This window comes from Oncorhynchus tshawytscha, linkage group LG20, assembly GCF_018296145.1.
Source record: "Oncorhynchus tshawytscha isolate Ot180627B linkage group LG20, Otsh_v2.0, whole genome shotgun sequence".
In the NCBI taxonomy this organism is placed as follows: Eukaryota; Metazoa; Chordata; class Actinopteri; order Salmoniformes; family Salmonidae; genus Oncorhynchus; species Oncorhynchus tshawytscha.
Genome location: NC_056448.1, coordinates 19,478,514 through 19,766,871, shown reverse-complemented (window position 1 = coordinate 19,766,871; position 288,358 = coordinate 19,478,514). Strand labels below are relative to the sequence as shown.

At 41.5% G+C, this 288,358-nt stretch overlaps 1 protein-coding gene across 1 annotated transcript; it reads right to left on the bottom strand.

The window, feature by feature from the left end:
• Positions 1–122,960: 122,960 nt before the first annotated feature.
• On the bottom strand, positions 122,961–274,706 carry brinp1 (bone morphogenetic protein/retinoic acid inducible neural-specific 1). The gene is made up of 8 exons (XM_024380473.2): positions 274,207–274,706; positions 240,645–240,912; positions 198,313–198,503; positions 193,781–193,950; positions 182,870–182,975; positions 143,531–143,767; positions 136,382–136,604; positions 122,961–125,201 (listed from the first exon to the last, which is right to left on the bottom strand). Exons 2-8 carry the CDS (start codon positions 240,860–240,862, stop codon positions 124,061–124,063), a joined length of 2,286 nt encoding a protein of 761 aa, XP_024236241.1. The 5' UTR covers positions 240,863–240,912; positions 274,207–274,706; the 3' UTR covers positions 122,961–124,060.
• Positions 274,707–288,358: the final 13,652 nt, after the last annotated feature.

Here is a 288,358-nt window from a genome sequence, read left to right as displayed (position 1 = left end):
GATAGCCTGAAGATGCTTGGGATGAGATCTGTATGATTACGGATCTAAACCTCTGTGCCTCCCGTAGCATAAGCCAAGGCTGTGACTGTACCATTAACCTGATGGTGGGAGAAAGTTAACTTCGGTGAAGGTTGTCTAGCTTGACAGAGAGAGAAAAAGTGGACTTCCTGGATGCCCAAGTAGTTGTTAGGCCCTGGTTTTGCCACCATGCAGCAGACGTATGACGTGCATAAGAAAGAAGGCAAAACCTTACAATTCGGCCTGCTCCGCAAACCAGATCCTTGTGCCAGCCCGTTGGTCACTGCAATTCGCCCCAGCCACAGCGGGGAGGTGGCAACAAGCTGGCACTACAGCAGACTGCCAATACCCAGGTTAAGCTCTTGAAACAGAGCGGCTGCGGCAAGGTTCCGCCCTCTTAACCTCTATACAGGAGGCAAGAAGAGTCGGCCAATCTAGGGCACAACCCTAAGTGACAGAGGAGGAAATTCTGTTTAAAAAAAATTACCTATTCCCTGTTTTCCCGGCACTTTAGTGACATTCGTCACATGGGAAAATGGAGGAGATGCACTCTTACCCCCAAGAGTCATCCTCCTTTGGACTAAAACAGGGGAACAGTTTTACTGGGCTCACTATGAAGACCCCCTTAACCCACCAGGTAATCTTCTGGTATGTAAGGATGCTTAGGATTAGGACATCTGGGTGACCAGCATGATTCCTCCTTCCTTTTACCTAAACTGGTTGACGACTTATGTCATTCTGTTGGCTGCTCTCTCGTGCAAAGCCCTGCTCAGTGACACGGTTTAGCCAATGCCTTTGCAACTTGCAGCCCAAGAGGATCACACATGTTTTGCAAGACTTTGCTCTTCTGCCTCCGACGCATTGCGTGGTATCCCAGGTAGCCTAATTTTTGCATCTATCCAGACGGACTCAAGAGGCTGTTAGAAGTGATAACTCTACGAGAGTTTTTGGAGACCATCCCTACATGGTGATAAACGCACCACCAGGTGGTATGCATTTTCTCTCTCCTTTTTGAGAAGTGGTGTGACCTACACAGATCATTCCTTATATGCTCTGTATCCAAGGTTTTTATCATTCATTGAAGGACCATTTTGGACAGGGGGAAGATCTTCACTGCAAGGTTATTAGCAGCTATCTCAGCCTGTCACAATGGCCTCAACAGTTACACAGTAGTGTAGCACACTCTGTTATGTTGTTGATGAAGCCTCAAGCCCCGTTATTGGGACCTGTCTATTGTGCTTGAGGCTTCCTCACGGTATCCTCTTGAACCACTGGAAAGCTTGAGATGTAATACTTTTCCTTCTAAACTTATTTACCATCTGCCCTTACCCCTGCAAGGCGAGTGGGTGGACTGCATGCACTGTCAGTCCTCCATTCTTGCCTACAGTTTGCTCCAGGGTTCTCTTAGGACGTTGTAACCCAAACCCCACCTTTATGCCCAAGGTCAGCGGAAACTGTGGTTGTCGTGCCCTAGAGTTTGTGGTTCCAACCCACCGCTCTTCTGTGTCCAGTATGCATTTTTGCGCATTTGCCTGAATTAAGCGAGAGTATTGCGCTAGAGTGCCAACAACCTATGCCCTATTTGAGCGCCTCCCTGCAAGGTGGGGTGGCCCTATCTCGTTAACAGCTATCCCTTGGGATATTAGAGACTATTGGAAATATGATAGCAAGGGAAGGGTTCATTCCACAAGAGGTATGGCTATGGCAGTGTTCTAAGGCACCTAATGAGAGATTTGCATCAATGCATGTTGGGCCACCCTTTATACTTTTATGAGGTTTTTACCGGCTTGCTGTCACTGCACCTTCATTGGTGTGTACTTACTCAGTATCGGAGCCTCTGAGGGGGGATGTTGTTGTGACTACCCTGGCTTCGGAGAGCATGTCTGGGATACGGGAGTTGGCCTTATCCGTATGTGAGATATAGAAATAAGTAGTTGAAATAGACATTGGGGTTGCTTGCAGATGCCCGGTTCTATGATAATATGAGTAAAATATCACACAGCGTTTCCCTGCTCGCAAGAGCGCAAGGAAAAGAGGCATGCTTGAGAATGACCAGTGGACTGGTGAGTTGCACCGTATAAGGAGGAGAATGGCTCACCTCATTCGCCACTAGACCTGCCTGTCTTCAACAGACACTGTGTGATTGGATCTGCCGAGCAAATCCCAGTGTGAGACATTTCACTCATATTATCATAGAACTGTTGTTACCCAAGTAACCCTAAGTTTCATTCTCAAGCAAAACTATTTCAAAGACAGCAAACATTTGATATTGTTCCATAGTGATAGCTAGATATCAATGCCTTGATGTGAGCAATTTTATCTAACACTTTTCAGATCCTCTCATATCTGCTCACAGAATATTTCCTGACCATTAAATGGAAGTGTTTATTGTTTGAAAGCTAACATCAGGCAATGTTTTACATGGGCTAGCACAAAGTGTCGATAATGCCATTATGTTCTGTGGATACTGTCAAAGATGGCTTGGATATTGGGAGTTTGTTTGTGCTTCATAACCTCCTGGTCCACCTTGCAATCTTAATGAAATCTCCTGGCTGTCCAACTGCTGTCCGCTGTGCAACCAAATCTTATCAGACAGAAACTCAAGTTAAACACTGTGCAGTGGAGGCATCCTTCAGAGCTTAAGGGAGAGGCTTGCACACACACACACACACACACACACACACACACACACACACACACACACACACACACACACACACACACACACACACACACACACACACACACACACACACACACACACACAAGGAATATATATAGTGCTTCTTCTCAATAGTCTAACATACACTGCCAAAAGAAAGTAATCAATAACATGACATACAGTATGACATTTAAAACAACACATTCCCTCACCTATTGTCTTTCTGAGCAATGTTACAGAGGATCCCATATCAGTTGACCTCATGAATAAGTTAAGGCCTGAACATATAAAGAAAGTTTCTCCCAGCATACATGCTCTGAACAGACATCCCAGCAGATTTCAAGGGTTAAGCGAAAACTCTTTATTTGCTGTTAGGAGGTTGGCTTTTCTCCAGTAAACATAAAATCTTAGCAGAGTGTTGAAGAGAGCACCAACAAAGGAGAAACCAGAATATGAAAAGCAACAGACAGACCTCTCCACAACTATTCGACTGAGTGTGTACTGACCCACATGACAAAATACTACAGTTTACTATAGAATACTATAAAACTTACCATAGCATTATGCAGTAAACAACAGTATACTGTAGAAAACTATACTGCACACTGTAATATTCTTCGATCATGTGTAGTACTTACTATACAATTGTGTAGTATACTTTAGAATACTATAGTAAATACTACAGTATTATCTGGGGAAAAACACTGTTGTAAATACTACAGTAATGTCACAAAAACACTACAGACCGCACAAACACGACAGTTTTTTTACTATATTAATACTACAGTATTTAATTTGCATATCCCCTGCCCACATTTCAATTTGTGCCACACGTAAATGAGAACCCTACATTCCTAGTATAGACCATATATTGTGTTCCCTATAGGTTATAGAAAAGAGCAGAAGTTCTGACCCTATCTGTTCAGACATTAGTCCTACCTACCTAGGTTATGGAAAATGTGCTAATTTAGTATTTGCCCATTTGTTTCCTCAAGGAGAAAGCCTCCATGTCAAAGATAATAAAACAAAATCACTATAGTAAATACTATAGTTGTAACGGCTGTCGTTGGTGGAAGAAGGTGAGGACCAAGGTGCAGCGTGGCAAGTGTTCATGATGTTTAATAAAATAAACAGAACACTAAATGACCAAAATCAACAAAGAGAGTGAACGACATGAAACAGTTCTGTATGGTAAACACAGACACAGAAAACAACTACCCACAAAACATAGTGGGAAAACAGGCTACCCAAGTATGGTTCTCAATCATAGACAACGATCAACAGCTGCCTCTGATTGGGAACCATACCAGGCCAATCGTAGAAATACAAAACCTAGAACAAAAACATAGAATGCCCACCCCAACTCACGCCCTGACCACACTAAAACAGAGACATAAAAAAGGAACTAAGGTCAGGACGTGACAATATTAATGTCCGGAAAACCAGTAAATACTATAGTCCGCAAAAACACTGTAGTAATTACTATAGTATATTTTACTACAGTATTTATACTACAGTTAACTGTAAATACTACAGTATACAACAGTAAACTACAGTAAATACTACAGTAAATGCTACACTGACTCTAGTCCTCAAAAACACGAAAGTGAATACTACAGTAAAGTCCACAAACTCACTACAGTGAATACTATAGTATTTATACCATAGTATACTATAGTATGGTGAGTCATACCTGTAATTTAATTATTGTAATCATACAAAAGGCATGCACAATGTGAACAGAAACATTAACAGGGCAGATCAGCCTTTTGTGATACCATGGCTTTAACGTTTTACCTACCCCCAGAGTATAATACAGTTCCACAATCTTTGCTTAAGGGAATTCATTAAAACAGGGTTTGGTTTTTATCGCTGAATGTGTTCTGATTTTAACCTTCATTTGTTTCTGTTTGAGGTCTCCTGGAGAGTACACTGATCTAATTAAGGTTGCTTGCTGATGGAGGCGTACGCCCTCCTGTGAGATCATGATGACTGGTGAATGTTACCCATCTGCCAGCGTCGACTGCGGTGTCAGCGAATGTGCCGCCCCATTGCCTAATGAGGGCGGCTTGTGACGCCACCGTACAACCTGTTAGGAGGGGAAGGTCACCATAGGCCCTGATCCTGCAGCAGTATGCTGTTGTTCTATCTGGACAAATAAGGTATGTTACTATACACATTATTTTTCATGATTTCACTTTGTGTCTAAAACAACTTTTAACCCAATATAGTAAATATAGCCATACAGCTGTCATGAGATTGACTGCAGAGCATCTTCAAAGGTTGTAAATGTTGCATTTTAAAGGTCTGTATTTTAGAAGAGCCTTGATATTAAATGAGTTGCTGGGTAAGCAATTTCGTATTTGCTGTCAGCTCCCAAAGACAACTCCCACAAAACCCAAGAGCCATGAAGAACTTTGCCTGACGCTTCTCTCTTTCAGGAGCAGGTCTTCAATAAATATAGAGTTTTGTAGCCCTGGAGTGCCAATTGACTGTGAAATGAATCCACTAAGAGTTGCAAAGGCTGTTGGATTCTGTATTTATTGCCAGCATTAGTCTTTTCCTGGAGTGAAAATAAATAAGTTAAAGTGTTTGAGCCACTTCCTGACTTCAACCAAGCATCAGCATATATCCCAGCATCTATCCATCCCAGACTCCAATATCGGTGTAGCAGGGAGCCTTTTCTCAACTACTCCAAACACTCTTTCTTCAACTTTGTGTAGAAAAAAGTTGGTCAAGAATCCCTTCAGCATTATGCAAAATGTCCACCAATCGCCAAATTCTGTCTGTGCAGCTGGGAGATGGGAGTTGAAAAGTGTATACTAATAAAAGTGTGTATGAAAGAGATCAAAGACAATTCTGAACCTGGCTTTGAAATATTTTTACAAAAACTACTTCAGAGGCTTTTAGAAAGGAACAAAATTGTCTAGAAAACTACTAATTGATTTGTGCTTGTGTTAGAAAACAAATGTTCTACCTTACAAGTAGGTAAGGTCAATATTCATTATATATACATTTTAATACTTAATGAAACATTTTATGAAATGCAGTTATCTATTTCCATAAAGTTTTAAAAGCGTATCTATTTCCATTAAGCCTGCAATAATTATTATCTTGATGTATGGGTGAGTATTTTCACCTGGTGCTGCAACTAAGATTGTGTACAGCTCAACTCTGTATTACCGTAACATGTTTTTACTACCTGCATGTTGGGACCCATCTGTGGCCATGCTCCCCCCTCCAGATCCTCCATGGTAACCTGAGGGCATTAATTGCTCGAATCTATGAGACTCCAGGGATGGTGGGAGTGGAGGGCTCTGTATATCTGACTGTGTGAGCACTGCAGCCTCTCCCCTACTCATCAATCGGGATTGATTTTCATTACTTCCGTCGTGGAAGATTAAGATACTAGTAATAGTGTTGTCAACCATGTTGTGTCAATATGCATGATACTATTGCAACTTTTGTATTATCACAATGACGGGGACATAATATCATGAGATTGGCATATTCTTTCTGTATCCATCTCTTCTTATGTAACACATGCTTGCATGCTGTGTGTTGTTTTCCAGAGTTAGATTTCCATCTCTTTGAAGTGCATTTTGTCAGCTGTAGCAGACAAGCGGCAGTCTCTTTTCAGAGTTACAGAAAACACTGCCTTACCCTATATCCATTGTAGGAAATAAATGAAAGTTACAAAATATTTTTTAGAAAGTTTTAGCATTGGAAGAATAAAAACATGCCACACCAACTGTCTGCCTACTTAAGTGTTGACATTCACAGCTTTCACATATGCAGTTACACCAGCAAAGGGAAACTGTTATTTTCCCACATGAAGTGTATGTTTGAGCTGATCCTAACAAGAGCGTGCACCTTGGAATAGTTGCACGGTGAGACTGTGAGATAGAATTACAAATTCCCCCGGTAGCAGCACACGTTCCCTAAGGGGAGCATTCAACACGCCCACATTTCATGGGGATTTGATAAAAACACTTTTTGGGGTATTGAGGATATTTCAGACTGTCTTTGTTTCTCACACTTTATTTTTAACATCAAGCAGAGCCCTCTTTGTGTCGACCACCCCTAGGGCTCTGGCAGCCAAGACATTTTGTCAGCTGGTGATTGTCAAGTAAAATAACTGTCGTTCTCATGGTAATTGTCTGATAATTAACATAAACACGTGTAGCAGCTCCTGGCTTCCACTGATGCAGACCTTTGGAACATCTACATTTGAAAAAGTCTAATAAATCCATGTGATATGGCCTACACCGTCACAATAAATCCATGATTTATTTTAGACAGGTCTAAAGAAACATGATATGAAGAAAATGTAGTCTTTTTCAAAAGAAGAGAATAGCATGATCTGAGTTGTCCTTATGTTAGGTCCTGATCTGACTATGCCAAATGGCTTTGGGTTACACTAGTTCATTTAGCAGACAAGATTTGCTTAGAATTTTGTGACATTATTTTATATTATTTTCTAGTATGAATACAACTGAACAAAGCTGAATAAAAATATATATGTATATTTTCTCCAAAGATATGAGGGGGTGAACGTACATGCGCTATTCTGTGTTGAGCGGATAACAAATAAATAGGTATTCCTATATGCTCAATTTAGAGTCATTAATGTATCTTTAGTTGTTCTCCAAATGTTGGGCTACAGTGTCATCGGAAAGTATTCAGACCCCTTGACTTTTTTTCATTTTGTTGCGTTACAATCTTATTCTAAAATGGAATAAATAAATAAAAATCCATAGAAAACTACACACAATACCCCATAAGGACAAAGTGAAAACAGGTTTTTAGAAATGTTTGAAAATGTATTAAAAAAAAACAGAAATACCCTATTTACACAAGTATTCAGACCCTTTGCTATGAGACACAAAATTGAGCTCAGGTGCATCCTGTTTCCATTGATTATCCTTAAGATGTTTCGAAACCATGATTGGAGTAAACCTGTGGTAAATAAAATTAATTGGACATGATTTTCGAAAGGCACACACACCTGTCTATATAAGGTCCCAAGTTGACAGTGCATGACAGAGCAACAACCAAGCCATGGGCTCGAAGGAATTGTCCATAGAGCTCCAAGACAGGATTCTGTCGAGGCACAGATCTGGGGAAGGTTACCAAAAAATGTATGAATAATTTAAAGTCCCCAAGACCACAGTGGCCTCCATCATTCTTAAATGGAAGAAGTTTAGAAGCACCATAATTTTTCCTAGAGCTGTCCGCCCAGCCAGACTGAGCATTCGGGGGATAAGGGCCTTGGCTCTAGAGGTCCTCTGTGGAGATGGGAGAACCTTCCAGGAGGACCATCCTCTCTGCAGCACTCGACCAACCATGCCTTTATGGTAGAGTGGCCAGACGACGGAAGCCACTCCTCAGTAAAAGACGCATAGCCCGCTTGGAGTTTGCCAAAAGACACCTAAAGACTCTCAGACAATGAGAAACAATATTCTCTGGTCTGATGAAACCAAGATTGACATCTTTGGCCTAAATACTAAGCGTCACATCTGGAGGAAACCTGGCACCATCCCTATGGTGCAGCATGGTGGTGGCAGCGTCATGCTATGGGAATGTTTTTCCATCGGCAGGGACTGGGAGACTAGTGAGGATCGAAGATGAGTACAGAGAGATCCTTGATGAGAACCTGCTCCAGAACTCGCAGCACCTCAGACTGGGACGAATGTTCCCCTTTCAACAAGACAACGACCCTAAGCACAAAGCCAAGACAATGCAGGAGTGGCTCCAAGACAAGTCTCTGAATGTCCTTGAGTGGACCAGCCAGAGCCCGGACTTGAACCCGATCGAACATCTCTGGAGAGACCTGAAGATTGCTGTGCAGCAACGCTCCCCAACCAACCTAGCAGAGCTTGAGAGGATCTGCAGAGAAGAATGGGAGAAACTCCCCAAATACAGGTGTGCCAAGCTAGTAGCGTCATACCTAAGAAGACTTGAGTCTGTAATCGCTGCCAAAGGGGCTTTGACAAAGTGCTGAGTAAATGGTCTGCATACTTATAAGTAAATGTGACATTTTCTTTTTTTTTATTTAATACATTTGCTTGAATAAAATACAATGTTTTTGCTTTGTCATTATGGGGTTTTGTTTGTAGATTGATATGGGAAAAAACAACAATTGAATATTTTTTTGATTAAGGCTGTAAAAATTCAAGGGGTCTGAATACTTTCCGAAGGCACTGTATGTTATATTGTACCACCTCCACAACTTGGAAAAACATAGAGTTTATAGGCTGATTAAATAAGTTACAATGACCTTCCTGAACATAAGCTAAAAAAGTTGTCTATTATAAATTGTGGAGTTCAGATACACAACATTACCAAATGTATTGGGACACCTACTCGTCAAACATTTCATTTCAAAATCATGTGCATTAATATGAAGTTGGTACCCCTTTACTGCTATAACAGACTCCACTCTTCTGGGAAGGCTTTCCACAAGATGTTAAAACATTGCTGCTGGAACTTGCTTCTATTCAGCCACAAGAGCATTAAGTGAGGTTGGGCACTGATGCTGGGCGATTAGGCCTTGCTTGCAGTCTGCGTTCCAATTCATCCCAAAGGTTTTCGATGGGGTTGAGATCAGGGTTCTGTGCAGGCCATTCAAGTTCTTCCAAACTGATCTCGACAAACCATTTCTGCATGGACATTGCTTTGTGCACAGGGGGATTGTCATGCTGAAACAGGAAAGGGCCTTCCCCAAACTGTTGCCGCAAAGTTGGAAGCACAGAATTGTCTAAAAGGTCATTGTATTATGATTTCCCTTCACTGAAACTAAGGGGCCTAGTCCAAAACATAAAAAACAGCCCCAGACCCTTATTCCTCCTCCACCAAACTTTACAGTTGGCACTCTTAATTGGGGCAGATAGCGTTCTCCTGGTATCCGCCAAACCCAGATTCGTTCATCGAACTGTCAGATCGTGACGAGTGATTGATTGATTCATCACTCCAGAGAACACTTTGGAACTCGGTAGAGAGTTTTGTAACCTCTTCAGCACTCGCGTGTCTGGTTCCGTGAGCTTGTGGCCTACCACTTTGCGGCTGAGCCGTTGATGCTCCTAGTTTCCACTTCACAATAACAGCACTTACAGTTGACCGGGGCAGCTCTATCAGGGCAGAAATTGGACAAACTGACTTGTTGGAAAGGTAGCATCCTATGACGGTGCTGCGTTGAAAATCACTGAGCTCTTCAGTAAGGCCATTCTACTGCCAATGTTTGTCTATGGAGATTGTATGGCTGTATGCTCGATTTTATTACACCTGTCAACAATGGGTGTGGCTGAAATAGCCAAATTGACTAATTTGAAGGGGTGTCCTCATACTTAGGTGTATATATTGTATCAGGAACATCGTCTTAGCTGAAATAATCTTAGCCCATTAAATGTTAGTGACAGATTGAGTTATCTCGAGGCATGGTTTTGGGCTTTAAATACATTCAATTAGACAAACTAAAGTACTTTGTGGTTTAACCACAGCTCAAGTATGATGCTCTCTAGGGTTGTTATGCGGATGCCAACATATTAAAGTGTGATCTAAATATTAAATGGAGCCCTACTCGTTCATTGAATCCCAGGTGGAAAGGTGCCTAGATATTTTTCACTCCATATGACTTGCTCTCTTCACGTTCTCTACCAGTCTTTGCCAGTACATGTTAGTTTGCAGTGCAGAGTAGCTTTTCACAGAACAATGCACTAAATCTTTGATGTAATTCCTCCCTTTGAAAACTTTTAATCTTGCATTCACTGGCACCGCTCAGGGCCAAGGGGGAGTTGGAAGCCTCACTCTGTTCTTAATAGTTACTTCAAACGAACATCAAGTATTACCCTAAACTGTTTTCCATTTCAATGGTTCTTTGACATGTACTGTACTTATGGCTACAATTTCACCATCACTGAATACAATGGGAACAAACCAATTGGAGTTCAAATAGAGTAATGTATAGTGCAGGTCTATTAATCATGAAGTGGATCAACAGTAATTTGCTTAAGGGAATAAGACAATGAGTTATGATCAAACTACTTATTAGTGTATGTGCAAAGTAAAATTATAAACCGGTACAAATTAAGATTGCATAAGGAAAATGTTTTATACCTGCATGGAAAATTATTATTCCATAAAACCTTGAACAGGAGGAGTGATAACATTTCAGATGTAGTGTAAGTGCAGTAAACATGCTTTAAAATTTAATTTTTAAGGAGCCTGATGTTGAATCAAAACCCAGTCTCCAAAACAGCTGTTATGTCATTGACAAGTTTCCCAAACTCTTCCTTGTTGTTTCTATCCTTTATTTGACAACTTTACTTCGCTCTGCATCTTACTGACGTGCCAAGACCTTGATGCTGTCAGTTAGCTGTGGACCCAATGTTCTCTCAACCTCCACCATTTTCCTTCACATTAGAGCGTGGGTATTTGTGACAAGCAAGTAGACTTCTTCTTTGAGAGCTTGTCAAGCACCAGTCACAACAGATGTAGACAGTTGAGCTCTGTTTTCTGGGTTAGCGATTTGATAGAGCTTTTTATAATGAGTCCTGATAGTTGCTATTTTAGGTTCTATATTGCTTTGTGTTGCTGTTCCCTACTTCCTGTTTTGCTGTGCTCTGATTGTTCCCATGCTGTAGTTTTGTAGAACATCCGTTGTGTCACTCTGGGTAACAGTCACAAAAAAACAAGTGTCAAACTTGTTCTCAACTCTGTCGTTGATGGCTTCCAGGAAATTTCAGGTAACGATACACTTGACAGACACTCTTTTCCAGAGCGACTTACAGCACATTGACAGATTTTTCACCTAGACTGTTTGTGGATTTGAACCAGCAACCTTTTGGTTACTGGCCCAAAGCTCTTCACCACTAGGTTACATGCCACCCTACATGAAGTAAAGTAACACTCTAAAGTGAATAGTATAACATTACACGTTGTGTCAACAAAATGTTTGTGGATACAACAAACAGCAATGTGGAGCCATGAAATACTTTGACACATACACACACACATACAGGTGTGGTCATTCTACAGATGTCCCTGCAGCATACACTCAAACCGGTGTGATTAGAACATTCATTTAAAACTACCAGTTACGATTGACGCAACAGTCAGCGTTTGAGCTGGCCACACCGTTTTTTTTCACAGAAACATTTTGCACAAACAAAGTCTTTGTAAAGTTATATCCTCAATGTGAGCAGTTCATTTTGAGATGAAATGTTCAGACAATCCCATAAGTAGCAGCAGCATAACACAATTCTCATCCAAACCGGAAAATGGAGGCTATATTAGTAACAGCACTAACTGAGGAAAGAGTGATCTAACACAATCGGTCATATTTAGCTAACTCTCGGCTGACAGAAACCATAATATGAATTATGAAAATAGCAATTACTATATACAATTGAACACATAACAGGTGACCTCACCAGTGATCAAAATCATTTTGTAAAAAAAATGTGTTCTTTCACCTCAACCAAAGATAAGAGGTTACAAGAGTTGGGTCTGTTTGCAGTATGCATGTTGAAAGGGGGTGTGTTCTACCATCATTCACTTCCGGATGTTTACTCGAAAGAGGAGTGAACCATCCCTTCACCTCGTTTTTTTTATAACATATTTTATCTGACGGATGTTTACATGACAACCAGAAAGCATTGTATTATGTCAACAGACATGGCGTCACACATAGCTGGCAATTAGCTTAGCATTAGCTCATCATAATCAGTACAACCCTCAAAAATGTATGTTACCCACATCATATGTGTCCATTACAATCTATGCAAGAATCAGAATGCTTGATTGGTCACCTATACTTGAAAACGTGACCAAAACAGCAAATACATTGTGCTCCATAGCATGGAACCCTGTATTATCAGCATATTCAACAGTGTTTAAGAAATATATGACCTCCAACAGCGTCATCTTGTGATCAAGCCATTAATGTTTTGTGATTATTGGTGTTGTAAAAATGTTAGCTAACGGGTTAGCAATTAGCATGTTTGACATTAAAGTGGACATACTACTACTATCAGCTTTTTGATAAGCGGTTTAGCAAAAAATTTTGTCCCGCATTATCGGCATATGGTCCCCAGTTATTTGCCACCTTACTATTTTGTTCAATTACTAGATATATCCATTTACTTTTGTTCAAAAAAGAGACACCAACCTCGTATCCGAAGTGTTTACTAGATAGTTGACTAGTTGGCTAGCCTTCCAGTAAAAAAATAAATACTTGTCTGTCAACTTTTTATTGTGCAGTCCGGTGCGCCCTCCTGTGGACTCTTATAAATGGCTCCTCTCGTACGTCTTCTTCAGTGTTGTATCCAAATAATGACTCATCATTTGTTTAACAGATGAATCTTATGTTTTAAGAAAGTAGAAAACAGTTTAATACTAAAATATGAATGAGTATGAATAACTTTTATCAAATAAAACTTTAATTTCAGTAATGTGCATTGACATAAACAATGAAAAATACTTGGAGTTTGTGTTGAGACGCACTTGGAAATTAAAGGAAGACATACTCAAGATGGGTTGAATAAATATATATATATATATATTATATTTTAGACATGTTATTTTTTGTTACAATTAAATAATTTCATATGAAAACAAACAGTTAAATCTCCACCTCCATTGCTATATTGTTACAAAAATCTCAATAAAAATCCATCTCCACTGCCACCTCTGGATCCCACTGCACACACCTGCAGAGGAACCAGTGCTGGCAGAAGTCACAACACACCCATGGCACCTCGGACCTCCTGTGGGGAGCTTGCAGGCAGAACCGCTCCCCGCAGTGAGCGCAGCAGGTGGTGTCTTCTTTTATTTGAAAAAAGAAATAGTTGATTAACATGCTTTGCAAAATGTAGAAGTACTACAGCAACAATAGTAATTGATACAACTGAGAGAGAGAAAACCAACAAATTATGAAGTACCTGAGGGTGGTGCCATGGGTGGTGTGACAGAGGAGGCCGGTGGACTTTTCTCTTTTTTTTCTGTGCTGCAGTTCAGAGAAAAAGTAGTGTTAGACAACTTTCTAGATCAATACCTCTGGAAAAAGTTGCAGACGTTTTGGAGGCGGTGGAAGTGCATTGAGGGCTGGTGCTATGAATTGTAGAGTCTTTTTTTAAACATTGCAGTTTTATAAAACATATAACAAACAGTAATTCATAATTTAACATGTGTTTGGGGGTGGGGACTGTATTTGAATTGCAGTGGGCAGGGACACCAGACAGTGCTGCTGTGGTGGTGTGACCAGGGGAGACGGAGGAGGCAGTTGGTCCAGAGGAGCCCAGGGTCATCGCAGTTATGGATTTCTCTGTGTTTCTCCCTAACCCACTCTCCTCCGAGTGCTTCTCATAAGAAGTGAAGGTGTTCATCGTCGGACGTGTGGCACACTCAGCTCTCCCCCTGTCCAGCTTCCTCATGCTCAGGTTCTTGTGCCTCCTCCTGAACATTTCCCACCACCTCTTCCTCAGTGGTGGGATTGTTTCCCTTGGGTGCCGAAACCTACAATAGAAGATAAAATTGTCCATCCAGGATGAAAATGTTTATTTTGGCATCACCACACACATCCACATTTACATCACACATATTGAGAACAGTCAGTCATACATACATGTATTTTGTCAGCGTATTTCATTAGCCTCTGTCTGGTGAAGGGGAACCCATGGCTGGCGCAGTAGATACAGTACTGCACCAGATCATTTTCATCCTCTCTCTGGTGTAAGCAATGTGGGTAGTCCGCTGCGACAACCATGGGTCACCCGGCCGTTCAGCCTGTCCACCAGGGTCTGCCGAGGTACACCATGCACATTGGTAGGTAAGAAAAGCAGATACATTTGGTAATCTCCTAAAAACAAAAGATACCTATCCTTGGCAGCCTGGCAGACAACCATCCATGCCCCGAAGTCCTCCATGGTATGGAACATGCCCACCTCACTCAACTGCTTCCTCTTGACACACTGTGGTGGGGAATACATAATAACTTGGCATACTATACACATTTTAAAATGATTACTCAATCTGAATATGCATAAACATTTACATATCAAAGCTAAGGCATTGAAAGGTGATGATGAATGTTTTCACAATAACTGAAAGTGTACCCATATTTTTTGTTTGAGTGTATCTGTAATGAAAATGTGTGTCCCAATTAGTTTAATAGTGATGCATACATTGCAACATTTGTTTAAGTACTGCCTTTATGTAGCTGTTGTAAGATGAAACATAGCCAACAGATACATGGTTCAAAGTTCAAAAGACTTTTTTGCAGATTGTGCAAAACACCCAGAGGACTCCAATTTTGATATGATAAAGCCTGACAACATTCAGCTATTTCGTGATATGTATTATCTAAGACTTACAATTTCTTTCCTTTTTGGTTACTTAGCAGTTCTATCAACATTTTGCAACTAAGCTAGCAATATTAACAAATTCATTAGCTAGCTAATTTTCCCCCAACATCGGACATCCCCTAACTTCGGACACTGTCTAGCAGTTGGAGGATTAAATCACTTAGAGCTCAAGATTTAAATGGCCTGGAAAATAAAGGTACATTTTGTGACTAAAGACACCCTTCTAGCTAGCTGAACACCGATTTACATTGTAGTTTCTGTATATTAAGTTAGGTTTTGAGAGTTTTCAAAAAAGTTATATACAGTTGAACTCAGTTAAACTCAGTTTCATAATTCCTGACATTTAATCCTTGTAAAAATCCCCTGTTTTAGGTCAGTTAGTATCACCACCTTATTTTAAGAATGTGACATGTCAGAATAATAGTAGAGAGAATGATTTATTTCAGCTTTTATCTCTTTCATCACATTCCCAGTGTCACGCCTGCTCCTGCTCTTCCTCCCCCTGGCACTCGAGGGCGCCAAGATCCCCAGCATTACACACTCAAGCCACCAGCAGTACGCACACCTGCTTTCCCCCCATCACACGCATCAGCGATCATTGAATTCACGTGGACTCAATTACTTGTGTCATTACCTTCCCTATATCTGTCTGTTCCCAAGGTCTGTTCCCTGCTTCGGGATTATTGTCTCATGTCCGTGTAACCCGTGTTCTGACGCTGTCCCTGTCTTTCCTTGTCTGTTCCCGTTTAAATGTCTGACTCCCCATACCTGCTTCTCCTGTCCGGCGTCGGTCTTTACACCCAGTGGGTCAGCATTTTACATACACTCAATTAGTATTTGGTAGCATTGCCTTCAAAAAACTTATTCGGGCTAGGGGGCAGTATTTTCACACCCGGATGAAAAGAGTGACCAAGGTAAACTGCCTGCTACTCAGGCCCAGAAGCTAGGATATGCATATAATTAGTGGATTTGGATAAAAAACACTCTGAAGTTTCTAAAACTGTTGGAATAATGTCTGTGAGTATTACAGAACTGATTTGGCAGGCGAAACCCTGAGCACAATTCATCTAGGGAAAAAGCTTTTGAGGTCATTGTGTTTTCCAATACTTTTCTATGGGAGACCTAATTTATTAGGGCACAGATTGCAGTTCCTATAGCTTCCAATAGATGTCAACAGTCTTTAGAAATTGTTCAATGTTTTTCTTTTGAGAAATTAAAAAGTAGTGTTGTTCTTTGTACATGTCACTCTGAAGGGCTTTAGTCTTATGTTGCGAGTGAACAGGAGCGAGCTCCGTGTTATTTTTGGAAATAGATTATCACATCTTAAATTGTTTCATTTATTTACCTTTTAGGATACCTGAGGTGGGATTAGGAACGTTGTTTGAAATGTTTGGACCAAGTTTACAGGTAACTTATTAGATACTTTGTAGTCATGTTGGAACCGGCATATTTCGGATTGAAATGCGCCAAATAAATGGATATTTTGGGGATATAAAGAAGGTATGTATCGAACAAAACGACCATTCATTGTGTCACTGAGACATTTGAGATTGCAAAAAGAAGATCTTCAAAGGTAAGGTATTTATTATATGGCCATTTCTGACTTTTGTGTTGCACCTGCCTGGTTGGAAAATTATTTTCATGTGTTTGTATGCTGGTCGCTGTCTTCAGATAATTGCATGGTGTGCTTTCGCCATAAAGCCTTTTTGAAATCTGACACAGCGGCTGGATTAACAAGAAGTTAAGCTTTATTTTGATGTATTACACTTATATTTTCGTAAATGTTGAATATTTATATTTCTGTAGTTTGAATTTGGCACTCTGCAATTTCACTGGATGTTGTCCAATAATTCCCGCTAACGGGATTCGAGTGGGATTCGAGCTTAAAGGATCCCTAAGAGGTTTTTAAATTGTTTAACTTGGGTCAAACGTTTCGGGTAGCCTTCCACAAGCTTCCATAATAAGTTGAGTGAATTTTGGCCCATTCCTCCTGACAGAGCTGGTGTAACTGAGTCAGGTTTGTAGGCCTCCTTGCTCACACACGCTTTTTCAGTTCTGCCCACAAATTTTCTATAGGATGAGGTCAGGGCATTGTGATGGTCACTCCAATACCTTGACTTTGTTGTCCTTAAGCCATTTTGGCACAACTTTGGAAGTATGCTTGCGGTCATTGTCCATTTGGAAGACCCATTTGCGACCATGTTTTAACTTATATTGTAATATTTGATTGCGCGACAGACCACACATCATTTAATATCCAACTTTTTTGAAAATGTGCTATATAAATACAGTGTGCTACAGTAGAAATGACAACAATATACAGAAACTATAATGATAGCGTAATAAGGCACTTACTGTGATAGGAATGCGTACATGTCCAAAGTTATTATTAATAGCCAGCTCAGTAATGCCTCAAACATAAATTGTCTGCAACAGTGAAATGGGCTACTTCTATGTGAATTAATGAGGAGGCAGAACACACCTAATTTCAAACTGTTGTCAGGTAAGTAAAACTTGAGGGCAGCGTGGGTTAACTGTCCTGTTGTGTAACAATTGCATTTTGGAACACTGAGTCCATTTTGACATCACGCATAAAAAAACTCACGCTGGGGCGACCATTAGAGATATTTGTAACTCGGGCGTGAAAAGGTTAAAGAAAGACAAGAAAATCTGTTTTGTGAGGTACCACACCTTAATTTGTTATTTTTTACTTATTCATGTCACGATTAACTTTTACCAGTTGAATATAGACACCTAAATAATACTTGTTTGTACTACAAGGTTTTTGAAATATTGTATACAAATATAATTTATGCATATAACGCAAAAACATTTTTGGGGACATTGGATGAAGTCACTTTTGGGAAATTACAGTTAAAGACAAGTACACAAAACTTTGCCTAACAATCGCCAATCGCCTATTTAGACCCAAAGTAAGATACTACATACATATAGACCAGTTTGTAACATTCTCTATGAAATCTAATGTTAAATGGTGTATTAAAAACCAGTTAGAGATAGGGGGCAGTATTTCCACTTTGGATGAATTGCGTGCCCATAGTGAACTGCATCAAAATCTGTCCTAAATTGCTAATATATGATTATTATTATTAATATTGGATAGAAAACACTCTGAAGTTTCTAAAACAGTTCGAATTATGCCTGTGAGTATAACAGAACTCACAGGGCAGGCAATCTTCCAAACAAGTTTTGAAATCCTGAAAGTTGGGGCAACTTTGACGTCATCGCCCCCTCCCTTCCCAACAAGTTATGGATCTGGAAACACATCCTACGTCTTCCACTAGATGTCCTCATTCAGTAGAAAGTGTAATGGAGTAATTGCTGTGAACTTTGACCTAATGGGAAGGAAAGTAGTTGGTGTCGCAAAACGATGCCATTTTGTTGACGCTCGTTTGCCTTTGAGTGCTTCAGCTGTTCCAATCAGCCCCAGATGAAAACGAATGATCCGGTTGGAATGCTATTGGATATATGTGATTATAACATCCTGAAGATTGATTCTGCACTTAGTTTGACCAGTTTCTTCGACCTGTAATATGTAATTTGGAAGTTTTGATGCAAAGTTATCCTGGACCAGAAGTCATTTTTTGGGAATTTGAGCTGAAAGTGGTAGCAAATGCTGCTACTTGGACACTAGATTTGAACATTATGAAACAAAACGATTTATTGTTGAACTAGGACTCCTTTCACTACATTCTGATGGAAGATCATCAAAGGTAAGGGAATATTTATGTTGTAATTTTGTATTTCTGTTGACTCTAACATGGTGGAGAAATATTGTTACGTCTGAGCGCCGTCTCAGATTATTGCAATGTTAGGCTTTTTCCGTAACGTAAAAAAAATGTGACACAGCGGTTGCATTAAGAACCAGTGTATCTTTAATTATATGATGAGTATTTCTGTTATCTGGTGTAGCTTTCTATAATTCCTCCAGATATTTTGGAGGATTTTCTAAACATGGTGTCAATGTAAACTGAGATTTATGGATATAAAATGCATATTATCGAACAAAACATAAATGTACTGTGTAAACATGTCATATGACTGTCATCTGATGAAGATTTTCAAGGGGTTAGTGAAGGGGTTAGTGATAAAAAAAAATGTTTATCCTGCTTTTGTGATTTTTATCTTTTGCTGGAAAAAATGGCTACGTTTTTTCTTTGGTTTGGTGGTGGTCTAACATAAATATATGTTGTGTTTTCGCCATAAAACATTTTAAAAATCTGACACGCCGGGTAGATGAACAAGGTGTTTATCTTTCATTTGTATTGGACTTGATAATGTGTGGAGGTTAAATATTTCTAAAGAATATTTTTGCATTCCCTGCGCTACCTTTTCAGCTGAACAGGGGGGGTGGAGTTCCTGTAGGGGAACCCATCGCCTTAACATTAAGGATTTATGTCAATTTGAATGTTTTTAAAATTCAATACATTTTAATGACAGTAGTATGATAAACAAAATAAAATGTACATTTACATTTTACTTTTATTTTTTTGAAAGTACTAATATTAAAAGACCAAAATACCCCCAAAGTATATTCAAAAACGTAATTTCACCCTGTGGTACCTGAAATGCTTGTTTCAAAATGCTTTCTGGGTTCTCCCGTTCTTTCAAGAGGGATCTTCCAAGAAAACCTGAGAGTGCATACTGTCTAGTATGGGAGAACGCAGAGCTCTTAAAAACTTCTTAAAATCCGTTACATTTTAAATGTACTTAGTAATGACCTCTAACCTAAACAGGAAAATGCATTATTGCACAGCAAAGCTAGTGTTTAACAAAGCTAGTGTTTACGCTAGCTAGCTACGTCTGTTTACATTGTAGCCAATGCTAGTGATTCTGTGAACAACTATCCCAGAATGGAAATATTTAACACAAAGTAGCAGAATCAATTTTCCCAGTACCTGTTAGTGTTAGTGAATTAAGCTTTTAACACCAACCAGAATAATAATGTGGGGTCCTCTCTGCTTCTACAATGTTGTGATCGAATTTCAGGTAAGCTTGCATGCATGGTACAGAGGCTGATTTTTTTTTTAATAGCGAAATAAGCTATTTTGCTTGCAGTTAAAGAATTAAAATTGCCAGAATAGTGGTGTTTCCCCATGAAGCTAACATTGCATTGCATTAGGACCACTGGTGTTTTATTTCCAATGAGCAGGCTTGCGTTGTGACAAATTCATACAACTATAACACCCATGCATATTATTAAATTACACTGATGTTCAAGATTGCTTGGTTTTATATATTCATCTTATGCATTGACAACTAATATTGATACAGTAGGCAATATGATTCAATACAACTAGTTTAGAAGGCCTATGGTATTTCTTCCTATATACTGTAAGTACCCGACTATCCCACCTGGTGGAGAGTTTGAACACCAGTACTCTTAACTCTTAAAACCTCTTCGGGATCGGTCTTCCGTACACAGGACAGTTGAGCTAATGTAGGCAAATGTGATTGGCATGAAGTTGTAAAAAACAAAAACAAATCCCAGGACATAGACATACACTACCGTTCAAAATTTTGGGGTCATTTAGAAATGTCCTTGTTTTTGATTTTAAAAAAGAAACTTTTCTGTCCATTAAAATAACATCAAATTGACCAGAAATACAGTGTAGACATTGTTAATGTTGTAAATGACTATTGTAGCTGGAAATGGCTTATTTTTAATGGAATATAGAGGCCCATTATCAGCAACCATCACTCCTGTGTTCCAATGGCACGTTGTGTTAGCTAATCCAAGTTTAGCATTTTAAATGGGTAATTGATCATTTGAAAACCCTTTTGCAATTATGTTAGCACAGCTGAAAATGGTTGTGCTGATTAAAGATGCAAAGAAAATGTGGTTTTCCTTCAAAAACAATGACATTTCTAATTGACTTTTGAATGGTAGTGTATCTGAAAGTGGCAGAAAGCTTAAATTCTTGTTAATCTAACTGCACTGTCCAATTTACAGTAGCTATTACAGTGAAATAATACATTTCTATTGTTTGAGGAGAGTGCACAGTTTTGAACATGACAAGTTATTAACAAACAACTTATGCACATTTGGGCAGTCTTGATACAAATACCTAGGTGTCTGGCTAGATTGTAAACTCTCCTTCCAGACTCATATCAAACAATCCAAAAATCAATCCTAGAATCGGCGTTCTGTTTCGCAACAAAGCCTCCTTCCCTCACGCCGCCAAACTTACCCTAGTAAAACTGACTATCCCACCTTTCCTCGAGTTCAGCGATGTCATCTACAAAATAACTTCCAATACTCTACTCAGCAAATTGGATGCATTCTATCACAGTGGCATCCGTTTTGTTACCAAAGCGTCTTATTCCACCCACCACTGCGACCTGTATGCTTTAGTCGGCTGGCCCTCGCTACATATTCGTCGCCATACCCACTGGCTCCAGGTCATCTAAAAGTCTATGCTAGGTAAAGCTCCGCCTTATCTCAGCTCACTGGTCACGATTACAACACCCACCCGTAGCACACGTTCCAGCAGGTATATCTCACTGGTGATCCCCAAAGCCAACACCTCGTTTGGCCGCCTTTCCTTCCAGTGACTGGAACAAATTGCAAACATTGCTGTAGCTGGAGACTTACATTTCCCTCACTAACTTTAAACATCAGCTACGTATCTGAGCAGCTAACTGATCGCTGCAGTTGTACATAGTCCATCTGTAAATAGCCCACCAAATCTACCTACCTCATCCCCATATTGTTTTTATTTACTTTGCTGCTCTTTTGCACACCAGTATCACTACTTACACACCATCATCTGCTCATCTATTGCTCCAGTGTTAATCTGCTAAATTGTAATTACTTTGCTACTATGGTCTATTTATTGCCTTACCACCTCATGCCATTTGCACACACTGTATATAGACTTTCTTTTTTTTCTATTATGTTATTGACTGTACGCTTGTTTATTCCATGTGTAACTATGTGTTGTTGTTTCTGTCGCACTGCTTTGCTTTCTCTTGGCCAGGTCGCAGTTTTAAATGAGAACCTGTTCTCTCACCTAGCTTACCTGGTTAAATAAAGGTGAAAATAAATAAAATAAATTGGAACAGAAATGCAATGGTTCATTGGGTCTGTCTAAAACATTGCACATACACTGCTGCCATCTAGTGGAATAATACATTATGGCCTTTCTCTTGCATTTCAAAGATGACAGAACAAAAAAAATAGAACAGTTTTTTTCTTCTTTTACCAGATCTATTGGGTTATTTTCTCTGAAATTCCTTTCACATTTCCACAAACTTCAAAGTGTTTCCTTTCAAATGGTACCAAGAATCTGCATATCCGTGCTTCAGGGCCTGAGTTACAGGCAGTTAGATTTGGTTATGTCATCTTAGGTGAATATTGAAAAAAGAGGTGGATCCTTAAATGTTCAAGTAGTAGTGACCAGTTGGGAACCACAAAAGTAACCATAGACACAAGGAGGCAGGTATTTTGCAAAAAAGGAAGGACATTTATTTTTGGACAATCAACGTGCAGAAATGTAAGCCACCCACTAATGGGTTATGGTGGGAGTGATCCACAAAAATAGTCTTTTTTTTTAGTTGAGGTTAGAATATTTGGGCAGTCTGCCCAGTCCAATCCTGGCTCTCTTCTTCTCCAGATCTGCTCCACAGAGTAATACAAAGGTCACAGTTGTTTCAGAATAAATAGATAGTTAAAAGAAAAACTGGAAGTCCATTCCTTAAAATCCACTCAGGTCCTTAAAATCAGTTGTCAGTTCAACCCAGCCATTGACAACAGCACTTTAGGACGTCCCAAGTCCAGTCCGAGTTTTGCTAGTGGTACAGCCAATGATGCGTCCAGATCACAGCCAAAGCTCCACACCCTTTTTTGAGTTTGTGCTGCCAGTTTTTTTTAGGTCCGTTCTCTTCCCGATCCCATCTGCCCGTCTGCCGCTTTCGTGGCCTTTAAATAGACACTGCAATATTGTCAAGCATTCTCACGACGGGAGGTTACATTCTCACGAGGGGGTTGAGGATTCCAGAAGTGGTGCACTCCCGTTTTCCCTCCTTAGTTTCACTCCAGTGTTTTGTCGTCAATGCTCCTATTAAATTCAAAGTGACACTCCCTACAAGGGTACGTGTAATCAAGCATAAAACATACAAAATACACACGTGCAAAAATTATGAGTAAGCCATTTCCTGATTGTGATGTTACTTTTTATCCTCTAATGTATCCATTCATGACATATGCATGCTTATCAAACAGGAGTATATTATACCTTAAATTAATACATCATTGTAATATGAGTATTGCCTTTCTCTCTCCTTGCAGGGGATTAGACAGATGAACTGCATCCCCCAGATGCCCAAACAAATGGAAGTATAGAGGGAGTTTTGTGCCTACAAAAATAAGTGGCTAAATATGTGTTCTGAGCATTTATATACTGTATATATACAGTATATATATATTCTTTAAAAAAAAGTAGAATTTTTTTACTAGGCAAGTCAACAACAAATTCGTATTACAATGACGGCCTACCCAGACGACGCTGGGCCAATTGTGCGCCACCCTATAGGACTCCCAATCGCAGCCGGATTTGAACCAGGTACTGCAGTGACGCCTTTTTCACTGAAATGCACTGTCTTAGACCACTCTGTGGCAGTTTGTTGTGTGACAAAACTGCACATTTTAGAGTGGCCTTTTATTGTCCCCAGCAAAAGGTGCACATGTGTAATGATCACGCTGTTTAATCAGCTTCTTGATATGCTGCTTCTGGCAGGTGGATGAATTATTTTTGCAAATGAGAAATGCTCACTAGCAGGGATGTAAACAGATATGTGCACACATTTTGAGAGAAATTAGCTTTTTGTGCATTTGGAACATTTCTGGGATCTTTTATTTCAGCTCATGAAAGATGGGACCAAAACTTTACTTTTTGCGTTTACATTTTTGTTCAGTATAGATATAGGACAGATACTTCAAAACCTTATTCCTCCTGATTTATTTTGTGACTGTCTTTTTTGTTATTCAATGTGTTTCTATGTGCCAAATTCAATATTGTATCAAATAATCGTTTTGATCTTTTTCACATATACCTAAAGGGGTCCTATAATCAAATAGCTAAATGATCAATGATTTGACCATCTTAAACAAGTCCATATGTTAGTAGATAGAACATAAGTAAGCATTTTGAAACACAGCCAATGTATCCTCCTGCAAAGTTTAATTCTGTTTAGCAACACTACTAATAACCCACTAACTTATGAGAGTACAATAGAAGAGATGAACAATATTTCAGAAACCTCACAGGGAGTAATGTTCCTTCATTTCTGCATTACAACCTGTCTTTTTGCTTGCTAGTTGCTACCAATCCAAATAATAGACACCTTCATAGAGTAGTAGCAAAATATCATATTAAGCTGATGACGTGATGACACAACATTCCACTGAGGTTTTGGTGAGTATTTTAATCAGAGAGAAGCATTTAGTGCTGTATCAGATAAGGAAAGTGTGTTAGCAATTAAAGAATTAAACGATGTGTTTTTGTATTTCAGGATGAATAACAACCATTTCACGATTCAATCCTTGTTTAAACAGGAGTACTGCACACAAGCATGTGTGTGCACGAGCACAGGAATGAAATGCTTATGCCACCAGCAAAGCAAATAAACACTTGGTATCATACAAAGGACAAAGTATTCTGAAAATGTTCTTACCATTCAGGGCTTGCATCAGTACAATAAATATGTATTCATAAGCATAAGTTGCTCAGCAGAACACAGATAAAAATCAGACTCTTACCCTCTTAATATATACCCAGTGGAGGTTTGCCAGGGGGCTAAATGCATTGGAGCAAAGTTATTGAGAAGCCTGCTGATGAGATTCAGAAGTTAAAATCTAATTGGCAGAATCTCAGTAGGGACATCTGAATCATAAAAAATATCTCACAGATGATAGAACAACAGACAGTAAGACAAATATTCTTGTTTCAACAATTTCTCTAAACAAAGCGTTTTATTTTTTACAGAGTAATCCTGTACTGACCAGAAATGGAATACATTGCCTCAGGATGATATCCTACATATTTTGATACCCTGCATGAGGATCTTCTATCTTTTTGTCATGAAGACGGGGAAGGGCCTTTCATTGTGGATTCTAGGATATAATGATGACTTTTGATGTCCAATGTGGCTGGAGGGGTGGTGTCTCAGCTGTGGATGATGGCCAGGTTTTTTCTCTAGGTGAAGTCCTTACAGGAGAAAATTCCAGAAAAACAATTCTGCCATATTTTCAATCCAGCGATAAATTACTTTGTGGTGGACTTTTGTTTTCCAAGTAAATACAAAGGAGTGAAAATGTTAATGACCCATAAGAGTGTGTGCTTATTCGATAATTACACTCAAAAAGTGGTGTAAGGTTTATATTCCATACATTGTGGGATATATTTCTTATTGGTCCTTTTGCAGAAAACTCATGGTTTGGAGCTCTCGTGTGAAATTGGATGGTATGAGCAGAAAGTTGGCGCTTGTACAAATGTCCAGATCCATTTTACCAGTAATAACAGCTTCCTTTTCTTCAGAGACTTTTCACAGCATTGGATGTGTATTACATTTTAATGACTGCAAGTGCATAATCCTCAACACTGTGGAAATGGTTTAGAGTCCAGTTTACATCATTTAACTCGTCAAAGCTGACATTAACCAAATGAAGTTATGTGACTGCTTCTTTAGCCGCTACACTAATATTCATCCATTAATCTGTATTTACCAGGAGACAAGTCTCACTTCATCTGAAGAATTCCCAAAAGAATAAATAGATTCAGATTAGCAAGACTGAAATTTCCCATCAATTCAGAATTTCTCTCAAGGCTTTTTTTCCCTTCCTTAGAAGGTTTATTTCGTAACATTTGCTGCAACGCTTCAGCAAGTCTGTGAGGTGATTACTGCAGCACGATTTAAAAGTATGCAGCGCTTTCAGAAAGTATTCACACCCCTTGACTTTTCCCACATGTTGTTTTGTTACAACCTGAATTTAAAATATATTTAAAAAACGATTTTGTGTCACTGATCTACACACAATACCCCATCACATCCCAGTTGAATTTTGTCTTTAGAAACGTCTACAAATTAATTAAAACCTGAAATGTTTTGAGTCAATACATGTTTCAACCATTTTGTTATGGTGAGTAGAAATGTTGCTTAACAAGTCACATAATAAATTGGATGGATTCCATCTGTGTGCAACCTCTTAGAGGCTATTTTTGCATGGGCTGCATCTCAATCCACACTCCACACTCCAAGACTGCTTCCATCACGTGGACTGGGAGATGTTTCGTATTGCGTCAGACAACAACATTGACGAATACGCTGATACGGTGTGTGAGTTCATTAGAACGTGCGTTGAAGATGTCGTTCCCATAGCAACGATTAAAACATTCCCTAACCAGAAACCGTGGATTGATGGCAGCATTCGTGTGAAACTGAAGGCACGAACCACTGCTTTTAATCGGGGCAAGGTGTCTGGTAACATGACTGAATACAAACAGTGCAGCTATTCCCTCCGCAAGGCTATCAAACAAGCTAAGCGCCAGTACAGAGACAAAGTAGAATCTCAATTCAACGGCTCAGACACAAGAGGCATGTGGCAGGGTCTACAGTCAATCACGGACTACAGGAATAAACCCAGCCCAGTCACGGACCAGGATGTCTTGCTCCCAGGCAGACTAAATAACTTTTTTGCCCGCTTTGAGGACAATACAGTGCCACTGACACAGCCTGCAACGGAAACATGCGGTCTCTCCTTCACTGCAGCCGAAGTGAGTAAGTCATTTAAACGTGTTAACCCTCGCAAGGCTGCAGGCCCAGACGGCATCCCCAGCTGCGCCCTCAGAGCATGCGCAGACCAGCTGGCCGGTGTGTTTACGGACATATTCAATCAATCCCTATACCAGTCTGCTGTTCCCACATGCTTCAAGAGGGCCACCATTGTTCCTGTTCCCAAGAAAGCTAAGGTAACTGAGCTAAACGACTACCGCCCGTAGCACTCACATCCGTCATCATGAAGTGCTTTGAGAGACTAGTCAAGGACCATATCACCTCCACCCTACCTGACACCCTTGACCCACTCCAATTTGCTTACCGCCCAAATAGGTCCACAGACGATGCAATCTCAACCACACTGCACACTGCCCTAACCCATCTGGACAAGAGGAATACCTATGTGAGAATGCTGTTCATCGACTACAGCTCGGCATTCAACACCATAGTACCCTCCAAGCTCGTCATCAAGCTCGAGACCCTGGGTCTCGACCCCACCCTGTGCAACTGGGTACTGGACTTCCTGACGGGCCGCCCCCAGGTGGTGAGGGTAGGCAACAACATCTCCTCCCCGCTGATCCTCAACACTGGGGCCCCACAAGGGTGCGTTCTGAGCCCTCTCCTGTACTCCCTGTTCACCCACGACTGCGTGGCCATGCACGCCTCCAACTCAATCATCAAGTTTGCGGACGACACAACAGTGGTAGGCTTGATTACCAACAACGACGAGACGGCCTACAGGGAGGAGGTGAGGGCCCTCGGAGTGTGGTGTCAGGAAAATAACCTCACACTCAACGTCAACAAAACTAAGGAGATGATTGTGGACTTCAGGAAACAGCAGAGGGAACACCCCCCCCATCCACATCGATGGAACAGTAGTGGAGAGGGTAGCAAGTTTTAAGTTCCTCGGCATACACATCACACACAAACTGAATTGGTCCACTCACACAGACAGCATCGTGAAGAAGGCGCAGCAGCGCCTCTTCAACCTCAGGAGGCTGAAGAAATTCGGCTTGTCACCAAAAGCACTCACAAACTTCTACAGATGCACAATCGAGAGCATCCTGGCGGGCTGTATCACCGCCTGGTATGGCAACTGCACCGCCCTCAACCGTAAGGCTCTCCAGAGGGTAGTGAGGTCTGCACAACGCATCACCGGGGGCAAACTACCTGCCCTCCAGGACACCTACACCACCCGATGCTACAGGAAGGCCATAAAGATCATCAAGGACATCAACCACCCGAGCCACTGCCTGTTCACCCCGCTGTCATCCAGAAGGCGAGGTCAGTACAGGTGCATCAAAGCTGGGACCGAGAGACTGAAAAACAGCTTCTATCTCAAGGCCATCAGACTGTTAAACAGCCACCACTAACATTGAGTGGCTACTGCCAACACACTGTCAATGACACTGACTCTACTCCAGCCACTTTAATCATGGGAATTGATGGGAAATTATGTAAATATATCACTAGCCACTTTAAACAATGCTACCTTATATAATGTTACTTACCCTACATTATTCATCTCATATGCATACGTTGATACTGTACTCTATATCATCGACTGCATCCTTATGTAATACATGTATCACTAGCCACTTTAACTATGCCACTTGGTTTACACACTTATCTCATATGTATATACTGTACTCGATATCATCTACTGTATCTTGCCTATGCTGCTCTGTACCATCACTCATTCATATATCCTTATGTACATATTCTTTATCCCCTTACACTGTGTATAAGACAGTAGTTTTTTGGGGAATTGTTAGTTAGATTACTTGTTCGTTATTACTGCATTGTCGGAACTAGAAGCACAAGCATTTCGCTACACTCGCATTAACATCTGCTAACCATGTGTATGTGACAAATAAAATTTGATTTGATTTGAATCCACCGCATCTGCCTATGTTGCCCTTCCACATCTGCAGTGGAAAGAGGCAGAGCTACAGTGCTGTTTGTCAGACAAGGAGACATCTTGCTCAGTTGTGCACCGGAGCCTCCCACTCCTCTTTCTATTCTGGTTAGAGCCTGTTTGGGCTGTTCTGTGAAGGGAGTAGTTCACAGCGTTGTGCGAGTTCTTCAGTTTCTTGGCAATTTCACGTATGGAGTAGCCTTCAATTCTCAAAACAAGAATAGACTGACAAGTTTCAGAAGAAAGTTCTTTGTTTCTGGACATTTTGAGCCTGTAATCGAACCCACACATGCTGATGGTCCAGATACTCAACTAGTCTAAAGAAGGCCAGTTTTACTGCTTCTCAAATCAGAACAACAGTTTTCAGCTGTGCTAACATAATTGCAAAAGGGTTTTTCAAATGATAAACTTGGATTAGCTAACACAATGTGCCATTGGAACACAGGAGTGATGGTTGCTGTGTAACACTCGTCATTGGAATGAGGTGAGGACCAAAGCACAGCGTGGTAAGTGTTCATTGTATTTATTAAACAGAAAACACTAAACAAAATAACAAAGGAGAACGAAATTAAACAGTTCTGTAAGGTGACAGACACATAACAGGAAACAATCACCCACACCACACAGGTGGGAAAAGGCTACCTAAGTATGATTCTCAATCAGCGACAACGAACGACACCTGCCTCTAATTGAGAACCATACCAGGCCAAACTCAAAACCACAACATAGAAAAACTAACATAGACTACCCACGCAACTCACGCCCTGACCATACTAAAACAAAGACATAACAAAAGAACTAAGGTCAGAACGTGACATGCTGATAATGGGCCTCTGTGCGCCTATGTAGATATTTCATTAAAAATCTGCCGTTTCCAGCTACAATAGTAATTTACTACTTACAATACTAATTTACTATGTCCACACTGTATTTCAGATCAATTTGACGTTATTTTAATGGACAAAAAAATTTGCTTTTCTTTCAAAAACAAGGACATTTCTAAGTGACCCCAAACTTTTGAACGGAAGTGTATATATTTTTCTAAATCAAATAACTAAATGATCTATGGTAGAACATTCTTATAACAATCCCATATGTCAGCAACCACCCCACCTCCCCAGCAACAGACTTTTAAGAATGAACATGATTTTCGAATGACTACTCCATCTCTGTACCCCAGACATACAGGTCCCTCAGTTGAGTAGTGTATTTCAAACACAGATTCAACCACAACGACTTGGGAGGTTTTCTGATGCCTTGCAAAGAAGGGCACTATGTCGACACAAACGATATACTGCTTTCTCGGGAACAGGCCCAGACCCCCGTGATTTGCGTGAAGAGAAGGCATATGAGAATTCATAGGCGGTCGAAGAATCGCCCACTTCCGTCCATTCTGCTAGCAAACATGCAATCTTTGGACAATAATATAGATGACCAATGCGGAAGATTAAACTACCAACGGGACATTCAAATCTGTAATATCTTATGCTTCACAGAGTCGTGGCTGAACAACGACTATCAACTGGCTGGTTATATGCTGCACCAGCAGGATAGAACAGCGGTGTCTTGTAAGACCAGGGGTGGCAGACTCTGTATTTTTGTAAATAACAGCTGGTGCACGATATCTAAGGAAGTTGTGAGCTATTGCTCTCCTGAGGTAGAGTATCTCATGATAAGCTGTAGACCACACTATCTACCTAGAAAGTTTTTAATTGTATTTTTCGTAGATGTTTATATACCACTACAGTCAGAGGCTGTCACTAAGACAGCATTGAATGAGCTGTATTCCACCATAAGCAAACAAGAAAACGCTCATCCAGAGGTGGTGCTCCTAGTAGCCGGGGACTTTATTGCAGGGAAACTTAAATCAATTTGACCACATTTCTATCAGCATGTTAAATGTGCAACCAGAGGAAAAAAACCTCTGGACCACCTTTACTCCACACACAGAGATGCATACAAAGCTCTCCATCGCCCTCCATTTGGCAAATCTGACCATAATTATATCCTCCTGATAGCTGCTTACAAGCAAAAGTTAATGCAGGAAGCACCAGTAACTGGATCAATAAAAAAGTGGTCAGATGAAGCGAATGCTAAGCTATAGGACTGTTTTGCTAGCACAGACTGGAATATGTTCTGGGATTTTTCCGATGGCATTGAGGAGTACATCAAATCAGTCATTGGCTTCAAAAATAAGTGCATTGATGACGTTGTCCCCACAGTGACCATACGTACATACCCCAACCAGAAGCCATGGATTACAGGCAACATCCGCAGTGAGCTAAAGGCTAGAGCTGCCGCTTTCAAGGAGTGGGACTCATAAGCTTATAAGAAATCCCGCTATGCCCTCCGATAAACCATCAAACAGGCAAAGCGTCAATACAGGACTAAGGTCGAATCGTACTACACTGCCTCTGACGTTTGTAGGATGTGGCATAACTTGCAAACCATTACAGACTACAAAGTGATGCACAGCCGAGAGCTGCCCAGTAACTACCAGACGAGCTAAACTACCTCTATGCTCTCTTCGAAGCAAATAACACTGAAACATGCATGAGAGTACCAGCTGTTCTGGAAGACTGTGTGATCACACTCTCCACAGCGATGTGAGTAAGACCTTTAAACAGGTCAACATTCACAAGGCCGCAGGGCCAGACGGATTACCAGGACATGTACAGCGAGCACGCGCTGACCAACGTGCAAGTGTCTTCACTGACATTTTCAACCTCTCCCTGTCCGAGTCTGTAATACCAATATGTTTTAAGCAGACCACCATAGTACCTGTGACAAAGAACACTAAGGTAACCTGCCTAAATGACTACGAACCCGTAACACCCACGTCTGTAGCCATGAAGTGCTTCGAAAGGCTGGACAAGGCTCACATCAACAACATTATCCCAGAAACCCTAGACCCATCTCCATTTGCATACCGCCCCAACATATCCACAGATGATGCAATCTCTATTGCACTCCACACTGCCCTTTCCAACTTGTTGACAATAGGTCAGTGTTCAGTGTTCAATCATAGTGCCCTCAAAGCTCATCAATCAGCTAAGGACCCTGGGACTAAACATCTCCCTCTGCAACTAGATCCTGGACTTCCTGATGGGCCGCCCCCAGGTGGTAAGGGTAGGTAACAACACATCCTCAACACAGTGGCCCCTCAGGGGTGCGTGCTCAGTCCACTCCTGTACTCCCTGTTCACCCATGACTGCATGGCCAGGCACAACTCCAACACCATCACTAAGTTTGCCGATGACACAACAGTGGTAGGCCTGATCAGCCTATAGGGCGGAGGTCAGAGACCTGGCCATGTGGTGCCAGGACAACAACCTCTCCCTCAACATGATCAAGACAAAGGAGATGATTGTGGACTACAGGAAAAGGAGGACCGAGCACGCCCCCATTCTCATCAAAGGGGCTGCAGTGGAGCAGGTTTTGAGCTTGACCAACAAACTAACATGGTCCAAGCACACCTTGACAGTCGTGAAGAGGGCATGACAAAACCTATTCACCCTCAGGAGACTGAAAAGATTTGGCATGGTTGCATCACTGCCTGGTATGGCAACTGCTTGGCCTCCGACTGCAAGGCACTACAGAGGGTAGTGCGAACGGCCCAGTACATCACTGCGGCCAAGCTTTGTGCCATCTAGGACTTCTATAGCAGGCGGTGTCAGAGGAAGGCCCTAAAAATGGTCAAAGACTCCAGCCACCCTCGTCATAGACTGTTCACTCTCTGCTACAGCATGGCAAGCAGTACCGGAGCACCAAGTCTAGGTCCAAGAGGCTTCTAAACAGCTTCTACCCCCAAGCCATAAGACTCCTAAACACCTAGTCAAATGGCTACCCAGACTGCTACTCTCTGTTGTTATCATCTATGCATAGTCACTTTAATAACTCTACCTTCATGTACATATTAACTCAACTAACCGGTGCCCCCACACATTGACTCTGTACCTGTACCCCCCTGTATATAGTCTCGCTATTGTTATGTTACTGCTATTTTATTGCTGCTCTTTAATTATTATTTAATTATTATTTTTTTAAACTGCATTGTTGGTTAGGGCTTGTAAGTAAGCATTTCACTGTAAGGTCTACAATCAATTTGATTTGACCTATTGATATACAGTATGTGTGAAATAAGCATACATTGAATATGGTGTATTGAGCATGCTGATGTTATCAATTATGCTTTGGATGGTGTATTAATACACCCAGTCACTACAAAGATACAGGCGACATTCCTAACTCAGTTGCTGGAAATTAAGGAAACCACTCAGGGATTTCACCAATGTTGATTTAAAAACAGTTAGAGTTTAATGGCTGTGATAGGAGAAAACTGAGGATGGATCAACAACATTGTAGTTACTCCACAGTACTAACCTGCATGACAGGGTGAAATAAGGAAGCTTGTACAGAATAAAATATTCCGAAACATGTATACTGTTTGCAATAAGGCACTAAAGTAATACTGCAAAAAACAAAATATTTGTTTTGCCTGAATACAAAGTGCTATGTTTGGAACAAATCAAATTCAACACATCACTGATTACCACTCTTTATATTGTCAAGCATGGTGGCTGCATCATGTTATGGGTATGCTTGTCATTGCCAGGGGACTTTTTTTAGCATAAAAATAAGTGTAATAGAGCTAATCGCAGGCAAAATCCTAGAAAACCTGGTTCTGTCTTCTTTCTAAAAGACACTGGGAGATAAATTCACCTTTCAGCAAGACAATAACCTAAAATACAAGGCCAAAAATACACTGGAGTGGCTTACCAAGACAAAATTGAATGTTCAAGAATGGCCTAGTTACAGTTTTGACTTCAGCTATATAATCTGTGGCAAGACTTGAAAACGGCTGTCCAGCAATAATTAATAAAGAGCTGGAAGTATAGAAGTATAGTAGAGCTTGAAGTATATTAAAAATAATAATGGTCAAATATTGTACAATCCAGGTGTGCAAAGCTCTTAGAGATGTATTCCAAAATACTCACAGATGTAATTGGAGTAAAAGTATTTACTCAGGAGTTTGAATACTTATCTAATCAAGATATATTAATGTATTGTTTTGCTTTTTCATTGTTCCACTTTTACATTACAGATCCAATTTGTGACACAACAAAATGTTGAAAAAGTGAAGGGGTGTGAATACTTTCTCAAGGCACTGTAAATAATTATAATGTTAGCAGAGCATCTGAAGAGTCACACCGTGGCAATAGTAATGCATGGAAGCACAAACCATGAATCCAAGATGTGCTTGTTGAGTAGAGGGACATCTATCAATGCTGAATCAGTGCACATACAGAGCATTACTCATAGTAACAGGAATCTGTTTGACGGTTAAACCACATTCACATAAATACTACATCGTACAGTGGTCATCACTGCTCTCCATGGTCATGAAACTGCTGTCAAAATTGTTGAAGGTAATGACGGGGAATTTGAATTTCCACATGATTGGCCGACTCTCCTGGAAATGACACATTAAATATCCGGGGAGAGAAATTAGCGCTGTTCCCTCATCCTTGTACAACCAACATCCGGTCAGACCATCTCTGTAGGGGTAATGGACATAAATTGTCCTTGTCCTCTTGACCTATAGCAAAGTCTAGATAACCCAGAGTGTCAATCTTCTTAAAACAAACGTTTTGATTAACATGGGAGGACTGCTGTATATCATTAATAACTGTTAATATGCACAGTACACAGTGAGTTTCAGACTGACCCATTTTTTGCAGAACAGTGTGGGGGGAGTAGTGTGGTGTTCTCAGAGAGAGTGGACATATTTCAGACTGGGTGTTGTGTTGAGACAGGGAAGGTGTAACTTCAACCAGTATTGTGTGCTTTTCTCATATTCCCAGGTGGAACTCTATAATAATGTAAAATCTTCAGTTGGAGTAAATACATTATCAAAGTAGTTGAAGGAACCCAACACACTATAACACAGTCGGCAATGCACAGCATTTCCTCCATACGCTAGCAGTTGGGTCTATCAATCTCTTTCGACAAATATTCAGTAGCAAGGACGGAGAGGTCATTTTTGTTTTTCATATCAATCAACTAAGGCCTGCTGGCAGCAATGGGGTGTTTATTAAGTGGAGCTCACTGGGTAAGTAGACCATGGGCAGGCAGCCTTATCCATTTACAGAGACTAGGCCACAGAAAGCTTACCTTCACAACAGATTAGATCCTCTAATTAATGACTCTTCTTTGCAGGGGCACAATCACCCCTTCACTCACACACTAAGGAGGATATGTGCTATTATCCTCCCTTCCACTGGACACCTGCAGCCTGCTCTCCACCCCTATGTCAACTACAGTGCTTTCAGAAAGTATTCAACCCCCTTGACTTTTTCCACATTTTGTTACATTACAGCCTTATTCTAAAATGGATTTATCCCCCTTTATCAATCTACACACAATAGCCCATAATGACAAAGCAAAAACAGACTTTTAGAATTTTTTGTAAATGTATTAAAAATAAAAAAACTGAAACATCACATTTATATAAGTATTCAGACCCTTTCCTCAGTACTTTGTTGACGTACCTTTGGCATCCATTGTAACCTCGCATCTTCTTGAGTATGACGCTACAAGCTTGGCACAACTTTATTTGGGGAGTTTCTCCCATTCCTCTCTGCAGATCCTCTCAAGCTCTGTCAGGTTGGATGGGGAGCGTTGCTGCACAGCTTGGATGGGGAGCGTTGCTGCACAGCTATTTTCAGGTATCTCCAGAGATGTTCGCTCGGGTTCAAGTCCAGGCTCTGGCTGAGCCACTCAAGGACATTTAAAGACTAAATATATGACACATATGGCACAAACAAGGCCGTTCTATGGTTATAGGTGGGATGGGCTGAGAGTGGCTGAGGGTTGGGATTAAAGAGTTTGTTTGGTAGTGTATTGTTGTTATATATAAAAGTACCATGTATGTCAAATGTATATGTATAATGTATAGGTAAACTGTATGTATATGTAGCAAAAAAGCTGTTAAAAAAAACTAAGATATTTGTCCTCCGAAAAGGGAGGGGTTAAAAAAAAAATGTTAAGACTTGTCCCGAAGCCAGTCCTGCATTGTCTTGGCTGTATGCTTAAGGTTGTTGTCCTGTTGGAAGGTGAACCTTCACCCCAGTCTGAGGTCCTGATTGCTCTGGACCAGGTTTTCATCAATAATTTTGCTGTACTTCGCTCCATTCATCTTTGCCTCAATTCTGACTAATTTCCCAGTCCTTGCTACTGGAAAACACCCCCAGAGCATGATGCTGCCACCACCATGCTTCACCGTAGGGATGGTGCCAGGTTTCCTCCAGATGTGACTGATTGGCATTCAGACCAAAATGTTCAATCTTGGTTTCATCAGACTAGAGAATCTTGTTTCTCATTGTCTGAGAGTCCTGAGGTGCTTTTTGGCAAACTCCAAGTGGGCTGTCATGTGCCTTTTACTGATGAGTAGCTTCCGTCTGGTCACTCTACCATAAAGGCCTGATTGGTGAAGTACTGCAGAGATGGTTGTTCTTCTGGAAGGTTCTCCCATGTCCACTGAGTACCTTTAGAGCTCTGTCAGAGTGACCATGAGGCCCTTCTCCCCCGATTGCTCCGTTTGGCCGGGCGGACAGCTCTTGGAAGAGTTTTGGTGGTTCCAAACTTCTTCCATTTAAGAATGGAAGGCCACTGTGTTCTTGGGACCTTCAATGTTGCAGACATTTCCAGCTACCCTTCCCCAGATCTCTGCCTCGACACAATCCTGTCTCTGAGCTATACTGTCAATTCCTTCGACCTCATGGCTTGGTTTTTGCTCTGACATGGACTGTCAACTGTGGAACCTTATATAGACCCGTGTGTGCCTTTCCAAATCATGTTCAATCAATTGAATTTACCACAGGTGGACTCCTATCAAGTTGTAGAAACATCTCAAGAATGATCAATGGAAACAGGATGCACCTGAGCTCAATTTTGAGTCAAATAGCAAAGGGTATGAATACTTATGTAAATAAGGTATTTCTGTTTTATTAATTTTAATACATTTACAAAATAAATGAAAATGCTGTTTGTCATTATTTGGTATTGTGTGTAGATTGATGAGGGAAAAAATATGTAATATATTTTAGAATAATGCTGTAATGTAACAAAATGGCAAAAAAAAGTCATGGGGTCTGAATACTTTCCGATGGTACTGTATGTATGATGTCAACTCCACAAACCCAGTGAAAACTTTGACATATGGTTCCAACTCAACTGGAACTATTTCTCTGTGTAGTGACATAACCCTGCGTTGTGTTATATTAGTCATGTTATCCATTGTACATCAGGATGCTAGCCCTGTAAGTGAAGTCCCTTCCGCCACTCCTGCCCTCTGAAAAACATGCTGTATTGCCTATATATTTTTTAAATGTAACTCGATGTAACTTTCTATCAGTGAAACAAACTATTTCCATTTTCTTAGTTCATATTTGTTAACAGTTAACTAGGATGACATCTGACAGATATTTGATTGAGTCTAATTCAGGGTTGAATTGTTAACATGCCACATGTATGTTATAGTGATTGACTTTGCCATGGAAACAGTGGCAGGAAATAAGTCTCTTCCTATTCTTTTCTATTTTACAGAAACAAATCTGTCAGTTTTGAGTGATGGTTTATTCCCCATTAAATTAATTCATGGTAGATTCCATTTGAAAATGTCTCATCTTTGGTTTTCATTTACACAACACCAGATAGTCAAGCTCTAACGCCTCCCCTCAATGATTAACATAATTGTTAATGTGCTGCTTCCTTATAGTGTACAGTCATCAAGGTGCAGAGGTAATCTTTCCCTTCAGCTCCAATATGATGTCACTAGAATAAGTCAAAATAGTGACATTTAACTATTGTAGTTATATGTCAACTAAGCTAGAATGTTAGATATTTGACACTTATGGTAACAATACTGTAAAAATGTTGATTTGATCTCCAATGATGCCTGTTAGAAAATTACATTATTATGTTTTCAAGACTGGGCTAATTAATTAAGAGGCATAAAGCATGTGACAGTAGTTTTCTGTCTTGAAAAACAACAGCTTGGAAAGAGCTTTCCTGTCTAGTGAGATTGGCTGGGTGCACTCTCCACTCTAATCTTCAAACAGCTATGCAAACAAAGTGAAATAAACTAATGACATGGTTTTAATTCATGGGCTCAACACTTGGAAATCTATTGATGATTGTGCTTTATGATGAAAATGGCCTCAGATTTCCAACGAAATACAACTGGTGGGTAAATACAATTGAAAACGTGTGGCGCAGTATGTGTATTTATATCACAGGATGTTGGGGGCACCTTAATTGGTGAGGGCGGGCTTGTGATGGCTAGAGAGGAATGGGTGGAATGGTATCAAACATAAGTATTTGATGCCATTCCATTCACAACGTTCCAGATATTATTATGAGCCGTCCTTGCCACAGCAAGGTGGTTTATACACAGTGGTTTATATACAGTGCATTCAGAAAGTATTCAGACCTCTTGACTTTTTCCACATTTTGTTACGTTACAGCCTTATTATAAAATTGATACAATTATTTTTAGACCTCATCAATCTACACACAATACCCCATCCTGACAAAGTGAAGACAGGATTTTAGAAATGTTTGCAAATGTATAAGAAAAAAAAGTTTTCAGACCCTTTGCTATGAGACTCGAAATTGAGCTCAGGTGCATCCTTTTTCCATTTATCATCCTTGATTGGAGTCCACCTGTGGTAAATTCAATTGATTAGACATTATTTGGAAAGGCACACAACTGTCTATATAATGTCCCACAGTTGACAGAGCATGTCAAAGCAAAAACCAAGGCATGAGGTCAAAGGAATTGTCCGTAGAGCTCAGAGACAGGATTGTGTCGAGGCACAGATCTGAGGAAGGGTACCAATAACTGTCTGCAGCATTGAAGGTCCCCAAGAACACAGTGGCCTCCATCATTCTTAAATGGAAAACGTTTGGAACAACCAAGACTCTTCCTAGAGCTGGCCGTCCCATCCAAACTGACAGAGCTTGAGAGGATCTGCAGAGAAAAATGGGAGAAACTCCCCAAATACAGGTGTATACATAGAGTGCATTCGGGAAAGTATTCAGACACTTGGACTTTTTCCACATTTTGTTACATTACAGCCTTACTCTAAAATTGACTAAATTGTATTTCTAAAAACCTGTTTTCACTTTGTCATTATAGTGTAATGTGTGTAGAATGATGAGGAAACAGGCTCACAGAATGGGACCACCGAGTGCTGAAGCACATACACTCATTACTGAGTTCCAAACTGCCTGTGGATGTAACGTCAGCACGATAACTGTTTATTGGGAGCTTCAAGAAATGGGTTTCCATGGCCGAGCAAAGCCTAAGATCACCATGCGCAATGCCAAGTGTTGGCTGGAGTGCTGTAAAGCTAGCCGCTATTGGACTCCGGAGCAGTGGAAATGCGTTCTCTGTAGTGATGAATCACACTTCACCAGTCAGATGGACGAATCTGGATTTGGCGGGTGCCAGGAAGATGCTACCGAATGCATAGTGACAACTGTAAAGTTTGGTGGAGGAGGAATAATGGTCTGGTGGTGTTTTTCATGGTTTGGGCTAGGCCCCTTAGTTTCAGTGAAGGGAATATTAACGGTACAGCATTAGCGGACGATACTGTGCTTCCAACTATGTGACCACAGTTTGGGGAAGGACATTTCCTGTTTCAGCATGACAATGCCCCCGTGCACAAAGCGAGGTCCATACAGAAATGGCTTGTCGAGATTAGTGGGGAAGAACACCTTTGGGATGAATTGGAATGCCGACTGTGAGCCAGGCCTAATCGCCCAACACCAGCGCCCGACCTCACTAATGCTCTTGTGACTGAATGGAAGCAAGTCCCCGCAGCAGTGTTCCAACATCTAGTGTAAAGCTTTCCCAGAAGAGTGGAGGCTATTATAGCAGCAATGGGGGGACCAACTCAATATTAATGCCCAAGATTTTGGAATGAGACGTTCGACGAGCAGGTGTCCACATACTTTTGGTCATGTAGTGTAGGTCACCCATAAAGTGGTTGTTGGAGAGTCAACTTTAAAAGTTCAATTTGTCTCCAATTTTAATGTCACTGGATTATTCAACTGCATACTAAATCAAGCAAAGGTCATTTGGGTTCACTGTTTAGATTTGGTAGACTTCATATACTGTAACTAAAGGAAGAGGTGAAGCTACAGTCATGATGCACCAACAATATAAGTTAGAGTTTAATTTGGTTGAAATTAAAGATACCCACTGCACGCAAATGTACAAAAATATCAGAAAATATACAAAACATGTTGCAGATTACAGTGCCTTCAGAAAGTATTCACATCCCTTGACTTTTTCAAAATGTTATTTTTTTGCAGCAACAGGAAATACTCTGTAATGTCAAATTGGAAGAAAATGTTTGTTTTTTTATTAATGGAAAATTAAATATCTTCATTAAATAAGTATTCACCCCCTGAGTCAATACATGTTAGAATCACCTTTGACAGAGATTACAGCTGTGAGTCTTTCTGGGTAAATCTCTAAGAGCTTTGCACACCTGGATTGTACAATATTTGCTACTTAACCTTTAAAACATTACTCAAGCTCTGTCAAGTTGGCTGTTTATCATTGCTGAACGGGTATTTTCAAATCTTGCCATAGATTTTAAAGCTGATTTAGGTCAAAACTGTAACTAGGCCACTCAGGAAAATGTAATGTCTTCTTGGTCAGCAACTCCAGTGTATATTTGGCTTTGTGTTTTAGGCTATAGTCCTGCTGAAAGGTGAATTTGTCTTCCAGACTGAAACAGGTTTTCCTCAATTCCATTTTTTTTATCCTAAAAATCTGCTGGTATGACAAGTGTATTTTCTCTGAGCACCAGATCAGATGCAGACACCTTCAGTTCAGATTTCTTACTGTTGGGTTGGAGGCAGGTCAGCTACTGTCCTGTTTTAACCACATCTATTTTATTTTTATTTATTTATTTTTACCTTTATTTAATTAGGCAAGTCAGTTAAGAACAAATTCTTATTTTCAATGACAGCCTAGGAACAGTGGGTTAACTGCCTGTTCAGGGGCAGAATGACAGATTAGTACCTTGTCAGCTCGGGAGTTTGAACTTGCAACCTTCCGGTTACTAGTCCAACGCTCTAACCACTAGGCTACCCTGCCGCCCCATCAATGACTCTTAGGCATGGGTCAGACTGCGTTGCTGCTTGGATTTTAGCCAGTTTTATGGTACGCAGAACATAGTGATTGAGCACAAAGTGGATATGAGCTTCTGCTAGCTCTGAGGCATGATTGTTGTTGGGCCCCTGCTCTGGGACTGGGTGTCTGGAGTAGTAATCAGCTGGGTTGCCAGTTCCAGCCTTGTTGACAACAGAGACATTTCAGCAACCATTGCTTTATTCTGGGTGGAGGGGAGGATGAGGGTTTGTTGAAGATGAGCACAAGCGGCTTGTGGTCAGTAATTACAGTGATGGTGTGTCCGACGAAATAGACCTGAAAATGAAGGCAACCCTAGCTAATGGCCAATGCCTCCCTTTCCGCCTGTGAGTATCGTTGCTCCACAGGTGACAGTGCTTTGCTTGTATAAGCGAGTGTGTGCATTTTTCCTTCGGAGCCAGTCTGGGTTAATACTGCACCAAGACCCATTGGGCTGGCATCTACCGCAATCTGTATTTTTTGTTTGATAAGAGTAGGCCATGACTGTGTTACTGCTGAGTCTGTTTTTTTAATGAGTCAAATACACACTGATGTTGTGAGGTCCACTCCAACAGTTGGTCTTTCTTTGTGAGCTCTCTGAGGGGCTGTGTCATGGTGGCCAGGTCTGGAATTAAACAGTAAGTCATAGTAAGTCACAAGGCCTAGGAAGCTCTGGACCTCTTCAGGGTTTGATGAGCTGGGGTCTGTTTGATTGCTGCAAATGCTTTTGGTCAGCTGAGAAGCCATATACTGAAAACACATAGCCAAAGAATTCCAATGTTGTTTAGTTGAACTCACACTTGGCAGCATTGACAGTCAGGTTGCAGTCACGTAGCCATGTGAGGGACTTTCTCCGAATGCTTGTCACTTTCTTGTTGAGCGAAAAACCAAAGTTGAGGCATTTGTAGCGCCACAGGCCAAAATGAGTTGTGAAAGTGGTGATGTAGCTGGAGTCAAGATGCAACTCAAATTGGTGGTGAGGTTGAGTTTTGTGAAGAATTTTGCACCATTAAGGCCTGCTATGATGTTGTCTACCTTTGGGGTGAGGGGCCTCTCACGTTTAACAGCTTGATTTAACACTCAGGTTGTTTTGGTTTGGGAGCTACAACTACAAGTGAGACACAGGGCGTGGGGCCTTCAAACCGTTCTATGATATCCTCTCCTTTGAGTTCCTCCAGTTCTTTTTCCACAAGTTGTCTAATATATGCGTCTGTGTGACTGCGCTACAGGTTGTACAGATGTATCGATGTGGAGCTTGACTTGGTGGCCCTTTAACATTCTAATGCCATGAAAAACCTCAGGGTATTTGTCTTGGAAGTGTGTTTGTCTGTCTACCCGGCAGTCTGGCAATTTATGACAGGAACTGCTGTCCTGTCAAATATATAGAAAGTCTCTGTGAGCATCTTGCCTCTGAAACTGAGTTGTGAGTGAAACTGTCCACGCATTGGCGAAAGGGTGTTTGAGCCATAGGCAAATATCTTGATTGATGTATTCTGTAGAACTGGTGGCCCTGGCAAAGAAAGTGCAAAGATACATGACATCTACAGAGGTGCCTGTATCAACTAAGACATCCATTTACAATGATCCATTTTTACCTGAATGGTTTGCTTGGCTGCTGCAGTAGGAGTAGCAACGGTCGGATCCACCAGTGTAAACAGATAGTTGGTGATTAACACTTAGGTTTGTGGCATCTTCAGGCACAAGTGAATGTGCAGTTTGTCTTGGCTGCGATCTACATTCTCAAAAATATTTATTTTCCCACAGTTGCGACATGTTTGGCCATTTGCAAGGTACCGTCCTTGGTCGGGGAATCAACCGCCACAGTTAAAGCATGTGCACCAACATGCAGGAGTGGGTGCAGCCGTGGATTGTGGAGCTTGCTGGCCTTTGATCAGAACTTCTTAGTGTACGTTAAAAAGGTGCTCTCTTTTGAAGACTTCTGCAACCATAATAGCCTTGGTTTCATGCATGTTAACATTAGAAGCCTCCTCCCTAAGTTTGTTTTATTTACTGCTTTAGCACACTCTGCCAAGCCGGATGTTCTAGCTGTGTCTGAATCCTGGTTTAGGAAGCTCACCAAAAATTCTGAAATTTTCATCCCAAACTACAACATTTTCAGACAAGATAGAACTGCCAAAGGGTTGCAATCCACTGCAAAGATAGCCTGCAGAGTTCTGTCCTACTATCCAGGTCTGTACCCAAACAATTTGAACTTCTACTTTTAAAAATCCACCTCTCTAAAAACAAGTCTCTCACTGTTGCCGCCTGCTATAGACCACCCTCTGCCCCCAGCTGTGCTCTTGACCCCATATGTGAACTGATTGCCCATCTATCTTCAGTGCTCGTCTTGCTAGGCGACCTAAACTGGAACATGCACCCCAGCCATCCTACAATCTAAGCTTGATTCCCTCAATCTCACACAAATTATCAATGAACCTACCAGGTACCTCACCAAAGCCGTAAACACGGGCACCCTCATAGATATCATCCTAACCAACTTGCTCTCTAAATACACCTCTGCTGTCTTCAACCAAGATCTCAGCGATCACTGCCTCATTGCCTGCATCCGTAATGGGTCAGCGGTCAAACGACCCCCAAACATCACTGTCAAACGCTCCCTGAAACAATTCAGCAAGCAGGCCTTTCTAATCGACCTGGCCGGGGTATCCTGGAAGGAAATTGATCTCATCCCGTCAGTAGAGGATGCCTGGTTATTTTTTTTAAATGCCTTCCTAACCATCTTAAATAAGCATGCCCCATTCAACAAACATCTCCAATCCAAAGTTAAATCTAGAATTGCCTTCCTATTTCGCAACAAAGCATCCTTCACTCATGCTGCCAAACATACCCTTGTAAAACTGACCATCCTACCAATCCTCGACTTCGGCGATGTCATTTACAAAATAGCCTCCAATACCCTACTCAACAAATTGGATACAGTCTATCACAATGCCATCCGTTTTGTCACCAAAGCCCCATATACTACCCACCATTGCGACCTGTACGCTCTCGTTGGCTGGCCCTCTCTTCATACTCGTCGCCAAACCCACTGGCTCCTTGTCATCTGCAACTTTCTACTTTACCCTGCTAGGTAAAGTCCCCCCTTATCTCAGCTCGCTGGTCACCATAGCATCACCCACCTGTAGCACGCGCTCCAGCAGCTATATCTCTCTGGTCACCCCCAAAACCAATTATTTCTTTGGCCGCCTCTCCTTCCAGTTCTCTGCTGCCAATGACTGGAACGAACTACAAAAATCTCTGAAACTGGAAACACTTATTTCCCTCACTAGCTTTAAGTACCAGCTGTCAGAGCAGCTCACAGATTACTGCACCTGTACATAGCCCACCTATAATTTTGCACAAACAACTACCTCTTTCCCTACTGTATTTATTTTATTTATTTATTTTGCTCCTTTGCACCCCATTATTTTTATTTCTACTTTGCACATTATTCCACTGCAAATCTACCATTCCAGTGTTTTACTTGCTATATTGTATTTACTTTGCCACCATGGCCTTATTTTTGCCTTTACCTCCCTTATCTCACCTCATTTGCTCACATTGTGTATTATTGACTGTATGTTTGTTTTACTCCATGTGTAACTCTGTGTCGTTGTATGTGTCGAACTGCTTTGCTTTATCTTGGCCAGGTCACAATTGTAAATGAGAACTTGTTCTCAACTTTCCTACCTGGTTAAATAAAGGTGAAATTAAAAATGTAAAATAAATACAAAAATTGGCTGCAAGGCATGCAGGCAAACATTTCAGTCTCAGATTGAACAGTTTGGCTGTATTGGTAAACCTCAACATCTTAACTTTACTTTGGGGAGAAATATTGAGACAATGCAATTTTAGCTTTGTCAATTACTTTTTCATCTCCTGTGTCTGGAAGTGTATCAAAAACTTTCTCCCCAAAATAGTGGAGTACAATGGCACGTTTTCCTGCATTTTCTTTGATTAACCTTTTCCTCACATGAGTTCCAAATATCTCTAACGGTTGCCCCAGCGTGAGTTGTTTTATGCACGTGATGTCAGAATGCACTCACTGTGATTATTACACAACAGGACAGTTAACATGCACAGCCTGCTAATTATCTATAGGCTATGTTTCAACTATGTCAATTTGAAATTATTTTATTATTTTAAGTAGTTGTATTTTCTAACAACAGTTTTAATTGAGGTGTGTTCCGCCTCCTCATTAATTCACATAGAAGTAGTTGCGGACTATTTATGTTTGAGGCTTTACTGAGACGGATAAACTTCTGTCTTCGAGAAGAGCCCACCACACTTCACTCATGTTTACGCAGATCAAGTATGTATATATTTGCGCAGTCTTGCAATAATTTGAACTTTTTCTTGCTGGCGCTTGCTTTGCCTTCCTTGTTGCTTTACTTACAAATAATAACTTTGGATATGTGTGCGTTACATTGATAGCAAGTTCCTTATTTTCTGTATATCGTGTTGTTGATTTTACTGTAGGCGCAGTATGGTATGTATGTATGGCACATAATGCATTTACAGTTTTATTCATGTTTTCAAGTACTTGTGACAAATAATGCATTCCGATTATTGCAACTACTGTAATAGACACCTATGTGTGTAAAAAACTTTTTTGAAGGTTGTACTGATAATGAGCTAAGCTATATTTGCCGGCTGGGTGGCACCATGTTTGTTGACATTTTACAATTCATTCTGGGTGTCTGTCAGACCAAAGATGTTATAATGAGGTGAAGGAATGGTTCACTCATCTTTTGGGTGAGCTTCCGGATGTGAATGAAGGGAAGTGGAAGATCGTAGACGACACTCCCCCTTCAACATGCATACTATACACAGACCAAACTCAACTTGTCTCCTTTTATTATCTTAGGTTAATGCAAAAAAAAAAAAAACAGTTCAGCACACACAAGTAACCCATCGTCGGATTACTTTTACTCAATTATTTAGATCAATGGTGAGCTCAACCGTGATGTGATTAATTATAAATAGTCATTGCTATTAGCTAATTCATATTGTAGTTTCTGTCAGTCGAGAGTTATAAAAATATGAAGCTTGTGTTATGTCAATCTTTCCTCAGTTAGCGCTAGGACAAATATAGCATAGAGTCACATTCGTGATTCAAATGAGAGGTGCCAAGATGGCGGCTTGAACAGACGCTTTTTTACAGAGCTCCGTACCAAACTTCAGAAAGATTGTATTTTAATTTATTCAAGATATAAGACCTTTCCTGTGACTGGAATAATAATTGGATAATTTATTTCGGCATTTCCATGCAAAGTCGTGACAAAAAAAGAAAGGAAGTAGTTAGCCGTTCTATTGCTAATCAACAAGAGAGAAACATGCTTATAGACAACTGCCATAACTACGCTTGGCCTATGGATAATATCATGCTTTCGAATACTGTTGAAGATGACGAAATCCCCTCTTTACCGGTTACTCTGTGCAAACCTCCACCCTCCAAAAACCCCAACATGAACTCTGACATCGTGGCTACTGTGACGACCCTCCCACTCTGTCTGCCGTATTCTCTCTCTGTTATTTCCTTATTAGGATGCTGGTGGGTGGAGTTGGGAGGGTCGTCAGCTACATGGGAAACACCTGGGCCCGGTGTCTCCCAGGATAAATACACCACTTCCCCATTCATGGAGGAGACTCTCTCCATGCAGACACCTTTATGGATTTTGTTGTGTTTCTTGGTGGTTTTTGGGTTGTTTGCGACAACATCTTTCAACACCCTGCATTATCACATTCATGCATGCAAAACACTCACTTACACTACTGATTACTGATTACACACACACCATTGTATATTTTCCTTAGTTGCTTTACTTAATAAATATATATTTTGTTACGCCTTATCTCCACGTTGTCTCCCTTTTGTTACGGGCTTTGAGCCGGTTCGTGACACTACCCTCTCCTTACTCATCAATTCCAGGTGTGACGCCATTGAGAAAATGGTAGGCGCGAACACCATGGTTGTCGAAGGCTTGAAAAAGACTGGAGTTTGCATGTGGTGAAATCAAGGATGTGAAAACGAGCATGGCAAAAGTTGAAAAAATTGTGGAAAAGAATAACAATGTCTACCATAGACGTCTCACTGATCTGGAACAATACACAAGAAAATGGAACCTGAGAGTCTACGGCTTGCCAGAGGTGGAGAATGAAGATGTGTGAGGAGAGGCTATCGGCATCTGCCAAGAAGTTTTGCCTGCAGAGAAGAACAAAGTTGGTGATACCATCGACGTTGTGCATCGCCTGGGCAAGAAGCAACAGCAAAACGATTCAAGACCCTAGGGGTATCATCACCCTCTTCACTGCCAGATTCTACAGGGATGCTGTCTGGAAAGTTGCTAGGAAGAACGCCTTCCTTCAGAGCCATGGTATGCGTTTCGCCGAGCATCTCAGCCCAGAGGACATAGAAAGAAGGAACCAGTTAGCACGAAATGAGGAAAAGGCTGCTTACTTCGTCGGAGAACGAGGCTTTACCAACGTTTCAGAAATCCATATTCCTCTCTAAAATCTCACTAGAAGGAACAGGTTGATGGTTTCAGCCATGGTATTCTCATTTTCCTTATGTTGTTTACCTAACAAGCATCAGGTGACTATTTTCCAGGAATACTCAGGTATTTCAATTTATTAGTTTGTTCTTTTATGACCAGAAGACCTGTTTTGTTTACAAACTTACGAAGAAGATTGAAAGCTGTATCTATTTTTTATGTATACAGTAACTAAGATACTGTTTTAAAACCTCTTGGTGTTAGGGGGCAGTATTTTCATTTTTGGGAAAAAAACGTTCCCGTTTTAAACGGGATATTTTGTCAGGAAAAGATGCTAGAATATGCATACAATTGACTGCTTTGGATAGAAAACCCTCTAACGTTTCCAAAACTGTAAAGGTATTGTCTGTGAGTATAACAGAACTGATGTTGCAGGCGAAAGCCTGAGAAAAATCCAATGCCCCAGGTTTTGAAAGCGCTGCGTTCCAATGACTCCCTATTCAGCTGTGAATGTACCATCAACGAGCTTACGCTTTCTACATATTCCCCAAGGTGTCTACAGCATTGTGACATAGTTTTACGCATTTCTATTGAAGAATAGCCGTAGGTAGCCACATTGCGTAAATGGTCACATGGTGGCTCCGAGAGAGATTCTTGCGTAAAATACAGAGGTAGCCATTACTCCAATCGGTCCTACTGAAATAACGAATTGTCCCGACGGATATATTATTGAATAGATATTAGAAAAACACCTTGAGGATGGATTCTACACAACGTTTGCCATGTTTCTGTCGATATTATGGAGCTAATTTGGAATATTTTTCGGCGTTGTGGTGACTGCAATTTCCGGGCGATTTCTCAGCCAAACGTGAAGAACAAACGGAGCTATTTCGCCTACAACAATAATCTTTTGGGAAAAAATGAACTTTGGCTGTTTATCTGGGAGTCTCGTGAGTGAAAACATCCGAAGTTCATCAAAGGTAAACGATTTAATTTGATTGCTTTTCTGATTTCCGTGACAAGGTTGCCTGCTGCTAGCAAGGCATAATGCTATGCTAGGCTATGATAAACTTACACAAATGCTTGTCTAGCGTTGGCTGTAAAGCATATTTTGAAAATCTGAGATGACAGGGTGATTAACAAAAGGCTAAGCTGTGTTCCAATATATTTCACTTGTAATTTTCATGAATAGGAATATTTTCTAGGAAGATTTATGTCCGTTGCGTTATGCTAATTAGTGTCAGATGATGACAACGGTCCCGTTCACGGGATGGGGTGTCACTACAGGTTAAAGGGCATACAGGTCTGCTCTGACTTTACACGGTTACTGTTCTATTTAGTTTTTAATACTTATTTCCAAAAAACGTCTTAGGAACGTTTATATGTAAAACATTTTTAATTCAATTATTTTATGATCAGTTTTCATATGCACTTAAAATAGTAGGTACCCTTTTATTTAAATTATTATTTGTTATTTTATAGCTCAAAATAGTTCCTGATAACACTAAAGAGGGTTTTTAGTCTCTCTTACTACAAGAACCCTTGGTTTGGTCTTGAACATCATTTTCAGTTGAGTTGAATTTCAAAGCCGGATAACGTCTAGCTCAAAGGTTATGGAATAAGCTATTTTCACTTTAAATTGACTTAAATGGTGCAGATCTCGGTTCCTTATCGTTTACGTCCACTGCTCCTACGTCTTTGACTCATCCTACTACAGTTTATACTTTTATATAATCTTCGTTGTTTTGTCTTTGTGGATAGTTTCTCTTAATGCTAGGGGGTTATGAAACAATGTGAAGGGCAAGGCCTTATTTTTATTTGCTAGACAATTTCGAACAGATTTTTGCTTTTTTCAAGAGTCCCACTCAATTTCGGCTGATGCCAACTTCTGGAGGTCACAGTGGGGCAACGATATTTGGCTTTCCCATGGATCTGAACTCTCCGCTGGTGTCACTGCAATGAAAAATACCTTTGGTTATAATATTCTACACTCGGAATGTGACCCCTTTGGTCACTTTATTTGTCTTGTGATTAGTTACAATGACATTACGCTCATTACTGTAAACTTCTACGGGTACAACACCAAACATGAGAATGATGAGTTGCTTGAATCTATAGAGAAACATGTACTTCATTGGTTATCTAAATTTCCCAATCCGTTATTATTGATAGGAGGAGACTTTAACATTACTATAGATAATTCAACTGATCGATGGCCCCCAGGTAGGCCAACCAATCAGAATTTGGGTTTAATACTTTTTATGGAAAAGTTTGATCTTGATATATGGAGAGAGAGGTTTCTGGCTGACAGATCATTCACTTGGAGTAACAAAACAGGTTTCAGACAATCCAGAATAGATTTTGGGCTTGATATCCAAATGTATTGATAGTGAGTGTGTTACTACAAATATTTGTACTACTCCCTTCACAGACCATAGGGCTATTTACATTGATATCAACATATTTACCCCTGATACTAACCTTGGTAGAGCATCCTACTGGAAGCTAAATAGCTCATTATTAAATAATGATATAGTTAAATTTGAGGTTAAAGATCTGCTCTCACACCTTTGGGAAAGGGCTTGTGAAGAAAAATTGTATTGCAAGAACTGGGAGCTCTTTAAATTTGAGGTGTCCAAATACCTACATGGTGGTAATTTTGCTAAGACCAGACGAGCTGGGGAGGAAAAGGTGATCATTAGGATAACTTCCCTTTCTCAGAGGTCCCCAGCCGACCTCTCGGGGAAGGAGAAGATGGAACTAATTGAGTTACAAAATAAACTGGATTATATATATATATATATATATAAATTAAAAGCAGAAGGAGCCTTTATTAGATCTAGGAAAAAATGGATTGAGGAGGGAGAACAGAATTCATCCTATTTCTTTAGGCTTGAGAAATTTCCATAAGTTAAACATTGCTGGTTTTATTACAGATGACCAAAAATTAATCGCTAAATACTATAGCAATTTTTACAGAAAATTGTATAGCTCTACGTACTGTCAGGAATCCACAGTTATGTTTTTAACTAGCTGAATAATGTTCACTCTATCAGTGATATAGCACCTAAACAGTGTGATGAACCCATCAAAGTTGAAGAGATTATAGAGTCTATCAAACATCTAAAGAACAATAAATCACCAGGTGTTGATGGAATTACATCAGAATTTTACAAATTATCTTCTGAACAAGTAGCTCCCTTCCTAATTGAAGTGTTTTTAGAGAGTATTAAAAACAATGTTCTCCCTCCTACAATGAGTCGGGGGTTAATGACACTGATACCTAAGCCTAAAAAAAGAAGTGCTGCTCATCGATAACTGGCGTCCAATTTGTCTTCTTAATAATGACTATAAGATATTAGCCTTACTACTTGCAAAAATAATTAAAGAAGTCCTGGATGCAATCATTGATGAAACACAGTCTGGCTTCATGAGGAACAGACATATTTCTAACAATGTCAGACTAGTATTAGACATACTTGACTACTCAGACCTAATAACTGAGGATAGCTTCATATTATTTTTTGATTTTTATAAAGCATTTGACACAGTAGAGCATCAGTTTCTCTTCCACTCCCTTGAGAGACATGGCTATGGGGATTTTTTCTGTAAGGCTATTAAGACTATGCAAATGGTAACAGCTCTATCAAATTGAAATGTGGCACCTCACCTAGATTTGAGTTAAAGTGAGGAATTAGGCAAGGTTGTCCTATCTCTCCGTACCTGTTTTTATTAATCACCCAACTTCTTGCAAATTCTTTCAATAATAGTCCTGTACAAGGTATTTCCATAGCTGGTAAATAAATTATTATAAGCCAGCTGGCTGATGATACTACACTTTTTCTGAAAGACGCAAACCAAATTCCCATATCGATCAATGTGATACAATCCTTTTCAAAACGTCTGGTCTATATCTTAACATTAATAAATGTGAACTCATAGCTGTCAACGATTGTGTGACACCTTCATATTATGGTATTCCAGTAAAAGAACTTACATATTTAGGCATAACCATTACAAAGGATCAGAAGAATAGAGGCTTACTAAATTTGAACTCTTATTAAAAAAAACAGAAGAAGCAAAATCAATGGCTACAGAGGGACTTATCTTTAAAAGGTAGAGTCCTAATAACCAAGGCCGAAGGTATCTCTAGACTAACATATGGCGCTCTATCTTTATATCTTGACAGTAAAATAAGCAAGGAGATAGACCAGATGCTTTTCAACTTTCTTTGGAGAAACCGTACTCATTACATTAGGAAAACTGTTGTAATGAACACGTATGAGAATGATGGACTGAATTTTCTGGACTTTACTACTTTAAATAATACTTTTAAGATCAATTGGATAAAACAATTCCTAAGGAGACCCACTTCTATCTGGAATTTTATTCCTCATCATGTCTTCCCTACATTTGGTTGCCTTAACTTCATGCTGTTTTGCAATTATAATATTGACAACGTTCCAGTGAAACTTTCTGCTTTTCATCGGCAGGTTTTCTTGTCATGTTCCTTAATAATCTACAAACACAATTTTTGTATTTGATGAACTTCAGATGTTTTCACTCACGAGACTCCCAGGTAGATAGCCAAAGTTCATTTTTCCCCAAAATATTATTTTTGTAGGCGAAACAGCTCTGTTTGTTCTTCACGTTTGGCTGAGAAATTGCCCGTAAATTGCGGTCACCACAATGCCGAAAAATATTCCAAATTAGCTCCATAATATCGACAGAAACATGGCAAACATTGTTTAGAATCCATCCTCAAGGTGTTTTTCTAATATCTATTCAATAATATATCCGTCGGGACAATTCGTTTTTCAGTAGGACCGATTGGAGTAATGGCTACCTCTGTATTTTACGCAAGAATCTCTCTCGGAGCCACCATGTGACCACTTATGCAATGTGGCCGCCTACGGCTATTCTTCAACAGAAATGCGTAAAACTACATCACAATGCTGTAGACACCTTGGGGAATATGTAGAAAGCGTAAGCTCGTTGATGGTACATTCACAGCCAAATAGGGAGTCATTGGAACACAGCACTTTCAAAACCTGGGGCACTTCCGATTGGATTTTTCTCAGGCTTTCGCCTGCAACATCAGTTCTGTTATACTCGCAGACAATATCTTTACAGTTTTGGAAACGTTAGTGTTTTCTATCGAAAGCTGTCAATTATATGCATATTCTAGCATCTTTTCCTGACAAAATATCCCGTTTAAAACGGGAACTTTCTTTTTTCAAAAATGAAAATACTGCCCCCTAGCACCAAGATGTTTTAAGTTCTGTTTTTCTGATGTATCAAATACTTATGTCATGCAATAAAATGCAGATCAATGATTTAAAAATCATACAATGTGATTTTTTGGATTTTTGTTTTAGGTTCCGTCTCTCACAGTTGAAGTGTACCTATGATAAAAATTACAGACCTCTACATGCTTTGTAAGTAGGAAAACCTGGAAAATCGCCAGTGGATCAAATACTTGTTCTCCCACTGTACCTACTTATTAACAACATTAAGGAAGTTTCCTTTAAAATTATTCATAAATATTATCGTGCCAAACACTATATGAAGAAGTTTAAGGAAAACATCAACTCAAATTGCTCCTTTTGTAATGACCACCCAGAAACAGTATTGCATCTTTTTTGGCATTGTATGCATATGTATGCATTATAATTGTAATGCTCATCTGTGGTGGAAGAAGGTGAGGACCAATGCTCAGCGTGGTAAGTGTTCATATTTCTAATAACGTAATGAACACTGAACAAAAACAAATAAAACGACAAATGAACAGTCCTGTATGGTGCTGAAAAAACACAGAACAGAAAATAATCACCCACACCACACAGGTGGGAAAAGGTTACCTAAGTATGATTCTCAATCAGAGACAACTAACGATACCTGCCTCTGATTGAGAACCAAACCCAAAAACGCCACACATTTTAGTATGGTCACGCTCTGACCATACTAAAACGAAGAAATAACAACAGAACTAAGATCAGAACGTGACAATAATTGAACACATTTATGAAGATTTTACACTATTGTGGAGAGATGTACTGTTTGGATTCTTTACATACAATAAGCTGAAACATTTTATGTAATTAATTTCATTATTCTTTTGGCCAAATTTCATATACACAAATGTACATTTACAAACAGAAAACCACATTTTCGTACCCTACAAGCAGAAATGTAACTATTTTAAGACGGTTAAATGCTCTACTAACAAAAAAGCTGTTAGAATTTTAAGTATATGTATGTCCCTTAAGGTCCTTGTGGAATTGTAATGTGATATTGTACCCCCTAGCCCCGCCCCTAGCTCGATTGTCCATTGTTTGTAATCTATGTATGCTTGTGTTCCCTCATGTGGTTTATGTATTGAGATGTTGTTCATAAAAATTGAAATAAAAATAAAATGTTTTTTTTTTTAAATAAATAAAATATAGCATACATTTTCCGGTTTGGATGATGTTATGCTGTAGCTACTTTTGTGAATGTCTAAACATTGCATCCAAAAATAAACTGGTCACATTCTGGACATAACTTTGTAAGGACTGTGTTTGTATACAATGTTTCTGTGAAAAAAGTGTGGCCAGCTCAAATGCTGATTGTTGCGTCAATCGAAAATTGACGTTCTAAATATGCGTTCTAATCACACCGGTTTGATCGTACTCAACAGGGACCACTATAGAACGATCACGCCCGTTTGTTGGTACGTGTGAAAAGGTTAAGTTTGTGTCCGTAATTAATTAAGCAGCATAAACTCATGAAAAGCTATGTAAGAGTTCAAACTAAATCCACAAAATCCTTGTCGCCATTTTGTGGTGTAGCTGTTCTTAGTAATAAGAGGGGAACCCAGTGTGAGGAATATGTGAACCCTGGGCTTGTTTATTTACATTATGTTTTGTACACTTACATTGTATGTTCTCCTTCTCCTTCCAGTTATCTCTCTCTTAACCCATAACTCGTGTGCACTCTTAAAGGGGCACACACTCAATTAACATGAACATCACAGATAACACTTACTCAATTAAAATGTTATCAACTTAAAATTAATATACTGTAAGAGTTTGAGTCATCTCCAATAAACACAAGTTATTCAGATCTGCGACCTTTGGAGGTGCAATGTACTTAGTTGGTGGTGGTAATTGCGAGACACAGCATATTTTACACTGTTTTTAATTACCTTGGCTAGAGTCAGAGGCAGCCAGTAGCTACCCTTCTAGGGAGAGAACCAAGGAAGCAGTGGCGAGGAGATTGCCGCTACAGCCCATAAACTTCACACTGACTGCACAAGGCAAACACGGCTATTTGGGATTACCAGTGATTGGCTGATCCTCACAGCGTCTGTCAGTCCTTCCAGTGTGTTGTCTTTAGAGCTGGAGCTGCAGCCCTGCAACACACGAGCAGTTGACTTTCCTGTTCAGCACTGACCTCCTGCTTGGTAGGCAAACAGCCCATAATTAATGCTTGTTCTTTTTGAAATGTGAATGATTGGCAGTTTTAAATCCCCGTATTTCTTTCCCTAGGCCCCTTTCTATGCAATGCAATGCAGTGACGGGTCCAAAGGCCAGATTCTGTGGATTGCTGTCCTTGCTTTCCCATGCATATGCCTAAGGGCAATAGTCTATATGTTAGTGTACATCCCCTCCCTCTCTCCCTTTTTGCTGCCCATGAAAATATATTATTTTTGACAGATACTCAATACGACGGCATATTAATGTGTGTTTCAGAGCCAGGCTTTTCCTTCTGTCCTTCTCTTCGTAAGGCCAACATGTGATTCAACTCCAGCTCCATCAGCTTAAAACTTCCATTTACCCTTTACTGTACTATCTGTTCACTTAGAAATAGATAGGCTATATATTGCTTTCCTACTCCTTCACCTGCACGCCAAGCATTTATTATGCACACCTTTCCATTTACTTTACATCATGATCGTACAAACAATAACTGTATTCAAGTACAATGGGTACATCCACATCTTGGTGCATGATATTGAGTCGCCGTCCGTGTTTGCGTAGTTCTTCCCAGAAAACTACAAAGCCAAATCAGACAATTGACTTGTCACCTCTGCTCTATCCAAAATGAATACCACATATAGCTCTGCCCCCCCCCAACGATGACTACATTCTGTTATTGTTTATGGAAATATCATGTCTCATGTAATACTGTCTGACAATTAAACATTGCAGTTTAATAAAAAGGATCATTTTAGTCATTTGTCGTATGGTTTAACTCAAAAGTCAGACTATAGGCATGGGCTGTATGAGCTGCTGGTGTGACTGGCTTTCGTGATGTAGAAAATGAAATGGCTTTGATTTTAAAGACTTTCTAGCTAAACATAGGGCTATCAATGTCCAATAACTATACACTACCTCAATGTTACTTACATTACAGTTGTGTCAGAGGTGGGACTCGGGCTCCTGGGGTCAAATGGTGAAAGGTCACAGAACAAGTCCTGATTTACACACAACTATACTTGTGTACTCAGGAGACCCCATAGAGATGATTCCTCCCACTACTCACTGGGGTCTAATTCACCTTCCTCTTCAAGGCTGGTGGTCAGAGACCAAGACACTAGTAATGAAATAGAACATCCTTGGATAGCGCTGTAGGCTGTGGAAAGACACAGACCTTACATTATTTAAAAGAGTAGAACAAAGTAGATATCTGCTTGGGTAATCAATAGGCTCTGCTAGTTGTGCCTGAGTGCTAAGTGACAGTTGTGACATTATTAAGACTTCAGTTCGGGACCTTGCCATAATTATGGAGACAAAATGGCAGAGCTGTCAGTCACGAGGCAGAATTGTGAATGTGAATGTAGTGCGTGATGACAGGGGCTGTCGCCGAGATGCTGGGATGGGGGGGAAACGGCTGGTGTTGTCAAAGACTGAGGGCTTATCAACAGAATTCAGGTAGAAACGCATTATACAGTCTGAATTCCACTGCTTCCAGTACAAGCAGGCCGAGCTAGAAAATACATCTATTTATACAGCAGACTCACCTCAGTGTTATTCAGTCCCACAAATTTCTTGCTTCTGACACGATATTGTCAATACACAACTAATTGGTGCACTGTGTAATGATCCACTATGGACAGTACTTGACCCAGTCTCCAGTCACTGCTCCCATCCAGTGACCTCAGAGTTTCAACTTATGATACCTCTCTCAGCATGAAACTTCTCTGAAACTTCAGGAGCCATGTCTGGCCCTAAAGAAGAAAAGAAACTGCAACCTCAGGGTTTTTCCCTGTGGCAGAATTCTCCTATGGCTCAGTTGAGGGGTACAATATGAACTAAACAGGCCAGTGCAGTGAAAGGAGAAGGGAGAGGGCAAATTATGATTGTATGTAGATGATGATGATGATAATGATGCTTTGCAGGCAGGTTTTTCTTTCTTATGCCTATAGGGAGAGTAATGCATGCTAAGTAAGCCATGTCTTGGCTAATATGCAAAATCTGTTCAGGTGTACAGGGACTCTTTGTTTTGTCTGGGACTCATGATGAATGGACTTTCTTCTGCGGCTAAAATGTGACCCTTGTTCACACAGGGGCAGATATGTTTGATTTGGCATGACTGTTTTTTCTACAAGCTCTTAATTTTTTCTATATATTATAGACTGAAATATTTATTGACATTCGTGACCTGATTTCTCTTTGGGGGCTTATGTCAAATTTAAGTGACATTTAAAAATATATATTTTTTTTTTATAAAAGTACAGACTTAGAGCTTCAAAATGGTATATCATACATTGTAGTTTTTATTTTTTTATTTTACTAGGCAAGTCAGTTAAGAACAAATTCTTATTTTCAATGACGGCCTAGGAACAGTGGGTTAAGTGCCTGTTCAGGGGCAGAATGACAGATTTGTACCTTGTCAGCTCAGGGGTTTGAACTTGCAACCTTCCGGTTACTAGTCCAACACTCTAACCACCTGCCTCTCATTGTACTCCACGAGGAGCCTGCCTGTTACGCGAATGCAGTAAGCCAAGGTAAGTTGCTAGCTAGCATTTAACTTATCTTATAAAAAACAATCAATCAATCAATCATAATATCTAGTTAACTACACATGGTTGATGATATTACTTGTTTATCTAGCATGTCCTGCGTTGCATATAATCGATGCGGTGCGTATTCGTGAAAAAGGACTGGCCTTGCTCCAATGTGTACCTAACCATAAACATCAATGCCTTTCTTAAAATCAATACACAGAAGTATATTTTTTAAACCTGCATATTTAGCTAAAAGAAATCCAGGTTAACAGGCAATATCAACCAGGTGAAATTGTGTCACTTCTCTTGCGTTCATTGCAAGCAGAGTCAGGGTATATGCAACAGTTTGGGCGCCTAATTTGCCAGAATTGTACGTAATTATGACATAACATTGAAGGTTGTGTAATGTAACAGGAATATTTAGACTTATGGATGCCACCCATTAGATAAAATACGGAACGGTTCTGTATTTCACTGAAAGAATAAACGTCTTGTTTTCAAGATGATAGTTTCCGGATTCGACAATATTAATGACCTAAGGCTCGTATTTCTGTGTGTTATTATGTTATAATTAAGTCTATGATTTGATAGAGCAGTCTGACTGAGCGATGGTAGGCACCAGCAGGCTCGTAAGCATTCATTAAAACAGCACTTTCGTGCATTTTGCCAGCAGCTCTTTGCTGTGCTTCAAGCATTGCGCTGTTTATGACTTCAAGCCCATCAACTCCCGGGATTGGACTGGTGTAACCGATGTGAAATTGCTAGCTAGTTAGCGGGGTGCGCGCTAATAGCGTTTCAAACGTCACTCGCTTTGAGACTTGGAGTAGTTATTCCCCTTGCTCTGCATGGGTAACGCTGCTTCGAGGGTGGCTGTTGTCAATGTGTTCCTGGTTCGAGCCCAGGTAGGGGCGAGGAGAGGGATGGAAGCTATACTGTTACACTGGCAATACTAAAGTGCCTATAAGAACATCCAATAGCCAAATGTATATGAATTACAAATGGTATAGAGAGAAATAGTCCTATAATTCCTATAATAACTACAACCTAAAACTTCTAACCTGGGAATATTGAAGACTCATGTTAAAAGGAACCACCAGCTTTCATATGTTCTCATTTTCTGAACAAGGAACTGAAACATTAGCTTTCTTACATGGCACATATTGCACTTTTACTTTCTTCTCCAACACTTTGTTTTTGCATTATTTAAACCAAATTGAACATGTTTTATTATTTATTTGAGGCTAAATAGATTTTATTGATGTATTATGTTAAGTTAAAATAAGTGTTCATTCAGTATTGTTGTAATTGTCATTATTACAAATAAATATATAAAAATCGGCTGATTTAATCAGTATCGGCGTTTTTGGTCCTCCAATAATCGGTATCGGTATCGGCGTTGAAAAATCATAATCGGTCGACTTCAAATTCATACCCTCTTAAGCCGTAGCCCACCATCTCTTTAACAATTCACATGCAAACACATGACCAACCGTCACCATGTGTTATGTTACCATCCATTATCTTAGCCAATCACGGCTAAATAGGAAGGATCCTGTATTTCTCACTGTATAGCTCAGTGCTTTTTCCTTGGCTCATAATTTACATGCATATGGGGCCCATGAATATGAATAAAACATTTGTAATTAAGGCAAATGAAGTCATTCAGGCATTTCAGGGAAAAACAAACCTTTTTTTTAATGGCCCAACTGTGAAGTAGGAGCTAGGGTCAAGTGCCCCCGGTCCTGTAACCAGTTACCAGACTTTTTTAAAACTAAATGATGCATTTCTAAATGGAGTCCTGTCTAATGAAATGATATGATCATACCTTGATTAGTAAAGTTGTCTGAAATTGTGTGTGTAATCTTAAAACAGATTTGTTTCCCCTTGGGGGATTAGGCCGACATAGGAATCATGGTCATATTCATTAAGCACTACATGGGACTAAACTCTTTGAAACTGAAGAGGTACTACCTGAACACCACTAAGAATGTTCATGTTCATTTTCATTTTAAAAACATATTGTTCTAATGAACATGATCCCGTTCTCTCGTGAGAATACACAAATAGTAAGCCGATGATACTTCCAATATTTGAAAATAGACCAGAGTTGCAGAAAATGAAAACATGGTATGCCTGCATTGGTCTATCTTGCATGAATTAAGCTGTGATATTGTGGAAGTTTTATAATTAATTTACTATAGAAAGTGGTTCATGTACAACAGCTTAATTCACTGTGTGTGTCTTCTCCATTTTCCTCACTGTAGGATATGTCCTTGTGTGTGTTCGAGGTCATGATAATTAAATGATTTTGATGAAAGGAGCCACATTATATCCTGGTGTTCAATAGATTGCCTGACGTTTTTTTCTGTGTTATTGTCATGTTTTACCAGGGTCATCACACTGTCCTAGGGATCCAGGAAGTGGTGGAGCTAAATTGTTCCTCCAAAGACAGTATCCACACTGTATTCAAATGTCACTTCAATTTCAGCACTCGATTAGAGTAGCTCATTTTATGGGATTTTTAAGCTCAGTCATGAAATATTGATTTCAAATGGTCACCATTAAAATGCACGATTTCGAAGATGAGTCAATATTGCCGTTCAGAAATGGTATGTTTGTCATTACTGCATAATGTATGGCATAGTTTATGTATTTATTATTCTTAAATGAGTGTAGGCTATGCACAGTTAATTTGGTCCCATGTCATAGTGTATTCAGTTGTGGACTGTTAGAGTTAGGGAGAGGATTGCATTTTAGAGCTAATCAGATGGTTATGAATAAATTCAACATGCCCATTACATACTGCTACATTATACACCCCTCAGTGACACGAATGATAGAATGAACATTTCAGAGTTTGCCCTAATTGTTTTAACATTACCTTAAAGGCATAGCTGCAGGTTATGGCTGAAAGCTGAAACTCATACATAAAAATACATTGAAATGTGTTAATTTATTGGCATTTGATATTCAAAGTAAATCATCAGTTTGGCAGACGCTGCCTTCACACTCATTGCATTTCATCTGACAAGTATACTGGCAAATGAAAGTTTCACAGAGGCAGTTAAAATAAAGTTCAGACTACAGAGAAGATAAATCTATCTTTAAAATGACCTTATGGGATTACTTTTGGAGTCTAGCACAACTATTGCAAAGGTCAAGTAAGGATGTCTGCTACTCCTCACCCTCTGAAAATACTTTCAAACTTGGTGAAGGGTCTGTCAAGCACACACTTTAGCTAAACTGTCTCTGACCCACACATAGCTAAAGATAGGACAAGACCAATAGAAACAGTTGAAATAGAAATGAGCTAGCACATCATTGCCACTGGCCGTGTTTCAATAAGAGTGGTCCCTTAAATAATGCCATGAAATCAACACTATAATAACTACATTGACTGCCATTAAACTATTCTAGGGTATTATATATGCCATGTCCACCGATTTAATTACAGTACAAACAGATCTTTAATTAGTAAAGAGGGGTTAGGTTGGGGAGTCGTGTCCTCTGTGTTTGTAGATATATATGCGTGCCTGCCATTTTTGAGGTATGACCAGAAAATAGAGTGACAGTAAATCAATACAACCTACCGCTGGTGCCAGTGATTCAATGGGGCTGTACTTCAACATATTGGAGGCAAATAACTGGGCAAACAGGATGTTCCTGTCTCCTTGTATGTTTAACCAGGTAGAGAATTTTTCCTTATCCTCTAATGACAGGATGTTTATACATTTCTCACAAGACAAACACCCTAAATAGTTGGTGGGGTGCTGACTAACATAAAGTAAACATTAAACAATTAAGAAAGTGTGATGTTCTGTATACTCCCAATTATGTATAGAAAATAATTGGGAGTATACAGTGTATGCTGAGAAGCCCATCAGTGCTGGTGTTAAGCGATAGACCATGCTCACAAGAGAATAGACCCATTAAATCACCAGTGGAATCACTGGTGACACAAATGCTGTGCATTACGTTGCCATGACCCTCTGACCTTAATTTCAGCAATGCGGTTGCCTGCATCTCATCAATATCCCATAGGCCTAGATGAGATGAGCTATACAGCCCAAGCCCAAAAGGCTACCCAGCTCTCATTAAGACCTGAGGGGAAATTGTTTTTCGACACGAGGCGAAAATAACATAAGCTCTCACAATATAATATTGTAATGGAGTAGATGTTGCGAGCGAATTTTGGCAGGATGCAGTTATAGAGAGGGATGCGACATTGCAGCGGTGAGATGAACACACCTTGAGGGAAACAAATCAGTGGTGGATGCTTTTCAAAGTTCAAGGCCAAAGACTTCAGTTTCTTTCTAAACTGAATTCTTCATTAGAGTATGCACTAAATTAATCTAAAGCTGAATGGATTTCATCCCATTCATAGATTTTCAGAGTTTTCAGAGTTTTATTTGAATTAAGGACTATGGGATGCAGAAAAAAACAGAGTTGGTGGATTCTAATATTTTAAAGCAGGGGTGCAATTTTGGTTTTAGAAGTGTGGGGGGGTCAAAAGTTAGGTACCAGTCAAAAGTTAGGACACACCTACTCTTTATTTTCACTATTTTCTACGTTGTAGAATAATAGTGCAGACTTCAAACCTATGAAATAACCCATATAGAAACATGCAGTAACCAAAAAAAGTGTTAAACAAATCTAAATATATTTGACTTAATAAGGCAATCTGCTGTATAACATCCCTACCTTGTCACAACACAACTGATTGGCTCAAATGCATTAAGAAGGAAAGAAATTCCACAAATTAATTAAGCATGCCCCATTCAAGAAATGTAGAACCAGGAACAGATATATCCCTTGGTTCTCTTCAGACCTGACATCCTATGGCGTTCTGCATTAGCATCGAACAGCCCCTGTGAAATGCAAGTTTTCAGGGAAGTTAGAAACCAATATACACAGTCAGTTAGAAAAGCCAAGGCTGGCTTTATCAAGCAGAAATGTGCTTCCTGCAACACAAACTCAAAAACGTTCTGGGACACTGTAAAGTCCATGGAGAATAAGAACACCTCCTCCCAGCTGCCCACTTCACTGAGGACAGGAAACTCTGTCACCACCGATAAATCCACAAAAATGTAAAATTTCAATAAGCATTTTTCTACAGCTGGCCATGCTTTCCACCTGGCTACCCCTACCCCGGTCAACTGCATTGTACACCCCACAGCAACTCGCCCAAGCATTCCCCATTTCTCCTCCCAAATCCAGTCAGCTTATGTTCTGAAAGCGCTGCAAAATCTGGACCCCTACAAAACAGACAATCTGGACCCTTTCTTTTTAAAATTATCTGCCGAAATTGTTGCAACCCCTATTACTAGCCTGTTCAACCTCTCTTTCGTGTCGTCTGAGATTCCCAAAGATTGGAAAGCAGCTGCGGTCATCCCCCTCTTCAAAGGGGGGGACACTCTAGACCCAAACTGCTACAGACCTATATCTATCCTACCCTGCCTTTCTAAGGTCTTCGAAAGCCAAGTCAACAAACAGATTACCGACCATTTCGAATCCCACCGCACCTTCTCCGCTATGCAATCTGGTTTCAGAGCTGGTCATGGGTGCAGCTCAGCCACGCTCAATGTCCTAAACGATATCTTAACCGCCATCGATAAGAAACAATACTGTACAGCCGTATTCATTGACCTGGCCAAGGCTTTCGACTCTGTCAATCACCACATCCTCATCGGCAGACTTGATAGCCTTGGTTTCTCAAATGATTGCCTCGCCTGGTTCACCAACTACTCTGATAGAGTTCAGTGTGTCAAATCGGAGGGCCTGTTGTCCGGGCCTCTGGCAGTCTCTATGGGGGTGCCAGACGTTTCAATTCTTGGGCCGACACTCTTCTCTGTATACATCAATGATGTCGCTCTTGCTGCTGGTGAGTCTCTGATCCACCTCTATGCAGACGACACCATTCTGTATACTTCTGGCCCTTCTTTGGACACTGTGTTAGCAACCCTTCAGACGAGCTTCAATGCCATACAACTCTCCTTCTGTGGCCTCCAACTGCTCTTAACTTCTTGTAACTAGGGGGCAGTATTTTCATTTTTGGAAAAATAACGTTCCCAAAGTAAAAGGGCTATTTTGTCAGGACAAGATGCTAGAATATGCATATAATTGACAGCTTAGGATGGAAAACACTCTAAAGTTTCCAAAACTGTAAAAATATTGTCTGTGAGTATAACAGAACTGATATTGCAGGTGAAAGCCTGAGAAAAATCCAATCCAGAAGTGACTCATGTTTTGAAAGCTCTGCGTTCCGATGCGTCCCTATTGAGCAGTGAATGGGCTATCAACCAGATTCCTTTTTCTACGTATTCCCCAAGGCGTCTACAGCATTATGACATAGTTTCACGCCTTTATGTTGAAGAATGAGCGTAAGCGACTACATTGCGTAAGTGGTCACCTGATGGCTCTCAGAGTGATTCTTGCGTAAAAGACAGAGGTAGCCATTTTTCCTCTCAGTCCTACTGAAAAGCCAATTGTCCCGGTGGATATATTATCGAATAGATATTTGAAAAACACCTTGAGGATTGATTATAAACAGTGTTTGCCATGTTTCTGTCGATAGTATGGAGCTAATTTGGAATATTTAATTTCCGGTGGATTTCTCAGCCAAACGTGAAGAACAAACTGGCCGCCAACTTCTCTTAAATACAAGTAAAACAAAATGCATGCTCTTCAACCGAGCGCTGCCTGCACCTGCCTGCTCGTCCAGCATCACTACTCTGGACGGTTCTGACTTAGAATATGTGGACAACTACAAATACCTAGGTGTCTGGTTAGACTGTAAACTCTCCTTCCAGACTCACATCAAACATCTCCAATCCAAAGTTAAATCTAGAATTGGCTTCCTATTTTGCAACAAAGCATCCTTCACTCATGCTGCCAAACATACCCTCGTAAAACTGGCCATCCTACCGATCCTCGACTTCGACGATGTCATTTACAAAATAGCCTCCAATACCCTACTCAACAAATTGGATGCAGTCTATCACAGTGCCATCCGTTTTGTCATCAAAGCACCATATACTACCCACCACTGTGACCTGTATGCTCTCGTTGGCTGGCCCTCGCTTCATACTCGTCAACAAACCCACTGGCTCCAGGTCATTTACAAGACCCTGCTAGGTAAAGTCCCCCCTTATCTCAGCTCGCTGGTCACCATAGCAGCACCCACCTTTAGCACTCGCTCCAGCAGGTATATATCTCTGGTCACCCCCAAAACCAATTCTTCCTTTGGCCGCCTCTCCTTCCAGTTCTCTGCTGCCAATGACTGGAATGAACTACAAACATCTCTGAAACTGGAAACACTTATCTCCCTCACTAGCTTTAAGCACCAGCTGTCAGAGCAGCTCACAAATTACTGCACCTGTACATAGCCCATCTATAATTTAGCCCAAACAACTACCTCTTCCCCTACTGTATTTATTTATTTATTTTGCTCCTTTGCACCCCATTATTTGTATTTCTACTTTGCACATTCTTCCACTGCAAATCTACCATTCCAGTGTTTTACTTGCTATATTGTATTTACTTTGCCACCATGGCCTTTTTTTTGGCATGTACCTCCCTTATCTCACCTCATTTGCTCACATCGTATATAGACTTATTTTTCTACTGTATTATTGACTGTATGTTTGCTTTACTCCATGTGTAATTCTGTGTTGTTGTATGTGTCGAACTGCTTTGCTTTATCTCGGCCAGGTCACAATTGTAAATGAGAACTTGTTCTCAACTTGCCTACCTGGTTAAATAAAGGTGAAATAAATAAAATATATAAAGGCAAAGGGTACCTACTTTGAAGAATCTAAAATGTAAAACATACATTTATTTGTTTATCACTTTTTTGGTTACTACAGTACATGATTCCATATATGTTATTTCAAAGTGTTGATGTCTTTACTATTAATCTACAATGTAGAAAATAGTACAAATAAAGAAAAACCATTGAATGAGTAGGTGTGCGCAAACTTTTGACTGGTACTGTATATATTTTTTTATCCAGTCGGATAAACACTCCAGACAGCCTACCCCACCACTCGGAGGTGTCCGCATGGTCCTCAAGCACACCGTTGCCCTGTTTTGTATCACATTCCAATTATAAAACTAGGGGGAATGCAATTTCGCTGACTCACACTCTCCGTATCCACTGAAAGTTGTGCCCCCATTTTAAAGTAATATCGACAAATGTAGAAACCAAACTTTGATGAACAAGGCTGACGTTTTTAAGCAGCTTAACACATTATTCAGTTATATCCACAGCAAATATTGAATATTTTGACTAACCAAACTGAGACTAATATACATTCCACAATCCCTTTATTGAATTGACCATTACTCCCATAAAATTACACACAGTGAGTGCATGATTCAAGAAAGTCATACACAACATATACACAAATTGCAGATTCTTGGAATGTAGTATAGTGAGTGAATTCAACTGTTTCTAAATAATTATCTTATTTGTTTGCTCAACATGAATATAGAACAGGATCAATTGGCTAATGAGATTCATAATAGGCCTACTGGTAATCTTCTGTTTTTCCTTAAATCTGCAGCACCTGAATTACCATGAAGTGTTTTTGTTTTTAATTTAGCCATGTTTATAGATTGTCTTCCAGAGATCACAAGCACACGTTGTTAATGTTACATTAAGAGCCCAGAGCTAGGCCTTGAGGCACGATATTGTCTGGTAACTTTGAGATACAATGAAAAACAAGTCAATTTCGACTACTTCAAACGTGTATTTTCATATGTCATCAATGCATTGCTAAACCTTTTTAATTAGGGTATAACATATCCTATAACATACCCGTTTGTTCATAATGAATCAGTTCTCCATAACCACAGAGACCGTATGATCTGAGGAGTTCAAGGCAATACTACATCTCAACAAGGCGCACTACAAGGCACCAGACGTCTTTCTTGGCAAGAGCTCTCAAACTACGTTGTTTATGACTTAAAATGGATTAGTGATGCAATGTCCATATAGTTAGGCTGATCATATATTTGACTTGTGTTTCACATTACGACATCACATTTTATGTCTGTTTCTTCATACGTACTGTACCAAGATGTTCAAATCAACCTAAACCTAACCACTGTGACTAGACACATGAACACACGTTGGCCTTTGTTGTAAACCCATCTGCCTCTCTTTCCTTTTTCACTACCACGTTGTAAACAGGCAGCAGAATGGATTGCCAGTCCCAGCGAATATTCATTAGTAAGAGTCTATTACACAATGGCAAAGTTAATTGGAAAGGTAGCACTGTTGGCTCCCCTTCACCGTGCTGTACCCAAGGCAGAGCCTGCCAAGAAACTGTGAGACTCTATTAACTTACACGACTTAATGAAAGGAAGAATTGTTCACCTTTAATATTATACAGCAGCTCCCTCCGTTATAAATAACATTACACTGGGAAGGAAAACCAAAACATATTGTCAGTTCTGCTGTTGTAAATCAGTGAGAAACAGAGTGGAGGAGAGTGGTACAGAACTGTTTAAAGAGGCAGTCTGGGATCTTAAGCAATTTCAAATTTGAAAACATTTTATAAGAAATGGATGACATAGTACATAATTGTGTGCACTTTTCACGAACCCCGTTTTAGTTCATGAGGACTATATTCAGAACTACTGGCTGAAATGTTATTATATTAGCAAAAAAAATGGCAATAAAATCAATTTTAATCCCAGTTTGTGGGTGTGAATACTTTTACATTTTTTTGTATATTTTATGATATTATTATACATTTGTGTACAGTGGGTATCTTTAATTTCAACCAAGTTAAACTCTAACTTATATTGTTGAGGCATCATGATTGTAGTTTCACCTCTTCCTTTAGGTCTTTGAACCAAATCTAAACAGTGAATCCAAATGACCTTTGCTTGATTTAGTATGCAGTTGAATAATCCAGTGACGTTAGAATTGGAGACAAATTGAACTATAAAGTTGACTCTCCAACAACCACTTTATAGGTGACCTATATCGGCACGATCAAAACTAAAGCTGAATAACATTTCAATATTAAATCAATTGAACACTGAATGGAACATTTCAGGGTACTGGAGGACAAACATTGCCTTCCTCAACAAAGCAGGGAATCTTGGGACAGAGAGAGTGTGAGAGAGAGGGGAAGGAAGGGAGAGAATATTAATGGACATGGGAGAAGGCAGCCCTATAAGGCTTTTTAAATCCCTCAGCCTAATGGACTGTATTGACCACATTAATAAAACAGGATGTGTTTCTAATGTTCCTCTCTGCGGTGCATTAGGCATCACAATCCAAAGGGACATTTGGCAAAAACAATGATTTAGACCTAACTTATTTGATTTCTGGAATAACCATATCCTTGTAATGCTTCATAAAGCTTCTGTGTTCACTTTCTGCCCATAAATTGCTGAGGATTGAGGGGGACAGTGTAATGAGGAGCACCTGAACATTTCATAAAGAACAGCATCTGATGTCATCAGACTTGTGCAAAGGTTTCGCTGACTCACACCCACATATTCATAAGGCTATCTCTAAGGGATCAGTGTAACCTATAGGCCTAGAGAGTTGAAGATAAACAACATTTTGAAGAGTTGAAAATAATCTAAATCTGTATAGTTGACAACGGTGTCTGACAAAATATACAAAATATCTACAATATTGCCACTACCAATGAAGCCAATTAAAAAACATCAATTACTCCACATAAATACAGTAAATGGCCTTCGCAGCACATTCTATGTGTTTGAGTGCGTGTTCTTTCTTGTAGCACCTTCAGCGTGTGTACACCTCACCAGTTCTGGCAGAAGTCGCAGGTACTCTCCTTGGAGACCTTTGATGTTTCTGATGTAAGGATCCAAGGGAGACAAACACAAACAAGAGCACACGCCTAGCGATGGTGTCTTCACTACACTCCACACCGCCAACTGGCTTTGATAGTGTGTCACCCATACAGCATGTTAGCAGTCATTAGCATGCAATATGCACTTTGATTAAAATAAGACATGACATTTCCCACATGGCTTGGCATAATCTGGTCTCTTAAGCCTATGACAAGGTACAGGAGAGCAAACCTTTACTGCGCAAACCAATCAACGGCGGGTGCTTTCTGAGTGTTGCATTCCATGCCTTTTCACCCTTGAGCGAGCAACACAGACGAAAGATTTATGGGTTTGCTAATTAAATTTTGCAAACCTGGCAGAGCTTCCGGCAACTGCTATCTTCCTGCAGTATTTTGATTAACTGGAGCTGAATTCATTATTGTCTAGAGGTGGTGTTTGGGGCTTATAAACATCACCCCCTAATTAAAAATAATAATGCAGCCAGCTTTATATCTAAGGCAATCAGCATCCTGCTTACCTGTCAGGAAAAGAGATGCTCATGTCAAATGCTATTCAGCCCAATGACTAAAACGTGACGAAACAGAATATTAATGTTCTCTACAGTGTTTTGTACATTGAAATGAGGTTGGACAGGATAACAGCCTAAACCAACTACACCAAAAAAATGATGAAAGACAATTTAAAACAGCTTTAATCAAAAGGGGAGTTTGATTAACATAACCCTATGCTGTATGTTAAAACAAATTGCTTTGCTGCAGCATTATTGTCTGTGGGTTTACGTAACCACTGTGCAGGTTGGTCATATGCTATTGAAGATTTACTTGCTCTCAAAAGAATTGTACCCCGAACACAATGAGTAACTCACAAGGATCTTACTATTACTTTAGAACTCATATAAAGTACTGTGTAGAGTAGACGGTTCCTCATGTAAAGCGTTCTATAAAAGTAAAGTAATTAGAGCTGACAGTAAAGTGGGTTGAGTGAGGGTTGACCATTCCCTTCATGTACTATAACAGGGATGAAAAGGAAAGATGGGCCAGTTTTTTGGGAACCACAGTCAACTTGTGTGTTCCAGACCAAGACTCATGCACACACTTACAGTATGCACAAGCACACGCACACCTTCTGTAAACACCCACGCACTTGGCATCTCCAACCAACTATCACACCTCCACAAGACACCTTCGCCTTCATTCCCTGACACACTCTCTTGTGTGAATGTGTTGAAAGCTCATGTTTTTCTTTGATGAAGAACTGTGTACGTGAATTCTTTGGATGATTTTCTGTTTTGGAATTAGTTTGTCTTTAATGATGATTTTTATAATGTATTGCCATCCCATAAGAAACAAAACTACTGTGACAATTCGATAGCAACCACATCAACTGAAATAATGCAGTGGAATTAATAAGGAATAATGTTGACATGAAACAATTGTTTGCTTTTCATAAAATGTGCTGAAATTGTCGGGCTGTGGTACAGAGACGCTGGAAATCATATTATGCATAGCTCACAAAGGCAGAAGTGTAAAGTCATTTCACTGAAAAGCAAAACAAATATACTATCATGCCTCCAGAGACGAGAGGCCTAATGCAAAGTTCTGGTGGAAGTAGATGAAAGTGTAAGCGGATAAAAGAGTCGTGGCATTTAAACTTTGACTGGATATGGCACAATCAATGGAGTGTGAGAAAATCAGCCTCTTGGTCTGTAAAACCCTCTTTCATCTCAACTATCAGACCTGAGACGATACATACATAATATGCCATAGCAGTGAACACAGTGGGTTGACTGTCTACGTTTTACTGGCAGCACAGTATGTGTACTGGAGCCTCTTTGTTTTGTTCCATAATGAGCTGGGATATACATATGTGGGATATATTTTTTTAAATTTTATTTCACCTTTATTTAACCAGGTAGGCTAGTTGAGAACAAGTTCTCATTTACAACTGCGACCTGGCCAAGATAAAACATAGCAGTGTGAACAGACAACACAGAGTTACACATGGAGTAAACCATTAACAAGTCAATAACACAGTAGAAAAAAAGAAGAAAAAAAGAGTCTATATACATTGTGTGCAAAAGGCATGAGGAGGTAGGCGAATAATTACAATTTTGCAGATTAACACTGGAGTGATAAATGATCAGATGGTCATGTACAGGTAGAGATACTGGTGTGCAAAAGAGCAGAACAGTAAATAAATATAAACAGTATGGGGATGAGGTAGGTAAATTGGGTGGGCTATTTACCGATAGACTATGTACAGCTGCAGCGATCGGTTAGCTGCTCAGATAGCAGATGTTTGAAGTTGGTGAGGGAGATAAACTTCAGCAATTTTTGCAATTCGTTCCAGTCACAGGCAGCAGAGAACTGGAACGAAAGGCGGCCATATGAGGTGTTGGCTTTAGGGATGATCAGTGAGATACACCTGCTGGAGCGCGTGCTACGGGTGGGTGTTGCCATCGTGACCAGTGAACTGAGATAAGGTGGAGCTTTACCAAGCATGGACTTGTAGATGACCTGGAGCCAGTGGGTCTGGCAACGAATATGTAGCGAGGGCCAGCCGAATAGAGCATACAGGTCGCAGTGGTGGGTGGTATAAGGTGCTTTAGTAACAAAACGGATGGCACTGTGATAGACTGCATCCAGTTTGCTGAGTAGAGTGTTGGAAGCCATTTTGTAGATGACATCGCCGAAGTCGAGGATCTGTAGGATAGTCAGTTTTACTAGGGTAAGTTTGGCGGCGTGAGTGAAGGAGGCTTTGTTGCGGAATAGAAAGCCGACTCTAGATTGTTTGATATGAGTCTGGAAGGAGAGTTTACAGTCTAGCCAGACACCTAGGTACTTATAGATGTCCACATATTCTAGGTCGGAACCATCCAGCGAACAGTTGAAAAGCATGCAATTGGTTTTACTAGCGTTTAAGAGCAGTTGGAGGCCACGGAAGGAGTGTTGTATGGCGTTGAAGCTCGTTTGGAGGTTAGATAGCACAGTGTCCAAGGAAACACTACTGTTCAAAAGTTTGGGGTCACTTAGAAATGTCCTTGTTTTTGAAAGAAAAGCTCATTTTTTGTCCATTAAAATTACATCAAATTGATCAGAAATACACTGTAGACATTGTTAATGTTGTAAATGACTATTGTAGCTTGAAACGGCAGATTTTCTTTGGAATATCTACATAGGCGTACAGAGTCCCATTATCAGCAACCATCACTCCTGTGTTCCAATGGCACGGTGTTAGCTAATCCAAGTTTATCATTTGAAAAGGCTAATTGATCATTGGAAAACCCTTTTGCAATTATGTTAGCACAGCTGAAAATGGTTGCTGTGGAGTGATCAAATTAAGATTCTACATCTGTATGTGTACGTCTCGTGCATGCCTTGCATTTGTTTTGTTTTCCAAAATTAAAAAGGCCTCAAACTGTCAGATTAAAACATTCAGAGTACATCTAGAGAAATGTAAATGATTTATTTATTTTTATTTTTATTTCAGCTTTATTTAACCAGGTAGGCTAGTTGAGAACAAGTTCTCATTTGCAACTGCGACCTGGCCAAGATAAAGCATAGCAGTGTGAGCAGACAACACAGAGTTACACATGGAATAAACAATTAACAAGTCAATAACACAGTAGAAAACAAAGGGGGGAGTCTATATACAATGTGTGCAAAAGGCATGAGGAGGTAGGCGAATAATTACAATTTTGCAGATTAACACTGGAGTGATAAATGATCAGATGGTCATGTACAGGTAGAGATATTGGTGTGCAAAAGAGCAGAAAAGTAAATAAATAAAAACAGTATGGGGATGAAGTAGGTGAAAATGGGTGGGCTATTTACCAATAGACTATGTACAGCTGCAGCGATCGGTTAGCTGCTCAGATAGCTGATGTTGGTGAGGGAGATAAAAGTCTCCAACTTCAGCGATTTTTGCAATTCGTTCCAGTCACAGGCAGCAGAGTACTGGAACGAAAGGCGGCCAAATGAGGTGTTGGCTTTAGGGATGATCAGTGAGATACACCTGCTGGAGCGCGTGCTACGGGTGGGTGTTGCCATCGTGACCAGTGAACTGAGATAAGGCGGAGCTTTACCTAGCATGGACTTGTAGATGACCTGGAGCCAGTGGGTCTGGCGACGAATATGTAACGAGGGCCAGCCGACTAGAGCATACAGGTCGCAGTGGTGGGTGGTATAAGGTGCTTTAGTGACAAAACGGATGGCACTGTGATAGACTGCATCCAGTTTGCTGAGTAGAGTGTTGGAAGCCATTTTGTAGATGACATCGCCGAAGTCGAGGATCGGTAGGATAGTCAGTTTTACTAGGGTAAGCTTGGCGGCGTGAGTGAAGGAGGCTTTGTTGTGGAATAGAAAGCTGACTCTTGATTTGATTTTCGATTGGAGATGTTTGATATGAGTCTGGAAGGAGAGTTTGCAGTCTAGCCAGACACCTAGGTACTTATAGATGTCCACATATTCAAGGTCGGAACCATCCAGGGTGGTGATGCTAGTCGGGCATGCGGGTGCAGGCAGCGATTGGTTGAAAAGCATGCATTTGGTTTTACTAGCGTTTAAGAGCAGTTGGAGGCCACGGAAGGAGTGTTGTATGGCATTGAAGCTTGTTTGGAGGTTAGATAGCACAGTGTCCAATGACGGGCCGAAAGTATATAGAATGGTGTCGTCTGCGTAGAGGTGGATCAGGGAATCGCCCGCAGCAAGAGCAACATCATTGATATATACAGAGAAAAGAGTCGGCCCGAGAATTGAACCCTGTGGCACCCCATAGAGACTGCCAGAGGACCGGACAGCATGCCCTCCAATTTGACACACTGAACCCTGTCTGCAAAGTAATTGGTGAACCAGGCAAGGCAGTCATCCGAAAAACCGAGGCTACTGAGTCTGCCGATAAGAATATGGTGATTGACAGAGTCGAAAGCCTTGGCAAGGTCAATGAAGACGGCTGCACAGTACTGTCTTTTATCGATGGCGGTTATGATATCGTTTAGTACCTTGAGTGTGGCTGAGGTGCATCCGTGACCCGCTCGGACACCAGATTGCACAGCGGAGAAGGTACGGTGGGATTCGAGATGGTCAGTGACCTGTTTGTTGACTTGGCTTTCGAAGACCTTAGATAGGCAGGGCAGGATGGATATAGGTCTGTAACAGTTTGGGTCCAGGGTGTCTCCCCCTTTGAAGAGGGGGATGACTGCGGCAGCTTTCCAATCCTTGGGGATCTCAGACGATATGAAAGAGAGGTTGAACAGGCTGGTAATAGGGGTTGCGACAATGGCGGCGGATAGTTTCAGAAATAGGGGGTCCAGATTGTCAAGCCCAGCTGATTTGTACGGGTCCAGGTTTTGCAGCTCTTTCAGAACATCTGCTATCTGGATTTGGGTAAAGGAGAACCTGGAGAGGCTTGGGCGAGGAGCTGCCGGGGGGGCGGAGCTGTTGGCCGAGGTTGGAGTAGCCAGGCGGAAGGCATGGCCAGCCGTTGAGAAATGCTTATTGAAGTTTTCGATAATCATGGATTTATCGGTGGTGACCGTGTTACCTAGCCTCAGTGCAGTGGGCAGCTGGGAGGAGGTGCTCTTGTTCTCCATGGACTTCACAGTGCCCCAGAACTTTTTGGAGTTGGAGCTACAGGATGCAAACTTCTGCCTGAAGAAGCTGGCCTTAGCTTTCCTGACTGACTGCGTGTATTGGTTCCGGACTTCCCTGAACAGTTGCATATCCCGGGGACTATTCGATGCTATTGCAATCCGCCACAGGATGTTTTTGTGCTGGTTGAGGGCAGTCAGGTCTGGGGTGAACCAAGGACTGTATCTGTTCTTAGTTCTGCATTTTTTGAACGGAGCATGCTTATCTAAAATGGTGAGGAAGTTACTTTTAAAGAATGACCAGGCATCCTCAACTGACGGGATGAGGTCAATGTCCTTCCAGGATACCCGGGCCAGGTCGATTAGAAAGGCCTGCTCACAGAAGTGTTTTAGGGAGCGTTTGACAGTGATGAGGGGTGGTCATTTGACTGCGGCTCCGTAGCGGATACAGGCAATGAGGCAGTGATCGCTGAGATCCTAGTTGAAGACAGCGGAGGTGTATTTGGAGGGCCAGTTGGTCAGGATGACGTCTATGAGGGTGCCCTTGTTTACAGAGTTAGGGTTGTACCTGGTGGGTTCCTTGATGATTTGTGTGAGATTGAGGGCATCTAGCTTAGATTGTAGGACTGGCGGGGTGTTAAGCATATCCCAGTTTAGGTCACCTAACAGAACAAACTCTGAGGCTAGATGGGGGCGATCAATTCACAAATGGTGTCCAGGGCACAGCTGGGAGCTGAGGGGGTCGGTAGCAGGCGGCAACAGTGAGAGACTTATTTCTGGAGAGAGTAATTTTCAAAATTAGTAGTTCGAACTGTTTGGGTATGGACCTGGAAAGTATGACATTACTTTGCAGGCTATCTCTGCAGTAGACTGCAACTCCTCCCCCTTTGGCAGTTGTATCTTGACGGAAGATGTTATAGTTGGGTATGGAAATCTCTGAATTTTTGGTGGCCTTCCTGAGCCAGGATTCAGACACAGCAAGGACATCAGGGTTAGCAGAGTGTGCTAGAGCAGTGAGTAAAACAAACTTAGGGAGGAGGCTTCTGATGTTGACATGCATGAAACCAAGGCTTTTTCGATCACAGAAGTCAACAAATGAGGGTGCCTGGGGACATGCAGGGCCTGGGTTTACCTCCACATCACCCGCGGAACAGAGAATAGTAGTATGAGTAGTATGAGGGTGCGGCTAAAGGCTATCAAAACTGGTCGCCTAGAGCGTTGGGGACAGAGAATAAGAGGAGCAGGTTTCTGGGCATGGTAGAATATATTCAGGGCATAATGCGCAGACAGGGGTATGGTGGGGTGCGGGTACAGCGGAGGTAAGCCCAGGCACTGGGTGATGATGAGAGAGGTTGTATCTCTGGACATGCTGGTTGTAATGGGTGAGGTCACTGCATGTGTGGGAGGTGGGACAAAGGAGTTATCAGGGGTATGAAGAGTAGAACTAGGGGCTCCATTGTGAACTAGAACAATGATAACTAACCTGAGCAACAGTATACAAGGCATATTGACATTTGAGAGAGACATACAGCGAGGCATACAGTAATCACAGGTGTTGAATTGGGAAAGCTAGCTAAAACAGTAGGTGAGACAACAGCTAATCAGCTAGCACAACAACAGCAGGTAAAATGGCGTTGACTAGGCAACGGGGCCGACAGATAAAACATAAACAAGCAGAATGGAGTACCGTGATTAATGGACAGTCCAGAGTGCATCAGCTATGTAGACAAGAGATCAGTGTCCAGGGGGCAGCGGTGGATGGGGCAGGGAAGCTGGACTGGCGAGTGTTATCCAGGTTGAAAAAAAGTTAACAATGACTAAACAGCTTGTAGCTAGTTAGCTGGTTAGCTTCTGGAGGTTCTTGAGTGTGTTCTAAAATTTTTAAATAATAGCGATTCCGTATCACATTGGGTGAGGCAGGTTTCCGGAAAGGTATGAACAGATTAAACATTTATGTTTTTAATGATGCTCTAATATGAATTTCGATCTTGCTGCAATGGATAATTGTACCATGAATGTGCTGTGACTCTTTTGCTGACATGGCAAAATCACAGTATAGGAAAGATCTGTATTAAGATGCTGTGATTGAAATCAATTTCAATGAAAACTAATAAAACACCAGGGATAATTTAAAAGTAATTAATCTCATGCATGATCCCTCTTCACTGGTGAGATCCCATATTTTACTTTACAAGACTTTTGAATGAGGAAATTGACTTTCCCCTCACCAAGAATACTTGTTGAATTAACAGAAGTGAAGAAATTCATCAGTGTGGCACATTGATCACATGTAATATAATATTTATCCTTAAAAGAGTATCCTAAATGCCAAGAACCAGCTGGATAGGCTGGTAACGACTGTAATTAGAGACCAAAACCAGATAAAACCATGCAAATGGTCTTTCTCAATTTTGCTGTGTTTGAAAAGAGATGGAAAATTGCTGAGGCTGTCTTTGCTTTGAAGGTTGGCTTTGAAGATGATATCTTTGGCGTTGCCTTCAATCACTGAATCATTATGGACCTTTCACAAGATGCATTAACTTCATAGACCGCAGATGTACGCTGCTCTCCTTCAAAGAGAATGGGATTAACAGAACATTTGCTTGGCACAGGTAGCTAGATAATGTGTTGGTTGAGGATTGCCGTACATACAGTGTCACAACTTCCAACGAAGTCGGCTCCTCTCCTTGTTCGGGCGGTGTTCGGCGATCGACGTCACCGGCTTCCTAGCCATCGCCGCTCCATTTTTCATATGTCTATTTGTTTTGTCTTGTTTCCATACATACCTGGTTTTCATTATCTAATCACACTGCATGTATTTAGTCCTCTGTTCCCCTCCATGTCTTGTGTGTAATTGTTTATTGTTATGTGGGTATGTTCACGCGCTAGACTTTTGTACATGTTCCGTGTTTTGTGCACTTTGATGTCATTTTGTGGAACAAAAGTGCGCCTGTTAACTCTGCTCTCCTGCACCTGACTTCGCCTCCCGTACACACCTGTAACATAAAGTTCCATTGAAATGTAGTAGTAACATTTCTGATAGATGTTTTGGCATTCGAAATCTGCACAGTGAAAATGTTTCTCTGTTAAATAAGTACTGTAGCCCTACTCTTAATCGCGAGTGCATATCATTGAAAGCATGCTGTAATAGTACACAGAAAACATATTTGAAAATAAACTATTGAAGTTGCCTATTTTCTGAAGGTCTTGCATGAACACTTGAAAGCCATGTCTGAGCTATCTATCAGAATTCGGACTGTTAATTTTGTTTTGGACCCTAGTAATAATTTTACATTTCTGAGCTTCACCCCTCTCCAGGTCTGACACCCCTTCTTTGTTACCTTTCATTTCAAAGCCTCCTGAATCCAGTCCATTGACATAGCTTAGGGATTTAGGAAAGGATTAGCTTGAGGGAAGAGTGCAAGGAACTCTCTGCTTAACATTGAAACGGAAGCCATGTTAGAAATGGCTTTGGGGCTCTGCTGCAAAGCCCCTTTTCCTCAATTAGATTGATTCTGAGGCCTTGGACTCGCCTCTGCTTAAAAACCATTTGTTTCAAATAGATGTTGAATGTCCAAGGCAGTGGAACAAGGTGTGATGGATGTGTGGTCATGCAGACCCTCATCCCCCCCAGGCCTAGTGGGAGATGTGGACATAGGGAGACACACAACCATGAATTTCTACCCAGTAAAAGTAGTCTGTTACCAGGAGAAACCAGATAGGACACAATAAATCCTAGACTTAAGTGTTTCTGACACTATTAGGCTGATTTATTTTGTGAGACTCCACAGTGTCCTCCGTGCTCCTTTCTGTGTGTGGCAGTCAGAGGATTTGTCTGCTGGATGTCAGGCCGTTTAGTTATTACCAAGCGGGGGACTCATATTGCCCTCCACAAAGCCTGTAATTATGACAGAAAAATGGGTTTGGACAGTGTTCAGATAGGACAGTGAAAATTCCTTGATCAAGACTCCTAGATGGGTGCAGCAAGTTTCCTGGACGGGTGCAGCATAATTTCTCGATGAGTGCAGCTAGTCTGCTCCTGGAATTTCACATGATTACTGATGCTGCTGTGATGTAGAGTGTTGTGGCTGTATCACCAGATGCTATTGTTTGACTGAGGTATGTATAACTGACTTAATAATGAAGTCAATCTAATTCCAATAATATAATACATGATTAGATCAAAGTTGAAAGACTAGATTGGTGATTGTTTGAGTCATATGATGAATATCCATCATCACCGTTTGGTGTCCTTCCCCTGTGTTTCAGATGCCATTTCACAGGCCTCTTTCCTCAAAGAGTTATTTCAAGCTGCCACTGTTCAGTCCCGGAACAAACTGGTGGCTGGATGAGCTCACAAAGCCCTGAACAACTTTGAGTGGATTACATATCTATGACCCTCTGCCCCCCAGGCTATGCTCCACATCCCCACCATATTGGCCCCCCTACTTCCTGTTTTAGACAGGTGCACCCCGAGAGCTCTCTCTGCTGATGTAGGTTGTTTCTACTGCAGCCAACGAAACAGATTGGGTTGTTCTTGGCCCTGTCCAATTGGACGAGAGCCCCTGACTTCACACCATTATTGGACTGCTGGCTTCCTGTTTTCAAACCAAAGCCGATGTACCCAACTCATTTTTCTGTCTGGGTGATTTGTTCAAAATGTATTATCTCGGCAATCAGTTTCCTGCACGTCTGGTGGTGTTTTTCAATATTTTTTAGGATTTTTTATTTTTTATCTTTGTCTCTGATTCTACTGCTAGTATTACAATTACCACTGTGAAAATGACCACTGCGATGGTAGTTGTGTCCTCTATGCTAATAAAATCCCTGTCATTTGCATGAGGAAAAATAAGGAAATGCAGGGGGCGCGGATCAGGGTGCCTTGTGTGATAATTAGTCGGCAAGTGGGTAACCCGCCTTTACCCTCCGTTCTATTGGCCAATGTGCAATCACTAGAAAATAAACTGGATGAGCTCCATTCGAGACTATCCTACCAACGGGACATTAAAAACGGTAATATCTTGTGTTTCACCGGGTCGTAGCTGAAGGACGACATGGATAATATACAGTTGGCTGGGTTTTCCGTGCATCGGCAAGACAGAACAGCTACGTCTGGTAAAATGAGGGGTGGGTTGTGTGTCTATTTGTCAATAACAGCTGGTGTGCGATGTCTAATATTAAGGTAGTCTCAAGGTATTGCTCGCCTGAGGTAGAGTACCTCATGATAAGCTGTAGACCACACTATCTACCAAGAGAGTTTTAATCTATATTCTTCGTAGCTGTCTATTTATCACCACAAACCGATGCTGGCACTAAGACCGCACTGAACGAGCTGTATAAGGCCATAAGCAAACAAGAAAACGCTCACCCAGAAGCAGCACTCCTAGTGGCCGGGGACATTAATGCAGGGAAACTTAAATCTGGTTTACCTCATTCTATCAGTGTGTCACACGTGCAACCAGAGAATGTGGCAGGGCTGGCAAACTAATACGGACTACAAAGGGAAACACATCCGCGAGCTGCCCAGTGACGCAAGCTTACCACACGGGCTAAAAGGCTTTTGAAGCATGCATGATGTCACGCCCTGGTCTTAGTATTTTGTGTTTTCTATTTATTTGGTCAGGCCAGGGTGTGACATGGGTTTATTTTGTGTTGTGTTTTTGTATTGGGGTTTTAGTAGGTATTGGGATTGTGGCTGAGTAGGGGTGTCTAGCATAGTCTATGGCTGCCTGAGGTGGTTCTCAATCAGAGTCAGGTGATTCTCGTTGTCTCTGATTGGGAACCATATTTAGGTAGCCTGGGTTTCACTGTGGGTTTGTGGGTGATTGTTCCTGTCTTAGTGTTTGTATTCACAAGATAGGCTGTATAGGTTTTCACGTTCCGTTTGTTGTTTTTGTAGAATTAAGTTATTTCATGTATCGCTCATTTTTTCATTAAAGAACATGAGTAACCACCACGCTGCATTTTGGCCCGACTCTCCTTCGACGGAAGAAAGCCGTTACACATGAGAGCACCAGCTGATCCAGACGACTGTGTGATCACACTCTCCGTAGCCAATGTGAGCAAGACCTTTAAATAGACCTCTTAAAACTGCATTGCTGGTTAAGGGCTTGTAAGTAAGCATTTCACGGTAGGGTCTACACCTGTTGTATTCTCCACATGTGACAAATAAATTGATATTTGATTTGATTTAACAGACTTTATACTCACACACACACACATATACACACACACACACACACGAACACACACAGACACTCACACATACACACAAACATACACCCCCACACTTCTGATATACGGAGCACAGCAAATACATTTCAGATCCATCACTAGCAGACAACACACCATACCACCCAGCCCTGAATGAATCCCTTTCCCTTGTGGTCAACTCCCAGACTGAAAGAAATGCACTCAAATCCCTAGTTTCTGTCTGATAAATGCCAAGCCTTATTCTACAGAGTGTCTGAGTGATGTGTGTCAGTATAGCATTGGACACCTGTAGATAACAACAATTCCATGTCTGGGCTAGATGATAAATTATACCATAATGGGGGAAAAATGGGATTATAGACAGATTCCATTAAATATTCAGTTATTACGTCTGGTGTTTGACTGGTAAATACATCATAACACGTTCCTAAATGTACAACATTTAATAAACTTTCCACTTTGGTTGGAATATGTAATATAGTTATAGTCATACTGATTTCCTTATACTGTAGTTGTGCTGAAATCAATGTATTACTACATTTCAGTGATATTGAGTCAAACAACATTTTGTTGCAAGATATGATGAGGAGAAAATAGTATCAGTGGTGACTCCTTGTACATTATTCTGCCATGATAATAACCTACTAATGATGCACAATAAGGACAAGTGGATTAGCAGGAACAAAGCTACAGTACTATATAGTTGTTGAATTATAGCCCATTAGTTTCACAGGAACCTTATTCAATAAAACAATTTCACTTACTACAGATGTTAGGGAATTTTAAATTACATTTTCAGGAATGTTTTGCACTGTTCAAAGCAACTACTGGGAAGTATTGAAGAAATCACCTGTACAGGTTTGAGTCTGAACTGCAAACCTAAGCAAGGTGTTTGACATCCCAGCACTGAAGGAAAATTGAGGAGTCTTCCTGCCTCGTTAAGTAATGTGAGAAAATGGATTATTGTCCCTGCACTAGAGGAGAAAATCCCATTTACGCCCATATCTGTTTATAGATCATGGCAGCTGAGGAGATAGGGGGAGATTCACTTTGATGTCAAAGTCAAACTGAGTATGGTCAATTTAAAAAGAGAATCATGATACGTTTTAATGCAAAATAGTCACACTAGAGAGGATTAGAAACAACTACCCTTACACAGGCTTACTTTGCCCTTTTGAAAGGAACAGCTGCTCATGGATCCTATTCAAACAAAACCGTTGTGCATTAACACATTTTCTGGGATTAGACTGATCAATTTTTAAGACTGGATTTTCTGAGGAAGCATTTTTACAAACATTTTGATTGAATTTTGCTCCATAACCTGTGAATAACTGTATTGATTAAATTAATTATAATGTGCACTTGACCAATTAGCATTTCAAGTACACTGGAGTGTTTATGCCAAAGTACAATGGACATATTATTGGACATAGATTATTCTACTCCCTCTTGAGCTTTGTCATTCCATGCAAAAGTGACTACTTTAGACCTTATGGTCATCAAAGCATTACAAAGTTATATTAATTAATAAGTGATACATTTTGCATTACAACCTCACATAATTTCATGTGGGCCATTTTTGTAAAAAACTAAAGTTGAGGAGAACAAAAGCAAGGTAGTCATGTATTTATCTGACTGCTGCCTGTGCTTTTCACAATCTAGTCGCTATTCTGATGCTGTTTCTTCAGCATGATTACTACCTATTGACATAGCTTAGTCCTTATACTTTACTGATGCTGGCTGAAATCAATCAGAGGGTCACTCAATACTACCCAGCAGAAGTGCATGTGACCTTTAATAGAAATGGTCCATCTACAAGGGGGACCTCTCATTTCTTCTGTCTGTCTCTCTCTCTGGTCAATACATTCACTGTCACAGGGATGAGGTCAACATATGGAATAGGTTTAAATCATGTTTAAATCATGTCTGTATGAATATGCTTTACTCCTACAAGCACACATGTTTTACACACCCAGTGTTCCCCATGCCTGACTTACATAATGCCTTTGATGGGATAATCTGTCTTTTGATGACATCATCGACTTCTAATTCCATCACATCAATTATTTGATGATCACTGATAAGAAATGTCTTACTTTTATGTTTTCACGCTATCCCATACCATAGAATATTACTACTCAGCTGGGATGGGAATAGCCAACTCAATGCTCTCCATATTCATATTATTTCCCTACTCTCTGTCTTGCATCCAAATGCTCTCTGCCAGGTGCAATAAATCGATGCTCAAGAGAGAGGAATACAATTAGGATGACAAATAGGGCTGCTGGGCTTGGTGAGTACCAGACAAACAACTACCCTACGACCTAAGACTCTCTGGTTATGGAACATGTTACCCGCAGATATGACGTCAGCAGAATGAATGGCATCAACAGAATGCAACTGCTGCAAGTGAACATGCAATAATGCAAAAATTGCTGATCTCGTTGGGTCTCTTTCAGTTTTGCAATATCACGTGAACAGTAAGCAGATACATAAATGCGAATGAATAAATAAATAAATAAATGGAAGTCAAATTACAGTAAGGGAGAAAACAACATCAATGCAGTTCTGTGTGTGTTGCCTAAAGGGAAATCAGCAGGGTGTGATACGAATGCCGGGGGGATTACAGGCTTCAATATCCATGTATATTACCTACCACCGTTGTGCCCTTGAGCAAGTGCTCCAGGGTTGCTGGTCTGCTGCAGCCCCTTGCTCCCAGCCTGTGATGTGTGTGTTGTGTGTTAGGTTGGGTACTGTCAGAGCAAAAAATGAAGAATATCGATGCAAATGGACCAATAAAGCAAGTATTGTGTTGCAATGGCTCAATTTTTTGTCACTTTCCATCCTTACTTCTGGATATGTTTGTGTGGAGCTGAATTTGCAATGTAATCCCATCTGTACAAGGAGGACAAGAAGAAGAAGAAGAAGAAGAAGAAGAAGAAGAAGAAGAAGCAACAATTAAAACAGGTCATTAATTAAGGTAATTAAAGCTAAATGACTTTGTGATCCTCCTACTAGTCATCATTTTCAAGTAATCATTTCTTACATTTCTCCCTCATTAAATACCCATCTTCATTTCAAAACAGCATAAATTCACACTGACAGTGGTAAAGTGGCCCTTTTGGCCCCTGAGTCTGATCTTCATGCACCGACAGGTGGGTTTGCCTTCATAAGAACAATCAGATGCCAAGTCACCAGATTTTACTCCCCCGCATGAACCATTATGGCCATATGGATGATCCTTGGGCTGGAGCTGCCAAAAGGAGGCGCTCTGTCAGTTGCTTCCTCCTCACCACTGTTGGACGCTGTCACTTCACTGCCACATGCACGGTGTGGTTTTTAAATAGCAAATGAATTCATCCACTCTTCGTGCGTATTTACTGTGCTATATTTGAGTCGTGATATAACATGTAAACTCAGAGTAGAGGATTCCACAATGAGTTGTGAAGCTGAATTGGCTGTGACCCAGGGTTTGACCACAGAGGAATGGGCTCTGTTTGGGTGTGTCTGTTCAGTTCATGAAAACAAGATGGAAAATACTTATATCACAAAGAAGAACAGATGTGATTTGGTCTATTGTATGGCTCAATGCTTCACTGTCACTGTCCATAGTATTTGTACATTGAAGTTATCTTTCAAACTTACACAACATGTGTAAGATAAAATGTTGTAGTAATTAACATAGATATTGGCAACCACATCACCTTTGTTACTGTGATGTTTACTTCAAAGACAATTCAAATAATCCACAAAATAACTCCTCCATGTGACCTTTCCATGTTATTGCCACAAGACGTAGTATTTCAGATGATAATGAAGAATAATCAACAGATCTTAACCCTGCAATATTCACATTACTGAATGTAATGATGCATCTGCTGCATAGTTGATTAACCAAAAGAGATAATGTAGTGTGAAGGATATTTCTCAATATTACTCAGCCCTGATTTTTATTTTCAACATGTCTACATTATGATCAAACAGAGGCATTCATTGGTAATTCATTGTAATCCGTTATTTAGGACATGTTGTACCTATATGCTTCGTAACTGCCCTCAAGGATGCATGATTTGGCCATTAGGCTCTAACCTTGCAATACACTTGTGCATTTATGGATATGCATGTATAATAGTTATGTATCATTAAGTACTCCTGTACTTAATGTGGATGAAGAGATTGTTTGTACATACCATGCTTATTAGCTGCCTTGTTTGGCAACATAGATTCATTTTGAATCTCCATTACCATCATTTTGCATGTGCATGCTTGGTATGCCCTCCATGATATGAACGATTTGTTTGGGTGGAACATTTACTTATGACTTTGTCCTGTAATTTGTCTGAACCCTCACCGGGATATTAATTGGTTAATTTTACAGAAACACAGGATCCAGCCAAAGCCTCAGGCCTGGGGGTCATGAGTTGCATCTATAATGATGATTTAATACTCATATACTTACAAGCTCTGCCTGTACAGATGGCCAGTATTTGGTGCCTCAAAACAAAAACAAGTAACTTGCTTTATGTAGAATATCTATTATCAATGTTATTGATGTTCTGTGATTGAATTGAGCAAATTATTATTGCATTCCGTTTGGAAAGTTTTGAGGCAACAGATTTCACAGAAAAGCTCCAGCAGTCATTCTGCAGTTTTAATAACACTCATCCTACAGACTGGGGTCCTTTTGTAGTTTATTCATTTCTTACAATGTTTAATGACTTTGTCAAATCAACTTGTTCTTAATAAATCAAACTCATTGTTTAGTGTTTCTGTATCAATATGGAATTCAAATTGAAGTTCTTTGGTGACATTTTGACCCCAGACAAACACAACTAATTCTGCCTATAGTAAATTGATAAATATGACCATTATTTGAATCTAGGTTTCTCTGGAGACATAATAACAAGTTATCCATACCACCAGAGGGTGGATGGGAACCTGTATAAGTGATTTTAACCAGATAGACAGATCATCTGCACAGATATAGCTCCCCATGTCCTAAGATTGTATTTTTCTATACCACATATCATATGACTGTATACAAAACCAAAATTACCTTGTTTTTGTTCATTTACAAATATTCCAATGGTATGTATACAAAGTCTGCCAATTGTATAAATACTTAATATAACTGCAATACTTAACTCAGATACACTCTGAGTCTACAAAGAGAGTTGTATTGGTATGTATTCTCAGAAAGGTAGCTATTCTAGGGCAGATCTAAAAAAGTTTTATTTGAATCCAGATTTCTCTGGAGACATATTATTGAGTTACATTAAATGTTGGGTTGGATCAGTGATTTTGACCAGAAAGCCAGATCACGTAAAGCAGGGCTCTCCAACCCTGTTCCTGGAGAGCTACTCTCCTGTAGATTTTCACTTCAACACCAGTTGTAACTAACCTGATTCAGTTTATTAACCAGCTAAATTAATATAATCAGGTGTGCTAGATTAGGGTTGGAGTGAAAACCAACAGGATGGTAGCTCTCCAGGAACAGGGTTAGAGAGCCCTGACCTAAAGAGACAGAGCACCTTACAGTACATATTTATATGGTTGCAACTGGTTATAACTAGGTATGACTGTACACACAATCAAAATGACCTTACATATATGCTTAATTTCTGTCAAAACAGCTCATAAAAGTCTGTCAGTAGGATGCATACTTGGTTGAACTGTAATACAGAAACCAGATGCCCTCTGAATGTACACGTAGTGCTGTAAATATATATGTGTATTCTTATAACATTCTCCAATACTTTATGCTTGGGTTGCTATAATATTTGATTAGTATATTTGATGACTTTGAGGATTTGGGTATTCTTTTTGAAGCATCCTGCCCAAGGCCCTACCACTCCCATTGTTTCACTGGCAGCGATGCTAATGCTGGCTTTTGGGTAAGTATATGGTCATTGTCTCTCATGATCAATGAATGAATCACTTTCTAGTAACACAATTAATTATGATTAAAATATACCACATAAATATAAATATCACGTTTCAGGAGAAGACCCAGATGCAGACAGTGTTGAAGTAACAAAAGTTAGAACAGGGGGCAGGAAAAACAACAGGTCAAGGGCAGGCAGAGGTCAGTAAAGCCAGATCAGAGTCCATAAGGTACAGAACGGCAGGCAGTCATGGGGTCAGGGAAGACAGAGGTCAATAATTCAGGGTGGTGTGACAAGGTACAGCACAGCAGGCAGGCTCAGGGTCAGGGCAGACAGAAAAGGTCAAAACTGGGAAAACTAGAAAAAGACAGGAGCAAGGGGGAAAACGCTGGTAGGCTTGATGAACAAAACAAGCACAAGAACAAGAACACAGGTATAAATACACTGAGGATAATGGGGTAGATGGGCGACACCTGGAGGGGGGTGGAGACAAGCGCAAAGACAGGTGAAACAGATCAGGGTGTGACAATGACCAAATAAAATAAAACATCTCAAAATTCTATAAACAAAATGATACTACAATAAAATGATGGTAAATCAGCTTTCTATTTTTCATGTGGATTGCACTTTGGAGAAAAAAAGCTACACATTATTTAAGAGAACATTTCTATTTTTATTTGACAGAATACGCTAATTTACTGCAACTTTGCTGAAATAACAGTCTGTTTTTTTCAGGTAACTATATTTACATGTCTAATGATGTTTTGCTAAGAATGAAGTTGATATTTAAGTGATAATGCCTGAGCAGCCAGTGTTTGGAGGATATATTGGCACATATGTTGTTAAGCCCGAGACGAAGTCAAGTGCGTCAAACCGTGTCAATATATCCTCCAAACACTGGCTTCTCTTGCATTATCACTTAAATATCCACTTCATTCTTAGCAAAACATCACGACTTCGAGGGCATTATCACTTTTATACGGGTTACCAAAATATTCAAATATTGATTGACATAATTCCAATTAAAGCTTTATTTTGATTAATTTATTCATACTATTTCATCCTTCCACAAGATAGAGTTGCTACCCATTTCATCCTTCCATAGGGTTGCTACCCAATCCGGCTGGTCGTTCCTTCTATCAGTTCAGTTGCCGGAGACGCGACCCAGTTTTTAAGTCTTCCAGTTGTTTCGTTCTAAATGTTCTATTGCTATTCTGGCTGGCAAAGTTCTTATCCCTTGCTTGCTAGCTAGCCAACTACGGCTAACATACAATCACGTCAAGCAGTGTAGCCAGAATAACAGCAAAATAGCCGCATTTGCGTTTGTTTAAGCTGTTTTCTAGTGACTTTTATTTGGATACATTCATAAGAATGAGCTAATGATGCGTGATTTCACCTGAAAATATCTCGTCAGGCCACTGTTGTTCAGAAGAGCTATCCAACAACACATCTAACACAATCACTTTAAACTGAAGCTGGAAAGACTGCAAACTAGCTGCATTTCTTTAGTTTGACCTGTTTTCTATTGACATTTATTTGTTTATATCCATAAAATTGATGCTTATTCATGATTTTGACTGGCTGAGAAAAGCTGCCAGCCTTTCTGTCTCGTGCCGACTCCCGAGCCTTACATATTCATTAATATGGGACAGCTGGAGATTGAATTTCAATATTGAAACAATGTTGCAAATGTCAGAGAGACAGACAGCAAGGTTTATACAAATCTCCATTATTGAAAACCTGTTGCTAGACTAAAAGAAAATGGGAGATAATGTTTAGATGCTTTTTACAGTGGATATCAAGTTTATAAATTGTCTGGCTGGGCTGATGAGACAGTGGATTGCGCAGTGAGATGGAACAGAGTAAAAAGGCATTTCAACGTCATAGCTTTAGCCAGTGGTAAATTGTGGAATAGACACCGGCTGGAATACAGTTCTAACCAATCTGCATCCAGGATTAGACCCACCCATTGTGTAATTTGCAATAATTGACCCCAAATGACCCCAGTTTGTATTCAAGGTATGTAAAATATGTTGGTGGTATAAGAGTTAAGTGCATGTTGTACCCAATAATATTGATTTTCTCATACCCTGAAATTTTATCCACATTTCTTGGATACATTCATTTACCATTCATAGCTTTTTGGGATGGCAATCCATTGACCGAAGCTGACTACACTGAGTACAATAGTATTAAATGGAGGATGCATTGTGTAATTGATATACAGTATGGAAATGATGTCTATCTCCGATAAGCTACCCATGAAAGGGCTGAAAATAGCCCATATTAATATTAATCTGGTTCAGGTTATTAATCAACCAACCAGGGTGTTTACAAACACCACAGGTACAAGATAATCTACATGTATCAATCACATGTTTACCTATACTGTATAACTTTGTTTTAAAGCTGTATCTGTACCCATTGGATGCAGTGATCACAATATAGTGGCTATATCCAGGAAAGCCAAAATTCCAAAAGCTGGGCCTAAAATAGTGTATAAGAGATCATACAAAATATTTTGTTGTAACACTTATGTGAATGATATTAAAAATATTTGCTGTTCTGATGTGATAACTAAGGAGCATCCAGATGCTGCACTTGGTGAATTCATGAAATTGCTTCTTCCAATTATTGAACATGCAGCTGTTAAGAAACTGACTATTAGAACTGTTAAAGCTTAATGGATTGATGAGGATTTGCAAAACTATCATTGAAAGAGATGGGGCAAAAGGAGCGGATAATAAGTCTGGCTGCACATCTGACTGGCTGACTTACTGCAAATTGAGAAATGATGTGACTAAACTCAACAAAAAGAAGATGAAACTGTACTATGAAGCCAAGATCAATGATTTTTAGAATGATGGAAAACAACTTTGGGGTACTTTAAATGTAACTATGGGCAGAAAGACAAATTCAATTTGATCTTTCATCGAATCAGATGGCTTATTCATCACAAAAACATTTGATGTTGCCAATTATTTTAGTTATTACTTCATTGGCAAGGTGGGCGAAATGTAGGCAGGAAATGCCAACAACAAACAGTGAGCCATCGTACTCATGTATAAAAAAACTAATAATGAAAGAAAAGCAATGTAAGCTTTAATGTTGTAAAGTTAGCGTGGGAGAGATCAAAAAAGTATTGTATATTGATCAATAATGGCAAACATCCTGGCATTGGCGACTTAGTTGGAAAGCTACTGAGGATGGTGGCTGAATCTATATCCACTCCAATCTGTCATATCTTTAATCTGAGCCTAGAGGAAAGTCTTTGTCTTCAGGTCTGGTGGGAACCCAAAGTCATTTCGCTACCCAAGAGTTGTAAAAGTGGGCTTTGCTGCTTCTAACAGCAGATCTATCAGCTTGCTGCTAGCTGTTCGCAAACTGTTGGAAAAAATTGTGTTTGACAAAATACAATGCTATTTCTCTGTAAACAAATTAGCAACCGACGTTCTGCATGCTTATAGAGAAGGGCACTCAATATGTACACATACCATTCAAAGGTTTGGGGTCACTTAGAAATGCCCTTGTTTAAGAAAAGCATTTTTTTTGTCCATTAAAATTACATCAAATTGATCAGAAATACAGTGTAGACATTGTTAATACTGTAGATGGATATTGTAGCTGGAAATGGCAGATTCTTTTATGGTATATCTACATAGGTACAGAGGCCCATTATCAGCAACCATCACATCTGTGTTCCAATGGCACGTTGTGTTAACTAATCCAAGTTTATAATTTTAAAAGGATAATTGATCATTAGAAAACCATTTTGCAATTATGGTAGCACAGCTGAAAACTGTTGTGCTAATTATAGAAGCTATGAAACTGGCCTTCTAAGAAAAGTTGAGTATCTGGAGTATCAGCATTTGTGGGTTCGATTACAGGCCAGAAACAAAGAACTTTCTTCTGAAACTTGTCAGTCTATTCTTGTTCTGAGAAAGGAAGGCTATTCCATGCGAGAAATTGCCAAGAATCTGAAGATCTCATACAACGCTGTGTACTACTCCCTTCACAGCACAGCGCAAAAGGGCTCTAACCAGAATAAAAAGAGGAGTGGGAGGCCCGGTGCACAATTGAGCAAGAGGACAAGTTCATTAGAGTGTTTAGTTTGAGAAAAAGACGCCTCAAAGAGTCCTCAACCGTCAGCTACATTAAATAGTATCCGCAAAACACCAGTCTCAACATCAACAGTTAAGAGGAGACTCCGGGATGCTGGCCTTCTAGGTAGAGTTACAAAGAAAAAGCCATATCTCAGACTGGTCAATAAAAATAAAAGATTAAGATGGGCAAAAGAATACAGACTGAGGAAGATTGGAAAAATGTGTTATGGACAGACAAATCTAAGTTTGAGGTGTTTGGACCACAAAGAAGAACATTCGTGAGATGTACAGTAGAAAAAATGAAAGGATGCTGGAGGAGTGCTTTACCCCATCTGTCAAGCATGGTGGAGGCAATGTGATGGTCTGGGGGTGCTTTGGTGGTGGTAAAGTGGGAGATTTGTACAGGGTAAAAGGGATCTTGAAGAAGGAAGGTTATCACTCCATTTTGCAACGCCATGCCATACCCGGTGGACGGCACTTAATTGGAGCCAATTTCCTCCTACAACAGGACGATGACCCAAAGCACAGCTACAAACTATGCAAGAAGAAACAGTCAGCTGGTATTCTGTCTATAATGGAGGGGCCAGCACAGTCCCCGGATCTCAACCCTATTGAGCTGTTGTGGGAGCATCTTAATCGTATGGTATGTAAGAAGTGCCCATCAAGTCAATCCAATTTGAGGGAGGTGCTTCAGGAAGCATGGTGTGAAATCTCTTTAGATTACGTCAACAAATTGACAACTAGAATTCCAAAGGTCTGCAAGGCTGTAATTGCTGCAAATGGTGGATTATTTGACAAAAGCAAAGTTTGAAGGACACAATTATTATTTCAATTAAAAGTCATTATTTCTAACCTTGTCAACATCTTGCCCATATTTCCAATTCATTTTGCAACTCATTTCATGTATGTTTTCATGGAAAAATAGGACATTTCTGAGTGACCGCAAAGTTTTGAACAGTAGTGTAAATTGTAAAGTATTTTGTCTGTAATATATTTGTCGTTAGGTGTCGGACCCCACTAAGACTAACTGTTGCCATTGGTGTTGGCTAATGGGGTTCCTAATAAATAACACTGAGTGTACAAAACCTTGTGAACATTATGAGCATTTCCATGACATAGACTGACCAGGTGAATCCAGGTGAATGCTATGATCCCTTGTTGATGTCACCTGTGAAATCCACTTCAACCAGTGTAGTTAAAGGGGAGGAGATAAGTTAAAGAAGGATTTTTAAGCCTTGAGACAATTAAGACAAGGATTGGGTAAATGTGCCATTCAGAGGGTGAATGGGCAAGACAAAAGATTTAAGTGACTTTGAACGGGGAATGGTAGTAGGAGCCATGTGCACTGGTTTGAGTGTGTAAAGAACTGCAACGCTGCTGGATTTTCAAGCTCAACAGTTTCCTGTGTGTTTGAAGAATGGACATCCAGCCAACTTGACACAACTTTGGGAAGCATTGGAGTCAACATAGGCCAGCATCCCTATCCTATGGAATGCTTTCGACTCCTTGTAGAGTCCATACCTCGACGAATTAAGCCTGTTCTGAGGGTGTTCCTAGTGGTTGTGAACTCATTGTATATCACCATATACTTCCAAATGATATTACTGACATTCGTTTGCACTGTTGTGCATTTAGAAATGAGGTTATCCATATAGGATAATTCTTTGCCACAATACCTTAATAAGCAATTGGCACGTCATTATACCGTCTTGCACTTATGCCACACTTCTACTTCCATTGCATTTATCCCATGCTGCATATGACTGAACATATGACAGGTAGCAGAATAATGCTAACAGAAGTGGCTCATTAAACTGGGATATTGTCCTCACTACAATGAGTTTTGTTCAAACAGATGGGCTAGGTGAACTGGACTGGCCAGGAAGGTTATTGACCACTGGTGTTGAACAAATGTGTACCCCTCCATGCACAGATCAGCTATTTTGTTCACCATAGAGGTTGGGCTTGATATATGTACCTCTCTGTGCCTTGGGCAGCAGTCTGATAGGGTATATGATTCCACTGTAGATGGTTATGTTACTTTCAGTTAAAAGTTATCCGGTGCAGAGTGTGATATAATATTTGATCCATTTATTTAGTATTTTATATGTAATTTGTCCCCTTAAAATACTGGCTAAAATACTTATGGCAACAACCTATCAAAACCTTTCATAGTTCTCCAGCCACAATTTGCGGAGATGGCATTAACAGTAAACACTGCATATTCCGGCTATATCGGACATTACCTTTACTCTAAATTTTCTACAAAGCACAAATGGATTGAAACCGATCGCCTTTTAAAGGTCATGTTTCCACTTACGCGGAGACCACTTTCACCGTAACCTCTGCATATGCCGGAAATTACCTTTAAATGTCAATCATGCTGTAAGGTGGATCTAACGCAGATCAGAATGAATCCGAGCCAACGTATTCAAGTTCCACTGGAAATCTTTATCTTGTCATTTTGAGTTGCCAATGTCCATCGTTCCAATCCAAAACCAAAAACAGTAAATAAAAGTAATGACTATTGTGGCCAGGAGGATGAACTGTGGTTTTCCTCCATTTTGTGAGGTTAGCCAGAATATCTTCTGCTCAATTTATATTGTGCAGGACATGTTGTAATCTATGTGCAGATAGCGAGGCAATGCAGGAATATCTATTGCCACAGATATGATGACTTTGGAAAACCGTGTGTAGTTTTTCAGCAGAGGAACTGTTTAATCACATTTTTTATATGGCAGGGCGACAATTGGAAGACAGGGGGAAAAATGCCTCAAGGACAAAGGCATTATGCATGCTTGGCTGTGTGATGGCTTCAGATAGGAACTTCTGGATATCTTTTATTGCTATTATTTTTGCTCGTGTCCTTGGGTTATTCATGGTGCTCTGGACAGAAGAATAAGCACATTATGGGAACAGACAATACGTTTACCTTGCAAGGCTTTCCAGAATGACCATGGCTACTAATGTGATGATGCAAACACTTGACTTGAACCCCCCCTACTATACAGTAATAACACTGTTGCAATCTGGCTCAGTTGGTAACGTCAGGATAATGGGTTTGATTCCCGAGACCACCCAAGCATAAAATGTATGTGACTATAAGTCGCTTTGGATCAATGCGTATGATGAGTGTTGTGTATATGATGCCCTGCCAGCTAGTAAGCATATGAGCACTGATTTAACACTGATTCATACTATAAACTGTTATCTATGTCAGCTGTGCATACCACTAGCCAAACCACGCATGACTGTGTAAAGTAAGTTGCTAGGTTAAAACATCAACCTGATTGAAGACAACTATAAAGTAATTATATAACCCAATGAAGTTAGTATTTCAGACTACATTTGGAAATAATAAAGACACTACTGTGACACTACTTGACATGACTGACATGACACCACTGTAGCCAATACAGCATGGCCTTCTACACCATGTGCTAGTGTCAGGACTCCCCAGTTATTTCCCTCCAAAGCCCCATTCATAGCTGGAGTCAGATCACTCTCGATGACAGTAATGGTCCTTTAAAAGGCTGGCAGAGGAGAATTCCCTTCGCTGTCTGACAATGTAGAACAGCACAGGCAGGCAGTATGCCCCAATCCTTCAAGCTTCACCATCCCTCCCTCTCTCTGGATCCATCGACACTACACGAGTACTGTGTGGGCTGCGAGTGTGTTCAGATTCCTAAAGATGATTTGCTCCAAAATTCAGAGAACTTGTACAGTCTGGTTGTATTAAGACTCCCCCTCAAGACACGTAGTGGGAGGTTGGGACATTTTTACCCCCTTCTTTGCTCTGTTGAGGCCTCTGAGATTGGCAGTTCTCTCGATGGAGAAAACGTGCCAAGGAGGATTAAACGACAGGCCACAAAACCCCCATTCACCACCAGGTGGCTCATTTAAATCAGTGGAATTAATCCACTCCATCGTTTGGCTCATTCAAGGCATCTAAGGCTGGTTATATGTGCTTTACTGTTTTGACGCTCTGGTGCAGACTAAAAAGGTTGAACAATTTTGGTCATAAATTGCATTAAAAGTATGCTACATTATGACGATGGACGGACAGTAAGCAAAGCCTTTACGGACAATACACTTAGGCACGACTCAAATCTTCACAGTGCATTAATCATGAAGTCAAGATTGCGTACTGGAGACTCCAGTGAATTCTAGTTGGAATTCTACTGTAAACAGTGTCACATCTTTTACTCCACATTCACGGCTTCTGTTTAGGAACATACTGAACTTGCTTCGATATTTAAAAAACATAATACTAAGCACAGGGCTTTTTGTAGGCACAAACAAAGCAACAAATTAGTTACCTTGAGTATTGTAAGGCTGATAAAGTGGACTTAATTGGTGCTGGGCCTTCTGGGTCCAGGCTCAGTCAAACGGGGAGAGCTCGACCCCAAAGGTCTGGCTGCCCTCCCCGCCATGTTCACCCAATAGCCCCATACATCACCAGCAACAGACTGGAAATTAATGCGGCTGAGATCCAGAGCGTGCCAATGTCCCTGGCCGGACTCATCAGAAATGTGCAATTAAGAGTAAGGTCTCCACTAAATAGCAGGGAGCATAGTATGTCTGTCATGTGGACCAGTAAATCAACACAAAATCATTTGTTTTTTATTTTTGTATTTTATGGCAAGATTTTCTCTAAAAGATGGTGACACATATTATATACTGTATAATAGCAAACATGACAGATCCTATAACCCTCAAAACAGAAACTACTTCAATTACCAAGTCAATTTAACTTTTCCAAAAGGACAGTGAATAGTGTGAGGGGGGGTCTGGAGACCGCTTTGAACAAACTGTTTTGCTATTACATTTTAAGCTAACATGACTCAGGATATGACCTAGATTCAGATACAGGAGACGGAAGGTTCAATGCACAGAGTCGTTTATTAATCCACAGGTGGCAGGCAAAGGGAAGGTCGAGGACAGGCAGAGGTTCGTAACCAGGTCCAAGTTTGACAGGTACAGGGCGGCAGGCAGTCTCAGGGTCAGGGCAGGCAGAAGTTCGTAACCAGGTCAGTCAGATAGGTACAGGACGGCAGGCAGGCAGGCTCGGGGGCAAGGCAAAAAAGGTTGGAACTGGGAAGACTGGAAAACAGGAACTAGAGAAATAGGAGTACGGAACAACACACTGGTAGGCTTGACGAGACAAGACAAACTGGCAACAGACAAACAGAAAACGCAGGTATAAATGCACAAGGGATAATGGGGAAAATGGGAGACACCTGGAGGGGGGTGGAGACAAGCACAAGACAGGTGAAACAGGTCAGGGTGTGACAGTAAGCTATCATAACAGGAGCTAAATATGAGGTTTGCCCTTGACCGTGGCCTCCTACTGAGGGCCTAAGCAAGGGCCCACTAGCATACTAAAGACAAGCTTGTAATTCCTTGCTTGAGTGAGAGTCATCATTAGATTTCATTATGCCACCAAGTTCTTTAGTTTTTAAATATGTCTAGCTTGTTGACTATATAGGTCATCATGCAATACATTTCACCTAACATTCTGATTTAATTAAGTGCTGAAGCAGTTTGACCTCACTTTTTTGGGCCCATCCTTCAAGCAACCACTTCCCATGTTGGCACCATTCTGTAGGCAATGCAGCAAAGGTTACCTAAGGGGCTCATGGAAGAATGGTAAATAAGTCCACAGGTAAGTCTGTGCTTACAAAACAAAGTTGCACCAAATAACAGACATTCTGTTTAATCCTGTGTTGGTTGCTGAATCAATCGTTAAGTGCTCCAGGTACCAGAAATGAATTGAAGAGTGTTACTAGTCAGTAATTGCTTGTATGCCTTCTGCATTGATCATTTCATACATATCCTTCATGAAAACAATCATTGGAAAGTTACTGACTTATCTCCAGCCTTGAGATTATAGCAACTCCACTGATCAGGGAGATAGATTATAACTACAAGTACATCATCAGATGAATGTTATTTGGGGGAGCGAGGAGAGAACATTTGGAAATACTGTATTGGAAGGCAGTAGACCAAAAGCGATGGATATGTTTACGATACACAACTGAACCCTATTTCGCCATGTCCCATGATTCTTCATTTGCCATTCTGAGACAGAGCAGGAGAAGAGCAGGCTACACTCCAGCATGCAGTAACCTTGATGAGACCCTTCATTACTTTGTACTGTCTGACGTCCTGACAGAGGCACTCGGCACCAGATGGAGAGGAGGGATGCGGCACCACTCCCACTCCCTCATCTTTTAGAGCGGCCAGGAGAACTGGGCTGGGGGGCGTGGGGCATTTTGGACCGGGAGAATATCCAGGCGGCTCTGCAGAGCTGTCCTTGTGAAGGTGCTTTGACAGCAGGCGTCCTCAGCCCTGCACTGACCTTGCCATGCCATTTACCGTGTCCTGCACTTGTGAGGTAATGGGCCTTTGGCCCGGCCTCTGCAGGCCCCTGCCATACCTCTGTAACCCCCCAGGATAGGAACACCAGCAGCCACCATCATCAAGTGAGAACGCTAGAGCAGAGTGTAAAAGTTCCATGACCTGGAAGAGATACCCAGGTCATGTGCAGGGAACTCTTGGCCGTGTCAGTACTCAATGCTACCTGATTTTAGGTGTTATCTGGAGTTGTCTAGAGAGTGATTCTGACTTCCTGATATATTTTTACTTCAAGTTGAGCAGTGTAGTTCTCATCTCTTACATAGATGAATTCCTTATAAACTACATACAAAATGACCTGTGCTAATCCCCAGGGATTGTACATGAGGCAATTTAGCATACTCACTGTCATTGATTGTGAGTGGATCAGGGTGTGTTTTGATTGTTCATATTTTTCATTAGCATATCATATAATGTGATTCAACTAAACACAAGATGTCTGACAGACTTGATGATATGAGGCCTACACAGTGTCAAACGTGGTGTTACTATCAGGAACCTTTAAACACATTGGCAGTTGGCGCAGCTAGGGTTGCCGGCCCCTTTGTCTTCCTGGCAGGCTTTGATGAAAGCCTCTTGGGTGAATCGCTCTTACTTAAAGAAGTGCACACAGCTGTTAGGATTTTGATCAAAACAGATCGAGAGGGGTTGAGATGGAGGGAAAGGAAGAAATATAAAGAGAGAGATAAAGATGGGGGCAGAGAGAGATACAAAAATAGGAATTATCCTTTTCTCACCTTCAAGTGAAGTAGGAAAATCACCCATATTTAACATAGCTATTTAAAAACCCCACATTGCCAGGAACTAAGCTCTCATGATACAAGTTCTTGTGAGAAATGCTACACATTGATGGGCTGATTCAAAGTTGTAAGAGCTGTGACTAAAATTAATTAAGTGACACATACAATGATTCATGTTGGTTGTGTTTTACTTTGCTAGGTCAAGACATTGTAAGTTCATATACTGTTGTTTATGATAAACTGTCATGAACGGTTAGGGTACTATGAAAAGTATTAATCTTTCATGAACAGTTAAGGTACTATATAATGAAAAGTATTAATCTGTCATGAACAGTTAAGGTACTATATAATGAAAAGTACTAATCTGTCATGAACAGTTAAGGTACTATATAATGAAAAGTATTAATCTGTCATGAACAGTTAAGGTACTATATAATGAAAAGTATTAATCTTATAGTTTTTATTGTTTGAATTGCAACCACATAGTTGCATCATTGACGTCTAAAGGCATCGTCAACAAGCAGCCGGATTCGGACAAGAAAAGTATATTTGGTGATGATTGGTACAATATCCAAACCTCATGATTGTCTGTCGGAGAGGAATAATGGCAGCTGACAATTTTTTAAATAAATAATGTTGTCCATCCAACGTGAAAAATGTAATTTAACCGAAAACCAATTGTTTTCATATCGTGGTCTAATTAGCTGCCCTACAATTGAACAATTTGCTTTGGCTTAGTATCGACCGCAGTCACATATTCAACAAGGCCAAAGGTAAACCCATTGATTAGTGTCACATGAACTCTGCACCCAACAATAAAGTTGGCCTGGTGCCCCATTATTTATTCAATTATATTAGCCATTTGGGAACCATTTAATCATTTCTGAAAATGTTCCTGGGCCATGAGGGTTAATTGGGCGTTTGGCTCTCGAGAAAAACCCATGAACACCCAGGAGGAGTACGTCCCTAAAAACAGCTCTGAGTTTGTCTCAGTGAAAGTAGCCTAGTGACCCTCCCTTGGAGTGCACCTGGTTTCCTGATGTCCCTGTTCTCCTGACCGATCTCACCCATGCTGCATGGTGCAAACAGATGGAGAGGGTGGTGTTGGGTTTATTGCGGCTCCCTGTGTCCACTCAGAGCCCTCATCCACAGACAAGGCTGGTTCCCCTGGAGGATGGAAGAGGGGGGTTATGCTGTTAGCTGGATAAGGTGTGGCACACTTACTGTGTTTTGGTTGCTGTGGTTGTAGTAGTGTGTGTGTGTGTGTGTGTGTGTGTGTGTGTGTGTGTGTGTGTGTGTGTGTGTGTGTGTGTGTGTGTGTGTGTGTGTGAGTCAGTGTGTGCACCCTATGAGCGTGTGTATGTTTCTGCATCCCCCTGACAGAGACAGATGGAGTGAGCCACCAGATTTACCAGAGGAAGCAGTTTATAGAACGTTGTCAGAGGGAAATAGGCAGAGTTACTGAAATACAGGCCTGAAGTCACAGCAATCAATCTCTACAGTGCCAGCCTGGATCAGACAACAGGGAGAGCTATTTTTTTAGTGTACACAGAACATCAAATATGAATGTGTTACGTCTCAATGGCACACTATTTTGGTGGTCTCTTAGAAAGGCAAGGGCAAGCTGTTTGCTCTCTTCGATCCATATGTCTTTGCAAACATGAAAGGTTAGTCTGTGGCCGTCAATATGTAAATACTTTGTTCCATTCTGTCAATCGGCCCACATAAAAAAATACTACAGTTTACTGAAGTGATAATGCCAGAGAAGCCGGTGTTTGGAGGATATATTGGCACGGGTGTAAACTGTATATCCTACAAACACCGGCTTCAAGAGCATTGTCACTTTATACAATGGGTTACCAACATATTCAAATAATGAAAATATTCATACTATTTCATCCTTCCATGAGATATGGTCCCGACATAAATCTAGGGTTGCTACCCATGCCGGCTGGTCATTCGTTCTATCAGTTCGGTTGCCATAGACCCGACCCAGTCATTAAGTGTTTGTGTTCTAAATCTTTGGACGTGACCCAGTCGTTCGTTCTAAATGTTCTGTTTCCACAATAGCTGGCAACGTTTTTATCCCTTGCTTGCTAGCTAGCCAAATTTGGCTAACACATTCACGTCAAACACTGCAGAATAACAGCAAAGTAGCTGCATTTCCAAGTTGTTTTCTAGTTTGTTTTATACACATCCATAACAATGTTCCAGTGTCCAGAAGAGATAGTCAACTACACAACTAACACAATCAATTCAAACTGAAGCTGGAATGACAGCAAACTAGCTGCATTTCGTGTTTTTCGATTGACATTTGTTCATATATATCTATAAAAATTATGTTGATTCATGATTTCGACTGGCTGGTAAAGCTGCCAGCCTGTCTGTATCGTCCCAACTCCCAACATGTTCATTACCATAGGACAGCTGAACATCGAATTTCAATTTTAAAACAATGTTGCAAATGTTGTAGAGAGACAGCAAAGTTATTACACATTTTTGCTTTTGCAAACTCTAAAAGAATGGGAGATAATGTCTCGATGTTTTTACGGTGTAGATCTAAGATATAAACTGCCTGGCTTAGCTGAGGAGACAGCGGATTGCGCAATCAGATGGACGAGAGAAAGTAAATAGGCATTTCAACGTCATAGATTTAGTCGGTGATAACTTGTGGATTGAAACCGGCTGGAATGAAGTTTTAACCAATCAGCATCCAGGATTAGACCCTCTCGTTGTATAATATAGAATACTGTAGTACTAACTATAGAATTCTGTAGTAAACTGTAGTCAACTGTAGTATACTGTAGAATCCTATACTCAAGACTGTAGTGTCCATCAATCTTGTCGTGCTTACTGTAGACTTTTGTAGTATTATGTAGAATACTATACTACACTGTGGTATCCCATCGAACGTGTAGTGCTTACTATTGAATTTTATAGTATAATGGAGAATGATATACTACACACTGTAGTATCCCTTGATCGTTTAGTGCTTACTTTAACATTCTGTAGTATACTGTAGAATGCTACATTACATACAATACTTACTATATAGCCTTTTCACATTTGAAGTTTGATTTTCAAGCACTGCACCTCTGTCTATCTTTCTTTGTACTCTCTTAAGTATTATTTGATCACATTGACCTCATCTCTACAGCAGAATAACTGCATTTCATAGTGGACATATTGTAACTCTTCGGCTCCAAATAAATATATAAATACATGAATGAAGACAGTTGCACACTGAGAATACGAACGAGCGGCAACACAATTATTCCTGGCCGCTGTGATTTATGAAGCTTCCTTGCTGAGGTGAAGATACATTTTTAAAGGTGACTGCTTGTGAATTCACAGGTGTCGATGAATACATTTGGTCGACGGGAAGCCCATTAATTCCCCACATGGGATGTGTTAAACATATGGGGAAGTTGGTTAATAGGGAGTTGGTTATTGGGTTGAATCGAGAGGATAAAGTTCCCCTTGTGATCTTTGAATGGGGTGTCTTGTACATCTACACTGAACAAAAATATAAACGCAACATGCAACAATTTCAAAGATTTTGCTGAGTCACAGTTCATATAAGCAAATCAGATAAATGAAATAAATTCATTAGGCCCTAAGCTATGGATTTCAGATGGCTAAGGGGGTGGGGTCAATGTAATTGATTAATTGCTCAGCAGTCTGGCAGTGGCTTGCTTGGGGGTAGAAGCTGTTAAGGAGCCTTTTGATCCTAGACTTGGAGCTCCGGTACCGCTTGCCGTGTGGTAGCAGAGAAAACATGACTTGGGTGACTGGAGTCTCTTACAACTTTATGGGCTTTCCTCTGACAGCGCATATTATATAGGTCCTGGATGGCAGGAAGCTTGGCCCTAGTGATGTACTGGGCCAAATGCACTACACTCTGTAGCGCCTTACGGTCAGATGCCGAGCAGTTGCCATACCAGGTGTTGATGCAACCAGTCAGGATGCTCTCAATGGTGCAGATGTAGAACTTTTTGAGGAGCTGGGGACCCATGCCAAATATTTTCAGTCTCCTGAGGAGGAAAAGATTTTGTCGTGCCCTCTTCACGACTGTCCTGGTGTGTTTGGACCATGAAAGTTCATTGGTGATGTGGACACCAAGGAACGTGAAACTCTCGACCCGCTCCACTACAGCCCCGTTGATGTTAATGGGGGCGTGTTCGGCCCGCCTTTTCCTGTAGTCCACAATCAGCTCTTTTATCTTTCTCAAATTGAGGGAGAGGTTGTTGTCCTGGCACCACACTGCCAGTTCTCTGACCTCCTCCCTATAGGCTGTATCATCATTGTCGGTGATCAGGCCTACCACTGTTGTGTCATTTTAACAAACTTAATGATGGTGTTTGAGTTGTGTTTGCCCACACAGTCATGGGTGAACAGGGAGTACAGGAGGGGAATAAGTACACACCAATGAGGGGTCCCAGTGTTGAGGATCAGCGTGGCAGACGTGTTGTTACCTACCCTTACCACCTGGGGGCGGCCCGTCAGGAAGTCCAGGATCCAGTTGCAGAGGGAGGTGTTTAGTCCCAGGGTCCTTAGCATAGTGATGAGCTTTGTGGGCACTATGATGTTGAACGCTGAGCTTTAGTAAATGAACAGCATTCTCACATAGGTGTTCCTTTTGTCCAGGTGGGAAAGGGCAGTGTGGAGTGTGATTGAGATTGTGTCATCTATGGATCTGTTGGGGCGGTACGTGAATTGGAGTGGGTCTAGGGTATTCGGGAGGATGCTGTTGATGTGAGCCATGACCAGCCTTTTAAAGCACTTCATGGCTATATAGCCTTTGTGCAAGTTATTGCTCCTTAATAATGAAATACTTATCCTCATCTCTTGCATCAATACTGCCTAGTCAGTTGTCCAGTCAGCTAGTGAGAGCAGGCTGGTCAGTGTGACAGCGGCATGGGTCAAGGCATAGTCAGTAAGTATGAACTTTTGACACTGCAGCAAAAGAAAATGGAGGACTCCATGCAGCGGCTCATTCCCTCTATTTGTGATTACATTTTTGGGTGTTCTGACTCGTGTGAAAATATCTAATCTAAACCTGTGACAGCATTATCTGTTGACTGCAAATACTTTCCATTTCTCAGTTAGACTCACCCATAAACATGCATTGATTATCAATGCAGTCACAGTCGCAGCTGTGAACGTGTTCAGTAAGGAATTGTAAAAAATGTGCTCTTCCTGTTTAGTCACTATCTTACAAGTGTATCTTCCCTCACCAAACACCTCTCTTGCCACCTGACAATCACACTTAATCTACCTCATACTGTGTAGTATTGTCAAAGAGCTATTGTGGATACCACAATGCAGGTTCGATTCAACTGAGCCAATAGACTCTCAGGAATAAGCCCATGATGGAGATGAAAGAGACACTATTGGAAAGAATGATTTGGGAGGGCGGTTGGTACCTTTCCAGAGTGACCTCTGAAGTGGTTGCAGAATAATCCTATTAGACAAGGTCAGTGCGGTGCGCTCCAATTACCTTCTGTCACAGGAGCGCCTTCCAGCTTTTTAGATGTCACAGGTGACTTGGGATAGGTCAAAGACAGAGTGCATGATGTACACAAAATACACAAAGAACAAGATCCAAAGGATGTTTCTCACACATCAAAGGTTAGCTATGTTTGGGGTTGTTCTCTATGGCTCCTTGAGTTACAAGGGAATTGTTTGAGCTGATCCTCAGATCAGGCACTGTGTGAAAATATTATCATGAAATGTGCGCAAATCTGTATTCAATACCTGTCACTGTAAACTTCACATTTCTAAAGCATATCACACTACACCACAAATGGGATGATTAGAATCTCACATGGTGCCAGAGGAGATGGCCGCCGTTTTACGGTCTCCTAACCAATTGTGCTATTATGTGTTTTTTTTTGCGATATTTGTAAATGATTTGTACATATTTGTAAACAACAGCTGGTGCACGAAATCTAAGGAAGTCTCTAGATTTTGCTGGCTGTTTATTTACCAACACAGACAGATGCTGGCACTAAGACCGCACTCAGTCAGCTGTATAAGGAAATATGCAAACAGGAAACCACTCACCCAGAGGTGGCGTTCCTAGTGGCCGGAGATTTTAATGCAGGGAAACTTAAATCAGTTCTACCAAATCTCTATCAACATGTTAAATGTGCAAACAGAGGGGAAAAAATCTGGATCACCTGTACTCCACACACAGAGACGCGTACAAATCCGACCACAAATCTATCTGCATGATTCCAGCTTACAAGCAAAAATTAAAGCAGGAAGCACCAGTGACTCGGTCTATGAAAAATGGTCAGATGAGGCAGATGCTAAACTACAGGACTGCTTTGCTATCACATACTGGAACATGTTTCGGGATTCTTCCGATGACATTGAGGAATACACCACATCATTCACTGGCTTTATCAATAAGTGCATTGAGGTCGTCGTCCCCACAGTGACTGTACCTACATACCCCAACCAGAAGCCATGGATTACAGGCAACATTTACGCAACATTTACACATTCACACTGCCGCTTTCAAGGTGCGGGACTCTAACCCAGAAGCTTACAATAAATCCTGCTATGCCCTGCGCCGAACCATCAAACAGGCAAAGCATCAATACAGGGCTAAGATTGAATCATAATACACCGGCTTCGACCCTCGTCGGATGTGGCAGGGCTTGCAAACTATTACAGACTACAAAGGGAAGCACAGCCGCGAGCTGCCCAGTGACACGAGCCTACCAGACGAGCTAAATCACTTCTATGCTCGCTTCGAGGCAACAATGAGTCATGCACGAGAGCATCAGCTTACCAGGACGTGTGCCCCGGGCATGTGCTGACCAACTGGCAGGTGTCTTCACTGACATTTTCAACATGTCCCTGATTGAGTCTGTAATACCAACATGCTTCAAGCAGACCACCATAGTCCCTATACCCAAGAACACGAAGGCAACCTGCCTAAATGACTACAGACCCGTAGCATTCACGTCCGTAGCCATGAAGTGCTTTGAAAGGCTGGTAATGGCTCACATCAACACCATTATCCCAGAAACCCTAGACCCACTCCAATTTGCATACCGCCCAAACAGATTCACAGATGACACAATCTCTATTGCACTCCACACTGCCCTTTCCCACCTGGACAAAAGGAATACCTATGTGAGAATGCTGTTCATTGACTACAGCTCAGCGTTCAACACCATAGTACCCTCAAAGCTCATCACCAAGCTAAGGATCCTGGGACTAAACACCTCCCTCTGCAACTGGATCCTGGACTTCCTGACAGGCCGCCCCCAGGTGGTGAGGGTAGGTAGCAACACATCTGCCACGCTGGTCCTCAACACTTGATCTCCCCAGGGGTGCGTGCTCAGTCCCCTCCTGTACTCCCTGTTCACCCACGACTGCATGGTCAGGCACGACTCCAACACCGCCACAAAGTTTCCTGGTGACACAACAGTGGTACGTCTGATCACCGACAACAACGAGACAGCCTATAGGGAGGAGGTCAGAGACCTGGCCGGGTGGTGCCAGAATAACAACCTATTCCTCAATGTAACCAAGACTAAGGAGATGATTGTGGACTACAGCAAAAGGAGCACCAAGCTCGTCCCCATTCTTATTGACGAGGCTGTAGTGGAGCTGGTTGAGAGCTTCAAATGCCTTGGTGTCCACATCTACAACAAACTAGATTGGTCAAACACACCAAGACAGTCGTGAAGAGGGCACGACAAAGCCTATTCCCCCTCAGGAAACGAAAAAGATTTGGCATGGGTCCTGAGATCCTCAAAAGGTTCTACAGCTGCAACATCGAGAGCATCCTGACCGGTTGCATCACTGCCCGGTACGGCAATTGCTCGGCCTCCGACCTCAAGGGACTTCATAGGGTAGTGCGTACGGCCCAGTACATCACTGGGGCAAAGCTGCCTGCCATCCATGAGCTCTACACCAGGTGTTGACAGAGGAAGGCCCTAAAAATTGTCAAAGACCCCAGCCACCCCAGTCATAGACTGTTCTCTCTACTTCCGCATGGCAAGCGGTACCGGAGTGCCAGGTCTAGGACAAAAAGGCTACTCAACAATGTTTACTCCCAAGCCATAAGACTCCTGAACAGGTAAACAATGTTTACCCAGACTTTTTGCATTGTGTGCCCCCCCAACCCCTCTTTTATGCTGCTGCTACTCTCTGTTTATCTTATATGCTTAGTCACTTTAACTAAACATTCATGTACATACTAACTAAATTGGCCAGACCAACCAGTGCTCCCGCACATTGGCTAACCGGGCTATCTGCATTGTGTCCCACCACCCGCCAACCCCTCTTTTTACGCTTCTGCTACTCTCTGTTCATCATATATGCACAAGTCACTTCAAAGATACCTACATGTACATACTACCTCAATAAGCCTGACTAACAGGTGTCTGTGTATAGCCTTGCTACTCTTTTTTCAAATGTCTTTCTACTTTTGTTTTATTTCTTTACTTACCTACACACATACACACACACATACTTTTATTGGCACCATTGGTTAGGGCCTGTAAGTAAGCATTTCACTGTAAGGTTTACACCTGTTGTATTCGGCGCACGTGACAAATAAACTTTGATTTGATTTAGAACTACAGTTGTTATGGTCAGAAACAAATTGTGAGTCAGCATTCAAATCACGGAACAGAACATTTGCCAAGGAACTTTGGATCTGAATGTACAGTGCATGTACCTATTCAGGACACTGTCCCATGGAGAATTCACATGACAATGCTTGCATTTGTAACTTCTGATGCCATGGAACAGGATTAGTGGATTTAAGCTCATTGAAGCTATTTCCCCAGAGCGGTCAGGAGTCAAAACGGCATCTAATCAGCCGTTCCTTAATCCTACGAATCCTTTGCATCAAAACAATGCCGCTACAGTGACCAATGAGCCTTTAATGCCTCCCACTGAGCATTCAATGCTGGCACATATGATATCTGGTTTACATAACTGTTAAACAAGAACAAAACAATGCATAGGGCAGGAATTATTGTGTCCTTTTTCAGGTAAAAAACATCATCCTGTCCATACATTTGAGGCAAGATGAACATGACAATGTTATGGTGTCTCAGTGACATTATTTGACCTAATCTCATTGCCCAATCATCTCTATGGCATCTCTATGTGGATCCCTTGTTTGAGTTGTGTTGAAGTAATTACTCTTGACTACATTCACTTCACAAGGTGTACTCAGAGTACAGTTCGTTTTTCAGTTTTTGCTTAATTAACTAAGTCCCGTGTTGCTGTTCTTCCCCCCCAATGGACAGACACTAACTAATGCAATAAATAGAAACCTATCTTAATTGAAGCTGTGTCTGAGCAAATTCAGGGCTTTATAGGAATCTGGTCCATTTTGCTGATCCTAACATTAGGTTTTTTAGGTTTTGGCCAGAGACTAAACCATATTGGAGATTAACTAAAATGTTGAAAGAAATGTTCTTGATGTCCCATTTGCAGGACAATTATATCTCAACAGAGAGCACTTACCCTACTTTACTGTTTTAGTTATTTTCATGTCCCTCCGCAACCCTTTTGAGAACCACATTTTCATCAACAACCCCCCTCCCCCACTCAATGTGTTAGAGTAAGATTTTTGTGGATTTTGGAGATGTAATTCATTTCAAATACTGTGTTTGTTAGCTAGAGAAGGACAACAAAAGACGGAGAAAAAGCCTGTGTACCTCAGATGGAGTCTACACATGAAGCTTATTACATGGCATATACTGTACATTACTATGTATCACATCAGTGCATTCGCATGACTTTGATGGCAGAGCAATGTTTGAAACACTTGCTAATCAAAGTGTTTTGCCAGAGTAAAGTATCTAAAATCAGCATTTCTTTCAGATTGTAGCAAATTATTTCAGGGTCCTTACACCTGAAGATAAAGTATCTCTCTTGTAAAATAGAGCTGTAAACTCAATGAGACCAACCTGGTAAAATAAAGGTAAAATACATGTCTTTCATGTCCTGTTTGATATCATCATTGTATATCAAACACTCAGATCTTCACTTAATAGCCCAGTATTGGCAGAATAGAATGATGCAGCAACATGCAATATAGAGGTAACTGCCAAAGTAAAGGAAACATCAACATGAAATGTCTTAATAGAGCATTGGGCCACCATGAGCCAGAACAGCTCCAATGTACATTGGCATAGATTCTACAAGTGTCTGGAACTCTATTGGAGGGATGAGACTTTGAATTCTATTTTATTGGGGCAAAAGACATATACAACAATATGTACAATATTGTATGTGCAAATATGTACAATGTGTTCCCAGAAAATAGCACTTAAAAAGTACTATTTGAAAAAAATAACTAATTCCAAAGTGGTCCTCGATGGTAAAAACATTCTTCCATGACAAATTCCATCAATTGGTGTTTTATTGATGTTGGTGGAAAACGCTATCTCAGGCGGTGCTCCAGAATCTCCCATAAGTGTTCAATTGGGTTAAGATCTGGTGACTGAGACTGTCATGGCATATCATTTACATGGTTTTCATGCGCATCAAACCATTCAGTGATCACTCATGCCCTGTGGATGGGAGCGTTGTCATTTTAAGGGGGCATAGACATGGTAGCCAAAATAATTGCCTGCCTAGCATTTTTATAAGCATGATGATGGGATGTTGTTGCTTAATTAACTTAGGAACCACAGCTGTGTGGAAGCACCTTCTTTCAATACACTTTGTATCCCTCATTTACTCAAGTGTTTACATTATTTTGGCAGTTACCTGTATATTCTACTTGAAATGCAGATTGCATGTGAAGGAATTGCATAATAGGGTTTGTGAAGACACATATGGGAGGGAGTCTCCAGACCCATCAGTGGCCAGCTGTGTTGGTGCTGTGATTCTGATCACGTTCTAGTTGGGCTGGTTGATCACTCAAAAGCAACACCACAATGTTGTCTTTGAGAAATGGGTCTCCGGTTACAGTAATAACTCTATTTGTCATGATTGACGATGCCCAAGGATGACGGAAATTCCAGTCTCTATTGTTTTCTGTAGCCTCCTGGTATATTCTCACACAATGTCCTAGCAAAGACACAGTTATTTATGGAGAGTTGTGCCCTTTAATGAATGTGGTGTCTATGAGAAAATGTTGTAGTTATTTTTATTAACTTGCCTCAGCTCATCATAAGTTGTATAAATCAAAAGCAGACAACCGCGAGGCAGATTGTGTATGGTTGGGTTTCTCTTCAGGGGCTATGAGGTGCATAGGGTAAGGTGATTAATATCCTGAAAAGATCATTGAAAGGTGCATTACTTTGCCCAAGGGATTGGTTGGGCATGTGGTTGAATTACAGAAAATAGCACATTCTTAAATTGCAGACAGCTAGCCATCAGCAGTTATCTATTGATGTACTTCCCCAGCTAATAACTCTGGCTGAACTGCCTAGGCATTTGAAAGCCTAAAATGAAATGAGGGACAATGGGAGAAAATTAAAGTTTACAACACATTTGATGAACAGTTTTGTTGGTTTGTTTGTTTGTTTGTGGAGGATATGAGTGTAAATATTAATAAATATCAGGCATGTGTGCAATTGCTTTAGTTACTTCCGTCTATCTAGTTTGAAATAATACAATGTTTGTCGTGGAAAATTGAGTACACTTCTCATATTCGACATGCAGATGAATAAAAATATCCTACCAGTTCAGCTAGGAAAGAACACATTTTGAGCTAGGAAAGAACACATTTCTGTCAGATGAGCCCTTGATTATGTGATTCAAAGAGGCCACATAGTTTCTATTTGGACTCAATGCCGTTTAAGATAAGGGAAGACAATATATATTTTTTAATGAGCATTGCCTTATTTCTATTAAAGCATATTCGATAACTGTCATTCATATTCCATTCACCCAAATCAATTTAACATCGATAAGTTTCGACTACTGTCACGATATTAGCTAGCATCATAATCAACATAGCTACTAGAACTAACGCTTTACAGTAGTAAACCCGCTACAATCATGCAGTGCAGTGTATAGTCAGCAAGCAGTTTAGTAGTTACACCGGCGGGCCCCAGTGGCAATAAATTAATACAACCAAAAGCTTACCTTGACTTGAAAGAGTTCCAGTGCTGCATAGCAAGCTAGCAACCATAGCATCCCTCTCTGTTTGAGTGAGTTTTTTGAGTTGGCTAAACTAGTTAGCTGCATTCGCCAGATAAGTGAAAATTAAAGTTTAAAAAATATATAACTAGCTCTCCCTCGCACGCTTTGTCTTGCTTATCCTTCAATTTTGAAGGAACTAATTTTTCAAAACTGTTCAACTATTATCTTTCTCTCTCTTTGAATCAACTACTCACCACATGTCATGCACTGCAGTGCTGGCTAACTGCAGCTTGTGCTTTCAGTACTAGATTCATTCTCTGATCCTTTGATTGGGTGGACAACATGTCTGTTCATGCTGCAAGACCTCTGATAGGTTGGAGGACATCCTCTGGAAGTTGGAAGTGGGTGAGAACCATGAGCCTCTTAGGTTTTGTATTGAAATCAGTGTACCCAGAGGAGGACTGAAACTAGCTGTCCTCCATGCTACCCCACAGAGTGCTGTTGAGGCTACTGTAGACCTTCATTGCAAAACAGTGTGTTTTAATAAATTATTTGGTGACGTGAATATAATAGTATGGTTTCATCTAAAAAGGATAACTTTTATTTGCATTTTACAGAAATTCACTGAGAAGGATGGTGCTCTTTCCATGACACAGACTGACCAGGTGACTGCAGGTGGAAGCTATGATCCCTCATTGATGTAATTTGTTAAATCCACTTCAATAAGGCCTCCCGAGTGGCACAGAGGTCTAAGGCACTACATCACAGTGCTTGAGGCGTCACTACATCCCTGGATTTGATCCCAGGCTGTGTCACAGCCAGCCGTAACCGGGACCCAAGAGGTGCCGCACAATTGGCCCAGCGTCATCCGGGTTAGGGGAGGGTTTGGCCAGCCGGGATTTCCTTGTCCCATTATACTCTAGAGAAACCTTGTGGAGGGCTGCACGCCTGCAAGCTAATGTTGGATGTTGTTTCCTCCGACACATTGGTGTGGCTGGCTTCCGGGGTAAGCGAGCAGTGTGTCAAGAAGCAGTGCAGCTTCGTAAGGTTGTATTTCAGAGGACGCATGGCTCTCAACCTTTGCCTCTCCTGAGTCCGTAGAGAAATGCAGCGATGGGACAAGACTGTAACTACCAATTGAGGAGAAAATGGGGTAAAAGTACCAAAAACATTTTTACGTGCCAGTCCAATGTATGGACACACCTACTCATTCAAGGATTTTCTTTATTCTTACTATTTTCTACATTGTATAATAGAAGTGAATACATTTAAACTATGAAATAACACATATGGAATAATGTGGTAACCAAAAAGGTGTTACACAAATCTCAATATATTTTAGATTTTAGAGTCTTCAAAGTAGCCACCCTTTGCCTTGATGACTCTAATGGCATTCTCTCAATCAGCTTCGTGAGGAATACGTTTCCAGCAGTCTTCAAGGTTTTCTCACATATGCTGAGCACTTGGCATTATTTCCCTCACTCTGCGGTCCAACTCATCCCAAACCAACTCAATTGGGTCAGGTGATTGTGGAGTCCAGGTCATCTGATGCAGCGATCCACCACTCTCCTTCTTGGTCAAATAGCCCTTACACAGCCAGGAGGTGTGTTCTGGGTCATTGTCCTGTTGAAATACAAATGATAGTCCCTCTAAGCGTAAACCAGATGGGATGACATATCGCCGCAGGACGCTGTGGTAACCAAGCTGGTTAACTGTGCCTTGAATTTTAAATAAATCACTGACAGTGTCACCAGCAAAGCACCCCCACACATTCCCACCTCCTCCTCCATGCTTCACAGTGGGAACCATACATGCAGAGATCATCCATTCACCTACTCTGCGTCTCACAAAGAGACAGTGGTTGGACAGATTTCCACCGGTCTAATGTCCATTGTTTGTGTTTCTTGGCCCAAACAAGTCTCTTCTTATTATTAGGGTCCTTTAGTAGTGGTTTCTGTGCAGAAATTCAACCATGAAGTCCTGATTCACGCAGTCTCCTCTGAACAGTTGATGTTGAGATGTGTCTGTTACTTGAACTCTGTGAAGCATTTATTTGGGCTGCAATCTGAGGTGCAGGTAATGGTAACTCTAATGAACTTATCCTATGCAGCAGAGGTAACTTTGGGTGTTCCTTTCCTGTGGTGGTCCTCATGAGAGCCAGGTTCATCATAGCGCTTGATGGTTTTTGCGACAGCACTTCAAGAAACGTTTAAAGTTCTTGAAATGTTCCGGATTGACTGACCTTCATGTCTTAAAGTAATGATGGACTGTCATTTCTCTTTGCTTATTTGAGCTGTTCTTGCCATAATATGGACTTGGTATTTTACCAAATAGGGTTATCTTCTGTATACCACCCCTACATTGTCAAAACATAACTGATTGGCTCAAATGCATTAAGAAGGATAGAAATTCCACAAATGTACATTTAAGAAGGCACACCTGTAAATTGAAATGCATTACAGGTGACTACCTCATGAAGCTGGTTGAGAGAATGCCAATAGTGTGAAAAGGTGTCATCAGGGCAAAGGGTGGCTACTTTGAATAATCTCCAATCTAAAATATATTTTGATTTGTTAAACACTTTTTTGGTTACTACATTATTCCATATGTATTATTTCATAGTTTTGATGTCTTCACTAATTATTCTACCATGCAGAAACTAGTAAAATGACTGAGTAGGTGCATCCAAACTTTGGACTGGTACTGTATATATCCACTTCAATCAGTGTAAATTAACCCTCCTGTTGTCTTCGTTTCATGTTCATTTATTCTGTGTTCCCGGTCAAAAATGACCACCCCATTATAGCTGATTATAAATCCATAATAATCCATATATTATCACCTACTGTTGTGTTAGATCTTTTTATCAACTTAAGTTCTTGTGAACATTACAAGTTTTGAACTTCTATTTGCTATTTATGGCCTGTAGGCCTCATTGACCTGAGCGCATACAACTCGTTTTTGAGTAAAAAAAAGCATAATGTATGGATTATTATGACTATAACAAATACTCAGATGAAACACATTGTGCTATTTATCACAGACTACTTTGTGTCAAAGTTTAACAAGGACTCTCTCTCCTCGTTACCATTGTTATGATCAAAGATATGATCAAGAGCCTCACATACAGTATATTGTTTGGTCATTGTGCTGCCACAGAATTAATTTTGAGCAAGGCCTCAAAAAAGCTTTATGTACCAGAGCTGTGAGAAAAGTTCAACATATTATTGAAACATTGATGCGATTGTCTGTGAAAATGCCAACAGGTGTGCTTCCCGAAGGGAAAGGTTCTATTGGGGAAAGGCTCCCGTGGAGGTGCCATGGAAGCCAAGAAGGGGGGGTGTGTGTGTGTGTGTGTGTGTGTGTGTGTGTGTGTGTGTGTGTGTGTGTGTGTGTGTGTGTGTGTGTGTGTTCAAACACACATGCATGTGGGGTTCTGGGAAAGGAAGTGTGTCCAACTGATGATTGGGCATGTGCCTGAAATCAATTTTACACATTGTAGTCTCACCTATTCATTTCTAATTTTATTTTTGACTTGGGAACACCACAGGTGTACAAATGTTAAATAAAACACCCAAAATGTAATGAAAATTATCAAAATGTATTTTGTGTGTCCAGATGCCCTGTATGGAAGTCATGGAACCTTATGACAATCAGATTAAATTAACAACATTTTTCAGAGAGAAAACCTGTAAATCAGGTCCAATTTGACCGGAAACCAGCAGGAGGGTTAAGGGGAGGAGATAACTAATATAAGGATTTTCAAGCTTTGAGACAATTGAGACATGGATTGTGTATGTGTGCCATTCAGAGGGTGAATAAATATTTAAGTGCCTTTGAACGAGGTATTGTAGTAGGTGCCGAGCTCACCGGTTTGGGTCAAGAACTGCAATGCTGCTGAGTTTTTCACGCTCAACAGTTTCCCATGTGTCTCAAGAATGGTCCACCACCCAAAGGACATCCAGCCAACTTGACACAACTGTGGGAAGCATTAGAGTCAACACGGGCCCACATCCCTGTGGAACGCTTGCGAAACCCTGATGAATTGAGGCTGTTCTGAGGACAAAAGGGAGGGATGCAACTCAATATTAGGAAGGTTTTCATTATGTTTTTGTACAGTCAGTGTAGAACCATTCAACAGAACACAATGCATGTGTTGTCACAATTAAAGAATGCAAAACCTTCTTTAGAAATCTCAGGGCACTCTCCTCTAGATGTTTATGCATCCATGGATGCATAATCACCTGTATTTTTAGCTGGTAAAAAAACTGGCTGCAAAGCAAATGCACTTAGAGTTCATTGTCACTTTATGTTATCTGCCTATTCTTTCCAACAGCTTTCTGCTGAAAGCTCAGAGCATCTTTAAGCACAAACCTCTGTGTTTTTTTTGTCATTCGCAGCTGTCTGCGAGATGCTGGAATAGCAACAGCCTCAAGGCGTTCACGGCTGCGTCTTAACTGTCTGGAGAGCTACCTGCCAGCTTGGTTTTAATTCCTTGCAAGGTGAGAGTGTACTCTAACAAGTGTGTTTATTCCTGTCAGCTGTTTGTCTGCCCGGAGGAAACACAAAGCTAACAGTTTGCCACAAATGTGCTTTCCATTCATATGCCTGTAACGTATTGTATTCCTCCTGATCCGTTTAACTATGGATTTTTACCCTCTGTGTCTCATTCCTCTTGTTGCTTTGTTTCTGTCTTTGTTTGCATTATCTTTGTCTCAGAAGCTTTGAGAAGACAAACTCTCTCTATTTCATTCTCTGACACTAAAAAGGGGGAGGGGGTTGCCTGATTTGGGGTTGCCTGATTTGTAAATGGGGTCAAGAGAGAGAAACGCTTAAATAAAATACATAAAATCATGCTTGGTTCATAGAACCGGGGTTACGTCAGTAAACTCCAGTAGGTGCTAGATGTGGTTGTAATAAACTTGGCTGTTTCCTTCCTACAACTGTGACTCTATCTTATGAACCGTTTAAGCTACAAAATATTTTGGCCCTATCACTGAAAGATACGGAATACATATGTGTCTTTGTTTTCCTCTACAATGCCCACAATGCATGCAGGACTCATTAGAGTGGACAAGAGCAGAAACTAAATCAGACTGGAGGAAAAAGAACATCATCAATGATAAGGTTCTTCTCTACACAGAAGATCATTTAAAATTAATGCCCGATGATTTTCTGAACTTCTCAATACCTTTCTGATATATTTTAGTCACTTCAAACAAGTTCCTTTTGATTGAAAATCACTGTCAGACTGATTTGTAATCGACTGTCATAGTACCAATTTAACAAGTAAACATTGGGAACCCATGATGTAGGGTATGCATTCCTGCTGATGTAAGAATAAGGCTGATAGGATGGTTATATTATAAAGCAATAAAATACTTCCACACCATGTTATGTTGCACTTATATAGCCATATGTTGGCATTGACATGGAAATGGACTAAATATGAAAAAATGTACAATATAATGTATATTCACTATGGTCAGGTGTTTAGACTATATATATCTGAGGATAATAAGGGTATTTGGTAAGGGTACCATTGATATTGTTGTATTTGGTAAGGGTACCGTTTATATCGTAGCGCTCTTAACCTAAAACTTAGTGACCTCGTCAAGAGTTTTGGACCTGTCACGACTCCCGCCGAAGTTGGTCCCTCTCCTTGTTCAGGTGGCGTTCGGCGGTCGAAGTCACTGGCCTTCTGGCCATCACTGATCCTCTTTTAATTTTCCTTTGGTTTTGTCTTGTCTTCCATCACACCTGGTTCCAATCCCATCAACCACATGTTGTGTATTTAACCCTCTGTTCCTCCTCATGTCCTTGTCGGTGATTGTTTGTTGTAAGTGCTTGTCTTCAATCACACCTGTTTCCAATCCCAGGTGTGATGTACGTAAGTGCTTGTGCACGTTTGTCCTGGTGTGCGTTGGGTTATGTTACCCATTTATTTTATTATTCTGTTTTCCGGTGGGTTTTGTTAATAATTATTAACAATTATTTCTCTCCTGCGTCTGACTTCTCTGCCGCCAGTTCGCACCCCTCACAGGACCTCTTGGCGTAACGATTAAGGTGTTGGCATGACAGTGGGTCTGAGTCCCAGTCAGCGCTATAATATAGTTTGTTTGAAGCCAGCCAGAATAAGAGTGAGGGCCAACACGTCATTACATTAACTAAGCATTACTTTCCCCAAAGTATTTAAACAAGTAAATTGCCTATTACTGAGGGTGGAATCCTCCCTATCAATCGCTTCCGCATCTTAGCCATTCGCTTACGATACATTAAACCCAAATCAGTGTGATTTATTAGAATGCTGTAAGTCTGATCATTACTGCACACCCTCTACCATCTCCCTTCCCAGTACTTTGGCAGGGTGGGTCGGGCGTGGGCTGTGTGGTGAGAACTCTGAAACACAAAGACCCGCTTGCCTCATGCATTAATCAGCATTTGGTGTGTAGCACAGTCCTGCGGTGACGCCCGTTTTGAGGTTTCAAACAGCTTATTAACCACACAGAGATGATAACCATAGGTACCAGTTGTGTGTAGAAAGGGCACAGGGCAGTGGAGATGTGACCTTGAAGTACAGATGCAGTCAAATATATTGGCACCCTTGCACAATCAAGTGCAAAGGAGAATAATGTTCTGTTTTTTCTTTTAAAAACTGTTTGAATAGCTATTTTAACCCTGTAGGCACCTTCAACTGTAGGCACAGTTGCCCTGTAGGCACAGTAAACGAGAATCATTGCCTCCAACCAAATTAATTAGAATTGTGAACAATATTTAGTACAATTTTTAAATGTTTTTATTTCAGTTAATATTTTTTATTTTCTTTGTCCTTTTCTTTGTAGTTCTAAATCAAACAAATACATGTGTAAACACCAAAAGTTTTTTTCAATTTCAACTTATTTTAGAAGAAATAGTGTCATGCATGTAAGCCATTTGTGTAGAAATGGGAAAGCAAAAGTTCTGTCGGCTATTCCTAATTTATAGGATTGTACCTGCCAATATTTATAGCTGTATTCGTAAGCTTCTCTTAGTAGGCCTCTCTCATCTTGTCCTTGATTTGCAAGCTTGACAATTTGGTCGAGAGAGAATTAGTGACAAAGAAATGTTTTCTGTGAACAAAACAATAAACACAAGAGCTACTCAATGTGGTCGTAAATTGATGGATGAAACCAGCAGGGTTTCTTGTTTTATGCAAACAGAGTGCAGAGGTAAGCAGGATTGGTATGAAAAGTGCTTACTGACTAACAGTAAAAGGGCTTTATGTAAAATCACTCAAATCCACAGAGACATGAAACTGCTTGACTAGAGACAGTTTGGATCTAGTGCAATCAGGGTACATCAGGTACAATTCCACCGTTGTGAATTTATATTTGAATCCTTTGTTCAAGGTTTTATTGCAATTGAGTTTAATTGTGTAAAAGCTTCCCTGCTTCTTAAAAATGGTTCCCCTCTGTTCTTTATCTTAAACAGGGATGATGCATTAGAGCTGGCTTCAGTGAAACTCTATTGCAGAAGCTTCACAGGCACTTGTAGAAATGACTCATGGCCATCAAATACAACATAATCTCTTGAAAAGATTATGCTCTTTTTCTCATTTGAGCTCTTAATACATTCTCAAGTCTTACTCATACACTACATGACTAAAAGTATGTGGACACGTGCTCGTTGAACATCTCCTTCCAGAATCATGATCATTAATATGGAGTTGGTCTCCCCTTTGCTGCTATAACAGCATCCACTCTTCTGGGAAGGCTTTCCATTAGATGTAGGAACATTGCTGCGGGGACTTAGTAAGTGAGCATTAGTAAGGTCGGGCACTGATGTTGGGTGATTAGGCCTGGCTCGCATTCCAATTCATCCCAAAGCTGGTCGATGGGGTTGAGGTCAGGGCTTTGTGGAGGCCAATTAAGTTCTTCCAAACCGATCTTGACAAACCATTTCTGTATGGACCATGCTTTATGCATGGGGACATTGTCATGCTGGAACAGGAAAGGGCCTTCCCCAAACTGTTGCCACAAAGTTAGTAGCACAGACTTGTCAAGAATGTCATTGTATGTTGTAGCGTTAAGATCCTCACTGGAACTAAGGGGCCTAGCCCGAACCCTTAAAAACAGCCCCAGACCATTATTCCTCCTCCACCAAGCTTTACAGTTGGCACCATGCATTCTGGCAGGTAGCATTCTGGCAGTTAGCATTCTCCTGGCGTCCGCCAAACCCAGATTAGTCTGTCAGAATGCCAGATGGGGAAGCGTGAATCATCACTCCAGAGAAAGCGTTTCCCCTACTCTAGAGTGAAATGGTGGTGAGCTTTAAACCACTCCGGCCGATGCTTGGCATTGAACATGGTAATCTTAGGCTTATGTGTGGCTGCTCAGCCAAGGAAACCCATTTCATGAAGCACCTGACGAACAGTTCTTGTGCTGGCATTGCTTCCAGAGGCCATTTGGAACTAGGTAGTGATTATTGCAACCGAGGACAACAGTTTTACGCACTACGCGCTTCAGCACTCGGCGGTCCCGTTCTGTGAGCTTGTGTGGCCAACCACTTCGCGGCTGAGCCGTTGTTGCTCCTAGACGTTTCCACTTCACAATAACAACACTTACAGTTGACCGGGACAGGTCTAGCAGGGCAGAAATTTGACGAACTGACTTGTTGGAAAGGTGGCATCCTATGACGGTCCCACGTTGAAAGTTACTGAACTCTTCAGTAAGGTCATTCTACTGCAAATGTTTGTCGATTGAGATTGCATGGCTTTGTGCTTGATTTTTATACACCTGTCCACAACGTGTGTCTGAAATCGCTATATCCACTAATTTGAAGGGGTCTCCACATACCGTTGTATGTCAGGGCCTTTAAGTGCATATTTGGAGGAAATTTGGATAATCTGACAAGAATAAACCTTGTGACATTGTTCACAGCCCATACAGCGTCAACTCCTCTGGTACTTTGCTAAAATGGGACAAGTTGTCACCAGGGCATCACATTCGTCCAGTGATCCAGTGTTCTGCGACAGCTGTCAGCCCGTAGTGTGAGAGTACCATGGTAGTCATCAGGAAAAGCATATTGACAGACACAGAGGACATGACCATTCTGTTCTGCTCCGGTGCTGGTGTAAGCACCCATTTTGGCCATGGGAGGGCTGCAAAGATATATGAACAGTAAGGCCTTTTAGAGTTTCTCACAGTCCCCTGCAATTGATGTATGGGTGAAGTGTGTGTGGTTTGTACTGTAGAGATGACTCATAAGCTGATTTGATAAATGCTGTACAAGCACAAATACTGACCGCTACCTACGGTGAGGTGAGTGACTGAAGACCTGGCGGTTTTCCAACCTTTAGGATACATACCAAAGGGAAATGTAATGTTTAGGAGAGGCATTTCACAACACAGTGATAAGGATTATTGTACTGTACAGCATATCTGAACATACACAAAAAATAAAGGGAACACAATGTAACTCCAAGTCAATCACACTTCTGTGAAATCAAACTGTCCACTTAGGAAGCAACACTGATTGACAATACATTTCACATGCTGTTGTGCAAATGGAATAGGCAACAGGTGGAAATTATAGGCAGGTGGTGACCACAGACCACTTCTCAGTTCCTATGCTTCCTGGCTGATGTTTTGGTCACTTTTGAATGCTGGCGGTGCTTTCACTCTAGTGGTAGCATGAGATGGAGTCTACAACCCACACAAGTGGCTCAGGTAGGCAGCTCATCCAGGATGGCACATCAATGCGAGCTGTGGCAAGAAGGTCAAATCGAAATCAAATCAAATCAAATGTATTTGTCACATACACATGGATAGCAGATGGTAATGTGAGTGTAGAGAAATGCTTGTGCTTCTAGTTCCGACAATGCAGTAATAACCAACGAGTAATCCAACTAACAATTCCAAAACTACTACCTTATACACACAAGTGTAAAGGGATAAAGAATATGTACATAAAGATATATGAATGAGTGATGGTACAGAGCGGCATAAGCAAGATGCAGTAGATGGTATCGAGTACAGTATATACATATGAGATGAGTATGTAAACAAAGTGGCATAGTTTAAAGTGGCTAGTGATACATGTATTACATAAAGATGCAGTAGATGATGTAGAGTACAGTATATACGTATACATATGAGATGAATAATGTAGGGTATGTAAACATCATATTAAGTAGCATTGTTTAAAGTGGCTAGTGATATATTTTACATCAATTCCCATCAATTCCCATTATTAAAGTGGCTGGAGTTGAGTCAGTGTGCTGGCAGCAGCCACTCAATGTTAGTGGTGGCTGTTTAACAGTCTGATGGCCTTGAGATAGAAGCTGTTTTTCAGTCTCTCGGTCCCAGCTTTGATGCACCTGTACTGACCTCGCCTTCTGGATGATAGCGGGGTGAACAGGCAGTGGCTCGGGTGGTTGTTGTCCTTGATGATCTTAATGGCCTTCCTGTGACATCGGGTGGTGTAGGTGTCCTGGAGGGCAGGTAGTTTGCCCTCGGTGATGCGTTGTGCAGACCTCAATACCCTCTGGAGAGCCTTACGGTTGAGGGCGGAGCAGTTACCGTACCAGGCGGTGATACAGCCCGACAGGATGCTCTCGATTGTGCATCTGTAGAAGTTTGTGAGTGCTTTTGGTGACAAGTCGAATATCTTCAGCCTCCTGAGGTTGAAGAGGCGCTGCTGCGCCTTCTTCACGATGCTGTCTGTGTGGGTGGACCAATTCAGTTTGTCTGTGATGTGTACGCCGAGGAACTTAAAACTTACTACCCTCTCCACTACTGTCCCATCGATGTGGATAGGGGGGTGTTCCCTCTATACCATGTGTATGTGACAAATAACATTTGATTTGATTTGCTTTGATTTGATTTGATATTCTTGGTCGTACTGATGGTGAGTTGACGCTGCTCTTATATTCAGTAGTTCTTCTCGACTGTATGAAATGAAACCTAAGATGACCTGGGGTACCAATGTAAGAAATAACACATAAAAAAAACTGCATAGTTTCCTAGGAACGCGAAGCGAGGCGGCCATCTCTGTCGGCGCCGGAAGTTAATCCTGCTGCTGTGTCTGTCAGCGTAGTGTCCAGAGCATGGAGGCGCTACCAGGAGACAGGCCAGTACATCAGGAGACGTGGAGGATGCCGTAGCAGGGCAACAACCCAGCAGCAGGACCGCTACCTCCGCCTTTGTTCAAGGAGGAGCAGGAGGAGCACTGCCAGAGCCCTACAAAATGACCTCCAGCAGGGCACAAATGTGCATGTGTCTGCTCAAACGGTCAGAAACAGACTCCATGAGGGTGGTATGAGGGCCCGACGTCCACAGGTGGGGGTTGTGCTTACAGCCCAACACCGTGCAGGACGTTTGGCGTTTGCCAGAGAACACCAAGATTGGCAAATTCGCCACTGGCGCCCTGTGCTCTTCACAGATGAAAGCAGCTTCACACTGAGCACATGTAACAGACGTGACAGAGTCTGGAGACGCCATGGAGAACGTTCTGCTGCCTGCAACATCCTCCAGCATGACCGGTTTGGAGGTGGGTCAGTCATGGTGTGGGGTGGTATTTCTTTGGGGGGCCTCCATGTGCTCGCCCGAGGTAGCCTGACTGCCATTAGGTACCGAGATGAGATCCTCAGACCCCTTGTGAGGCCATATGCTGGTGCGGTTGGCCCTGGGTTCGTCCTAATGCAAGACAATGCTAGACCTCATGTGGCTGGAGTGTGTCAGCAGTTCCTGCAAGAGGAATGCATTGATGCTATGGACTGGCCCGCCTGTTCCCCAGACCTGAATCTAATTGAGCACATCTGGGACATCATGTCTCGCTCCATCCATCAACGCCACGTTGCACTACAGACTGTCCAGGAGTTGGCGGATGCTTTAGTCCAGGTCTGGGAGGAGATCCCTCAGGAGACATTCCGCCAGGGAGGTCACACAGGCACGTGGAGGCCACACACACTACTGAGCCTCATTTTGACTTGTTTTAAGGACATTACGTCAAAGTTGGATCAGCCTGTATTGTGGTTTTCCACTTTTATTTTGAGTGTGACTCCAAATCCAGACCTCCATGGGTTGATAAATTTGAATTCCATTGATAATTTGTGTATGATTTTATTGTCAGCACTTTCAACTATGTAAATATTTCATTCATTCAAATCTAGGATGTGTTATTTTAGTGTTCCCTTTATTTTTTTGAGCAGTGTATTTTGTTAATCATCCACCGATCCCATCAAAAATGTAACCTTCAAACGCCAAATTACAGTTACATCACAACAAGCAGTACAACAAGGGTTTATTGCGTTGCTGTGTGGGTGTTGTGGTGAGAACTAAACAGGACGTTTTGAATAAAGAAATAAATGCTAATCCACCTGCCGTTGTCTCTCGGTTTACATGAACATTTACTCTTTAGGGTTGGTCTGGGCCTCATTGAAAGCAAAACGCATGGCATTTTTCTATGTAAACAAAGCAATGTCCAATGACAGAAATGACAACCTTGACTATGTCCCATCTATTGTGACTACTGTCCAGTGTTGCGGTAAAGACAAACATTGCTCTTCTTATTAAATATAGCCTTTTAATGAGAAATAGATTATTATATGAAACATTCATTTGAAATAAGCTGATATAATGATTTCAACATAACAGCAAAAATTACATATGCAAGGTATTAGGAGCTGTATCTTCAAATGTATCCATGGAACATTGCAGTGATGTTAAGCTGATAGAGCTAATGTGTGCTTGATTCATGTATGCAGTGGTCAAAACTAACTCATTTCATATTGTATATTTCATATACTTTGATCAAAACAGAAATTACCATCCCTCTCTGAGATTCATAATGAAGTAAATAACTTGAGAATGGAGTGTAATTGTAATTTGTGCAAGGTACACCAACAATAATTGTGGTTATTCTCAGTAATAATGGCCTCTTTTGTTCTCTTGAAATTACTATAATTCATGTTGTCTTTGATGTTATAACTATTACAACACAACGTTTCTATTTACAGGTATAATGTACATAGGAGAGACAGTGTCAGGAAATTGAGACTTCAACCTCTTACTGATGGTTAATTTTCCCACATGCACAAACCAGCCGGCCTTTAGGTAGAAAACATGTATCTCAGGATGAGATGAGCAACAGATCTGCGTTGATATGGTCTGAGTTGCTAAATTCCTTTGAATGTCTGTCTTGTATTTTAATGTTTGTACTGTAACTAAACTAAGAGCAATTTCCCTCCTCTAAGTATTTGAAAGGGATAGGTAACAGGCACTTAATAATAATATAGGTAGTGTTCTTTGATACTTCTGAGATAGTATGACGTTTGACATTATGTTCAATTCTGTAGCTATATATAGCTATAAACATATTTCATGCCGATGCTTTCAATAAAGTATGACTAGAAATATTAAACAACCTTGTTTCTGAGGGTTAAAATCTGTTTTGCATGGTCATTAGAAAGTTAAGATCCAACGTGGCATTAAAAAAATAAAGATTAAAATCAACAGAAGTATTTGAAGCTTTTATATTTCTCATCTGTTTCTCATCTGGGTTCACTCTATTTAACGGAAATCCAAAGACTTTACAATGTCATCCCATAATTCCACAGAATATACTCTCTTTGTCCACTGTGCTGTCCTCCATTTTAAATTAATTGGGGGGGAATAACAACTTCATAAAAAACACAAATGGGACATTCTTCATGTTTTTGAAAAATGTATGGGGTGCTTTTCCATGTCTTATGTGTACTCAGGGAAATGTATGGCTTTTATGGTGTCTGTTGCAGATGTACGTGAATGATCCATGTGCCGTAAAGCTTGACACATCAGCAGTCACAAGGTGTACATTTTGCAAAGCTGTACGAAGTAGCATTGATTGTTCATCTTCAGACCACAATATATACTCAGGCACCAGAAGAAACCACCTCATGGGAAATGCAGGTAGAATTTCAAACATGGGAGGTAAGTGCCTAAAGACAAGTTTTTAGCTTTGCCTGGATTCACTCGCTCTCAAATGACACATTCAATTAACGAACATCAATAAGCATCAGGCGAAATAAAGGTATACACATACAGTATATAAACAGCTGGCTTCCGTTATTTGACATGAAATGACTATCCGCTGCCTTATACCTTACTACACAAAGAACGGTATGCAGACTTGTCATGGATTATCCATTTTTCAAAGAGAATATATAGCTAACGCTTACAGCTTACAGTTTGCTAGGTTATTTAACCCTTAAAATGTATAAATGCCTTCATACTGTATTAAACTGTCCTTTTACATATTTGTAATATTTTGTTTGTTGATAAAGCATATTCACTGAAATAAAAGGATGATATCTGGTCTGCCCTAATGCGACTAAAAAGGTTTAACTTAGTAAAGAATGGCAGTTTCAGATATAACCTTTGTTCCCTTAGAGTAAAATAAAGGCCTCTTTGTCACCAGAAGATGGATACATGTTTTTCTTATTCTCTTTTTATGCTATTTTAGGAAATGACAGACATGCTGGGACAAATATGGTACAGTCTTTAAAGTGGTTTCTATGAATCTTCTTCTTTATCCAACTAAAAGGCTTCATCAATGTTTTGGATTTCTCTTTAACAATTACACTTACAAAGTTGTTAATATTACATCAAAAGGCAGAACAAAAAGGTCCAAAAAGAAAAAAAGGAGATAAGTAAATAAAAAGGAATATTCCCAAACAGTTCTCTTTTTAGTATCTGTTTGATCTTCTTTTTGTTTGTTTGTTTACTGTATCTCAGCAGAGTTTGGTAGTCAGGTGATCTGATTGTTTCAGTATCTCTGTGTTGTACATGTCCAAGGCATGGTTGACCCGGATCATCTCGCTGTTGTTCAGCTTGAGCCTGTGCTTCAGCATACATGAAAACAGGTCCAGCTGGGGTTTCCCGGGCGCCACTGGAGGGGCCAGGCGGTTAATCCGCTCCCTAATGTCCAGTAGCAAGAGCATGACAGAGGAGGAGGAGTAAAACTGAGTCCCCTGTGTGTACGACTGGTTCACCTGCTGCACGGCGCTGCGGAGCAGGTCAGCGTTGAAGCGCAAACTGTAGCCAAACACCTGGATGTCAGAGATCTTGATGTAGATCTGGCGCTTGTTAGGATCGGACAAGTCGACGGGACCGTGGCCCGTATCGTTGCGCAGCCCGGTGGGCACCTTGGCTCGGCTTCGTAGGTAGATGTGTACTGTCTCAAAGAACGTCTTCCACCGGTTGCCTAGCAGCAGGGTCCAGTTGAAGCACTGGGAGTTCCCCAGCCTTGTTTTCTCCCAGCGCGGGTAGCCGTGCTCGCCAAAGGGCATGCTCCAACCCTCCGAGTGGCTGCCGCTGAACGGGTTAACGTAAACAAAGAACATGGGGTCAATGCTGCTGTTGCGCATCTGGCAGATCTTCATGGACAGTCCGTTGATCATGTGGAGGTAGTCCATCCGGTTCTTGTTGCTCTTCAGGGTCAGGGACATGCGCTTGCGCCACCGTGGGTCGAAGAATGTCTCCAGGCGGATCTCGTTGCTTATGAAGGTGGTGTGGATGTAGAGACGCGAGTCCATCTTCTGGAGCAAGTACTTGAGCTCCAGGTCCTGGAAGTCCAGGTCGGTCTCGAAGCTGATGAACTGCTCGCTGCGCTCAGAGTCCACGTTCTGGGGCTCACAGCGACCTCTGTACAGCTTGTAGCCCTTATTGCAGGAGCCGCACTGCGAGATGTTGGCCAGGCTGCACATGGCACAGCTGTTGTTGCCCCCGATGATACATGGGATGGGTCTCTGGCATAGGGTGACACCCGTGTGGCACACGCACGTCCTCTGGCTCTCCAGGAAGGTCCCCCAGAAACCATTCTCATTGCAGTAGAGGAAGGACTGGACCCTGTTTAGCCACTGCATCACAGACCTGGAGAATGGATAGAGAGAAAGATAATGGAAGTAAGTGGAAAGAAAGAAAGAAAGAAAGAAAGAAAGAGAGAAAGAGAGAAAGAGAGAAAGAGAGAAAGAAAGAGAAAGAGAGAGAATAGAAAGGAGGAGAAGAAGAAACAGAGTGTCAGAGCCAGAGTGAGCGACAGGGAAAATACAACAATGGGAGGGGAGATACAGGGATAAAACAAATGCACCATTATTAATGACTGTATAGCAAGCACAAACTCAGTGTTAAAGTCTGAGGATTAAATTCCACTGTCACTGCCACAGCCTGGTACTGTTTGTAAGGGTGTAGTCATTGGAGGGGATAATGTATTCCTCAAAGACGGAGTTCCTTTATTTCCTTCATGTGGGATGGCAGCATTATTTCCTATGCAAAACGCGTCTCTTATTCTCCCTCAGGCATCCCTTTCTGTCAACTTGACAGTACTGAAACGCTCTACTGGGAGACTGTGAGATGAGGGTGAATCCAGAATCCTGATTTCTAGGAGAGGATTGAGAAGATGAGCTAAAGGTTAGCCTGATATGCTAATGAACCGGCATGGTAACAACGACGGATGACCTGGTGCTTGAAAGGCCAGGGAGCCCCAAGCCATCCCAAAATGAACCATGGGTAGGGCATGGGAAGGGGAGAGAGGAAACACTCTTCAGACTCAAACTACGTTTTCTCCTCTGGGATGTGAAATAGGTTGAAGGATATGAGGATTTGAGGATTAATGTACAATTATAATGAGACAGATTCCAAAAAGTGAAAACTGCTTTAGCTGTATGGATACATGATTGGAAAGTTTTACTTTGAGTTAGCACTGATTCTGAACAAATTAAGTTCAGATCTGAGAAAATATATTTTAATCCATTTAACATTTTCATCTTTGCAGTGTCTTTACTTAGCAATTCTTGCATCAACCTGAATCCATTACTTTGTGAACACTGATTAAACTGACAAAAAGCAGATGTACTTATAAGGCAGTCTTCATAATGTCTGCATATATTTTCAGTCCTACCCAGATAAAAGTCCCTATCTCTTTGTGTTCCCCTTAACTGAGAAGTATTCAAGGATAAGAGTAACATTATGAAATAACAAAGACAAGGCTGAATGCATGTCCCGCAACATTGACCCTACTATGCACTTTGAGAAAATAATGCTTTTGTTGACGGCCACAAATTCATCCTGCTCTTATCTCTACAGGACATAAAGACAAAGCCAATGGCCTTTGTGTTAGACTGTAAAATAGGTTCCAGTGCTCATGTAAGAGCATCTTGAATCTTGAGAGGAATCTTGAATGTTTCACAGAGGAGATTGATAAATGTACCATGACTAAACAAACAAAGTTGACAGACAAAACTTATAGACAGGTTTTCAATTATGTTTGTAGCAAGGATAAACTGTATAGAACACCATTTTGACAAACTTGTCTCCAAAGCTTCAGAGAACACAATACACTAAGAAAAAAAGGTTATATTGAGAAACTAAAAGGGTTATTCGACTGTCCCCATAGGAGAACCCTTTGAAGAACCATTTTTGGTTCCCGGTATAACTGTTTTGGGTTCCATGTAGAACCCTTTCCACAGAGGGTTCTACATGGAACCAAAAAAAGGGTTCTCCCTGGAATCAAAAAGAGTTCTCCTATGGGGACAACCCTTTTCTTCTAAGAGTGTAGTCCTCTGGCATTGACGCAAAACTTGAGGTATAAGGCACCAGTCTTCCTTTTCCCTGCACTCGGGTACTTATTGGACTATTGAGAAATATTTTGCTGCATAATCTACGGATTCTACGCATTATCACAAATGAAAAACCGAAATACATTTAAAATATTTTGCGGACGTTTACGCCACAAAGATTGAACCATTTCTATTTGTTTTATTACATATTCATTTAAATATGAGAGGCAGGCATACTCATATTATTCCATATATCCCCCCTTGAATTCATTGTCAATAAATGGAGTTTTGTGTGTGTGTGGTTGGTGCCGTTTAAGATTACGGAGGAGGTTTTTTGGAGGGAGCATGGCCTTATTTCTATTACAGGATATTGGACGACTGTCATTCAAATTCCATTCACCCAGCTCAATGTAACATCGATATGTTTCTGCTACTACACGATTCTCACATTTTCCCTATACCCCTCATGAGGTTGCTACAACTTAGGCTACGAATTAAAGTTTACAATGTAGGTGAATAGGTCGAGAGAAAATTTTGAGAAATAAAAGTGACTGACAGTGACACATTTAATACCACATTGTACACTCTTGCCTGCATCTACTTGCTGATCTAGGGTGTATTGATTAGTCCAAACAGTTGCAAACAAGAGTTTCTATTGGACAAAGTTGTATGTCCTCGTTTCATTCTGTTTGCTTCCCTTTAAGAAATGTTTTTCAACAGAATTTGTCGTAATGAATACACCCCTGATAGCCCACACACAGTTCACTTTCATAGCAGCCACAAACAAACAGCATGATCACTTTGCTCGTTGAATGATTCCTTCTCGCATCTACGCGCTGTCCTCCTCTCACCTTTTCCCTTCGCTTGTGAAGTTCAGTGCACAACACAACAGCTGTCTTTGACCAGGCGAAAAAACCTTTCCAAGCCAAGCCTTCATATCATAACCACTAAACGCTATACACATCCTACATTGTTGTCATCACATTAGCTAACTCAGAGTCAACATAGCTACTAGATACAATCTTGCAGTATAGTGTACAGCCAGTTACACCGTCAGGCCACAGTGGCAATAAATTAAAACAACCAAAAGATTAAAAAATAAAGCAGAGCCCTCACCGCTGCTCGATCATCCTATTTTTCCAACTTAATTGAGGAAAATAAGAACAATCCGAAATTTATTTTTGATACTGTCACACAGAAAACTAAAAAGCAGCATTCCCGAAGTGAGGATGGCTTTCACTTCAGCAGTAATAAATTCATGAACATCTTTGAGGAAAATATCATGATCATTAGAAAGCAAATTACGGACTCCTCTTTAAATCTGCGTATTCCTCCAAAGCTCAGTTGTCCTGAGTCTGCACAACTCTGACAGGACCTAGGATCAAGAGAGACACTCAAGTATTTTAGTACTTTATCACTTGACACATTGATGAAAATAATCATGGCCTTTAAACCTTCAAGCTGCATACTGGACCCTATTCCAACTAAACTACTAAAGGAGCTGCTTCCTGTGCTTGGCCCTCCTATGTTGAACATAGTAAACGGCTCTCTATCCAACGGGTGTGTACCAAACTCACTAAAAGTGGCAGTAATAAAGCCTCTCTTGAAAGAGCCGAACCTTGACTCACAAAATATAAAAAACTATCGGCCTATATTGAATCTTCCATTCCTCTCAAAATTTCTCGAAAAAGCTATCGTGCAGCAACTCACTGCTTTCCTGAAGACAAACAATGTATACGAAATGCTTCAGTCTGGTTTTAGACCCGATCATAGTACTGAGACTGCACTTGTGAAGGTGGTAAATGACCTTTTAACGGCGTCAGACCGATGCTCTGCATCTGTCCTCGTGCTCCTAGACCTTAGTGCTGCTTTTGATACCATCGATCACCACATTCTTTTGGAGAGATTGGAAATGCAAATTGGTCTTCACGGACAAGTTCTGGCCTGGTTTAGATCTTATCTGTCGGAAAGATATCCGTTTGTCTCTGTGAATGGTTTGTCCTTTGACAAATCAACTGTAAATTTCGGTGTTCCTCAAGGTTCCATTTTAGGACCACTATTGTTTTCACTATATATTTTACCTCTTGGGGATGTCATTCGAAAACATAATGTTAACTTTCACTGCTATGCGGATGACACAGCTGAACATTTCAATGAAATATGGTGAAGCCCCAACATTGCCCTCGCTATAAGCCTGAGTTTCAGACATAAGGAAGTGGATGGCTGCAAACATTCTACTTTTAAACTCAGACAAAACAGAGATGCTAGATCTAGGTCCCAAGAAACAAAGAGATCTTCTATTGAATCTGACAATTAATCTTGATGGTTGTACAATCGTCTCAAATAAAACTGTGAAGGACCTCGGCATTACTCTGGAACCTGATCTCTCTTTTGACAAACATACATTATCAAGACTGTTTCAAGGACAGCTTTTTTCCATCTACGTAACATTGCAAAAATCAGAAACTTGATGCAGAAAAATGTATCCATGCTTTTGTTACTTCTAAGTTAGACTACTGCAATGCTCCACTTTCCGGCTACCCGGATAAAGCACTAAATAAACTTCAGTTAGTGTTAAATGCGGCTGCTAGAAACCTGACTAGAACAAAAAAATGTGATCATATTACTCCAGTGCTAGCCCCCCTACACTGACTTCCCGTTAAGGCAAGGGCTGATTTCAAGGTTTTACTAACCTACAAAGCATTACATGGGCTTGCTCCTACCTATCTTTCAGATTTGGTCCTGCTGTACATACCTACAGGTATGCTGTGGTCACAAGATGCAGGCCTCCTAATTGTCCCTAGAAATTCTAAGCAAACAGCTGAAGGCAGGGCTTTCTCCTATAGAGCTCCATTTTTATGGAATGGTCTGCCTACCCATGTGAGAGACGCAGTCTAGGTATCAACCTTTAAGTCTTTACTGATGACTCATCTCTTCAGAGGTTCCTATGATTGAGTGTAGTCTGGCCCATGAGTGTGAAGGTGAACGGAAAGGCTCTGGAACAACGAACCGCCCTTGCTGTCTCTGCCTGGCCGGTTCCCCTCTCTCCACTGGGATTCTCTGCCTCTAACCCTATTAAAGGGGCTGAGTCACTGGCTTACTGGTGCTCTTTCATGCCGTCCCTAGGAGGGGTGCGTCACTTGAGTGGGTTGAGTCACTGACGTGATCATCCTGTCTGAGTTGGCGCCCCCCCTTGGGTTGTGCCGTGGCGGAGATCTTTGTGGGCTATACTCGGTCTTGTCTCAGGATGGTAAGTTGGTGGCTGAAGATATCCCTCTAGTGGTGTGGGAGCTGTGCTTTGGCAAAGTGGGTGGGGTTATATCCTTCCTGTTTAGCCCTGTCCGGGGGTATCATCGGATGGGGCCACAGTGTCTCCTGACCCCTCCTGTCTCAGCCTCCAGTATTTATGAAGCAGTAGTTTATGTGTCGGGGGGCTAGGGTCAGTTTGTTATATCTGGAGTATGTCTCCTGTCTTATCCGGTGTCCTGTGTGAATTTAAGTATGCTCTCTCTCTTTCTCTCTTTCTTTCTCTCTCTCGGAGGACCTGAGCCCTAGGACCATGCCTCAGGACTACCTGGCATGATGACTCCTTGCTGTCCCCAGTCCACCTGGCCGTGCTGCTGCTCCAGTTTTAACTGTTCTGCCTGCGGCTATGGAACCCTGACCCGTTCACCGGATTTGCTACCTGTCCCAGACCTGCTGTTTTCAACTCTCTAGAGACAGCATGAGCGGTAGAGATGCTCTTAATGATCGGCTATAAAAAGCCAACTGACATTTACTCCTGAGGTGCTGACTTGCTGCAACCTCGACAACTACTGTGATTATTATTATTTGACCATACTGGTCATTTATGAACATTTGAACATCTTGGCCATGTTCTGTTATAATCTCCACCCGGCACAGCCGGAAGAGGACTGGCCACCCCTCATAGCCTGGTTCCTCTCTACGTTCCTCTCTACGTTTCTTCCTAGGTTTCTGACTTGCTTCTCCTTTATTTTTGAAGAAATTAATTTGTTCAAAACTGTTCAATTATTGTCCTTCTCTCTCTTTGAGTCAACTACTAACCACATTTCATGTACTGCAGTGCTAGCTAACTGTAGCTTATGCTTTCAGTTCTAGATTCATTCTGTGATACTTTGATTGGGTGGACAACATGTCAGTTCATGCTGCAATAGCTCTGATAGGTTGGAAAACATCCTCCGGAACTCATCATAATTACTGTGTAATTCTATGGAAGGGGGCGAGAACCATGAGCCTCATAGGTTTTGTATAGAAATCAATATACCCAGAGGAGGACGGAAACTAGCTGTCCTCTGGCTACACCCTTGTGCTATTCTACAGAGTGCTATTGAGTCTACTGCAGACCTTCATTGCAAAACAGTTTGTTTTAATCAATTATTTGGTGATGTGAATATATTTAGTATATTTTTATTTAAAAAAGTTTACTTTTTAATGTTTCACTACTTTTATTTTTATGAAATTCACTGGGAGGATGATCCTCCCCTTTCTCCTCTGAGGAGCCTCCACTATCTGAAAAATGGGGGTAAAATATGTTCCATCAAATAACTGCTTTCCACAATATGCAGTTTGAGCGCATCATGCTGGTAGTTGTATTTTTCCTTATTCATTTCCCTCCAAAACAAGTGACTGGGTTGAGTTTTCCTCAGGGGATGAGTTGGAAATTAATGGGAATGAATGCTGTTTGTTTTCGCGAATCGCAGTACAATCTCAGTGTTTGTAACGGGGCATCAGACAGCTCACAAGTCCCCTTCTGTGTAGGGGAATGAGTGAAGAAGAAAGAGAGAAGGATAAAATGAGAGAAATACAAGAGATAGGGAGGTACAGCATACAGAGAGAAAGACAGATACAGGGAAGGATATATATTTGACGATACTGATGATTGAATGACATAATTTTCCTATTGGTGCATTACATTGGAGGACAAAAATAGCCTGTGATTTCATTACTGATAGAAGTTCTTATGTAAGGGAGTTATTATGTACCAGACATGCACTACATATGCAAAAGTATATAGACACCCCTTCAAATGAGTGGATTTGGCTTTCTGATTTATGGTTATGTGTGGCCGAGCAGCCGCACACAGGCCTAAAATCACCATGCGCAATGCCAAGCGTCGGCTGGAGTGATGTAAAGCTCACCGCCATTGGACTCTGGAGAAGTGGAAACGCGTTCTCTGGAGTGATGAATCAAGCTTCACCATCTTGCAATCTGATGAACGAATCTGGGTTTGGTGGATATCAGGATAACGCTACCTGCTCAAATTCATAGTGCCAACTGTACATTTTGGAGGAGGAGGAATAATGGTCTGGGGCTGTTTTTCATGGTTCGGGCTAGGCCACTTAGTTCCTATGAGGGGAAATCTTAACGCTACAGCATACAATGACATTCTAGACGATTTTGTGGAAAGCCCTTTCCTGTTTCAGCATAACAACGCCCCCATGCACAAAGTGAGGTCCATACAGAAATGGTTTGTCAAGATTGGTGTGGAAGAACAAGACTGGCCTGCACAGAGCCCTGACCTCACCCCATCGAATACCTTTAGGATGAATTAGAACACCAACTGTGAGCCAGGCCTAATCGCCCAACATCAGTGTCCAACCTCACTTATGTTCTTGTGGCTGAATGTATGCAAGTCCCTTCAGCAATGTTCCTACATCTAGTGGAAAGCCTTCCCAGAAGAGTGGAGGCTGTTGTAAGCGCATAGGAGGACCAACTCCATATTAATGCCCATGATTTTGGAAGTAGATGTTCGACGAGCAGGTGTCCACATTCTTTTGGTCATGTAGTGTATCTTAACATCCTTAACCCTGTCAAAGTCAAATTGGTAAATATGTCTCAGGATAATTACTTTGATACATAGACACATATGCCGATTACTTGGTCGGGAGTTATGCTATTTGATATTGGTTACCATTAAAAACATAGTGTTTTTACCTCGTAACACATCTCATGTTTTTCTAATGTGAGCTCATTCCACCTCCAGTCTAACAGCTCCAGGCTGATGAGGTCCTGTGTGGCTCAGTTGGTAGAAACTGCCGCTTATGATACCAGCATTGTGGGTTTGATTCCTACAGTGGCCCAGTATGGAAATGCATGCACTCAATATTGTAAGTTGCATTTGATAAGAGCTTCTGCTGAATGACTTAAATGACAAATGACTGCAATTAGAGCTAGCCATCACTGAGGGACAGAGACTTATCTGAGGCCTTTCATATGTAGAGACGGACGCCACGCTTTGGTTGCTCATTTAATTACAGTCGGTTCTTTGATGGAATAACACATTTATCTCAGAGATATGGCGTATGTTTCCATGAAATGGCAACCAGGCTTAAATAAGCAAACACCATCCTTCACTGTAGCTCAAGCTTAAGCCTATGAAAATATGATTTACGCACATGGCTCATGGTTGTGTAGTCATTTGTTTATGCAGAGGGCCAGGAGTATTTCTTGACCATGTGATCTGACCAGGAAAAACATAGTGGCTCACAGTAAAACACAAAATCTCATGATCCTAGTTCTGCAGTACATCCAGTACCACAGCATGCTAAAAAGAAACCGACGATGAAGCTCTACTCTGTGCTGCTTTGAATATTCCACTCATTATCCCTGCAAAAACACCATCAATGTTTAAAAGGGTACGGTCCAGCTATGCGTGTAGATTGCCTGTGGATTGTGTAACAGTGATTATTGGTAGAGATTTAAAACCTCTACAGGATCGGTGTCCCCTCCGCAGGACGGTTGAGCTAACATAGGCTAATGTGATTAGCATGAGGCTGTAAGTAACAAGAACATTTCTCAGGACATAGACATATCTGATAAGGGCAGAAAGCTTAAATTCTTGTTAATTTAACTTCACTGTCCAAATTACAGTAGCGATTACAGTGAAAGAATACCATGTTATTCTTTGAAGAGAGTGCACAGTTATGAACTTGAAAATGTATTAATAAACCAGTTAGGCAGATTTGGGCAGTCTTTATACAACATTTTGAATAGAAATGCAATGGTTCATTGGATTAGTCTAAAGCTTTGCACATATACTGTGGCCAAAATCTAAATTCCGCGTAGATTCCTAAGTCATATATTGGCCTTTCTCTTGCATTTCAAAGATGCATTTTTTTCCCTTTATTATCTTTTACCAGTTGTAATGTGCTATATTCCCCTACATTAATTTCACATTTCCACAAAAGTCCAAGTGTCCTTTCAAATGCTATCAAAAATATGCATATCCTTGCTTCAGGTCCTGAGCTACAGGCAGTTAGATTTGGGTATGTCATTTTAGGCGAAAATTGAAAAAAAGGGTCAGATCCTTAAGATGATCAATTAGACTATAGGGAGCAGACAGAGGTCAAGCCACAACCATCAAAGTCCTCCCTGGATTTCCCCCTGCAGGTCTGGAGCCAAGTAGCCTTCCACAGTAGGGTCAAACTGCGGAGAAACCTCCTCCAAACCTGGAGAGGCTGGACTAATATTGTTAATATTGTTACTGCAGTTGTCCAAGGCTCTCCACTACCGGAGTCCGAGGGGGACTACAGCAGCCTTGCTCCCTATTATTATAGACTGTGTCCCGTCAGTGGGCAGTAGATCAGTAGAAGGGCTTGCTTGGTTGTAACAGGCAGTCTTTTCTCTCTCCAACTCGGCTCTTCAGGGCAAAGGCCATGCCACCAGAGAGGCTGGGCCCTCAGTTCAATTCTGAGCAGCAGGACAACAAGGTCTACTGCTGCTACTACTAGTGCTGGATGTACTGGTGCTGGTGTGGATTTGTGTGCTTTTTAAATAGAGTTGCATTGTACTATATTGCATACAGATTTAGATGAAATTCAGAACAAGATTTCACCTTAACTTATCCTAAAAGCTGTGGGAGTGCACAGCCTACCTGCTAATACGTGTGCTTGAATATAAAAACAAATTGTTAAATCAGTTATTTATGTATATGAGCTAAGCACAACAGCAAGGGACTAATTCATCGTATCAGCCCTGTGTACTGTATGTCTCCAGAGAAAACATGATACAAACAGTAGTATCACTATGTCTAGTTTATGCTGTATTGGTGGTATCAAAGAGAAACATCGATGTGGCTACTGGTCTGAAGGAAATGATGCCTATTGACACAGTGCATCTCTTACTTCCACGGATGCATGTGCACACGCAAACATACACACACAGGCACACAATCATTCACTCACACACACATACATGCACACACAGACACACAATAATTCACACACACACACACACACACACACACACACACACACACACACACACACACACACACAGTACAGACACTAATAAACAAACAGTTTCTCTTCACAGTGCCATCAGGCATCCTTGATGTGTGCTCTGCCGAGCACGGAGTATGTACTGCTTTGATAAACCCTTCGAACAACCCCTTTGCCAAAGCATGCATCCGAGCGTGGGTGTGTTCCTTCTACCTGAGTGACAGTTGACAGCTGCTTGTTCCTTAACCACAAAAACATACATTTTGTGGATTTTCTCTTTCTATTTGTATATTGACATTCATCCAAGCTCACATTTTGGGATATTTTAACGTCAAGCATTTAGTGTGTTATTTCAGTCCATGTTGTCTGGTATATTTTGGGGTTGTCACGACTCCTACCGAAGGTGGCTCCCCTTCCCGTTCGGGTGGCGCTCAGCGGTCGTCGTCACCGGCCTACTAGCTGCCACTGATCTTTTCCTCCCCCTCCTTGTCTGTTTATTAGTTACGCCTGTTGTTAATTAGGTTTATTAGTTGGGCTTTATTAGCCAGCTGGCCCGCATGCTGGGTGTGCGGGATTGTTTTATGTGTACTCATTATACACGCCTGTAAGTCACGGTTGTTCATGTACATGTCTTGTTTTTTGGGACTGTTTAGTTCCCCTGTGTTTTTGGGGCATTTGTTTTGAGTGGCATCAGTTTTCACCTGGTTGGTGAATAAAGTAGTAGCGCTACTCTGAACTCTCTGTCTCCTGCGTCTGACTCCTTCCTCCACTCCCCCCCGGGCATTACAGGGGTGGAATGAATGACTCCATTTCAGACAGCATAGCACAGTGCCATGTCTGCAGCAACGCGTGCTGTCTGTAGTCACAGTAGGTGATGGCACATTGTGCACTGACCTGTCCAGAGATCTCCCACGGTTAGATAATCTTTCATCCTAAATAGTGAAATACTAGGTAGGACTGGGGTTCATTGGGTGTTTACATGATTTTATGGACAGAAAACTATAGCAGCCAGCAAATTCAAAGTCAAAATGCATCACATAAAGTATTCACATACAGTACATCAACAGGCAGCACTGAAATAAAATACTGAAACTCCTCTACCTCTACCTATGTTGCAGTTTATCTCTGACTATATGTGAAAACACCCTTGAGTGGTACCGTGTTCCACAACATCAGCATCAAAATGCTATATTATCCAAAACAATGCAGCATTATAAGGGTTATATAATCCCTTTTTACTGCTTCTGAGACCCACCTCTCCCTAGGCATCTGGTGGTTGGGGTTGTGGTGGCAGCGGATGCTGAGGCCAAAGAGCTTGCGGGCAGTGCGCTGGATCTTGAGCCTCTGGGTCTCCAGGGAGCTCTGGAGCAGGCGGTAGCGGGCCTGCAGGTCCCAGTCACTGCCCCAGAGGAGGTGGACACTGCTAACCGGCAGGAAGTGGGTGGAGGGCAGCCTCTTCAGGAACGACTTAAACTCGTCTGGAGGAGAGAGAGAGAGGGAGGGAGGGTGAGTAAGAGATATTGAGGGAAACAGATAAAGATGGTCTGTTGTCAGTGCAACTTTGGGTCAGTCATCTTTTCTTTCAGTTCTCATGGGTTTCAACTGAAGCTTAAGTGGCATCATGATGCATTACATGCCTTGAATTAAGCTCTCAAAATACCATTGGCATTTATCATGTTGATACATCTGCTCAAACTAAAATACTCTCGATGAATATGAATCTACCGTTTTCTACCCTTGTTTTAAAAATGTCTAGGCACTTCATCTTAGAAATCTCTTCAGTGGATTCATTGCAGCCAATGACCTTGAGCGACTCAAACTCATTTTGTGTGTCCTCTATAATATATAATATATATATATATATATATATATATATATATATATATATATATAAATATATATATATATATATATATATATATATATATATATATATATGTATGGCTGTCAGGTTTTATTTGGCTCCTTTTATTACTTGTTAATAATATATAAGTACGAACCCTGTCAGGTGGATACTGAGCGACTCCCTTTGGGAGTAACCAGCCTTCTCTGTACTTCACTATTCTGACTTGATCAGTAGGGGATGAGACAGGGGATGCTTGGTGATGTGACTGAGTGTTTGGCCAGAAATAACTGTCAGCAATGTGGGTCATTCGCTAGGCATTTGGAATATGGTGGTTTGTTGATAGGGTTTCTCCAACTGAAACAATGCAGATAGCGTTTTGATTGTAACTGTTTTATAATGATGGCATCTGTTTTGAAGGGCACATGTTCTATTTTGCAAGCTGTATCAACAGAAGTTATCATTTCAACCTTTGGTTCATGCAGGAGGCTGTACTGATTGCATAGTGTGTGGCTTCCCTATCTGACTGAATGACAATATATCCTCACACCCATTTAAGGTGTGGCGTGCTTAGTGAAACCTGGCTGAGGTGGTAGAGAGAATTGACTGTTTACGATTAACTCCTGGAGACTTTTTCTAAAACAGAAGATGTTCCAATGGGCCCTTGAATTATTCATCCCCACTTTATTGCAGATTGGCTCCAAGAAGTTATCGTAGAAGGTGTAGAAGGTGACTCGCGTAAAATGCAGACACGCCCGATAAAAACCAGCTGACAGTATGAATTTAGAGCTTACTGTTAGTGGATATACCATTATACCACTGTTTTCTGTGGATATTGGATGCTGTAAAGACCTGCTTCTGTTCTACTGAATGACAGATCGGCCATTAATGCCTAGCTGAGGTCTATATGCAAACGTACAGTCATAACTGGCCTCTCCAGAGACGGAAACCAGTGACGGAAGCCAAGAAAGGAGCTAAATCATGGGATATCCTTATCATTTGCATCCCTCTTTATTGCTTTCTTAGGCCTAGATTCAATCAGATCAAGCCTTAACCGGCCATTGCATACCCCTGCATAGCGGATGTTTTGGAGGTGTCAGAGGGGGAACTGTGTTGGAGCTGTCAAATCGGTGAGCAGCTGCTCTTGCGATCACTGCCAAGAAGCCACGCCCACCCCACTCGTGTTAGAAATTCAGCGAGAGAAAGTGTTGGGCAAAAATTTTACCTTTGTTTCTGCCTTTACTTTAGGAATAACCACCTAAATGAGGAACTCAATTTAACCTTGCGTAATACATTAGATGCAGTCGCACTCCTAAAAACAAAAAAAACATTTGTCATAAGAAACTAGCTCCCTGGTACACAGAAAATACCCAAGCTCTGAAGCAAGCTTCTAGAAAATTGGAACTGAAATGCTGCCACACCAAACTGGAAGTCTTCCGACCAGCTTGGAAAGACAGTACCGTGCAGTATCAAAGAGCCCTCACTGCTGCTCTATCATCCTATTTTTCCAACTTAATTGAGAAAAATAAGAACAATCCAAAATGTATTTTTGATACTATCGCAAAGCTAACTAAAAAGCAGCATTCCCCAAGAGAGGATGGCTTTCACTTCAGCAGTGATAAATTCATGAACTTCTTTGAAGAAAATATCATCATCATTAGAAAGCAAGTTACACTCCTCTTTAAATCTGCGTACTCCTCAAAAGCTCAGTTGCCCTAAGTCTGCACAACTCTGCCAGGACTTAGGATCAAGGGAGACACTCAAGTTTTTTAATAATAAACTCAGCACAAAAAGAAATGTCCTCTCACTGTTAACTGTGTTAATTTTCAACTAACTTCTAATTTGTAAATATTTGTATGAACATAACAAGATTCAACAACTGAGACAAAAACTGAACATGTTCCACAGACTACCAGAAATGGAATAATGTGTCCCTGAACAAAGGGGGAGTCAAAATCAAAAGTAACAGTCAGTATCTGGTGTGGCCACCAGCTGCATTAAGTACTCCAGTGCATCTCCTCCTCATGGACTGCACCAGATTTGCCAGTTCTTGTTGTGAGATGTTACCCCACTCTTCCACCAAGCCATCTGCAAGTTCCTGGACATTTCTGGGGGGAATGGCCCTTACCCTCACCCTCCGATCCAATAGGTCCCAGACGTGCTCAATGGGATTGAGATCCGGGCTCTTCGCTGGCCATGGCAGAACACTGACATTCCTGTCTTGCAGGAAATCAGGCACAGAATGAGCAGTATGGCTGGTGGCATTGTCATGCTGGAGGGTCATGTCAGAATGAGCCTGCAGAAAGGGTACCACATGAGGGAGGAGGATGTCTTCCCTGTAACGCACAGCATTGAGATTGCCTGCCATGACAACAAGCTCAGTCTGATGATGCTGTGACACACAGCCCCAGACCATGATGGACCCTCCACCTCCAAATCGATCCCGCTCCAGAGTACAGGCCTCGGTGTAACACTTATTCCTTTGACAATAAACGTGAATCAGACCATCACCCCTGGTGAGACAAAATCGTGACTCGTCAGTGAAGAACACTTTTTGCCAGTCCTGTCTGGTCCAGAGACGGTGGGTTTGTGCCCATAGGCGACGTTGTTGCTGGGGATGTCTGGTGAGGACCTGCCTTACGACAGGCCTACAAGCCCTCAGTCCTGCCTCTCTCAGCCTATTGCGAACAGTCTGATCACTGATAGAGGGATTGTGCATTCCCGTTGTAACTCGGGCAGTTGTTGTTGCCATCCTGTACCTGTCCCGCATGTGTGATGTTCAGATGTACCGATCCTGTGCAGGTGTTGTTACATGTGGTCTGCCACTGCGAGGACAATCAGCTGTCCGTCCTGTCTCCCTGTAACTCTGTCTTAGACGTCGCACAGTACGGACATAGCAATTTATTGCCCTGGCCACATCTGCAGTCCTCATGCCTCCTTGCAGCATGCCTAAGGCACCATCACGCAGAGGAGCAGGGACCCTCAGCATCTTTCTTTTGCTGTTTTTCAGAGTCAGTAGAAAGGCCTCTTTAGTGTCCTAAGTTTTCATAACTGTGACCTTAACTGCCTACAGTCTGTAAGCTGTTAGCGTCTTAACGACCTGTTCCACAGGTGCATGTTCATTAATTGTTTATGGTTCATTGAACAAGCATGGGAAACAGTGTTTAAACCCTTTGCAATGAAGATCTGTGAAGTTATTTGGATTATTACGCATTATCTTTGAAAGACAGGGTCCTGAAAAAGGGATGTTTCTTTTTTTGCTGAGTTTATATCTCTTGACACATTTATGAAAATAATCATGGCCTCTAAACCTTCAAGCTGCATACTGGACCCTACTCCTCTGAAAAATCAACTGTAAATTTCGGTGTTCCTCAAAGCTCCGTTTTAGGACCACTATTGTTTTCACTATATATTTTACCTCTCGAAGATGTCATTCAGAAACATAATGTTAACTTTCACTGCTATGCGGACAACACACAGCTGTACATTTCGATCAAACATGGTGAAGCCCCAAAATTAGCCTGCCTGGAAGCCTGTGCTTCAGACATAAGGAAGTGGATGGCGGAAAATGTTCTACTAATTAAATTCGGACAAAATAGAGATGCTAGTTCTTGGTCCCAAGAAACAAAGGGATATTCTGTTGAATCTGACAATAAATCTTGATGGCTGTACAGTCGTCTCAAATAAACTGTGGACCTTGGCGTTACTCTGGACCATGATCCCTCTGTTGACGAACATATCAAGACTGTTTCAAGGACAACTTTTTTTCATCTACGTAACATTGCAAAAATCAGAAACTTTCTGTCCAAAGGTGTGGGAGAAAAATGAATCCATGCTTTTGTCACTTCTATGTTAGACTACTGCAACGAACCACCCTTGCTGTCTCTGCCTGGCCGGTTCCCTGTCTCCACTGGGATTCTCTGCCTCAAAACCTATTACAGGGACTGAGTAACTGGCTTATTGGTGCTCTTCCATGCCATGCCTAGGAGGGGTGCGTCACTTGAGTAGGTTGAGTCACTGATGTGATCTTCCTTTCCGGGTTGGCGCCCCCCTTGGTTTCGTGCCGTGGGGGAGATCGTCATGGGCAATACTCGGCCTTGTCTCAGGATAGTAAGTTGGTGGTTGAAGATATCCCTCTAGTGGTGTGGGAGCTGTGCTTTTGCAAAGTGGGTGGGGTTAAGCTCTCGGTGATATGTGTGACGGTCGCCAACAGCCTGTGAAAGTGCAGGGCGCCAAATTCAAAACAACAAAAATGTCATAATTAAAATTCCTCAAGCATGCAAGTATTTTACCATTTTAAAGATACAATTCTCGGTAATCCAGCCACAGTGTCTGATTTAAAAAATGCTTTACATCGAAAGCACCACAAACGATTATGTTAGGTCACCACCAACTCACAGAAAAACACAGCCATTTTTTCCAGCCAAAGAGGGGAGTCACAAAAAGCACAAATAGAGATCAAATTAATCAATAACCTTTGATGATCTTCATCAGATGACACTCATAGGACTTCATGTTACACAATACATGATTGTTTTGCTCGATAAAGTGCATATTTATATAAAAAAATCTAATTTTACATTGGCGCGTTACGTTCAGTAGTTCTAAAACATGCGGTGATTGTGCAGAGAGCCACATCAATTCAGAGAAATACTCATCATAAATGCTGATGAAAATACAAGTGTTATACATGGAATTAGAGATATACTTCTCCTTAATGCAACCACTGTGTCATATTTCAAAAACCATTACGGAAGAAGCAAACCATGCAATAATCTGAGTACAGCGTTCAGACAACAAAGCAGCCAAAAAAGATATCCGCCATATTGTCTAGTCAACATTAGTAAGAAATAAAATTATAAATAATCACTTACCTTTGATTATCTTCATCAGAAAGGACTCCCAGGAATCCCAGTTCCACGATAAATGTTTGATTTGTTCGATAAGTTCATCATTTATGTCCAAATAGCTTCTTTTGTTAGTGCGTTTGGTAAATAAATCCAAACGCACGTTCAGGTCCAGCCGAACGTCGAACGAAAAGTTCAAAAGGTTATATTACAGCCCGTAGAAACTTCTCAAACTAAGTATAGAATCAATCTTTAGGATGGATTTATTATAAATGTTCAATAATGTTCCAACCAGAGAATTCTTATGTCTGTAGAAAAGCAATGGAACGAGAGCTAACTCTCTCGTGACCGTGCCTCAGAGCCTGTGGCACTCTGCCAGACACCTGGCTCACTCCCCTGTCATTCGCCCCCACTTCACAGTAGAAGCCTGAAACAACGTTCTAAAGACGGTTGACATTTAGTGGAAGCTTTAGGAAGTGCAATATGACCCCATTTACACTGTATATTGGAATGGCAAAGAGTTGAAAAACTACAAAACTCAGATTTCCCACTTCCTGGTTGGATTTTTCTCAGGTTTTTGCCTGCCATATGACTTCTGTTATACTCACAGACATCATTCAAACAGTTTTAGAAACTTCAGAGTGTTTTCTACCCAATACCACTAATAATATGCATATATTAGCATCTGGGACAGAGTAGCAGGCAGTTTACTCTGGGCGCCTTATTCATCCAAGCTACTCAATACCCCCCTGTCACCAAGAAGATAAATCCTGCCTCTTTGGCTCTGTCCGGGGGTATCGTTGGACAGGGCCACAGTGTCTCCCGATCCCTCCTGTCTCAGCCTCCAGTATTTATGCTGCAATAGTTTATGTGTCGGGGGGCTAGGGTCAGTCTGTTATATCTGGAGCATTTATCCTGTCTTATCCGGTGTCCTGTGTGAATTTAATTATGCTCTCTCTTTTTCTCTCTTTTTTTTCTCTCTCTCTCCTTTCTTTCTTTCTTTCTTTCTTTCTTTCTTTATTATTTCTTTCTCTCGGAGGACCTGAGCCCTAAGACTATGCCTCAGGACTTCCTGGCTTGATGTTTCCTTGCTGTCCCCAGTCCACCTGGTCGTGCTGTTGCTCCAGTTGCAACTGTTCTGCCTGCGGCTATGGAACCCTGACCTATTCACCGGACATGCTACCTTGTCCCAGACCTGCTGTTTTCAACTCTCTAGAGACAGCAGGAGTGGTAGAGATACTCTGAATGATCAGCTATGAAAAGCCAACTGACATTTACTCCTGAGGTGCTGACCTGTTGCACCCTCTACAACCACTGTGATTATTATTATTTGACCCTACTGGTCATCTATGAACATTTGAACATCTTGGCCATGTTCTGTTATAATCTCCACCAGGCACAGCCAGAAGAGGACTGGCCACCACTCATAGCCTTGTTCCTCTCTAGGTTTTTTCCTAGGTTCCGGACTTTCTAGGAAGTTTTTCCTAACCACTGTGCTTCTACACCTGCATTGCTTGCTGTTTGGGGTTTTAGGCTGGGTTTCTGTACAGCACTTTTAATCTGTTACAGGTACTCAACAGCAACTTCGATTACCACACCCCTATTGTTTGTGGTCGAAGACACATGGCAGAACAAAACTATAGTAGACTGTACAGTAGACTAACAAGACTTACAGTAAACTAGAATTTGCTATCAAATATCCTTCCCTGCTTACCTGAGTTCTCAAAGTCCTTGTAGGAGGTTGCCCATGACTCCGCCTGTCCCAGCAGGGTGTTCTCCATGATCTGGATGTCGGTGATGGGACAGTTGCATTGTGGGTACTCGTCAGAACACATGCAGATACACTGGCTGTTCCGGCAGACGTACTCCCCCTCCCCGTTACACATGATGTAGCTCAGAGCTGACTGGACAAACTTCTCCTGGAGGTACTCTGGAAAGATGACCTGGAGACCTGGAACACAAAGGGAAATAAGAAACATGTCTAAAACACAGTTATGCTGTTTTGAAAAGGGAGGTTGGTATGAAATTGCATTTGAACTGAAAGTTTAACCTGTACATCTGTGTCAGTGTAGAAATGTTAAGATACAGGTTCAAAATCTATATTCAGTAGCAGTCAAAAGATTGGACACACCTACTCATTCAAGGGTCTTTCTTTATTTGAACTTTTCTACATTGTAGAATAATAGTGAAGACATAAAAGCTAGGAAATAACACATATAGAATCATGTAGTAACCAAAAAAGTGTTAAATAAATCAAAATATATTTTATATTTGAGATTCTTCAAAGTAGCCACCCTTTTCCTTGATGACAACTTTGCACAGTCTTGCCATTCTCTCAACCAGCTTCAGAAGGAATGCTTTTCCAACAGTTTTGAAGGAGTTCCCACGTATGTTGAGCACTTGTTGGCTGCTTTTCCTTCACTCTATGGTCCAACTCATCCCAAACCATCTCAATTGGTTTGAGGTCTGATGATTGTGGAGGCCAGGTCATCTGAAGAAGCAGTCCATCGCTCTCCTTCTTGGTCAAACAGCCAATACACAGCCTGAAGGTGTGTTGGGTCATTGTCCTGTTCAAAACAAATGATAGTCCCACTAAGCATAAACCAGGTGGGATGATGTATCACTGCAGAATGCTGTGGTAGCCATGCTGGTTAAGTGTGCCTTGAATTCTAAATCAATCACCAGCAAAGCACCACCACACCATCACACCCCCTACTCCATGCTTCACGGTGGGAACCACACAAATCAAATCAAAGTTTATTTGTCACGTGCGCCGAATACAACAGGTTACAGTGAAAACTTACAGTGAAATGCTTACTTACAGGCTCTAACCAGTAGTGCAAAAAATGTATTAGGTGAACAATAGGTAAGTAAAGAAATACAAACAACAGAAAAAAGACAGTGAAAAATAACAGTAGCGAGGCTATATACAGTTGCGAGCCGATAAAAGTATTGAGGCTACATACAGATACCGGTTAGTCAGGCTGATTGAGGTAGTATGTACATGTAGATATGGTTAAAGTGACTATGCATATATGATGAACAAAGAGTAGCAGTAGCGTAAAAGAGGGGTTGGTGAGTGGTGGGACACAATACAGATAGCCCGCTAAGTTGGGCCAATTGAGGTAGTATGTACATGAATGTATAGTTAAAGTGACTATGCATATATGATAAACAGAGAGTAGCAGTAGCGTAAAAGAGGGGTTGGGGAGGGGGAACACAATGCAAATAGTCAGGGTAGCCATTTGATTACCTGTTCAGGAGTCTTATGACTTGGGGGTAAAAACTGTTTGTCCTAGACTTGGCACTCCGGTACGGCTTGCCATGCGGTAGTAGAGAGAAGTCTAAGACTGGAGTGGCTGGGGTTTTTGACCATTTCTAGGGCTTTCCTCTGACACTGCCTGGTGTAGAGGTCCTGGATGGCAGGCAGCTTTGCCCCAGTGATGTACTGGTCCGTACGCACTACCCTCTGTAGTGCCTTGCGGGTGGAGGCAGAGCAATTGCTGTACCAGGCAGTGATGCAACCAGTCAGGATGCTCTCGATGTTGCAGCTGTAGAACCTTTTGAGAATCTGAGGACCCATGCCAAATCTTTTTAGTTTCCTGACGGGGAATAGGCTTTGTCGTGCCCTCTTCACGACTGTCTTGGTGTGTTTGAACCATTCTAGTTTGTTGGTGATGTGGACACCAAGGAACTTGACGTTCTCAACCTGCTCCACTAGAGCCCCGTCGGTGAGAATGGGGGCGTGCTCGGTCCTCCTCTTCCTGTCGTCCACAATCATCTCCTTAGTCTTGGTTATGTTGAGGGATAGGTTGTTATTCTGGCACCACCCGGCCAGGTCTCTGACCTCCTCCCTATAGGCTGTCTCATCGTTATCGGTGACCAGACCTACCACTGTTGTGTCGTCTGCACACTTAATGATGGTGTTGGAGTCGTGCCTGGCCGGGGAGATCACATGTGGAGATCATCCGTTCACATACTCTTTGTTTTACAAAGACACAACAAATTTGGACTCATCAGACCAAAGGGCAGATTTCCACTGGTCTAATGTCCCAAGCAAGTCTCTTCTTCTTGTTGGTGTCCTTTAGTAGTGGTGTCTTGACAACAATTCAACCATGAAGGCCTGATTCACGCAGTCTCCTCTGAACAGTTGATGTTGAGATGTGTCTGTTACTTGAACTCTGTGAAGCATTTATTTGGGCTGCAAAATGAGGGGCAGTTAATTGTCGCTTTCTGAGGCTGGTAACTAATGAACTTATCCTCTGCAGCAGAGGTAACTCTGGGTCTTCCTTTCCTGCGAAGGTCCTCAAGAGAGCCAGAACCGCTTGAACCTTAACTTTTTTCATCAAAATGTTGTTGTTTTTTGGCAGAAATGCCTTCTTGAACTTTCATGTACCTTATCATACTTTTTTGTGTGTCTATACCTTTAAACCAATACAGTATGCCTCAATGTCACTGATGGGGTTTTCATGCTGCAGTTTGTCATGACAGATTCTGTACATGAACGCATATTGATGAAGTTGGTTTAAAGGTTTGCCCTTGTTTGACTTTGAGCTGACTTTCTCTGGAGGGCTATTCATGATGTGACAAAATGGAACAGTGATTGATGCCTGCTGTCCTGTTGTGTCTTGGTTTATTTAACACAGCAGTCATGTATTACTTGCTCCGTGTGTGTGTGTGTGTGTGTGTGTGTGTGTGTGTGTGTGTGTGTGTGTGTGTGTGTGTGTGTGTGTGTGTGTGTGTGTGTGTGTGTGTGTAAACATTTTGGCAACACACTGAATGGATAATTGCCTCTCTTATGTTTGCGGTGACCTAGCCTTGGTAATCTGGAGATGGTTGGACGGAAAGTACCTCTTCACACTGAAAATACAAGCCAATGTATAAGACAATAACTTAATAGATTTTTCTTCCTCAAATAAAACTGCATTTTGTCAAGGCAATATATTTGTAATAGCTTTGACTTTAGTGCAAACAGCGCCTCTGAAAAAAAAACGTGTTGTTAATGTGCTATTGAGTGATTGAACTAATTATGTTTCCATACTTGGATTATACTTCACCTTGAGAGCTTCAAGTTCCTTGGTGTCCACATCACCAGCAAACTATCACGGTCCACACACTAAGAAAGTCTTGAAGAGGGCACGACAAAGCCTATTCTCCCTCAGGAGACTGAAAAGATTTGGCATGGGTTCTCAGATCCTCAAAATGTTCTACAGCTGCTCCATCGAAAGCATCCTGCCTGACTGGTTGCATCACTGCATGGATGGCAACTGCTCAGTCTCCGACCGCAAGGCACTACAGACGTACTGGGTTGTACGCACTACCATCACTGGGGCCAATCTTCCATCCAGGACCTCTATACCAGGAAAGCCCTAAAAATTGTCTAAGACTCCAGCCATCCTAGTCATAGACTGTTATCTCTTCTAACGCACGGCAAGCGGTACCGGAGTGCCAAGTCCAAAAGGCTTCTTAACAGCTTCTACCCCCAAGCCATAAGACTCCTGAACAGCTAATCAAAGGGCTACCCAGACCCCTCTTTTACGCTGCTGCTACTCTCTGTATATTATCTATGCGTTGTCACTTTAACTCTACCTACATGTACATATTACCTCAATTACCTTGACTAACCGGTGCCCCCGCACATTGACTCTGTACAGGTACCCCGTGTATATAGCCTCGCTATTATTTTACTGCTGCTGTTTAATTATTTGTTACTTTTATCTATTTTTTTTACATAGCACTTTTTTCTTAAAGCTTCTTAAAGCATTGTTGATTAAGGGCTTGTAAGTAAGCATTTCACTGTACGGTCTACACCTGTCGTATTCGGCGCATGTGACAAATAACATGGGTTTTTTGGGACCTGCGGTAACGCCTGCAAATCTGTGTATGCGACCAATAAACTTTGATTTGATTGATTTACTTGCGTTTTACCCAAATATGAAAACTGGGCTTTAAAATCAGAAAAAAGACACAGTATGAAATAAAATGCTAATATGTTTTTTATTTTGCTCAGTGCAGCCATCTATTTTTATACATTCTTGTATCTAACAAAATCTTAACAGCAAATAAACAGTTGGAGAATCAATATGAGTATGCCGTTCATTAAATCCACTAAATAAAAGCTAAACTGAAAACTGGTGGGTGGCTTCAAAGTAAATGAAGCTTAATTCAAAATACATTAAGCTTAATCACACAGTGCCATTTATCAAAGTTCATCATTTGCAAATAAATATTGTAAAGAATTAAACCACCAGTGGTTAGGTTTCCTTATAATACAAAGTAATACCTTTCCTTTCGTGTAACTTGACAAATAAATGAAACCATGTCCATCTATAGGTAAGGTTAAAACAGTACAATGCAACCTTCCTCTATGAGAGAAAAGAAAGATAAATGCACACTGTTGAATGCTCCCGTAGTTTTATTGAGTGCAACGTTTCGACCCGAGGTCTATGTCAGTAGTGTATAGGCATACACAGATTTCTATGAGTTCATGTTGTATCTTGCTACTCCGCTCTGTGTCTCAGTATTCTCACAACATTTAATCCCACCATGTAACTTTGCTCTGTATTCACTCTGTGACAGAATACTCCATTCACAACTGTCGTCCTCATCAGTCCCAGTGCCGAACAGGGGTGGATGAGAAAGGAAGAGAGGGATGGATGGATGGATCATATCTGACCACAAAGAGTTGGATTGCAAAGGGCTCTTTTACCATCAGGCCTGTCTGCGGCACCCGTAGCCAATATTCATTTAGCTTGATGTATTCCTGGGCCCTAAAATTTAATGTGATTTGTGGGGGAATCCAGATGGCGAGTTCACGGATCGACGCCGCTCGCTGACAGAGGCAGTGCCAGCGGCCGAGTGCAAAATAACACAGAGTTTTTCAACCCCCTTATTCTCCCTCCTAGCACCAGGGCCACTCATTCTCCTTTAGATATTACAGAATCACTGCCCAGACCGCAGGACTCACACAGACACTGCTCAGCCAGTCAGAGGACTCTCTCTCTTTCTGCCTCTCTTCATTATGTTCTCTGTCTCTCTCTCTGACTCACTCTCACTGCCTCATTCTCTCTAGCAAACTACCCTCTCTGTCCCACATCCATTTCTCTCTCTGCAAACTTCTTATTCCCCATCTCTCACTCTTATTCAGTCATAATTGCCCCATCTTATGGTCTCCTGTACCACAAATCAAAATGAAAAAAACCTGTGTAATAAAATGAGTCTATAAAAATGTCTTGCACTTTAGGTAAAACAACTTATTTTTATGCTAAAATGATGCCATCCTGAAGCACTTAGTCTCCTTCCAGTGTAATAGCTAAATGAGTCCTGGATATTGTTTCGGTAGCACAGCAAACCATCAGAAGCCAGAGAGGCAGCACATCAAGGAGTTTAACTAAAGATTTACTTAATAAAATGGAGGCAAATATCAGAATTATTTTGCCACTGTTTGATAACCTCTAACTTCATGCTCCGTCAGTGCACATAATTCACAGTAAGCCCTCTGACTCACTCTGCCACTAAATAAATAGGACCTTGAATACCAGCTAATCTGATTGCATCATAGGCTAAGGTATTTCCCTCACGTATAACATACATACACTGTGGCAGGACTCAGGCTTCCATGAATGCTAAAAAGTGGCCCATGAATGCAGAAAAGTGTCCTGTGCCCATGACTTTGCTGTCTCGCTCTTTCTCCCAGAGTTTTTGGTATGTTGATGGATGAGCTAGTGCGGGCGGCGGCCAAGCGTTCACGACTCCTCGCTAACACTCGCCGCTCGTTGTGATGGCCCGCTTCGCCTCATAAGATACAGTTTCATCAAAGATTAATAGACCATTGTGTAGCCACAAATTCACAAAATAATCATTATTTAATCCACTGGTGCAATAAAGTGCATTACATTGAATGGGGCATTAAATTACACCGGCTCATTTTAGTACCGCATAAAACATGAAAACCCCTAAACTGGAAATCCACCTCTTTTTACTCATCGTAGGCTCGCCCATGTCCCTTGTAATAAAAGGGGCCTCATGGTTGTGTTAAGACCGTAACTGTTAATCCTCTGCTTTGTGCTCCAGCTTTGTTCAGATCAACCTGTGACTCCTCTACAGTGTAGCTAATGTTGCTAGTCATCTCCATTTTTTCATATACAGTTTTTTACGTTCTGTCTAGCTTAGTGTATCTGTTCAAACTATGTCTTGACAGAAAACTGTATTGATTGTAAAAATCCAAATTCTTAAAATGCAGCTTTTTACGGCTCTGGCTGTGCCTTACTTAGAATTGGTTTTATGTCTGTTCTGGGCAAATTATCCGCAGTGTTGTCAAACAGGACTGCTGGTGCAGTAGATTATTTTGTAGGAGACCGACAAGCTCATTTAAAAATTAATAAATAGGAATAATGTTCTGCATATTGCCCTTGATATCTTCCAACACTTACATTTAATCACTAGTTTCATTTTGAGAAAATCACACAAATGCATGATGTATTACCTACCTCATCTCTCAAGTAGACAACTGGATTTCATAACATTTTTATGAATACTGGAACACATTATGCAAATACCTAGACTAGTAAAACAAAATAGAGCACTTCCAGAGCGTATCTGGAGAAATGCATCAATACAACTGTAGCTTACGTTGAATGCACCCCACAATAATGGTTGGGTTGCATGTAGTAGCAGGATTGTGGTGGCCCAGGCCAATATTCAGTGAAGCAACAACATCGCTCTGTATACTATACAAGTATATACAGAGGAACCTAATAATTATTCTGTTTCCTCAAAGAATAATGAGAGGCTATCGTAATTTCTGTAAAAACAGAAAATTACATATATAAATTGCCCTGGCATTCAGGCCGACTACCGCCTTCTCATAAAGGGCAAGGCAGAAATTGCACGTTGCAGCATTTGGTTGATTGAACCAGGTGGGGAGTACAAGATGAGCTGTCCATGGTGTTGAAATATTGCCAATGGTGCTGAACACTGGACACAGAGACACAGAGAGATGGGTCAGGGCAATACTAAACCGGTGATAACTTGTTTTCTTCTACAGTTCCAACACAGCATCACAACCACAGCGGGGACAATAGTGTTATTGATTTATTAACAGTAGAACTTTTACACAATTTTGTAATAGCAGTGCCTGCAGAGAGTTGCAAAAATATAGTGCTTTTTGTATTGCTGTTATCAAATGAATGTCCTTACACAATCTGTAACTACCTGATAGTAATCTCTCAGAGCTCTAGTCATTAACTGTGCAAAGATATGTTTTCACACAGTGAAATTGGAAATGTTTGTTTTTTGTACACTCTTGGAAAAAAAGGGTTCCAAAAGGGCTCTGTGGCTGTCGCAATAGGAGAACACTTTTTGGATCCAGGTAGAACCCTATTTGGATCCAGGTAGAACCCTTTTTGGTTGCATGTAGAACCTTCTGTAGAAATAGTTCTACATGGAACCCAAAATGGTTCTACCAGGATCCAAAAAGGGTTCTACCTGGAACCTAAAAGGCTTCTAGAAAGCACCTTTATTTCTAAGGCTGTATTGTGAGAGAGCACAAGCTGCTCAGTCACGTGCACCAGTAGAATTTAACACCTTCAGCCATGTGTTCCTGTGCACAGAAGCGCTAGCAGGAACTCGGCTGGTGGGATCTTCCGCTGATATCACACACACACTTTATGGGTTTAGCCACAAAGCACATGTTCGACATGAATCCTGGAGTGGCCTAGACAGAAAGGTGTGACACTGATGTGTGCAAGCTTTAACATTTCCATCTTGGCTGAAAACAGATACAACTACTTGCTAATAAAAATCCAATGTCACATGGAAGAAGGGCGATTGAAAGAGAAAGATTTTGATCAAAATTATTAGTATACACTATACATACATATATATATATTTATATATATATTTATATATATATGTATATATATATATACATGTATATATATATATATAGAGAGAGAGAGAAATCAGTATATATATATATATATATATATATATATATATATATATATATATATATATATATATATATATATATATATATATATATATATATATATATAGTTGAAGTCGCAAGTTTGCATACTCCTTAGCCAAATACTTTTAAACTCAGTTTTTCACAATTCCTGACATTTAATCCTAGTAAAAATTCCCTGTTTTAGGTCAGTTAGGATCACCACTTTATTTTAAGAATGTGAAATGTCAGAATAATAGAAGTGAAATTATTTATTTAATTGTTTATTTCTTTCCTCACAATGCCAGTGGGTCAGAAGTTTACATATACTCAATTAGTATTTGGTAGCATTGCCTTTAAATTGTTTAACTTGGGTCAAACGTTTCAGGTAGCCTTCCACAACCTTCCCACAATAAGTCGGGTGAATTTTGGCCCATTTCTAAAAAATCCAGACTACAGTTTGCAACTGCACATGGGGACAAAGATCGTACTTTTTGGAGTTATGTCCTCTGGTCTGATGAAACAAAATTCTAACTGTTTTGCCATAATGACCATGGTTATGTTTGGAGGAAAAAGGGGCGAAGCTTGCAAGCCGGAGACACCATCCCAACCATGAAGCATGGGGGTGGCAGCGTCATGTTGTGGGGGTGCTTTGCTGCAGGAGGGACTGGTGCACTTCACAAAATACATGGCATCATGAGGCAGGACAATTATCTGGATATATTGAAGCAACATTTCAAGACATTAGTCAGGAAGTTAAAGCTTGGTCGCAAATGGGCAATGACCCCAAGCATACTTCCAAAGTTGTGGAAAAATGGCCTAAGGACATCAAAGTCAAGGTATTGGAGTAGCCATCACAAAGCCCTGACCTCAATACTATAGTAGATGTGTGGGCAGAAATAAAAAAGCGTGTGCGAGCAAGGAGGCCTACAAACCTGACTCAGTTACACCTGCTCTATCAGGAGGAATGAGCCAAAATTCACCCAACTTATTGTGGGAAGGTTGTGGAAGAAAAGTTTGACCCAAGTTAAACAAATTAAAGGAAATGCTACCAAATACTAATTGAGTGTATGTAAACTTGTGACCCACTGGGAATGTGATGAAAGAAATAAACAATGAAATAAATTATCCTGACTTCTATTATTCTGACATTTCACATTCTTAAAGTGGTGATCCTAACTGACATAAGACAGGGAATTTTTACCAGGATTAAATGTCAGGAATTGTGAAAAACTGATTTTAAATGTATTTGGCTTAGGTGTATGTAAACTTCTGACTTCAACTGTATATATATATATATATATATATATATATATATAACTCTCTTTCTACTTTATATTTATATAAAGTATGTAAACACCACTTCAAATGAGTGGATTTGGCTATTCCAGCCACACCCGTTGCTGACAGGTGTATAAAATTGAGCACACAGCAATGCAATCTCCATAGACAAACATTGGCAGTACAATGGCCTTACTGAAGAGCTCAGTGACTTTCAACATGGCACCATCATGGATGCCACCTTTCCACCAAGTCAGTTTGTCAAATTTCTGCACTGCTTGAGCTGCCCCAGTCAACTGTAAGTATTGTTATTGTGAAGTGGAAACGTCTAGGAGCAACAACGGCATAGCCGCAAAGGGGTAGGCCACACAAGCTCACAGATTGTGACTGCCAAATGCTGAAGCACGTAGCACGTAAAAATTGTCTGTCCTCGGGTGCAAGAATCCCTACCGAGTTCCAAACTGCCTCTGGAAGCAATGTCAGCACAATAACTGTTCGCCTGGAGCTTCATGAAATGGGTTTCCTTTGCCAAACAGCCTCACACGAGCTTAAGATCACCATGCGCAATGCCATAGGTCGACTGGAGTGGTGTAAAGCTCGTCGACTTTGGAGCAGTGGAAACGTGTTCTCTGGAGTGATGAATCACACTTCACCATCTGGCAGTCCGTCAGATAAATCTGGGTTTGGCGGATGCCAGGAGGACGCTATCTACCACAATACATAGCACCCACTGTAAAGTTTGGTGGAGGAGGAATAATGTTCTGGGGTTGTTTTCATGGTTCAGGCTAGGCCCCTTAGTTCCAGTGAAGGGAAATATTAATGCTACAGCATACAATGACATTCTAGACGATTCTGTGCTTCCAACTTTGTGGAAACAGTTTAGGGAAAGCACTTTCCTGATTCAGCATGACAATGCCCCGTGCACAAAGCGACGTCTATACAGAAATGTTTTGTCGAGATCGGTTGAAGAACTTGACTGGCCTGCATAGAGCCCCGACCTCATTGAATACCTTTGGAATGAATTGGAACTACGACTGCGAGCTAGGCCTAATCGCCCAACATCAGTGCCTAACTTTACTAATGCTCTTGCTGCTGAATGGAAGCAATCCCTCACAGTAATGTTCCAACATCTAGTAGAAAGCCTTCCAAGAAGAGTGGAGGCTGATAAAGCAGCAAAGGCGGGACCAACTAAATGCCCATGATTTTGGAATGAGATATTTGACGAGCAGGTGTCCACATACTTCTGATAATTTAGTGTATTAACCTCCTGCTTCTTTCATTCAGGTAATTTATGCACTTTTTCTTATTATACACATAAACGATGCAGTTGCCAAAACCAACATACTATTTAAAATCCAAACATAAATACATGGCAGGGTTTCAGAGCTCAAATCAATACACAATCTAGAGCTATGTTGAGGCTGCTTGTGCTGCAGAAAGACATAAACATCAACCCTTTTTAGAGGCACTTAAAACTCCATGGACGACAAAGTGGCCATAAAAAGGTGAGGCCTAGGTAATATTAAGCTGTCAAAAATGAGAACCCTTAAATCTGAAAAACTAAATCCCAATCGATGGGAGACCAGAATGTGTGAGTCCACGGCTGCGAGGAGAAAGGAGCAGTTAGAATGGCAGCCCAACTGATCCATGGGCCATGCCTGTTGACACAGATGGGCCTAAAGCTGCCTAAGAAAAGAAATAGCTGATTTATAGTCCTGCCGGCACAAGTGGAAACTCACTCTTGAATGACCACCTCCAATTGAGAGTTGACCAAGAGGTCAGTGTGGAGAGATTTCATCAGGTAGCAGGGCTCTATGGGGATCCATGGCGGTGTAGAGAGGTGGAATAAAGGGAGCAGCTATCCATCTTCAAAATTATCCAATATTATTGGTTATCTGGGCCGAGCAAGTGTACTTTTATAAAGAAAATAATTCCTCAGGTCAAGATGCATCTGCAATACCAAGAGGCAGCTCAATACGGTGCAGTATTAACCATCAGTATGATGGACTGCATCCTCTCAAAATTGTATTACGATTTTATCAGTTGCACGATTTGTCTTATTATCTTGTGTGTGTGTACATGTGTGTGCATGTGTGGAAATATATAGAAAAAAGAGATAAAGAAAGGGAGAAAAGAGAAAGAAGGGCGAGAGATTAAAGAGAAAGGCGAAAAGGAGAGAATGTTTGTATTTCGATGCCTATCACATGCACAGGTCCAACATTTATTCCTTTTTCTATTTGCACCAAGGATTTCATAAAATAAAATATCATTGCTAATGTAATTTAGCGTCCTAATCAATCTGACAAGTCTGTCATCAAACACGTTTTAATTGGTTGGTATGTTTGTTTGTTTGTTTCCTAAATGTTTACAACTGGTTCAAAAAAGGACAGGGATCAAGCGGCACAACGATGAGCATCTAATCCATCACTCTCCAGATTAATCGCCTCCAGGCCTGTTTAATTGATTTTCACTTCCCCGCTTTGAAAACTGTTGGCTCAGGCTATTCTAACATATTCATAAATCTTCCCAGATGGGCTCCATGGCTCCTGGAAGGAGGAGAGAAAAAAAAGCAAATTACTTTGTTTGCAGCTAATTTATGGCGCCCATACCGGGAGTGATGTGGTCTGGGAGGTGGTTCGGGGAGTGAGTAGGAGGCAGGAACCCTCTGTAGTCCTCAACCAGCTCTGCATGCATCAAGATTCATGGGACATGCAAGCATATCCCATGATTAAGTGGCAAAAGACTGGCCAGTTTAACTACAACTTGTTACAGTGGAACTGACACTGTTTTAACTTTGCAGATATGAAACAAACAGACAATCATAATATGCTGAATAAATCACAGCTTGTACATTGTTTGCTGCCTGATGCCATTAGGCACTCTTTTAGTTTCACTCACTCTATATTTTTGACAAATACGGGTGAAAGTAAGGCTGGCATCTGAACACAATCAAAGCAGCATGGACATTGATCATAAGTCGTAATGTGGTTAGACTATCTATTTATGTATTTATTTAGCAATCTAAAAACACGGAACCTTGTTGTTGCTAGCTGCTTGGAGGATATAAGTCATCGATTGGACGAGTGTGTAAGTGGCAGACTATTTCCCCCAAAGTTTCCAGAGTCATTTGGTTAGCTAGCTAACAAGAAACTCACTTCTGAATTTGAACGACTGTTATCCACAGTTAGCATATACCTTAGCATCAATGGCAGGCATGCAAGCAAGCTGGTACATCCCATTCAGTTGTCAAAAATGGGACATACAGTAAGCAGCAGATATTGGAAGAGGGTCTGGAACAAGATGAGCGAGCTGGTTACTATTCCCCATCGGCTCAGTGCAACTACACGTTTACAGAGTTTACCCAAAAATATGTTTTTTCCCTTTTGTCTGTGGTTTATCCCTCACTAGATTGTAGCTCATCTGGCAATGCCTAAAATCACACTGTTGCAGCTACCTGTAAACACACAACTGTATCACAATCGGCCGTGATCGGGAGTCTCATAGGGCGGCGCACAATTGGCCCAGCATCGTCCTGGTTTGTAAATAAGAATTTGTTCTTAAATTTAAATGACTTGCTTAGTTAAATAAAGGTTACACAGTGAATGGCATATCCTCGTATGGCAATAGCTTATTTGCATACAGTGGGGCAAAAAAGTATTTAGTCAGCCACCAATTGTGCAAGTTCTCCCACTTAAAAAGTTGAGAGAGGCCTGTAATTTTCATGATAGGTACACTTCAACTATGACAGACAAAATGAGAAGAAAAAAAACAGAAAATCACATTGTAGGATTTTTAATGAATTTATTTGCAAATTATGGTGGAAAATAAGTATTTGGTCACCTACAAACAAGCAAGATTTCTGGTTCTCACAGACCTGTAACTTCTTCTTTAAGAGGCTCCTCTGTCCTCCACTCGTTACCTGTATTAATGGCACCTGTTTGAACTTGTTATCAGTATAAAAGACACCTGTCCACAACCTCAAACAGTCACACTCCAAACTTCACTATGGCCAAGACCAAAGAGCTGTCAAAGGACACCAGAAACAAAATTGTAGACCTGCACCAGGCTCGGAAGACTGAATCTGCAATAGGTAAGCAGCTTGGTTTGAAGAAATCAACTGTGGGAGCAAATATTAGGAAATGGAAGACATAAAAGACCACTGATAATCTCTCTCGATCTGGGGCTTCACGCAAGATCTCACCCCGTGGGGTCAAAATGATCACAAGAACGGTGAGCAAAAATCCCAGAACCACACGGGGGGACCTAGTGAATGACCTGCAGAGAGCTGGGACCAAAGTAACAAAGCCTACCATCAGTAACACACTACGCCACCAGGGACTCAAATCCTGCAGTGCCAGACGTGTCCCCCTGCTTAAGCCAGTACATGTCCAGGCCCATCTGAAGTTTGCTAGAGAGCATTTGGATGATCCAGAAGAATATTGGGAGAATGTCATATGGTCAGATGAAACCAAAATATAACTTTTTGGTAAAAACTCAACGCGTCGTGTTTGGAGGACAAAGAATGCTGAGTTGCATCCAAAGAACACCATACCTACTGTGAAGCATGGGGGTGGAAACATCATGCTTTGGGGCTGTTTTTCTGCAAAGGGACCAGGATGACTGATCCATGTAAAGGAAAGAATGAATGGGGCCATGTATCGTGAGATTTTAAGTGAAAACCTCCTTCCATCAGCAAGGGCATTGAAGATGAAACGTGGCTGGGTCTTTCAGCATGACAATGATCCCAAACACACCGCCCGGGCAACGAAGGAGTGGCTTCGTAAGAAGCATTTCAAGGTCCTGGAGTGGCGTAGCCACTCTCCAGATCTCAACCCCAAAGAAAATCTTTGGAGGGAGTTGAAAGTCCGTGTTGCCCAGCAACAGCCCCAAAACATCACTGCTCTAGAAGAGCTCTGCATGGAGGAATGGGCCAAAATACCAGCGACAGTGTGTGAAAACCTTGTGAAGACTTACAGAAAACGTTTGACCTCTGTCATTGCCAACAATGACCTGCAGATAGCTGGGACCAAAGTAACTAAGCCTACCATCGTATTGAGATAAACTTTTGTTATTGACCAAATACTTATTTTCCACCATAATTTGCAAATAAATTCATTAAAAATCCTACAATGTGATTTTCTGGATTTTTTTTTTCTAATTTTGTCTGTCATAGTGTACCTATGATGGAAATTACAGGCCTCTCTCATCTTTTTAAGTGGGAGAACTTGCACAATTGGTGGCTGACTAAATAATTTTTTGCCCCGCTGTAAATAGTTGCAGCCAAATATATTGGCAATATATTGGCACCCTTGCAGTTTTCTTAAATAATGTTTTATTTATCCTAAAATAAGTTGAAATAAAAAATAAGTGTTTGTTTCTCCACAAATTATTGCATTTTCATCATTGCAGAACCAATTTTAGTTTTGTAAACTTAACTGTACAATTTTACATTAGAAAATAAAGACAAGTGGAATGAACAAAAGTATTGGCACCCTGGAGCTAGTACTTCGTTGCACAGCCTTTGCCCCAAAAAACTGCCCAAAAAATGTTTATTGTAGCCATCAATGAGCTTGCTGCACTGTTTTACTGAAAACTTGGCCCACTCTTCAGCAGCAAACTGCTCTAATTCTTCAATGTTTGAAGGATGCCCACTACCAACTGTTGTTTTCTGTCGCCACTCCAGAACAGTCCAGTTTTTCCTCCTTGAACCTTTCCAGGGTGCTTTTGATGTGTGTTTGGGTTTTTGTTCTTCTGGAAGATCCACAACCTTCAAAAGAGACATAGATTTTGTTATAGGCCCCTGGGTACCAGAGGCAGCAAAGCAACCCCACAGCATTATCATACCTCCCCCATATTTGATTGTAGGGAGGAGGTTCTCTTCTTTGAATGTTTAATTTGGTAATTGGTAAACATAGGAATACCCCACCCATTGCTGAAGGAGACACAAGAAAGCCTGAATTAATTTCTCAAACACACCCACCTAAACAAAGCAAATCCTGGGGAACATGTTCTCTGGAGCAATGAAACAAAATTAGAACTATTTGACATTACAGATCAGCCCTATGTTTACTGATGACCAAATAAAGCATCCAATGAAAATAATACCCTCCCTAAAATATAATATGGCAGAGGTTTGGTAATGCTGTAGGGTTGCTTTTCTGCCTCTGGTACTAGGGGCCTTGAACGTACGTACGCAAGGTATCATGAAATCAACAGATTATAAGGTGTTTAGAAATCCAATGTTCAACCCAAAACCTGGTTCTCCGTTGAAGGTTGTGGGTCTTCCAGCAGGAAAATCACACCAATCACACAAAAAAAGCACCCCAGAATGGTTCAAGAAGAGACGCTGAAATCTTCTGCAGTGGGTCAGCAAAGAGTCCAGATTTGAATCACATCCAAAAATCTATAGCAAAAGCTGGAAACAGCATTCGGTGCTGTTTACTCCTCAAACACTGAAGAATTAGAGCAGTTTGCTGCTGAAAAGTGGGCCAAATTGCCAGTAGACAGGTGCAGCAAGCTCATTGATGACTACTTGAAGCATTTGTCTGCAGTTATTTTGCCAAAGAACGTGTAACCAAGTACTAGCTCCAGGGTGCCAACAATTGTGTCCATACCATTTGTATTTCTTTTCTAAATTATAGTTCCCCAAAGTAGTAAACCAATATCCAGGGTTACTTGGGTTGGTGCGTTAAAGAAAAGACAAAAATACATTTATGAGGATTGAAAGGAAAGTGTGTTTACTCACTAATTCGAAAAGATCTTTACAATAAAAAGCTAGCGTGCTATGGAAGTGGCAGACCAGATGGGATAAAGAGTATACTCTATTTAACCAGTGCCTGGGCTTACCTCCGCTGTACCCGCACCCCACCATACCCCTGTCTGTACATTATGCCCTGAATATATTCTACCACGCCCATAAATCTGCACCTTTTATTCATTGTCCCCAACGCTCTAGGCGACCAGTTTTGATAGCCTTTAGCCGCACCCTCATCCTACTCCTTCTCTGTTCCTCGGGTGATGTGGAGGTAAACCCAGGCACCCTCATTTGTTGACTTCTGTGATCGAAAAAGCCTTGGTTTCATGCATGTCAACATCAGAAGCCTCCTCCCTAAGTTTGTTTTACTCACTGCTTTAGCACACTCTGCCAACCCTGATGTCCTTGCCGTATCTGAATCCTGGCTTAGGAAGGCCACCAAAAATTCAGAGATTTCCAAACCGGACTGCAATAGCATCGAATAGTCCCCGAAGTCAGGGACCAATACACGCAGTCAGTCAGGAAAGCAAAGGCCAGCTTTTTCAAGCATATTTTGCATCCTGTAGCTCTAACTCCAAAAAGTTCTGGGACACTGTAAAGTCCATGGAGAACAAGAGCACCTCCTCCCAGCTGCCCACTGCACTGAGGCTAGGTAACACGGTCACCACCGATAAATCCGTGATAATCGAAAACTTCAACAAGCATTTCTCAACGGCTGGCCATGCCTTCCTCCTGGCTACTCCAACCTCGGCCAACAGCTCCGCCCCCATGGCAGCTACTCGACCAAGCCTCCCTAGCTTCTCCTTTACCCAAATCCAGATAGCAGATGTTCTGAAAGAGCTGCAAAACCTGGACCCATACAAATCAGCTGGACTTGACAATCTGGACCCTCTATTTCTGAAACTGTCGCCGGCATTGTCGCAACCCCTATTACCAGCCTATTCAACCTCTCCTTCGTATTATCTGAGATCCCCAAGGATTGGAAAGCTGCTGCGGTCATCCTCCTCTTCAAAGGGGGAGACACCCTGGACCCAAACTGTTACAGACCTATAACTATCCTGCCCTGCCTATCTAAGGTCTTTGAAAGCCAAGTCAACAAACAGATAACTGACCATCTCGAATCCCACCGTACCTTCTCCGCTATGCAATCCGGTTTCCGAGCCGGTCACAGGTGCACCTCAGCCACGCTCAGGTGCCGCCATTGATAAAAGACAGTACTGTGCAGCCGTCTTCATCGACCTGGCCAAGGCTTTCGACTCTGTCAATCACCATATTCTTATCGGCAGACTCAGTAGCCTCGGTTTTTCTAATGACTGCCTTGCCTGGTTCACCAACTACTTTGCAGACAGAGTTCAGTGTGTCAAATCGGAGGGCATGTTGTCCGGTCCTCTGGCAGTCTCTATGGGGGTACCACAGGGTTCAATTCTAGGGCCGACTCTTTTCTCTGTATAGATCAATGATGTTGCTCTTGCTGCGGGCGATTCCCTGATCCACCTCTACGCAGACGACACCATTCTGTATACTTCTGGCCCTTCCTCGGACACTGTGCTATCTAACATCCAAACGAGCTTCAATGCCATACAACACTCCTTCCGTGGCCTCCACCTGCTCTTAAACGCTAGTAAAACCAAATGCATGCTTTTCAACCATTCGCTGCCTGCACCCGCACGCCCGACTAGCATCACCACCCTGCATGGTTCCGACCTAGAATATGTGGACATCTATAAGTACCTACGTGTCTGGCTAGACTGCAAACTCTCCTTCCAGACTCATATCAAACATCTCCAATCCAAAATCAAATCTATAGTCGGCTTTCTATTTCGCAACAAAGCCTCCTTCATTCACGCCGCCAAACTTACCCTCGTAAAACTGACTATCCTACCGATCCTCGACTTTGGCAATGTCATCTACAAAATAGCTTCCAATACTCTACTCAGCAAACTGGATGCAGTTTATCACAGTGCCATCCGTTTTGTTACTAAAGCACCTTAGACCACCCACCACTGCGACCTGTATGCTCTACTCGGCTGGCCCTGACTACATGTTCGTCGCCAGACCCACTGGCTCCAGGTCATCTACAAGCCTATGCTAGGTAAAGCTCCGCCTTATCTCAGTTCACTGGTCACGATGGCAACACCCACCCGTAGCACACACTCCAGCAGGTGTATCTCACTGATCATCCCTAAAACCAAAACCTAATTTGGCCGCCTTTCCTTCCAGTTCTCTGCTGCCTGCGACTGGAACGAATTGCAAAAATCTCTGAAGTTGGAGACTTTTATCTCCCTCACCAACTTTAAACATCTGCTATCTGAGCAGCTAACCGATCGCTGCAGCTGTACATAGTCCATCATTATATAGCCCACCCAATTTACCTACAGTACCTCATCCCCATACTGTTTTTATTTAATTTAATTTTCTGCTCTTTTGCACACCAGTATCTCTACCTGTTCATCTGATCATTTATCACTCCAGTGTTAATCTGCTAAATTGTAATTATTCACTCCTATGGCCTATTTATTGCCTACCTCCTCATGCCTTTTGCACACAATGTATATAGATTTTTTTTTCTACTATGTTATTGACTAGTTTATTGTTTATTGTTTACTCCTTGTGTAACTGTGTTGTTGTCTGTTCACACTGCTTTGCTTTATCTTGGCCAGGTCGCAGTTGCAAATGAGAACTTGTTCTCAACTAGCCTACCTGGTTAAATAAAGGTGAAATAAAAAAAAATGTTTAAAAAAAAGTTATATTTGGCACAATAAAAAGGGAAAGTGTTGGGCATAATCACAGCTCGTACATTCATTTGGAATAAAGACATGAGGTTGGATTGAAGTAAGGATAATTAGTCATGATACCATTGAGTTGTCCTGAAACAGATTTTTTTTTACATGTAATGAAGTACGCATGAATATGTTCTATAAACTTATAGGCCACAATACTAAATCTACGCATAATAAAGATTGTGCAATGCCTCTTTATTCTACGACAGACAATACAGGTATTTACATCATTAGGCGCTGGGCTGAGATAATATTGCTGTTAGGATCCCTAGAGGATCCCAACAATCGACCCAAAAAAAGAGACATGGATATGTTCTCTGACCATGATCAGTACTGACCTCCAGGGTGACCACAAACAGTGACCACAAAGAACAATCTCAGATGACATTTTATGGTAAGATGGTCAATAATGATGCAAGCAAAGCTCCAAGATTCTCCTTAAGAACAGATCTAGGAACAGTTAACCTCAGCCCAACCCCTATAAGGAGAGGGAAAAAAACAGATTTTAAATCAGGGTTTGGAGGCAACCTCCACTTTCACCAAGTCAAGTAGATTGATAACAATTTTCCTCAAATGCCATTGACCTGGGGCTTTGCATGGTCCAGCAAATCTTAAAGTCAGTCTCACAAGAGGTCTAATGCAAAAATCTTGAATTCTGAGTGTTGGGCGGGTGGGGGGATTGGGGGGAGAGAAGGCATCACTCAGTTTGCCTGTGGGTAAAGAAAAAAGGAGGTTGGTTGCTTTGATACGCAGCTCCCTTGATGTCAGATTTTTCCATCAAAATCTAAGTGGAAACAAAGGGAATATCCTAGCATTGTGAGCTAGCCGATTGTTATATCACCTGCAGGGTTGGGTAGTAATTGATTACATGTCATCAGTTAAGTGTAATCTTATTACAAAAAAAGTCACATGATCAGTTATGTTACCAGCAAAAACGAGATGATTACTTATTGGATTACTTTTAAATTCAGAGAGGATGTTTGCAGAAAAAATACATTATGACACATTTCTGTTTTCTCAATCAAATTAAATTCAGCATTGAAAAGAGGTTCAAGTTTAAGTTTATTCCACCTGAGCAGGTCTAACCACAAGTCAGAGCACACTATGATAACACACCGAATGCATTTAAAGGATCCTTTTTTGTCTTCTTCTAATACCTTTAAATGAGAAAGTAATCCAAAAGTAACTAAAAGTAATCAAATTACATTACTGACTTTGGGTAATCCAAAAGTTATGTTGCTGATTACAATCACCAAGAGCAGGGCCAGAAAATATATTTATTTGAAAATGTTGTTATTAATGTGTTCAGTCAAATGTTAAAGGTGAAAATGTCCATGACTAAGCTTACTGTTCCTCCCACATTCCCCTCATATCTTTTTAACTGCATTGATGGTTAGGGGCTCGTAAGTAAGCATTTCCTTGTTGTATTCGACGCATGTGACTAATAAAATGTGATTTGATTGGTTGCAGTACTTGCTGTACAATGCGTTGAGTATCATGGCTAGTTTAAAGAATTTCTGTCGAATTCCACTAAAGTTCTTTCCATAATGTCTCTGTGTGTTCTGGTCCAAAAAGGAAGTAAAACAATTGGTAGTTATGAAGTGTGTACTTGGTATAAGTTCCCAAATGTGATTCAATCTAAACAGAGATCATTGAAAATGGTTCATTCTTTCTGTGTTGGTTTTGTATACCTTTAGGTAGATATTGTGCTGGGGCTAGAGGGCACAAAGTAGACTAGAGAGAAAATAAAAGTGATAAAAAGGTAAAAGTTTAATTAAAAGGAAGGAAATGGAGTGGGTTTGCCATTACTGCATCTTGTCCTCACCAATGTACCCATGAATACTAATACAGAGAGGCTGAATTCTTAGTCCGAATTTGTTCAAATGCATTAAATGGTTAGGCTTGAAAAAAAGGCCAAAAGACATGTGTAACTGACTGGTATCAAACAATGGTTGTCATCACTCCACACTACAGTCAGCTGAAGATACTGCTAGATAATGTAGTTTGTTTGTTACACTGGGACTAAAGATCACATAGTTAATTTCTTAACCCTATCAGCAGGGTTGGGGAGTAACTGATTACATTAATTAAATCCGTTACAGGTAAGGGATTACAATAAAATGGTAACTGTAATCCGTTATGTTACCAGCAAAAATATTTAACTGAGATTACAGATACTTTTGAAAAACTAGATGATTGCTTCGAGGATTACCTTCAAATTCAGAAAGGATGCTTGTGAAAAAAAACTCTGACATTTCTGCTTCTCAATGACATTCCAATCAGCATTGAAAAAAGGTGCAAGTTTAAGTTTGTTCCACCATCTATTCCACCTCACTCAACGTCAACAAAACAAAGGAGATGATCGTGGACTTAAGGAAACAGCAGAGGGTGCACCCCCCTATTCACATCGACGGGACAGCAGTGGAGAAGGTGGAAGGTTTTAAGTTCCTTGGCGTACATGTCACTGACAAACTAAAATGGTCCACCCACAAAGACAGTGTGGTGTAGACGGCGCAACAGCGCATCCTCAACCTCAAGGAGGCTAAAGAAATTTTGTGGACATCTGTCCTTTGGTCTGATGAGTCCAAATTTGAGATTTTTGGTTACAACCACCGTCTCTTTGTGAGACGCAGAGTAGGTGAACGGATGATCTCCGCATGTGTAGTTCCCACCATGAAGCATGGAGGAGGAGGTGTGATGGTGTGGGGCGCTTTGCTGGTGACTGTCACGATTTATTTCAAATTCAAGGCACACTTAACCAACATTCTGCAGTGATACGCCATCCCATCTGGTTTGTTCTTAGTGGGACTATCATTTGTTTTTCAACAGGGCAATGACCCAAAACACACCTCCAGGCTGTGTAAGGGCTATTTGGCCAAGAATGAGAGTGATTGAGAGCTGCATCAGATGACCTGGCCTCCACAATCACCCGCAAAGAATGTGCAAAGCTGTCATCAAGGCAAAAGGTGGCTGTATATTTTGATTTATTTTTTTTGGTTACTACATGATTCCATATGTGTTATTTCATAGTTTGGATGTCTTCACTATTATTCTATAATGTAGAAAATAGTACAAAATAAAATAAAACCTTGAATGAGTAGGTGTCCAAACTTTTGGCTGGTATGGTATATATAATATATAGACCTGAGGCATACAATATATTAGTATAGTCTGTGTTTTATTGCCTATTGATCCACATCTCATTATAGTGTTATGTTACCCATACTCTATATAATATATATGTTTATAGATGTGTTGTGTATTTAATGTATTGATGCAGTGCTCACCTCCTGCGAAAATAAAAGTTAAATAAAATAAGTAATTGTAAACTTGAGTTCTAACAGATTTTAAAAAAAAATCCTCAATAGTGGTAGAGAATAAGATGACCTGTGGGAGCCAACTTAGAAGACACCACATTCAAGTCCTCCATCCCCCACTCAATCAAATGTAGGAACTGGCTTCTCCAGTCTGACCCTTCTGCTGTCTCAGGCTAGACACCCACCCCCGCTCGGCCATCTAGAGGTTTAAAGGTTAGTACCTTTTATGTAGGGAAGCTAATGATCAGGTGCAATATTCATGGGAGTGTGTAAACTTGACTTTTTTATTAACATAGCATTTTTGTATATTCTCTATAGTTATGTACTTGGTAAAGTATCAACTGACCAATTCTGCCACTTTTGTGCATCCCTTTTAGGGACACCTGCCAGACTTGATACAAAATATTATGAAGAGCTCTCATTCTTGAATGTTTCAGTTGGAAACTTTGCACACACACTGCTGCCCTCTTGTGGGCAACATCTAAATTGCCCCCAGCTTCATAGGTAAATGTATGGCCTTTCTTTTGCATTTCAAAGATGACACCCACCCCCCCCATCCCCCATTTCCAAAAACGTAAAAGTGTTTCCTATCCAATGGTATCAAGACTATGTTTATCCTTGCTTCAGGTCCTGAGCTACAGGCAGTTAGATAAAAAATTAAATGAAGGGCCTGATCTTTACGAGGTTTTAAGTGCCTCAATGGTTTGTAAAGGAAATCACACTACAAACTATCACCCCCAAGCACTTAATGAGATCACAAATATCATGGATACATTAGTACCAGTAGATATATGGAGGCATAAAAACCCTGACTTGGTAGGATATACATGGAGGAGGATTAATCAAGCTAGCCATCTTGATTACTTCCTGGTCTCATTGTTGCTGGCATCAAAAGTAAAAAAGTATTAATAGGAGAATGCAATCGAACCACCATCTAATTGGCCTCCATTGAACTCTTATAGAATGTCCATGTGGACGGGATATTGGAAATGTTATTAAAACCTGTTGGATGACATGTTGTTCTTAACTAAGACAAAATAATTAATAACTTACTTTTTTTCTGCACAACATACCGTATGTACAGCACATCCCCTTATTGTATGGGACACTTTTAAATGTACTTTTAAAGGCCATTCAATACAATACTCATCATTAAAACCAAAACAGTTTAGGTCTAAAGAGATTAGACTAATAAAGGAAATTAAGGAAGTAAGAGCGCAAGTAGATGGTAATAGAAACTGTACTATAGAGGCACAAAATAGGTTAGAGGAAAAACAAAAATAATTGGAGGTACTTATTCAAGAACGATCAAGAGTAATGTATTATAAAAAGAAAGGGAATTGGATGGAAAATTGATAAACAGCACAACATTTTTCTTGAATCTTCAACATAGAAATGCTACCAAAAAATAATTTACAGAAACTTGTTACAAGTGGAGTCATCCATGGTACACCAAATTATATTTTGAAAGAGGAAGCACAATATTTTAAGTATATGTTTTTTCAGTCTCCTCCATTTCCAATGAATGATGTTAAATGCAAGGATTTCTTTCCTAATAATACAAATTTAAAATTAACAAATGTACAGACAGACCTGTGTGAAGGCCAGCTTACAAAGGAGGAACTTTTTGAGACAATTAAATATTTTCAGTCTGGAATAAGGTACAGGTATACCAGTAGAGGTATATCAGACCTTTTTTTATGATCTCAAAGATCCATTATTAGAATGTTTTATTTACTCCTATAAAAATTGTAGACTTTCAGGTACTCAACAAGGTCTGATTTCATTACTACTAAAACAGGACCCAGGTGGTAAGTGACACGTTTCAGGAAACTAGTCGCGGGTCACTAATTCACAGGAGAGCCGCTGGAACGTGAACTTTTTAAAATCAAAATGCGTTTTTTGCAGAAATGCCTTCTCGAACATGTGACCTTTCATGTGCCTCAATAACAAACTAGTGTGCCATCTGTAAATACAAACAATTCCGAGCCTAGTTGGTTTAGCCACAGAATAAGACAGCAACCTTCCAGCTAGCCATGATTGGCTGAGATAATGAGTGGGCTGGACATGCCGAGAGATAAGTTTGGATTGGTCTGCCATATAGCACGCTTCTATCTATTTGACTGGTCAGTATATGTTGGTAATCCTGTCTAATGCAGCTTTTTTTAATGTATTGCATAGTAAAACTGCCGAAGGGTTTCTCTCCACTTTCTGGAGTACCGAGTTCAGTGGAATTCGAGTATGAGAGCTAAGGAGATAGAGAAAACACTTGTCTCCGGATTACATCTCCAAACTAAGTGCAACCATGGCATCCGTGGCAGGAGACGTGGTCATCTATGAAGTATACGGGTAAGAAAGTGGTTTCATTAAAGTGTACTGTTAGCTAGCTAACTTTAGCTGGCTGGCTCGCTAACGTTACATGTATGATCTTATTATTCGTATCTCAGACCCATTTGATTGGCTAGCTAACATTAAACCTGGTTGGATAGCTACCTGCAGATTCATGCAGGGTAGTAACGTCATGAGTTCTGATTATGGTTCATTGTTTAGTTAGCTAGCTACATGTCTTAACGAAAGACTCCACTATGCAAGTAACCATTTCGGGTGCGTTCGTAAATTCAGTCCGGCCATTTACTCCTATTTCAGAGCACTCTAGTCTGAGTGTGCCAGAATGCAGAAAGACTGTTAAATTTACGAATGCTCAACACCAGTTGAATATGACCGGTGTCAGTAAACGTCAGCAAAACAGGTAGTTAAATTGTTGCCACCTGCACAGTTACAGTCACAAACGCTCTGGATAACATGAAAACAGCCTAACCAGCTCTGCCAGGGCGAGTAAAATGGTCGGAGTGGGGTGTTCTCTCATTATGTCTGGAAGTAGCTAGCAAGCTAGCCAAAGTTAGACAGTTCGCTTTCGTGCTTGACTGCTGTTGTGAGGTCAGAATGTTTGGATCAACCCTACTCATCGGCCAAAGCGTCCAATGTGCGCTCTGAACACTCAGAACGGACAATCTGTTGCAGTCACAAATTTAAAAAAATGGACAACATAACAGCCTAACTAGTTCTGCTAGGGCGTTTAATGATCAGTGAGCTGTTCTCTCATTTGTGTCTGGAAGTAGCTAGCAAGTTAGCTTGGGTGCTTGACTGCTATTTTTTTGTTATGAACAAAACACATACAAAAATAAAAATATACAAACAAGAGTACATAAACCTAACAGACAGGGGTATTACATATGGAGAAAAATGTTCAATTTGTCAAAACATTTTATGGTACTTATTGCTTATACACTTACTGATAATTTCAAAATAATATTTAAATTGTATGTGAATAGGGGTTTGTTCTCTCCACTTCATTTGATGGATAAAGAATCTGCCATGAAAAATAAACAAATTAATAAATAAAGTTAAATCAGGGTCCATATAATTTGGATCAAAACAAAACATAATATCAGTCTTTCAAATTAACATTAATATTAGTTCCTTTTAAAATAAAATCAAACTCACTCCAAAATCTTCTGACATAAGAACAGTCCCAAAATAAATAATCATGAGTCTTTGGGTCAAAGCCACAAATAACACATAGCTATTTTGAATCTGTGTAAAATAAATGTCTTTACAGGAATGCTTGACTGCTGTGGATTAACCCTTAACGAGATGGGTGGGCATAAAGCATTAGAGGGTGTGAATGATGCTGAATGGGTGTAGACAAAGAGGGCTTTCCAGCATTAGTACCAAAACATTCAGAGGCCATTTTCTCAAAAGTGAGGTTATCAACTTTCAATGCAAAATTGCATTCCCATTGTTCCTCAAATGCAGTATATGATATACCATTTTGTAGCTCTGAGTCTACTTTTATCCAATATAAAAAACACAATTTCAAATTTTGCTACATAAGACCAATTTGAGCCAGCCGGTCACATATTGGAGATAATATATGACAATTACTTGAAACAATGATGAAAAACATGATGAAAAATCAAAGATACCTTTCAAAATCTGCTGTGAAGACCAGGCCTGGTGTTTTAATAAAGTACGACTAGAATGTATATATAAATGTCTGGATTACTTTAATTTCGGTGAATTTCTCATACAATGGGTTAAAGTTATGTACAGCAACCCCAGATGTAAAATAGTAAATGATGGTTATTTCTCAGAAAGTATTGAGCTTTAAATAGGAAGAAAACATGTCCGTTGTCTACGTATCTATTTATTATGGCAGTTGAAATGCTAGATCCAAGAACATCAAAGGGTTAGAAAACCAGGGGATAAAAACAAACGTATCAATGAATGCCGATGACTCAAGTTTCCTATTTAGTCCGCAATCTGGATCCATACACAGTCTCATTGAAGATCTTAATCACTTTTCTAGTCTCTCGGGACAAAAACCGAATTATGACAAGTATACCATATTATGTTTTGGATCGTTAAAAGACAGTGTTTACACTACCTTGTAGTTTACCAATAAAATGGGCATATGGTGAAGTAGACATACTTGGTATTCACATCTCAAAAATACAAATGAACTTACCACAGTCAATTTCAATAGAAAGTTTGCAAAAATAGATAAGATTCTGCAACCATGGAGAGGTAAATACTTGTCTATATATGGAAAAAAATCACATTGATTAACTCTTTGGTCCTATTACAGTTTACTTACTAACGGCGCTACCTACTTTAGACAACTTGTTTTTTAAATCATGAGCAAAAAATATTTAATTTTATTTGGAACATTAAGCTAGACTAAATTAAACATTTCTATTTACCTATCGAATATGAGTTTGTGGGTCTAAAACTATTCAATATTAAAGCTTTGAACCTCTCACTAAAAGCTTAATTCATACTTAAGTTATACTTAAACCCAAGATGTTTCTCCATTAGATTTATTAAGTAAGGCTCATCGTTTGTTCAAAAATTGCCTTCATACAGATGACAACTTCTCATTTCCGACTAATTGAAAATTAAATGTTGGTTTAAAACCTCTTTGGGCTAGGGGCAGTATTTTCACGTTCGGATGAAAAGCGTGCCAAAGTAAACTGCCGGCTACTCAGGCCCAGAAGCTAGGATATGCATATTATTAGTAGATTTGGATAGAAAACACTGAAGTTTCTAAAACTATTTGAATGTCTGTGAGTATAACAGAATTTGGCAGGTGAAACCCCGAACACAATCCTTCCAGGGAATTTCTTTTTGAGGTCAATGTGTTTTCCATTAGGTTTCTATGGGAAGCCCTTTTAAATAGGAATCTGCTTGCAGTTCCTATGGCTTCCACTAGATGTCAACAGTCTTTAGAATTTGGTTGATGTTTTTCTTTTGAGAAATGAAGAAGTAGTCTTGTTCTTTCCATGTGTCACTCAGATGGACTCAAGTATTTTGGTGCGCACGACCTGGAACGTGCTTCACTTTGATTTCGTCCGGTTTTGAACACAGTATATCCCATCTTAAATTGTATCGATTATTTACGTTTTAGGATACCTAAGGTTGGATTAGGAAAGTTGTTTGAAATGTTTGGACCAAGTTTAGAGGTAACTTATTAGATACTTTGTAGTCATGTTGGGGAGTTGGAACCGGTCTATTTTCTGAATCAAACGCGCCAAATAAATGGACATTTTGAGGATAGAAAGAAGGAATTTATCGAACAAAGGGACCATTTGTGATGTTTCTGGGACATTTTGGAGTGCCAACAGAACTTTTGTGTCGCACTTTTGACAACTTTTGTGTCACACCTCGCTGGTTGAAATATGATTTTCATGTGTTTGTATGCGGGGTACTGTCCTCAGATAATCGCATGGTCTGCTTTCGCCGTAAAGCCTTTTTGAATTCTGACACTGTGGCTGGATTAACAAGAAGTTAAGCTTTTTTTTTATGTATTACACATGTATGTTTTGTGAATTGTTATTATGAGTACTTTTGTTTTTTAATCTGGCGCGCTGCAATTTCACTGGATGTTGTCAAATCAATCAAGTTACCAGGATTCGAGTTGGAATGGGGGTGAAGGGATCCGACATGAAGGTCAGTCAATCTGGAAAATTTCAAGAACTTTTAAAGTTTCTTCAAGTGCAGTCGCAAAAACCATCAAGTGCTATGATGAAACTGGCTCTCATGAGGACCGCCACAGGAAAGGAAGACCCAGAGTTACCTCTGCAGCAGAGGATAAATTCATTACAGTTACCAGCTTCAGAAACTGCAGCCCAAATAAATGCTTCACAGAGTTAAAGTAACAGACACATCACAACATCAACTGTTCAGAGGAGACTGCATGAATCAATCCTTCATGGTTGAATTGCTGCAAAGAAACCACTATTAAAGAACACCAATAAGAAGAAGAGACTTGCTTGGGCCAAGAAACACGAGCAATGGCCATTAGACCGGTGGAAATCTGTCCATTGGTCTGATGAGTGTTGTGGAAATTCTATTCAATAATGAGGAGAGACAACGTCCGTCACCAATCAGGATATTACTTTATTCAAAACTTATTAATAACATAGATTCATTATTGCAATAATGAAGCTTGTTGACGAACCATCTGTAGGTGATTCGTTGAGATGCCCAATGAGCGGACTTGAGCAACATCATTTTATAGCAAAGTCCATACTCCTGGATGTTCATGACAAAAAACAGATGTATTGAATGGGTCACAAGGTTAAGATTTGTATGAAAGATACTTCTAATTCACAGCAGACAGTATCTGCTGTAAAAACAGTTCTCATTCTGTAGAGACCATGGACTGGACCTGGTGTCATCTCTCCCTGGTACCTTATAGTACAGAAACATTTACTCATGCTATGGAATGTTGTCTTTGTCACCAATCGATCGTAAATCCACTGTCAGTGTTAAATCTCCCAGAGGACCACTTTCAGTCCACACACACAGATGAGAGTGTTCTAAATGAACTATTCTGTTGCATAAATCAACAATTTGTTGCAATAACAGTATGTTAACATAATCTTGTCATTTCTGTTTTGACATGAGTCCAAATTTGAGATTTTTGGTTCCAACCGCCGTGTCTTGGTGAGACACAGAGTAGGTGAACAGATGATCTCTGCATGTGTGGTTCCCACCGTGAAGCATGGAGCGGGAGGTGTGATGGTGTGGGAGTACTTTGCTGGTGACACTGTCAATGATTTATTTAAAATTCAAGGCACACTTAAACAGCATGGCTACCACAGCCTTCTGCAGCGATACGCCATCCCGTCTTGTTTGTGCTTAGTGGGACTATCATTTGTTTTCAACAGGATAATGACCCAAAACACACCTCCAGGCTGTGTAAGGGCTATTTGACCAAGAAGAAGAGTGATGGAATGCTCCATCAGATGACCTGGCCTCCACAATCACCCGACCTCAACCCAGTTGAGATGGTTTGGGGTGAGTTGGACCGCAGAGTGAAGAAAAAACAGCCGCTAAGTGCTCAGAATATGTGGGAACTCCTTCTAGACTGTTGGAAAAGCATTCCAGGTGAAGCTGGTTGAGAGAATTCCAAGAGTATACAAAGCTGTCATCAAGGTAATGTTACGCTCCTCGTTTGGAGAATGACCAAGGTGCGGCGTGGTAGGCGTACATTTTCTTTATTAATGTTCCACCAAAAAAAAACAATAAACAATACAACAAACGTAAAGCTTCAGAGTGCAACACATGCAACAAACAAAGACAAGATCCCACAACTGAAGGTGGGAAAAAGGGCTGCCTAAGTATGATCCCCAATCAGAGACAACGATAGACAGCTGCCGCTGATTGGGAACCATACCCGGCCAACAAAGAAATATACAAACTAGAATGCCCACCCAAATCACACCGTGACCTAACCAAATAGAGAAATAAAAAGGCTCTCTAAGGTCAGGGCGTTACATGCAAAAGGTGGCTACTTTGACGATCTAAATCTAAAATGTATTTTGATTTGTTTCTCACTTTTTTGTTTACTACATGATTCCATATGTGTTATTTCATAGTTTTGATGTCTTCATTATTATTCTACAAAGTTGAACATAGTACAAATAAAGAAAAACCCTTGAATGAGTAGGCGTGTCCAAACTTTTGACTGGTACTGTATGGCAGACAAACACGTTCTCTACCTTCTCCCTTTTCCACTTCCCTCTTCCATTTTTGTGGTAATGCTGCAATCAATTGGTTGTAAATTTGGATTGAGCAGAAATTCCCATGTATTTTTGATAGCTGCATATATGACATAACTCCATGGTTTCTATTCTTAATATTCTTAATAAATATAATACACATTTGAAACATTTTTTTACATAAAGAATGTTTTTCTATTAATCAGTATATTTGAGTTAAACCATACCATTTGTTATATTTGTTCTATCTTTTCTGGAGGATAAATCTGAAAGTGTAACCTGCTTTGTAAGGTTTGTTTAAGAAAGGCCTATAGTTTAAAGTAACGATGGACTGTTTTTTCTCTTTGCTTATTTGAGGCATTCTTGCCATAATATGGACTTGGTCTTTTACCAAATTGCACTCTCTTTTGTATATCACCCCTACAACTGATTGGCTTAAATACATTAAGAATGAAAGAAATTCCACAAATGAACTTTCAACAAGGCACACCTGTTAATTGGAATGCATTCCAGGTGACTACCTCATTAAGCTGGTTGAGAGAATGCCAAAAGTGTGCAAAGCTGTCATCAAGGCAAATGGTGGCCACTTTGAAGAATCTCAAATATAAAATATATTTTGTTTAACACGTGTTTGGTTACAACACGATTCCATGTGTTTTTTCATAGTTTTGATGTCTTTTGACTGGTACTGTGTACTAAAGATACAAATCGGCTGAAAGGAATTGGCATAAATAGATAAATAAACCAGTTTAATTTGTGGACAAAAATGTTGACAGCTGTGCCATACCGTTTGCAAAATGAATGGGAAGAGATTTTCAATGTACCGATTCCATGGCACATGGTTCATGAACTGGTGCAAAAAACAACACTTGATCCAATACTGAGTTTTTCCATAACATTTTTGACACCAACAGAATGCTATATTTTTGGGTAATACAACAATCTCAGCTCTGTAGATTTTGCTGCAAAGAGACAGAATCACTAGATCATTTATTCTGGTAATGCCTCTACTTAGCTTGTTTCTGGTCACAGGTTCAGGAATGGTAAAACAAAATCCCAACATTCACTTAAAATTAACCTTACAAATAGCACTGTGGGGCGATTTGGAAAGCCATAGTGAGTCAATAAATAATATAATAACACTCATATTGAGCTCACAATCTGTGGATAATGTACGATTAGAAATGTTCAAAATGTATGTAAAACATCACAGCACAATTTAAAAATATATGGCACATGGAAACCAAAATGTGGCACATGGAAACCAAAATGTGGCACATGGAAACCAAAATGTGGCACATGGAAACCAAAATTAGGGTGGTCTATGGTGATAGGTGGGATGGGCTGAGGGGTGGGATTAAAGAGTTTATGATTGGTAATCTATCACTGTTATGTGATTGCTTTATAAAAAAGCACCATATATGCAAAATGTGTATGCAAAATGTGTATGTAAACTACTATTCAAAAGTGTGGGATCACATAGAAACGTACTTGTTTTTGAAAGAAAAGCAAATTTTTTGTCCATTAAAATAACATCAAATTGATCAGAAATACAGTGTAGGCATTGTTAAAATGTTGTAAATGACTATTATACCTGGAAACGGCTGATTTTTAATATCTACAAAGGTGTACAGAGGCATATTATCAGCAACCATCACTCCTGTGTTCCAATGTTTCTTTAGCTAATCCAAGTTTATCATTTTAAAAAGGCTAATTGATCATTAGAAAACACTTTTGCAATTATGTTAGCACAGCTAAAAACGGTGATTCTATTTAAAGAAGCAATAAAACTGGCCTTCTTTAGACTAGTTGAATAACTGGAGCATCAGCATTTGTGAGTTCAAATATAGGCTCAAAATGGCCAGAAACAAAATAACTTTCTTCTGAAACACGTCAGTCTATTCTTATTTTGAGAAATGAAGGCTATTCCATGCGAGAAATTGCCAAGAAACTGAAGATTTCATACAACCCTGTGTACTACTCCCTTCACAACTGGCTCTAACCAGATAAACTTGGATTAGCTAACACAACCTGCCATTGGAACACAGGAGTGATAATGGGCCTCTGAACGCCTATGTAGATATTCCATAAAAAGTCATTTACAACATTAACAATGTCTACACTGTACATCTGATCAATTTGATGTTATTCTTATTAATGGACAAAACATTTGCTTTTCTTTCAAAACGAAAACGTTTAAGTGACTGTAAACTTTTGAACGGTTGTGTATATGTACCAATGAAAAACGGTACAAAAAAAAGATAGGTGTCCTCCGAAGTGGGGGGTGATGGATGGGTTAATAAAAAAATCCCCAAATAAAAAATGGTTTTCATAACTTTGTGCTAGCTGGGAGGCCTACTCGGCATAGCTCATCTCCTCCCTTCTGACCCCCATTGCTGGGCCTGAACAATGATCCGTTCTTTCACTCTAACTCTCAGTTAAGCCCCTGCAGTGTGCAGGGACTGGGCTCCTGCAGGGCCTTCCCCTGAGATAACACAATTGTAGGATTTAGCAGAAGGCCTCTCCACACCTCTCCCCTACTCCACTGCGTAGGTAATGATCTCTTCTGCCCTAGCCTTACCTCTGGTCCTGACTTTGGAGGGGATGTTGAGGCCCAGCCTACAAAGCCAGGGCCAAGGGCCCTGGTCTAGCTATAGTGCTTCTGTCTCAACCAGCAAGGCCTGGCTGACAGCTGATGGATCTCCATCTGAAATCTCTCCACGTGAACTGTGTCAACAGCAAACAAGTGTACAGTAGTGAGTATGTGACTATGACCAGCTGTTTTTCCTGACCGTAAGACCTAGTTAGGAAAAAAGCTCTATACACTATAGGCTACATTTCCTAGTCAACTGACCTGGCCACGATAAACTGTACATTACACATCGTATAAAATATATGAAGCTATGCCAGCTAACACATTTGGTTCCCTGGAAGTTGTGGAAACACATGTTTTTGGTTTCCCATTGGTTCTGGGAATTGAAGTCATACGTTTTCTTACCGGTAAAATCATTTTTTAAACATTCTGAGAGCGGAAGTGAACATTTTGCCTGTTCTGGGAATGTACATTTTTAGGTTGCAGGGAGGTACTGAGAACGTTTTACTATGTTTCCCTAAAAGGTTGCCTGGGTGGTTTTATTAACGTTCTGAGAATGGAAATTATAGGTTATTTGAAGGTGTGGCCAATTAGTGGGTGCAGCCAACACACTTAATAAGAGAGTACAGAGAGTGTTTTGTTGATGCTGAGAATAGAATGTATATGTTTTTAAATAAAACATTCCTTGTGGTTTTTACATTCTTTTAAAGGTTCTCAGAACAATTATTGTGTTAAGAACATGTAAAAAAAACAAAAGAAAACTTTAGTAATGTTGAAATAATGTTATTTAAAAACAAATCATTTTACATTGGAAATGTTCTCAAATAGTTCAAGAATGTTAAGAAGCAAAGTTCTTCTGTGGGAATTTTGGTACTTCAGCATAACGTTTCCTACAGGTTTGCTCATGGTTCTATTTAAAGTCATGATCTCAAATTATTATTGTCATGACTTCCACCGAAGTCGGCTCCTCCTTGTTCGTGCGGTGTTCGGCGGTCGACGTCACCGGCCTTCTAGCCATCGCCGTTCCATTTGTTTTGTCTAGTTCTCCGCACACCTGGTTTACATTCCCTAATCACATTGTATATATACATTCCTCTGTTCCCCCCCATGTCCTTGTGTGGAATTGTTTTGTTTCATGTTCAGTGTGACGCTCCAGGCTGGTTATTACCCCCTGGGTATTCTTGTTTAACCTATAGGAGGTTTGATTATTAACGTTAGTTTTGTGACTGTATTTTGCCCATTTCTCTTTTTGCTTTTCGGCTGGAGGTTTGACGCAGTTGCGTCCATTTGTTGTGCTTCTGCCCTAATAAAGAGTGCGCCTGATCACAACTCTCTGCTCCCCTGCACCTGACTTCAACACCAGTAGCGCATACGCTGACAATTATTGCTAGAACATGACCAAAATTTAAATAAAAATGTAATTATGGAATGAAATACCAGGAAAATGTAAAAAATGTGTCAAGTTCCTGAAATGTTCCGAGAATGTTCCAAAGCCAAGCAACTATCCTGCACCATTCCCAGAAAGTTGTGGGAAGGTTCTGTGAAAAATAACCATAGGACAACCACACTCTCACCAAGCTCCAAAAACATATGGTTCTCAGAACGTTGTACTAGCTGAGTATATAACCTAATATCAAAATATAATTAATTGACATGATCATTCAAAAGCAGGACACCTAGCATACTGTATTTGACCTTTAAAAGCTATTTTAGTTAACACTGTGGGTGATCTCATACTTTGGCCAGATGTGATCTCTTCACATTTTAACTGCCAGCACTTTTGTTCCTTCTATAATTGTCTAAAAAGGTCAATGGGCATTTGAGAGACACATGGAAGGTGTTCATTAAATGTACCAAGAACATTGACTGTCTTTTTAATATATCCACCCAACTCTTTTCACCATCAGGAACAGTTTGATACAAATCCCTAGTGCTCTAACAGACAGTAGATATTGCTATTGTGGACATTTTCTCTGGATCGTCCCAATATTAAATCCATTAGGGCATTAAATCAATAGTAAGCCGTTGTGCAAGCTACAGTTGGCCATCAGAGTTGCTTTTTTGGAGAGAATTCTGAGAATTGGCCAAATCATTTTTTAAACAATTTGGATGAGGAGAATGAATTGTATTTTCCAAACCGATGAACCCAGGTCCCGATTGTCTGGCTCTTATCCTAACATCATGCAGTCGGCAGCCTGCTCTGCAGAACTATATTTTTCTGAGTGCCCCTGGCTGAAAATAACGTACTGTAATTGAAATGAGTGTCCTGGTAATTCTTCATCCCTCCCTTTATTTATGTATTTTCTAATCATATAATTGTTGTTCTATTTTTTTCCCTACAGCATTTTTTCTCTTCATCAATTTTTATTGCCTGCAGTGTGCTCTATGGAACAGAGGGAGAAATTGGAAGTCAATTTTATTAATGGCAAACAACAATTACGTCAACTCCCTCAAAGTTACCTTTTGTAATTCACTTGTAAATAAAGTCAATGTCGTTTGGCTGGAATGTTGCTACCGTCCCTTTCTGTGAGATTGAAACCATCACCTCACCATCTCTATCATTTCACCACTGGCATCATTGGTATCTAAGCACTCTGAAACACACTTAAGCTACACCCATGCACGCACATGTACACACACGCACACACCACAACCACAAAATGACTGCTTCAAAGTGCAAAATGTAATCTCCTCCCTTATATGCTGAGAGTAGTAAACCCTTTTGAGAACAGGCTGTCGATGTCTTATTGTCATCTGCATGTGGGCCTTGACATACACAGAGGGCATATTTGCCTCTCGGCTTCAGCTCCATCTTTTATGATACCAAGAGGGGATGTTTGGAGAGGAGGTACACCAGCAGAGAGAGATGACAGATTACTCTATAGTGCAGTTTATAGGACCTGCGGGTCAAATGGCACAAATAACCAGCATTGGTTTAATTAGTAGAATTTGACACTTCAAACAATGAAAGGAAAGTTTGGAGGTAATGTCATGTCAACTACTGTAGCGTACTGTACATATCCAAAGCCTCTGCTTTTGGCATACAGTGGCTTCAAAGTTCCCACATTAGTGCAATACTAACAAGAATATAATAGCAACGTTTTCGATGCTCATCCACCATTTTCACATGGAAATACTGATCTTTCACAGCCATTTATACCACCAGCTGGATAAAATTATAATTCAATCTTAATACTCTAAAGAGACTCTCAAAGACTAAAGAGGTGTCACCAGCTCAGGAATGACATTGAAGTGTTTTCACTTTTGAGGAGTTTGTGATAGTTGGCACATTATAATACCAATCTTATGACAAAAGCTCTCTAATGAACTCTTAACTCGGAGATGATAATTGCTCTTGGAGGATAGATTTCAGTTGTAGTACACTTTAAAATAATCAGCCACTTTGAAATAATGTGAAAACAATAGCTTTAAAAACACACCATGAAATAGCAGCATTTGAAAACTCATCTCTTTCTTCCTCAAATCGTATCATCCTGAACGATACAGGCTGTTCATCTGCCTGTCACATATCAGTTGGATGACAAAACGTTAGTCTTCCAAGCAACAGAGGCCAATACAGAGGTTGCATGGGAATTAAGCCCTTTTAAAACCTATCGATTCCCTTTGAGTGAATGGCAGGGGGAACTTGAAAGCGTTTATGACAGACAGAGTAATTCTCTGTATTCAAACAGCATTTAATGATCCCTTCAGGGAGGGATGCAGTGGTGTAGTTAAAAAAGAGCTCCGAATTGCTGATGCAATTTTATACTGGAGGTAAACTACACACATTAAAAAGGCATAGCTTATCTCAGAAACTTGACCACTCTTACAGTGGCTTTCATCACTGTCCCAATGGGAGCTGTGGTATATCTAAGGCACGGTTGATGATGATTATTCATAGGAGGAAAGTAAGAGATGATAACTGTTGACACAAATGATTCCTTCAAAAGCAATCAGCTAATTTCTACGTTTGTCTACTTTTCTATCTTTGCGACCTAATTTTGTTGCCTCTCAAAGCTGATAATTGCATAGCATTTACTGTCACTATTTTCATCTTTAATACAGTGTGTGAACGAAGTATACCCAAGCCAAAAAAATATACATCTGTAATTTAGTTAATCGAATCAGCAGATACGTAGTACCAGTCAAAAGTTTGGACATGCCCTCTTTATGTTCTGTTCTACATTGTAGAATAATAGTGAAGACATCAAAACTATGAAATAACACACATGGAATCATGTAGAAACCAAAAAAGTGTTAAACAATTCAAAATATATTGTATATTTCAGATTCTTTCAATAGCCACTCTTTGCCTTGATGACAACTTTGCACACTCTTGGCATTCTCTCAACAAGCTTCATGAGGTAGTCACCTGGAATGCTTTTCCAAACCATCTCAATTGGGTTGAGGTCGGATGATTGTGGAGGCCAGGTCATCTGATGCAGCACTCCATCACTCTCCTGCTTGGTAAAATAGCCCTTACACAGCCTGGAGGTTTGTTTTGGATCATTGCCCTGTTGAAAAACAAATTATAGTCCCACTAAGCACAAACCAGATGGGATTGCGTATCGCTGCAGAATGCTGTGGTAGCCAAGCTGGTTAAGTGTGCCTTGAATTCTAAATAAATCACAGACAGTATCAGCAGCAAAGCACCCCCACACCATCACACCTCCTCCTCAATGCTTTACGGTGGGAACCACACATGCGGAGAGCATCCGTTCACCTACTCTCCGTCTCACAAAGAGACAGCGATTGGAACCAAAAATCTCAAATTTGGACTCATCAGATCATGGACAGATTTCCACCCGTCTAATATCCATTGCTCGTGTTTCTTGGCCCAAGCAAATCTCTTCTTATTATTGGTGTCCTTTAGTTGTTGTTTCTTTGCAGCAATTCGTCCATGAAAGCCTTATTCACGCAGTCTCCTCTGAACAGTTGATGTTGAGATGTTGTGAAGTATTTATTTGGGCTGCAATTTCTGAGGCTGGTAACTCTAATGAACTTATCCTCTGCAGCAGAGAACTCTGGGTCTTCCTTCCCTGTGGTGGTCCTCATGAGAGCCAGTTTCATCATAGCGCTTGATGGTTTTTGTAACTGCACTTGAAGAACCTTTCAATGTTCTTGAAATGTTCTATATTGACTGACCTTCATGTTGCATTGTAACAATGGAATGATGTCTCTTTGCTTATTTGAGCTGTTCTTGCCATAATATGGACTTGGTATTTTACCAAATAGGGCTATCTTCTGTATACCACCTCTACCTTGTCACAATACAACTAATTGGCTCAAACGCATTAAGAAGGAAAGAAATTCCACAAAGGCACATCTATTAATTGAAATTAAATCCAGGTGACTACCTCATGAAGCTTGTTGAGAGAATGCCAAGAGAGTGCAAAGCTGTCATCAAAGCAAAGGGTGGCTATTTGAAGAATCGCAAATATACAATATATTTTGAAGTGTTTAACACTTTTTTGGTTTCTACATGATTCCATGTGTGTTATTTCATAGTTTTGATGTCTTCACTATTATTCTACAATGTAGAAAAAAAATCTAAAATGGAAAATTCAGCGGTAGCATACTTCTGTCCTTGCCTAGCACTGTCACATTTGATTCAACTAATTAACAAATCAACACCTGTATTAGCTAAATTAGGTGTGCTACTGCTGGTCTGGAACAAAAGTCCACACATACTGCAGCCCTCCACCACCAGGAGTGAAAAACACTGTTCTATATAATGTAGAAATGGAGTGCTAACATTATATATCATAGCTCCATACAGAGTGCCACTAATAGAGTCTGAGCACCAATACATACTTGAGCTTAAACCTTTCGTGCTATTATTCAGCATGCAAGCCTTCGCTTCGATCAACACTAGTCAGATCTTCCCTACTGATTGAGAGGACCAGGATGAATTGTGTGGGTAAGTTAAAATGTTATGACGCTTACTGGGTTTGAACAACACTAGCAACATCAGGCTTGTGGGTTTGATTACTTCATGGGCCACACACGCTACAAATAAAAGTCTCTGGTAACCTGTATGACCATATTATTATCATTAGGACAAGAGACCCAAGACCAAAGTAATGGAAGAGGATCACTGAGAGCGGAATTGTGGAGGAAATTCGATTCCATCTCTGTTTTATTAGTCAAAATAGATTCAAATTAATTTCACAAATCGTGCAAAACTCCCTAAGAGGTGTTTTTCCTAAATGGACTGGAGAATGGACTGACCACGACCTTAACACCCCTCCCCCCAGCCAATGTAGCCTCCCGTAGTGAAAGTACGGTAAGAGATACAGTTGGGTATGTTTACCTTGCAGATGGAGCTTGCTCTCTGGGCTCTGCAGGAGGACGGAGCTCACTGAGTCCAGATTATCATAGCTGCTGCATCCCAGCGGGCCCGTGCGAGTCTCTGTCACCTGCAAGAGAATCAGGACAAATACTTCAGGAACAGTAGGGGCGAGAGACACTGCGGTGTGTGTGGATGTGAGTGTTGGGATGGGGGGTGATCATAAAGAAAATTGTTTTCATTATGATTTAACTAGACTCTGAGTAGAGATTTACACATGTAAATCATCAAGCACGCATTGATTTCATTGAAGGATTGGAACGAATGTTTGTATCATGCCTTTGTATGTCAAGCATTATTATATTGAAAAAATAGCACAAATTGTACCTACACACTGAAGAAGGATGCAAAGCCGAAACGTCAGTGTACGCTATGCCTGATGCAGTGAAAATAATAAAATAATAAAAAATTGAGGTCAACTTTAAGCAACATCTTTTTGAGTGCGGACCCATTATACCTTGTTTGTCTGAATTTGCGGGTTTAATGAACCAGCCAAGGTACAGTACCAGTCAGAAGTCGGACACATCTACTCATTCAAGGGAATTTCTTCATTTTTACTATTTTCTACATTATAGAATAATAGTGAAGACAGCAAAACTATGAAATAACACATATGGATTCACAAAGTAACCAAAAAAATGTGAAACAAATGTTTGAGATGCTTCAAAGTAGCCATCCTTTACCTTGAAGACAGCTTTGCACACTCTTGGCATTCTCTCAACCAGCTTCAACCATGTGAGCAGCTCATAAATATCTTAACTTCATGTGTGTCACGCTAGCACATACATGTTCTGCGGCGCTGAGCTAAGTAAGCTGTAATTGGGCCAGAGCACAGCAGGCCTTTCTAAGCAGCACTTTTATAAGTACCTCCTTTTTATATCCATCTGTGACGTGTACCATGACCGGCTTATTAGACACATTTTCTTTTAAGGAACTTTAAAGGCTTTGTTTCCTTTCAAAAGAGGTGAGACGTTAATGGACTTTTTTCAAACTGTGCCTGCGCCCCACTTTCTGCTAGAGAATAACACTTCCCTTATAAAAGTCGCAGTAGTGGCCTCTCTCCCAGCCCAAACTTCAATCTATGGCATAATTAGGGTAGTCAAATGTGAGGGTGCTTTTAGTTCCGACTACACGTCTGACTTTAAGATTTTTTTAAAGAGAGTGCTCTTGAAAAGGGTGCCTTTTCTTCCCATTATGAGATGACCGGCAGTGTTCAGTAGTACTTTCACATGATTCCAAGAAGCCAGATGAGATGCTACTAAGCAAAGGAGATTAAGAGAAAAAAACTCTTGGCATTAACCTCAAACGAATTTCACTCAGTCTTTGGCTTGGTTAGAAAACTCTAAGCTTGAAGGTGGGGGGTTGCGTTAGCAGCTTGCATGAAGTCCAATCTCATGTGAATAGGGGATATCGAAGATGTGGGAAGAGTCAAATACTTCATGGTGAGCAAAGAGCTACAGATACTGATACAATTACATTGACATAGAATGCAGTGATGGGTAAATCGAATCATCAAATCACCAAGTAAAATGTGTTTAGAGTCCTTAAACGTCCTCTTTCCCACATCCTGTTCAGCCACCACTACAACACTTTACGATTGACAATGTGACAACATTTTCCTGTCTTTAATGTTGATTCAGTGCCAGATGACAGGTTGACAAGCAGGAAATGAAACAGATGTACTGTATATCCTGGCGTCACTCTCTTTATGGGGTAAAACTTGAAACCAGGGGGGAAACAAAGTGACAGGCTCCTAAAAACACACTGGGCATAGACGTCAATTCAACATCTATTCCACATTGGTTCAACGTAATTTCATTGAAATGACCTGGAAACAACATTGATTCAACCATTGTGTGCTCTGCAATAACAGAGAATGCAATTGAATAGTATGCTTAACATTGAATAGTATGCCCCTTCCTGTCAAAGGGTAGATATGCTATGTTCTGCAAAACTATGACTGAATCATAGCACAACGGACAACATAATTTTAAAAATCTTTTGAAAATGTAACTGTATGTAAAGGTAGGTTTGCTTGCAGCAGCCATACCACTGCAACTCTCCACCACTCCAAACTCTAAAATGTCAGAAAGCTACAGTAGAGTTATTGACAGAAAAGCCCAAACAATACATTTTACAAGCTCTCTGCAGCCTTGCATAACGTTTCAAAGTAGATTGATTATTGTGCTTGCCTAGCCTATCAAACAGTGGCATCTTGATGGGTGCTGACAGGGTGCTTTTCTCCCTTTTGTTGTTGCTTATCATAGAATAAATTACTTTCTGGTTGTATTGCACACACATACACAGACATACGCACGCACACATGAGAATGCAGAAAATACAATAGACATTTTACCTCGATCAATGTGTGCTATAGTGGATCACATCCAAGAATCATATTGTCAAAAGGTGGAAAGACCTATTCAGGAAAAACAGATTACCATCCTTGATAATCTGAATGCCCAGTAGGATATCAGGCAGTTTCTCTCCACACAGACACAAACACACTATCTCTCAAACACACATACGTACAATATTGAGAAAAAAAATGTCATACAACGTAATAAAATACAAGGAGCAATCAAAGAGCTGAAACAGGCCAAGGAGGACTTAGAAGATCTGGATTGTTAAGCGGAACACAACTCAGAACCCCAGGGAGACCATGCTGTTTCGTAGTCCTAACTACCATGGCCCTAGAACACACTCTTTGTCTCTTCTCTGATCTCCAAAATCCAGGATACCTAGAATCACAAGCATATTTGGATTATAATGACAGGACGATAACATTGTTCCTATGTTCGTTCATTTTTCGATTTTTTTTCAATGCATACTCAATTTCTATTCAGAGCAGGATAATTGATTTGTGGGGTGCATTACATCCTATCCACCTCTTCTCATTTAGATGGATCCCACTACCGGTTAGAGCATACTTCCTGTCAATTATGTGCATAACAGATTGCTAAGAGCACGTCACACTGGAGACCTTAAGAGCATTGGCATTTCAATATGTTATGTAATGGGGATGAGTGACAACATTATGTTCAATACCCATTTTGTTGAATGACATCACCATCTATTTTTAATTAACACCAATTGTTACAATTTGTATGGTGTCTGTGAATCATAGAGCTCCAGCAAACTTTATGCACTGTTGCAGTCGTATTCCAAATTTGCAATTGTACATTTTTCCCTCATGCACCAATTGTGACAGAAAAAATATGACTCCAATAAGACTGGCTTTAGGAGTTGTTGCAAGCTTGCTGAAGTTCAGGAAATTGCTCGTCCACGCAGTTCATATCAAATTTGATTTATCATGAGCCGAAATGAGACAAAATGTTTTCTTAAGAGCCCTTCCCAACAATGCAGAGAAAGTAAAAATGTTAACTACTACATTGACACTCACACAAAACCCACACACACACCGATACAACACAAACATACACACAGACACACTTTCACACTTATCACATGCTGTTGCTAATCTTCTTATTCTTACTCTCACTATTATCCATTCTGATGCCTAGTCACTTTACCCTGCCTTCAGCCTATGATGTGTGTGCATTTGTGTGTGTGCGTGTGTGTGTGTGTGTATGTGTTGTATTGGTATGCATGTGTGTGAGTGTCAATGTAGTGTTCGTGAGTGTGTATCAGAGGAGGCTTGTGGGAAGAGCTATAGGAGGATGGACTCACTGTAATGGCTGTAATGGTGTGTTTATAGTGTGTATATACTGTATAGTCTTGTGAGTGTGCGTAGTCAGTGCAAGATAGGGTCAATGCAAATAGTCTCTGTAACCATTTAACTATTTATCAGTCTTATGGCTTTTTAGCAGTCTGATGGCTTGGGGTTAGAAGCTGTCTCGGAGCCAGTTGGTCTGAGAGATGATTCTCTGGTACCGTTTGTCGGATGGTAGCAGAGTGAACTGTCTATGGCTTGGGTGGCTGAAGTATTTGGCAATATAAAGCAAAATCAACTAATCATTCCTTCTTCCTCCATAACTCTTTCTTTCTGAGAAATATGTAATTAACTACTAGCGGTTAAGGGCATTGGGGCCAGTAACCGAAAGGTTGCAGGTTAGAATCCCTGAGCTGACTAGGTGAAAAATTTGTCGACGTGTCCTTGAGCAAGGCACTTAACCGCAATTGCTCCTGTAAGTTGCTCTGGATAATAAATGACTAAAATGTAAATGTAAAATTACATAAATGTACATGTACTGTATATTGCCAGGTCACAATGTGCTTGTAATGTCAAGAGGAAGTAACTTGCCTCCTTCACCAACAATGAGCCCACCTATAGCACGCATGGCAGCCATTTTGTGCTGCACACCTACACATCAGTTGTTGCAGTGCAGAGGTGAGGAGGTTTACTACTGACAACACAGCCCTTTGTGGTATAGCTACAGTAAGATAATCAAGGCACAGTTATGAGCATCATTTATTCTCAAAAGTCCTGAAGACATCTAGCGCTGTCCTTTAACCATATTTGCTGTTGCACAACTCTACCGACTGCGGGCAGGATTAAAATGATGGTAGCCTGAGAGAAGGAGGGAATAGATTGGGGCTTGAGGGAGGGATACATCCAGTATGATGGAGTGTCTTCATCAGGGGACTGCTGCCACTGCAGAGCTTTCTTAATCTGCCCATCACCTGCCACTCGCCTAATGACTTTCTATTTCTGGAAACATTGAAATTAAGGGACATGCTCCCCAGTAACTCTCTGTGGCTGGACACATCTCTGAAGGGACATGCTCCCCAGTAACTCTCTGTGGCTGGACACATCTCTGAAGGGACATGCTCCCTAGTAACTCTCTGACACTGGACACATCTCAGAGGAAGTATGCTTTTGGAATGTAAAGGAATTCCATGAAATTTAGTAAGAGGTAACTTCACTGTATCACATGGCCTAACCGCACAACTCATGAAATGTGAGGTGTTTTAATTGTGTTCCGAGCCTACATGGAAAGGTAACAATTGGTAAAATTGGTAGTGCTTAAACTGAGTACCAAGATTGAATAATAATAAGGCTGCTTCAAAAATTCAAATGCCTTCATTAGGCCACACCCTCCTCAACCAACCAATCAAAGCCTAGTTATATTCACACCAAAAAATCTGGGTTAAATAATAGGGCCTGTTAATTTTAACACCTCAGACACATTTTGCTCCACTCTACTCCAGAGCATTGGGGACCACAGAGGTGGCAATCACAAATTAGAAACAGGATCCTGCTGCATCATCAGTAAATCTGCATATTGAATCCTGGTGTAAATCAGGCCAGCAGAGTGACTCCTCAGGGAAGTGACCTTGTGGGAATACAAGCCAACGTCACACAGCAGCAACCATATTCCTCCCCATCCCTGCATAATCATCCTGGAGCTTGGTAACAGAAGAACTGCCTGCTCGTAAAATTGTAATCTTTCATTAAAACGCTTTACTGGGCATCTTATTTACTTTCTTAAATTATCCACCCCTCATAGGTAGCTATTGGGTCCTGCTACACCAGGGATGCGGGCATCTGAATCATGAGGGGCCGCAGTGATTTGGGGGTTTGTGTACCCACATCCATACCCACATATGCAGTCATAGTCGGCCCTAGCCTTTTGGGGGCCATAAGCAAAATTTTGTGTGGGGGGGGGGGGCACCCCACCTTGGGAGCAAAGCATTTTAGCGGCCACCCTCTTGACAGCGGAGAGAAACATTTGTAAAAATGTTAAATATATATACATTTTATTTTAGTTTTATTTAATTAGGCCACCAATAGCCCATCCATGCTGGGCTGTCAGTAGCCCATCCCTGTGCTACCCAGAATTACATGTCTCCTCCTTTTCATTTGTCACAGCAGGGTGTTAGTGCCATGCGCAGTTCTTCTTTGTGCTGTTTATCTCTGATTTGGGGTATGTTACAGGTTTAGCCAATATGCTGTGTCCCAATTATTTGTTTCTTTGCCCTGCTGAGGCATGGGTGGATGGAAAGCCAAATGAATGGGTAGCCAGGGTACCAAACACAATGAAAGGTAGTTGGCTGAGGGAATGGTGGGGGTAATGGATGGGTTGACCTATAGATAAATACTGTGGTCTGATGAATAGAAATATGGATGGATGGATATTGCTGTGTGTATTTAATTGCAAAAAGCAGTAGAATAAAGTGGATGCTCTTGGCAACTTTAGTTGTCATCTTGTCAATGTGTAGGAAGTGAAGAACTGTTCTACATTCCAGGAGACAAATGAAGTACAGGAATACCCCCATATGATCACATCACTCAGTAACCTCAGGTCAGTCTGCCTGTAGCAGCTGTGTGTGTGTGTGTTCTCTTTCTCCTTAGATTTATTCCATTTAAAAGCTGATGTTTAAAATTACTGAGCTCCCTTGTTCTCTTTTAGGGCGACTGAATTATAGTTATCATCGGGCCTGAAAATTCAAGCCCGTCTTACCCAACCTTGGTGAGCTGAAGCCTGAGCCTAGGACCGGTCCAACATCACAGAAATGTAATGAGCCTGAACCTGAACAAAACCCCTTAAAACAGTATATTGATTTAAACTGGTGTTGAGAACAATGCAGCAGCAGAGTGAGAAGACGAGGAAACAGCCCTTGTCTTAGAAAAGCACGGCGAGAGGAAAACTGGGCCCGTCCCGGCTCATAGGGTTCGGGCTGAGAATGAGAACTCTACACTGAATCAAGAGAAAGATGTCTCAGGAAGTACACACATTTCACTACACACACTTCACAACTTCACAGCCCCGACAAGAAACTGCCGGTTACAGAGACACTTTGGCCCAGAAACCTTGTTTGTTTGAAATGATGTTATTAAGCCACCCATAGGGCTGTGAACTTTTTAAAGCCAAAAGGAAAGGAGGTGATGGTTGAGGCTTCTAGGCTCCAAAAATCAATTGGTTTGGGCAGATAAATTCCTGTGTGGGGTCTTAGAAAAATAACAAGTCCACGGCTTGCCCTGGGCGTCACCGGGGCAGTGGAAATAAGTCTTAGTTTTGATTAACGTTGGCATGTTGCTGGAACCTCTTAAGCAGTGCTAAGGCTTGAGGAGACGGGGGGACGGGCCAGGGATGAGGGCTTGATAAATATAGCCAGGCTTGGCAGATCAGTGGATGCTCTCAGGCCATCCCAGCACACACTAATGCCTGTACACACATACACACACACGGACACACACACAAACACACGCACACATTTTCCTACTCTTCATTTTTCTCCTTCTGCCTCACCAAAACCTATTGAATTGTCTGGGGCACGTCCCCCCTCCAGCAAGAGGTATCAGGACAGAAAGAGTGTCAAGGCCAGAAAGATCAGGGCTTACTCTAGACACATGACAACACAAACAGTATTGTGTGTGCATATATGTGCACTTGCTTGTGTTTGTATGCGAGATAACATGATAAGATGAGGATATGAAAAATTCTGAAAGGGAAATTAAATACCACAACTTACCTGTATATACAATAGCAACTTCCAGGTCTTAAAACTCACATTACATTACTGCAAGCAAACCACCAAGTAAAACGGCACTGCAACCAAACTCAACACTGCAGTACTATACGGTAAATGTGCTTACTCGCCAGACAGGAAACATCTTAGATTTGGACTCTATTGATGTCTTTGTGCCTGTGTTTTCTCCATAGGCCGCAGCATCTCACTGTGAAGTTGGACTCACAGCCATATTAAATCAATATTGGAAGTGCAGGGCCTTGTTCTCTGTGTTTATAGATCCAGGCTGTGCTTCAGACCCAGCTTCCTCTCCACGTACAGATCGCTGTCTGTCTGCTACGTGACTGCAGGATCAGTCGCTGACTTTACTTCTGCCGTTACCTCCTATTTATAGTGGGATAGATAGACCAACCAGTGATTTTGGATGGTAGTATTTCTGACAAAGCGTAGCAGTTTCAATAGTATGTGTATAATTTGTGTGGGCAGTGGCCTCAAACTCAGCAAAAAAAGAAACGTCGCTTTTTCAGGACGCTGTCTTTCGAAAATCATTAGTAATAATCGAAATAACTTCACAGACCTTCATTGTAAATACGTTTCCACATGCTTGTTCAATGAAGCATAAACAATTAATGAACATGCACCTGTGGAACGGTCATTAAGACACTAACAGCTTACAGACGGTAAGCAATTAAGGTCACAGTTATGAAAACTTAGGACACTAAAGAGGCCTTTCTACTGACTCTGAAAAACACCAAAAGAAAGATGCCCAGGGTCCCTGCTCCTCTGCGTGAATGTGCCTTAGGCACGCTGCAAGGAGGCATGATAACTGCAGATGTGGCCAGGGCAATAAATTGCAATGTCCATACTGTGAGACGCCTAAGACAGCGCAACAGGGAGACAGGAAGGACAGCTGATCAACCTCGCAGTGGCAGACCACATGTAACAACACCTGCATAGGGTCGGTACATCCGAACATCACACCTGCGGGACAGGTACAGGATAGCAACAACAACTGCCCGAGTTACACCAGGAACGCACAATCCCTCCATCAGTGCTCAGACTGTTCGCAATAGGCTGAGAGAGGCAGGACTGAGGGCTTGTAGGCCTGTCGTAAAGGCATGTCTTCACCAGACATCACTGGCAACAACGTCGCCTATGGGCACAAACTCACCGTCGCTGGACCAGACAGGACTGGAAAAAATTGCTCTTCACTGACGAGTCGTGGTTTTGTCTTACCAGAGGTGATGGTCGGATTCACATTTTTCATCGAAGGAATGAGCGTTAGTAACAGTCAGTATCTACACCGAGGCCTGTATTCTGGAGCGGGATCGATTTGGAGGTGGAGAGTCCGTCATGGTCTGGGGCGGTGTGTCACAGCATCATCGGACTGAGCTTGTTGTTGCAGGCAATCTCAATTTTACGTGTTACAGGGAAGACATCCTCCTCCCTCATGTGGTACCCTTCCTGTAAGCTCATCCTGACATGACCCTCCAGCTTGACAATGTCACCAGCCATACTACTCGTTCTGAGCGTGATTTCCTGCAAGACAGAAATGTCAGTGTTCTGCCATGGCCAGCGAAGAGCCCGGATCTCAATCACATTGAGCACATCTGGCACCTGTTAGATCGGAGGGTGAGGGCTAGGGCCATTCCCCCCAGAAATGTCCAGGAACTTGCAGGTGCCTTGGTGGAAGAGGGGGGTAACATCTCACAACAAGAACTGGCAAATCTGGTGCAGTCCATGAGGAGGAGATGCACTGGAGTACTTAATGCAGCTGGTGGCCACACCAGATACTGACTACTTACTTTTGATTTTGACCCCCCTTTGTTCAGGGACACATTATTCTATTTCTGTTAGTCTGTGGAACATGTTGAGTTTATGTCTCAGTTGTTGAATCTTGTTATTTTCATACAAATATTTACACATGTTAAGTTTGCTGAAAATAAATGCAGTTGACAGTGAGAGGCCATTTTTTGTTGTTGCTGATTTTATATATTTTTTTGTCAAAACTGATTTTTTATTTTGTCACGGTTTACTTTTGGGAATCAATGCAAATGGATTTCTGTGATACTGTTGTCCTCCTAAATTCTAAATTCGGTCTGTTTTTGTCACGACCGTTGTTGGAATGAGACCAAGGTGCAGTGGGGTGAGCGTACATTTTCCTTTTTATGTTATAAATGTCACCAACAAAACAAGAAACAACAAAAACGAACGTGAAGCTGACTAGGGCTATACAGGCCACTAACACAGACAACTACCCACAAAATACAAAAGGCTACCTAAGTATCATTCCCAATTAGAGACAACAATAGACAGTTGTCTCTGATTGAGAACCATACCCGGCCAAAACATAGAAATACAAAACATAGCATGCCCACCCCACATCACACCCTGACCTCACCAAATAGAAAAATAAAATGGCTCTCTAAGGTCAGGGCGTGACAGTTATTCTCTTTCTTTTAATACACTCTTTTTGTTATTTTCTATTGTCTTCATGTGGTTTACTTTAGGTATACTGAATAATGGAGTGTTTCTTATCAAACGCCTGAAGGACCAATTGTTCCTTCCACTTAAATAGAAAATACTATCAACACATTGTAATATATTTGATGAAATTAATGTGATGAAGTGTTTCTTGATTTGATAACATTTCTGCCTCACTAAATAAGCTATATTTGCCCTCAGTTGACACAGTCCAATCATGATATATGGTGAATGTAATTGTAGTGTGAGACAGATTAAATGATTAATCAACAATACTTGGCTTTGAGTAGGCACATTCTTTGATGTCTGATAAAAAGAATAACAGACACATTCAGACGCACGCGCACGAACGCGCCCATGCACACAAGCACACGCACACATACGGACACACACGCACATTTCCTAATATTCCAATATATCCCACAAACACAGTCCAACATCGGTACCACTAAGAGATAGTGCAGGTTTGTCAGTCAAGAAGACAGTCAGGACAGGTTTTCTCTGGCTCCACACAATGTGGCTGGTTACAGTGGCTATACTTATTCCGTTGAGAATGTGCTGTGTGTGCTTCTTCCCTCATCGACTCCTCGCCCGGCCCTGACTCAGCAGCCATTGTCAATTCTGTTTAATTTTGTCATGCTTGACTTCCTGCTACCCAGAGTCCTGTCTGCCAGAACCTCTTCATCTGCCTGTCACTTAGGACAACAAAAAGATGACAAGACACTCTCTCCAGGGGGCTAGGAGGGGGCTGGAGGAGGCCAGAGGTGTGTGTGTGTACCTGAATAAGATCATGTTGGTCTTGTTAAAAAACCTTGTTAATAAAGATCACTTGTGGGAGCTGCAAAATGGTGTTGCTGACATTATCCCACTTTTTAAACACATTCCTTTTATATCCATATTCTGTGGGAAACATTTGAACATATTTAAATACTGTTTTTTTGTGTATAGATGGCATACCTTGATGGCATTGGTGGAGATCTGGATCTCATGGAGTTTCCGCATGGTGCCATCTCGGTCGATGAAGTATGAGGATGCCAGCTGGTGCAGGGCCTCCACATTCTGAGTGGCGTTGACCAGCTTTCTGTCCAGCTTGTTCTTGGCCATGTACATGGTCAACGCCTCCTCGCCTACAAGGAAGACAGGACGTGGGACTTGTATTATGATACAGCGAAATATGATACCATTGTTGACTTACTCTTTTCCTTGGTATCATCATTCACTCAAGTACAGGGCCTTGCGAAAGTATTCACTCCCCCTTTCCTATTTTATTACTTTACAACCTGGAATTAAAATAGATTTTGGGGGGATTTGTATCATTTAAGTTACACAACATGCCTACCATTTTGAAGATGCAAAATATGTTTTATTGTGAAACAAACAAGAAATAAGACGAAAAAAAAAAAAAACTTGAGCATGCTTAACTATTCACCCCCCCCAAAGTCAACACTTTGTAGAGCCAACTTTTGCAGCAATTACAGCTGCAAGCCTATTGGGGTATGTCTCTATAAGCTTGGCACATCTAGCCACTGAGATTGTTGCCCATTCTTCAAGGCAAATCTTCTCAAGCTCCTTCAAGTTGGACAGGTTCTGCTGGTGTACAGCAATCTTTAAGTCATACCACAGATTCTCAATAGGATTGAGGTCTGGGCTTTGACTAGGCCATTCTAAGACATTTAAATGTTTCCCCTTAAACCACTCAAGTGTTGCTTTAGCAGTATGCTTAGGGCCATTGTCCTGCTGGAATGTGAACCTCCGCCCTAGTCTCAAATCTCCGGAAGACTGAAACAGGTTTCCCTCAAGAAATTCCTGTATTTAGCGCCATCCATCATTCATTCCATTCTGACCAGTTTCCCAGTCCCTGCCGATGAAAAACATCCCCACAGGGATGGTGTTCTCTGGGTGACGAGAGGCGATGTGTTTGCACCAGACATAGCGTTTTCCTTGACGGCCAAAAAATTACATTTTAGTCTCATCTGGCCAGAGTACCTTTTTCCATATGTTTGGGGAGTCTCTCACATGCCTTTCTGCAAACACCAAACGTATCTTGTTTTTTTTTTCTTTAAGCAATGGCTATTTCTGGTCGCTGTTCCGTAAAGCCCAGCTCTGTGGAGTGTACGGCTTAAAGTGGTCCTATGGACAGATACTCCAATCTCCGCTGTGGAGCTTTTCAGCTCCTTCAGGGTTATCTTTGGTCTTTTTGTTGCCTCTCTGATTAATGCCCTCCTTGCCATGTCTGTGAGTTTTGGTGGGCGGCCCACTCTTGACAGGTTTGTTGTGGTGCCATATTCTTTACATTTTTTTATAATGGATTTAATGGTGCTCTGTGGCATGTTCAAAGTTTCTGATATTTTTTTATAACCCAACCCTGATTTGTACTTCTCCACTACTTTGTCCCTGACCTGTTTGTAGAGCTCCTTGGTCTTCATGGTGCCGCTTGCTTGGTGATGCCCCTTTGCTTAGCGGTGTTGCAGACACTGGGGCCTTTCAGAACAGGTGTATATATATTGAGATCATGTGACAGATCATGTGACACTTAGATTGCACAAGGGTGGACTTTATTTAACTAATTATGTGATTTCTGAAGGTAATTGATTGCACCAGATCGTATTTAGAGGGTCCATAGCAAAGGGGTGAATGTACAGTATATGCATGCACAACTTTTCAGTTTTTCATTTATTTTTTATTTTTTGAACCAAGTGATTTTTTTCATTTCACACCATCAATTTGGTCTATTTTGTGTATGTCCATTACATGAAATCCAAATAAAAATCTATTTAAATTACAGGTTGTAATGCAACAAAATAGTAAAAACGCCAAGGGGGATGAATACTTTTGCAAGGCACTGTATGCACACTTTGTTGTCCATCAGTTGCTAGTTAGGCACCAAGTATTGAAGTACTGAAGTTTCCAAGCCATCTCCATTAACTTCACTGTAATCATAATTCTACTTTGTGGAGGGAAATAGTACTTCCTACGATTGTGATATGTTGATGTCCCACCTAACTATCTTAAGATGAATTAAGCAATGGCTATTTCTGGTCACTGTTCCGTAATGTCGCTCTGGATAAGAGTGTCTACAAAATGATTAAAATGTCAAATGTAAGTTAGTTCTAAAGTGACTATTACTGCCATTTATGCATTAACATTTCACTTAAAACAGTCTATGTTCCCTTAATAATTCCAGATGATGTGTTTATAAAGGTTGAAATGGATATGGGCGTAAGTGAGTGGATTGCTTTCACACCGAGGGAATGACCTTTAGTAGTGAACATCCTGGCACCGCAGGGGAAGAAGTGAACACCCCAGCAGAAAGCCCTGAACCTTTACACAGCAACAAACAATGACTAACGCCTGTTAGTTAAAACGACATAAAGGTCATTTGAACAGCATAAACAGCAAATGTTTCCTATAAGCCAAGTTATCTGGAACTCATTCAAGAACATGTCACATATATTCACAACTCCCTGCATCATGATTGGTTATATGGCCCGTAGCTATGCATTTGGATTGGTCACTTAGCTTGTGATGGCTTTGACCGGGGGCGGCATTCAGGCCCATGTCTCATGCCTGGTTGGACCAGCAGTACCATGGCGTGGGAATATGACAGACCCATTCTCTCCCTGCTCTTCCCCGGGGGAAGGAAGGTTATACAGACACCCTTGGCCTACTGCATAAGGATAATGATACTACATTAACTCTCTATCGCTATAGCTTTGCCCCTCTCCTGTTTATCCGAAAGTAGGTCTACTGTACATAAATATGTTATTTTACTGCTCTTGTCCCAGTGAAGTCAGGCCCAGCTAGATTTTATACTTGTGGGTGATTTTTTTTAATAAGAAATACATTGTCTCACATTTTACTGGGGCAGCTCTTTGACGATGTGCCTCAATAATGACTAAATTGATTCATACCTATGGCTGAGCCTTTAGCATTCTAAAGCTCTGTCTCAGTCTATGGTCAATGACGTTTTGCCATTTTTATGGATTTACAATATTGCCAAACAGGGGCACAATTTTATTGGCTACTGTAATGAAATAATACAAGATGATGGATATATAAAAGCAATACATGAGGGGAAGGTATCGATTTACCTGTATATCATTTAAGCACCAGTGCCTACTGGTGCTTAAAAGCAATGGAATTGCTTGATATAGGTACTCTACTGAGGAGTTAATGTTACCTGTGTGTGGGTTACTGTATATCTTACAGGATATATTACATTCTATTATTATACTGCACAATGGCAACATGTGCACTTCCAATAGTGTCTGCATACATATGAACCAAAACACATGCAGAGTAAAAGACAGATGTGCAAGCAAACATACACATGCTACATCCGCATACACTCATGGACACACACAGACATACACACTCCTTTTAGCTCATAAAGTGAGTCTGGCGAAGAGAACACGGTCTTTTCTGTATTCCTTTATCACTTTAGATGCAATAGCTCTGGGCATTCAGGACAGCTTTCAGTACATTCCTGTAATCTGGGTTTATCAGATCACATAATGGTTGTCTTTATTAATATGCAACCCAGAGATTGAGATGAGTGACTTCTAGGCGATAACGCTCTGAAATGCCTTCAAGGTTATAGATGATCTGGTGAGAAAAGAGAGTGTGTGTGTGAGAGAGCAATAAATAAAGAGTAAGAGAGAGAAGAAACCGTAAGAGAGAAAAAGAAAACCGCGAACAGAGAAAAAATTATTGTAACCTGCAAAATTGCAATCAGTTCTGTGTCAATATTCCCTGAATCTATCATCAACCTTTAATCACATGTGCATTTGTGGCAGCAGTGAATCATCCTGCTGGGAATGGTTTTATTTTGAACGTATTAATACTTTACCTTAGTATCATATTTCGCTTCAATATCACATTGCAGAATTCCATAATTAGTGTTAGTGTGAATCACCTTGCAGACCTGTACTTGATATTGCAACTCTAAACCTCTGCCAATGAAATCCCCCACCCTTGCCTTAACTAAATTATTAAACAGACTGTTTGACATTCAAGTGAAGTCTCAGATTTATACAGAAAAGATAGCTTTCTATAGGATCAGCTCCTCAGTGACAGTTTGATTTACCAATGCTTAATGAGATAAAACTACGTCTAATGAGATACAACTACGTCAAATGTTATCTTAACAGGACAGAACAATGAGAGGAAGTGCAGCTTTTAGATGGGGTAGCCATTCAATTATGGCAAGCCAGGCATATGCTCATTTGACAGTCAAAACCACCAATTTACCCATTGATATCTCATCTACATTTATTTCCCATCAATTCCCCATCAATAAGCCATCAAAAAAGTGTCATGGACATTAACAGCACTTTGCTTAAATAAGGTCACAGGGAAACAATTTGGTCGAACCAACCACAATCAGGAGTCATCACCTGGCAGCCCGGAGCCAAATGCGTCCCACAAGCCATTGTTGTGGCTCACCAAGGGTGTCTTAATAAAGTAGAAGTAGATATATACTTTCTTACCTCCCAAGGTGGCTGATATGAGGATGTGGGTTCCATACTTCTTGATGATGGTGTCAATGAACTGCTGAGTGGAGGGTCGTCGCCCTAGCAACCGGACACTGCGCTGGAAGTCCGGCATAAGTGGCACGGGGTTCCGGATCAGGTCCCTCCTCTCGATGGCTGTGTTCCTCACCTTCCAACGCGCAAACTCCCTACAAGGAAACCAGCATAGGTAAATGCTTATGTCTTTAAATATTCATCAATGGTATTACGACAACCATTTATGCAACAGCAACAAACCGCACTGGGGACAAGATAAGTAGATGAGCAAAATTGAAGGTCATTTTACAATTGGCACCCGCTATAGCAAGCATCTTCCCTGTTGACATAATATCATCAATGCCATACTTGACTAATGTCTAAAATGGCAGTTACTGTTCACAATAGCTACTGGCAATGTTAAGACAAGAGTGTAAGTCAATTGTGATCAGATTCTTATTGAAAGGGAAGATGTATCGCCATCACTAAGTAAGATTTTTTTTAAATACTAGCAGCACATGACACCATGTAATGACAATTAATTAGCTTTTTTTAATGTAACCTTTATTTAACTAGTCAAGTCAGTTAAGAACAAATTCTTACTTACAATGACAGCCTACCAGGGAACAGTGGGTTTTTTAACCTTTTGGTTACTGGCCCAACACTCTAAACAGTAGGCTACCTGCCGCCACAGCTGGCTACCAGTTTTCTGCTTGAACTTCCAGTGAACATCATCTCACGCCATTGAATCATCATGTTATCTAATCAAGGAAAACGCCAAGCATGGCTGTGGGCTATGCCTGATTCTCTGTAGGTCCTGATTGTGTGAATGATCAGCATTAAACCAAACCGCTTTGGCCACGGGCCAGATCTGGGTCCTGCAATCAGGCAAAACTCCTGATCTCTAATTGAATCACAATCATAGACCAATATTCTCATAGACATTTGAATTACACTAAAATGTCTACTATAGACATCCAATTTCAAAACAAATAAATTCTGTCCCTATTGTGTAAATTGTATGGTCCAATAACTGCAATGGGAATGCTGGTCCAACATTACCCCAGGGCATGGCTGGGGAAACAACTGAAAGAGCTACGTGATTCCACAAACAAGAAAAGCATAGCATTCTACAACTATTACATTGCAAAGTAATCCAGGTGTTATTCAGAATAATTTCCCAGATATGAATTTTAACAACAGCATAACTATTGCATAATCAGCCTTTGCCATATGTGTTTTACGCAGTAGGATTAGGGGCATCTCAAATATAAATATCCATCCAGCTATAATTCTTTGATTAGTATTCTTTGTCTGAAATAACCCCCTGGCAGACCAGTTGTCCTTTTAATTTCCACGAGACAGCTTGCAGTTTGCATGTTTAGCAACACAGACCCACCAAACAATTGGCGGGGAAGAAGGACAATGTTAAAATAAAGATGTCACTTGGCAGCTTGAAGAGGTAGGCTAGGTACAGTATCCACTTATAATTTTGACACGTTGGTATTCAGACAGGTTCGTAAATCTCATTCAACAGGTTAGATCCTTCGGCAATGTAAAAGGATTTTATAAGAGATTGCATTAGTTTGGGAGACACCACTGCCCCTTTATTCAATTGTGAAGCAGGGATTTTTGTCCCATATACCCTATCATACTCATGCAAACACGCACACACAGACAAAGTAGCTGCCAAAGTAGCTGCCAAGCAAACAAGAAAATGTCCATCCAGAGGCGGGGCTCTCAGCGGATGGTAATTTTAATACAGGGAAACTGAAATCCGTCTTGCCTAATTTCCACTAGCATGTCATCTGTGGAACTAAAGAAGAAAGAAAAACCCTAGATAACCTTTACTCCACACACAGAAACGCATAGCAAGCTCTCCCTCTAACCCGAACTCTATCCTCCTGAATCCTGCTTACATGCAAAAACTCAAACAGGAAGTACCAGTGACGCGCTCAATACGGAAGTGGTCCAAAAAAGAGGATGATGCTAAGCTACAGGACTGTCTCGATAGCACAGACTGGATTATGGAGACTCATCCGATGACATTAAGGAGTTTACCACATTGTTAACCGACTTCCTTAACAAGTGCATCGATGAGGTCGTCCCCACAGTGACCGTACGTACATATCCCAACCAGAAACCATGGATTACAGGCAACATTGGCACTGAGCTAAAGGCTAGAGCTTCCGCTTTCAAGGAGAGGGGACACTAATCTGGACACCTATAAGAAATACCGCTACACCTCCGGCGAGTCATCAAACAGGCAAATCAGCAAGACAGGACTAAGATTGAATTCTACTACGCCGGCGAAGATTGAGTCGTACTACACTTGTCGGATGTGGCAGGGCTTGCAAACTATCACGGATTACAAAGGGAAACCCAGCTGTGAGCTGGCCAGTGATGAAAGCCTACCAGACAAGCTAAATGCCTTTTATTCATGCTTCGAGGCAAGCAACACTGAACCATGCATGAGAGCAACAGCTGTTCCGGACAACTGTGTGATCGCTCTCTCCATAGCTGATGTAAATAAGACCTTTAAACAGGTTAACATTCACAATAGATTACCAGATCATCTACTCAGAGCATGCACTGACCAGCTGGCAAGTGTCTTCGATGACATTTTCAACCTCTCCCTGACCCAGTCTGTAATACCTACCTGTTTCAAGCAGACCACCATAGTCCCTGTGCCCAAGAATACCAAGGTAACCTGTCTAAATTACTATTGCCCCGTAGCATTCACGTATGTAGCCATGAAATGCTTTGAAAGGCTGGTCATGGCTCACATCAACACCATAATCCCAGACACCCTGGACCCACTCCAAATTGTATACCACCCAAACAAATCCACAGAAAGAAATTCACGCAATCTCTATTGCACTCCACCTTGCCATCTCCCACTTGGACAAAAGGAACACCTATGTGAGAATGCTGTGCATTTACTACAGTTCAGCGTTCAACATCATAGTGCCCTTCAAACTCATAACTAAGCTAAGGACCATGGGACTAGGGCTGTTACAGAGACTGTATTAGAACCACAATGGCAGTCATGAGTCATAACGGCAATCAAATTCCATCTGAACATTTAGTCATGGTAACTACAGTAGGCTTCTCCAAGCTCTGATGATGCTGATGGGCATTAGTAGGCTTCCAAACTTGCTAACTGCTGGTACTCAGCACTCTATTGTCCCTCTAATCACTCTGACATCAATGCAAATGTAATCATAATTAAAATCAAACACTTCATGAGAGCCCATGAGCTCAAGTTGTGCAACATCTCTATAGGCTATGCAATTGCATGAGAAAACAGAGTTTTGATGGCCTCTATTAAAAAGAAGAAGATCCCATCAGCTAGACCTACCATATGCATTTTTCAACTGTCCTAATATTAAGCACATTGCTTCGCTTTATAACAGGAGTATAATATAAATTAACCAAGGGAAAATTGTTGTCCATTCGCTATTTAAGTGCATAGCTGACATTTATTTTTTTCTCCTGAGACAGGTGCATGATAATTGTCCATTCTAAATCTAAACTAATTTCACACATATATTCTTTAGGTTATGTAAAGACAAGATTAAATTAAGAATAGTCTGATAACATTAGCCTGTCACTTGTGAATGATGTATTATCACTTATGAATGATGTATTATCACTTGTGAATGATGCCCAGCGTGTGCATTACAGTGCATGCAGCTTTTTCAAATCATAGTCACACAGCTCATGCAGCCGGGCCATTAGGCCTATATGTTTTGACAAGGTTTGTAATCACAACTAAAGTGGTCAAATAATTTCTTAAAATGAAGTACATTAATCCGCTTTACAACTTGTGTTGAGCCTAACTGTCATACATAGGCAGCGTGTGAGTTTGGGGAAGTTCATTTTCACCATAAAAATGCATTACATGCATAATCACATTTGCAGTCACTTTTGAGAACATATGATTTCCTGCTAATTGATTGCATTTTGGAACATTTGTGCTTATAGTTTACTTCTGTGTGCTCATTGCTGTGCTTATAATGTGAAGAAATATCCTAATAGTTGATGAATATTTTAAGCTAAACTTCTTATCTGTTGCATCAGCCTCACTGTGTAACGGTATTCGTCGTCTGAAGAAGAGGAAGAGGAACCATTGGACCAAAGCGCAGCGTGGTAAGTGTTCATGCTTTTTATTGGAACTGAACGCTATAACAAAAATAACAAAGAGAATAAACGAAACAGTCCTGCAATGTGCAAAACACTAAACAGAAATTAACTACCCACAAAAACCATGTGGGAAAAAGCTACCTAAGTGTGGTTCCCAATCAGAGACAACAATAGACAGCTGTCCCTGATTGAAAACCATACCCGGCCAAAACAAAGAAATACAAAAACATAGAAAAAATAACATAGAATGCCCACCCAAGTCACACACTGACCAAACCAAAATAGAGACATAAAAAGCTCTAAGGTCAGGGCGTGACACACTGATAAAAAATAATAATAAAAGTAATGCCAGTGGTTGTATTCATTTGGGGTCTACGGCATCCCACAACTTCCCCGAGTATGTTTGGAATATTTAATTATCGCACAGAAGGACAATTTGACCAATAGAATAGGTCAACTTTTGTACTATGGGGGATAATAGATTGACATAGGCTAATGTTGTCACGTTCTGACCTTTGTTTCCTTTGTTTTGTCATTATTTAGTATGGTCAGGGCGTGAGTTGGGTGGGCAGTCTATGTTTGTTTTTCTATGATTTGGGTATTTCTATGTTTCGGCCTAGTATGGTTCTCAATCAGAGGCAGGTGTCATTAGTTGTCTCTGATTGAGAATCATACTTAGGTAGCCTGGGTGTCACTGTGTGTTTGTGGGTGATTGTTCCTGTCTCTGTCTTTGCACCAGATAGGACTGTTTAGGTTTTCCATGTTTATTGTTTTGTAGTGTTCATGTGTACATTTACATATTAAAAGAACCATGGACACTTACCACGCCGCATTTTGGTCCGACTCTCCTTCACCAAAAGAGAACCGTTACAGAATCACCCACCTACCAAGCGGCGTGGTAAAAGACAGCGACGACAGCAGCAGCAACAACAGCGGCCAGCATCACAGGACTCCTGGACATGGGAGGAGATACTGAACGGAGAGGGACCCTGGGCACAGGCTGGGGAATATCGCCGCCCCAAAGCAGAGCTGGAGGCAGCGAAAGCTGAGCGGCGGCAATATGAGGAGGCAGCACGGCAGTGCGACAGGTAGCAGAGAGGCAGCCCCTTATTATAAAATTTTCAGGCACCGTGGGGGGACAGACGTGAGGTGTGGTACTAAGCCAGGTAGCAGACCTGGTGAGCTCAGCGGGTCCTCGTGCTTATTATAAGTATCCAGCGCATTACTGGTCAGGCACCGTGTTATGCGGTTAAGCGCACGGTGTCGCCAGTGCGTGCCCATAGCCCAGTGCGCTATAGGGCAGCCCCCAAAAGTGCCATGCGAGTGTGGGCATCGAGCCAGAGCGTATGGTGCCTGCTCAGCGGGTCTGGTCGCCGGTAGCCTCCCGCCTGTCCGGCGCTGCTGCCGGAGTCTGAGGCGCCAGAGCCCCTCAGCCCAGAGGCGCCAGAGCCCCTGCCCCTCTGTCCCGAGCTGCCCCTCTGTCCAGAGCTTCCGCCCCTCTGTCCCGAGCTGCCCCTCTGTCCCGAGCTGCCCCTCTGTCCAGTGGGGTCATTGAGAGGGGTGGCAATGGTTAGAAAGCCACGGAGGCGGACTAAGACAATGTTGAAGTGGGGTCCGCGTCCCGCGCCAGAGCCGCCACCGCGGACAGACGCCCACCCAGACCCTCCCCTATAGGTTAAGGTTTTGCGGCCGGAGTCCGCACCTTTGGGGGTTCTGTCACGTTCTGACCTTTATTTCCTTTGTTTTGTCATTATTTAGTATGGTCAGGGCGTGAGTTGGGTGGGCAGTCTGTTTGTTTTTCTATGATTTGGGTATTTCTATGTTTCGGCCTAGTATGGTTCTCAATCAGAGGCAGGTGTCATTAGTTGTCTCTGATTGAGAATCATACTTAGGTAGCCTGGGTGTCACTGTGTGTTTGTGGGTGATTGTTCCTGTCTTTGCACCAGATAGGACTGTTTAGGTTTTCCATGTTTATTGTTTTGTAGTGTTCATGTGTACATTTACATATTAAAAGAACCATGGACACTTACCACGCCGCATATTGGTCCTCTGATCCTTCTCGCCTCTCCTCTTCAGATGAAGAGGAGGAAATCCCTGACAAGTGTTTTTGCTGTTCGTTAGGCCTACTCATCTTGTTGGCTGAAGAAAAGTAAATGTGGACAGTTCTTCAATATGCGCCTTGGAATTCTATAAGAAGGACGTGCGCAGTTGCGTTCCCTTTGTATTACTTCATCAAATTGGCAAAGACTCCCTCCCTTCTGTTCTCTGTGCTATAGCATGGCACGAGGTACCGATGTACCAAGTGTGGAACCAACAGGAACAGCTTCTAGCCCCAAGCCATAATACGGCTAAATAGTTAGTAAGTAGTTAACCAAATAGCTACCCGGACTGTCTGCATTGACCCTTATTGCACAAACTCATCACATACGCTGCTGCTACCGTTTATTATCTATTCTGATGCCTAGTCACTTTATTCTACGCTACGCCAATCTACCGCCATTACCTCATACCCCTGTACATCGACTCAGTACTGGTAACCCGTGTATAGATCCAAGTTATCGTTACTCATTGTGTATTTATTATTACGTCTTATTACTTTTCTTTTATTTCTCAATTTTCTTTCTCTTTGCATTGTTGTGAAGGGCCCGCATGTAAGCATTTAACTGTTAGTCTACACCTGTTTACAAATACAATGTGACAAATACAATTTGATTTGATTTTAAACACACACAGGCACACACACACTGTCCTTGATGGAGGTGTGGTGTCTCTGTGACAAGGGAATCTCTCTCTCTCTCTCTCTCTCTCTCTCTCTCAGCCTTTTGAAAAGCGCTTTCTAATTACTGCTCTTCAAGGGGATGGGAACAAATGAATGCAAATTGCATTGTGGCTGGTTTTGCATCAACAAATCTCAAGGTAAAGTAGGGAAGATAATGAGGCATATTAGGTCTCCACATGAAATCACTCACAAGGTAGGTAGCACACTTGCGTGGGTGTGGCTGTGTGTGTGCGTGCATTATGTGTATGGATGTGTAATTGTATATTTCTATATGTGAGCGTCTGTATATGAAACTGTACTTGTGTATGTGTGTGTGTGTATCTGTGTCTCTGTGTATCAGTGTGCAATTGTCTCAGCACGAGTGAGGGAGAGATGGTGATAAAGAGAGAGAGAAAGACAAAGAAGGGAGAAATGAAGAAAGCTACAATCTGGTCCAATTTGTGCTTATCTCTCCACTGGGTTTGGCTCATGTTCGAGAAAAAGGCAGCAGCCCTATTCAGATTTCTCATTTGCTGCAACCCCGTCCTTTGGATTCATGTCAATGAGGACTTCAATGTGTTCGTTGTAGTTAAAGGACCCTGTGGTTTAGCTTTGGACTCTATCCTCTATAATCTCTTCACACAATAAAACAGATGCAGGCTAAATACAGGTTAACACAGGGCCCAGGTAAAATAGCACTACTCATTAAGACAAGTCCAAACCAATCAAGTCTGACTCAATTACCTAGTTTATCATTCATTACATGATCTGCTGAAATATTTGGCATGTGTGCAACAGCACACACAATATGGGTTGTACTGTAAATGTAAAGCAGGAAATGAAATGACTCATGCTGTTATCTAGGCAATATGTTCTAGTGATAATGTGTCAATACAACGTTGTCTGACAGAAAATTATAATTCCATTGCACATGTTGATTGCGCATTGCAAACAGTAATTCTGCTGTACTATAACAGCACCGAAAGCGTACTTTGTCTCAGGTACACCACCAAGGCCCCGTTTTCCTCTCCTAGACTCACCAACCCTCAATTGTTCCCCACCATGATTAAGCTGTGAGTAGGTCCTTGGGCCCTTCAAATTGACCTATTACTTAGTTCCAATTCTCAGAGAGTCGATCAGCTGGGTTCAATTTCCCCGTGCATTGCTCGGTGGTAACAACTTTCATTGGCCGTGTTCAGCATGCTATTACCATCAGACTCCCTTTGGCCTGCACTCCTGTATTTGGATTGTGTCCAAAGTCACATGCATTAATCAGAATATACGCCTACCTTTTTCAGGCAATAGCGAGATTTGCCAGCAGTCTTGATAGTGTGATGGTATGGCCTGATAAATGTGACATGTACATGAATGGTCTCTGTCAACGTCTCTGGTAAAATAACAGGTAATAAAATGGCAATAAAGGGTTAACGCAATTATATTCACATGAAGACAGCAGGTGGTGTGAATACAAAGGCGATGGGTAGTATGTTTTTATCGTAACTCTAAACAGCCTCTCAAAATAACTGTTCTGAAAGCATATGTTACTAAAAGTGTAATTACCTCTATCTGATTAGTTGGTTATGTTATTTCATCAGCTAAAGGGAGATGGTAGACTGCATCTATCAGTAACAAGCCTTTCGCTCATCAACTTTTCCCCAACATGAGCACAAAATAATATGCCAGTTTCATATTTTCCTCCATTGTATTCCCATAATTCATCCACCATTTTGTTCATATCCAAAATACTTTTCTTGAGGTGAAAACAAAATCATCACAATTCTTCAATGTCAAGAAGACAAGTAATTTTCTAGAGCACAATGCTCGGTGGTGTGTGTTGGTGTATGCTGATTAATCCGGGATACTCTTCAGAGATCAGTTGCTGTGTGTGTGTGTGATGGACACACACACATCTAAATGGAATGATAAGTCAACAGACATAATAATAATCATTCCAAGAGAACTGAGAGATTATCAGATTTACCCAAATCTCCCTTGTGCTCCCTTCATCTCTCTCTCTCTCTCTATGTATCAATTTGTTTTAAGTACATCCCTCTTCACGGCTCAGGACGATTAGCATGGAAGCATATGTGGCGGCCATATGTATTTGGGTCCGTATGCCCAGATTAGGCATGCCAGCAGATGGGACCTGTGATATGATTCACTGCTTCATTTTTCAACTCAAAGCCTAGTTTAATGACCCCTCAAAGAAACATGTGAGAAGATAAATACGAGTGCCACTGCAAACTAAGACAAGTGGAAGAAAGCATTATTATCACTTCAGTCAGGCATTAGAGGAGAGATAGTGTGAGGTGGGGAGTGTGTTTTATTTTTCATTTATTTAACTAGGTAAGCCAGTTAAGAGCAAAATCTTATTTACAATGACAGCCTAGCAGGGAACAGTGCCTTGTTCAGGGACAGAATGACATTTTACCTTGTCAGCTCAGGGACTCGATCCCAGCAACCTTTCGGTAACTGGCCCAAAGCTCTAACCACAAGGCTACCTGCCGCCCCAGGGGTGGGGTGGACATCTGGCATTTTGGGCAAATGCCAGATGGGCTGGTCCATTGTTAGCCTAGTGAGCCTAACTAGCTTTATTTTGTGCAAAATGATCATTATCTGGCAAAAAAATGGAGTCTCAAGGAATACAATGGGCCGGTGTGGGAGCCTCGAAGAATAAAATGGGCCGGTGTGGGAGCCTCGAGGAAAAAAATGGTCCGGTGTTGGGGCCTCGAGGAAAAAAATGGTCCGGTGTTGGGGCCTCGAGGAAAAAAATGGTCCGGTGTTGGGGCCTCGAGGAAAAAAATGGTCCGGAGTTGGGGCCTCGAGGAAAAAAATGGTCCGGTGTTGGGGCCTCGAGGAAAGAAATTGCCCGTTGTGGGGGCATGCTTGCTGAGATCTGTGACATACACTACCAGTCAAATCATTTAGAACATCTACTTATTCAAGTTTTTTTTTAAACTGTTTTCTACATTGTAGAATAATAGTGAAGATAATAAAACTATGAAATAACACATGGAATAATGTAGTAACCAAAAAAATGTTAAACAAATAAAAATATATTTTATATTTGAGATTCTTCAAATAGCCACCCTTTGCCTTGATGACAACTACGCACACTCTTGGCATTCTCTCAACCAGCTTCACCTGGAATGCTTTTCCAACAGTCTTGAAGGAGTTCCCAAATATGCTGAGAATTTGTTAGCTGCTTTTCCGTCACTCTGCAGTCTGACTCATCCCAAACCATCTCAATTTGGTTGAGGTCAGGGGATTGTGTAGGCCAGGTCCTCTGATGCAGCACTCCATCACTCTCCTTCTTGGTCAAATAGCCCTTACACAGCCTGGAGGGGTGTTGGGTCATTGTCCTGTTGAAAAACAAATGATAGTCCCACTAAGCACAAACCAGATGGGCATACCGCTGCAGAATGCTGTCAAAGCCATGCTGGTTAAGTGTGCCTTCAATTATTTAAAAAATCACAAGAGTGTCACCAGCAAAGCACCCCCACACCATAACACCTCCATGCTTTACGGTGGGAAATACACATGCAGAGATCATCCGTTCACCCACACCGCATCTCACAAAGACATGGCAGTTGGAACCAAAAATCTCCAATTTGGACTCCAGACCAAAGGACACATTTCCACCGGTCGAATGTCCATTGCTCATGTTTCCTGGCCCAAGCAAGTCTCTTTTTCTTATTGTTGTCCTTTAGGAGTGTTTTCTTTGCAGCAATTTGACCATGAAGGCCTGATTCACCTCTCCTCTGAACAGTTGATGTTGAAATGTGTCTGTTACTTGAACTCGGTGAAGACTTTATTTGGGCTGCAATTTCTGAGGCTGGTAACCCTCATGAACTTATCCTCTGCAGCAGAGGTAACTCTTCCATTCCTGCGGCAATCCTCGTTAGAGCCAGTTTCATCATAGCACTTGATGATTTTTGCGACTGTACTTGAAGAAACTTTCAAAGTTCTTGAAATGTTCCCTATTGACTGACCTTCAAGTCTCAAAGTAATGATGGACTGTCATTTCTCTTTGCTTATTTGAGCTGTTCTTGCCATAATATGGAATTGGTCTTTAACCAAAAAGGGCTATCTTCTGTATACCCCCCTACCTTGTCACAACACAACTGATTGACTCAAACACATTAAAAAGGAAAGAAATTCCACAAATTAACTTTTAAGAAGGCACACACTCATGAAGCTGGTTGAGAGAATGCCAAGAACTGTCATGAAGGCAAAGGGTGGCTACTTTGAAGAATCTCAAATATATAATATATTTTTATTTATTTAACACTTTCTTGGTTACTACATGATTCCATATGTGTTATTTCATAGGTTTAATATCATTCTGTGGCACCTTATCTGATTGTCAGGCATTTTTTCTGTTAGTGCTAGTTTGACCACCAGATGGCATCTTTGAGAAGCATTTGATAGTCTTCCATATTGGCATTACCAGCAAATTTAAAAAAAATGTAATAACATAGTATATGGGATTGATTTCAAGAAATTTGGCTTAATTAATTTGATTAATATTATGTTTCTATTCTGAGAAAAACGAAAAACGAAACACTCAGGATTTCCGTTAGGATGGAATGGAAAATATGGCGCTGTACAATGTGATGGTCGGGAGTAGGCAGCATAAAAGGATTGGATGATTCTAAATGGTTTGCCTTCATTAGACAACTTTGTTCCAATATTTCTGTAAATCAATGATATTTATTCCCATAGAAATTCATTATGGATCCATAACTAAATAAACATCAACATTTTGAAAGTGTATTATTATCTTTTTTTTTATTAACGAAAGCATAAATATGCGATGAAGAAATACAGTACTGTACAGTATATGCTTTAACATTTGGATAATAAAGCATTTAAAGCATTTTGAAGATAAGCCACCTGCATTTGTTTATTTGGCTACTGTGCAGTCTGACAAGTAAACATAGCCTACAGTACATACTGTAGTAAACATGGGAAAATGCCTAATTCCTTACATAAGGGAGAGCAGGCCATGTCCAGACTTTCTCGGTGACCTCAAGTACTCATTAATTCTGTATTTAATACTTTTTCGGGTTGCATCAGTCATGAACAGAAACTTCTGAGACACAATATTAATGATGAACACCCGGAGGTTCACTGGTAAGCCACATTTGCCTAGGGATCCATCCCAGTTTGTATTCTGTGCCCACTCGTGGTATCTCTCTTCAGTTACACATCCTTGGAATAGCAGAACAGCATGATGGTGTGGGCGACCCACTGCCTGGTGAGCAGTTGGCCAAGTTCTGTTGTCAGAAGAGGAACGGAAATGTCAAGGTGAACCGACAACCTGACGAACCCGCCACGTATGTTGACTTTGCCTGTCGGAGGTGGAGTTCCAGAGCTCACAGGTGTGCCTGGCATGGATTGTGACTCCATCTCGTTCCTCTCCCTTTTCAACGCGTCTGCCTGACTCTCCACAAATGCCGCCTGACTCTCCGCTAATGAGGAGTGACTCTCCGCCAATACCGCTTGGCTCTGGACTATTGCATCAGCTGTTGCCCGTATCGCTGCCCTCAGAGAATGTTTCTTTTTCTGATGGTCTGCCTTCAATATCTCAATCTCGGTCTACAAAGTTTCAATCTCATCCATGTGCACCTTCATCAGTTAGAAATGTAACACTTCAGAGTACTTAAGCATCAAATACATTGCAAGTTGAGGGATTTTCACAACAGCAGCCGCCTATAAAAAAGTATATTGTCCTGCTAATAGGAAACATTTTCATGATGGGCTACACCTGCAACAGTACCACAGTACACTTGTGAAAAACAAGTGTTTGAAAACCTGTGTTCAAAATGCCTCCAGTTGTCCATCACTACTGTAAATAAAAACACAGCATTGTTTACATCTTGTTACATGCTTTATTGTAACCACAATGTCACACATAATTTGTATCTACCTGTATCTATCTAACTTTTAGAGTTTGGGATTTACAAATGTGCGCTTTCATTATTAGTTACATTGTTTTAGCTCAAACGTACAGATTTTTTTTTCTTTAAATGGTTGTTTTATGTAGGATGCTACATTTTTGACCAGTTTCAATTGTAAGCAAGTCTCACAGCCAACCTCAGCCAGTTAAGTTATTTTATATAGGTCTAGGCTCAGAAAAACTAGACTCCAATTAGGCCCTCTTGTTGTTTGTAAAGTCAAAATAAAAAAAGTATATTATTGTTGAAATGAATTGCCCGACTGGTGTAGGTTTTTTCCATCTGTTGGTGTGCCACACTTGCACAACAAGTTAGCTATATTTTCAGCACCAGCCACTGTTCACCTCCTATTGAGTGCGCCGCCAGTGTTTTTTAAAATGTAACCTTTATTTAACTAGGCAAGTTAGGTAAGAACAAATTCTTATTTACAATGACGGCCTACCCCAGCCAAACCCGGATGACGCTGGGCCAATTGGCACTCCCAATCACGGTTGGACGTTATACAGCCTGTATTTGAACCAGGGACTGTAGTAAATCCTCTTGCACTGAGATGCAGTGCCTTAGACCGCTGCGCCACTCGGGAGCACTGACCAATATATACTGTTTTTTTTTTCTTCAGAGCATTAACCGTGTGTAGGTAGATGTGGAAAGGTAGATACAAATGATTTGTTGCAAGTTGGGGAGGGAGAGGGGGGTTCACACCAAGCTCGGCTATTAGACAATTCTTTAGTAAAGGTTGAATAGTCTATTGTTCAGCTAATAGCCCATCCTTCAACACTTGTGAAAAACGAATAATAATATTTTTTCCTCTTTCAACATGTTAATTGATAAAGTGTTTTTAGCCACAATTGGCCATAAACCCAATTAATACATTTGGGCACGGTCGATAGCTTGCTGGACTTCGGGCTAGAATGTTGAGGGTTCGAAACATGCTCCCTGCTTGTTTCATGACATTATTATGCCGGTCTCAGAGCAAATAGCCTGGATTGTTACTCCCATCTCGTTCCTCGCCCTTTCCACGCACCATTCTCCCCCTGAGTGGCTCGCTTGTGGGCGTGCTGGCAGGAAATGGCAGAATCTTCGGTTGTGCGTCAAGAATTCAGCATAACAAGTGTGTATGAAGGTCTGGTTATTCACAGGCAAATAGTAATATGCTCTAAACCGCTCTGATGACAAACAAACTTTGCTGCCCTGTTTTCAATCATCCACATGGTTGGGAGAACCTCCTCAGATTAATGCAGAAGAAGGGAGTTAGATATGCATAGGAAGTGTAGTGTACTGTTGTCTTTCTGTATATGAAATACAATCATGTTTCTAGTTACAATGTGTAATCATTGATGTCCCAGGAGCAGGAGTGGTAAACACTGTTGAAGTGTAGAATTGTAATACATACATGCAGACACAGCATCATTCAAAGAATGGAGTTTGATACACCTGGTATTGGATATGACAAAAAAAAACTTGCTAAATAGCCATTTTTGTAAATTAACTTTTTGAGAAAAAATATATGCACAATCGTTTGTCTCTACATTAACAAACATATTGCTCTCAATGGAATTGTACATTTTTTGCTTGACTCGTTATGACGTTATACTGTAATTACTTACATTTGCTTCCACCATAATGTTTTGTCAGCCATCTTTGCTGAAGAAAATGACCAGGGAGGCTCGCGTCAAATTCCTCATTGGAACCACTCGATATGATTGGTCAAATAAAAACCGTGGAACCCAAATGCATAATGAGTGCTCTAACTTCCCATTGCAGTGGTCTGGAGCAGTGAAGCTTGACACTGGGTACCTCTAAATCCTGTGGTGTAAGCTCGCAACTTTTAAAGGAGGAACCACGGTGAAAATAATGTCCTCTAATAGTCTAAAACAATTCAGATAACACTTTAATGGCTTACTAAGCCGATATATTGTTTCACCAATAATATCAGCCGATATTGGCCTTTTACCGATAAATCGGTTTCAGACGATAATTCCACCGATAACGGATATTCAATAAATAGGATGAATAAAGGAAATCTCATGCTGATCTGAACACTTAAGGCTATTCACATGATTTGTCATTATTGTCACAATGTAAAAAAATCAACATTTGAAGCATATTTCATGGAGAATTGCTCTTTAGGATGTCCATTTATGAGAAGTCAGTGTGGAAATGTTTTACTTTATAATTTCCCCACTGTAAAACAGTATATTGGCAGATACTGTATATTGGCAACTACGTTTTGTCCCACAATAGATCAGAGTCGATATCAGACCCAAAAACATGACACAAGTTGCAGATACCTTAAGTCACAAACCTCTGCCAATGCTTCAATTTACTCTCTTGTTGTTGTTTTTATACTTCAACTAAGAAACAGGTCTTGTTTTATAGCTAGCAGGGAGAAATATTCTAATACCCTCCAAACAGAATATTTTCCACTACTGCCAACTGATCTTTTCAAGTATTTACCTATTTCGCGTCCCCCTGGCCAGTGCTTATGAGAAGTCACACTACATTACAAAATATTACAGAATTATGTTATCTTTTATCAAATATAAAACCACAACAAAAATAATATGCCTGTATCTTATTCAACTTTCTCCAAAATGCAAATGCAAGATGATTCATATGCTTTCCACCTGGGGAAGACTTTTGAAAGGCATTTCAACTTATTGTGTTTGATGCCAGGAGGAACATTGAGGAAGAGCTATCCATCTTCCACTAATTCCCCTGCGAACTTGTTTGGAGGGAACATTTAATTGAATTCCTGCACAACCATTTCTCGCATCCCCTCCGTGTTTTTATTTCTGTTTACTCGTCTTCCCAGACATTAGAACAATCAAAGCGACATGCTCCCCCTGGTTTCTATGTGTGGTGAATGGGGACATATCTCAACAGGGAATGCTACCACTAATGAGTGTACTGGTGGCTTTGGTCATCTCTGCTTCCATTTCAGACATGAACAACTTAAAGGCCTGAAGAAAAGGAACGTCCACAGTGCACGGTCCATAATTAAGCATCATCTTTTGCACATTGAGCTATCACACTCAATCTGCCTCTTATTAAGCAGGGAGCACTGCAGGAGATGAATATGAAAATGTGTACATGGGAGGGAAAAAGAAGAATACTCAGAGACAAATGCAGCCAAGCAAGCCACTATCTTCTCCGTCAAATTCGACGCCCCCAGGATTGAGAGACAATTAGTCAGTTGATAAGATCATTTGAATAATAACTCTTCATCGTTAAATAACCCATGTGACGCTCTATGAAAAGATATACTGTATGACGCTCTAAGTAAGATATACTGTATTTTCTATTCAAGTAAGCAGACATAGCTCTGATGTCATGGGAGACATTTATGTTACCGGGATGTACAATCTTAACAGCTACCACAGATCTGACAGACAGCTTTAACCTTTTTCCATGGGATCAGGAGAAACTCACCATTTAACAAACCTGCAGCTGTCATCCTACATGCATCTAATCACTTTCTACATAGCGATAAAGAGCAATATCTGCCAGGCAGCTGATCTGAATGCAGTCCCACAGCCAGATTCAATCCCCCATTAGAAATGGGTGACATTAAAAGAGGGTGTTCAGATAATCCATTGCGGATGAATGGGCTTGAACCCCACTGTTTTCTGACAGCTATATGTCTCTGACAGAGACATTTACAAATGCCAGTTTCACAAAGCTGTGAAAACCTAAATGTGTCCTTATTCAGCTTTCTAGTAGGATTCAGTATCCTACAGTACTCCAGGACTATATTTTTGTCTCTGGTGGAGTTACAGAAGCCTTGCTGTTCAGATGAGGCTGTTTTATTCGGATGTATGTGCAGAAAAAGCTGGCATGCTGCTTGTTGCTTGAGATAGATTCTGATCCAGTTATTATAATTCCTCAAAGAATGTCATGGTAAATGATGTGTCATTGAACACTGGTCACTTTAATAATGTTTACATACTGTTTTACCCACTTGTTTTACCCACTTTATATGTACATACTGTATTCTAGTCATGGTTCATCCTATATAACTACTACTGTAGACACCTTTTCTATTCATATACTGTATATACATTATATGAATATATATCTTTTATACATTGCTTGTTCTGATATTTCTTAATTTCTTAATCCTGAAAAAGTATGTGTGTATTTTTATTGCTTGGTATTACTGCACTGTTGGAACTAGAAACACAAGCTTTCACTGCACCTGTGATATCTGCAAATCTGCATAAAAATACACTTTTATTTAGAAAATGTAAGCATTTCCACAATGTGATGACTTATTTCTTCCATTCCTCACAGGCTCCATCTTAAATCAAACTGACAATGCTAAGTGATTTGAGAATGTGCCATATCTTCTTTGTCTTTAGTGTACGTGTCAGGCTTTTCCCTAAGTGTCCATTCTATATCTCACCTCCCCCTCCAAGGTATTGTGTGGTTTAAATTAGAATACTCTCATTATCCTGTGTCTGTTCAACCAACCCACATCTTTTGGAGGAAATCCTATTTAAATTAGATGAATATCCATACAAAATCCTATTCATACCACAGTTAACCAATCATGACTCAGGTATTATTGTTCTATGACACAGCAGATGGCAGACTTATACATACTAACATAAGTGGATTAATACCTAATTGAAACAAATTACCTCCACATGCTGAGATCTGGGTTGTTAGGCTTTAGCCTGAAGTGTTTAAGTCCCTTGGTGGGTAGTCTCCTATTATTCCATAGTGGGGACCACCAGTGTGATGGTGGTGGGGGGGATCTTAATGGACTGTTTTTTAAAGAATACATCTTAATGGCTTTCTTCCTACACAGGGCCATGTGGAAATCGATGGGGGATTTATTTTGGTTTTCACAGGTGCTGCTTTGCTGCTTTCTATTCAGTACCGATGTGGGCTGTATCTGTAAACACAGCAGGTGACATTGAGGCCAGAAATGGTTACATTAAATCCAGAGCTATTTTAATGTACTGTGTGAATCAGCCCTGCCACAGGCAATAATGGAGCTCAAACAGCACAGAGGCTATATTTGTTTATATTAAGGTGCAGGAGCTCCACAATACTTTTGAGATAATATTATATAAGAAGAACAAGAGCTCAAGCAGTAGAAAATTTGAGGTCCTGGTACTCAGCTCCGGCGAGCTCCTGCCCAAGTCAAGCACTGGGCATACATCCCATACATCAATTACATGGAATGATGAGAGCGGCTGTGCTGGAGAGATATACTATATATACAAAAGTATGTGGATACCCCTTAAAATTTGTGGATTTGGCTATTTCAGCCAAACCCATTGTAGACAGGTGTATAAATTCGAACACACAGCCATGTAATCTCCACAGAAAAACATTTCCAGTAGAATGGCCTTATTGAAGATCTCAGTAACTTTCAACGTGGCACAGTTATAAGATGCCACCTTCCCAACAAGTCAGTTTGTCAAATTTCTGCCCTGCTAGAGCTGCCCCGGTCAACTGTAAGGGCTGTTATTGTGAAGTGGAAACTTCTAGGAGCAACAGCGGATTAGCCACGAAGTGATAGGCCACACAAGCTCACAGAACGATACTGCTGAGTGCAGAAGCGCCTAGTGCGTAAAAATCGTATGTCCTCAGTTGCAACACTCACTACCGAGTTCCAAACTGCCTCTTGAAGCAACGTCAGCACAATAACTTTTCGTTGGGAGCTTAATGAAATGGGTTTCCATAGCCGAACAGCCGCACACAAGTCTAAGATCACCATGTGCAATGCAAGCGTAGGCTGGAGTGGTGTAAAGCTCGCCACCATTGGACTCTGGAGCAGTGGAAACATGTTCTCTGCAGTGATGGTTTGGGGATGCTTTGCTGCCTCAGGACCTGGACGATTTGCCTTAAATAGAAGGAACCATGAATTCCTTCTGCTCTGTATCAGAGAATTCTACAGGAAAATGTAAGGTCCTCCGTCTGTGAGCTGAAGCTCAGCTGGGTCATGCGGCAAGACAATGATCCACACAAGTCTACATAAAAAAATGTTAAAAAGCAACAAATTAGAAGTTTTGGAATTGCCTAGTCAAAGTTCAGACCTAATAAAATCAAATCAAACGTTATTTGTCACATGCGCCGAATACAACAAGTGTAGCCCTTACCGTGAAATGCTTACTTGCAAGCTATTAACCAACAGTGCAGTTCAAAAAGAGTTAAAATATTTACCAAATAAACTAAAGTTAATAAAAATCTAAAAAGTAACACAATAAAATAATGTTAACGAGGCTATATACTGGGGGTACCGGTACAGGTAATTTGTACATTTAAGCAGGGGTGAAGTGACTACGCAAAGATAATAAACATTGAGTAACAGCAGTGTACAAAAACAAATTTGGCCATTTGGCCATTTGATCCCAATTGAGAAATTGTGGCAGGACTTGAAACGAGAAGTTCATGCTTGAAAACCCACAAATGTTTCTGAGTTAAAGCAGTTCTGCCTGGACGAATGGGCCAAAACTCTGCCACAGCGATGTGAGAGACTGATCAACAACTACAGGATGTGTTGGTCGCAGTCGTTGTAGCTAAAAGGTGGCACAACCAGTTATTGAGGGTAAGGGGTAATTACTTTTTCACACAGGGGAATTTGATTTTGCATAACTTTGTTAATATGATGTTATTGACAGAGGTTTGGAACTCTCTTATTGGTCTATTAACTAATTTTCTGCTTGGTGATGTCACCAGGTTGGCCAAAACTCTATCCCACAAAAACAGGCTGACATTTCAGGTGGTCTTTTCAAACAGTTCTTACATTTAAAAGGACATTATCATCATTTTCACAATTTCATAGTGTGGAAATATATATAAAACACATTAACATTTTGACTGCACTGGGCCTTTAGTAGCTTCAATCCACAAAAAGTGGATTTCTTCTCTAACCTGTGGTAATAGCGGTGAAAATATCATCATGATGAGAGAGGGAGAATTAGAGAGGGGACTAAGCCTGGGCCGAATTCAGGCTACGTTGAAAAAACAGAAGGTATTCTGAGATTAATAATCATTTTTATGTATGATTGCTACATGCAGTGTTTTTTTTGTGAGACTCTACAGCTCGGTCATTGTTTCTTACATTCTGACTCCAGACAGATCATAGGCATGGCACTGCCCACGTGACCCCAGAAAGCCTCAACCATCCTCATCGAAATTCAGAACACAAAAATTGCCAAATTAATTTGATGCTTCCCTTAAAAAGCCTTTCAGATGTAAAGCACTGATATTCACAGTAAATATTCACATCAACTATAGTTCCAATTTGTTTTTGAACCGCTTCTATTTTGTAGTCATTATAATCTTAAACTTTGAAAGTGTTGACTCCAAAACAATTAGAGGTTGAAAAACCTTTCGGTGACCGTGAATGATACAGGATGCAAGGTTGCTAAAAAATAAGTCAATAGCATGTATCTCTGATGTCAAAACGACAGACCAGTATCCCTTCTTACTTTTCTTTCCAAAACACTTGAGCGTGCTGTCTCTGACCAACTTTCTCGCTATTGCCAACAATATTCTTGTCACGGCCATTAAAAGAAGAGGATCAAGGTGCAGCGTTGTGAGCGTACATTTTCTCTTTATTAGAAAAGTGACGCCGAACAAAACAAAAAACACTACAAAAACAAACTGTGAAGCTAAAGGATATGTGCCCTAAACAAAGTCAACTTCCCAAATAGAAACGAGGGAAAAAGGGCTACCTAAGTATGGTTCCCAATCAGAGACAACGATAGACAGCTGTCCCTGATTGAGAAACATACCCGGCCAAAACATAGAAATATAAAATCATAGATAACAAAACATAGAATGCCCACCCCAAATCACACCCTGACCAAACCAAATAGATACATTAAAAGGCTCTCTAAGGTCAGGGCGTGACATTTCTTGACTCTAAATAGCCATGCTTTGAAACGGGTCACTTAACCAACACTGCTCTTCTCTGTGTCACGGAGGCTCTCCTCAATGCCAAAGCTGACTCTCTGCTCTGTTCTCATCCTCTTAGATCTATCCGCTGCCTTCGTCACCATGAACCATCAGAATACTCCTCTCCACCCTCTCAGGGCAAGGTGTCTCAGGCTCTGCACACTCTTGGATTGCATCCTACCTGGCAGTCCGCTCCTACCAGGTGATGTGGAGATGATCTGTGTCTGCACCACATACTCTCACTACTGGTGTCACCCAGGCCTCGGTTCTAGGCCTTCTCCTCTTCTCTCTATACACCAAGTCACTCAGCTCCGTCATATCCTCACACGGTCTCTCCTATCATTGCTATGCAGAAGACACTCAACTACTTTTCTCCTTCCCCCATTCTGACACTCAGGTGGCGACACGCATCTCTGTGTGCCTGGCAGATATGTCAAATTGGATATTGGCCCACCACCTTAAGCTCAACCTCGACAATTTGGAGCTGCTCTTCCTCCCGGGGAAGGCCTGCTCGCTCCTAGGCCTCTCCATCACAGTTAACAAATCCACAGTGTCCCGCTCCCAAAGTGCAAAGAACATCTGGAGTTACCCTGGAGAACAACCTGTTGTTCTCTGCAAACATAAAAATAGTTACTCGCTCCTGCAGGTTCGTGTTATACAACATCCGTAGAGTACGACCCTACCTCACACAGGAAGTGGAGCAGGTCCTAATCCAGGTGTTTGGCATCTGCCATCTGGCCTACTGCAACTCACTGTTGGCTGGGCTTCCCGCTTGTGCCATCAAACCCCTGCCGTTATCCAGAACGCTGTAGCTCGCCTGGTGTTAAACATTCCCAAGTTATCCCATGTCACCCCTGTCCTCCACACACTCCACTGGCTTCCAGTACATGCCTACGGAGCAGCATGATGAACTGCCCCTCCCTACCTTCAGGTTATACTCAAACCCTACACCTCAACACGAGCACTCAGTTCTGCCACCTGTGGTCTCTTGGACCTCCCAATCCTGCTCAGCCCAGTCCAAGCTCTGCTCTTCAGAGTCTCTGCCCATCTTCAGAAAACATCTGAAACCTTACCTCTTCAAAGAGTATCTTAAATAATCCCACAGCACCCCACCCCCCTCGCACCACCTCCTCACCCCTCCCCTAAACATCATCATTTTGTGAACTAACACTTGCACTTGACCCCCCTTACTTTATCGAGGGAAAATGTACTTACTATGCCTGTGATATGTGGTTGTCACACCTAGCAATCGAATGCACTAGCTGTAAATTTATCTGGATAAGAGCATCTGCTAAATGACAAAAATGGAAATGGAAAAAACAAATCACCACTCTCCCGGATGTCCTGACAAATACAGTATACACTGCTGTGGCAATTTTTAAATATATTGAATTTCATGGCTAGGCTAATAGCTTCGTCAGCACATTGAGGTTGCTGCGCCATGAGCCCTAAAATGGATCTAATCACGACAATCTCTTAATACACTTTAATCTAGCGGTTTACGCAGGACATGATGCTGGAATCAGATCTGCGGGTGACTGACCTGGCTGCTTGTTCAGATCTAATTAACAGTGTAATAGAAGAACTCCTGCTGATGAACACATTTGAGAGAGAGGTATAGTCTTGCATTTAAACTCATTTACGCCTATATTATATACTGCAGATTAGATAGAGAAAACATTAATAAGGATAACATGGTGAGTTTTATTACACTCAACTGTGTTTCAAGAAGAATGCAAAGTTATCAAATCTGAAAAGGCATCAGCAGCAAGGAATCATTAATTTAGGTATACTCTGACAGATATGTGAAAAATTTTTAAGCATCGCTAATGACCAAAAAAATCTGCTATGAATGGGATATGGTTCCCTCTAAAACAAATGCATTGGACCTACTATTGCAATATTATCATCTGCCAATAGAAAACTGGCTTTATAGGTAACTTTTCTGTTGACTGATAAAACACTAGCTTTGGTTCTTTGCAGCATCACAGTTGCAAATCGCATGCATAACAACAATGCTCAGAGACTTTGCATAAGAGTGAGAGGTATCAAGGTCAAAACAAACATGCAGTATAATGAAACAAATGTTACTGCAAATGCTCCAGCTGCCATGTATTGTGTCTCATCCATCTGCTGCTGTCCTGAATTCTCTATGGAATAACTTCCACTGATGCCCTAAATAGAATATGGATAGATCCACATGGAATCTATGACATCTGCAAAGCAGATATTTGGACAGTGCCTTCGGAAAGAATTCAGACCACTTTACATTTTCCAAAATTTTCTAAGTTAGAGCCTTATTTTAAAATTGGTTAAAAACATCTTCAGCAATCTGCACACAAAACCTGATAATGACATAGCAAAAAAAATTTTTAGAAACTTTTGCAAATGTATTAAACATGAAAAACTTTAATACCTTGTTTACATAAGCATTCAGACACTTCGCTATGAGACTCGAATGTCACGCCCTGACCATAGAGAGCTGTTTATTTTCTATGTTGGTTGTGGTGTGACAGTGACTAAGTGGTTTATCTAGATGAATTATATACCTATGTTGGCCTGGTATGGTTCCCAATCAGAGGCAACTGTTTATCGTTGTCTCTGATTGGGGATCATATTTAGGTAGCCATTTCCCCATTGTACTTTGTGGGATCTTGTCTATGTATAGTTGCCTGCGAGCTCTACCTGAGCTTCACGTTTAGTTTGTTTCGCTTTATTGTTTTAGTTATTTGAGTTTTCTCTTCCTAATAAAAACGATGGAAACATACCACGCTGCATCTTGATCCACTCCTTATAACGATCGTGACAAAAGATCCCACCACAAACGGACCAAGCAGCGTGGCCAGGGGGAGCAGACATTCTGGACATGGGAGGATATCTTGGAAGGTAAGGAATCCTGGACGTGGGAGGAGATCCTGGCCGGAAAGGATCGCCTTCCATGGGAGCAGACGGAGGCAGCGAGGGAACAACGACGACGACACCCGAGAGGCAGCCTCAAATAAAAAAATTGGGGGGGAGCACACGGGGTGGTTGGCGGAGCCAGGTTTTGAACCAGAGCCAACTCCCCATACTCACCGTGGGGAGCGTGTGACCGGTCAGGCACCATGTTTTGCAGTGATTCGCACTGTCTCCAGTGCTCATTCACAGCCCAGTGCGTTCTGTGCCAACTCCTCGCACTTGTCATGCTAAAGTGGGTATCTGTCCAGGACGGGTTGTGCGGGCTCAGCGCGCCTGGTCTCCAGTGTGCCTTCTCGGTCCAGGATATCCTGCACCGGCTCTACGCGCTGTATCCCCAGTGCGCCTTCACAGCCCAGTGCGGCATGTGCCAGCTTCCCGCACTTGCTGTGCGAAGGTGGTCATTTGTCTAGGACACGTTGTGCCAGCTCTACGCTCCAGACCTCCAGTGCGTCTCCACAGTCCAGTACGTCCTGTGCCCCCTCCCCACACTTGCCCTGAGGTCCGTGTCACCACCCGGGGCCACCTGTACCGGTCCCACGCATTAGGCCTCCAGTGCGCCTCCACAGTCCAATACATCCTGTGCCTCCTCCCCGCACTCGACCTGATGTGCGGGTCACCAGCCCGGTGCCACCTGTACCGGCCCCACGCGTCAGGCCTCCAGTGCGCCTCCACAGTCCAGAGCTCCGGCGACAGTTCCCAGACCAGAGCTTCCGGTGATGTTTCACAGTCCGGAACCTCCAATGACAGTCCACAATCCGGTACCTCCTGAGACGGTCCCCAAACAGGAATCTCCTGAGACGGTCCCCAGACCGGAACCTCCTGAGATGGTCCCCAGACTGGAACCTCCTGAGACGGTCCACAATCCGGAACCTCCAGAGAAGTTCTGCAGTCCAGAGTCTCCAGCGATGCTCTGCAGTCCAGAGTCTCCAGCGACGGTCTGCAGTCCAGAGCTTCCAGTGACAGTCTGCGGTCCAGAGTCTTCAGCGACGGTCTGCGGTCCAGAGTCTTCAGCGACAGTCTGCGGGTCCAGAGTCTTCAGCGACGGTCTGCGGTCCAGAATCTTCAGCGACGGTCTGCGGTCCAGAGTCTCCAGCGGGGATTCCCAGTCCGGAGCCTCCGGCGAAGATCTATGGTCCATTTCCTCCGGCGATGATCCACATTCCGGAGCCACCGGCGATGATCCACAGTCTGTAGTCTCCGGCGACGATCTACTGTCCGGTTCCCCCGGCGACGATCCACGGTTCGGAGCCCCCTGGCGATGATCCATGGTCCGGTTCCTCCGGTGAGGATTCACAGTCCGGAGCTTCCGGAGACGATCCCCGCACCGGAGCCGCCGCCGCCGGTAGATGCCCCTATTGAGTCAGGTCTTACAGTCGGAGTCCGCACCTTCGGGGGGAGCTGGTTATTCTCTATGTTGGTTGGGGCGTGACAGGTACTACGGTGGTTTATCTAGGTGAATTACATATCTATGTTGGCATGGTATGGTTCCAAATCAGAGGCAACTGTTTATCATTGTCTCTGATTGGGGATCATATTTAGGTACCCATTTCCCCATTGTGCTTTGAGGGATCTTGTCTATGTATAGTTGCCTGCGAGCACTACCTGAGCTTCAGAGTCAGTTTTGCGTTTTCTTGTTTTCTTTGAGTTTCACTACCTAATAAAGAGGATGGAACCATACCACGCTGCCACTTTGTCCATTCCTTATAACGATCGTGACATCGAAATTGCTGCATCCTGTTTCCATTGATCATCCTTGAGATGTTTCTACAACTTGATTGGAGTCCACCTGCGGCAAATTAATTTGATTGGACATGATTTGGAAAGGTACACCAGTCTATATAAGGTCCCACATTTGACAGTGTATGTCAGAACAAAACCTAAGCAATGAGGTTGAAGGAATTGTCCATAGAGCGACAAGACAGGATTGCATCGAGGCACAGATCTGGGGAAGGGTACCAAAACATTTTGGCAGCATCGAAGGTCCCCATGAAACAGTGGCCTCCATAATTCTTACATGGAAGATGTTTGTAACCACCAAGACTCTTCCTAGAGCTGGCCGGCCAGTCAAACTGAACAACCTGGGGGAGAAAGGCCTTGGTCAGGGAGTTGACCAAGAACCTCATGGTCACTCTGACAGTGCTCTAAAGTTTCTGTGGAGATGGGAGAACCTTCCAGAAGGAAATCCATCTCTGCAGCACTCCACCAATCAGGTATTTTAAGTAGGGTGGCCAGACGGAAGCCACTCCTCAGTAATAGGCACATGACAGTTCACTATGAGTTTGCCAATAAGACTCTCAGGCCATGACAAACAAGATACTCTGGTCTGATGAAACCAAGATTGAATTATTTGGCTTGAATTCCAAGCTTCACATCTGGAGGAAACCTGGCACTATCCCTACATTGAAGCATGGTGGTGGCAGCATCATGCTGTGGGGATGTTTTTCAGCGGCAGGGACTGGGAGATTTGTCAGGATCGAGGGAAAGATTTACAAAGTACAGAAAGAACATTGTTGGAAACCTGGTCCAGAGTGCTCTGAACCTCAGAGCCTAAGATTCCATGTGGATGTGTACAATAGATGACATACTATATTTGTGACGATACAGAATATTCAGACAGGAGTTTTAAGCCTAGCGACTACTGATACATCTATTTATTTAAAAAACGTTTGCGTGCCTTTCAGATGGTGAATCGGCAAGACAAACGATTTAACCACTACAGGATTGGTGGGACCCCTCTGGACAGTTGAGCTAACGTAGGCTAATGCGATTAGCATGAGGTTGTAAGTAACAATAACATTTCCCAGGACATAGACATATCTGATATTGGCAGAAAGCTTAAAATTCTTGTTAATCTAACTGCACTGTCCTTATTGCAGTAGGTATTACAGTGAAATAATACCATGCTATTGTTTAAGGAGAGTGCACATCTATGAACTTAGTTATTAATAAACAAATTAGGCACATTTGGGCAGTCTTGATAAAATATTTTGAACAGAAATACAATGGTTCATCAGATCAGTCTAAAACTTTGTACATACACTGCTGCCATCCAATGGCCAACATCTACATTGTATCTGTGCTGGAATAATACATTATGGCCTTTCTCTTGCATTTCAAAGATGATGGTACAAACAAAATACAAAAAAACGCTTGTTTTTTTCTTTTACCAGATCTGATGTGTTATATTCTGCTACATTAATTTCACATTTACACAAACTTTAAAGTGTTACCTTTCAAATGGTATCAAGAATATGCATATCCTTGCTACAGGCAGTAAGATTTGGGTAAGTCATTTTAGGCGAAAATTGAAAAAAAGGGTCTGATCCTTAAGTGCCTATGAGTGGGATATGGTAGTAGGTGCCAGGTGCACCAGTTTGAGTGTGTAAAGAACTGAAAGGCTGCTGGGATTTTCACGCTCAACAGTTTCCCGTGTGTATCAAGATTGGTCCACCACCGAAAAAATATCCATCCAACTTGTGGGAAGCATTGGAGTCAGCATGGGCCAGCATACCTGTGGAACACGCTTTCGACACCTTGAAGGGTCCATGGGGGGGTGCAGTATATCTTCGGAAGCAGCTAAATCTATTATACAGTATCTGACTGCAATTAGCTCTGTATTCATCAACTAGCTAACACGTTTGGAATCTAAATCTTTTAATGGTACACATAGCAATTCCATGGTGCAGAATCTATGGCACTCATCCTCTCCTAAAGTCTTCCTCCCTTGGGGGAGGAGGGGGGGGATGAGTCTCAGGGGACTGCGGCATCCAGCCAGACAACGTCACACACAGTGAATTAGTCAGTACTTGACCCCGACACTTCCTCTAGCTCCGTTCCTCCATGTAATTACCATCTCTCCCCGCCAGTAATTAACTAAATCTACAGCGGGGCTGATTATCGGAGGTTTGAGGAGGGAAGTGACAAGAAAACTCCCTCTCTAGATCAGCCTTGTTGATTCTCTAACTTACAGCTGAGCCTCTCTTACTTGACTGACTGGCTAACTCAGTTTTGTGGTGTGATTATAATTGGGGAGGCTGTTCCGAGGGGAAATGTTTGTTTTTTTATACCCGCACAATAAAAATGTCTCACAAAATTTGTGGCGATGGTGATCATGCAGTAGAACGATAGTAAACCTTGCCTTGGAAGAATAAATCTTTGAATCATGGAAATAAAAGGGTAAGTGACCACAGATGGGTGCTGGGATAGAGACTTCCTGTGAGTGCTGAAAGGAGAGCTGGAGAGGAGGGGGCATTGGAGGAGCTATGGTGTCGTAAGCGAGCACCTGATTATTTCCAACCTTGGCTCTGACCTTTCTGTCAGCTTGTCTCTCCATCTGTCTGCTGTACCCCCCCTCTCTGACACATATCCACTGGTTTCCTTTGCCTCTGTATCTCTCTCTCCATCCCTCATACACAAAAATCTGCCCTCTTCCTTGCACCCTAATGCACTCTCTCTATATATACAGTGCATTCAGAAAGTATTCAGACCACTTGACTTTTTCCACATTTTGTTACATTACAGCCTTATTCTAAAACGGATTACAATTTTTTTTAATGATCATTTATCGACATACAATACCCCATAATGATAAATCAAAAACAGGTTTTTAGAAATTTTTGCAAAATGTAAAAAATAAATAACTGAAATATCACATTTACATAAATATTCAGACTCTTTACTTGGTACTTTGTTGAAGCACCTTTGGCAGCGATTACAGCCTCGAGTCTTCTTGGGTATGACGCTACAAGCTTGGCACACATGTATTTGGGGAATTTCTCCCATTCTTCTCTGCAGATCCTCTCAAGCTCTACACGATTTGTATGGGGAGTGTTGCTGCATACTGTAACTATTTTCAGGTCACTCCAGAGATGTTCGATCGGGTTCAAGTCCGAACTTTCGTTGGGCCACTGAAGGAAATTCAGAGTCTTGTCCCAAAGCCACTCTTACATTGTCTTGGCTGTGTGCTTAGGGTTGTTGTCCTGTTGGAAGGTGAACCTTCACCCCAGTCTGAGGTCCAGAGCACTCTGGAGCAGGTTTTCATCAAGGATCTCTCTGTACTTTGCTTTGTTCATCTTTCCTTCGATCCTGACTAGTCTCCCAGTCCCTGCCCCTGAAAAACATCTCCACAGCATGATGCTGCCACCACCATGCTTCACCTAAGGGATGGTGACGCTTCAAGCCAAAGAGTTCAATCTTGGTTTCATCATGGTCTGAAAGTCTTTAGGTGCCTTTTGGTAAACTCCAAGCAGGCTGTAATGAGCCTTTTACTGGTGAGTGGCTTCGTCTAGACATTCTACCATAAAGGCCTGATTGGTGGAGTGCTGCAGAGATGATTGTCCTTCTGGAAGTTTCTCCCATCTCCAAAGAGGAACTCTGGAGCTCTGTCAGAGTGGCCATTGGGTTCTTCGTCACCTCCCTGACTAAGGTCCTTCTCCCCTGATTGTTCAGTTTGGCTGGGAGGCCAGCTGTAGGAAGAGTCTTGGTGGTTCCAAATTTCTTCCATTTAAGAATGAGGGGACCTTCAATGCTGCAGAAATGTTTTGGTACCCTTCCCCAGATCTGTGCCTCGACACAATCCTGTCTCGTAGCTCTACGGGCAATTCCTTCGACCTCATGGCTTGTTTTTTTGCTCTGACATGCACTGTCAATTGTGGGACCTTATATAGACAGGTGTGTGACTTTCAAAATCATGTCCAATCAACAGGTGGACTCCAATCAAGTTGCAGAAACATCTCAAGGATGTTCAATGGAAACAGGATGCACCTGAGCTCAATTTCGAGTCTCATAGCAAAGGGTCTGAATATCAAATCAAATTTGATTTGTCACATGCGCCGACTACAACAGGTGTAGTTCTTACAGTGAAATGCTTACTTACAAGCCATTAACTAACAATGCAGTTGAAAAAGTAACAAATTATTAAAGAGTAGCAGTAACATACTTATGTAAATAAGGTTTTGCTCTTTTATTTTTTTTTCTAAAAACTTGTTTTCGCATTGTCATTATGGGTTATTATGTGTAGATTTATGAGGATTATTTTTTAATTAATCAATTTTAGAATAAAGCTTAAACATAACAAAATGTGGAAAAAGTCAAGGGGTCTGAATACTTTCCGAATGCATCTCTCTCTCTCTCTCTCTCTCTCTCTCTCTCTCTCTTTCTGTCTCTCACTTTCTCTCTCTCTCTCTCTCTCTTTCTGTCTCTCTCTGTCTCTCTCTGTCTCCGTCTCTCTCGTGTGTAATATGGCTACCCCCTCAATTAAACATTCCCCTCGCCTAACCGCAGATCTGCAGACTGCATCTAAATGATTCACCCCTGCTCTATCTAATTACTGACAGATAATCCAGACTCATTCAACTCAGCCTGAATGGGAAAAAAGATTTGTCTCCTCCCGGTGCTTAAAACAAAGGGCCACAACAACACCCTCCAGACAGACGATTCACAATTAAACCCATGAAGGAGTTTGGCTCCTTTCAATGCTGCTCAGTTGGTCCTTATCAGATCAATAGGCAGACGTTATTTGTAGCATATTGTATCACAGCAGTGCAAAATGCTGTATGTCTTACCAATGAAAGGCCAATGTAAAGCATCAAAGGGATGGAGACACAAGGTGAAAAACAAAGAAAATGAATTGAATAAAAGGTGTAGATTGAGTTAAAACTAGGGTTATACGTGTTTGATAAACAGTTTAAAGCTAGGTTAACAAGGACATACTATTTGCACATGCAAATGGAAAGCTGGTGATCAGTGGTGAATGTATAATAATATTTTAAGGCTGATCATGTGATCTCTGATGAGAGTCTGTCTAATTCAACTGATGAGGAAATGTTCAATTATAGAAGTGCATAATCTCCATGCATTACACAAATCACAGTATAATTGCCTGGAAAATGATTGAGCATGTCCTGTCTCTCAAACCTACCCACCAAACATGGTTGACGTGCTGTGCTTTGGATGAGTGTGAGGCTATAGGCAGATGTGTGCTTCCATAATGCTAATGTAAAGATAGAATATTCAAATTTGATACTACCTTCTGACTATTGACAGGTTTATAGCAGTATAACACAAACTAAGTGAATGGCAAGTCTGTGACATGTCAACATATTGATATTTGTGGAGCAATGTTGAGGAGAGCTTACAAGTAAGCATCACACTGTATATTTTACACCTGATGGTGTAAAAGATTAAGATCTAAACATAGATTAAGATCTAAACATAGATTAAGATCGAAACATTTGCTGATGTCATCAGAACTGTTCATAACATGTTTTCATATTAAAACTGTAAGAGGATACAGATTCTAATGTTGTTGGCTAAACACAAAAAGATGCCTAGTCAAAACACATTAAAAGATTACATCAAATGGAATAAAGTGGATTAAGCAGAGTTAGTGAAATGGAGGGGGAAACCCAAACATGAGTTAACTATGTTAATTCACAACATATGCTGACTACATACGCTATGTGTGTGTGTGTGTGTAGGTGCGTGTGTGAGAGGGAGAGATCGTGACAGTTTTGCAATATCCTTGAAAAAATTACATTTGTGCTGAAAATTGCTGAATTTGGTGTTCCTGAGGCCCTCTGAGAAAATGGCATTTGTTGAAAAATAGGTCCAAGTCTGTAATTTGTCAAATACAGCCTCACAACTCTTGACCTTGTGTCACGTCCGTTGAAATAAGCGGACCAAGGTGCAGCGTGGTAGGGGTACATTTTTATTTAATTGAAATGACACAAAAAAAATACAAAAACCAACATAACGCTACATGCAGTGCAGAAAGCAACTACACACAAACAAGATCCCACAATCTAAGGTGGGAAAATGGGCTGCCTAAGTATGATCCCCAATCAGAGACAACGATAAACAGCTGCCTCTGATTGGGAACCATACTAGGTCAACAAAGAAATATAAACATAGATTTGCCCACCCAAGTCACACCCTGACCTAACCAAATAGAGAATTAAAAAGTCTCTCTTAGGTCAGGGCGTGACACTTTGATGGCAGTTTAGGTGACGCCATCAGTACTGTACAAAGCAAGGAAATCATCTGTGCCGAAAAACAATCTGTGCAAGGTGCATTTTATCTGTAATTACATTGGATAATGAGAAGTGGTCAGGTGGGAGCCACATTGTTGTGCACCCTAAATCAAATACAGTTTTATTTGTCACATTTGTCACATGCTTCTCAAATAACAGGTGTAAACTACCAGTAACATGCTTATTTAAGGTCCTTCCCAACAATGAAAAGAGAAAAAAAAGAAATGGAAGAGGTGTAAAGAAAAAGCCACATCTCAGACTGGCTAATAAATAGAAAAGATTAAGATGGGCAAAAGAACACAGACACTGGACAGAGGAACTCTGCCTAGAAGGCCAGCATCCATCCCAGAGTCGCCTCTCCACTGTTGACGTTGAGACTTGTGTTTTGCGTGTACTGTTTAATGAAGCTGCCAGTTGAGGACTTGTGAGGCGTCTGTTTCTCAAACTAGGCACTCCAATGTACTTGTCCTCTTGCTCAGTTGTGCACCGGGGCCTCCCACTCCTCTTTCTATTCTGGTCACTTTAACGATACCTACATGTACATACTACCTCAATTAGCCCGACTAACCGGTCGGTGCCTGTATACAGCCTCGCTACTGTTATTTTGCACTGTCTTTTTTTGTACTGTTATTTTTCACTGTATTTTTACTGTTGTTTTTTTTCAATTTCTTTACTTATCTATTGTTCACTTAATACCTATTTTTTACATAAAAATTGCACTGTTGGTTAGGGCCTGTAAGTAAGCATTTCACTGTAAGGTGGTTACACCTGTTGTATTCGGCGCACGTGACAAAAAACAATGATTTGATTTGGTTACAGCCAGTTTGCACTGTTCTGTGAAGCTAGTAGTAGTACATAGTGTTGTACGAGATCTTCAGTTTCTTGGCAATTTCTCGCATGGAATAGCCTTAATTTCACAGAACAAGAATAGACTGACAAGTTTCAGAAGAAAGTTCTTTGTTTCTGGACATTTTGAGCCTGTAATCGAACCCACAAATGCTGATGCTCCAGATACTCTACTGGTCTAAAGAAAGACAGTTTTATTGCATCATTTTCAGCTGTGCTAATATAATTGCAAAAGGGTTTTCTAATGATCAATTAGCCTTTAAAAATAATGTACTTGGAGTAGCTAACAGAACATTCCATTGGAACACAGGAGAAATGGTGGCTGATAATGGTCCTCTGTAAGCCTATGTAGATATTCCATTTAAAAAATCTGCAGGTTCCAGCTACAACAGTAAATTACAACATTAACAATGTCTACACTGTATTTCTGATCAATTTGATGTTATTTTATGGACAAAAAATGTGCTTTTCTTTAAAACTTCTTGTGACTCTCAAACCCGGATCCGGGAGCGTAATCATCGCCTGACACAAATTAGCATAACGCAACGGACATAAATCTTCCTAGAAGATATTCCTATTCATGAAAATCACAAGTGAAATATATTGGAACACAGCTTAGCCTTTTGTTAATCACCCTGTCATCTCAGATTTTCAAAATATGCTTTACAGCCAACGCTAGACAAGCATTTGTGTAAGTTTATCATAGCCTAGCATCGCATTATGCCTTGCTAGCAGCAGGCAACCTTGTCACGGAAATCAGAAAAGCAATCAAATTAAATTGTTTACCTTTAATGAACTTCGGATGTTTTCACTCACGAGACTCCCAGGTAGACAGGCAAAGTTCATTTTTTCCCAAAAGATTCTTTTTGTAGGCGAAATAGCTCTGTTTGTTCTTCATGTTTGGCTGAGGAATCGCCCGGAAATTGCGGACACCACAACGCCGAAAAATATTCCAAATTAGCTCCATAATATCGACAGCAACATGGCAAACGTTGTTTATAATCAATCCTCAAGGTGTTTTTCTAATATCTATTCGATAATATATCCGTCGGGACAATTCGTTTTTCAGGAGGACCGATTGGAGTAATGGCTACCTCTGTATTTTACGCGAGAATCTCTCTCGGAGCCACCATGTGACCACTTACGCAATGTGGCCGTTTACAGCTATTCTTCAACAGAAATGCGTAAAACCACGTCATAATGCTGTAGACACCTTGGGGAATACGTAGAAAGCGTAAGCTCATTGATGGTACATTCACAGCTGAATAGGGAGTCATAGAAACGCAACGCTTTCAAAACCTGGGGCACTTCCGGATTGGATTTTTCTCAGGCTTTCGCCTGCAACATCACTTCTGTTATACTCACAGACAATATCTTTACAGTTTTGGAAACGTTAGAGTGTTTTCTATCCAAAGCTGTCAATTATATGCATATTCTAGCATCTTTTCCTGACAAAATATCCCATTTAAAACGGGAACGTTTTTTTTTTACAAAAATGAAAATACTGCCCCCTAGCACAAAAAAAGCATAAAAAACAAGGACATTTCTAAGTGACCCCAAACTTTTGAACAGTAGTATACGGTATGTGTAGGTAGGGATAAAGTGACAAAGCAGCAGGATAGATAATAAACAGTAACAGCAGTGTATGTGATGAGTCAAAAAATTTAGTGCAAAAAGAGATCAGTGCAGATAGCCCGGGTAGCTATTTGGTTAACTATTTAACTAAATATTTAGCCGTCTTATGGCTTGGTGGTAGAAGCTGTTCAGTGTCCAGTTGGTTCCAGACTTGGTGCATCGGTAGCGATTCCTTTGCAGTAGCAGAGAGAACAGTTGATGACTAGGCTGGCAGGAGTCTTTGACAATCTTTAGGGCCTTTCTCTGACACCGCCTGATGTACTGGGGCGTTCTGTAACACCTTGCGTTCGGATGCCAAGCAGTTGCTAGAATGTTTTGAGGATCTGAGGGCCCATGCCAAATCTTTTCAACCCCCTGAGGAGGAAGAGGCATTGTCATTCCTTCTTCATGACTGTTTAGGTGTGTGTGGACCACGATAATTCCTGAGGGATGTGGACACCGAGGAACTTGAAGCTCGGCCGGCCATTTCCTGTAGTTCAGGATCAGCTCCTTTGCTGACGTTTATTGGAGAGGTTTGTTTCCTGGCACCACACTGCCAGGTCACTGACAACCTCCCTATAGGCTGTCTCATCATCCTCGGTGATCAGGCAGACCACCGTTGTGTCATCAGCAAACTTAATGAGGGTGTTGGAGTGGTGTGCGGCCACGCAGTCGAGGGTGAACAGGGAGTAGAGGAGGGGACTAAGCACGTACCCCTGAGGGACCCCCATGTTGAGGGTCAGCCTGGTGGATGTGTTGTTGCCTACCCTCACCACCTGGGGTCAGCCTGTCACGAAGTCCAGGATCCAGCTGCAGAGGGAGGTGTTCAGTACCAGGGTCCTTAGCTTAGTGATGAGCTTGCAGGGCACTATGGTGTTGAATGCTGAGCTTTAGTCAATGAACAGCATTCTCATGTAGATGTTCCTCTTGTCCAGGTGGGAGAAGGCAGTGTGGCGTGCAATAGAGATTGCGTTTTCTGTGGATCTATTGGGGAGGTATGCGAATTGGAGTGGGTCCAGAGTGTCTGGGACGATGGTGTTGATATGAGCCATGATCAGCATTTGAAAGTATTTCATGGTTATGGGGCAATCGTCATTTAGACAGGTTACCTTGGCGTTCTTAGGCACAGGGATTATGGTGGTCTGCTTGAAACATGTAAGTATTACAGACGGGGTCAGGGAGAGGTTGAAGATATCACTGAAGACACTTGCCAGCTGGTCAGCACATGCTCTGAGTACGCGTCATTGGTAATCCGTCTGGCCCCGCTGCCTTGTGAATATCAACCTGTTTAACTTCTTCGATAAAGGGGGCCCTCTTTTAATTTTTGGATAAAAAAACGTTCCCGTTTTAAACAAGATATTTTGTCACAAAAAGATGCTCGACTATGCATATAATTGACTTCTTTGGAAAGAAAACACTCTGACGTTTCCAAAACTGCAAAGAAATTATCTGTGAGTGCCACAGAACTGATGCTACAGGCGAAACCAAGATGAAATTTCAAACAGGAAATGCCCCAGATTTTGAAGGCGCTGTGTTCCAATGTCTCCTTATATGGCTGTGAATGTGCCAGGAATGAGCTTACACTTTCTGTCGTTTCCCCAAGGTGTCTGCAGCATTGTGACGTATTTGTAGCATATCATTGGAAGATTGACCATAAGAGACTACATTTACCAGGTGCTCGCTTGGTGTCCTCCGTCGAAATTATTGCGTAATCTCCAGCTGCGTGTATTTTTCCATTTGGTTCAGAGGAGAAACCAAACTGCCACGAATGATTTATCATCGAATAGATATGTGAAAAACACCTTGAGGATTGATTCTAAACAACGTTTGCCATGTTTCTGTCGATATTATGGAGTTAATTTGGAAAAAAGTTTGGCGTTGTAATGACTGAATTTTCTGGGGTTTTTCTTAGCCAAACGTGATGAACAAAACGGAGCGATTTCTCCTACACAAATAATCTTTTTGGAAAAACAGAACATTTGCTATCTAACTGAGAGTCTTCTCATTGAAAACATCCGAAGTTCTTCAAAGGTAAATGATTTTATTTGAATGCTTTTCTTGTCTTTGTGAAAATGTTGCCTGCTGAATGCTAGGCTTAATGCTATGCTAGCTATCAATACTCTTACACAAATGCTTGTGTAGCTATGGTTGAAAAGCATATTTTGAAAATCTGAGATGACAGTGTTGTTAACAAAAGGCTAAGCTTGTGAGTGAATATATTTCTTTCATTTCATTTGCGATTTTCATGAATAGTTAACGTTGCATTATGGTAATGAGCTTGAGGCTATGATTACGCTCCCGGATACGGGATTGCTCGACGCAAGAAGTTAAAGGTCTTACTCACATCGGCTACAGTGGTGCTCTCATGCATGGTTCAGTGTTGTTTGCCTAGAAGGAAGCATAGAATGAATTTAGCTTGTCTGGAAGGCTTGATTTACTGGGTAGCTCGAGGTTGGGTTTCTCTTTGTAATCCCTGATAGTTTGCAATCCCTACCACATCCAATGAATCAGAGCCAGTGTAGTAGGATTTGATCTTCGTCCTGTATTGACGTTTTGACTGTTTGATGGCTCGTCAGAGGTAGTAGCAGGATTTCTTATAAGCATCCAGATTAGTGTCCTGCTCCTTGAAAGCAGCAGCTCTAGCCTATACCTACATGCAACAAAAAAAAATAGGTAAGATGGATTTCAGGAGCGCCACCTCTGGACATGCATTTTCTTGTTTGCTTATGGCCCTATACAGCTCATTGAGTGCGGTCTTAGTGTCGGCATCAGTTTGTGGTGGTAAATAGACAGCTACAATAAATAGATGAAAACTCTCTTGGTAAATAGCATGGTCTTCAGCTTATCATGAATCAAATCAAATCAAATTTTATTTGTCACATACACATGGTTAGCAGATGTTAACGCGAGTGTAGCGAAATGCTTGTGCTTCTAGTGCTTCTAGTTCCGACAATGCAGTAATAACCAACGAGTAATCTAGCTAATCTAGCTAACAATTCCAAAACTACTACCTTATACACACAAGTGTAAAGGGATAAAGAATAAAGAATATGTACATAAAGATATATGAATGAGTGATGGTACAGAGCGGCCTAGGCGAGGTATTCTAACTCAGGCAAACACAACCTCAAGACTTCCTTATCATTAGAGAGTTCACATCAGCTGTTGTTAACAAAGAGACACACACCTCCCCCTTAACCTTACCCGAAGCTGCTGTTCGGTCTTGATGATGCATAGAAAAAACAGCTGGAAGTACATTATCCATATATTCCAAATGCCTCTATCACAAATTTCAAGTTCATATATTTTTTTTTTCAAAAGCGTTTGTCCACTTGTTCTCATTTAGTATTTTTTGTCTTGTCTCCTTTGCTTCTTCTGTACTGTGTCAGAAATCTGTACATAATAAGAAGATGCTCATGTCTCCGCCCTAACCACGGGTGCCTTTGTCCCAAAGGTGGAAAGGCAGGCGACAAACTGAGAATTCAGCATGTTGTTGCCACTTGTACAATGTTCTGTTGAAAAGCAGTAAACATCTCTCTCTCTCACAAATACCACAAATCACAAGTTAGCATTTTATCAATGGGAAAATTGCGAAACAAAATATTCAAAATAGGACCAATTCTAACAGAGCTGCTGGAGTGGACATCTGAGTAATGCCTCTGGGTATTTTCTCTGTAGATCATTGTGGAGGCAATTAACGATTCAAACTCTGGATAGATTTTCAGTTGGTAATGAATCTCGGTCCAATGACAGTGTGAGGCAAGCCTCCTCTTCGCACACCGCAAACCCCACATCCAAGATCAATGAGCACCATCATGCCATTTTCATAAACATTATCCTTCTTAATAACAACCTCCATCTCTCTTCTTTGATTACAGTACAATGATGATTCCCAACCTTTTAAAATGCATTAACAGACAGAGATTTGCATTTATATTGGATTTCTCTGGTAGACAAGGACTTGAGATAGAGCCTGCGAACAATGACCACAGCAACATCTAAAAACTATTGATGGGGAAAAAATCGATACAGTTACATATGAGGATATTATTTTTGATATTATATTATATTGTACAATTTTGACAATATCGCAATATTATTTGCACTAGTTAGCTGTACCTGCACCAAAACGCCATAATTTTTCCTCATAGCTTGATGTTCATCTTATTTTTATTTTTAAATAGGGAGCCAATTTCTTTTCAGCACTTTTATTTCCCTGACTGATTTTCTTATGGCTCTCTCTTGTCTCTCTGCAGCAGACATATAGTGAGCAATATGTTTGGAACATCGAATCGCAATGCATATAGAATAGGGAGAATCGTGGCCTCCCGAGTGGTGCAGCGTTCTAAGGCACTGTATCGCAGTGCCAGCTGCCTCACTACAGATCTTGGTTCCAACCCAGGCTGTGTCGCAGCCGGACACAACCGGGAGACCCATGAGGGTGCGCACAATTGGCCCAGTGTCGTCCAGATTAGGGGAGGGTTTGGCCGGTCGGGTTGTCCTTGTCCCATCGCGCTCTAGCGACTCTTTTGGCAGGCTGGGCGCAATGCACGCTGACCGGTCGCAAGGTGTACATTGTGTCAAGAAGCAGTGCGGCTTGGCGGGATCGTGTTTCGGAAAAGGATGCACGGCTCTCGATTTTCGCCTCTCCCAAGTCCATGCGCGAGTTGCAGCGATGGGACTATACCTACCAATTGGATATCAAGAAATTGGGGAGAAAAAGGGGTAACCAGACAATATCGTAACGTGAGGTCCCTGGCAATTCCCAGCCCTCCTAAAAACACAGTTGAGTACATACGCCACAGAGAGAGGAAGTCAGGGCCAAGTGAAAGCAGCCCATTCTACAACTCAAGCATGGATTGATACCCAGTCAACACCGATTCAATCTACAAAACTGCAACACGCTGCAACAGAGAAAGTGTCTATCTGGCGTATGATGTACTCGGTACAGGAGGTGGCGTACATGCTCATGTAAAGAGAAAAAGAGCCCTTTGATTTAGAGATTGCAATCGATAGCACTACCGCATCGCAGCCGATTACTGAACCAATGGATTCCAATTATTCTTAGGGAAGGAAGAAACACACCTCTGGGGGTGGGGTAATTGTAGCCCTGCAGTGTAGTGTGTTTTTGCTCCAAGTGATGGTGACCTTTCCAGCGTGCCAAACGATCACAAGCGATCCTAAATCTATGTGTTTGGCCTGCAGAATGAGGCACAGTGCTCACATTAATAAAGACTAGGGAGATTTGTTTGTTTCTGATCAGATTGACATTGTCCTGCGAACTGCCTTTGGGTAATCTTTCTTGATAATGGATACTTTATCTCCCTGCAAATTTGATTCAACTACTTTCTAACTAGTAAATTGCAAAGACAGTGGAAGCCTTGGGGAAATTTACAAAGCTATTCACTCCTCATTGCCAGTTAGCGTCTGCTGCAGGTTCCGTATTTATTTCTTGACTCACTTGCTTCATATGGGAGCCAAGAAGTGGTGGAAAAGGTGGCATATTGTAACTGCTAGCACTGTGTTTGTAGCTAAGATGTTTGGGAACCTTAGGGTGACCGAGTAGGAGAACGAAGAGCGCTTTGGCATTTTGACCTTTTATCATGAATTATTCCAATCCAACTGTGATAATCCATGTTCTTGGGAGCATGTATGCCAATTCCACAGTTGGATACTTTTCATAGATAATTGGATAGTTTTCACAACACGTCTTACATTTTTGCAAAAGCTAATTTCATATTACCGCCACTGGATTGGATGATGTGCAAACAGGGTGAATAATAATATTAGGGTTCGGTTTTGTATTGGCACTAGACTGGCAGTATATATTTATGTACTATATTACCCGGTGCATGTACATAAAAGGCCCAGCCAAGTAATTACCACAGTCATTCACGTATTCCAAATTTTGTATTCTACATTTGCATATTCTAGGAAAACACATTGAGTTTGATGGAGGATCTGGAGGGCATGGCTGCCCTTTGTCAAAAGCAGCCCACTCTTCATCAAAATGAAGGATATGTATATCACTCTTCCAACAAACGGAGACTAAAGTGAAAGTTTTTCACCACATCCTTGCATCCAGTTGATAGATGACTCAGACTGGTTTGTCTGACAGTGGCCCAGATGTCTGACAGATGTGATTGCAGATTTCCACAGTACATTTTTAATGAGAAGTGCACTAGATTCCGCTCCGTATTGATGCAAGATGCAATTGTCTTGTCACAAGTAAAGCGATACCTTGCATTGACAACTGAATTTGATGCCTCCTACTGTTTTATTAAAAGAATAGACGAAAGGACGTAGTCGAGGTAGTCGAGCTAGCCTGCTTGCGCAACATTTGTCTTGCAATGCCAAAGACTCCGTTCCCCAGGCGAACACATAATGCCTATGTCGCCTCCGCTGGCTCTTTTATGAATCGAACAAACATCATAAGCCACACACGTCAGCAGCACGGGGCCCATGGATGGCTGTTCATCTGAGATTCCTGCGTATGTGTGCTATCCAGGCTGTCAAGCTACATATTATGCAAATGATCTGTTTACAAGTGACAATATAAAGACAGCAAAGCCTGTGGGGACCAGAGGCTGCTGCGGCAATCTATGAAACAAGGAGAGTAGAGAAGGAAGAGAGAGACCCTATTTAACTGTATCGCTAAATGAATGTAACATGTTGATGACGAGTCTCTCTTTCTGTGTCTCGTCTTGGTCTCCTTATCTCTCGCACTCTTCCTCTCTCTCCCCTTTCTCTCTCTAGGATGCTGGACTGCAGAGCAGGAAAACCAAAGCACACTCGTCTGAAAGGGAAGGGAAGCTCCTAGGTATCTATTTTCCGTACCTTGTCAGGCAATTCTGAGGGTATTTACAATGCAAAGAGTGGGGGAAAAATAAAAGGATGCTATTTGGAATCCAACTCTGGCAGATCATGTATTGAACAACACGTAACGTAGCGGGGAGGAAAGAATACGACATGAAAGCTGATGCCTGTCAAGAGAATGGCAACCATGTCCCATTAGAAAAATGCTAGCTAGAATCCTTGACAACTATACCATGCTTCTGGAATAGAAGACAGTATTTGTTAATATCATGTTGCCAATTATTCTTTCCCTTAAGACAAAAATATAACCAAACATGGAGAACAGTAATTATAAAATGATTGGATCCTACACTGACCTCCCTGCCTCTAGCCAGGCTTAATATTTAACTTGTCATTTTTGGGTCGTTATTATCAAACAAACCCAGTAGCCCTGAATAGATCACTACCTCATATGACTACTAGAAATTTAATTTAATTAATTTAATCTGAGAACTTAAAAAGTGAACTAAAATATACAGCAAGTAATATCGATGCAGTACTTAGATGTTTTGTTTCATCCAGACTGCCAAGCCATGCAGCTTTTGTATCTTGTCTTAATATAGCCACTTTTTTATACACAGCCATTCAGTAGAGTCTGAGAGGCTAATCAGAGAGGATGGCTCTGGCTCCATCTCCCTCACATAACTATGTAATTGGGGAATGATTATCTGAGCCACAATGTGTTAGGCAAATAAGTGCAATGGCTGGTGATTGCATAACCTATTTATAACACACTTAAGCCCCTGCCTCTAAGCAGACACACAGCCTAACACACAGCACATCCACTCCATCCCCTTAACAAAGCTAGCCTGCTGATTGGGCCATAATACCATAACACAGACCACAGCCAAACAGTGAGATGAGTACTATTGGGGCCTTGTTTCTTGGTGGGACACACAATAGAACAGGATAAGAAAGCATTGTGTGTCTACCAATCTGTGAACGTTAGAAATAGATGACTAAAACTTCCTTGAAAAAAAAAACAGTTATCCCATCAATTTTATCTTAGGACACTCCTTCCCAACTATCCTGTGTGTGGTGGGGAAGTGCACTAACTCTGTAAAAAGGGTGCACTTTCACACAAACTTTTACACAGTACACTTTTGCATGGTCCCTTCCAATGAGACCAACAATCTGGACTCAAAATAGAAAAAACATTTAGTCAGAGAGTGTCTTTAAAACCTCTGCAACATCAGCACCACCAAAACGCACAAATGAAAGTGAACTCACCTATAAATTTTATATCTGGTTGTAAATCCTTGGCGGAATCTTTCCACAAAGGAGAGGTAACTCCGAGAGTGGTGGAAAGGTCCGCGGTCGGAGATGAGCCAATCAAACTGCTTGGTAACATGTTGCTCGGCGGCGGACGGGTCCTGGCGGGAAGACTGAACTGTTATATGGTCCCATATAAACAGGAAGCAGATGACCTCAATAAACCTCCAGTTCATGCTTTTCTTTCAGCCGCTCTCTGTTCATTCTCGCTCCATTCTGTGAAGACCTGTGGAAAGACAGATAGAGAGAAAGAGGGGGAAGAGAAAGAAGGGGAGATATTATTACATGATGAGTATAATTATTTTTAAATCCTGGGGTGTCAGCGAAGGTGAAACAGATTTAAAATAATTAGTCTAATCGGCGTTGACGGAAAACTAACAAGACATTGTCACTGAAAGGCTGTTTTCAATGTGATATGATTTGTGTATTAATTTCTGTTTTCCTTTTTTTCCAATCTCAGGCCCTTCGTATCCTCCTCCCCGAATTGTCAGGTCCCAGATTGCAGCTCTCCATACTAACGAGGAATGTTGCCCTTTCAGCAGATGAAAATGAATTACATCCCTGGATGTGTGGCCTTCTCTTTCTCCAAACTAATTGGTGCCAGACAAGGTTAAGAGGCTGCTTTATGATATGATGTAGCATGGAGCAGGTTTACATGGGGAAGCACTGTCTACCGTTCTCTTGGGTATAAATTACTAGGGGAAAACTTTGCCTATTGACGAGTGATTTCCTGGATCGTTTAAACACCTGAGCAGTGCTGTATTCAATATGGCGAGATTGGTGTGATATCCTTAAATGAGCATTCCCTTGGGATACATTCATTATCTGAAGATATATTGGTTAAGTTCATGTGGAAAATTATGGCCCAAAGTATATCGAAATGACTTTCTGTAGCTTTGACTGCTAACCTCTGTCCAATCAATACTGTAAAGCCACTGTATCAGAGGAATTAGACACATTGGCAATACATGGATGAGACCAGCCTGCAAGGTTCTCTGTAGGCAAACCTCATTAAAGCTAACAATGATTTATAATGATATGGATTGGCACTGCTCTCGAGGTCACATGACACTGGTTGTGAGAAGGTCTCAATAATCAAAATATCTCACTCAAAAAGTCTGTTTGACAGATCTCAGGTCAGAGTGGACAAGTCTGGGCTTGTTTTCAGCTCATACTCTGATGACCATACATAACTTGTTCTATCTACCCAGTCTTAGACAAATGGCACACAAATTAAGAGACAGGGCTTGAGTTGCAAATGGTAGGTATATTACTGGAAACTATCAACGTTTACCAGTAAACTACCAGAATGTTGGTAACTTTCAAGGAATATATGGAATTTTATCAGATGACATCTCGTGGCCTTTTTGTGTACTTCAGATTATCACAGCTGTATGTATTTATCTATGGCCCTCTGTGTGACCTTATCACGTAAAATATAAGAATATATTTAAAAACAATAAGACAATTTTAAAATAAAACATAGAATGGAAAAGCTGCAAAACATTATCCTAAATTTAAACCATCAACTTAGTGAATAGCATTGGCGAATGATATGAGAGTTTCAGCACAAAATATTCTATTTGTTACACACTTTTACTTATTTTACAATGTCAACATGTACACTGCTCAAAAAAATAAAGGGAACACTAAAATAACACATCCTAGATCTGAATGAATAAAATGTTCTTATGAAATACTTTTTTCTTTACATAGTTGAATGTGCTGACAACAAAATCACACAAAAATGATCAATGGAAATCAAATTTATCAACCCATGGAGGTCTGGATTTGGAGTCACACTCAAAATTAAAGTGGAAAACCACACTACAGGCTGATCCAACTTTGATGTAATGTCCTTAAAACAAGTCAAAATGAGGCTCAGTAGAGTGTGTGGCCTCCACGTGCCTGTATGACCTCCCTACAACGCCTGGGCATGCTCCTGATGAGGTGGTGGATGGTCTCCTGAGGGATCTCCTTCCAGACCTGGACTAAAGCATCCGCCAACTCCTGGACAGTCTGTGGTGCAATGTGGCATTGGTGGATGGAGCGAGACATGATGTCCCAGATGTGCTCAATTGGATTCAGGTCTGGGGAACGGGTGGGCCAGTCCATCAATGCCTTCCTCTTGCAGGAACTGCTGACACACTCCAGCCACATGAGGTCTAGCATTGTCTTGCATTAGGAGGAACCCAGGGCCAACCGCACCAGCATATGGTCTCACAAGGGGTCTGACTATCTCATCTCGGTACCTAATGGCAGTCAGGCTACCTCTGGCGAGCACATGGAAGGCTGTGCGGCCCCCCAAAGAAATGCCACCCCACACCATGACTGACCCACCGCCAAACCGGTCATGCTGGAGGATGTTGCAGGCAGCAGAACGTTCTCCACAGCGTCTCCAGACTCTGTCACGTCTGTCACATGTGCTCAGTGGGAACCTGCTTTCATCTGTGAAGAGCACAGGGCACCAGTGGTGAATTTGGTGAATTTGAACTTGGTGTTCTCTGACAAATGCCAAACGTCCTGCACGGTGTTGGGCTGTAAGCACAACCCCCACCTGTGGACGTTGGGCCCTCATACCACCCTCATGGAGTCTGTTTCTGACCGTTTGAGCAGACATATGCACATTTGTGGCCTGCTGGAGGACATTTTGCAGGGCTCTGGCAGTGCTCCTCCTGCTCTTCCTTGCACAAAGGCGGAGGTAGCGGTCCTGCTGCTGGGTTGTTGCCGCTGACGCAATACGAAACATCTCCCAGCCCAGTCACGGACCAGGATGTCTTGCTCCCAGGCAGACTAAATAACTTTTTGCCCGCTGAGGACAATACAGTGCCACTGACACGGCCTGCAACGGAATCATGCGGTCTCTCCTTCACTGCAGCCGAAGTGAGTAAGTCATTTAAACGTGTTAACCCTCGCAAGGCTGCAGGCCCAGACGGCATCCCCCCCTCAGAGCATGCGCAGACCAGCTGGCCGGTGTGTTTACGGACATATTCAACCAATCCCTATACCAGTCTGCTGTTCCCACATGCTTCAAGAGGGCCACCATTGTTCCTGTTCCCAAGAAAGCTAAGGTAACTGAGCTAAACGACTACCGCCCCGTAGCACTCACATCCGTCATCATGAAGTGCTTTGAGAGACTAGTCAGGACCATATCACCTCCACCCTACCTGACACCCTTGACCCACTCCAATTTGCTTACCGCCCAAATAGGTCCACAGACGATGCAATCTCAACCACACTGCACACTGCCCTAACCCATCTGGACAAGAGGAATACCTATGTGAGAATGCTGTTCATCGACTACAGCTCGGGAAGCTCGTCATCTCGAGACCCTGGGTCTCGACCCCGCCCTGTGCAACTGGGTACTGACTTCCTGACGGGCCGCCCCCAGGTGGTGAGGGTAGGCAACAACATCTCCTCCCCGCTGATCCTCAACACTGGGGCCCCACAAGGGTGTTGTTCTGAGCCCCCTCCTGTACTCCCTGTTCACCCACGACTGCGTGGCCATGCACGCTCCAACTCAATCATCAAGTTTGCGGACGACACAACAGTGGTAGGCTTGATTACCAACAACGACGAGACGGCCTACAGGGAGGAGGTGAGGGCCCTCGGAGTGTGGTGTCAGGAAAATAACCTCACACTCAACGTCAACAAAACTAAGGAGATGATTGTGGACTTCAGGAAACAGCAGAGGGAACACCCCCATCCACATCGATGGAACAGTAGTGGAGAGGGTAGCAAGTTTTAAGTTCCTCGGCATACACATCACAGACAAACTGAATTGGTTGAGGAAGGCGCAGCAGCGCCTCTTCAACCTCAGGAGGCTGAAGAAATTCGGCTTGTCACCAAAAGCACAAACTTCTACAGATGCACAATCGAGAGCATCCTGGCGGGCTGTATCACCGCCTGGTATGGCAACTGCACCGCCCTCAACCGTAAGGCTCTCCAGAGGGTAGTGAGGTCTGCACAACGCATCACCGGGGCAAACTACCTGCCCTCCAGGACACCTACACCACCCGATGCTACAGGAAGGCCATAAAGATCATCAAGGACATCAACCACCCGAGCCACTGCCTGTTCACCCCGCTGTCATCCAGAAGGCGAGGTCAGTACAGGTGCATCAAAGCTGGGACCGAGAGACTGAAAAACAGCTTCTATCTCAAGGCCATCAGACTGTTAAACAGCCACCACTAACATTGAGTGGCTACTGCCAACACACTGTCAATGACACTGACTCTACTCCAGCCACTTTAATCATGGGAATTGATGGGAAATTATGTAAATATATCACTAGCCACTTTAAACAATGCTACCTTATATAATGTTACTTACCCTACATTGTTCATCTCATATGCATACGTTGATACTGTACTCTATATCATCGACTGCATCCTTATGTAATACATGTATCACTAGCCACTTTAACTATGCCACTTGGTTTACATACTTATCTCATATGTATATACTGTACTCGATATCATCTACTGTATCTTGCCTATGCTGCTCTGTACCATCACTCATTCATATATCCTTATGTACATATTCTTTATCCCCTTACACTGTGTATAAGACAGTAGTTTTTTTTTGGAATTGTTAGTTAGATTACTTGCTCGTTATTACTGCATTGTCGGAACTAGAAGCACAAGCATTTCGCTACACTCGCATTAACATCTGCTAACCATGTGTATGTGACAAATAAAATTTGATTTGATTTGATTTGATTTGATTTGCCCTCCTACGGCCTCCTCCACGTCTCCTGATGTACTGGCCTGTCTCCTGGTAGCGCCTCCATGCTCTGGACACTACGCTGACAGACACAGCAAACCTTCTTGCCACAGCTCGCATTGATGTGCCATTCTGGATGAGTTGCACTACCTGAGCCACTTGTGTGGGTTGTAGACTCCGTCTCATGCTACCACTAGAGTGAAAGCACTGCCAGCATTCAAAAGTGACCAAAACATCAGCCAGGAAGCATAGGAACTGAGAAGTGGCAATTTGACCTAAACAAATAATATTTTTGGAAAAACTGAACATTTGCTATCTAACTGAGAGTCTCCTCATTGAAAACATCCGAAGTTCTTCAAAGGTAAATGATTTTATTTGAATGCTTTTCTTGTTTTTGTGAAAATGTTGCCCGCTGAATGCTAACGTTAAATGCTACGCTAGCTATCAATACTGTTACACAAATGCTTGTTTTGCTATGGTTGAAAAGCATATTTTGAAAATCTGAGATGACAGTGTTGTAAACAAAAGGCTAAGCTTGAGAGCTAGCATATTTATTTCATTTCATTTGCGATTTTCATGAATAGTTAACGTTGCGTTATGGTAATGAGCTTGAGGCTGTATTCACGATCCCGGATCCGGGATGGCTAGAATCAAGAGGTTAAAGTGGCTAGTGATGGCTCGAGATTTGAATCTGTATGTTGGCAGCAGCCACTCAATGTTAGTGATGGCTGCTTAACAGGCCTTGAGATAAAAGCTGTTTTTCAGTCTCTCGGTCCCAGCTTTGATGCACCTTTACTGACCTCGCCTTTTGGATGATAGCGTGGCGAACAGGCAGTGGCTTGGGTGGTTGTTGTACTTGATGATCATTTTGGCCTTCCTGTGACATCGGGTGGTGTAGGTGTCCTGGAGGGCAGGTAGTTTGCCCCCGGTGATGCGTCTTGCAGACCTCACTACCCTCTGGAGAACCTAACGGTTATGGGCGGAGGAGCAGTTGCCATACGAGGCAGTGATACAGCCCAAAAGGATGCTCTCGAATGTGCATCTGTAAAAGAGTGAATTTGGTGACAAGCCAATTTTCTTAAGCCTCCTGAGGTTGAAGAGGCGCTGTTACACCTTCTTCACCACGCTGGCTGTGTGGGTGGACCATTTCAGTTTGTCCGTAATGTGTATGCCGAGGAACTTTCCACCTTCTCCACTACTGTCCCATCGATGTGGATAAGGGGGTGCTTTATATGGGATGTGGATAGGGGGGTGCTCCCTCTGCTGTTTCCTGAAGTCCCCGATCATCTTCTTTGTTTTGTTGACGTTGAGTGGGAGGTTATTTTCCTGACACCACACTCCGAGGGCCCTCACCTCCTCCCTGTAGGCCGTCTCGTCGTTGTTGGTAATCAAGCCAACCATGGCAGGGTGAACAGGGAGTACAGGAGAGGACTGAGAACGCACCCTTGTGGGGCTCGGGGTGGAGATGTTGTTTCCTACTCTCACCACCTGGGGGAGGCCTGTCAAAAAGTCCAGGACCCAGTTGCACAGGACAGGGTGAGACCCAGGGTCTCAAGCTTAATGACGAGTTTTTAGGGGATGCTATGGTGTTAAATGCTGAGCTGTAATCGATGAACAGCATTCTTACATAGGTATTCCTCTTGTCCAGATGGGTTAGAGCAGTGTGCAGTCTGATTGCGATTCCGTTGTCTGTGGACCTATTGGGGCGGTAAGCAAATTGGAGTGGGACTAGGGTGTCAGGGAGGGTGGAGATGATGTGATCATTGACTAGTCTCTCAAAGCACTTCATGATGACAGAAGTGAGTGCTACTTCTAGTTTAGCTCAGTTACATTTGCTTTCTTGGGAACAGGAACAATGGTGGCCCTCTTGAAGCATGTGGGAACAGCAGACTGGGATAGGGATTGATTGAATAAGTCTGTAAACACACCAGCCAGCTGGTCTGCGCATGCTCTGGGGAAAACTTAAATGTTTTACTCACATTGGCTGCGGTGAACGATAGGTTTAGGTAGTGGGCTGTGTCAGTGGCACTGTATTGTCCTCAGAGCGAGCAAAGAAGTTGTTTAGTTTGTCTGGGAGCATGGCATCGGTGGTGGCTTTCGTAAGTTTTGGTAGTGAGCTGTGTCAGTGGCACTGTATGTGGCACTGTTTTGGTAGTGGGCTGTGTCAGTGGCACTGTATGTGGCACTGTATTGTCCTCAGAGCGAGCAAAGAAGTTGTTTAGTTTGTCTGGGAGCATGGCATCGGTGGTGCTGGCTTTCTTTTTGTGATTGACTGTAGACCCTGCCACTTACGTCTCGTGTCTGAGCCATTGAATTGCGACTTTACTTTGTCTCTATACTGATGCTTCGCTTCTTTGATTGCCTTGTGGAGGAAATAACTACACTGTTTGTATTCGGTCATGTTTCCGGTTGCCTTGCCATGATTAAAAGCAGTGGTTCGCGCTTTCAGTTTTGTGCGATTGCTGCCATCAATCCACGGTTTCTGGTTGGGGAAGGTTTTAATAGTCACCGTGGGTACAACATTACCGATGCACGTGCTACTAACCTTGCTCACGAATCAGTGTATACATCAATGTTGTTGTCTGAGGCTATCCGGAACAAATACCAGTCCATGTGATCGAAGCAATCTTGAAGAGTGTAATCAGATTGGTCGGACCAGCATTGAACAGATCTGAGCACGGGCGCTTCCTGTTTTAATATCTGTCTATAGGCTGGGAGCAACAAAATGGAGTCGTGGTCAGATTTGCCAAAAGGAGGGCGAGGGAGGCCTTTGTATGCATCGCGGAAGTTAGAGTAGCAATGATCCAGAATTTTGCCAGCCCGGGTCGCGCATTCGATATGCTGATAAAATGTAGGGAGCCTTGTTTTCAGATAAGCCTTGTTAATATCCCCTGCTACAATAAATGCAGCCTCAGAATATGTGGTTTCCAGTTTACATAGAGTCCAAGAAAGTTATTTCAGGGCCGTTGAGGTGTCTGCTTGGGAGGGGATATACACGGCTGTAATTATAATCAAAGTGAATTCTCTTGTTAGATAATGCGGTCGGCATTTGATTGTAAGGAATTCTGGGTCAGGTGAACAAAAGGACTTTAGTTCCTGTATGTTGTTATGATCATACCACGACTCGTTAATCATAAGGCATACACCTCCACCCTTCTTTTTACCAGAGAGATGTTTGTTTCTGTCGGCGCGATGCGTGAAGAAACCGGGTGGCTGTACTGACTCTGATAACGTATCCCGAGTGAGCCATGTTTCCGTGAAACAGAGGATGTTACAATCTCTAATGTCTCTCTGGAAGGCAACCCTTGTTCAAATTTTGTCTACCTTGTTGTCAAGAGCCTGGACATTGGCGAGTAGTATACTCGGGAGTGGTGCGCAATGTGCCTATCTACGGAGCCTGACCAGAAGACCGCTCCGTCTGCCCCTTCTGTGGCGCCGTTGTTTTGGGTCGCCTACTGGGATCCGATCCATTGTCCTGGGTGGTAGTCCAAACAGAGGATCCGCTTCGGGAAAGTCGTATTCCTGGTCATAATGTTGGTAAGTTGACGTTGCTCTTATATCCAATAGTTTTTCCAGGCTGTATGTAAATAGACTTAAGATTTCCTGGGGTAACAATGTAAGAAATAACACGTAAAAAAACAAAATACTGCATAGTTTCCTAGGAACGTGAAGCGAGGCGACCATCTCCGTCGGCGCCATCTGTTGTACAACTGACTTGGTATCCCGTTTCCCTTTCCCTTTCATGATTCCTATAATGAAAGTGTCTGCCCTTCCCCTGTGCCTGTGCCTTCGCTATGGCATGCTGCTGTGATGGGCGAGCCACTCTCTCTGCCCCGACTCGCTCAAGAGCAAAATGCTTTCTGATCATACATTTCAAAATGCAACTGCGGGAAAAACACAGCTTTGGAACCATTGTCCCTGTCGAAGAAAGTGGGGGTCTCAGCTTTCTGTAGGTGTATTTTAATTTCTCCTCTCAATATTCAGCTCAATAGCAACTATTTTACAACCAAGATACTATATGATATGGCTTTGACATATGGCGGTGTGATGTGGGCTGGTGTAGATAAAATGCCAAGGCCGAATATCTGTCCCAGACTGCCCCTGCCGATAATAATTCCAGACAGAATTTAAACCATTTCTGACAGAGTATTATTAAAATGATACATTTAGTTATTGTACAATGTCACCACACATTATTATCCCACTTGCCAGTGGAGTCATGTCTTTAGTTGCTGATAAGAAAACCATTTTCATCTATAATTGCATTTAAGAATTTAGGCCCCTGGCTGTAGAGCACCAACAGTATGCTATCAAATTAGTGCTACTGTATGCAGAAATTCTTCCCCTTTCACACTTTATTAGGCAATAACAAGTCGTAAAAGAGCAGACAACATTTAATGGGTCTAATATTTTACTGTGAAATGGGGGGAAGAATTGTTTGCTTACAAAAGTTACTGTATAGTAATGTCAGCTATATGTACAGTATGTACTGGCAGATGTGTATTTGGTTTTCCTTTTACAGTATACCATCAAATCAATGATTATATCTGCCAATGCATTCACCTGTGATGATTCTGTAGGATTTGTGGATCAGTTTAGTCTCTGACATCCAAATTCCAGTTTTGTCTATCTGCATCCATATAAGCTAGGCTATATACCCATGACTACCAGACTACCCATGCTCATCCGGTTTACTGTATGCTATGTTCCCCATTGTGATGTTGCATACAATAGCATTCAAAATCAAAATAAATCAACAACAACACTGACTACAGCCACTGAGTGTTTTCTGCTATGGTTGCAGAACTGATACTGGAACAAACGGGAGGCGCTGACTTAGGTTGTTTTGCCACTAACCTGAAATGCTATGGCAATGACAAATCCAAGGCAGGTAATTTAATGAGGCCTGCTTTAAGCTAATTAGTTTAGACTAATTTGAGTGTTGGCTGTCAGAACGTAACAATACATCATATAATTGAGAGGGGAGATAGGGAGGAGGGGATTCATAAATGATATTGCGCCGTGTGCTGGGAAACAGAATGCATCACGTCCAACTCTGTGTGTTTAGAGTGTGTGTGCAATGTGTCGTGTGTTTGTGCCTATGTGTGTGTATGTGTGTGTATGTGTGTGTTGGGGATTCACAGGTGTGAGGCTGGCCCAGTATATGAGAGCCTGCGTGCATGCATATGTGTCACCATAATACTAACAAATAGCCACTTACCAAATGAATGTTGTATTATTAAAAACGTTAATGGAGAACAAACCAAAGGGTACTCTAAAGTGCTCTCTCCAATATGATGAGAATGTGGTTGGCAAACTAGGGCTTTTTATACCACAGCATTGTTGAATACTTGTTTCTGAGGCATTTTAGAATGGTCATTAAAACAGATAACGGGACAGTTGGAAAAGATATCGGGACACCTTGCAATCATAAGGCAAATAAGCACCTACAGATGCAGACCATATTTGCTACAAAGTTACATAAGGCTAAACCAACGAACACACAAACCGAAATTGGATACATTGTAAACGCAGGTCCAACAAGGAAAAAACGTAGCTAGCTAGCTAGCATTGATTTGTTTTTGCAGAGACATTTCTTGGAGATTCTGATGACCTAACGCGGAGAGTGATGAACATGAATTTCTCTGGTCCCTACTGTTACAGTCATGACGCAAGTGGCGCTAAGCTGTCAAATCCTCACATATTTCCCACACTGAACAAAAATATAAACATGCAACATGCAACAGTTCATATAAGGAAATCAGTCAATTGAAATAAACAAATTAGACTCTATCCTATGGATTTCACATGACTGGGCAGGGCTGCTACCATGGGCGGTCCTTGGAGGGCATAGGCCAACCCACTTGGCAGCTGGGCCCACCCAAGCTGGGCCCACCCTACACATGATCTGTGGTTGTGAGGCCGGTTGGACGTACTTCCAAATTCTCTAAAACGACAACATAGGCAGCTTATGGTAGAGAAATGAACATTCAATTCTCTATCAACAGCTCTGGTGGACCTATCTGCAGTCAGCATGCCAATTGCACTCTCCCTCAAAACTTGAGACATCAGTGGCATTGTGTTGTGTGACAAAACTGCACATTTTAGAGTGAACTTTTATTGTCCCCAGCACACGGTTCACCTGTGTAGTGATCATGATGTTTAATTAGCTTCTTGATTTGCCACACCTGTCAGGTGGATGGATTATCTTGGTAAATGATAAATGCTCACTAACAGGGATGCATTTTTATGTTTGTTCAGTGTAGTTTGACCAGCTATATTCAGCAACTGATATTTTTGAATGGTTGTCATAATGGCAGGTTTACTAGCAACAAAATATTTAGCTAGCTTCAAGCCTAGTGTTTGAAATGCAATGTGCTCTCCTTGAAATGAACAGTGTTGAGTCTCCTGACGAGAAGGCAAACTTTTCTAGCTATGCCAGGCAAAACCGGCCATTATCAGCTTATTGTTATGGACGTGTCCAAATGAATGTCAATAGAAAACATATACTTTGCTGTTTTTCTGTCTGCTGAGGTCGTGACTGTGTTAGCCGTAGCTAGCTGGCTAGCTAGCAAGCAAGGGATAAGAACATTGCCAGCGAACATAAAAAAAGAACGACTGGGTCACGTCCATAAATATCAAACCAATCGAACAAACGACTGGGTTTTCAACCAAAATATGAGAAAGTATGAATTTGCTTATATAAATTCAAATTTCAACCATTTTTTTTCTTTCTATCATTAAATGTATGCTTCTAGTATTGTTTTCTTTGGCAACTGTGGTATAAGTGGGATAAACAGCATAAACCAACGCAACAGAATAAACTTTGCTGTTATTCTGGCTGCAGATGTCGTGACTGTGTAGCTGTAGTTAGATGGCTAGCTAGCAGCAAGCAAGGGGTAAGGACGTTGCCATTGAGCATGGCAACGGAACATAAAGGATGAATGGAGGTCACGTCCATAAATATTGAACAAATTAAACAAACGATTGGGTCATATCTCTAGCAACCAAAAGGTAAGAAAGTATGAATTTGCTTATAAAAATGTGAATATCAATGAATTATTTGTATTTCTACAGGTAAATGTGTGCTTTCATATTGTTTTCTTTGGAAACTGTGGTATAACCGGGATAAACTCTCCCCTTCTGCACATTACCTTAGGAAAATGAACTACGCAAATGGAGGAGGAAGACCGTCCATTATTTCCAAGATAATGTACAGAATATCGGCGTTTATCCCTTACAAACACCACAGCATTTTTTTATGCTTGTTTCTGATTGGGCATTACATTTGAGTTGTCTGTCACCGTCTGACCATTGGTTATTTTTTTAAGGAAACTAAATATGTTTCTCTGCATCTTTGCTAAAATCTGGATAGAGGATTGAAAAAAATATGTGTTTTATTCAGTATATTTAGTTATTGCTTCCTTTTCAGTCTACCAACTCTGCCAGGAGTATGTATGTTGGCAGCAGCCACTCAATGTTAGTGATGGCTGTTTAACAGTCTGATGGCCTTGAGATAGAAGCTGTTTTCAGTCTCTCGGTCCCCGCTTTGATGCACCTGTACTGACCTCAACTTCTGGATGATAGCGGGGTGAACAGGAAGTGGCTCGGGTGGTTGTTGTACTTGACAATCTTTTTGGGCTTCCTGTGACATCGGGTGGTGTAGGTGTCCTGGATGGCAGGTAGTTTGCCCCCAGTGATGTGTTGTGCAGACCTCACTACCCTCTGGAGAGCCTTACGTATGTGGGCGGAGTAGTTGAAGTACCAGTCGGTGATACAGCCCAACAGAATGCTCTCGATTGTGCATCTGTAAAAGTATGTGAGTGTTTTTGGTGACAAGCCAAATTTCTTCAGCCTCCTGAAGTTGAAGAGGCGCTGAGCAAGACATTGTGGTCCACAACGGGGCTGGTTTTCCTTTTGTAGTATGTGATTGACTGTAGACCCTGCCACATACTTCTCGTGTCTGAGCCGTTGGATTGTGACTCTACTTTGTCTTTATACTGACGAGTAGCTTGTTTGATTGCCTTGCGGAGGGAATAGCTACACTGTTTGTATTCGGTCATGTTTCCGGGCACCTTGACCTGATTAAAAGCCGTGCTTCGCACTTTCAGTTTTGCGCGAATGCTGCCATCAATCCACAGTTTCTGGTTGGGGAAGGTTTTAATAGACGCTGTGTGTCACACCCTGAACATAGTTTGCTTTGTATGTTTCTATGTATTGTTTGGTCAGGGTGTGATCTGAGTGGGCATTCTATGTTGTGTGTATAGTTTGTCTATTTCTATGTTTGGCCTGATATGGTTCTCAATTAGAGGCAGGTGTTTGTCATTGTCTCTGATTGGGAACCATATTTAGGTAGCCTGTTTGGTGTTGGGTTTTGTGGGCGATTGTCTCCTGTGTCAGTGTTTGTACCACACGGGACTGGTTTCGGGTTTTCACATTTATTGTTTTGTAGTTTGTTCATGTATAGTTTTTATTATTAAAAAAACATGAACTTCAACTACGCTGCGTATTGGTCCACCTCTCCTTCGACGGAAGAATCCCGTTACACTGTGGGTACAACATCACTGATGCACTTGCTAATAAACTCGCTCACCAAATCAGCGTATTCATCAATGTTGTTGTCCGATGCTATGCGGAACATATCCCAGTCCACGTGATCGAAGCAATCTTGAAGCGTGGAATCCAATTGGTCGGACCAGCGTTGAACAGACCTGAGCACTGGTGCTTCCTGTTTTAGTTTCTGTCTATAGGCTGGGAGCAACAAAATGGAGTCGTGGTCAGATTTTCTGAAAGGAGGGTGGGCGAGGGCTTTATATGCATCGAGGAAGTTAGAATAATAACTAAATGATCCAGGGTTTTGCCAGCCCGGGTTGCGCATTCGATATGCTGATAAAATTTAGGGAGCCTTGTTTTCAGATTAGTCTTGTCAATATCCACAGCTATAATAAATGCAGCCTCAGGATATTTGGTTTCCAGTTTACATAGAGTCAAATGAAGTTCTTTCTGGGCCGTCGATGTGTCTGATTGGGGCGGGATATACACGGCTGTGATTATGATCGAAGAGAATTCTCTTGTTAGATAATGCGGTCGGCATTTGATTGTATGGAATTCTAGGTCAGGTGAACAAAAGGACTTGAATTCCTGTATGTTGTTATGATCACACCACGTCTCGTTAATCATAACGCATACACCCCCGCCCTTCTTCTTACCAGAGAGATGTTTGTTTCTGTCGGCACAATGCGTGAAGAAACCAGGTTGTTTTACCGAGTCTGATAACGTATCCCAAGTGAGCCATATTTCCGTGAAACAAAGAATGTTGCAATCGCTGATGTCTCTCTGGAAGGCAACCCTTGCTCGGATTTCGTCTACCTTCTTGTCAAGAGACTGGACATTGGCGAGTAGTATGCTCGGGAGCGGTGCGCGATGTGCCCGTCTACGGAGCCTGACCAGAAGACCGCTCCGTCTGCCCCTTCTGCGGCGCCGTTGTTTTGGGTCGCCGGATGGGATCCGGTCCATTGTCCTGGGTGGTGGACCAAACAGAGGATCCGCTTCGGGAAAGTCGTATTCCTGGTCGTATTCCTGGTCGTAATGTTGGTGAGTTCACGTTGCTCTTATATCCAATAGTTCCTCCTGACTGTATGTAATAAAACCTAATATTTCATGGGGTACCAATGTAAGAAATAACACATAAAAAAAAAATACTGCATAGTTTCCTAGGAACACGAAGCGAGGCGGCCATCTCTGTCGGCACTGTATTTTTTTTTTGTTGTATTGGGCCTATAGCTTCTCCACAAACCACAAACCTTGCTACAGTATAGTACTGTTTCTAATAGGTTAATGTTGCACAGACTTGTGTTTTTCAAGTAATGTTTAAAAAAAAGCTGAGCAGTAGATCTCGTCTTGCATTTTGACACAGAAAGTGATCTTGACTCAGAAAAGGTTTGGATACACTCAGAAAAGGTTGGCCTCTGACTGTAATGAACATTGTCCTGTCGAGAGACATGTTCTATACCAGGCGAAATTGAGCATCATCAGCTCATTGTTATGAATGTATCAAAATCAATGTCACTAGAAAACAGCTTAAACAAATGCAATTGCAGCTACTTTGCTGTTATTTTGTCTGCAATGTTTGACTCAGCTGTTTACTAACTGTGTTAGCAGTAGTTGGCTAGCTACTGTAGCAAGCAAAGAGATAAGAACGTTGCCAGCCAGCAATGAATGACTGGGTCTTGTCCATATATATAGAACAAAAAGAATGAACAACGGTTGCGTCTCTGGCAACGAGCTAACAACTAGGTTTGGTGGGAGAATGAACAAGTATGAATTTACTTAGAAATATAAAAATATCAATGCAAATATGTAACTTCTACAGGTAAATGTGTGCTTTAGTATTGTTTTATTTAGCAACTGTGGTAAAAGCGGAATAAACACCTCTGTTCTGTACATTTGCTTGCAACTATTTCAAAGATATCGTACAGAACATCTGCGTTTATCCCTTACTTACTGTATATTGGATATTAGGTTTTGTAATTATGCCATTATCATTTCTAATTCTGACAGAACCAAACAATTATTATACTGGTATTACAGACAGCATGATGTAATGTACTGTATATGACCCCCAAAATAAGGCAAAGCATGCACGAACACACTATTCATCGTGTCCACCAAGCCTTTGTCAGCTGGATACAGTATTTTTCTCGTTCCCTCCCTCAGACAGACAAAAGTGAGACAGCAGGACAGATGAAGGCAACAGGATTTGAACAGGCCCTGTAAGTGTCAGCCAAATCACCCCTGTTTGTTTCTGCCTACTGAGATCAAAGGCTGCACAGATGCCATGACAGAGCAGCCAGAGACCCTGGCACAGCCACCAAGTCACCGCCACACAGACCCCCGGCATTAACATACAGGGATGAACACACAAACAGACACTCATGCACAAACACACAAAAACACACACACACAGGTGCACTCACTCTGTCACTCACAACTACACCAAACTCCTTCAGTCACACGTATAGCACTTTACAATCCCTTACAATTCTGATTTTAACCACCCCTAATAGACTAGATGCTGACCCTAGCCACCCCTAGCGATAGACTCATCAGGCCAGTCACATGCATGCTTTTGCTATTTTACACTGGATGAGACTGGTACAGTTCTGATTGCTGGCCCAGGGGTATTGAGACAGCATTCAGACCAGCAGCACTCTTTTGCTCTCTGAGTGCACACCACTCTAACTGCCATGCTGGTATCCAAACATACAGTACTCTACGGCCTCTGAAATTGCTCAGATCTGGGTTGTCTGGCATGCAGGAGTTGTGTGGATAATTCCTTCCCTTACCAGTTTGTTTCTCCCATCTCTCTTGTTATTGTGGCCCGGAGCTTCCTCATACCACCTGGGGTATATAGCATCACTGTCTGTCTGAGCTGCAGTACACTAACCCCTGTGGAGGATTCATCTACATCCAAATGGACTAAAGATGATAGGAAATTGTACCAGACGAGCTTCAGCCCGCATTGCAAAACCCACCCCACAAAAATTGGGGTGAGATCACATCATATCTCTGAAACCAAGGGGAGGATTTGCACCATAATTATCCATCTTTTACAGACTAGACCGCTTGTAATTTGAGAATAAAGAGTGTACGGCGCAGTAGCTTGATTTCATGACAGGCAAGCTAGGCAGTTTTATTTGCATGCAGGCAACGTTCTTATGGACAGACACCTCCCGGAGGCGATTCAACATCAGATGTTTTATCCCTCTCTTTCTCCATCCATCTGCGGTCTGGTTGTCTCCTGTTGTGTAAGAAGAACCACACTGTTTGCAAATCTCCCTCGATTTTCACACGGTGGCCTCAGGGTGTCTGGAATATGTATTTTGAATGTTGATGTGATGTGTTTACTGAGGCAGAGCGAGGGAAAGTGAGAGAGGGAGGGAGAGAGAGGTAGAGGGAGAGGTCACGTGAGTCCCTGAATAACCGGGTAAAGAGAGGAGGAAGTCTGCCTCAGCAAATAACTGAGAAACAATAAAGGAGCGTTGTTTGTACGAGCCCCCTTTAAACGGTCATATTCACACAACAACTCCCGCATCCACCCGCCCCTCCTGGCTCATTGAGGAAATCATTCTCCATGCGTGTCTCGTAGCCTCCAACCACCCACTGATCGATGCCTTCCTCAATCTCTTTGTTCCACAAAGTTCACAGAAACTGGAGGCTTGTCCCGCATTTGTATTCTGGATCCCAGGGAGGTAGGGAGAACAGGGGAGAATGAAGCCTGCTGCTTTGTGGCCGCTTATCTAACAGACATGGGGCAGGGTGGACCAGTCTCTAGGGGGGTTCAAGTATATTCAATCCATCCTGTGCTTTATCCAGACATAGGCTATGACATCAGTTCAAGGCAGCCTTGATGCTAAGCTCCCTGTTGCCAGATCTATTTTTGACAGGCACAGACGTGGTCTGCTCTGCACTGCTGTCATGGGTCCTGTTTTAGAATGCATTTGGTCAAAGTGGTTTGAGGTAACACAAGCAGTAATGTCAGAAGTAACATAAGCTATGGATGGATGTCATTCCAACATGGCAGGTTTGACTCCTCTGGGAATATGTTACCTTATGTATGAATGCATTTGAGGAGGACAGAGGGTTGGAATGGAGTGATGGTGGAGAGTGATGGAGAGGAAGGGAGAAAAAGAGGGGGAGGGTTTTGCCAACACAGGGAGATTTCAGAATAATGAGAATTATTATAACCCAGCCTGCAGCGATGTCTGGACAGGCGTGGTAATGGCCTGCCACTTGCAATTGCAGGGAAGTAACAGAAATGGGGCAAACAGGCTAACTCCATTGGATTTGTCCCTTCCTCACTTCCCTCCTTTTGTTGCTTTATTTAGGACTGCAGTGGCACTCTGACCTACAGAAGGCATGGCTCAGCAGGCCCTCCCCTCAATAATTAAATGCCTGGGTCGTTTGCAACCAATCAACTCATTCCCGGCATCAATGGCCGATTTTAAAAACAAACTAATTCACTAATGGTCTGAGTTATTGTTCCAATTTACCTGGCTGCTGAACTATTGTCGTCCAGTCTATTCCAGGAGGGGATGGATCAATGGGGGCCGACGAGAGGGCGGCGGGCAGACGGGGCAGTGGACGGGGATGCCGGGCGGGTGAGTTTTATGCATCCTTCTAAAGCTAAACTGGCTCTGTAAAGCCAAGTAATTAACAAGGTCTGAAGCATGTGGAAGGAAGACCAACAGCTTGGCTGGTCAAGGTGTCGCAGTATATGATCCAGATAAATTAGCTACAGTGGCTACCCTAACCGGGAATTAAATTAAACTAAATCTAATTCACTATTATTGTAGAAAATTATACGGCAGCGGTTTCATTCTTTTTCATTAGATTTCATGACTTACAGTCACTCTATCCAACTTGACTATTCCATTTTCTCCATGAATGGGAGGTCTAGCTGAATCAATTATTCCACAGTTTGATAAACTGTCCCACATGTATGGATTTCAATATTTTCTGTGATTGTCTTTCTCTCTTATCAAAGAAAACATGTGAGAGAAAAAAAACATTTTAAAAGGACAAAAATGACAAAAATGACACTGTCCCGGCATCCTAATGAAGCAAGGGCACCATAGTAGATAGGCTAATCATTCATGTCCTGTCTCTGTCAGCAAAACACAGACTACAGTAAGCTACAGTACTTTCAATTTCACATTAGCTGTTGTTCGTCCCTCACTGCCGTGAAGTAGTGACTGAATTGGGGAGAACAAATTCTCATTCCGTGAGGAGAAGTCCATGATGCTAGCTGTCGAACAAAATTACCTTGGTAGTGCAAGCATAGCAGAATCATTCTGATTTCTCGGTCAGCGCTTAGACACTTCTACCACGTCTCTGAAAAGCTAGCAAAGGCAGGCTATGGAATTTCGCATCTGTCACTAAATCTACCACCGCAGGTGTGTGTGTTATAGATGAAGATTAATCATTTGTCAAACTGCAAATTGGCTTTCAAGCGCTCTAGCTAATTTGCTCTGTGGTCTGCTGATGAGAATTCTCTTCCGCTGCTTTCCCCTCGTTCAAACTGTATGTCCCCACTTGTTAGACATTTTTTCCGCTACACCTATCATTTAAAAGTAGAGGAGAAAAAAAAGAAGACGAGTGCTGCTTCAACCCTAATAGGTATTTCATGCAGCTAGCCTGTTGTAATGCTCCAATGAAATGATGTAAGATGAAAGGTGGAAGCACTGAAGCCCCACTTTCATTCCCTGAGCTGGTCACACTCCATGTGTACCCAGAGGACCCCTAACATGAATCAGACCCCGAACTGGGCTGCGGAGAAAATGTAAATGACATTACTCCCCGCTTGCGGTTCTTCTGTGCTCACACATGTAAATGTCAAGTGATGTTATCGTGACTGGCCTTTTCTACCATCTCAAACAAAAATGAGTGTAACAATGGAAGCACCAGATACTGGGAAAAACATTAGTGTGTGTCTCTGAGGAAGTGTGTTGGAGGAATGCATGCGTGTTTCTTGTCTCGGGGTGTAGGAAGTGTCAGTCTGTGTGTGTGTGTGTGTGTGTGTATTTCTCTCAAAGTGTGTGAAGTATATTTGTGTGTTATAAACCATTGCTTGTACAACAACAAAACAAGCTACACATACACAGTGAGTCTGAGCCGCAGCGCTGTTGATAATTCTCTAATTACCTGTGGAATTAAACAGTGGCGCATGCCTCCTGCTACCCCCTACTGTGACAGATCCATCATAACTGTGTGTATCTGTACAAGAGCATTTAAATCTTCCCATCGGTGCTGGATTGGGCTGGAGGGGGTGACGCAATGTTGTTGTCAGGCAGCTGAGAATCGCAAGGCTCAAATTGAACCACAGGGACAGCTTTTTATCTCCGACAAATATGTCTGGAAATTTTCTCACTTCATCAGAGTGGAAAGATGGATGACTCGCCTCGCTCTATTTCAGTATCAGAGGCAGGAGTGTGCTGAGGATAAAAAAAAACATTGGTGTTGTCCTCCTCATCCCTGTCACACACTGGGACCATTCACAAGGTGTTGCTCAAAGAGAAGCGAGCCAGCCATTGACCTTCATACCTCAGCAAACCCTATGGAAATTTGCCACACATCACATTTTCCATACAACCCACTGAAATAATAAATAAACTATTGTTGCCAGCACATCCTCGTTAGCACAACGTCTAACTCTAACCTTTCGCTGAAGAGTTTCCAAAGGAGGGCTTGTTTGCAGTCAGTTCTTGTTTTCCTGTCTCTCCTGACAAAAATATGGAACAGCTGCTCCCCTCTTCAGGGACCGGACCCCTGGTGCTATGCGGAGCGAGGTTCCGTCCCTGCTGCAGTGCGTTATTTCCGTCTGGGCCTCCGATCCGCTCTCCCCCTCAGCCCACCTCCGTCCCAGTAGCATGCCTGAATTTACTGACCTAATTTCCATCCCCAGTACAATGTTTATCCCCATTTCACATCTTGACACATACTGTACAGTGCCTCCCGAGCTATCTGGAAGGAGACTCTCTCTATTCCGGGCTGCTATTCTGAGGAGACCAGTATTAGTAGTTCTAAAGGGGACGATCAATGGTTCCATTGTTCTTAATTCAATGTCATAAATTGGTGAAATGGAGGGAAAGCAGAGGGAGCATTGGGGGTGCTATCCATATATCAGAAGGAATCCACTGAGGCACTAGCAGATTGGGGGGCGACAAGCCTCACACTCCCATCTCAATTCCTCCTTCATGAAACAGCTCAGCAGCACCCAAAGCCTGCCACACATCTGAGCTAGCAGATGCAGGAATATCAATATTGCGAAGTTGTTTTTTTCAGTTCCAAAGACTGAGGCCCCCTCCCCGCTGAATGATCAATATTGAGTGAGGTCCGACATCAATCATAGTTTTAATTCTGGTACTTTAGTGTATGATTATGTTATAGGAAACTGAGCATGTTTGATGGAGTATGTATATATCTGAGGACACACGTAAACAGACAGACATACTGTACTTAAACACATACACACCAACACGAGTTTGAAACTACAGTACAGCTCTGTTTCTCTTTGTGTAGTTGAAAAGAGGTCGGGTGGTCTCTCTGAGAGGAGCAGCACTGCTCTGTTCACTAGCCAGTGTGCTGTTTTAATGACGGTCCTCACAGTCTCAGCTGTCTACTATCTTCTAGCCACCAGTAGAATTGGCCGCCTCTGCCTGATAGACCTGGATGCATTTCAGTGCAGTGATTACCCTAGTGTCAAGGGCTCCCTTGGCAATGATAATCATCCCTGACTCGAATGGGGACGAAAATAATTATAATTTGGACAGGAACTATTGAGACAGTTTGGCACTGTCTCACAACAGATGCAAACAGGAGCTGCCAATGAATTAAAACAGAAAAAAATATTAGTATGGGATCTCTCTGTCCTGATGATGTCAAGGCCTCCAATGATACAGTCATAAACAGAAGCGCCACGGCAGCTGTAACTGGACGATTGCCTCTACAAACAAATGGAGGTCATGACTTTGCCTTGCTGTTTTCCGATGATTATTAAACACTGTGTTTTTGCACTGAGGTGGGGAAAGGTTTGACATTGTGTGTTTGATAGAATTCATGGGAGTTCTGTAACTGCCACCCAAGGCTTTTTAGATGGTGTTAAGCGGTAGAAAGCAGTTGGAAAGTGGTTTGAATGTGTTCAGACATGGAAGCAGAGCAAATAAGTAGTACTTTGCTCTATCCATGGCGATAGCTTAGTGAGGAGAGGTAGTGAAAGGTGGTGTTAGTGGTGAAGACATGTGCTGTATGGCTCTTTTTAAATGTGTGCACATACACAAACAGACACACTTCAAACACACACACAGACACACAACACATGCACACATAGACACACACGCACACACACTCCATATGCAGAGGCATCCAGGGTAGAGGTTTCAGGGCTGATATGACTAAAAGGATTGTGCATTTCTGCTGAGGGAATATCTATATTTTCTCTTCTTCCTTCCCTGGTTCACGGTGGAAGGTTATCATTGGTAAAAATATGCCCTTAATATTGGTTCTACCACCGAAATTTGACCAACCCCTATTTTAAGCTTGAAAATAGAGAGCTCTTGACCTGTTGCCTTTGAATTCCCTCTTCCGCTCATCTTCCCCTGAGTTGTCCTCTTTCTGAAGCTCCCAGTTCATACCCACAGGGCTAATGTGTTCATTTACCATGCCAAGGCAATATTTCAATATGTAAGTAAACATATCGTAGTGCTGTCCATGTGTATTATATCCCTACACAGTGAGATTCATCTACCAACACAAGTGCTGATCGAATCTATGGTCCATGTCACTGAAAGGAGATGTCGTCTACTCTAAATAATTCAAGGACCAGATTTTCCAAACTTGCTCTCAGTGCCATAACAGAACTGGGTGATGTTGTAAGCCCTCTGTGAATGTAGGTTTTTCCATAACCAGAGCCGGTGTCAGTTTCTCTCCATTGAGGAAGGAGTCTGTATTCATGCAGATCACCCCTCATATCACTAAAGACCAGTGGTTATGAAAATTATGGATCGAATCAAACAAAAAGAGGACTACTCCAAAAAGCAAAATAACTGGTCAATGTTAGTGGTCAGAAAAATCAATCATACAATGAGTGGGTCTAATCCTGGATGCTGATTGGTTAAAACCACATTCCAGCCAGTGTCTATTCTACAAGTTACCACCGGCTAACTCTATGCCGTTGAAATTCCTATTTAATCTGTTCCATCTCAGTGTGCAATCCACTGTCTCATCAGCCCAGCCAGACAATTTATAAACTTGATCTCCACTATAAAAAGCATCTAGACATTATCTCCCATATCTTTGCAACTAAAAATTGGTTTTCAATAGCGGAGATTTGTATAAACCTTGCTGTCTATCTCTCTGAAATATGCAATATTGTTTCAGTATTGACATTCGATCTCCAGGGCCTCCCGAGTGTCGCAATGTTCTAAGGCATTGTTACTACAGACCCGGGTTCATTCCTGAGCTGTGCCGTGGCTGGGAGTCACATAGGATGGCGCACAATTGGCCCAGCACTGTCCGGTTTAGGGGAGAGTTTGGCCGGGGGGGCTTTACTTTGTTCATCACGCTCTAACGACTCCTTAAGACAGGCCGTGTGCCTGCAGGCTGACCTCAGTCCCCAGTTGAACAGTGTTTCCTCCGACACATTAGTGCGGCTGGCTTCCGGGTTAAGTTGGCGGGTGTTAAAGAGCGCAGTTAGACGGGTCATGTTTCAGAGGACGCATGACTCCACCTTCACCTCTCCCGAGCCCATTGGGGTGTTGCAGCAATGAGACAAGATCGAAAAAGTGGGGTGAAATAAAACAAAAATAAATATTTTATTGCCAGTATGGTATTTAGAACGAATGACTGGGCCGTATCCATAGGTACAGAACAAAAAGACTTAACGACTGGGTCGCATCCATAGATACAGAACAAAAAGACTGAATGACTGGGTTGCATCCATAGATACAGAACAAAAAGACTGAATGACTGGGTTGCATCCATAGATACAGAACAAAAAGACTGAATGACTGGGTTGCATCCATAGATACAGAACAAAAAGACTTAACGACTGGGTCGCATCCATAGATACAGAACAAAAAGACTGAATGACTGGGTTGCATCCATAGATACAGAACAAAAAGACTGAATGACTGGGTCGCATCCATAGATACAGAACAAAAAGACTGAATGACTGGGTTGCATCCATAGATACAGAACAAAAAGACTTCACGACTGGATCGCATCCATAGATACAGAACAAAAAGACTTAACGACTAGATTGCATCTCTTGCAACCGAACTAATAGAACGAACGATCAGCCGGCTTGGGTAGTAACCCTAGATTTGCTACCCAGGTGGTAAGGGTAGACAACAACATGTCTGCCACGCTAATCCTCAATACTGTGGCCCCTCGGGTGTGTACATAGTTCCCTCGTGTACTCCTTGTTCACCCACGACTGTGTGGCGAAACCTGACTCCAACACCATCATTAAGTTTGCTACTGACACAATGGTGGTAGGCCTGATCACCGACAACGATGAGACAGTCTATAGGGAGGAGGTCAGAGACCTGGCAGTGCGGTGCCAGGACAACAACCTGTCCCTCAATGTGAGTGAGACAAAGGAACTGATCGTGGACTACAGGAAAAGGCAGGCCGAACAGGCCACCATTAACATCGACGGGGCTGTAGTGGATCACTAACAAACTATCACTAACGAACTATCATGGTCTTAACACACCAAGACAGTTGTGAAGAGGGCATGACAACACCTTTTCCCCCTCGGGAGACTGAAAAGATTTGGCATGGCTCCCCAGATCCTCAAAAAGTTCTACAGCTGCTCCACCGAAAGCATCCTGTCCGGTTGCATGACCGCCTGGTATGACAACTGCCCGGCATCTGTAAGGCGCTACAGAGCAGCAACATTACTCACTGGGGCCAAGATTCCTGCCATCGAGGACCTATATACCAGGCGGTGCCAGAGGAAAGCCCAAAAAATTGTCAGAGACTCCAGTTACCCAAGTCATAGACTGTTTTCTCTGCTACTGCATGGCAAGCGGTACCGGAACACCAAGTCTAGGACCAAAAGGCTCATTAACAGCTTCCACCCACAAGCCATAAGACTGCTGAACAATTAATTAAATAGCCACCGGACTATTTACATTGAGATACCCCCATCGCTCAATTTGTTTTGTACACTGCTGCTACTCTATGTTTATTATTTATGCATAGTCACTTCACCCCTACCTCCATGTACAAATTACCTGTACCCCCAGACACTGACTCAGTATAGCCTGTATATAGCCTCGTAATTGGTATTTTATTGTGTTGCTTTTTATTATTTTTACTTTAGTAAAATAACTCTTTCTTGACCTGCACTGTTGGTTAAGGGCTTGTAAGTAAGCATTTCACAGTAAGGTCTACACTTGGTGTATTCGGCGCATGTGACAAATAAAGTTTGATTTGAAAGAGTAACCATAAATGAATCAAAATAAAGTTTTTAATGACAATATGTAAATCATTATTTGAATATGTTGGTAACTGTTGTATAAAAGTGATAATATCCCTCGAAGCCGATGTTTGGAGCCTAACCACACCTACGCTAATATATCCTCCAAACTCAAATATCACTTAAATATCACAGCACATTTTTGATGTGCTCCGTTCAAAAGTGATCAAAACACAACCCTTCTTTTTGCAGGAGAGACAGTTCAGTATAGCTTCCATTGCACATTTTTCTGCTCACTATAGCGACTTCTACACGCCATGGCCTATGCTCTGCCCTACATTGTTGATGTGCTGACTGTGCGTAAAGCCTGGAGAGGATACTGTACCTGCTTCAGCTAGCTTTACCTACACTGGCCTCTCCATCATTAAAACTAACAGCACTACCTCCATCAGCAGGACAACACGCTCACACGCTCTGTGGTGATGTGTGTGTGTGTGTGTGTGTGCATGTGTGTGTGTGTCTGCATGTGTATATGTCTATGTGTGTACATTCGTGTGTACATGTCTGACAGAGTATTTGATTCCTGCCTACTTGAGTATGTGTTTGTCCCTACATGCCCCCTACATGTCTCTGTGGATCAAATGAGCATCACTCCTTTCTTGTCAAAAACAGCAACAGCACATACTGTACATGTCAGTGGTGGTATGTGTGCAGTCAGTGTCCTGCAAAACATGGTACAGTACTGCATAACACAGTGGTATTCAAAGTCGGGGTCATGACCCCTAGTGGGGTGGAATCGCAGTGGAATTGCAGCCAAATAAAATACAAATTTTAAAAAACGATTGAGTACAGATTATTGTATGGGACAATAATCAACGCTTTGAAAAATATAATTTGAAAAATAAAATGTAAGTGAGTAAATGCATTTATTGCTTCTCTTAATTTTTATAAGATAGATGAAAACATTTACCTATGTTAAGGTTATGTCATTAGATTTGTGTTGGGATCAGTAGAAATTCTGGCCCAGAATAATGGAGTCTGCAGAAATTTTGGCAAAAAATAAATGCTGTCTTTGCTGAAATAGTTTGAGTACCACTGGTGTAACACAACAACACCAACAGGCCACCAATTAGTATGGGTCACATTATAAACCCCTGCACTGTTTGAAATAAATCAGTAACAAGCAATAGGCTGATTAAATCATACATGAGATATTGTGTGTGTCTGTAACTCCCTGTATCTCACTCTGTCAGCAGTTTGACAACATCAAACATGACTCATTTCCGTCTCAGTGCCTGGGACCCATGTGTGTTCTGGGGGTTTTTCATGAGGAAAGGCATCACGTAGTAACAAATAGGCCCACTGTGAACGACTGCATCACATTCATATTTCAAACGCACTGAGGCTTTGACGTACGTCTCGATTAATGATTGGAGGGATTTGTCTGTTGTGTAAAGTGTAAAGTAAGCGTAAATAGAAGCCAAATCTGGGAAATAACCGATAACACTGATTTCAATAATGCATGGGCAGTGTTCTGGTGGCTAGGGATTTCATGTGACTTCAAATTAGGGAACACTCGAATGTAGAAAACAGTTGATGGAGTTCGGTTTCCCAAGCCTATGTCATTAAATCATCCTCCACTTGGGCACACAACGTATTACAAATCACAGTCGGTCTACTCAATCAACATTTGACCAATTTCTCTATGGCTCAAAATAGTTGCAACTGTTTCATCCATTGAAGTGAATAGGCATCGATCGAAATGGGCTGAGTTCAGATATGGACATGTCCATCAATGCAGTGCATGTAAAAGCTCTCAAATTAGAATTCAGCCTTGAGTCAATGCCAAACAAACAGAGAGAGTGGGGAGAGTGGGACTGAGGATTTGGAAAGTCGGGAACATGGTTCTATTTGGCCTGAAGCAACAGAGGACTATATGAACTTCCACAGTAACAGACTTTTTTAATGATACAAAAGGTACCACTGACAATGAGGTTGTTTCACTGAAGTCTATAAACTCAGTTGGCTGTTAGAATCAGCCAAATGACTGGGTAGCATTGGCTTAGGATAAAACAAGACCTTAAAACTATCAATCGTCTGATATTATTGTATAAACTATCAATCACACTCAGGCGCAATATCATGGTCATCAACCATTGCTGATACTGTCATTACTAAGGTAACCAAGGTAGCCACATCACCAGAAGCACTCACCCTTACCACAGAGGGGCCATTTTCTGAACTCTAGAAATGGTCTCACGGTAGGAAAAGGAAATTACTTCACACTCCTAGAGCAAGATTTCCCTTTCTTTTATATGAAGGGAAAAAAACGTACTGATGTATTCCCCTAGTTCAAATTTCGAAGTCATTGCCTTGGAAATGTCTCCAGAGTTTATAAAGCAGTTTCCACAGTCTCCTGAACACCTCGACCTCCATCTCCCCTCTTCCCCCATCCTCCCCCTCACCATCACCCCAAGCTCACCAACAAGAATCATGGGAGAAGCCCCCTGCAATTAGCCTCATCTCTAATAGGCATGTTCTCCCCATTACGTGATCACGAGGTGACAGGACTACTGGCTTCCAGTGGCAGAGAAGGGAGACAGAGGAAATACCACTCTATAATTACTGTTAAATCAAGCAGACTGCCAACCTCCTGCTTCTCTTTTTCCTCCTGCTCCTCCCTCTACACCTGGCCACAAGTCATTGTGAGGGGCTGGACAAGTGATGTCGAAAACCGCCTGCACCAGGCCATTTCCCCCCACAGCTGATACTGCAGTTTAGTTGGGTAGATTCAGGACTGCCTGACTGACTTGTTTTTTTTTTGGCCCACAGTCCCTTCTTTCAAGTCTGTCTCTCTGTAAAAGGCTGAACTCTGAGCTGAACAATGGCACCAGATCAAGAGCTTATAGCCAATACCAAGGCAGCTGGGAAATCTGAACTTCTCAGTGGCAATAAAGAATTGATGAAGATACGCAATGGATGAAGACATTTTACTGAAATGACTTCATGAGTTACTTTAGCGTTGCAGGCAGTCAGTGAGGATGATGATGGTTTGGGTGGTGAAGAAGTCAAATCTCATACCATTGCAGATGTTCCTAATGTTATATCTCAGTAACTTTCATATAGCTCATAACCATTCGTCATTGAGCCAAAGACATTCTCATGAATCACCAATACATATTTTCACATTTCTAACTGGGTGAGCAGGCAAAGTCAGAACATTTAGAGTTTTAGGGAATACCACGTAAGAGATGCTACCCCGTAGCAAATCTGAATCAACAACTTGAGTCATCATAAATCCCTCCATTTCTACATAGTGGACAAATTACAACTTACCAGACATTGGGGCTTCAATTGCACATGGAAGCATATTGCGGGTGTAGCAGTTCGCTGCACCCACAATAACATCTGCTAAATATGTGTATGTGACCAATACAATTTGATTTGACAGACCACCATCCTGAATTCACAACTCAGTTCATGGTAAGAATCTACCTTTATTAAAGAGAAAAGATATCTTCAAACCAGATCTTTATTTGATCTCAAGGAAAAAACAAAGGGCCTGGCTGTTTTTTCTCCTTTCTCCTATTAGAAAACAAGGAGAAAGTGGGTTTAGACAGCGGCGTTTCAAATGGGGGATTAGCATCTAGACAACGCTAATTCCCTAATTTGCCAGAGATGGGAGACAACCGACCAAGGCACAGACAGACAGAGACAGAGAGAGAGAGAGAGAGAGAGAGAGAGAGAGAGAGAGAGAGAGAGAGAGAGAGAGAGAGAGAGAGAGAGAGAGAGAGAGAGAGAGAGAGAGAGAGAGAGAGAGAGAGAGAGAGAGAGAGAGAGAGAGAGAGAGAGAGAGAGAGAGAGAGAGAGAGAGAGAGAGAGAGAGAGGAATGGAATTTCTAACTGAGCTTATAATTTTTCTGGCAGCCAGCTCCCACACTGTACTGCACTGACTGGGGACTGACTTGTACCAGTGGTGAGGATGAGCAGCCAGCTGGCTGGAAGGAACCCCCCCTCCCCTCCAGGTTGCCATTGTTAATCCCAGCAGCCTTCGCAAGCTACGGTAAGAGGGCGCTCCAGCTGGTGAGTCCCACCATGGATGCCCAATATTACCCGTAGGGGAGTCTCTTCTCTCTCTTCTTTCCAGCCTGTCATGAGGTGAACAGGAGTCTAGAGTCCAATCCAACATGCAAGCAACCAAGGTACTGAGCTTCTGCTGCTCTGGGTTTTTCCTCATCATTCAGGGATAGTAATTATATAATTGTATGAATTATAGAGGTTAATTAAGCCCAAATGGCAGCCCAAATGGAGGCTTTGTTATTTATAGAGGTGTAATGTGGCTCAATGGATATCCAGGCAAAGCCATAGATAGATACTGTAAATTACTTTAACTGTAAGGATTCTTAATGTCACTATGACTGGTGCCAAGCATGACACATAGCCTAAATGCAAGAGTCATGATGACAACAATGTTTAATCTTAAAACAACGTTTTGGTCACATTATGCATATTGAGCAACAAGTGTCCCGTTAACGGGACACCGATCCATAAGACGTTTTAATGTGAACATTGATACCTGCATGAATAGGGCCGCCCATCAACATACCAAGAGACAACAATTGCACATGGTTTTAGGAGTGGCAATGTGTTTGTGATTGGGAAGCCATAAAGTCTTCATTCATGTCTAATAGCTTTGACAGTGGTGGCATAAAACCAACCTGTTGATAGAATCAGGGCATCAGCAAGATCTCAAACACTAATCTATAGTTATACAACCTGTCTCTCTGTCCATCAGTGAGCCATTCAAATGCATACCAAGAACAACCCTTATTGCACGGTACTCCTAGATTTGACCAAATTAATATTTGGATCTTGACAGCGAAACCTTTAGCAATAAAATAGTAATATATCCATTATTCTAAACACGTATGCTGCTGTCTAATATGTTGTCTAAACACAGAAAATGCAGGCTGTAAGATTTTTTTAATTCTACAAAACAAATATAAATCCGAGAAGACCAGAAACAGCAAACAATGTAGGCTCAGAGGCCGTAAGATTTCCTTTTCATTATTATATTTGAATCGCATTCTCTCTCCTGAGGCTAATACAGTTTATATTCAATAATGGCTACAGCAATATTACAGCCTAAAAGTAGGAAAATCAAATTACCTTAATTTGCAAAACTGTTTACGGTGCAACAAAGTTGCCAAATCCATTAATTACATTCAACAATTAATTTTCTATCTAATCCATCAGAAGCTCAACGATAACTATCAAATTATAAAAGATGAGTAAAAAACAGTCCCCAAACAAAATCTTGCACGAAATTGGATTGATTCAAGTCAAGGTTATCTTCACAAGTTTCTGCAGCCTACTATGTCTATCCACATAAACTTCTCTGGTCAATCAATGTCCCTCAGGCTATGTTCCTCACTCTCCATAAATAAATGCACATTTCCCTTGGTCTATCCTTTGGGTACATTTTGGGATTACATTTGTGAATTTATCTATATATGGATTTGTTTAATCCATAAAATGATCAGTATGTAGGTGGACATGCACCTGAGTCAACCTATTTTATACTGACCACACAATGGATTTTCTTAAGGTAGACATGTTTTTGGCCTGGTCTGGTCGATGACTAGTCTGACGACAGGTTTTGGCTGAAATTGATTTACTGTTTTCATCTTTGTTGAATGTCAGTAAAGACTGTATGTATCAGGGTGAATCATTACGAGCTCTGTTTGTGTGCATTATAATAGAAATAGTCAAATAAATCGACATTTTACACATTGCCGAACAACTCCATCCACTTGCAGGTTGTAAAACATGTTGATATTTCACAACCACTAAGATGTGTCTTCTACAGTGGTTCAAGATAACACGTCTGTTAATCTTCAAGTTCTCCACCAGTGTCTAACATAGACACGGTTCTCTCCCTGATGAAGGTGCAAATATACACTGAGTGTACAAAACATTATGAACACCATGTCATGTCATGGACTGACCAGGTGAATCCAGGTGAAAGCAATGATCCCTTGTTGATGGCAATTGTTAAATACACTTCAATCGGTGTAGATGAAGGGGAGGAGACAGGTTAAAGAATGTTTTTTAAGCTTTGAGACAATTTGTTATCCAATAACACTGTGTGGTTTGGGGTAATAGTCAAACAATCCCACAATAACCTCATGTCAACTAACACATCCTGCCCCAGTGGAGAATTGCAGGCCAGGGATTTGGAATGAAGTTCACCATCTGTTTTGTGTTGCTCTGACATGGCATGATTTGACCCCTGTTGTTTTTCTTCCCATCAAAACAGGTTTTCTATTCCCCCTGGGTGGAAGCCTTCCGGGGCACTCCAGCTGGAACCAGCACCCACTGCTAGTCCTGCCAATAGTGAAGATGCTTGATGCCTCTTGGCAATCAATGTAAGACAGTTAGCTCTTCTAGCTCCAGCACCGAGAGACCTTGTATTTGATATTCTTGTCCATACTCAAGGAGAATGGACCACTGCCTACCTCCCAGTTGATCTATTAAGGGAGACTGTGCTACTATGCTCTCAAATCCATTAGTGTGTGTGTGTGTGTGTGTGTGTGTGTGTGTGTGTGTGTGTGTGTGTGTGTGTGTGTGTGTGTGTGTGTGTGTGTGTGTGTGTGTGTGTGTGTGTATTTGTATGTGTGTGTGTGTGTGAAGTATGTGTGTGTGTGTGTGTTTTTATGTGTGGAGGTGTTGTGCGCACCCTTGTGTGTAGTCCTTTTTTTGCCTTTGTGAATCATGGCAACATGAGGTTGCAATCAATCCATCATTGGAGTGCACAGCACGCGTCACAAAAACATTACGCTGCAGCATGTACCCCCAGTCTTTGAATGGTTAGTCAACACAGGGTCACCAAGCATGGGACATAGCTGTAGCCTCAAGCTACTGCTGGCATTTTCTTTTTGGCATTTGTGATTGTGAGCTGTTTCTCTTTGAAAATAATTACATGTTGCCAACATGTAGGCAATATAAAGGCCAACAGATTGAATTAGCCATTTGAAATAAAACAGCCTTTGTTTTGTGGCTCTAGAGGGGACTTGATGAGAGCTATATCAATTGACAACTTACTTTCAACTTGGTAGCCACATGGTAGGCCACATGGTAGCATGGATATGATGTCAATATAGATATTGACAATGACAATGACATTAAATCTGTTGAAATTGCTACTGTAGCCCACTTCTATCTTGGTAGATTCCCAGCTATATGACATTATTATGATTTGAATAACATTGAGATGTCAACAGATAATTGATCTTAGATGTCAGTTTGAAATTACTTCTGTCTGATGTGGAATGTAGGAGAGTAAACAGAGTCCATGATTGATCTGCCACTGGGAGGGGGATCTGAACAGAGGGCTGAACAGTAAATTACTGAGAATCGCATGGCCATTTAAATACACCTATTGATACATATATACTGTAAATGGACAAAGTAAAAAAGTAATTCAAAGTATGAAACTCATTGAGAAGAAGCATAAGAAGAAGAACACAGTCATTAGTTGTTAAAACGATGTGCACACCAAAAGAGTAGTTGCATTTCTAATTTTGTATCCATCGACACCAGTCAATTATCCTGCCTGTAGCGGATTACGTGACACATGGCGCAAAAGAGCGCGAGCTCCCCCCGCAGTTAGTGAACAGTAGCGCACTCATACAACTTCCATTGAAGGAACGGAGGGAGAGGCAACTTTGGATCATTGGTGCTACCTCAAAAAATGACATATCTTTCCTGATTATAATTTTTCTGTTCTGTTTAATCAATATCAATTAGCCATTAACATCAGCATCATTGAATTATTGATTGAGCAGCTCTCCAACATGGCTATATCTGTGTTGAGAATGTAATGAGGCAAATCATATTGTCGCATATACCGGTATGCCATATTTATACATATTTTTACACACACACACACACACACACACACACACACACACACACACACACACACACACACACACACACACACACACCCACACACGACCTGTCCAATCTGTTTGAAATTATTCACGGATAAGATCAAATAAGTGACACACAATTTCCCGCCTCGTAACAACAGAGAGACTGAGGCTAAACAGTAATGCATTTCACCGTTGCAATACAGAATGGTCAATATACATGTCGTATGAAATATTGTAAGATGAACTGATATGGACTCCCATTGCACAATCAACTGCAGTAATGTTGATATAAACCAACAGGGCAATGTGAATCAACGTTTGAGCTGCAAAGCGGGTGTTCTAGAACAAGATAGACAAGAATAGACAAGCATATTAAGATGCTATGCCGTCGAACTTCATAGGGCCCTGGATTGAATCAGACGGGCCATTCATTGAGGCGAGGGGCAATGTGAAAGAAAGTGTGCGTGGACTGAAAACTGATTCTTAGTGGTCTCTCCCCCTCTCCAATCCGCTCTTTCATTCTCTCGACTTCCTCTGCAGCCTCCTCCCAATACATTGCCACACGCCGTCTCCAGTCAGTCATATGTTTAAAAAAAAAAAGCAACCTATAGGTTCTAGTATCTAACGTTGTTCAGCTCCACAGTAATGGACATGTAGTAACTTTTACTTTAGATAAATAAAACCCACATAGGCTACATATAAGACGCAAAACCTGACAATGATAAAGCAGAAAAATGCATCGTCCAAAAAGGACAGTATCATGCTGATCATGCAACATCACCATAACTGTCCAGAGGCTACAGCATAACATCCAGCTACTGTAATAACGGGTATGGTATTTATAGAAAATAACACGAAACTTATCTAGGCTTACCTAAAACTGATTTACCCACTTGTTCGGAATCTGTGGTCCAATGTGCTTTAGTTTTCTGGCCGAAAACTTCTGCTGGAGCATATGTATCCAGTGTGCATGCTGGTAGCTCAATCTTAGATGTTGGATTGCGGATGAGATGGTGTTCCTTCTCATGCTCAAGAGAGAGAAATCCTTCGGCTCGGCGAGGTCGTATACATTGATACACGGAGAAACACAGTGACCAAATCGACCTGAGGGGAAATGGGGGAGCTCAACGGATCGGAAGAAATATCCCGATGTGTTCTAGCGAGGGTCTGGCTAGGTCGGATCCGTGAAAGCTGTACGCAGGTGGAGAGGTGGTAGGGTGGATGTCAATGAAGGTAGTCAGAGATGCACAGACTGAGCGAGTGCAAAAGCAAGCGAAACTAGGGGGAGGTACTGAGAATACCGTTTTGTATTGTAGAGGACGGTAATGCCAGACAGTAAGGGGTGGGACTGGAACACATGAGTCCAACGGGGAGAGAAGGGGGAACGAAGGATGGAGGAGGAACGAGAGACCGTGTCGTGACTTTCTGTGTTGATAAACAACAATTATAAAGATTCAACTGTGTGTGTGCGTATGTGGGGGGCGACGACGACAAAGGAGACAGTGTGACAGACGGTAAAGCAACCCCGAGTCGGACTATATGCAAACGGAGAAAAGTGTAGGGTCTAGGTTTGAACATTTAACGGCAGATTCCGGGATAAAATCAAAGATAGACTCATGCGGGATGCATGACGAACACTACACTACATTGTGCGCTTTTACATAATTGTGTGTCTACTTCAATGGAAACCTGATCAACTAAAACAGTCAGGAATAAAACCCATCTACGCAGGTCTCTCTCTCTCTCCCACACACATACAACACACACACACACGCACAATCTATCAAATGAGGAATAATAGCTGTACACTGTGCCCAGTGAATGAATAACCAGTGACCTTGTGGGATTTGTTTGCACCCTGCAAGCAGAGAAACGCTGTGGAGGTGCTGTACAGTGTCCTCAAAATGCTCCATAATGGAGGGTTATGCATTTTGTCTGTCCATGGTCCTGAAAACGTTCCAGAGAAGCGATTAATTTGGCTTGTCACTGTCCATGGTCCTGAAAATGGTCAAAAGGCCTATGCAATGCAGTTGGCTTTCCAGTGTTTCAGAGCCTATGCATTTCGAATGGCATTTACAATGGCCTTTAGTTCGGCTTTGAGAAGTGCATGGTTCATATCATTCACAGGTGGATGACTCCTCATAATTACTTTGATGGGGTTGATAAGATGACATACTGTACCTTGCTGGGAATTAAGATGACATACCTTGTTGGGAATTATCAAAAATGTGCACAACAGACAAGTTGTCATGGAAATATTGTCTTTGGAGTTGAAGCTCATATTTTCCCTTTGATATTAGGGGTTTATTCACAGTTGAAAACAACCAGAGCATCCATTGATCAGCGTTACATTTACCTCTAACGTGGCATATAGACCACCCACGACAGTGTCCTTAATGTTGTAGGAGCTCTGTACATGAATATCGACTGACATTTGCTTATGGTTTCAAACATAGTACATGCATACATGCATGCACTCAAGCACTAAACCACACACACACACACACACACACACACACACACACACACACACACACACACACACACACACACACACACACACACACACACACACACACACACACACACACACACACACACACACACACACACACACACACACACACAACAAATAGTATTGCACACTCTACACTCAAAACTCAAACAACAACATCTATAGTTGCCTATGCCATATTTGTTATAGTTGGTTGCTGAAAATCTAATATTTGTTCTGCACTTTTGAGTTCATCATCTTTACATCTCAGTAGTTTTGCCACTCACCAAACCCCAGGCCCATATCACCTAAATAGTTCTAACTTTAGCCAGGCAGAAATGATCCCATGCCCCCCTATTAGAAGTGAGGAGCTGACTTGTCCTGCCTGGAAAGCTGCTGGGGTGTTTGCTAGACTGACAACCTACTAATGGCAGATCTCTGAGGGTAGCAGGGAGACGTGTTGGAGATAATTCTCCATCTCCCGTGCTATTCCACACTGGCCATGGGCCTGTCATACAGCCTGGGCTCTCTGGCTGAGCTGTGAGAGAGAAGACAGATGTCCAAATACCCAGCAGCTCCATCCGTCATTATATTTCCATGATGATTTTCTCAATTCCTACAAGTAGAGGGCATGGGGATGGAGACAGATCAGTCATAGAGAAAGAGTGAGGAGAGAGAGAGAGAGAGAGAGAGAGAGAGAGAAGCAGACAGAGAGAAACAAGAGAGAGAAAGGGGGAGGGAAAGAGAGAGAGTGAGAGAGAGATAGAGAGGGGAGAGAGAGAGGAGAGGGAGAGAGAGGAGGGGGAGAGAGAGGATAGAGAGAGAGAGAGAGAGAGAGAGAGGAATGAGAGAAAGAGAGACAGCGAGAGAGAGAAGGAATTGAGGGGTTACCACCCTGGCCTTCTCCTTACTCTAATGAGAAACAATCTCATCTGCTAAAGGTTACCTGGGCAGTCAGCAGTCAGCCCAGCACCACATGCTACACCATCTTCCTCCTTCTCCTCCTCCTCCTCCTCTTATAGACCACCTCATCAAACCTCAATTCAATTCTCATAAGGCCATTCCTCTGACAGCAAATGCCAGTTTAATTGTCCTACACTTAGGCCCAGGATGGTGCAATCCACTGGTGCCTGTGTAAATGTGACAAATGCAATGGTGCTGACAAAAATGCACTATAATTAAGTTAAAGGTCGATGATTCCAAATAAAAAAAATATGGATAAACTGTGAAATATATACAGTATATATTTTTTTGGTAATGCACAAGGGGAGGCAGGTATTTCATAATGTTCTGATTCCTCCGTACAAGTGATAATTGTATATTCTTGTCTAGGCCTGATGTGATTTGGATTATTCCTAAGTGCTATATTTTGCTTATACCTCACCAGTTTACTCCACTAATCGACAGACAAGTTACAGTAATAGAATCTGAGCTTGGCTTGACTTAAGGTTCACTCAGGACCTGATATTGATATACAATTCAACAAACTCCAATAATTCTGTCAGCACTGATGGCAGGGTTTATAACAGAAACCGTAAAACAGGAGAGGAAAATAAGAGTTCACACTCTCTGAAGTTAACAGGATTCCAAAGGAGCGACCTGAAAGTGTTTAACGAGGTGCAAGGTTCTCATACTGTCATCGGGTTAATATGAAGAAGCCATGACTGATGCTGGGGCGTGAGCATGGTTTACTGCGCTGACAAATGACTTGGGTAATATTACTTTACAGGGCCTGTATTCATAGATCCTCTCAGAGTAGGAGTGCTGATCTAAGATCAGGTCCATTTTGTCCATGTAATGTTATTCATTATGATTTAAAAGGCAACATTGATCCTAGATGAGCACTCCAACCCTAACCCTAACCAGATCTTAGTGGATATGTGGGAGGGAAATGCTATGAACATTTACATTGTCCTTTCCAGAAGGCTTCCTGTCTTGACTTCTTCATAACACCAGACAAGCTATGCATAACATGCAAATTATGGTATACTCTACAGATTTGAAGACTTTGAGCTTTTATATAATTTACATTTTAAGTAGCACCACCTCCACTCTTACAGCTAGTATAATCTCCAGCCATCCTAGTATAATCTCCAGCCATCCTAGTTTAATCTCCAGCCATCCTAGTTGAATCTCCAGCCATCCTAGTTGAATCTCCAGCCATCCAAGTTGAATCTCCAGCCATCCTAGTTGAATCTCCAGCCATCCTAGTTGAATCTCCAGCCATCCTAGTTGAATCTCCAGCCATCCTAGTTGAATCTCCAGCCATCCTAGTTTAATCTCCAGCCATCCTAGTTTAATCTCCAGCCATCCTAGTTTAATCTCCAGCCATCCTAGTTTAATCTCCAGCCATCCTAGTTGAATCGCCAGCTATTTGCACATACTGTATTTTTTGACTGTTGCAGTATGTTCTTTACAGAGCAGCCTACATTGTCTTCAAAAGGTATTCACACCCATTGACTTTTCCGACATTTTGTTGTATAGCAGCTTGAATTTTAGATTTCGTGCCACTGATCTACACACAATACCTCACAATGTCAAAATATATATATATTTCTTGAAAGTTTTACAAATTAATTAAAAAAATGTAGGCTGAAATGTCTTGAGTCAATAGGTATTCAACCCCTTTCTTATGTCAAGCGTAAATACGTTCAGTAGTAAAGATTTGCTTAGTCGGTCACATAATATATTTCAGGGAATCACTCTGTGTGCAATACTAGTGGTTAATATGATTTTTGACTTATTAACCCATATCTGCACCCCACACATACAATTATCTGTCAGGTCCCACAGTCGAGTAGTGAATTTCAAGCACATATTCAACCACAAAGACCAGGGCACTTTTTCAATGTCTCGCAAAGAAGGGCACCTATTGGTAGATGGGTAACAATGGGAAAAAAAGCAGACACTGAATATCCCTTTGAGCATGGTGAAGTTACTACTTTGTTACGCTTTGGATGGTGTATCAATTAGGGTTGTACCATTATACCATTAGCTAAAAGTTGGCTAACGTTAGCTAGCTAGCTAGCTCACTAACTTTAGCTATTATTTTTGTCTCTGTCACACTAGACCTGAATCAAACAATGAAACCAGTGTCCAAATGAGTGAAGACCGATATTCGGATGTTTTTCCTGCGCAATGTGAGTTTTTCTTAGTTACTATAGCAATACAACATTGTAGATCTGTCAGTTTCCCTAGCTAATTCCTTACTTTTCACACTGGCACAGTATTAACAGCTCTACAGGCTTTACTGTCATGGTGCACAGTCGGTACACAACACTATGCTCATCATGTCTTAGCAGGATCAGATGGTGACAGGTGTCCCTGCAGTGTCAGACAGCCAGGGAAGACCAGTCTATGGAGCTCAGTTTAATTTTGCAGCATATTATAACAATCAGTGAATGGATACAAAGTTCCATCTTGAGTTGATGGGTAGACTACAGTCTGGGATCTGGGAATAATGGTTATTTCAATTATTGAACCATTGATTCTATTCTTGGATAATATCATGTATAAATGTACAACAAGGTATTTCTTTGTCATGCCTCATCTGAGCAGGATCAGATGGTGACACAGGGGTCTCATCAGGGTCAGGCAGCCAGGGAAGACCAGTTTCTGACAGATACAACACTTTATTCTCTCAGTGCAGCAAACACTGGAAAACTAAGAAGCTTCAAATTTTATACTATTTTAAGTCAGTCTGACAAACCGCTATAGTTGTTTTTTTCCCTTAATGACATAAAATGTTAGGAAGACCTGGGAGACGATATTGACAATGATGATGATGATGATGAATGGATACAGATATGTTAGAATGCCCAGTCATGATCATATATTGTCAGACAGAAATGACTGCAGTTTTAAGACCATCCATAGAACATACTATATGCCAGTTAAACTGAATATCATGCACTCATCAATGTCATTACTCTGCTGGAGGTGTAAAACACAAAACGGGACATATTTGGTATTTCCAGGTGTGGAAAGCTCTTAAAGACTGACCTAGAAAGTCTCACGGCTGTAATCGCTGCCAAAGGTGATTCAAACATGTATTGACTCAGGGGGTAGAATACTTACATGCAATTACCGGTGCACGTAGGCCAATGGATTCATCTTAATAATACTGACTGTATTGATGTGCCGCTGATGTGGTTTTGCATCTCTAAATGCCCAATCAAGTATCTAATGCCTCAATCTGCATCATCACGTCTTCTCTCCAACAGGAAAATTGCTGGAGCTGAACAGGTCTCTAGCCATTTCAAAAACAGCAGCAAGCAGCAGCCAATCTAACAGCAGCACTCTCTTTTTTCCCTCACTGCTCTCGGCGAACTATGTATTTTAAAGAGAATGTAGGGTTTGTTTGTTTCTCTCTCTTGTCGAGAGGAACATAAAAACATTTGCGGGTACAATGGGAAAGGAAAACAGAGACAAGCCTTGAGACACTGTTGTTCTGTGTAAATCATTAAGCAGTGATTAGGATGTGGCTGAGGGCTTTTTGATGAGCTTCTCGGTGGGATGCTGGGATGTTGTGCGGAGCCGCTCGCCTATGTAGCATCCCACAGTGGTGCAGCCCTCCCCTTGTAGCTTGACAGCTACTCCCACTGCAGTCCTTGAACACTCTCTTTACCTCTCTCGTTCCGCTGTCTCGCTCAATCACTTCTGTCTCTCACCTTCTCTGTCTCTTTCTTTCTCTAGTTCTTTATATCTCCTTGCACTCTCTTTCTTTCTCTCATTCTTTATATCTCCTTGCACTCTCTTTCTTTCTCTCGTTCTTTATATCTGCTTGCACTCTCTCTCTCTCTCTCTCTCTCTTATAAACTCCAGGTTGTGTCTGTAATTCTTGTGTGGGTCAGTGGCTGGGTCTGCAAAGAGACCTGATTTATTATTTTTTCCAAGCAGATTACATTGATGACATTTTGCTTGACATTTCATTCCAGCCCTTCTCCCCATTCATCTGCTTTGGCGCAGCAGAGCGTCTTTGTTCATGTGCTTCCCGGGCCACCCCTGACGAAATCACCAGGTTTTGCTAATGAACTATTTGCACTGAGATGAAATTGTAATCACCCCCGGCAGGAGAGTGAGTGAGTGGGCGTCTGGGCTTTAAGGCTGTGTACATTACTGGAGCATCCCCCATAAGTGCTGTCCATGGTGCTGAAACTGGCTTCCTCCACAAGAGCTGTCCATGGTGCTGAAGCGGAACCGTACTGTGACAAAACAGTGTCGTCCTCCAATATTGAAGGAAAGTTAAGCCCAGTAACCAACTCTGACAGTACAGTCGCAAGAACAGTAAATCTTACTTAATCTTGCAAAACGAAGAGGCATCTAATTTGTTTTATATATGGATGCACTATATGCAGGCTGTTGAAACAACATGGGTGTTTATATGCTTTAAGTGTGAATACATTTTTGGTATGAATAACATCACTGTTATTTCTTGGCACTATGTATCAAACCAATGTTAGATTTTCAAGAAGTGACTTATTGAAGCTAAACGCATGTTTCCAAGGTCATGCATTATACTGTACACGATAAGTTTTAAAAAAACATGACATAAATAAGATGTGAAATTACACCTCTATGTCACATTCCACAGAAAACAGCACCAGTTTTGAAGATCTTATGAGTCATCCACGTCTTTGTTGTGCATTTGTAGTCCAATCTGAGACAGTAATAGATTACTTAACAAAGACAAATGATTCTACAGAGATTTACTGGAAAATGCAATAATGGTTACGACTAAAGAACTAATTATTTTCCCTGGATACATATTTTACCCTCATTACCATGGTACGAGTGTGTCATCGTAAGTAAGTAGCAAGTAGTATGATGAAGTCTGGAAAACGGCGACGATGACTTCACATGCCAGCCTGCTGCATGTCTGAAAAGTCTCATTGTGACAGTTCCCTCCTCTGAAGTTCCGCTACACACACTAAACAAACGTATTTTTGTCAACAGAAGACGTTGAGTCGTGTTTGAAAGCGGTACTGTCAAAGCGAACCGAAGGTCTCTTTTCTAGGGAAATGCTGCGGATGTGACAGGCACAAAGAGATGCCAAATACTGTAGGGGACCTGTTAGAGCTGCCTGAGCAGATGGTGTGTAATGCTAGTGGAATGCCATTCACATTCCCATGATAATGAAGATGCAGTACGTGCCACAGTACAGAATGTTCCCAGGTTAAAAAAATACCTGGAAGAAGGACCAAGTTGGAGCATTGACTAAAATAGTTTTCTAATGTATGATCTTGTGATGCCTCTACTGTAAAGTGTACTGTATGTGTATACACTGGGTGTATGTATACACTCAAATCCATAATTTGTATCGTTATCGAAGATGTTTTTCTTTATTATGTTCTAAATAAGATTAGGTCTATCTTCACAGGTGATGAGGTCATAGGAGTGATTAAGATCAAATCAAATCAAATCAAATTTATTTATATAGCCCTTCGTACATCAGCTGATATCTCAAAGTGCTGTACAGAAACCCAGCTTAAAACCCCAAACAGCAAGCAATGCAGGTGTAGAAGCACGGTGGCTAGGAAAAACTCCCTAGAAAGGCCAAAACCTAGGAAGAAACCTAGAGAGGAACCAGGCTATGTGGGGTGGCCAGTCCTCTTCTGGCTGTGCCGGGTGGAGATTATAACAGAACATGGCCAAGATGTTCAAATGTTCATAAATGACCAGCATGGTCAAATAATAATAAGGCAGAACAGTTGAAACTGGAGCAGCAGCACGGCCAGGTGGACTGGGGACAGCAAGGAATCATCATGTCAGGTAGTCCTGGGGCATGGTCCTAGGGCTCAGGTCCTCAGAGAGAGAGAAAGAAAGAGAGAAGGAGAGAATTAGAGAACGCACACTTAGATTCACACAGGACACCGAATAGGACAGGCGAAGTACTCCAGATATAACAAACTGACCCTAGCCCCCCGGCACAAACTACTTCAGCATAATTACTGGAGGCTGAGACAGAAGGGGTCAGGAGACACTGTGGCCCCATCCGAGGACACCCCCGGACAGGGCCAAACAGGAAGGATATAACCCCACCCACTTTGCCAAAGCACAGCCCCCACACCACTAGAGGGATATCTTCAACCACCAATTTACCATCCTGAGACAAGGCCGAGTATAGCCCACGAAGATCTCCCACACGGCACAACCCAGGGCGGGGGGCGCCAACCCGGACAGGAGGATCACATCAGTGAATCAACCCACTCAGGTGACGCACCCCTTCCAGGGACGGCATGAGAGAGCCCCAGTAAGCCAGTGACTCAGCCCCTGTAAATCCCAGTGGAAAGAGGGGAACCGGCCAGGCAGAGACAGCAAGGGCGGTTCGTTGCTCCAGAGCCTTTCCGTTCACCTTCCCACTCCTGGGCCAGACTACACTCAATCATATGACCCACTGAAGAGATGAGTCTTCAGTAAAGACTTAAACGTTGAGAACGAGTTTGCGTCTCTGACATGGGTAGGCAGACCGTTCCATAAAAATGGAGCTCTATAGGATAAAGCCCTGCCTCCAGCTGTTTGCTTGGAAATTCTAGGGACAATTAGGAGGCCTGCGTCTTGTGACCGTAGCGTACGTGTAGGTATGTACGGCAGGGCCAAATCAGAGAGATAGGTAGGAGCAAGCCCATGTAATGCTTTGTAGGTTAGCAGTAAAACCTTGAAATCAGCCCTTGCTTTGACAGGAAGCCAGTGTAGAGAGGCTAGCACTGGAGTAATATGATCAAATTCTTTGGTTCTAGTCAGGATTCTAGCAGCCGTATTTAGCACCAACTGAAGTTTATTTAGTGCTTTATCCGGGTAGCCGGAAAGTAGAGCATTGCAGTAGTCTAACCTAGAAGTGACAAAAGCATGGATTAATTTTTCTGCATAATTTTTGGACAGAAAGTTTCTGATTTTTGCAATGTTACGTAGATGGAAAAAAGCTGTCCTTGAAATGATCTTGATATGTTCTTCAAAAGAGAGATCAGGGTCCAGAGTAACGCCGAGGTCCTTCACAGTTTTATTTGAGACGACTGTACAACCATTAAGATTAATTGTCAGATTCAACAGAAGATCTCTTTGTTTCTTGGGACCTAGAACAAGCATCTCTGTTTTGTCCGAGTTTAAAAGTAGAAAGTTTGCAGCCATCCACTTCCTTATGTCTGAAACACATGCTTCTAGCAAGGGCAATTTTGTGGCTTCACCATGTTTCATTGAAATGTACAGCTGTGTGTCATCCGCATAGCAGTGAAAGTTAACATTATGTTTTTGAATAACATCCCCAAGAGGTAAAATATATAGTGAAAACAATAGTGGTCCTATAACAGAACCTTGAGGAACACCGAAATTTACAGTTGATTTGTCAGAGGACAAACCATTCACAGAGACAAACTGATATCTTTCCGACAGATAAGATCTAAACCAGGCCAGAACTTGTCCGTGTAGACCAATTTGGGTTTCCAATCTCGCCAAAAGAATGTGGTGATCGATGGTATCAAAAGCAGCACTAAGGTCTAGGAGCACGAGGACAGATGCAGAGCCTCGGTCCGATGCCATTAAAATGTCATTTACCACCTTCACAAGTGCCGTCTCAGTGCTATGATGTGGTCTAAAACCAGACTGAAGCATTTCGTATACATTGTTTGTCTTCAGGAAGGCAGTAAGTTGCTGCGCAACAGCCTTTTCAAAAATTTTTGAGAGGAATGGAAGATTCGATATAGGCCGATAGTTTTTTATATTTTCTGGGTCAAGGTTCGGCTATTTCAAGAGAGGCTTTATTACTGCCACTTTTAGTGAGTTTGGTACACATCCGGTGGATAGAGAGCCGTTTATTATGTTCAACACAGGAGGGCCAAGCACAGGAAGCAGCTCTTTCAGTAGTTTAGTTGGAATAGGGTCCAGTATGCAGCTTGAAGGTTTAGAGGCCATGATTATTTTCATCATTGTGTCAAGAGATATAGTACTAAAATGCTTGAGCGTCTCTCTTGATCCTAGGTCCTGGGAGAGTTGTGCAGACTCAGGACAACTGAGCCTTGAAGGAATACGCAGATTTAAAGAGGAGTCCGTAATTTGCTTTCTAATAATCATAATATTTTCCTCAAAGAAGTTAATGAATTTATCACTGCTAAAGTGAAATTCATCCTCTCTTGGGGAATGCTGCTTTTTAGTTAGCTTTGCGACAGTATCAAAAAGGAATTTCGGATTGTTCTTATTTTCCTCAATTAAGTTAGAGAAATAGGATGATCGAGCAGCAGTAAGGGCTCTTCGGTACTGCACGGTACTGTCTTTCCAAGCTAGTCGGAAGACTTCCAGTTTGGTGTGGCGCCATTTCCGTTCCAATTTTCTGGAAGCTTGCTTCAGAGCTCGGGTATTTTCTGTGTACCAGGGAGCTAGTTTCTTATGAGAAATGTTTTTAGCTTTTAGGGGTGCAACTGCGTCTAGCGTATTGCGCAAGGTTAAATTGAGTTCCTCAGTTAGGTGGTTAACTGATTTTTGTCCTCTGGCGTCCTTGGGTAGACAGAGGGAATCTGGAAGGACATCAAGGAATCTTTGTGTTGTCTGTGAATTTATAGCACGACTTTTGATGTTCCTAAGACTGCTTATAATATCTCTCTGGACACTTGGAGAAGGAACACAACCCAATGAATCTGGGTATTATTTCCTCTCCAGCAGTGTTATGGTCTGAAATGTTCCTTCATTGCATTACTATGATTAGATGGTCATTACAGTATGGGGGGCCAGGTTGGGAATGACCCATTCAGGGGCTATAAAGTACGGGTACAGACCAAACTTCATCCAGTGTCCAGGAAATCGATTCGCGAGATATGCAAATATGCACATATTTAATGAGATATCACTGCATTTGTATATTTTAATACAATATTTAAATAAAGGAAATACTAAAAACTATTATATTTGTGTGTACAATTAACTGGTAAATGTTGTGATATGATTAAGGGAAGAAATATTACCCCATGAGGGTGTGGTGCCTGATCTTAAATGAGCATCAGTATTACATTGGTCGGGGATCTGTGGCGTGGAAGTCTCTGTCATTGAGATAGCGGCCGCAAATTGGATCAGTTAGGTCCCTTGGAGCTGTGTGAAGCTAGAACACACACACACGGTACAAACACATTCGCAGACGCACACACACAGACGTGCATACACGTTCATGCACTCACTCACTCACACACACACACACACACACACACACACACACACACACACACACATACAACGTTCATGCACTCACACACACAGAATGAGTGAAAGTCACTAGCGTAGCGCAGTTTCCATTGATCCTCTCCCCAACCCTAAGAGAAAAACAAATCTAGTGCATCAGCCACTCACAAAGTAGAGACTACCAATCACTGTCCATGGTTCTGAATTTGTGATGTCTATGCGGCTGCCTATCGATAGACTATCAGATTATGTGGTGCTATTGCTTGTAGTAGCCTATAGCTTTGCTTTAATGGATACATGTTTGTTTTTATTTGGTCGTCATTTCTCATGTCAAGCCTAACGTTTATGTTTCATGAAGCTATAGGCCTATCGTGTCGCAATGCTGCTATTTAGATAATGGCTGGTGGCAATAATGTATTTACTTGTTCAGTGTCACACCAGCTTTCGCTTTGGCTCCCCCTCCCGTCCAGCTCAGACTTTCGGTGTCACCGGCCTTCTAGCTGCTGCCGAACCTACTGCTGGCAAATGCCCTTCACTCATCAAAACCGGACTTGTCTCGTCATCATTACACACACACCTGGTTCCAATCCCAACTCTTTCACTCTATACTCCCTATGCCATTTGTCTTTGTCGATCATTATTGATGTTACTTGTTTTCCTGAGAGGAATCTCTCCTACTATTTCCTGAGTACTTTATATTTTGCACTTTGGGTTCACCCTGTGCCTTTTGGTTTATGAAGATATACTGTGAGAACAACAGCGTTTGGGTTTCATTCCACTTTGTTCTATGTGCATAAATTAATTCAGTAGTTATAAACCTGCGACTACACCTCTCTACGTCAGTGACATTCAGTAATTAAAGTGGGAAATTCAAACATTGCGGATTGCAAAATGAATTTCGACGTAACAGCACACTAATCAAATCAAATCAAATGTATTTGTCACATGCGCCGAATACAACAGGTTTAAACCTTACAGTGAAATGCTTACTTACAAGCCCTTAACCAACAATGCAGTTTTAAGAAAATACACCCAAAAAAGTAAGAGATAAGTAGAAAAAATAATTAAAGAGCAGCAGCACATAACAATAGCGGGGCTATATACAGGGGGTACCAGTGCAGAGCCAATGTGCGGGAGGCACCGGTGTCAAGGTAATTGAGGCATTTATATACATGTAGGCAGAGTTATTAAAGTGGCTATGCATAGATAATAACAGAGTAGCAGCAGTATAGAAGGGGGGGCAATGAAAATAGTCTGGGTAGCCATTTGATTAGCTGTTCAGGAGTTTAGAAGCTGTTTAGAAGCGTCTTGGACCTAGACTTGGCGCTCCGATACAACTTTCCGTGCGGTAGCAGAGAGAACAGTCTATGATTAGGGTGGCTGGAGTCTTTGACAATTTTTAGGGCCTTCCTCTGACCGCCTGGTATAGAGGTCCTGGATGGCAGGAAGCTTTGCCCCGGTGATGTACTGGGCCGTACGCACTACCCTCTGTAGTGCCTTGCAGTCGGAGGCCGAGCAGTGATCAGTAATCAGAAACCAATTTATAGTATTTTTAGTGTATGCAACTGTCCTGTTGGCCAATAGCCTAACTTAGCAGTCCTCACGTTTTCTCGCAGCTTGGATAGAAAAGGTGTGCTGGGTAAAACCAGTATGCCCTATTTATTGTGTAATAATATTAATCAGTCCACTTTCAAAACAATAGCTTACTAGGGATTGTTTCATTATGCAGACAATGTAGTCTAGACTACTAGCCTATCTGTAGCTACAGTATATACAGTATTAGCTGGTAGCCTATTTATATTACACATTGGAAATCTGACTCCACGCTGTCAGGGCTATCCGTCTCATCACTCGTAGGCTTACCAGTGTTCACAGACAGAGGGTGGCTGTCATGAGCGCTGCTGGGCATCTGGCAGTCATCAGCTTGGTTTTCTGGGAGAAGAGGAGGAGGAGAAGGACGGCAAGCACTCTCAATAGAGGAACTGTCACTATTCTCAAGGGGAGGACGAAGAGGCGGAGCAAGGCTACTGTCATTGCCGGCCCGGGCAGTGAGGACTCTGTCTGGACTGGGAGGCTGCTAGTACTAGCTGCTGCATAGGTAGGCCTACCAGCTTCCACTTGTAGTGGTGTTTTGTCAGTCTAGGGTGAGGTGGTATCTTTGCTGATGTATTAGGTAGATTTGGCAAGAGCTTGATCAGATAAAGCTTTTTGCAGCATTTTTGTGCAACACTTGGTCTTGCCTTTTATTTATCCATCTTGAACAACGCAGAGTTTGTGGGCCCCCCACCTTGCAGGGTTTCTGATACGCCCATGGTGAAAGTGAAGACGTTTTTCTTTAATATGTTCTAAATAAGATTAGGTCTACCTTCAC

Bases quoted from the DNA above. Each gene is read 5' to 3' on its own strand.
- brinp1 (XM_024380473.2), bottom strand. From the start codon at position 240,862: ATGAACTGGAGGTTTATTGAGGTCATCTGCTTCCTGTTTATATGGGAC. The intron at 198,504-240,644 runs GTGAGTTCACTT...GTTTCCTTGTAG, and splicing joins ACCAGATATAAAATTTATAG to GGAGTTTGCGCGTTGGAAGG. The intron at 143,768-182,869 runs GTAAACATACCC...TTTGTGTTCCAG, and splicing joins GAGCAAGCTCCATCTGCAAG to GTCTCCAGGTCATCTTTCCA.